Source organism: Notechis scutatus, chromosome 6, assembly GCF_049901735.1.
Source record: "Notechis scutatus isolate UNSWTSFEM ecotype Mainland chromosome 6, rNotScu1.2, whole genome shotgun sequence".
In the NCBI taxonomy this organism is placed as follows: domain Eukaryota; kingdom Metazoa; phylum Chordata; class Lepidosauria; order Squamata; family Elapidae; genus Notechis; species Notechis scutatus.
This window is the reverse complement of record NC_142014.1, coordinates 60,590,756-60,830,575: the sequence shown is the minus strand read 5'-3', so window position 1 is coordinate 60,830,575 and position 239,820 is coordinate 60,590,756. Positions and strand designations below refer to the sequence as shown.

General features: G+C 38.3%; 4 protein-coding genes across 7 annotated transcripts; 1 reads left to right on the top strand and 3 right to left on the bottom strand.

Moving 5' to 3' along the window:
* Positions 1-2,390: 2,390 nt before the first annotated feature.
* On the bottom strand, positions 2,391-34,405 carry SVOPL (SVOP like). The gene is made up of 15 exons (XM_026695045.2): positions 34,268-34,405; positions 32,067-32,158; positions 29,314-29,412; positions 28,111-28,182; positions 21,696-21,820; positions 20,853-20,916; positions 18,198-18,323; positions 13,823-13,951; positions 13,080-13,153; positions 11,323-11,528; positions 10,714-10,825; positions 7,485-7,566; positions 6,772-6,861; positions 5,356-5,469; positions 2,391-2,456 (listed from the first exon to the last, which is right to left on the bottom strand). Exons 1-15 carry the CDS (start codon positions 34,344-34,346, stop codon positions 2,445-2,447), a joined length of 1,476 nt encoding a protein of 491 aa, XP_026550830.2. The 5' UTR covers positions 34,347-34,405; the 3' UTR covers positions 2,391-2,444.
* Positions 34,406-43,194: 8,789 nt separating this feature from the next.
* ATP6V0A4 (ATPase H+ transporting V0 subunit a4) lies at positions 43,195-82,711 on the bottom strand. The gene is made up of 20 exons (XM_026693386.2): positions 82,595-82,711; positions 79,096-79,174; positions 77,361-77,455; positions 74,522-74,647; positions 73,032-73,126; positions 71,706-71,832; positions 71,321-71,403; positions 68,108-68,201; positions 66,874-67,086; positions 64,813-64,963; positions 61,485-61,624; positions 60,478-60,635; positions 59,410-59,503; positions 57,666-57,784; positions 56,244-56,460; positions 52,241-52,348; positions 49,357-49,488; positions 48,853-48,970; positions 43,939-44,110; positions 43,195-43,418 (listed from the first exon to the last, which is right to left on the bottom strand). The coding sequence occupies exons 1-20, from the start codon at positions 82,709-82,711 to the stop codon at positions 43,328-43,330; spliced, it is 2,529 nt and encodes an 842-aa protein (XP_026549171.1). The 3' UTR covers positions 43,195-43,327.
* An 11,322-nt stretch (positions 82,712-94,033) lies between these two features.
* Positions 94,034-98,996, top strand: TMEM213 (transmembrane protein 213). Its single transcript, XM_026692987.2, has 3 exons — positions 94,034-94,155; positions 97,426-97,461; positions 97,998-98,996. The coding sequence occupies exons 1-3, from the start codon at positions 94,083-94,085 to the stop codon at positions 98,156-98,158; spliced, it is 270 nt and encodes an 89-aa protein (XP_026548772.1). The 5' UTR covers positions 94,034-94,082; the 3' UTR covers positions 98,159-98,996.
* Positions 98,997-101,034: 2,038 nt separating this feature from the next.
* KIAA1549 (KIAA1549 ortholog) lies at positions 101,035-231,835 on the bottom strand. 4 transcript variants are annotated; one of them, XM_087968484.1, is made up of 21 exons: positions 230,606-231,835; positions 165,757-168,399; positions 162,922-163,010; positions 157,406-157,583; positions 156,359-156,489; positions 156,003-156,186; positions 152,285-152,344; positions 142,130-142,275; positions 141,001-141,178; positions 137,785-137,966; positions 128,245-128,447; positions 124,753-124,877; positions 123,666-123,680; positions 119,940-120,145; positions 117,956-118,179; positions 116,657-116,801; positions 112,316-112,609; positions 111,436-111,488; positions 110,403-110,548; positions 108,004-108,158; positions 101,035-104,287 (listed from the first exon to the last, which is right to left on the bottom strand). In XM_087968484.1, exons 1-21 carry the CDS (start codon positions 230,766-230,768, stop codon positions 104,033-104,035), a joined length of 5,775 nt encoding a protein of 1,924 aa, XP_087824610.1. In that variant the 5' UTR covers positions 230,769-231,835; the 3' UTR covers positions 101,035-104,032. The 4 variants fall into 4 exon arrangements, with proteins under 4 accessions (XP_087824610.1, XP_026548762.2, XP_087824611.1 ...); XM_026692977.2 differs by having other exon boundaries at positions 110,403-110,551; positions 230,606-231,834; XM_087968485.1 differs by lacking the exon at positions 108,004-108,158 and having other exon boundaries at positions 110,403-110,551.
* Positions 231,836-239,820: the final 7,985 nt, after the last annotated feature.

The window sequence follows — 239,820 nt, the reverse complement described above, 5'->3', positions numbered from 1 at the left end:
CAGGGCAATGGCAAAGTGATCCGAAGTTGTGCAATAGTAATGGATCACGCCTTGGCCCTAGAGTTCTCTGTAACTGCTTCCCAATTCAGAAAGGTTGGTCCTGCTTGCATGGCCTGTCCAAAACAATTGATGGAGTGATTGAATCGTGCCTTTGTGGACTCCCTCTGGTTATGGCTACCCGATTTACAAAGGAATTTTAGGAGATAAACAAAAGAAGAGATACATAACACATCATTAAAGATAAATGACAAAGATGACCAAGTAAAGTGAAGAGCAAAGAAGCATGCTTACTTTTCCACTCTTACTGTATCTGAAGATGCTGTTTTGGGTAACAGGTCCCTTCTGAATAAGAGACCAAAGGTGAGCCCTTTCAGGGCCCCTGGGAGGACAAAGTCTGTCAACCCTGGCAGGATGAAGTAGTTTTGATTTTTTTGGCCCCTTGAAGTGGGGTGAGTTGTCATTGTTGATAAGGGAATACTTTCTCAGAATTGAAATATTATCAAGGAGTGCTCCTGGACTCACAGTTGCTGCTGAAGGAATAGGTGGTAGCCATGACTAGGAGGCCTTTGCACAAATTCATTTTGTGTGTCAATTGCACCCATTTCTGGACCAGGAAGCCTTGCTCATGGTCATTCATGTCTTAGACACTTACCTGTTGTATTAAAGTCTATATATAGAGCATCAACCCAAAATTTTGCCTATTCCTAAACTGATACAGAAAGCAATTTATCCATCTCAGGCCTTAGGATAATTATAATCTAGGAAGGGAAATGAAGCATTATCCTCCCATCTTAACCATTTTTCTCATTTGAATTTCTTTCTTTTCCTCTTGGAACTCAAATCTCATTCTTCACATTCTTCTTATTTTCACTTCAGATAATGGCAAGAATATATTTAAGCTTCTCTATGTTACTTGTTTAAATTAATTTTAGATTATCATTTCTCTGAAAGAACATCATCCTGAGTATCGAAACCACTGGCAGAGATCCATCAGAAGGTTTCAGTATATATAGCTTAATAGATTATCCTGAGGTTCTTATTTCTGCTATTTTCTAAAATTGTATAGAAAGAATTAAGAAAATACAAAAGAAACAACAAAGAAGCCATTGCACAGCTAACTCAAATACTGAAATATAGAGATCTTAAGCAGTTAGTAATCTGAAGATAAAAACTATGAGATTTAAACATGTTCCAAATTTTATACACACTAATTCAACAGACAGCTCTGATGTACAAACAAAATTTATTGAAAATGTGTTTGCAAAGGCAGGCCTTCACATTTCTTCCCAAGTAGATTGAGATCATGAAGCGCAAAATCCAATACTCAATCAAAACATTTTATACCCTCTACACAATGCACATCATGCCTAAGAAGCCCTCCCCATTCCCTTCATTATCTCAGTCATACTATAAGCTAAGTGATCGACTTGACAATTTCTTCAAGACAACAGATATCTTGTTTACTTGTAGCTTCACCTTGGACCGATGTTCCTATCTTATTTACTTGTGGCCTTGCCTTGGGGGGATGTTCCTGTTTTCCAAGAAGATTGTAGCAAGTCATCACATACTATTTAACTGAATATACTCTGGGGTTAATATACAACAAGAAGAGCATCATAGTTTAATAATACGCTAGATACTTTTATAAAAGAGTAACTTATTTCCTTCAAAACCATTAATTAGCTACAGCTCAAGGAATGAAATTTTTATTTGTCTTATCAGTGGAATTGAATAGCTTTTCAGCTTCATGTAGTGGACTAAAGAAAGATGCAATATTTGACAGCAAATATGACTTTATGCTAGGCATATTTATAAAAATCTATGTAAGATTCACTTTATTTAGCTGATCAATACAGAAATTTGTTTCAGACAATGGAAACAAAGTTAATAAAACTATAAACATTCAGATAATTTTTATAACAAATTGAGAAAAGTGTGATCATTGCAAAAAAGAAACTGTTGTAAGCAAAAACTGATCCAAGAGACTGAAGAAATATTTCAGTAGTGGGTTATTTAATACAATGCAAGTTTCTGTTCTATCCGCTCAATATGCACAAAATTCCAGAGGTGGAAAGATTTGAAGCAGTAATTGTTATATATACCCTGGGAAGGGGAAGGAAAGGAAAAAGGAAAGGAATTGTCACAGGTATGCAGATTAATATAGAAAACTCCCATTTCATGCAGATGTGAACAAAACATGCACATGCTAGCTCAAGCTGACATTGTGGTTTTCCTGTTTCTGTTATTTGGACCTGACTATGTGATGCACTTGAAAGTCTGGTGATAACTTTTAAACTTTGCTTTAAACATAGAGATATTTTAATTATATTGATTATATATAGGAAGTAACTCAGTTTAACCTTGAAAACACATTTTCAGAATTGTTAATTGGCCACACAAGATTCAAGCAACCAATGTCTTCTTCCTCTTCCAAGAATTAGTGTTCACTTTCTTTGCTGAAAAGGTTTTAAAAAGAACAGATTTTAATTATTTTTTATAAGTCATTTGTTGCAATGAAACTTTACAATGTTAACTAATATTTTAATCTTAAATTTAAAAAGGTGATACTTTTAAATTACTCTGATGGCTAACTGTTCGGAAGCAATAATTCATGAAGGCTTGCATCAGAATATTCCCTTTCATTTTTTTTAACTGCAGTGCTATAAAAACGTATTTTTCGGAGTATAAGACACACTTTTTCAACCCCCAAAAGTGGATGGAAATGTCTCTGCGTTTTAAGCAGCGAATGCTGCCGAAGGCCCTTCCCCCTGCAAGCCCCCACCCTTTCATCTCTGCTTCCCAGCAATTTGCCTCCTTGCAGCAAACAGCCTGTTTCAGTTTCAGCAGTCTGATTAGCATAAGCAACTGATTGTTGGTTGGATCGGCCTCCAATGTTCAGCTGTTTTAGGCTGCAGGGATTGCCATTGCCTATTGCCGCCTCCATGCGCCCCATTTTTGGCCTCTGCACACCCCATTTTTGGCCTCCGTGTGTCCCATTTTCTGCCCATTTCAATCCCCACCGCCGAGAACGGGCGGAAAATGGGGTGTGCAGAGGCTGAAAAGGGGATGCAGAGGCCAAAAATGGGGCGTGCGGAGGAGGCAATAGCAATCCCTGCAGCCTGAAACAGCTGGTCATTGGGAGGCCAATCCAACCGACAATCAGCTGCTTATTCCAATCAGACTCTGCTGAAACTGAAACTTGCTGTTTGCTGCAAGGAGGCAAATTGCTGGGAGGCAGAGACAGAGGCAGATTTTTTTTTCTTGTTTTCCTCCCCAAAAGCTAGGTGTGTCTTATACTTCCGAGCGTCTTATACTCCAAAAAATACAGTATATCTCATTCTTCATAAGCTACTTTACATCATGATACCTTCTTGTGGTAATATCTGTAGCATTCCTCACAAGATAGCTTGATTATGATAGCAATAGCACTTAGATTTATATACTGCTCCATGGTGTCCCCAGACATTTGGGGTTCTCATTTTACCGACCTTGGAAGGATAGAAGGTGATTTGAACTTGAGCCAGTCAGGATTGAACTGGCTGTGAGCAGAGTTAGCCTGCAATACTGCATCCTAATCCCTGTGCCACCATGTCTCCTTGGTGTATGATTAGTGTACCTCAGTTGCTAGTCCTCTGATGAATCAGATTTAAGACTTTGTAGTGTGTGACTTAACTGAATAGAAATTAAATTTAGATGTCACCATCTCAAAATGTTACAAACATCTATCTCCATTGATGTGCCATATTGGCCCAATCAGATGAATTAGAGCTTCATGAAACAATTTAACCTCCAATTAGAAACCTCGCTTATGTTTTTCCATTAGAACCTGTTACAGAATAGTAGAGATGGGGCCATCAGTGTATTTTTTTTTTCTGTGCTGAAATTCTCTTACTCGGTTAGAGTTTATATGCATTATTAGGGTCCATAGATGGCAATGCAACTCTTTATTGTAGTCATCCGCTTAATTTAAAAAGAATATTTCCAGTAACTTATATAATGTACTATTTTATTAATACAGGTCCCATTCTCCACACGTCTGAGTTACAACAGTCACAGAGTCTGCCCATCACTATCAACAGTTGAGATAAACATTAAATGAACCACATCATTAATCACCCCCCCCAAACATCCCTATTCTCCTCATTGCATTTGTTAAATGAATGTGTGGGTCGTTAAGTAGAGCATTCAGTGACTCAGGTGGAAAAGACTGAGGCACCTAGTACAGGCACAGGCTACCTTCATTGAGCCTCCCAAGGCTTCTCACCTTCTGAGATATCCCAGCTTTGCTTCCTGACCCTTGGGCATTCCTACCCCACTATGTCATAATTGCACACTTATCTTTTGAAAATACTCACAGCTCAGGAAGTTCAATAGTAGAGAAGGCCGCTTCATTGCTGGGCCATGTGGCACAACTAATAAGAAATCCTGTCCATTTTGTTTTCCTGCTATGCTCTGCTTTTCCAGCTTTATGCCAGCATTAGTAACCCCATAGAAGGTGAGAAAGCAAAACTGCCAGTATTTTTTCTTGATTGTGCCACGTGGACCAGCAATGGACTGGCTTTCCCAGTCTGACTTCCTGAGCTCTGGATATCTGATATGATGCTAGTCATTAAATGCCCTATCATACCTTGAGAACTGCCTATAAGTCTCTACTAGTACTGACCTTGGTGCTTAAAAATATGCCTTTCTATGAATATACAAGGAGATCCAAACTAGCTATGTGAGATCCAAATAAGCACCTGGATTTGCCTAGTAGTTACATACAGATAGTCCCCAAATCACAACTATTCGTTTAACACTGTTTGAAGTTATAACAGTGATGAAAAAAAGTGACATGACCGGTCCCCCCATTTATAATTTTTGCAGTAACCTTACAGTCATTTGGTCAAAATTTAGGCACTTGTCAACCTGTATGGTGGTTGCAGTGTCCCGGGTTCATGTGATTGCCATTTGCGACCTTCCCTGCCAGCCTCCGGCAAGCAAAGAATGGGGAAACCGTAATTCATTTAACAATCGGGAAACAACTGTGGCAAAAAAAAAGTTATAAAATTGCATATGATTCAATAACTGCATCACTTATTTCAATTATACCAATTGTGATTCTAAGTTGAGAACTGCCTATATCTGCATTTGCTTTTGAATCTTCAGTATCAAGTTGTTAGCCATTTGTTTTTAGGGTTCATGCCTTAGTTCATTTCAGATACAAAAGTTGAAGTTCTTTGTAAGGGTCTTTTTTAAAAAGTACGTTCACTTCCTAAAATAAATCTGACATGGGCTTTATATTTGGTAATGGAATTGAATTGGGAGGAAGTTTTTTGGGGAACCTTCTATTCAGAAGCAAGACGAATTACCCACCTGAAGTGATCTCCCTTTGGTCTCTATTGGTAGAGTGAACGCAGAGATAGCACACACAAGGCAAACCAAGGCAAAAAGGCACAGTGCCCCCATGAAAGAAGCATTCATAAGTACCTACAATTAAATAATGTATTAGTGCCATGCTGTCATGCAATTCTGACAATTCATCTGTAAATCCTTTGGCCTATTTATTTTATGGATTGAACTGTCTTTCAATAGAATTATATTTCCATGAACTGAACATATATGGAGGAAGCTAGCATGGAATTGCAATGCCAAACTTTTCTTATAGACAAAACAGAGGTGGAGAGTGCATACAATTAATGAAAGTTTATTCATGGGGGATTGTGGAGAGAAGGAAACTTGCTATCATAATGTTGCAGATATACGTAGGAATAAATTATAGCTTTAAAAAATTCATTCAGGAAAATACAAGGCAATTGCTTTAATTTAAGTAAAATATTACATGATTCATTTCCTCCACACAAAGCATTATGGGATTTACAAAGTCTCTAGCTAAAGAAAGGAAAAGTTTCAACATCTTTTTTCATTTCTTTTAAATGATATTGTACCTGGCTTTTAATTATGTTATAAGCTGCTTTAAGCATTGTGCTAGAGTAGAAAAGGAGATTATACATTTTCAGAAAGTAATATTAAATTTATAATGGCCCTTTCATTTGTCACGGCACAAGCTTTTGTGAACTATATCATACTGCATCAGTTGAAATTTTTAGAGTAGTTCACTGTCTTATGAATTCATTTATTTCTCTTATTAATTCAACAACCTATAGAAATTCATCACTTTTAGTTCTGTTGATTTCATTGGAAGAGTTCAAGGATTTCATTTTTCTCCACTAAAATAAAGATGAGCTAGAATCACTTTTCTATTAGTGAGTTAATATCAAGTTCTTTATTAAGAAAGTATACTTTATAATAAAATATATAATGGTTTTTTAAAATCAGCAAATGTAATTAATCTTTTTCCCTAACTTCTTGCAACATAATTACTGAAGTCTCTTATTCTGTTGCATTCTGAATTATTGCTACATTTATTCATATTGTGCCTTCTAAGCTTCAGTAAATGAATTGCTGCTGTTTTAAGTTTTTCTTGTAATTAAGATTTTTAAACAAACTTGTCCTTTCATTTTTAAATGTTTATCATCTTTTTCCTTTATTGTACCATAGCTAAAACAGGATTCTGCATTTTGAATATATTAGTATCAATTTAGCTTGCCTGATGTCCCTTTCCTTCAAACATTCTGAAAAGAAATAATAAACTTATTAAAAACACCCAAAATCTTACAGATCTGAATCTTTAAACATCAGTCAATCTATATAGTCTACTAAAAATACCTGCCTGGAATCTGTTCCTACTGCTATATATGCAGTGAAATTCTTAAACAAAAGATGTCTTACTTGTGCTATAAAAGGTGCTACCATAGCACCTATACGGCATAGGGAGCCACTGGTCCCTAATCCCATGGCTCTCATGGTGGTAGGATAAACCTATAAGACAGTAGTGAAAATATGTGAGAATAATCTGACAGAAAAAGTATTGGATGAAGCAGAGGGCAGTATCTTAAAAAATAATACTGATGATTCCAAATATGAGGCCCAGAGAGAGGGAAAATACCTAAACCTTTTACAGAATTTAGGTTATTTTATGCCTAGAGATAATCCCATAGTTTTGTTGAAATTTAGTTTCCTGGGACCAAAATATTTTATTACCAATCCTCTAAATTCGATTCCAATGCAGTACTTGAGTACAAAACATAAGCCTTCATTTTTAAGAACAAATGAATGAAATTACTAAAGTTTAGAGAGAGACTGAATTTTTAAAAAAACTTTTTTTAAAAATCCAATACAGTAAAATGTTAAAAAGTCATGTTTGAAAACAAGCATAAAACTCCTACTAAGTTATAGGTGTTAACATATGGTTCCTGTCTATTCTGGCTTAGGTTGAAATGCCATATTATTTTATGTGGAATTAAATAATAAACTTGGTCAGATTTCTGAGTAAGCTGGCCAAAGAGTACCTGTTGAGTAGAAAAGTTTAAAAAAGAGCTTGTTCAGAAACATAATTTAGGTAGTTTTTCACTTTGCAATTCAAGAAATCAGAAGGACCTTACCTCTGCTGTGTAAATATAGATAGTATTGAAATTTGCAGCCACAAAAGCACGCAGCATAAAGAGGAAACCAATAAGACCAGTACTAGATAGAAAAATAAAGAGAAAAGTTATGAAGAAAATAATATAACAAAGCCCAATAGTTTACTGGTGTGTTCCACTGATGTAACCTTGAATGTTTGAATGGTTACTGAAGGAAAAAGATTATATGTAATGCAAGGGGAACATGTTCCTATAAAAAATTAGTTCTGTAATATAAACTATTAATAGTATATATAATATAAATATAAATAAAATAACAAATAATAAAATATAAACAGAAAATTGCAGGTGGCCACTTAACATCGTTTACAGGTAAGTAACCAGTTCTTAACTATTCTGAATTTCTGTCATTTAGCTTTGTTGTTGATCCCAAAATGTCTTATCCATGAGATAATGCTATATATTCTGTTTTTTCTCCGGTCATAGGATTGGGATCATGTAGGAAGCACCTGTCAACTCATAAAATGACAGTACCATGAAAAGTCTCCATGTATTTTTTTGAGCAAGAAATTTTCTTTTGTAGACTCAATTAATTTGACTTTTACAATGCTTCTCCACTAATATACCTGAAAAACAAGTTTTTTTTTAAAAAAGGTCCTGACATCCTTTCTAAAAATTGTTCCCTGTTCAATTTTAATTTCCTATCAGCCAAATTCTAATCAAATAGAATTATATGGGAGAAGATTTTTTTCAACAGAAAATACTCTAATGCATCTGAATTATTTATACACCAATGTATCATTTCTATTCAATAATCCATTGTCTAAATACTGTTACTTGACAATAAATCCCTGACCTTTCTCTTTGGAAGTAATAGTTGTTGTCATATATAGTGACACTATGATTACATATGCCCAGCATGCTTAACTTGATTGGTGATTGATTAGTATATTTAACCATATCCTAAAAACATAAGAGGATATTCTTTTTCACCTTATGAAGAAGATGGAAAATTGTAAGACTTCTTTAATAAATTTTATTTGCCTTTGAGATCTTAAATATCAAGCTTCAAAGTCTTATAATGATCTTGGTTTTACTCAAAAACAGATTCTAATGAATTAATTGGAAGACTCCAACCAGTATAACATTAATAAAGGTTTTAAAAAATCTCACACTGTACAAATCCAGCCCTAAAACTTTGGCCTGCCTAAGTGTGTTGTATGATCACCATGTTTTCATGTGAAGGCCAACATAATTGAAGGGGAAAAGAAAAAATGATTCGGTATTATTGTGTGCTCAGTCAAGTTTTTCTTGGGGTTCTTGATCAAGTAGATTTGCTGGTAAGTTTAATATGATGCAAATCCCTCAGATTTATTTTTAGAATATGTTGGGAAATAATTTTAAAAAGCATATATTAGTGCAAAAGTAGCCACCTGAACAAAATTCATGCATTCCACACCAGGTTTACCATTAGAATTAGTAACAGACAGCCTTTGAAATAATAACTATCTATCTAAAGTGTCAGAAGGATAGCCACATGCATAATGGAAGATCTTTCAAGAACAGAGCAGATACGAACACCTAAAACAAGGCATAGCCTAAATGCATTGCTATATTTTTAGAGCAGAGTAAGTGTAAAGACAAACTACTGGGCATTTGGTGCAAATCTGGGACATTTAACAAAATGGGATGAATAGCTAAAATATCAGTGAGAAATTGTAAATATTTGGTAAAGTTAATATTTAATAGGTTATGACCTTGCTCAACTTGTATCAGCAAGAAGTGTGAAACACTTGGGGAAGATGGGTGGTCTAGAAACATGAATTATAAATAAATAACTAAATAAATTATGATCAACTAGTAAATTATCAGTAAAGTTATGCAGTCCCACACATCTGGAGAGCACTAGGCTGGGATATGCTGAGGGGAGCCTCATCTACAAGTGCAGGAAGGGTAAGTCATATTCTGTAACTTGCTGAGAAGATATTAGATAAGATGGGCATTTTACGGCCCACAGGCCACATTCAAGATTGTAGCTGTCTCTGGCTGGCTGGCTGGGGTTGGGGTGGCAGAGTGGCCATCCACAATGGTTCCAGTTTTTCATGTGGCCCCTTGGGAAAATTAATTATTTACCCAATCTGCATTATAATAAATAGAAGCCACATATTGACTGAGGACTGAACTTTAGCAGCTACCAATTTTGCCTTGGCAAAATTATAGTTTTACACATGCACATGTGTATTTAAACACATGTCCAAGCCATTAGGTTCATTGAAATATATTATTTGACTTCTTACAACATCAGCACATACATTGATGATTTCTATCAGATGCAAAGATTGGCTGACCATCATATATGTTAACACATAAAACCTATGAAAAATCAATACATTTCAGGCAGGAAATCTGTCGATTCCTTTTTTTCTTTTGTTCATGGAGAGGGTCATTGTAAATTTATACAGTAGGGTAGGCATAAAATATGATAAAACCTTGGCAATTAATTACTCTGTCCAGACTGGCATTCAAAAACATTCTCTGTTGGCACCAACTCCCTTTATTGCTACAGGCTAATGTGAAGATCAACATAATTATCCATTTACATCATGTCTGTTGTTTGGGGAAAACCCTCAGTTTATACTAAATCAAACATCTGCTTCTGTCAGTTGCTCTAACTGTTATGGATTGACAATCCAGATAGGAAAGAGGGAAACTTTACCAATGTTGGTGTAATCAACTAGAACTTTCCAGCAAATTTGCATCAGAGAGAAACAGACTAGTCCTTATTTATTTTAGAGATATAAAATTATGGTCACTACATTTACCCTACTACCATGTTCCTTTTCTTCTGCATCAAACAGTTAATCATAGGGCATCTGAGTAGGGACCTTGTATTTTGGATTTTGTCTTGGAGTTCCTGGGAAACTCACAAAAGATAGTCCTCTTTCCCTGGTGTTCTCTAGTATGTTTCCTCTGAACTTTGGGAATATCATAACTCATTATGTTCATGTAGTAGCAATTTATTCCAAAAACTGAATACAGTTCTGCCTTCATCTTTTGAATATTCCCAAATGCATAATTCCTGCCTGTAATAAATGTTCTATTAAGCCAAACTATTTTAATTTTTAAGCACTCGATGAATCATCATGTCCATTTCCTGAAATATGGTTAACCATGCCAGATGCTAGAAGCTGTGGCAAACATTGGAATCCAAGCCATTTAATCATAATATGCTCCCACCCAAGCTACTTACATTGTGGTGCATATATTGAGGAGAAGAAAGAAAACAGCAGTGCATCCCATTGTTATTGTCAAGCTCACTCGTCTTCCCAGGAAATTGATGCCAAGAATATTTAAGGGATTTACTATTTTTAAAAAAGGAAAAGAAGGAGAAAAAGATGTCACATTGTAAACTTAAATTAACTGAATCATTACTGCATAATTATCACACATGCATACATACACATACACCCCTACTACCTTAGGGAAGTCTCTTGACAACTATTTTCTTCATTGCTTCCTTACGATTACTTGAAAACTATAAATGGGGACTTTGTAACAGAACTTCCCATCAGCATCTTGTTTGTTTCTCAACCTTGGTAACCTAAAAATGTATGAACTTCAAGAGCTGAAATTAGTGAAATTAAGGGCTGTTCTTACATTCCTAAATTAATTAATACATTAATGAAAGCAGCTGACAACAGCAAGTGAACTGTTTTTCATACAGAATTCCTAAATTTTCATTTGTGTATGTCTGTACCTGTCTGAAACTCTGTGTGTATCTTGTTGTGAGAGGTAACTTTGGAGTCTCCTGTTCATGCTTACTTTAAATAAAGGCAGAAGGGGGGTGGGTTGGAATTACATGCAATTTCTCCTACTGTGCTGATGAACATGATCTGGTAATCAGATGGTGCAAAGGTATGGCAGAGACAAGGGCTCTGAAACTCCTCCTGAGTATGGCCTAGCTCTGCCTCTACAGCTGATCCTCCTCTTGAACAAACTAGATCCTTCTCCAGTAATTCTGCACTGGCCAGGATGACACCATAATAAGCAAAAGAAATTCCAAGCCTGTCATAGAAAACAAAAGGGGTTAGCAATGGGGTGGAAATCATTCTTTAGAATATTCTCTAAAAATAATAAGGTACATCTACAGGGTACATTTGATAGTCCCAAATAGAACAAGAAAGGGCTTCATGGCAGCATTCAAATTAATTAACAGCACACCAAACTGTTAAGGGATTGGTAAATACTATTAATTACCCATACAACTTCCAGTATGCAAGGATGAAGAAAATGTTTGCTACTGAATTAAGCAATTCAAATAATCCTTTTTGTACACTTGGACTAAATAGTTCAACTTCTCATAATTCAAATTGATTCAAAATTTTGCACTGATCCAAATTCCAGGGTAGAAGAGCAATGCAATAATTGTAAATGTGTTACCTCTTCTTGTTTTTTGCCCACTTTAAGGTGTCAAGTGAATTAGGTACAGATCAAATTTTAACTGGCTAGAAGATCCAAATTACATATCTGCCTATGTTACTTAGTGACCTATCTGTGTATTTCTGCTTATAAGCCTACATTTTCAGATTCAGAAGAAAACATCACAGCTAATGCTTGTATATTTTCTACCACTGGGTTTCAATTTTATTGCACAATCTGGAATATATGTTTCTATTGTCAAGAGTATATTGGCATATGAATGTGACACTGCATATACTGAGTTTTATTCATTGATACTTTTCTAATTCCCTCAATTGCTTAAACAATTAAAAAACTCAATGCATGACACTAACTTCAAGAACATTAAGAGATTTCATATAAATAATGCAGGGCAGAGATCAAGCGAATATGTGCATTCATCCATATGTTTAAACAGTTCCGTACATTGTGTCAGGTAAATTAAGGTGGATTGACTAATATCTTAGTTATAACATAAGACTATAGTCACATAATTTTCTTGCCTATTTTGCTTTTGTTTTATTTTCAGATTTTTTTTTCATTCCATTCAATCATGTACAATTATCAGACACTGCCTAAACAAGTCCCTGCAGGTTTTTTTTGGCAAGGTTTTTCAGAAGTGGTTTGTCATTGCCTCCTTCCTAGGGTTCAAAGAAAAGACTAGTCTGATGCCTTTAACCACTACACAAAACTATTTCTTTTATTCAGATATTCATTTCCAAATTGGAAGAAAGAATAAAACAAAATATATTAACTGCATCTAAGAATGCATGTGGAAGCTTTGTGATCTGGTGCTATTCCAATGTGCTGGGAGCAATAATTCCCAAAACTCCTGGTCAGCATACCATGAGTGTAAACAACAGCTATTACCAAATTTTGTTCATTAGAGTTTACATTTCAATATGTCAAATGAAGAATGCCTGGCTGGAGAAGGCCAATGCAGAACATCCTACACAGAATCGAATGAATGTAAGCTAAATTACTATAATATTTGCTTGGTATTCTGATTAGCTTCTGAATAGTAATTTTTATACTTAAGATAATCAGAGTTGGAAGCTATAATAAATTTAAAGACAAACAAAAACTACATTTTCTCTAACATTTATTAATTTTATTTTGTTCACTGTAGTTTGAAAGAAGAAAGTCATATGAATTTACCATATAATCCATATTTGCAAAGATGTCCGTAAGTATTTGGGATCAAATAGGTCTTTGAATCTACCTCGCTTTTCCTAGAAATATGTTAAAGGAACAGTCAGAAATACACTGAATATTTGTTGCTGAAATGCTGAAGAGACATCCCAAGCTTTGAAACCCTTTGTGAATTATAATCTAACTTTTCAACTCAGTAACTCCTGGTAGCCCCAGAAAACATAGGCAAGATAAAATTCAGAAACATCTGGAAGGCCACATATTGGACACCCGGGAGTTGACTACAATGTTCACTTTGTTTCACGACAGATTGCACAATACATACCACTATTGTATCATACATTGTCCAACAATGGACTATAAGAAAAGAAGAATTGGACCAATAGTGGCTTCTTGTCTTTTGTAATGTCTAGTAAGTTAAATTCCATTGATGTGAACAGATAGTTAAACATCGTTGTTGTACTTTATGGACTTTAACTACTTTATTTAAGGAGACTTTACCTTTTTAGGTGTTCAAGTCTGCCATCATAGTTTAACACAGTGTTTCTCACCTTGGCAGTTTGAAAATGTGTGGACTATGCTGGCTAGGGAATTCTGGGAGTTAAAGGCCACATGTCTTCAAACTGCCAAGATTGAGAAACGCTGATTTAATGGATGGATAGTCAGCCGATGGATAGTTTAATAATGGGAGTCAGTTCTGCACCTCATGGTTTCAGGAAGGAGGTTAACAAAAATAGTGAAAAACTTACTTCAACAGTTTCTACCAACTTTCCTTCGGGGATAACAGAATGGTTCATTTTAGCAATCCATTTGAGAGTAGCAAGGGCCGCTTTATCATTTCCAGAAGATACATTATATCGAGCAGACTCTGGGATAAACTGCAAAATACAAATGAGTTAGATAAACAAGCACCAACATTTCCAGTGTACCATCAATCTTATAGTCTTATTGTAATAAAGGCTGGATTCGATGCAGTATCTCTTTTAGTATTATAGCATTCAGATCAATATGATGAATCACTGCAGAGCAATTCATGCAGTGCTTTCTGTCCACCCAAGCCATTTTCAGAAAGTCTATCAGAAAGTAATAGAATGTGCTAATCCACAAATTACAATTATAACTGGAAACAATTCCAATAAACCCCAAAGATAAATGAATACTGGTGCTTATATATGCAATTACAAGTCTACACATTTATCTGAATAAAATGTGTGTCCAAACAGAATGGAAGCATAAATGTTTTGTATGACGTAGCCCAAAGAATAATGTAAAATAGACTGTTTCTTAGCCTGAAGTTTACTGCAACCAGCCAATGCGATACAATTGGGATTCTTGGCTTTGAAGCCTACATCTTGGTTCCTTGGTTCCCATCTAACTACACTGCTCAAAAAAATAAAGGGAACACTTAAACAACACAATATGACTCCAAGTCAATCACACTTCTGTGAAATCAAACTGTCCACTTAGGTAGCAACACTGATTGACAATCAATTTCACATGCTGTTGTGTAAATGGAATAGACAACAGGTGGAAAGCATAGGCAGGTAGCAAGACATCCCCAATAAAGAAGTGGTTCTGCAGGTGGTGACCACAGACCACTTCTCAGTTCCTATGCTTTCTGGCTGATGATTTGGTCACTTTTGAATGCTGGCGGTGCTTTCACTCTAGTGGTAGCATGAGATGGAGTCTACAACCCACACAAGTGGCTCAGGTAGTGTAGTTCATCCAGGATGGCACATCAATGCGAGCTGTGGCCAGAAGGTTTGCTGTGTCTGTCAGCGTAGTGTCCAGAGCATGGAGGCGCTACCAGGAGACTGGCCAATACATCAGGAAATGTGGAGGAGGCCGTAGGAGGGCAACAACCCAGCATCAGGACCTCTACCTCCGCCTTTGTGCAAGGAGGGACAGGAGGAGCACTGCCAGAGTCCTGCAAAATGACCTCCAGTGGGCCACAAATGTGCATGTGGCTACTCAAATGGTCAGAAACAGACTCCATGAGGTATGAGGGCCCGACGTCCACAGGTGGGGGTTGTGCTTACAGCCCAACACCGTGCAGGACGTTTGGCATTTGCCAGAGAACAAGATTGGCAAATTCGCCACTGGCTCCCTGTGCTCTTCACAGATGAAAGCAGGTTCACACTGAGCACATGTGACAGACGTGACAGGGTCTGGAGATGCCGTGGAGAACATTCTTCCGCCTGCAACATCCTCCAACATGACCGGCTTGGCAGTGGGTCAGTAATGGTGTGGGGTGGCATTTCTTTAGGAGGCCACATAGCCCTCCATGTGCTCGCCAGAGGTAGCCTGACTGCCATTAGGTACCAAGATTAGATCCTCAGAGCCCTTGTGAGACCATATGCTGGTGCAGTTGGCCCTGGGTTCCTCCTAATGCATGACAATGCTGGACCTCATGTGGCTGGAGTGTGTCAGCAGTTCCTGCAAGACGAAGGCATTGATGCTATGGACTGGCCCGCCCGTTCCTCAGGGAAACCTTAAACAACACAATGTAACTCCAAGTCAATCACACTTCTGTGAAATCAAACTGTCCACTTAGGTAGCAACACTGATTAACAATCAATTTCACATGCTGTTGTGCAAATGAAATAGACAACAGGTGGAAAGCATAGGCAGTTAACAAGACATCCCCAATAAAGGAGTGGTTCTGCAGGTGGTGACCACAGACCACTTCTCAGTTCCTATGCTTTCTGGCTGATGGTTTGGTCACTTTTGAATGCTGGCAGTGCTTTCACTCTAGTGGTAGCATGAGACGGAGTCTACAACCCACACAAGTGGCTCAGGTAGTGCAGCTCATCCAGGATGACACATCAATGCAAGCTGTGGCAAGAAGGTTTGCTGTGTCAGTGTCCAGAGCATGGAGGTGCTACCAAGAGACAGGCCAGTACGTCAGGAGACGTGGAGGAGGCCATAGGAGGGCAACAACCCAATATCAGGACCGCTACCTCCACCTTCAACTTTCTGCTGCCTGCAACATCCTCCAGCATGACCGATTTGGCAGTGGATAAGTAATGGTGTGGGGTAGCATTTTTTTAGGGGGCTGCACAGTCCTCCATGTGCTCGCCACAGGTAGCCTGACTGCCATTAGGTACCAAGATTAGATCCTCAGACCCCTTGTGGGACCATATGCTGGTGCGGTTGACCCTGGGTTCCTCCTAATGCAAGATAATGCTAGACCTCATGTGGCTGGAGTGTGTCAGCAGTTCCTGCAAGAAGTTCCTGCATTGATGCTATGGACTGGCCTGCCTGTTCCCCAGACCTGAATCCATTTGAGCACATCTTGGACATCATGTCTTGCTCCATCCACCAACGACAGACTGCACCACAGACTGTCCAGGAGTTGTGGGATGCTTTAGTCCAGGTGTGGGAGGAGATCCCTCAGGAGACCATCTGCATCAAGAGCATGCCCAGGCGTTGTAGGGAGGTCATACAGGTACGTGGAGGCCACACACACTACTGAGCCTCATCTTGACTTGTTTTAAGGACATTACATCAAAGTTGGATCAGCCTGTAGTGTTTTTTTCCACTTTAATTTTGAGTGTAACTTCAAATCCAGACCTCCATGGGTTGCTAAATTTGATTTCCATTGATAATTTTTGTGTGATTTTGTTGTCAGCACATTCAACTATATAATGAACAAAGTATTTAATAAGAATATTTCATTCATTCAGATCAAGGATGTCTTATTTTTGTGTTCCCTTTATTTTTTTGAGCAGTGTATAAGGGATCTTTCCCTCACTTGCAGGTTAAGTTGGTATCAGAGCAACCTTTGCAATACCTGTGAATTCCTGTATCACCCAATAATGGATTTAGCTTTTCTTAAACTCCCAATGTTAAAATTTTAGGCAAATTCTTCTAGTTGCAGAAAATAAATAATTTTCTTGCTTAAATCAAATCATCAGGGTACTGCCTCAGCAATGAAATGTCCTCTAACATGCAAACAAACAACCCCTTGAAGCTTTTATGGGAAAGGTGGATCAAGGGTGTGGTGGAATGTGGCCAGGAAAATGGGAATATGCGGTCTGCCTTTTCTCTTAAGACCCAATACAGCAGGATATATCAGTTATGAGATTGCCCGGACAGCAATTACTTGCCTCAGAATATTGGCCCTCAATCCATTAAGAGGCTATGTTTGATTTGCAGTATGCATATAGGATTGAGATTACAACTGATTTTTGAATCATCCAATTTACAACAGTTAATTTGATGTAGTGGTTAAGGCACCACGTTAGAAACTGGGAAATTGTAAGTCCTAGTCCTGTCTGAGGGACAAAGCCAGTTGGGTGATCTTGGGCCAGTCACTTTTTCTCATCCCTAGAAAGCAGCCAATGGAAAATCACTGCCAAGAAAACTGTAGAGACTGGTCCAGGCAACCACCAGGAGTCAAGACTTATTTGAGGTTAGAAACAATTTATGGCAACAATTTTTGTTATGACAGTTGTCTTCAAACTTGCAGGAGTTCCACACAAGACAGCTTGGGAAACTTGGGAGCCTTTCAAGGCTTTTGTTTACATAATTTATAATTTAGTCTTCTGTCACCTCACATCTTGTTCTAGAAACATCTTTGGATTTTGAGAAAGCCCAGATATGTTTACTGGAAAACAATGATTAGAAATAGCTCTAGATATTTTCTTTCCTTTTTTTTAGAATACATTTTTCTTTGTTTGTTATTTCTGACTGATTTCATTTCTAACTTTTTATTAGAAACAAGATATTCCTACATTACTTCATCAATTGATTGGAAAATTACTAAGAAAATTTCAATCAATCAATCAAAAACATGTCAAATGAAAGGATTGGGATATAAAATCTGCTTCTGTATCCAAATAAGTTTCAGATATGAAGTTACCTCTGGTCTCTGTTTTATGATAGGCCCATCCTCTTTAAGAGATTCAAGCTAAGCATGTACAACATTGCTCTCTGTATCACAAACTAAAGTCTATTGAATTTGACAGATGAGTATGGTTGAGCATTTTTGCATGGTATAAATTGATAAAAATGTTGATAATTAGCCAGCATCAATGAATTTCTTTACAAACACATACATACCCACACACCCCTCTACCTAACTCTCTATATATGCAAACCTAAGTTTTAAGTCTTTCAGACCTTAAATACAAGGAGAAGTAGAATGCCAGGAATAGAAGCAATTCGGATCAGCCACCGCCACCCAAGAGTTGAGTTAACAACTGATGCCAGTCCAATAATTAATAAGGAGCCTGACAACCAAAATACCTGTGAAATGAAAAAAACAAAGGATAGATTAGGAGACAATGAGGTTCTCTACATCTGTACATTCTTTCAACATCCACATTTTTCTTCACATTGCGTTGCTGCATAAAACATGATGAAAATATTGAGGTAAGCATTCCCACATTTGATTTTTGGGATACCAGTACAAATTTTGATAAAATAAGCAAAATGGTTATCAACTTGAATTTTGAAGCTTGAACATAAGCTGTCAATCTTTCTCAGAATGTAATGTATAAACATTTCAACAGAGAATAAACTTTTGCAGCTGCAGAAATAAGAACAGAATGCATATTTCACAGACTGAAGTATAAATTTATACAGAGTTAAAAACACATGGATTTTCCCAATTACATTTAACAAGTTTATTTAATGATAGTCCTAACTTCATTCCACTTGCTTGTGCTAGAATGAAATCAATAAATCAATTATTCATTGTAAGAAAAATTAATACTGAAAAAAGGAGTAAACATTTCCAATTCCTTTGATTGGGATAGAAAAAACTGTGTCAGGCATAATGGACTTTCAACAGAACCCTGAGCCGTATCAACAGCCACTTTGGAGAGTTCATGCTGTTCAAAAGTAGATGATCTAAGTCCCGTGACATATAGCAGGTGGAGATGTCTGAGAAAGTTCTGTATATCCCAGATTTTATTTATTTCAGACTGTGTATTCCATACAGGTAGTCTTCAGCTTCCAGCCACAATCGAACCCAAAATTTCTGATGCTAAGCAAGGCAGTTGTTAAGTCAGTTTTGCCTAATTTTAAGGCCTTTTTTGCCACAGTTGTTAAATGAATCACTGCATTGTTAAATGAATCATGAGATCACTGAGCAAACCTGGCTTCTTCCCACATTGACTTTTTGTCAAAAACTGACTGGGAAGGTCACAAATGGTGATCACATGACCCAGGTAGTGCAACTGTCATAAATACATGTCAGTTGCAAGCCCCCAAATTTTGATCATGTGACCATGGGGATGTTGCAGTGGTGGCAAGTATGGAAACCAATCACAAGTCACTTTTTTCAGTGCCATTACAACTTCAAACAGTCACTAAACAAATGATTGTAAGTTGAGGACTACTTTTACTTTTCTATCATGAAAAACTTCTAAGGCAGCTTAAGAAATCTGAAACCATTATAATTCAGTAGTGATATCTCCCACCAACCCTACTTTCTAAAAATAACAAGAGCCGAGGTGGCACAGTGCAGTACTGCAGGCTACTTCTGCTGCCTGCCAGCTGCCTGCAATTTGGCAGTTCGAATCTCAACAGGCTCAAAGTTAACTCAGCCTTCCATCCTTCTGAGGTGGGTAAAATGAGGAGCCAGATTGTTGGGGGAAATATGCCGACTCTATAAACCGCTTAGAGAGGGATATAAAGCACTGTGAAGTGGTACATAAATCTATGTGCTATTGCTATTTATTTTGAGTTGAGCTCTATCCCTCCAGCCCATGTTGATTTTCTTGGCACAAACTCTCTCTCTCATTCTCTCTTCCTCCTTAGGAACTTTTATTTCTTCTACTTTGCTTCACACAATACCATAGAGTAGAGCATCATGAGTATCAGATATGGATGGCTCTGTTTTTATTTGTCTTCAAGGAGCAGCTGGTTTACTCTTCATTCAGAAGGGATTATCTAGGGCAGGGATCTCCAAACTTGGCAACTTTAAAACTTGTGGACTTCAAGCATGGCTGGCTGGGGAATTCTGGGAGTTGAAGTCCACAAGTCTTAAAGTTGCCAAGTTTGAAGACCCCCGATCCAGGGGAAAAAACATGCTGCTTTTGGAAGTGTCATCACTTGAAGTTATCATCAGTTGAGGCCAGTTATACATTTCCCCCCTACAAATTCATCTTTCTTGGAAAACTGTTCAAGTTGTTAGCTATCCCTACAACATCTGGCCACAAATGCCATCACTGTAATTGTCCATTGGATGAAGGGGCACTTTATCTGTCCCGAATCTCTTATTATTCAGTTTCATTGGCTGACCATGACATCTTGGATATAAGAAAAATAAAAGAAAATTATCCACATATAATTGCACAGATCTTTGCTTCTTATTAAACTTTTTTCCTATTTAAAAACTCTAAATGTTTTAATCCTTCCTAATAAGATAATCATCCAGTCTTTTGAACAATATATTGCTCAAGAAGAATTAGTATCTGGGTGTCATGGTACAGAAAACCCTTTTCTGATGATTGCCAGCTATACCCTGACCCCCCAGCCATAGATGGGTACTACTCTGTAAAAATACAGTTCAAGGTGATTCTTCTTTTGATTCAATCAGAAAACCTTAGTACATAAATGGGATCTTTATTTAACATAATTGTCAAAATGTTAAACATGTTGATAGCTGGCCTCCACATGGCATCTCTGAGAGCAGCTGTGTCCACAAATTTCTCTGCAGTTATGTAGATATTGTATTCACACACTCAGAAGTATGGTTTGTTGGTATAAATAGTGATATATAGATATTGATACATGATACATTTCTTAGCAAATAGATTTCTGGTTTACCTGTGATAAAGGCAAAATATAACCACGGTATTTTGTGGGTAAAAATTCTGTTTTTATTATAAGCCTAAAAAAAAAAATAAGGTAAGAAAATTAAGGAAAGAGAAAGAAATGTATTAATTAGGTTCAAATACTTCCAGGTTGGTTTTACTGAGAGTTTGTTGAAGTAGCCATAATGGCTGGATTCACGCAAAGTACCCAATCAATCTAATTTCACCTTACCTTACCTCACCTCATCTCAACCAAACCAAACCAAACCAACCCTTCACTGTTTATTTTTAATTGCAACATTCATCAATTCTAACTAAATTGTTTTACTTTAGGCTTAAACTTAGAACTTGGTAGAGGAAGAGATATATCATAATTTGCCCTGGAAGATTATAGACGTTATATGTAATGTGCTGTTTGAACAAATCCCATAGTACTTCTGGACTTTTGATCCTATGGTAAAATATGCATTCATTAAAAACATCTGAATGTTCACAACATCACATGAGAATGCTGATGTTTGTCCTATTATTTTTTTCAGAGGTGGTATTCAGCAGGTTCTGACCAGTTCTGGAGAACCCATAGCAGAAATTTTGAGTAGTTCGGAGAACTGGCAAATACCACCTCTGACTGGCCCCACCCCCACTATTCTCTGCCTCCTGAATCCCAGCTGATCGGCTGGGTCTTCTTTTGTTGCCTTACAAAGGAGAACGGAGCTGGAAAGCAGGTTAGTGGGGTGGGGAGGGAATGGGAATTTTGCAGTATCCTTCCCCTGCCACGCCCACCAAGCCATGCCCACAGAACCAGTAGTAAAAATTTTTGAATCCCACCACTGTATTGTTTGCATTATGACGTTACCCTTGTGAATGACCTGCTACGCCACATCCTACGAGGGCTCGGAGAAAGACAAACCAGATGTACGAAGGAGCAAACGATGTCAGCAAAGAGAAATAGGCTCCCCATGCAAAAGAGATGCATAAAACCTGCGAGACAATTCATAGACAGGAAGACATTGACTTCAAAGCAACATTCAGCACTGTATGATATTTATCTCAAGTTTTCATTGTAGATGAGTTCTGAACATTCCAGCTAATAAAAAAAAAAAAACTTTAATTAACCTTGCAATGAAATACATTTTTCTTGAATGTGTGTCACTATATTGCATATAGCTTCCAGATAAAATGCATAAAATATGATGTTCACCTACTTTAGTAAACTTAAGTTTAATGAAAATTAAATTGATAATTTATTATTATTATTATCTTACCTTTATTATTTTTATAACTAACTCAAGATAATGAATATATCTGTGAGAGAGTGTAACTGGCCCAAAGTCACCCAGCCAACTTTCATATGGCAAAGAAATGCTATAAATCTAAAAGGTACAGTACTATCAACTTGGAGTTTGGAAAAAAATAGACATGGAAGAAAACAAAACAAGCAAAAGAAACAAGAATAAAAGCACAACTGCTGGAAGAGGGGTGGGAAGGAAATAAATAAATGTTCCTACAGAATGAATGAGGACGCAATGAAAAATAATATGGAAACTCTTAAGGGACAAAGTGAAAGGAATTAAGTTACAAAATGCCTCAGAAGTCTATGTAGTTTTGCTGACAGGAGGTATAAAAAAAGATATTTAGTGGAATGATGAGGTTGTAGATAAGAAAATATGCATATAAAAGAGTGTTTGCTCCAAAAAATAAGAGAAAAATGATGAATGATGTATTTATAAAGAAATATTTGTGAATATTTCAAAAGTAGTGAAAGAGAGCAAGAAGAAAGAGAGAGTGGGAGAGGGAGAGAGAGAGAATGCAGAAAGCTCCAAAGGAAAATAAATAGGTTTTAAGAGCTTTTCCTTGTGGATCATTGAAGCTTTTGTCCTTCACTTCAGTAAGTGAACCTTTAAAGCGAATGGTGGCACCATATTTACATTCAAAGTGTTTGCAGCACATCCACAGCTTCAGATGTTGATTTGTTGTATGTGTACAATATATGCACAAATAAATGTATGTGTATATAGATGAGTGTAGCAAAAAATGTATGCATTTGAGTATGGTGAGGGGAACTAAGGAGAAGCGAATGAATACTCCATTCAGCATAAAAGAACTTTGCTTCAGCATGTAAAAAAATATTCTTGCTTATGCTTTCTTCAGCACATAGGAAGCCATTGTAAGGGAAGGAACCCATCATATACAGTATGTATGCTTAAGGTTAAGAAAATAGAGAAGTGAAAAACTGTAAAATCGAGCAAAACAAGAACACTGCTAGAACATATACTTTTATATTATTGGCCTATGATAAAAATGACATTATATTTTGTAGCCAAAATTTGCAGCCAAATTTGAAAAACTTTATATTGACTTATTTTTTTTTTAAGCAAGTTTTATTAATTTCAAAAAACAAACAAATCATCATCAACCATTACATATTTGAACCTTTTTCCATTATAGATTTAACAAGTCAGATAAAACCTTATCTTATACAATACATTTCTATATTATTTCATCTATTTCTTTCTGACTTGATTATCGTCACTCTCTTTCTATGTTTCTACAAGGTTTCACCAATACTCTCAAAGACATAAACAGACACAAACATACATATAAAAAATCTTTTAGTAAAGTAACTTGGCCCCAGGTGCCTCTCTTTATATGGGCTTTAATTATATTCATGCTCATCTTACAGATCATTACTTATTTTATTTACCATTCTGTATCTTCTATATAAACTTCTCCACACATTTCACTCTTCATAATTCTATCTTATTCAATCCATCTTAATTTAAATCATTATATTTGTATCTTTTGCCCATCCTTTATTATCCCTCTATCTCATTCCTTATAATGAAAAAAAAAGGAATTTCTCCTGAAATCACTAATCAGAGTATGATGCCTTTCTATCCTCTCCCTAAATTAATTAGATTAACATTTAAAATAACACCTAATACCCAATTTGATTCTGCTTGGTACATTCTATCTACTAATTTTTACTTTTAGTAACAATAAAAACAGAGTAAGAAATCAAAAATGTTTAAATACATAATATCCTCCTAAATACGTAGTTAAATAATAAATCTAAATAATAAATCTTATAGCATTCTCATTGCCTTTCCCTTCAATATTTTATTACATTTTAAAAATCAATCATTATTAAACATTTCAACATTTTAATTTCTTATTAACTCTTAAGCCATTCTAATTTTCTATTTCTAATACAAATGTTACAATACCATCTTGTGTACCTTGCAGAATCTTTTTTTAAAAAAATTTATGCTTTACCCATTATCCCTAAAAAAGATTCCTTTTTTCCCATCTAATTTTAAAACTTTGTGGCTTTTCTCCGCCTTTCCCCTTTCTTTCTTCCCCCACCAAATCTTCCTACCCCCTTCTTCTAACCTCTGTCTTGCCGACATCCCTTCTCTGTTGTATTCCCTTTTTCTCTTGTTTGCTATCATTGTATTTATTTTGCATCATATTTTTCTCTTTCTTAAATGTTTTTTTAGATCTTAAATCCTTCATTTTCCTCGCTTTCTTCCTTCCTTCTTTCTTAGATGAATTTTGGGATTCATTGAAGATGGCGTCTTCATCTTCTTCTTGTTGTTCTTCAGCTTCCATCTGTATTGTCTGTTCATAGTTAACCAACGCCATTTCTAAAAAAAGAAAAGCTTTTTCCATACCATCTTTACAGGCTGCTTTTGTTTGCTCATATTCATCCCTCAATTCCTCAAAAGAAAAAGCCATTATAGATCTTTTCTTTTCTTTTTTCCCTCTTTCTTCTCACACCAACCAAAATATTCCAAAAGAAAAATAAGACAATCCCAAAGTCCACAATCCTCAATCAATCCAAGCCAAGCCAAAATTCCCCCTTTCTCTTCCAGGGGTAGTATCAGACAAAGGAAAAAAGAAAATTCAAATCTGTGTTTTGAAGCCTTATTAAGATTTTATTTCTATTTTCAAATCCTTAAGGCATCTCCTCCAACAAAATCCAACCAGATAAATATATTTTTTGTCCTCTCCCTTCCGACTTATCCCAAAAAGCTAGTTTTACCTGAAAAAAAAACAGGTTTCTCAATATCCATTTATTAATTCCGTCGGGGGGGAGAGTAAACTTTCCTTTCAGCACCTCAGAATTGCCGCTTATTTTCTCTTGTGGAAAGAATCATCCGAAAAGCCATCATTTTCAGGAATTAAATTAGATATATCTTAGAGTCCTGGGTCGACCAAGAAGACTTTCACTTTTAAAAACTTTCTCCTCTTCCTCCAGCGCATACTTGCCCAGCTGCCGGCTTCTTTGTGGCGGCCATTACGGACTGCCGCTGCACCGTCTTGGTAAAAGGAGGTTCTGCCAGCTAGGGAGGGGGTCTGCAGCACCCCCAAACCCTTTCCCGGATCCCCCTACCTTCAGCTGCCCCTGCAGGGCAGCCTTGCTCCGCACCCTTTTGGATCGGAGCCCCAAAAACGGCTAGCGCGGCAGGGATCGAGCAGCTTCGCGAATCCCTACCGCTCGCAAAGCCGACAAACCGGAAATTCCACAGCTTCAGATGTTGATTTGTTGTATGTGTACAATATATGCACAAATAAATGTATGTGTATATAGATGAGTGTAGCAAAAAATGTATGCATTTTAGTATGGTGAGGGGAACTAAGGAGAAGCGAATGAATACTCCATTCAGCATAAAAGAACTTTGCTTCAGCACATAAAAAAATATTCTTGCTTATGCTTTCTTCAGCACATAGGAAGCCATTGTAAGGGAAGGAACCCATACATATACAGTATGTATGCTTAAGGTTAAGAAAATAGAGAAGTGAAAAACTGTAAAATCGAGCAAAACAAGAACACTGCTAGAACATATACTTTTATATTATTGGCCTATGATAAAAATGACATTATATTTTGTAGCCAAAATTTGTAGCCAAATTTGAAAAACTTTATATTGACTTATTTGTTATATGAGAAAGTATAAAAAGTGAAATAATCTGAGTTCGGCATGCTTCTCTGTGGAATTCGTCCAACAGCTGTTGATTTTCTACATCAAGAAAAGATTTTCTATATCAAGAAACAATTTTCTATTTCAAGAAAAGAATCTTACAAGGTTAATGCTGATACCATATAAGTAGAGCAATATGAGAACTTCCAGTAAAAACATGATGAGTTGGACATCCTTGAAGGATGCGCTGTGACAGAGAACAGTGACCAGAAGTCAAGTTCTGGCCCATGAAATCTTTCTGGAGAAAGGAGAGATTGTGAGATTAACCACATGCACTCTGAACTCCTAAATAAATTGCAGAACTGAGGTTTGTGCCATTGGCTCATGAATGGAGAGGATGGAAGTCAAAGGATTCCATTTAAGTTCATAGTCATAATAAAGCCTATATGGACTAAAGGCTGAGCTAAAAATGATTTTTAATCATTTTAGAAATTGCATTTTAATTGTTTTCTTAACTGTTAAGAATCTTTGAATCAACAAGTTTTGTAACATTCATCAGGTGAATTGAGGTAGGGGGAATAAACAGCAAAAGCATGATTAGAATCTTGATTTTATAAAGTTATAGTTAAGAGTCCAGAGGTAATTACTATTTGCATCCAATCTTTATTCTTTTTTACAAATCAATCAAAGTGGCAAACATAACCAACACAGTCTCCTCAAATAATTTTAAAATTAATTACAAGAAACCTTCTCTTGCAAAAATACTGTTGTTTAGAAAGAAATTATAAGATAAAAATTGGACATTAGAGAGAAACAGAAAAAATTAAAGACTATAAGAAAAAAGAACAATTAATTTTGACTCACTAATACAGAATGGAGCAAAATATTTTAACTTTCGGAGAATATTTCTGAACAGCGGACTCAGAAGCTAATCTTAAAAGTATCTGACATCCTAAGTAAACTGGTTTTAAATGAGGATATAGAAGAGGAACAGCTTTTACTGGATAAGACTGAGACTAAACTGCCTGAAGTCTTAATTAAAAGGGAGACACAAATAAAAATCAATAAACTGGCTTGGATAATTTTCTTATTTTGTGTTTACAAAAGAGACTTGCTGAAATAAAAAAGGATTATTTGAAGAGAGACAAAGAAAAAATGAACAAAAATCAGGTTCCAGATATTTAAAACGATTAAAGAACAAGATTGTTAAAATCAAAGGGAATGTTTATTTGATCAAGTTTAAAATATATATGTTGTTGTTTCTGAAAGTCTTTAATAAACTTTTGTTGACCATGACCAAATGAAAAGGTTAAGAATTTGTTTGTAAGAGATGATAAGAGATGACTAGAATAGAATAGAATTCTTTATTGGCCAAGTGTGATTGGACACACAAGGAATTTGTCTTGGTGCAAATGCTCTCAGTATACATAAAAGAAAAGATACATTCGTTAAGAATCATAAGGTACAACACTTAATGATAGTCATAGGGTACAATAAACAATCAAATCATACTAGGAAACAGTCAATATAAATCGTACAAGCGACAAAGTTACAGTCATACAGTCACAAGTGGGAGGGGATGGGTGATAAGGAGTGATGGGAAGATTAATAGTAATAGTAGTGCAGACTTTGTAAATAGTTGAACAGTGTTGAGAGAATTATTTGTTTGGCAATTGTTTGTTTGATTTCGGGGGGAAACTGTTCTTGTGTCTAATTGTTCTGGTGTGCAGTGCTCTATAGCATATGTAGGAAGAAGATTTTCAGAGAAAGTACAAGTTACTGAAATTGTACTTGCTATGATGAAGGGGGAAGTGATTTTTTCATACAGGTATTGTAGTCCTCAACTTACGGCCACAATTGAGCCTCAAATCTTTTGCCAAGAAAGATAGTTAAGTGAGTATTTTACCATCTTTTTTGCCACAGTAATTAAGTTAGTAACACAATTGTCAAGTGAATCTGGTTTCCTTTTTGACTTTGCTTGTTCAAAGGTCGCAAAAACTGATCACATGACCCTGGGACAGCTGCAACTGTCAAAAATATGATCCAGTTGACAAGAGTCCAAATTTTGATCATGTGGCCATGGAGATGCTGTAATGGTGGGTGATAAGTGTGAAAAAATTCCTAAATCACTCTTCAGTGCCATTGTAACTTTGAAAAGTCACTAACTGAATGTTGTAAGTTGAGGACTAACCATATATTTTTTTACTATATCTTTTCCCTGTATTTGCTATCTTTTCATTCTTTTATACTTTTTCAGTTTGTATTAGTTTTTTAATGTGTGTAACTGAACATGATAATAAAATTAGTATAAAAATTTAAGCAGAACAGTAAAAGAAAAACACTTACCTTACAACGACCAAATTTATCTGCTAGCATTCCAAATGTTACACTAGCCATCATGTAGCCAAAAAATACCATCTGAAAAAAAGTCATCATGTACAGTTCCAAGCAAGATCAGACAGTGATTTGATACACAAATGAATGAGAAACTAACATTAAAGCACATTTAGCTCTGTCTTCCAACATCTGAATCTCTACCTGTATCACCCCAAATTTTTATTTGGCCAACTATTAATGCTCTTAAAATAATATGGAAAATCAGCATGGGAGTCACCAGATTTCTATTGTTGGTGTCACTAAGACAAAGGAAATGATAGCTTCCAAACAGACAAGAAGGAACCTGATATAGTGCAGGGTCTTCTTAAATGTCAAGAGCCCATCTTCAGACCCCCTTATCCAATTACTGATCCCTCAGTTCTCCACTGAGGTTGAAGTTTTCAGTTTCAGTAGCTGAAGGTCAGTTAAAGGCTATCTTTACAGTTCAGTAAATTCACTAATGAAAATTATTATAGCCATACAGTAATTTGAAAAGCAAGTCCAGGAATGGAAAGAATAATCACAAATATTCTTAGCTGAACAGATGAATATACATATATGACTATTTATTTGGGAGACCTGGTTTGGTTTGATTTTGGAGCCAAGGTTGACCCAAGACATTTATGCTAAGACATCCATGACTGGTCAAGGGATTTTTGGAATCTGAATAAGAAAATTATATAAGCACAGAAAAAAATGGAATAATGATGAAGCAACTAATGCTGATGTTTTAATGCAGGGGTGTCAAACTCAATTTCATTGAGGGCTGCATCAGGGTTGTGGTTGACCTTGGGGGGGCGAGGCGGGCATGGCTGACTGGATGGGTCTGACCAGCTTGCTCCCCAAACTGTTGGCATGTTTCCTTTTCATATTGGGTAGACCAGGCCAAAGCCACACTGGCCCGATATTTCCTCTTCACATTGGGCTGAAGTGACACGGGTAGACCAGGCCAAAGTGACCCTTACATTTTCCAGGACAGCTCAGCGAATTGGACCTGAGCACATCATGGGCCAGATCCAGCCCATGGGATCCAGCCTTGAGTTTGACACTTCTGTTTTAATGTGACCAGAATCATTTGACTGAGGAACATGATTTATCTTGTCTCATAATGGTCCCAATACCTTCTCCCCAATGTTAGTCCAATGATCATGTGATTGTAGAAATTCTACTCACTGTTGTCACTAAAGCCACTTGCCAATTTTTAAGCTGCCATTCACATCGGATGACAGGACCCACTACAGCAATCAGCATGATTTCCATAGCTTCTACCACCTTTGGGGATGAACATATGAAACAATATTTAAAATATATATCATTTTCAACATACCCAAGACACAAAGAGGGAATTTTCAATTCTCATTCTACTTCTCCAAGCCTGTATAGTACTATTATAAACTCTATGCTATGATAGACTCTCCCGAGGAGAAAAAGACTCTATTCTATGAAGATAAACTGGATGGAGTGACTTAAATATGGTTTAATTAATTAGGATGGATTTTTTTAAGAAAATAATATATGTATTGTTAGAAAGCTTTAAGTTAGTTTTGCATGTATAAAATGAGGATGTATGTATATGCAGTTTGCCGGGTTTTTATAAGTAATCCAGAACAATATTTTAAAGTTGGCAAAACATTATGGACTAGATTTGAAAATATGAGAATGAATAATATATTATTCCCCAGGGGAAGCTGAGATGGTTAAAATGTTTCTTTTATCTAAATAAGAAATTATATTAAATGTTGTCATTAGTTTGAAATTGCTTCTGGATTTTATGTTTGCAATGAGGGGGAAAAAATGAAACGTTGATTATATTTTTGTAAGTTAGACAGACTTATTGTTATAGAAATGGCTTGTACATACTGCTATGTAAAGGCAAAAAGTTATAGTTGTAATGTTGTTACCTTTGACTGTGCTAAAGAGAGTCTGAAGTTGATGCCTTTTTTTCTTTTTTTCTCCCATTTCCCTTCCTCTTTTCCTAATTTTCCATGTTTTTTTTTCTTTGTATTTTATACTTTGATAAACTAACAAAAAAGTTTTAATTGGGGAAAAAACCCTCTATGTTATTTCAATATTCTGAAATGATACTGTCTGCAACTCCTGGTTTTCCTACAGTTCCAAACTCAGAGAGTGCTAGTGACCATAGAGATTAAACCAGGGGTGGCCTTGAAAAATTTCAGCAACCGGTTCTTTGCTGAGTTGCTGGGTGGAAATGGCCATGGTGGGTGTAGCCTAGTCAGCCTAGTCACAACGGTGGGGGGAGGGGCATTTTCACCTTCCCCAGGCTCTGGAGGCTTTCCTCGAGCCTCTGGGATGGTGAAAACTGCCTCCCCTGGGCTCCGGAGGCCTTCCAGAGGCTGGAAACAGGCCTGTTTCTGGACTTCCGAGAGGCCCATTTCCCCCCCTCTCCGAGCCTCTGAATGGGCCCTGCACCTACCTCGCATCCAAAATGGGCCACGTGGAGATTCCTGAGAGGGGAGGGGAGGAGAGGGGTGGGCGGGGCCAGTCATGGATGGGATTTGGCGGTTTGCCGAACCAGTCATAACATTAGCAATGGATTCACCCAAACCCATAGCAGCCCACCCCTGGATTAAATATATTCAAAATAAATAGACACTCCAATCCTTGGCCATGTCTCTATCTTCAATCTCTGCCCTTCAACCTCCCTGTTACAGCTGCCTGATGGATCCCCATACTTCCTTGTTGGAAAAGTCAGAACCACATTGTTACACACTGCCTGAACATTAGCTAGCACTTAGCATAACTCGGAAGAAGCCTAGATTTTTAGAGGGCAGAGGAGATGTGAAAGGGTGAAAATTGAGAGCTTTTCTGCAAATAACTTTCTGACTCATACTCCAGAATGTCCCAGAATATCCCTAAAGGAAGTGTTAAGAAGACAGAGAAGAGCAGCCAATGTGCTTGGAAGTGTTAGCACAATAAATTTCATCAAAATATAGTATTATGCCGAAATGTTCTGCATCTTAAAATCATGTCTGTGGAAATTCTCGGTCATCCAGGACCAGGTCATAGCTGTCTCAAAGGTGCTTTATTTCTTCAAAAGGCAACTGGACTGTTTTTTTCCTTAAGGAAAAAGAAGAAAACATTTTGTTTTTCATCCAGGAAGCTTCATCAGTCCCCCACCATCAGAACCAGGGGTGATATTCAGCAGGTTCTGACCAGTTCTGGAGAACCTGTAGTGGAAATTTTGAGTAGTTCAGAGAACTGGTAAATGCCACCTCTGACTGGCCCCGCCCCCATCTATTCTCTGCCTCTGGAGTCCCAACTGATCGGCTGGGTCTTCTTTTGTTGCCCTACACAGGAGAACAGAGCTGGAAAGCAGGGAATGGGGATTTTGCAGTATCCTTCCCCTGCCACACTCACCAAGCCACGCCATGCCCACCAAGCCACTCCCATAGAACCGGTAGTAAAACAATTTGAATCCCACCACTGATCAGAACTGATGAAGCTTCTTGGATGAGAAGCAAAACATTTTCTACTTCTTTCTCAAGGAAACATCAGCCTTTTGAAGAAAAAAAGCAATCTTTTTTTCATCTTCACACCATGTGGTGCAAAAAGGATATTCCAAAGTGTGGAGGGCTGTATGAATGCCTGCACCTCCACCATGGAAATCTCTCCAGCCTGCTCATCCCCTCCAAGATTTCTAGGTCTCCATTAAATCTCAGAGACAATTCCTACATCACTTTTCCTAATCTAGAATTGTGGACAACAAATGATGCGGGGAAGACTATAATAAAAGAGCAACAAATTCTCTGGTATCATAGAACAATGGACCTTGCACAATACCATGGAATTTGAAAGAAATTCAAATGCTTCTCAGCAACCAATAAAACTGAGGCCACTCCTGCAAAGGGGAAAAGTTTTAGGAAATGATGATAAATTTCAGTGCAATATTAATAAAAATAACTTACACCAGTGCTACCCATGATCATAAAGAGTGCAATGTGGAATCTCCCAAAACCAATTGTTTCCACAGCTTCTTCTACTGTAAAGGTCTTTTGCTCTGTATTTAATAGAATGTTAATAGTTATAATACATAGAATAAATTAGCATTTATTCATTATTCTTAAACATAGAAAACATTACCAAAACACGGGAGGAGAAGAATACAGATTTCCCTGAAATATGCACTAATATGCACATATAAAAATAATTAATTTCACTGTTATCCACAAATCTAAAATTAGATGTCCTGTTTACCTTATCTCTTTCAGCACTCCAAAAGCTATCAATGGGCATTTGCAAGGCCTGTTGCCTTCCTTCTAAACTATTTATTTACTAAATTGGATTTATTGTGGACAAAAGAAGAATCTTATGTAAGGATGGTTGAAACAGAAGATGGTTTCAAATAGAGAATTATGAGAGGGACAAAAGACCATCAATAAGATGTGAAAAGTTTGGGTAAGTCACATTTTCTGCATAAGTGTCAGGAATACATTATATACACTACTCAAAAAAGTAAAGGGAACACAAAAATAAGACATCCTAGATCTGAATGAATGAAATATTCTTATTAAATACTTTGTTCATTACATAGTTGAATGTGCTGACAACAAAATCACACAAAAATTATCAATGGAAATCAAATTTAGCAACCCATGGAGGTCTGGATTTGGAGCTACACTCAAAATTAAAGTGGAAAAAAACTGATCCAACTCTGATGTAATGTCCTTAAAAACAAGTCAAAATGAGGCTCAGTAGTGTGTGTGTGGCCTCCACATGCCTGTATGACCTCCCTACAACGCCTGGGCATGCTCTTGATGCAGATGGTCTCCTGAGGGATCTCCTCCCACACCTGGACTAAAGCATCTCCCAACTCCTGGACAGTCTGTGGAGCAATGTGGCGTTGGTGAATGGAGTGAGACATGATGTCCCAGATGTGCTCAATTGGATTCAGGTCTGGGGAACGGGCGGGCCAGTCCATAGCATCAATGCCTTCGTCTTGCAGGAACTGCTGACACACTCCAGCCACATGAAGTCTAGCATTGTCTTGCATTAGAAGGAAACCAGGGCCAACTGCACCAGTATATGGTCTCACAAGGGGTCTGAGGATCTCATCTCAGTACCTAATGGCAGTCAGGCTACCTCTGGCGAGCACATGGAGGGCTGTGCGGCCCCCTAAAGAAATGCCACCCCACACCATTACTGACCCACTGCCAAACCGGTCATGCTGGAAGATGTTGCAGGAGGCAGAATGTTCTCCACGGTGTCTCCAGACCCTGTTACATCTGTCATATGTGCTCAATGTGAACCTGCTTTCATCTGTGAAGAGCACAGGGAGCCAGTGGCGAATTTGCCAATCTTGGTGTTCTCTGGCGAATGCCAAAGGTCCTGCACGGTGTTGGGCTGTAAGCACAACCCCCACCTGTGGACGTCGGCCCCTCATACCACCCTCATGGAGTCTGTTTCTGACCATTTGAGCAGCCACATGCACATTTGTGGCCCTCTGGAGGTCATTTTGCAGGACTATGGCAGTGCTCCTCCTGTCCCTCCTTTCACAAAGGCGGAGGTAGAGGTCCTGATGCTGGGTTGTTGCCCTCCTACGGCCTCTTCCACATCTCCTGATGTACTGGCCTGTCTCCTGGTAGCGCTTCCATGCTCTGGACACTACGCTGACAGACACAGCAAACCTTCTGGCCACAGCTCGCATTGATGTGCCATCCTGGATGAGCTTCACTACCTGAGCCACTTGTGTGGGTTGTAGACTCCTTCTCATGCTACCACTAGTGAAAGCACTGCCAGCATTCAAAAGTGACCAAATCATCAGCCAGAAAGCATAGGAACTGAGAAGTGGTCTGTGGTCACCACCTGCAGAACCACTCCTTTATTGGGGATGTCTTGCTACCTGCCTATGCTTTCCACCTGTTGTCTATTCCATTTGCACAACAGCATGTGAAATTGATTGTCAATCAGTGTTGCTACCTAAGTGGACAGTTTGATTTCACAGAAGTGCGATTGACTTGGAGTTACATTGTGTTGTTTAAGTGTTCCCTTTATTTTTTTGAGCAGTGTACTTACAACCCAAAACTGCTCCGTTTGCATAATATTAAAGTATGCCTACATTTTTGTTGGCAATTTCACAACTTTTCAGTTGAGGAGAGAGAGAATTTACCTTTCTTTGTCTCCTGTTCCTGAGTTCCCATTTCCTCAACAGTCACAGCATTTGTTCCTTGTTGCTGCTTGACTGACATCTTTCAATTTGCATTAATTTACTTGGAGGTTTTGTATGTAGAAACTCTTAATTCAGTTGAAAACTACATTGAAGATATAAAGGAATCTTCTTGAAGTTGTGGGCTTGGATAATGGTAAATTAAGAAAAAATACTACATATAGAATTTTGTTCCCTGAGATTATTTTGCACCTGAATTTCTCCTGGTCACTTATTTTTCATCTCCTACTGTTGGAAAAGAATTACTTAAAAAAAACGACCCTCAAAACCCAGATCCCAAATGTCCCCCCATCTCTGATATAAAAGACCATTTCTCTAACGGCTACCCCTTGGCTGAAGAACAGAATCAACTGATCAATACTAAGCTCTGTTTAAACTGTACACTGCTTTATAAATTATGCTTACTTCATTCAATCCAGTTTTAAATCTAAGCAAATACTCCCCTGGCTTTATACAAACCAAACTGTAAATTCTATAAAATGGCTAGTCCTAATTTCAGATGGCAATAGTTTGATAATGAATGCTAATAGCAAAATAATTAATTATTGAAGGGATGGATAATTACAACAGTATGAGAGAACACTGCAATACTTAGCAAATGTATGAATTCCTTAGTGGCCAGAATTACCATGCTGGGTAATCCTTTATCTTAATACAGAGGAACAGGGTTCGACAGGAATTATTCGCAGAAAAATGTGCATACATTTACAACTTTATTACATTTTTATTTATTACATCATCCCACTTGATCTCCACAGCTATCCTTGTAGGTAGATTAGATTAAGAGATGAAACCCCCAGTGTATTCAATAAGGTCTGTGGCTGATTTATATTTCCAGACCAATTCTTTTTCACAATCTGACATTACATCCCCTTCCCTAACCTCCTGCCCTTCAGGCCATAGTTGCAAGTGATGAGAGTTGTAACCAAACACAGTTGGAGAACATTGGGTTGCCACTGCACTAATACCATAAAAATCATTACTAAATGCAGTTAAGTAAATTAAGTTCTTATAATGAGGGGGGGAAATTAGAGAAGTAACTTGTTTCATTCCTCCACAGTGAATATTTTTCTTACCTTTTGTCAAACAATTAGTTAAGTCTTGCTCTCTCCTTGTCTTTTCAAATATGTAGCTCCCCTTTGCTTGCTATAATCACGCAATATACCTGGGCTTACCACTTTCCTTCATGGCTGAAGGTGTACAGTTCCCATTATAACATCTTTGCCTCTTCAGATTTCAGGTTTAAGACCTTCCTAGTAATTAATTCTCTCTGCTTAGAGAGCAGGTGGCCAAACCAGGAATTTCTTAACAAGTGTGTAATTGTATGCTCTTTTGCTGTTGGTTTACTTTTTTTTTTAAAGCAAGACACAGGATTTCTATGTCAATCTCATATATCACTGCTGCCCTTGCATTCTCACAAAAGATTGGCTCTGTTATTTCAGTGATTGATTAAAAGAAGCCAGAGATGGAAGCAGGGTCTAATTGCAATAATGCAAATCACACATATATCTTACACTGAGTGTATGTTACTAGTCTGAATTCAGCAAATCTTCTAAGAAGGGAACTGGTTGGAAAGTAACATGGATGAATCTGTCTATCAGTTTCTCTCCATTTCTTATTTTTGTGAAATCTTTCATGTATATTTATTTTGAGTTCCTCGGTTTTACTGATCTGTTAACCTTGTTGCTATGTTTACTTAAAGATGACCTAAAATTAAAATGCATTTGTGTGCTTATTTTCCAAAGCATGCATGCTTTTTCCGTCAGCCCTCCTGGGTAGATATAACAGAAAGCTGACTCTACAGGATGACTAGAAATATAGTCATCCTGTGGATAGGTTCCTGCATTTTGTTTACAATTTCCCAAGAACTGAGCTCAGTACATCCTTAGAAACTTGGCACTGCTGATTTAAAGGCTTCCTCAAATTTCTGCACATGCCCTGCATACAAAAAAAAATAAAAAATTCCAATGAGACCAGCCCTTGAAGCATAGCAGTTGTTGTCCAAGTACACATTAATAAAGATGTCCTAAGAAAGCCCTTGAAGCATTTGTGCAAGCCTTTCAGAGAGGATGTGTCTGCCACAGTTCTTCAGGAATATTAGTGTACAACATGCCTTTTCAGAGGCTTCATAAAGGTGTAGTAGGTATGCATTTGTAAAGGACATTGTCAAATTTGGAAAGCTGCAAAAACTGAAGGATAGATGTTAGGAGTCTATCAATGCAGAGCAGCAAATTTAAATACATAGCATAATTTTAATACATGTTCAACTCCATTGATAAGTTGGACAAACCTATACATTTAATTGAACAGGACAACAGTTCAGAATAGCAATTTGCTGTACAATATCACTTCTTCTTTTTGAGCATATAGGAAGACCAGAGGATGGAATGAGAGATTAAAATGAATAGGAAAAGTATTTTGGCTGCCAAGATCAGGAGCACATATTGAGAATAACAAGTTTAATGATACCGAGAAGAGTGAAAAAAAATCTGTCTGGCCCCTTCACAGGACATTTTATTTTATTTTACTAATTACCATCTTTATATGGTGGACCATCTCACAAAATATGACTCAGGGTAATGAACAATTGCATGAATTATAAAATGAAGTGGCCACCTTCAGAAGCAGATTTGGGCCTGTCAGTGGTTTCTCATTTTCCTCTTGAGTCTGTAGATGGTTTTTATTCCTTACAGAGACCAGGCTGTGGTGTGGGCTCAGAGCATCCTTAGTTAGCCTGCTGCCATCCAAATGTCCCATCATCCATACTGAAAGTCAGCTGATAAATTGGGATAAATCAGCTGGTTTCTGGTACCATCCTTTCTTTTCTATCAGGCCAGTTCTGGCTAGAGATTTAAATTTAGAACTAGAGATTTAGGAATATATTCTATTGATCAATGGGGTAAGAACTAAAATGGTTGGATCCTGCTTCCGGTATATATTTAACTCTACAGGGAAAAAAAAAACCTTGGCAACCCGAATATAACCCGTGGACTGTATTTGAAAGGATAAAAGAAATCCTTTCTTTTAGAAGTACACAAACATATTCAGTTTCAGATAATACCCTTTCCACTTAAATTCTGATCACTTGGAAATAAGCCATTGCAACAATATCCCACATTGCTGAGAAAATGGGGGTAGGGAGAAAATTTTCAGCAGCCACATCTGAAAATCTCTGAAAACAGTGAAATCACATACAAAACTAGAATTACATCAAGAATGCTTGTCTTTTGTTTCAAGCATGTTGTATTTGTCCTATAAAATTCAGAGTTGATTGAAACGGATGGAAATACTTCAATGGAGTGTAATGATTGGACGTGATGTTCTATTTGTTATAAGACTGTCATGTAAATGAGGGCTCTCACAATCAGTTTACAGATGGTCAATACATGGTTAGTGCAATTCCTTGTCCAGATCTAACATCAGGAGTATAATTCGTAAGATGCATACAGAGAGCACTGCCCTCACTCTGAGTGAAACCAATCGGGCATTGTCAAGGTGCTGCAAATACACGTTCATCTTTGTGCACCCTTTGCAGGCATTTTGCAGTATGTTTGTGTTGAGTTCATCCCTGGGCTATTTCAAGCATTGTCCTTCCAGTCTGATGGAAAAGAAAGTACTATTGCATACTTGCTTCCCACAAAAGAAATAAGCTGTAATGATATTGCTTGAGTGGAAAGTTGGATTTTGTAGTTATCTTAGGTACAAGGTGGCTAAAAGGTGGACTTAAGTGACCTGTCTTCCATTGAAGAACAACATTTTCCTGGCTTCTCAAATTTCCAATTACATTCTGCTGTGGATACTCTCTGTCCAATTAGTGATGGTTATTTGGTAATAACCTGATTATCGCCAGTGGAAATTGGCATAAATGGAAGTGAATTCCATGATAATAGCGCAGGAAAAAGCCTGCTTAAGATGATGTTAGATGGCTCTTGGTATATTTAGCAAGGCGAGCTCAGTGACTTATCCCATTTTAATGTGTGAAGGTGCTCTGAGAGGCATCCTGATCCAAAATTGCTTAGTTCTTTGTAAGGCATAAACCAAATTTGGAACTCAGCTTGGTATCCGAGTTGTAACTTTAAAAGAAAAAGAGATGTAACATGTGCATGACAAGGTGCCCTGCTCAGTAATTTGGCACCTACATTGTGCACAACAACAGCTTCTGGTCCTGGCTCAAAGAGGAACCCCACACAGAGCACATTGACTTAAATGTGAAGCTACTAGTGCATGAACAACTGCAGCTGTAATAACATCCAGGAAAGAATGCAGTTGTATACCAACCAAAGGTGGCAATTGACACGCATAACCCCTGGGAGCTACTGAGACTTCCAATGGCAAGTATTACTTTTAAAACTTCAAATTACTACTGTATATTACAAATATAGGCAACCCCTTTTAGGTTAGCCCTATAAGGTGGACCACACTAAGAAACCAATACCATATAGGTCTAAAACTATTTTTATGAGAACAGCTATAATAATAGGATTCTGCAAGTCAGAATGTTTCCCTCTTCCTTATATTTGTGTGCATTGAGGAGCCTATCTGAGACATTTTCTGAAGTTTGTTGGAATCAACTTAAGCCACATGGGAAGCCATTCCTACCAGGAACATTCCTACTTAAGCCATTCCTACCAGGAACATGCCCCTGGTAAAAGATCTCACTATCCTTCAAAACTGTTCTTCATGCCCTCTACAATTTAGAATAGCTAAATTTTCCTGTTTCTGAATTCTAAAAATAAGTTGTTCTCCATTGTGATAGGATTTGATCTCAGTTTATTGGCCTTCATCCATCCATTTATCACACTGTCCTGACACTAATTCATATTCATTCATTCATTCATTCATATTCATTCTCTCTCTCTCTCTCTCTCTCTCTCTCTCTCTCTCTCTCTCTCTCTCTCTCTCTCTCTCTCTCTCTCTCTCTCCTTTCCTAATTTAGATGTTAGGATGTTGAAGTTTTAGTTTATTTTCTAAAGCATCTGTAAAACAGACAAGGAATAATGGATGGAAACTGAAAAAGGAGAAATTTAACCTGGAAATAAGGAGAAATTTTCTGACAGTGAGAACAATCAACCAATGGAACTTGGCAACTAAGGCTTGGTCAACCATGGCTGATTGAGGAATTCTGGGAGTTGAAGTCCACAAGTCTTAAAGTTGCCAAGTTTGGAGATCTCTGGAGTACAGTGACTATGACTTATTTTGCCTCCAAACCAGGCTTGAATCTAGATTGAAAAAGGTTGAGATAGTTGATGGACCCCAATAATGTATGATGTTGCAGAGAAACCATCCTCTTAAGCACCTTGTCCCCAAAGGGAGTGTTTGTAAGTGGGCCCAGAGAAGATTTCTTCAGGATTGGTTGATTACTGGCTGCTTTAGGTCAGGAATACTCTGGCATATCCAAGTTCTGGTGAAAATTCATTTATCAGTTCTTGAGCCATCAGTCAATCCCCATTGGCAAATTCATATAATTCATTTTATTTTATTCATATAATAAAATAGGTGGAGGTCAATGGAGAAGGTGGCATGTATAGGAAATCCCCAGGCTTCATATTAAAAGTTACAGTGTGGTCTGCCTAGAGTAATCCTTTGTCTTGTTTCTTGGTAATTTACAACCCCAGTTGCTGTGGGAAGGTTCCAAGGAATGGGATGTTTAAAGCATCAGCATCTTTTTTTCACTTATTTATTGAATAGTACAGATTGTGTCACCCTAGAAAAATTGGGGAAGAAAACATTTGGCTTATTTTTAAACCATGTACATCCCTGGGCTGCAGGGATGTAAGGAATATGTGCAGAATATATAAGGAAGCATGCAGGTCCGTAAGGGCCTACCATCCCTGTCCTACTGTTCCCATTTATTCATACTCATTTATTATATATATACTTATACTTGTTTATACTGATAAGTTTTTAGGTTATGTTCATACTTATACTTGTTTTCTCATACATGCTTAACAAACTAAACTACTGTAAATAAAATGGTCTTAAGATGTAATGACTAACAATCTCAGCTTGTTTCTAATGGTCAGCTATTTGGAATAGACCAGAATAGGAAACTGGCTCCATGGAAAAACTAGGATTTTATTGACATAGGCTATGATAACAGATTCTTACAGGCATAATTGTGCTTAACTGTACTTCACCTCCCTTTTTTTATTCTCTAGTAACTCAGAGAGGAGCCTGCCAGAGATTCCTATGAATGCTATCTTGTTTCCCAGGACTTAAGACACATTTCAGACCTCTTTGCTTATCTAACAGTCCTTGTGATTAATGTTTAGCCAGTTCATGATAAATTACAGAGCAATTAAGATAATAAAGGATTCTAACAGCCAATCATGTTTATATATCAAATACTTGCCAGTCATTCCTTGTCTTGTTTGTATTCTTGGGGTGCCAATACAAAAAAACCCTTAAAAGATTAATTTTAAAGACTACTTTGTCATCCAACCATATCTTAAGTTAAATGAAACCTTTTCTCAAAATCTCTCCATGTGGTATGAGAGGTGTTTGTTTGTTTGTGTGTATGTATGTATGTATGTATGTGTTGTGGCTCTGGGCTTGGATTCAGCTCCTGTGGCTTATATGAGTTCAAGTGAGGAGGACATGGCAGAAAAATATGAGCCGGCAGGGCTCAGTGATGGGAATAGTAACCAGGATGAGGAGATGGACGTGACAAAGGAAGACAGACCTGGTGTATTAGAATTGTCAGGACCTTTGACCTCCTCTGGTTCCTTATCTGATCAACAGCCGAGAATGGCTGACAGAGAAGTTTTGAGAGAGTCTTCTAGTGGAGATGAGAACTTGGAAAACTTGTGGTTAAATGTAAGGAACAGAAGACGATTAAGGAGGCAAACCCAGTTAGAACGAAGGAGGAGGGTGAGTCAATAATTAAGGAAATTAGCACGTTGCCTCAATGAGTATAAAAGGACACAGCTGGGCTGGAAAAATTTGCCAGGAACAAAGTGACTTATTGCGTGAAGACGATACAGCAGAAGCTCTGAGGCTTGAGATTTTTTGCCAGGACTGGTTTGCCAAACAGAGCAAAGATTGTTACTGTGGATTGTAATTTATGACAGCCGTTATCTTGTGAGACTTCTTTCTGTTTGATTTAATTTTGAAACGGCTGCTTTCTGTTTTGCTCGCTTGAATTTTGAAGGGGAGTCATAACATGTATGTATGTATGTATGTATGTGAGAGAGAGACCAAGATGATTTTAACAATTCACTTTTGTTTTGTGACTAAATCCAAGAACAAGCAGTTGAGTGGAGCAAAGTGTTGTCAACTACACATTTTATCTTTTACACTAGGTTGTGAATTTAAGTTTTATATAATGGAGTATCAGAGACAGAGAAGCAAATAGGCAGTTTTTGTCCTTAGTTTTATATTCATTTCTGAGTCTCAGCATGCTGTTTGAATATGTGATAGTACTATCACAATTATGAGACAGTTTCAATCATTTTTCCCAACAAGTAAAATACAAATCAACAGCAGACTTAGCAATTCTTATAGTGGTAAATTAAAGTTGGAATAATTTTATTCCTATGATGATAATAAAATCCTGGTTCATGCCTTATTTACCATTCAGATTTCTTTGGACATACTGATAATTTCAGAGTCATGGTTTATTAAGTGAGGAAAGTCTGACAATTGTTATGTGAATCGAGATGTTTTGCTTTTTAATTTTCCTAGGTTTTTTTTTAAAAAAGGAAGAATACCTAATCATATGATGGTGTACACCAGCAGAGTCAAATGATATATTGCGCTCAGAAGTAATTTCAGTGAATTCATCAGCATCCAAAATATAAGAGTGAAAGAAAAGGTGTGGCTTACAAATTTGTTGTAAACCAAATCACTGGTTCTAAAGATCATCTCAAATGGGCAAGTGAAGAAATGAGTGTTGTGAGACCATGATGCAAGGCTTGCCCTTTAGTATTGTGACATGTCTCTGGAGATTCTCAGTCATCCAGGTCATGGTTGTCCCAAATGTGCTTTTTCAAGAGGCAAGTAGACTTTCTGGTTTTTCTTGAAGACGTTTCACTTCTCATCCAAGAAGCTTCTTCAACTCTGACTGGATGGTGGGGAATGGAAGGATTTATACTCCTTGCAGACAGCTGGTCATTTGCATTCTTTTAGCGGGTCATTAAGGTCACTTGGAGGTTTATCTGTGTCATCAGGGTCACCTGAGTGGTGCAGATGGAGATAGATGATGTCATATCCTTTCCCCTGTGTTAAGAGAAGGCTGTTTAAGTTTGACAAAGATGGCCTCTTTGACCCCTCTTTCAAACCAGCAGTCTTCTCTGTCCAAAATGTGGACTTTGTTGTCTTCCCAAAAAATGGCCTTTGTCTTGTAAATGCAGGTGGACTGCTGAATCTAATCTTGGTGTGTTTGTTCTCCTATGTTGTGCCATGCACTTATGAAATGGTTGCTTTGTTTCCCCAGTGTACAGAACTGCACATAGCTCACTGCATTGTAATATCAGACTCATGTAGGGGAGGGATGAGGTTTCAATAAACTTTCACAATTCTTACTTCATCATTTTGACAAAATGGTTGGATTTTACACATGCCTCTAAATCTGTGTTTCTCTGCCTTAGCAATTTTAAGAGATGTGAACTTCAACCCCCAGCTTCTGGTTGGGGAATTCAGAGAGTTGAAGTCCATACCTCTTAAAGTTGCTAAGGTTAAGAAAGACTGCTCCAATTGTTGATGGGGTTATTTTTTAAAATGGATTGCAAAGGGAAAACAGCCTTTTTCCAACCTAGTACACACCAGAAGTGCTAGAAGCACATTTTCCAGAATTCTTAAACAGTAGAAGACTCAGTCCCAACACATCTGGAGAATAGGCAGAGTTTTTTTATTATGTTTGTCTCTGACAACACATTTGGTATCTAAAGTCCTAGTGTGGAAGTTCTGTATTCTTCCCGGCTCTTAATTCTCAAGGAAATGCTCACCAAGAAAAAGAATAGCAGAAACCTCAGAAGTTTCAGATTTCAGCATCGTTAATAGGAATCATTCTTCCTTCCTTTCTATTATGGTCTTGAAGGAGAATGGTGCAAAAAAAGAGCCAGAACCAGAGTAGAATTTGTTCTGGAATTCCACCCTAATAGGAAAAAGATGAAATCATTTTTTTTAGTTTTATTGTTTTTATCCCATTTTTCTCTGAACAAAAAAAAGTGGTTTACCAAAAAATGGAGAAAGAGTACAATAAAAATAGATTAAGATATCCTTCAATGGAACAAACTTTGAAGTGCATAAGAAATTAAAAAGGCTACAGTTTCCAACTACTCCATTGCTATTGGGACCACTTAAGAAAAGCACCTTGAATGGCATTATTGTTGTGGGCTAGTTTTTTTCTCAACTTTGCACCTAGCAAATATGTTAAACTATAACTCCAATCATACTCACTCAACATGGTTCTGGTCTAGGGCCCTATCAATTTTCAAAAGAAATTACCCATAATATCATGCATATTTATATGCACATTTCAACTATTCTTTGGGCGGTACATTGCAAACATTACAGGAAATGTGCATACCTTCCTGTTACTGTGGTTTGGGGTTTTTTTGGCTGGCTGAGAAGGAAACAGCTGTGCCTTAAAGTTCTTATACAACCACACTTACCAGTGAAGCCTGAGTGCATGTAGAAAGGCAGAAAGACCTTCCATGATGAGTAGAATTGCTATTGTCAGAGCAGCAAAAATGGCAAAGAGGACAAAAATCCCAATGAGTCCTATCCAGCCAGTCATTTTAAAGCCTATTGAAAACAGCAAGTTCCAAAGAACCTCTGAGAGCTCTGAAGAACATAAGAGGGGAAAAAATGCAAGAGAGAAACACACTTAAATATGCCTTGCATCAGTGGTGGGATTCAAATTTTTTTACTACCAGTTCTGTGGGCATGGCTTAGTGGGTGTGGCTTGGTGGCATAGCAAGGGAAGGTTACTGCAAAATCTCCATTCCCTCCCCACCTCAGTAACCTGCTTTCCAGCTCCATTCTTCTGTGCAGGGCAACAAAAGAAGACCCAGCCTATCAGCTGGGACTTGGGAGGCAGAGTATAGATGGGGGCAGGGCCAGTCAGAGGTGGGATTTGCCGGTTCTCCGAACTACTCAAAATTTCTGCTACCAGTTCTCTAGAACTGGTCAGAACCTGCTGAATACCACCTCTGCCTTGCATCCCAGAAGAACTTAGTGCTAAGCTGAATTCCAAGAAGCTTCAAGGTCATACCTCCATAGTCATTGGGAACAGAGTTGGCTCATGGGAGATTTTTTTAAGTAGGTGCCAAGTCTTAGGTTTAAGGCATTCGTTTCAGATCATGAAACTCCCATCCTCCCCAAAAGAATTAGGCTGATTTGGGAGTGGATGCAAAGAGGGCCTTAATGTACTCATTTCAGTCTTAAATCTTCAATTCCTACAGAGAAGGGACTCAAAATTTAAGTTCTATGCACCCTAGTGCATCTTGGTCTTGTTCTGTCTGACTAAAGGTCAAATATGGCAAACATCTGGCAAACATTGACAGAAGTGATACTCCTACCTAATTGTCCACAATTATGAAGATAGCAATTATGAGGATAGCAATTTTGAAGATAGCAATTATGACCATGGGATCACAGGCTGAATGGCATGTTCACAGGGACCATTTTATGTTTTTGATTCCTCCTATAGATGTCTCTGCACCACCACCCTTCCCTATCCCAATAAAATATTACAATGCTCTGGAAGAGCTCTAGAAACAGAGATCCGAGCAGCTTTTAAATAATTATCAGCTAGGAATAATATGCAAGTAGCCTGGGTTCGAATCCCAGAAGGGTATGGCTAGCTGACGAGAGCTAAATAGCTTGAAATAGATCTATACTAGTCTCCCTTTATTTCTTTGTTGGTAAAATATAAACACATATAACATCAACACAAAAAGAGTTTGTCGCGAAAGCGACTGCCTGCAAAGGCTCCTGGATTGGAGCTAAAAGCTAAATACATTACTAACATGGGCTGCATCCTGCCCATACCCTTTTATCTTTCTTGGTGATTTCAATCTACCTCATATTGACTGGACCCTAAATGATTGTACAACTGAAATCATACACACAACCTTCTACAATGCTACTACAAATCTGGGACTGGAACAACTAGTAACCAACAACACTAGACTAAACAACTGCCTCGATCTCATCTTCTGCAATAGTTTGAATTTAATTTACGGAATACAAACTAAAGAACCCTTTTCCAGTAGCGACCACAATATGATTGACTTTTGTCTCAACATACGTCCACACAAAAATCACCACAATGATGTAATTCCCAATTGTAACTTCAAAAAAGGCAACTATGATCTTATACACAACGATCTCTCATCCCTTGATTGGCAATCTCTATTGACTGGATGCAATACTGTTGAAGACCATTACAACATATTTTTACTTGAAGTCAAAAGAGTCATCAAACTATATGTACCAACAACAACTCCCAAAACAAAACAAAAAGCAGATTACCCATATCAATAAGGAAACTTCAATCCAAAAAGAGATCACTCTGGCGGAAAAACAAATCTGGTCACGTTGCCAATTTCAAAAACCGATACAAAAATTTATGCCACCAGATAAAGACCGAATGCACCAATTATCACATTAAACAAGAGGAAAACCTTCTAAGCACCAATTCCACCCGTGCTTTTTACAATTTTGTAAACAACAAACTAAAAGACTCAAGGTCCATCCCTCCCTTGATAGGACCTGATGGTAAAGACTGCAACGACGACACCATTAAAGCCAACATCTTTAACACATTCTTCGGCTCAGTATTTGTAAACAGCAATCGATCATGTCCAGAATTTCCTAGCCGTACCACAGATAACAACAATGATCTAATACATATCGATTTCACAGAAGACAATGTTGAAAAAGCACTACGCAACCTAAAACCATCTCTATCTATTGGACCGGATGGAATATGTGCCTACTTCTTAAGAAAGCTATGCACTGCCATAGCCAAACCTCTAAGCATAATCTTTGAAAAATCTTTCAGAACCAGCTCCTTGCCTAACCTATGGTCACAAGCCACAGTCATCCCCATCTTCAAAAGGGGAGACCCAAGCCTAGTTGAAAATTACAGGCCAATCTCCTTATGCTGCGTCACCTGTAAAGTCATGGAATCAATTATTAACCAATCCATCATCCTTCACTTAGAGACAAATAACCTACTCTCCAATAAACAATTTGGTTTCAGAAAAAACTATCCTGTAATCTGCAACTCTTACACTGCAAAAACATATGGACGACACAACTCGACCAGGGCAAAGCAATAGACGCAATCTACATAGACTTCTGTAAAGCCTTTGATTCAGTGGTACACGACAAACTACTCCTAAAAATAAAATCCTATGGTATCTCTGGACAACTGAATAACTGGATAGAAGCATTCCTGTCAAACAGACAACAAATGGTCAAAATCGGGAGCGTACTATCAAATCCAGTACCTGTCAATAGTGGTGTTCCCCAAGGCAGTGTTCTAGGACCAACTCTCTTCATACTCTACATAAACGACCTCTGTGATCATATTAAGAGCAATTGCGTTCTCTTCGCTGATGATGTAAAGCTGTTCAATACCACAGACAATACTGCTACCCTACAAAAAGATCTTGACTATGTATCAGAGTGGTCAAACAAATGGCAACTTCAAATCTCAACAAATAAATGCTCTGTCTTACATATTGGCAAAAAAATCAGAAAATAAAATACAAGCTGAATAGTCAAGATCTTGTTGATGACTCAAGCTCTGTAAAGGACCTTGGAATACTCACCTCTAATGATCTAAGTGCTAGAGCCCACTGCAACTACATAGCCAAAAAGGCATTAAGAGTTGTTAACCTAATCCTACGTAGCTTTTTCTCTGGTAATATCACACTACTAACCAGAGCATACAAAACATTTGCTAGACCAATACTCGAATACAGTTCATCAGTCTGGAACCCACACTACGTATCTGATATTAGCACAATTGAGAAAGTCCAGAAATATTTCACAAGAAGAGTTCTCCACTCCTCTACTCGTTGTAGAATACCTTATGCCACCAGACTTGAAATTCTAGAACTTGAAAACCTTGAATTACGCCGTCTTCGGTCTGACTTAAGCATGGTATATAAAATCATACATTGCAATGTCCTACCTGTCAATGAATACTTCAGCTTCAACCATAACAACACAAGAGCACACAATAGATACAAACTCAAAGTAAACCGCACCAAACTTGATTGCAGGAAATACGACTTCAGCAATAGAGTGGTCAATGTCTGGAATACTCTACCCGACTCTGTAGTTTCTTCCCCAAACCCCAAAAACTTTAACCTTAGACTGTCTACTATTGACCTCACCCCTTTCTTAAGAGGTCTGTAGGGGGCGTGCATAAGCGCACCAACGTGCCTACCGTCCCTGTCCTATTGTTTCTCTTATTCTTTTATTTTTCTTATATGTACCCATTTCATGTATTCACAACTATGTATACATTTATACTTATTATCTTGTAAACAATTGGCAAATCAAATAAATAAATAAAAAATAAATAAATAAAAGATGAAATTGGAAGCAGTATACTCCATCCCATATTTGGGTAGACCAGGTTGTCCTGATAGACCGGTTTTCCCGGAAAAACACTTATCAGGAAGGACATAATTCCTACAACTAGGAACATGGAATAAAATTGCCAAGAACCAAAGTGCAGAAATATCTTTGGGGAAAAAATTGACAGAATCACAACAGAGCTCAAGGTAATCCAATTTGGTCCTAATCTGCAAACTTTAAGTGGACTCAACATTTTCCAGTTTTAATTTTACATTGCTTAGTGCTTTGCAGCTGCTCCCTCACTTCCCGGAACTGATGCAAGTTTTCTTTGTCATTGTGACTAAACTAGATGAAGTCTAGATCCCTGGACCAGTGCTTTCCTACAACTGCAACATCGAGGTACATTTCAAGGGCAATGTTACAACAAACCTCTCTACTTGTGACCTTAAAAGAAGGACCTAATTGGTATCTTGAAGGAATCAGCAAACTATAAAAACATAATTAAAATCTTTGGTTGAAAAGGTTACAACCCTGATGAAAAGAGATTATTCAGAATCTTCTCTAACCTGGTGCTATCCAACTTCCATCACGCCCATCTAGCATAATCAATGTCCATGATGCCTGGGGAACTACAACACAAACCATCAGTGGGCACAAGGTTGGTGAAGGCTGTTCTGAGTGGATACCAAATATGGCCCAACCAACTATTTCTCATAGCAATAGCACTTAGACTTATATACTGCTTCACAGTGCTTTACAGCCCTCTCTAAGCAACTTACAGAATTAGCATATTGCCCCCAACAATCTGGGTCCTCATTTTACCGACCTTGGAAGAATGGAAAGCTGATTCAATCTTGAGCAGGTGAGATTTGAACTGCCAAATTGCAGTCAGATGGCAGATAGCAGAAGTAGCCTGCAGTACTGCATTCTAACCACTGCACCAACATGGCTCTTATAGGCAAGAGGATCAGTAGCTGCAAACTCACGTGCATGAGCCAAGCTAAGTGCCCAAAGCCGGAGATAGGAAGCTGTATTGGAAATGCAACCCAAGCAATATTCAATGGTGTGGATTGCCTGGTGCACGCAGATGTCTCCAAAGTTGAACTGCAATAAAGTTTTTAGGGGGAAAAAAAAGAAAATAAGGTTAAATACTCCTATAGAGTTTTGCATTTCTATTGTACTGCAATTAAGTGGAACTTGATTTAGCTATTTTTCAATTTTATTATTATTTTTATTATATTTTCCTATTGATTTCAGTCAGTTTATTCTAAACACCACTAAATCTAGAAACAGTAGATGGATGCTAAACAGCACTACATCTAGAAACTTAAATGAGTTCTAAATAAATTGTAAATGAGTTCCATGGACCGCCAAAAAGTTTTAAGCATTTCCCCCTTTCTCTTCACATACACACTACCACCAAATTATACTACATTTGTTGAGCTATTGCACTGTCCCTTTCTTTAAATCTTCCAACTCCTACATCTTACTTCTTCATGGTCATGGCCTCCATGGCCTCCACCGCTATCAACTTCTTGGTTTGTTTTCTCAGAGTTGTTGGAGTCCATGATCTCTACTTCGATATCACCAGTAGGACTTTCTGACAGACTTGATGAAGCCAACTTAAGAGAAATCAACAGAGACTGATTATCAGCATTCAGTAATAATCCTTTGGGTTCCCAACATGCATGCCCTTCCTGGAATCATGGGAGAGCTTCTGCTAGCCAGTGAAGACAGATTTGGGATTATGTTCTGATTTGGTGTAAGATACCTCCCTATAATTCACACTACAAATACTATATGACCTATTGTATTCTAGCCAACTCTGATCACAACCTTCTGTACTCGTTTCTATGTACTGGGTCACATACAATGCAGAATATTTTGGCTTGCTCTGACTGGAATGTATGCAAGTCATAATTTATGTTCCAAACACACAAGCAAGCCATGGTTTCTGCAGTTCCCCTATCTTCTCTGCTCTTTTGTAGTAGCAGTTTTTTAAAAAATGGAATAAAATCATGTCACAGTTATTGGTTTAGATGTAACATTTTAAAAAGTTTCCCCAGTTCTTATTGTTTGCAAACTGGCAGACATCAGACATCCTGTTCATACATCAGATCCTGATTTGGCAGTTATTCACAATGGTATTTAATGGTATTTGTTCAGATACTTATGACCTTGACCCAATTATGATAGATTGAATACTATATTGTGACATTATGTCTGAGCCTGTACAAGTTTAACTCTTTCTATTGAAAAAAATCAGAAGTTTTCCTAAGAGGAAGAAAGATTCCAACTTGACAGGATAGAGTAGGTTCAGCAAAGGGTAAAAAGAAGAAATCTGAAGTATGAAAAAAATGATTTTTTAAAATCATTCTCAGGAATGTTCAGGAATAGAATAGAATAGAATAGCAGAGTTGGAAGGGACCTTGGAGGTCTTCTAGTCCAACCCCCTGCTTAGGCAGGAAACCCTACACCACTTCAGACAAATGGTTATCTAATGTCTTCTTAAAAACTTCCAGTGTTGGAGCATTTACAACTTCTGCAAGCAAGTTGTTCCACTGATTAATTGTTCTAACTGTCAGGAAATTTATCCTTAGTTCTAAGTTGCTTCTCTCCTTGATTAGTTTCCACCCATTGCTTCTTGTCCTGCCCTTTGGAGAATAGCTTGACTCCCTCTTCTTTGTGGCAGTGCCTGAGATATTGGAACACTGCTTTCAGGTCTCCCCTAGTCCTTCTTTTCATTAGACTAGACATACCCAGTTCCTGCAACCGTTCTTCACCATTCTTCATATGTTTTAGCCTCCAGTCCCCTATCATCTTTGTTGCTGTGGGGAAAAAAACAAGGCTCTACCTGCATTTAGGCAAGAATGCCTAAATGCACAGGTATAAAATAAGTGATACCTGGTCAACAGCAGTAATTGCAAGGGGGATCTAGTTGTTCTGGTGCACAGCCACTTACGTGTGAGCCAGCAGTGGCAAAAAAGCCAGTGCATCAGCAGAGCGATAGTATCACTTTATACTGCACTAGTAAGACCACATTTGGAATACTGTATCCAGTTCTGGTCACCACGATACAAAAAAGATTTTGAGGCTCTAGAAAGAGTACAGAGAAGAGCAACAAAGACGATGAGGTATGTGGAGGCTAACCCATACAACTAACACTTGTGGGAACTAAGTATGTCTATTTTAGAAAGAGAAGGACTAGAGTGGCATGATAGCTGTCTTCCAATACTTGAGGGCAGGGGTGGGGTTCAAATTTTTTAACAACTGGTTCTGTGGGCATGTCTTAGTTGGTGACATGGCTTGGTGGTCATGTGACTGGGTGGGCGTGGCTTGGTGGTCATGTTATTGTATGGGTGTGGCCAACTCAGCATCACTCACATCGAGGCACGCATCTCCTCGCCTGGCCTCTCATGACTGTGGGGATGCTGCAACAGTCGTAAATGTGAAAAACGGTCATAAGTCACTTTTTTCAGTGCCATTGTAACTTTGAATGGTCACTCCACACAAGCAAAGCACCAGCAAAGGAGGGAAAAAGAAAACTCCAGAGAAGTTCCTGAGACAGGAAGTCTAGTCCTGCCAAGAATGTAATAAGGGTTAATGGAGAGGCAGTTTCTGTAAGCAACACCAGAATGTTTCCTTCCTGCCTTCCTTACAGGATTAGGCCAGTAATTTCTTTTAACAACCGGTTCTCTGAACTAATTAGAATGTTAACAACTGGTTCTAGCGAATAGGTGCAAACTGGTAGAATCCCACCCCTGCTTGAGGGGCTTTTGCAGAGAAGAGAGGGTCAATCTATTCTCCAAAGCACCTGAGGGCAAGATAAGAAGTAATAAGTGGAAGTTCATTAAAGAGAATTCCAATCTAGAACTAAAGGGAAACTTCCTTACAGTGAGAATAATTAATCAGTAAAATGGCTTCCCTCCAGAAGTTGTGTGTGCTCCATCACTGGAGGTTTTCAAGAAAAAGAGATTAGAGAATCATTTGTCCAGAGGGTCTCCTGCTTGAGCAAGGTGTTGGACAAAACCCCCTTCCAACCCTGTTATTCTATGTTCTAATATAAGGAGTTACCTAGATTTCATTTAAATATAAAAGAAAAACTTCCCGAGGATAAGATTTGGACAACAGTGGAACAATTTTCTTACAGAAGCTGTGGGTTCCTCACCTCTGAAAGTTTTTAAGAACAGGATTGATTTTCACCTGTCATTGATTACTTAATCTGTTTTTCCCCGGACAGTGCAAAAGGTTGGCTTGCAAGGTTCTTGCGATGCTTTCCAACTGTACAATTCAATGTTTCTATGACATTTTTGCCCCCGTCTTCTGTCTTTATTTATTTGGCAATCCCTTGGCAGAAGAGACCTTTTTCCTTACCCTATTCTGAGCTTTCTGGTGCTTGGCTCGGATAATAAAAGGCTGAATCAGAAGCATCCAAGGTATGGCAATCAAGGCGAAAATGACCAGGAAAGTTTGAACTTCTTGCTAGGGGAAAAGAAAGAATTGATACTATCATACAACGCTCTAACCCAAATAAACCCAACTAATCAACAAACCACATCTAAAGAAATAATGGCTGGTGCAACATGTGAAATCTTTCCATATCAAAGATTTGCAGGCTCCAGCCTTCTTTTACACCTATTAATAATTACTTGAAAGACATTTCTGTTTCCCTAAAATCATATGATACTTCTATGAGAAAACCAGAATGATCTGGCTGCAGCTAATTGCATGAGTGTTTCTTACTGAAGTGTGATTTTATTTGCAGAAAAGTATCAGATGGGGAACCTTTACTCACAATGTGGCCGGAATATTTAAATGCCCAGCTGGGCCTTATGCCATATTTTCATACAAAAATAGCTTCTATATGGTATGAGAGTTGCGCTAAGCTATCATGGTTTGTTGAACAAGCAGACAAAAGATACCTTGCTACAACTGGGATGCAAAAATCAGAGTAGTCATTAGATGGCAGCAAAATACAATACAACAACAACAACAAAAACAACAATAATACAAAACACTAACTCTTTGCTGCCATCTAGTGGACGTCTGGATATACTAGATATACTATTTTAAATTATGACTTTTCCAATGAGGTTAACACCTAGATACTTGTGTGCAATAGCTGAGATCAAGAGATAGCTCAGAATGGTCAGAATGAGAAAGGTTTCTCAAGTCAGCCTCTTCCGGAAGGAATAAATTAATCATGTATAAGGAGTTACAATATACGTTTTAAATAGAAATTGGGCATGCGTGTTCACAGGGGGTAGGAAGGAGGTTCCACAACAATTAAGCAACTGGTTGTATGATCCTGCCTTTTTAATAATATGTTGTACAGTACGCATAAACAAGAGGCAGGGATTTCGTTCATGCAGTTGGGGAGGCCATTTTGATTTTTGAACCCTTCCCATGAATACCACTGAGACAAAGAAAATTATTTCCCTTCCAATTTGACATTCCCAGCTGCAAGTGAACAGAAATGATACTGAGTTTGCTTCAAGAGAATGCAAGATGGTTAGACAAAGATAGCAAACTGACTACAATTTTGCCCTTGAGTAAGTAAACAACCCAATTCGTCATCTGCGTTTAAAAATATGTGCTGTCTGACTTATTTTTCTCTCTCTCCCTCTTTCTCTCTATGCAATGCTAATTCTATATCCAGGCCTAAATTATTATCCTTCAGTTTCAGTGATGTCTTTGAGACAGGCTATTTGATAACCATGCTCTAAACAATCACTTTATAGCTTCTGTGTATTTAAAACCTATTAGATCTGAAATATCTATTTTTTTACAAACATAATTAATGGTCTAAACCATCCAGGCTGCAGGTAAGTGAAGGATTATATACCAGCTGCCCAGTCTTGTAGCCAGCTATTTAGCCAACCATTTTGCTACTGATTCCAAAGCCAGCTAAATAATCTGAGTTTTTATGATAAATAATGTTTCTTTGAGTCTGGCCTTCCATAAGACATAATGCTTTAAAATTATAAAGTATTTTGTTGGTTTTGATTTTGTGAATGCAGATTTTCTATTTATTTCTGCATTATATAAAGATTGCCAAATTTTGGTTAGTTTCACTGTAAGCCATTTGTTTGGATTTACATTTTATGTGAAAATCCAGATACTTGCTCGACTTAAGTCATTTAACAAATTTGTATAGATGCTCATCTTAACAAATAACTCGAAGCCGCTAACAATAAATATAGATTAAAAATAGATTATTGAAAACAACAGTGAAACTGCAGCAATTGAAAAATTGTTGAGTCACCTCACGGCAACTTGACAACACAAGACAAGCTATCCATGCTGGGTTTTACTATAAAATAAGCCAAGACCCAACCTGATATGTGGCCCCAGGGAATATATCTACGCACTTGAATTAGTATCTATTTTGCTATTACAATATGTCTGCATTATAATACTGAATGCTTATCTGCAGCACTGCCTATAACAAACTACCATAACACCAAAATAACAGCATGTGGACAATAGCATCATCACACAGATGCTGCCATTATGTGCTTGTGGCCAGACATGTAACGCAAAATGCACCCTAAGACATTTGTGTGATTTTTTTTTTTGCTTCTCTTCCTCTCCACTCATGCTGACATGAATAAAATCTGCTCTTTGTCTGAAGTTTCTAGTTTTCCTATGTCTAGTTTTCCTACGTGTTGCACAGAAGATCTATTATGATTTAAAGCAAACTTTAGACCAGAGATAATGCTTTTTTAAAAAAAACATATATTTCAGAAAGGTATTCTAAACAACAGAAAATTACCCTGGGAAATGACTGTGCCAGACAGTCATTTTTCAAAAAAGATTTCCCATTTTTTAAAAATTGTATTATATTTTCATTTAAGATTATTTGGCCAAGATGAAATATATTCCCAACTTCTGTCTCACATGTCTAAGCTAATGACCAAACAGATTGGCTAAACATTGCTAATAATTATTTAGGGTTTCATATGAACATTATTTTAGGACTCATTCAGAGAAGGAACTTTGGACTTTATTCAAGCACTGCTTCTCCCCATTTTTCATTAAAGTAGCTGCAATAAGTTGACTTCTTAAAGCAGCAACACCTTTTGCATGGAGCCTGAGAAAGGACATGGTCTTTTAATTAGAAGCAAAGAAATACTGTGCTTGCATTCACTTAAGTTCCTGAGAGCTGTTCCTAATTGTTTTTATAATGTGCACAGCCCTAATCTCTAATTTGATAAAGGGGAAAACAAGATTGCCTCACAAACAGGAGGAATGAATTCAAACATATAGAAGCTTAAAGACATATAGAAGCTAAACATATAGAACATATAGAAGCTAAACATTCATAAGCCTGAACATTTTCAAACTTCAAAATACAAGATGTATTTGTAATAATTCTAAAGTGAGATATTATATCATACGAACTACTATGTTAGGATTAACTTAACAGAAATATGATACAAAATATTGTTTAGAGACATCACCATGTGATAACCTGTCTCTGTAAAGAAAATGGACTGAATTTCTTTTTGAGTTTAAATCAGTTAACTTCAGTATTTGCTCCTAACACAATACAAGGTTGTATCTCAGGGAAAACATGGATTAACAGAAGCTACCATTTTAAAAATAAATATTTTCTCCTCCATATGTACAGGTAGTCCTCAACTTACAACAGTTCATTTAGTGACCATTCAAAGTTACAACAGCATTGAAAAAAGTGACTTATGACCATTTTTCACAGTTATAACCTTTTTAGTATCCCCATTCCCCATGGTCATGTAATCAAAATTCAGATGCTTAGCAATGACCATTGCTGTGTCCCAAGATCACAGTCAATGGGGAAGCCAGATTCACTTAACAACCAGATTACTAACTTATCAACTGCAATGATTCATGTAATAACTGTGTCAAGAAAAATTGTAAAATGGGGGCAAAACTCACTTAACAATAGAAATTTGGGGCTCAATTATGTTGAGGACTACCTGTATAATAAATTTGCTCTCTGATTGACTGAAATGCACTTCCTTGAAAACAACAAGAGATGATAATCCCAAATCCCTCCACCTTTAAATAGGTGTGCTGAAATGAGTAGGACTGAATCATAACTAACAGGTGCATCTAGTAAAGCCACTCTTAACTGTAATGACAGATTTCATTTGATACTCTTAGTTGAAGATGAAACATTTTGTCCTGAAGGTGTTTTTCTTTCAAGAGGCAACTGGACTTTCTGGTTTTTCTTTGAAGATGTTTTGCTTCTCATCCAAGCGCTAAAGAAGCTTCTTGGATGAGAAGCGAAATGTCTTCAAAGAAAAACCAGAAAGTCCAGTTGCCTCTTGAAAAAAACACCTTTGGGACAACCATGACCTGGATGATTGAGAAACTCCATAGACATTTATACCTGATGCTCGTATAAAGGAGGATTTGTTGCATCATCGTAGCTAAACATAAACATATTGATAAAGTGAATGAGGATGCTTGGAGCATCCTGGACATTATACACATTAAATCGGCACCACTTGAAAATAATCATGAAGACGAGGTAACCAAATAGGGAGATTATGAAGATCATCTCTGGAATGAACTGCAGGACAATGTTGGTAGTTTGCTTGAAGTAACTAGGCAAATAATGAAACAAGAGAAAGAAAATATTACTGGGGTGGATATAGATATCCATTGCATAGTGTTGGGGGGTGGGGGGAATTAGAGAAAAGTCATTACAGACAATCCATCAATGATGAGAAATTCTTTATGGGCTTTTTTTTAACATAAGAAAGAAAATGATTTTGTGGTTGTAGAATAGGGGATTGCAATGAAATCCTGGAGGGAAAAGTTGGATTAGGATTGTATGCATAATTGCCGAGATGAAGATTGGAAGCCACACACATATGTAATATTTTGTAGTCTTTCATTTTCTTTTCCTTTTTTTTCTATCTTCTTTTCTCTCTGCTTTTTCCTCTCCTTTTTCACTTTTTCTTCACTATATTTTTCTTTCTTTAAATGTATTTATTATCTATGGGAAAATTTCTTTTAAAAAAGTCCAACCACATAAATTATGGGATTGGTATTGTGACATTACAACACATGCTTTCATCCCTTGCTCACAGTCTCACAGGTGCCAATAACACTGTTCAGCAGGGGAAGGAATGAGATTATGGTGAACCAGTAGACATCTAGAAGTTCCATCTTCCAACATCCCTGGCAGTATTGCAGAAGTCAGAACTATTAGGAGTTGTAATCTTGCACTATCTGAATCACAAAGATTTCCTACTCTGGAAAAAGTTAGTACTCCTCGGAGGTTTTGAACTACAATGCCCACAAAACATTTACCATTGGCATCCAGCTAGAGTTATTATGAGCATGGAAATCAAATAAAGTCCATGCTGGATGGCATAAAAGAAATAATGCTCTCATCATAGCAACTGGGATCAGCACGGCTTTTGTTTGCTAAGGATTTGGGAGGCTTTATTTTCCATCCTTTGGTTGATATTGAAAAGTAAATTTGGTGAAAGAGAAGATCAATCAAAACAAAACAAACTTTTGTTCCTTAGACTACCATAAGAAGGGTGAGGCACAGTCAATTAAAAACCATACAATATGTATTTCAGGGTCTAAACAATGTGAAAACTTTGTGTATGCATGTGTGTGTATAAGAAGATATATAAAAAACAAGTCTAAAAGGAGGAGTAAGGAAACATAAAGATTAGTATGTGGAAGACCAAGGGAAGTCAACCACTCTGTTATCTAGATGGAGTGGATTTGGACAGCTACAGTAGAATATCATCCAAACACTTGCTGTGCCTGTAAAGTCACTAATACTTACATATGATTGAAGAGACTAAGTACGACCCCAAAAACCATGTGTGTGATTCCCATGATGATAGACATTTTCATTTTGTACGAGTTCAAGAAATTCAGCTTATTGACGGCAATATTCCAGATCTGAAAGAAAGAGATAAGGAAAGCAAAGAATAAAAGACAAGTGAAATCTTAAAGTAAAATACTTGCTTTCTTTTTACCACCGAGGAAAAACAGAGAGAAAGGTGATTGAAGATCACTCTGTTAGGGTGAAGAATTGGAACCTAATTAACCTGTATAGTTCAATTATTATAACTTTATTTAAAAAGAAAACATTAAATATTTGATTTTTGTATTATTATAACAATACAGATGCCTCTGCTTCTATTTGGACAAAAATCCATTTTTTTTTTCAAAATCAGTCACGCTTTTCCAGGAATTCTATACTATAGGCTACAAACATCAAACTCAGGGTTGGGATTCAACCAGTGTTACTACCAGTTTGGTGTAAGTGCGTTTTGCACGCACACACGCACTTCACATACCCGCACACCTGACGCGCGCTGCATGCACATGTACACCATTTGCAAAAAAACCATCTGCTCTGCCACCAGGACAGCTGACAAGTGCTGCGCACAGGTGCGCAGCATTTGAAAATCCTCTTCCTTCCTGCTTTTTCAACCTCAGCTGTGGCGCGCAAAGCAACTGAGGTTGAAAAAGCAGGAAATAAAGGACAGGTAAGAGCCCAGGTGGGCGGGTGGGCCAAACAGATGACCAAAAGGTTGTCACAGTGAACCGGTTCGATGTGAACTGCTCTTCAGAGCTACCGGTTTTATAGAAACCAAACTGAACTGGTAGCATCCCACCCCTGATGAAACTATGTATATTCTCCAAATTAGGAGTAAGTGCTTGAGAAATATCATTTTCAGGGGCTAAGGATCTTCCCATTTATGTCCTTAGCCAATCAACTCTACTTAAATAAAAATGCATCTCAACCAAAGTTCAGTAGGTCTTGTTGAGGATAATGAAGTGTGGGATAAAACTTTCAGCCTAACATAAGTTGCTATTCAAAGTTCCAAAAAAAATGTTAGATTTCTGGTTCTTCCAGAATGTATTCAAGACCTCACACATTCACAAAATATGGGATGGGAAGAGATTTGTGTATGATGTATTGCTGAAATATTTTTAAGTTACCAGTTGTATTTTATAAGTCTTCTTAAGAATGAACCAGCTGAAAGGCGACCTGTGTTGTAGTCAGGCCATTTCTGTAATAAGTGGAGACACAGCCAGGTCTACTCTATCATTCTATGATGGATACTGGAATAGTTTGGAAGATGAATAGCCATCAATGCTGCCATCTGCAGGCCATCTGCACTGATATCCTGTGACTGACTGACTGACTCTCTCTCTCTCTCTCTCTCTCTCCCTCCCTCCCTTCCTCCCTCCCTCCATGTCTCTCTCCCTTTCTCCCTCCGTCCCTCTCTCACTTTCTCCCTCCCACCCCCTCTCTCTTTCCCCCTCCCCACCAAGGGTCATTTTTTTAAAAAAATCAATACACAGAATTTTCCTACTTTTTCCGTAGCAATTTAATTGTTTACATATCTGTAGTATTAAAAAAAAAAGACAGTGAAGACAACCGTCTTGGCTCTTTGAAAACCTTTTGAGGTACCTTTGCCTTTGCTGACTTCTTCCTTCAAAATTGGAGTCCCAACCATTCACCCCAATCTCTCTCTCTTCCTATTAATTGACAAATAAGTATTTCTTATTACCGGATCAATTCCAAAAGGATAGGGGTTTCCGGAATATACACCTTTTGTTTTTGGATCTAACTGCAGAACACCACTCTCATGAACAATTTCGTCCCTGTGGATGAACAGAAAAATGTTAAATTATTAGGTTGTCACTGAGATGTGATAGCCTTTTCTCACAATAACTAATGTAAGAAAAAACAATATAAACACACTGAAGCCCAAAACATTGGCTGTGCAGTTTCTATGCGGACAGCTTGGGTTACAGGTGACTTTTTGTACTAAACAGCTTATATAATTTGTGTACATTCTTTCATTTCCTATGATGAAGCAGCTTGCTCTTTCATCAATGGGCCCAAAGTCACTCTTCACATCTTCAATATTATCTATTACCATATAAACTATCCTACTTTGCTCTATGTTGACCCTGTTCCCTAAGTGAGGTTGATGAAGTTTGGAGTATGATGACTTTAAGAACTCTTCTCTATAACTCATTACAAGAAAAGATATGGAATGTTTCTTGATGCAGTGCAGTGCAGAAGATACAACATGGCAGGCCTCAATTTATATGTTTCTGTCACTTTGTTGGTTAAAAGTGAATGTTCTAGAGATCCTGTAAAATAGTTCTCCATTGCATCTGAATATGGACACCAGATGTCCTGGAGATTATATTAAGCATGTCAGTAATTTTCAGATGCCTAAATATAAGCATGGTCAGATCTCTCGGGGACCTATAATTCCTACCACCGCATCCATAGAGAGATATTTGTGGGTTAGGGGTTATGAATAATTTGAGAAATCTATTTTGCTTTTATTATGAGCTTGATAGAATCAAAAGTTTAGAATTGGCTCAGAAAAAAATACAGTATTTTATAGCCATGTCTTTTCTGAATCAAACTAAGGGAAGTTTTTAGTAACTACTGTTTCCTGTTTGCTTTTAATCATAGTCAGCTGCTGATTAAAGACCTTTATGAAATATGAAATGTTGCACTAGAGATCATTAGGGATAAATTCAGAAAGAGGTTGTGAAACAAAAGAGCAAACTGAGCTGCTATGTTCTGCAATTATCAAGCATTGTTTACCACTTACGTCCATCCACCATTGTTATACATGGGTCGGACACGCCAGGAAGATCCAAATATGTTGAGCGATTTGGAGAAGCAATCGTTGTAAATAAAGCCAGTGTAAATGGAGAAGATACTCATGAGAAGGATCAAGTAGCGTCCACTGAAAAAGATGTCCCAGATCTGCACAGGAATATTATATATAATCAAGGGATGATTGAGAAACAAAGTTTACTGCAGCCTCATTTACAGAACCCTTCTCCATTTGGCGTCTTCTAGAAATGGGGGACATCAATTCCCCAAACTGATCCTGCTAGCTGGGAAGGCATCAGATTGAAGAGATCTGCGTAAACAGTTCTTCACCTATTGTTTACTGCAAGGGTCTTCAAACTTGGCAAGTTTAAGATTTGTGGACTTCAACTCTCAGAATTTCTGAGCTAACATGACTGGAGGAGGAATTCGGGGAGTTGAAGTCCACAAGTCTTAAAGCTGAGAAGTTTGAAGACCCCTGAGTTAGTGCTTTGGAAAGAAATGAGTCATCTTCGGAGACCCTTCTTCTCACCATGAGAAGTGAGAGGGGTGATGAAGAAGAAAGCCTGCTTAGATATGGGACTCTGATTATGAAGTGCCTCTCCAAGAAGTATGACTGGCCCTTTTACATCTTTTCAGTTCTGGATAAAGATATTTCTCGGCATTTCTAGAGGGTTGCTCTCGGTTTTATATTTTATATTTTAAGTCACTTTGGGTAGTGAGATGTGTGGCACATAAAGTTAATAAATAATATCTTTTCTTTGTTATCAGCTGGTTGTTAACAATTGATAACTGGTTGATTGGCTTCCTCTCATTGCTTGTTTTTTTCTGTAATATTTTAAAATACATCATTAGAAATTTTATGCTTTAAATAACTTTGTAATCTATCTCACAAATTTCAGAGATTGGGCAGAGTAGAATATACCGGTAATAAATAAATAAATAAAAACGCTTCGAGTGCTGCTTGCTGTAAGCATTGAGATACCATCCTAAGTCACCTACCTCACTGTCACTTTTCTGAGCTAAAAAGTACTTCTCATTGCTGATCATCCACAGTGCAAAGCCCAGCATGACTGTACCATGACCACAATCGCCAAACATCACCGCAAATAAAAAAGGGAAGGTAATGATAGTGAAGGGGGCTGTGGGAAGGAAAAAAAACACCTGTCACATCACTTGTTAAACATGTACACATTGCCAATGAATTGATGTTTCAATGAGAGGACATTTTTTTAAAAATGGATACCTTTAGTTTTTGTAATTGTTATCCTGCCTTTTTTTTTTTGTCATATACAACTCAAAGTGGATAATGTATCGATACTCCTTCCTCCTCTTATTTTCCCACAACAACAACCTCGTGAAGTGAGTTGGATTGAGAAAGAGTGACTGAGCCAAGGCCACTCATCAAGTTTTTCATGCCTAAGGTGGGACTAGAAGTCATGGCCTCCTGATTTCCAGGTTAATACCTTACCTAATGCACTAGTTTGATTTAATTTGAAAAATCATGGTTTCTGTGGTTGGAAATTAGGAGAACTGAAGTCCAGTATAGTTGGAGGCATTGACTGCTTAGTCTTGTTGTTAAGGATCACTCCAGAAGAGCCAGGAATACAATATCACATTTCTCTGCTCAACCCACCCCAAAAAGCAAGGGATTCTACATCAATTCACAAACATCTTTGTTTTTTTTATGTGATGAGGAATTTTTAGAGCCTCCCAATTCAATGTATGGATTGAAGAACCCTTTTGCCTGACACTGGACGTCTGTTTCCCAGCTTCTGAGAAGCAATAGAACCCTTCAACATTTTCCTTATCTATCGATGCAGAAAGTACACATTTGACTACAATTGGGAATCAGAGATAAACCTGCTAACTTAAGTAAGGACCAACCCATCTTTTAACCAAAACTTGAACAGAGACTAATGCTCTGAGTTTCAATGAAAATTTTAAAATGCTTTCTCAGTTGGAATCAACAGATGGCACTGTTACACAGTATATTATGCTAGTTTTCCATATATATGTATACACACACATATACACATATTGCATACATACATACATACACATACACATATACACATAAAATAATGAAATGCTGTTAATTTAAAACCATGTTTTCCTTTGGGTTGAAATGCCCCAAGCAGAGAATGAATTATAAGTGGCAATTAGGATTATCGTCTATAAAATAGAACATGGGCAATTGTACTGAATATCTGGAATTGAATGTTTTCAGATAAAACATATAATTTTAGGATCTGGACTTAATAGGTGTGGAGGTGTCTCTTTTTAGATCAAGGCTTCTCAATCTTTTTAAATTTTTAATCCTCAAAGTTTTCTAAACCCTGCCATCTTTGCCTCTGACAATTATAGAAGCAAAAAAAGACAAAAAGGTCCTTTATCTACTTCCAGGCAGTCTATTACTATATTGGTTATTTATAGTGACCTTTAAAAATATAACGTTTCAAGGGCTTATTCTGAATTTCATTTAGACTACCGTGTTTCTCCAACAATACGGCCTCCACCAATAGGAAGCCCCACCATGTTTTATTGGCATAAAATCAAATTAAGCCCCTCCCCCAAATTAAGCCCCATATTAAACATGTGAAATGGGGGGGAGCGGGGGCTTGTCGTTAGTACTTTTGTTGCATGCCCGGATATGGTGCTGCCTGCGTTGGTGGGGCACTTATCGGGAGACCTTCCACCGTTGCTTCTCCCTTCTCCTTGCTGCCCTTCTCCCTTGCTGCCACAGCGTTTGGTGCAGCCACGTGCGGCCAGTCAGGGCTCCTCCCTGCAACCGGAGCCCTGAGGAGACACTTAGCTTCAGGCGCTCCGTTCGGGCTACGGGTGGTGGCTGTTTCCGCTGCGAGCGGCCCAGACTCCGCTGCTACTGCTCCGCAGCCGCCCGCCTGGCCTTTCTTTGAGGTGGAAGAGCTCGCTGGGCTGAAGGGAGCGGCGCGTCAGAGGCGCGCAGTGTAGGGAGGTCAGGAGGAACGGAAGAGGCCCCGGGAAATTAGCCTCCCACGTGGGGTTGGGCTGCCCTCTCGGGCAGGGGAGGCTTTGTAAAATAATCCGCTTTACCTTCAAAGCAAAGGGAAGACGGGAGCGCTGAGCTGGGTGTCTCCTCAGGGCTCCGGTTGCAGGGAGGAGCCCTGACTGGCCGCACGTGGCTGCGCCAAACGCCGCGGCAGCAAGGGAGAAGGGAAAGCAACGGTGGCCCGAACCCGAAGGTCTCCCGAATATCCAAGCTGTCACCGCCCACCCACCCACCCGAGGATGCAAGGGGGGAGAACTAAGTCACCCCGAAAAGACGCCCTAGCCGTTTTTTGGGGGTCAAAAAAATAAGGCCTGGCCTTATTATGTGAGAAACACGGTAGCTCTGAGTTCTACCTGTGATATATATTGGATGTATATTGTAACAGAAGCAGTATTTTAGGTGGTAATATTTTGTTTGTTTATTGTTTATTTCCCACCTTTATTATTTTTACAAATAACTCAAGGCGGCAAACATATCCATCACACCTTCCTCCTATTTTCCCCACAACAACCCTGTGAGATGAGTTGGACCAGAGCTTTCCAAACTTGGCAGCTTTAAGACTTGGGGACTTCAATTCCCAGAATTCTTCAGCCAGCACAGCTGGCTGGAAAATTCTGGGAGTTGAAGTCCACAAGTCTTAGAGTTGCCAAGTTTGGGAGCTCTGGGTTGGACTAAGAGAGAACCACTGGCCCAAGATCACCCAGCTGGCTTTCCATGGCTAAGGCAGGACATGAACTCATGGCCTGGTGCCTTAACCATTAGGATAGAATAGAATCACAGAGTTGGAATAGACTTTGGAGGTTTTCTAGTCCAACCCACTGCTCAATCAGGAGGCCCTATACTCTTTCAGGCAAAGGGCTGGCCAGTCTCTTTTTAAAAACCTCCAGTAATAAGAACACCCACAACTTCTGAAGGCAAGCCATTCCACTGATTGATTGTCATAACTATCAGGAAATTTCTCCTTAGTTCTAGGTTAGTTCTGTCCTTGATTAGTTCCCATCCATTGCTTCTTGTCCTGCCTTCAGGTGCTTTGGAGAGTAGGTTGACCTTCTCTTCTAAGACCAAATATGTCAAAAATCTACCCCCAAAAGGTGCCAAATGATCATTAGCATGGGGATACATTTGGGCTAGAGAAATGTTGTCCATGGGGTCACGATGGGTTGGACACAACTTTGCAACTAACAACAACAACAACATTTGTCATAAAAGAAACAAACAGCATAAAGACCTTGGAATAAAGTTACTGAAAACCTGCTATCTTAAAAAAAAGGGATCAAAAATAAACCAGAGTCCATATACCTGGATTAATCTCCCTATAATTCCCAACACCATATGCATCTACAATGGCCTGGAATCCAGCAGTGAATTTATTGGTTCGGTTAAAGGTAGGAGGTTCCAGCTTGGTCTGTATAGCAGTCAGGATGGGGTTGATTGTAGAACCACTTCGTTCCTGAGATCAAGTCAACAATGATTAGAATTAGGCAGTGATTACATCCATGATTTCTTCCAACTCCATGTTTGTGTTAATTTATTGCAGTGTTCCTCAATTTTGGCATCTTTAAGCTGTGCGGACTTCAACTCCCAGAATTACTCAGCCAGCATGCTGGCTAGGGAATTCTGAATGTTGAAATCCACACCGCTTAAAGTTGCCAAGGTTGAAAAACACTGGTCTACTGCCTAGAATCTTAACAGGCTGGGTCTTAGGTTACCAAAACAGTTAAATGAATACATTTACAGTACAGTGTTAAAATTGGCTGTACATTACAACCACAGCTGTAGCCTTTACCAAAGAATAATGGGAACAAAAGTTTTTAGGGAGCTGTCAGTGAGAATTTGTGGAGTCTTTCCTCACCGTTGGAAAATGACTGCAGGCTATTTCTAGTTTAATTTGTGTCCAGCACACAATCTCAGAATCCCTGCATGTCTGTCCAAGCAAATACACAGGCCACTCACATGTTAAGCAATTTAGCTAGTTTGATGTTTAATAAACATTTGCAAATATCAAAAATTATCAGAATCTGAGAAAAGCAGGCTAAAAGAAAGACATATAACCAAAGACTAAAAAGAGCAGGGAACTAATAACAACAATCTACAGTATTTGTATATATACAAAAAGAGACTTTCGAGAGCTCCTGAAACCAATACCGTAGTAATTAGCACAGATAACCCCATTTATTTATTTATTTATTTATTTATTTATTTATTTATTTATTTATTTATTTATTTATTTATTCATTCATTCATTCATTCATTCATTCCAGATTTAGTTATCCCAGCTTTAACCCTTTTAAGTACATAGAAAAATGTATATATCAGTAGTGTTTCTACTTCCAACAGAGATAAGAAGTTGGATACCAGGAGATCTTCCCTTATTCTGTGTCATGAAAAAAATTATTTGGTGTACTGAGATAAATTATTTGTCTAAGCAGACCAGATCTGGAAAACAACTCCCCAAAAAGGTTAAAAGTATATTTGCTAAATTTGGTTGTAACAACAGAATCTCACAAGTCTGACTGTGCTATACCCTACTCCTTCTTATATAACTATGAAATAGAGTAGAGTAGAGTAGAGTAGCTAGAGTAGCGTAGAGTAGAGTAGAGTAGAGTAGAGTAGAGTAGAGTAGAATAGAATAGAATAGAATAGAATAGAATAGAATAGAATAGAATAGAATAGAATAGAATAGAATAGAATAGAATAGAATAGAATAGAATTCTGTATTGGCCAAATGTGATTGGACATACAAGGAATTTGTCTTTGGTGCTTAAGCTCTCATTGTACATAAAAGATATAAGTGATAAATCATGACCATAATTGTGAATTAGGAGGTATTTAGTGCTGTTCAAAATATTATCATCTGTCTGTTGTGGACTTAAGACATTTTTGTTGCTTTGCTTAACAGAGCTTACATATCTCCATTAAGCTCATTTTCCTTACTCTCTGCAGTATTCAACACCCACCAGTCCTTCTTCTAATAGTAGAGAATATATTATTTGTGGCTGAAGTGTGGATTCCTTGGTGCTCCCTGAGCTTGGTTGTTTGCTTTCTTTATCCAACAAGGGAAACATCTTCAGTGTTGAAGAGTATGGGGTTTGCTCCCTGTTTACATATAGGAGCTTGCCTTGCCAGCTTTGGCAAGATGTGGTTTTCTCCTTGACAGTTCCTTGTCAAGAGTATTGTTTTCTGCTTGATTGTTTTCCTAGTAATAATCCAGTATTTTTAATGTTCTTTAGTTGGGTAATGAAATGTCTGCAAAGTTTCACTCAGTCCTTTTTCCTGCAGGCAAAGTAAGTACTCTGCCACAGATTCAGGGCACTCAGTTGAGTTAATATCACTTGCTAAGAATGACAGAATTCTCCTTACCATTCCTTGATTTAGTGCTCTTTTTATCCTGGGGGTATCAACCATAGGGAACCAGATCTCTGCAATGACACACTGCTGAGTGACATCAATGTTGCAAGAATTCAGGATGTGATAGATGGCTTTCATTTTCTTCACTTTGATCCCCCAGGCCCACAGGTTTGCAGATGCTTCCTTCAATAGCCCCTGTCGATGGGACTCAGTTTGGGTGATCACCTGTAAGTAGGGGCAAAGGTTTAGATTAGTAACCCAACAAATTCTATTGTTCTATTGTACTTTACTAATTTATTTGATTATTTTTGTTAGTTTTTGTTTTTTTGTTTTTTTATTTTTGTTTTAAATATGGTTTTACATTGTGTAAGCCGCATCGAGTCGCCATGGGTGAACAGGCAGCAATATAAATTAAATAAATAAATAAATGTATGGGCTACAACTACTAAAATTCCTTAGCTAGCCTGTAGCATGCCCTTCCTGGTTGAAGAATTCTGGGAGTTACAGACCAACACATGTGTAGGATGAAAGAACTGACTTAGATTCGGGGGCAGGGAGATTCTACTGGTTTGGACTGGTTCAGGCGAACTGGTAGTTCCAGTGAGTATTTGGCCCCGCCCACCTGCCCCTGCTCTTTTCTGTGCTTTATTTCCTGTTTTTTTTAGCACAGCTGATTCACGCAGCAGAGTGGTTTGCTGTGCCTCAGCTGTTTAGATCACTGGAGCTGCAGAAGGTGAGTAATTCAGTTGAAAATTGACTTTTTAAACATAGACCATGTGCACATGCAAAGCGCGCACTCAACGAACCGGTTGTTACACCAGATGAATAGCACCACTGCTTAGACTCATAATTTATATTTGCTCTACCCCATTATTGGGACCATTTGACTCATTTTCCAGCCTCTTATATTTCACTCCCATCCCATATCAGCAGCTGCCCCACTATGCCCACCTAACTGCTATTAGTCCTGATGGCAACCACAGTAGTGTTTTATTTGTATTGGCAGCTGCCATTTAAATCTCCCATAATGCCCTAAGTGATGTGGCTCTGAAGCATTATAAGAAACACAGTGAGTGGTCTCTAGACCCAAGTGCTTGCTGACTGGCACCGTAGGAAGGAGGCTAGGACACACATCTGAACTACATACTGTCTACTTCGGCCAGGGCTCCAATCACTGCTAGGGTTTGGCACATGCTGACCTAAGGCATGCTCCATATTACTCCAAGCAAGGCTAAAAACTACCTACTGTGTTGAGATCTTCAATCCTCGTGTTCACGCCAGCAGCCATTTCTCGGCGTTCTGCAGCTGATTCAGGACAGGGATATACAGTAGCACGGAACCTAATGAAGAAACAATACCTGGTTCCAGCCATTGTGCCCACTGAAATGCACTTTACAACAAAGGTGTGGAAGTTGTCATTGTTAAAAAAAAAGGCAACAGCTCGATTGCTAACCAGTACAAGGACCCCATAGGCTTTCCCAATGACAGTTCTACACTGGTTTCCAACTGCTTAATGGACAATTTAGGATAAAATTGCTATTTAAAATAAGTCTTGAATGGCTTAAGACTTGACTAGCTAGATGACTTAAGGGCTATTAAGAGCTTATCAGGCCATTAAGTTCTTTAGGAGAAATGTTTTGGACTCATCTTTCTCAAAGACTCATCTACCTGACAAAGAAGGCTTTCTCTTAAGGGCTTAAGTTGCTCCCAGGCTATGAGGGATATTCTATTGGGAGTGTTATTAGAATCAATAAAATGCTCTTGCTTTTGCTAGACTTTTGATTGTTATTGATCCTGAAAGCTGTCCACCCTATTAGTCTCTCATCTGTAATGAACAAATATACTCATATTTCTATGGTATCAACTTTTGGAATGTACGTGTTCTGAGCGTATTTTACTCACAAGCAGGCAGGTGAAGCTACCCTTGCTTCCTTTTTGCTCTTGGTGAAGTCAAGTTCTGGGGTAAGGGGTAATATTTACGCTTTCAGTTCCATCTGCCTGTCAATCTTTTCCCATAGTATTATCAAAAGAGAAGGTCTGAATATTTTAATTGACATTATTATTTTTCAAGAACTGCAGGCCAGAGAGAGAGAGAGAGAGCAAGGCAGGAATGTCATAATGTCACCAGTGGCTGCACAGACCACTGGAATTTAAGATATCGTTTTACATAATTTCTAGAGTAGATTATTTTAATAGCCAAATTGATTTGTTCCAATGCTGTATGGAATGACTGGACTTTCCATTATTAGGAAAGCTGAAACTTTGGGGGAAAATGCTTCATTGCAAGAAGGAAGTGCTACTTTGTTTCCCCAAAAATAAGACCCTGTCTTGTATTTTTTTTTTTGCCACCAAAAAAAGGAACCAGGTCTTATTTTCAGGGGGTGATGTTGTCCACTTATGTGTGTCATCCCTGGCGTTCTTTTCATTGTCGGAGGACTTCAGGAACTTCTTCTGCAGCTGACAAGACTTTCCTGAAGGTCTCTGCAGCTGATAACAAAGCTCTTGATCAATCCAGAGTTCTGTTATCGGCTGCAGAGGCCTTCAGGAAAGCCTTGCCAGCTGCAGAAGAAATGGGCCGGCAAGGCAGGTGTCAGGGTGCGCGAGGTCTGGCTGCAACTGTCCAAAAGTAGTAGGGCAGCTCCACCCCATCATCCCCACCCTAGCTTAATTTCTACCCGTGCATCCTGGAGTGGGCAGGGTCTTAATTAGGGCTTATTTTTTGGGGTAGGGCTTATATTGGATACACATGTGAAAATCAAGCTAGGACTTACTTTTGAGGTAGGTCATATTTTCAGGGAAATATGGTACCCAGTGGCACCATCAGACTTACAGGATGGTAGGCAAATATTACAACAGCAATAGCACTTAGACTTATATACCACTCTTGGCAGCCAGCAGAATTAGCCTGCAATACTGCATTCTAACCACTGCGCCACCACGACTCATGCAAACGTTTCTCCTTTTGTACATCTGCATACAACAGTGGTGGAGTTACCATCCCACTATTTTGTCTTCCACCCTACCTTGATGCCGCTATCCATGCTTATATTCTTCTAGCTTCAAGCATGACATGGATTCACCAATAATCTAGTCAAACCAAAGCATCAGCTGAAGCATATTAATTAATTTTTCATTAGGAAAAGCTTTCTGATGCTCACCCCATATTTTAAACTGACCTTTTAAGTTCTCAAATTGTACTTGAAAAAAACATTCCTCTTTAAAAGAGCCCACACAAGCTACATTCCCTCCCTTCTCCCTGACACAGTCAAGGTTTCAGCCCGATAACTTTGATCTTTTCACAGTTCTTTTTGCATGCTGGTTTTGCCTGTCAGAATGTCACTTTCACTTTAATGACACCTTCATCTAGGAAAGCACATGAACCATTCACTGGAGGGTTTTGAAATTGATAAAATCTGCTGGAGAACTCCTATTAGTGTTCCAGCATCCTCAATTGAAAGAGAGAAGGCTTGGGGAAATGCTTATTTTTTGCTCTGCTCCCAATTTTAATAAATCTGGTAGGCAAAATTTAACACTAATTAATTTTTTTCTAGTGTTAAAATTAAGAGCAACATGCAGTAAAAACAAGAGACAGAAACATTAGCAGTAATCTCAAACCTTGAATTCCTATAGGACAAAGAATATTGAATAGCAGATGGGGTTTTCTTGTTCATGCTTTAACAGAATTTTTGCAATTTTTTCCCACCCCTTGCCAAAAAAGACATTTTTTAAAATATCCCACTAAGCCCATTAATAATTGGTTTGGGTTTAGAAATGTGATGCTTCAAGTTTTCTAAGCTACTGTAAATCTTGGAGGACCTCTATCTTTAATGTGGACATGGATGATATCATTTTGGCTCTTTAAGGAGCTGTCCTCACCCCCAAACATTTGTAATCAGTGGTGCATGTTCAATATTTTTATGGAGATTCTCAATCATCCAGGTCATGGCTGACCCAAATGTGCTTTTTCAAGAGGCAACTGGACTGTCTTTGTTTTTCCTTGAAGAAGTTTTGCTTCTCATCCAAGGAGCTTCTTCAGTTCTGACACTTCTTATCTAAATTCTCAGTCAGAACTGAGGAAGCTTCTTGGATGAGAAGTGAAACATCTTCAAAAAAAACCCAAAGAAAGTCCAGTTGCCTCTTGAAAAAGCACCTTTGGGATGACATGTTCAAAATCAATTTCAGCTAAAGAACCAGAAGCAATTGTGATAGTGATAATTTTCTATCGGATAGTTCTGAATAAAGGTTTAAAATTCACACCACCAACCTGGATTATATCAGCATGTTCCAACCCTGGACTTAATTACACTTTGAATTTTCCAGGATGGGTCTTGTCTAAGACAAGGCAAAACAGCGGGCATTAAAATCCTACGGAGATCAATCTGAAAGCCAACTCAGGTTTTTTTAATTGACTAACTCAAGAGTCATTAATTTCAGTTACAGTCAAAATGCTCTTTCTCACCCTTCACAAATCTTCTTGATTTTCTGTCTCAGCTGCTCCCCTTGATAGAAGATGATGAATACGTTCTTTTTCATCTCTTCTTTCTGGGAAAGGAAATATGATTTAAGGAGAAACAATTTCAAAAGAGTCACAGAGGCAACCAAATACAATCGTGCATAAGCGCACCAGTGGGCCTACCGTCCCTGTCCTATTGTTTCTTTTATTTTTCTTATATGTACCCATTTCATGTATTCATAACTATGTATATACTTATACCTATTATCTTGTAAGCGATTGACAAATCAAAATAAGTAAATAAATAAATAAATACAATCTTAGTAATTTCCTAGCTTTATATAGGTAAAAGATCAAAATTAAACAAAATTAAAAACCCATCGGTACCTACAGTGACAGGATCTTCCAAGGATGTATCCATTTCACTGAACTTCAGGTAGATGTTTCCCCTGCAGGCTCTCCACAGCAAACGTTCAAAAGTCACCAGCCTCTCTCTTTTAATCACACCAGCTATGAATCTATGAAATGCAAAACAAACGTAATACCCTGTATAATATGCTCTTCTAGAAGTAATTAATTTATTGAATTATACCAATTGGAATCCTACTATCAGTTCCTAGACTGGCCTGCTCCACCATAGCACCTTCTGAATGTGAAGGGATTATTTTATTTATATAAATAAAATGACTGACTGATAACTCCCAGCCTTCTTAGATAGCATGAAATATCCTAAAACAGAACGGGCAAATTTTGGGAGCAAAAGGATGGCATGCTCTGAGGAACTTTACAATTGAGCGATGTTCACATTAGTAGGACAGAGATGCAGTAGTACAGGGGTGTCAAACTCAAGTCCTGCGGCCCGGATGCGGCCCATGATGTGGTTGGATCTGGCATGCGGGGCTGTCCTGGACTACCCAATATGAAGATGAAAGATTGGGCCAGCATGGCTTCGGCCTGGTCTACCCAGTGCGAAGAGGAAACAAGCCAGCAGTTTGGGGAGTGGCGTCAAGCTGGCCACGCCCACCCAGTTGGTCACACCCACCCAGTCAGCCATGCCCCCAGCTCCTCCAGGTCAACCACAGCCTGCTACAGCCCTCAATGAAATTGAGGTTGACACCCCTGCAATAGTAGGACAGAGTTAGCTTTAGTGTCACCTGTGTAAGTGGGTCAGGTTTTAGATATTAATAAAGATTTTATGGGGAAGAGGTTGTGGTGTTCCCTCATAATTTTTAAAACTAAGCCTATGTAAGAGTAATTCTACATGCATTTCTCATTTTTTTGTCTCAAAATGGTAGCACCTTGGAATTTAGTGGCATGGTTCGAAAGGCTTGGGTACCATGCAGAGATTTCTATAGAGGGTTCAATAGGACTGAAGGCTTTCAGCAAAATAATGAAATCAGCAACATGACATAAGCTTTCATACATGTATGCAACACTGCAACAGACATGCCTAGGGGCTGGAGCTTATATTACAACGATATGATGCTCATTGCATCATTTGCTGCCTCACAGATGCCTCTGCAGCCCAGTTCTGGGAGAAAGGGAAAATATTAAGTTGACAAATAAAAAAATAAATTTGCTAAACCGAGAATTTTCTTCTCCATTAGCTACACCCAGCCAGGAGGACGTGTGTTCACTTCAGTGATATGTTTGAACTATGGGCTACGTCACTAAGACATAAACATGGTGGATACAACACAAGAGAAACAATACTCACCCCAGTTTTGCAGCAACTGCTGCAGGAGTGCTTCTTAGTTCCAATAGCCCTGAAGTATCTTCATTGAAGAAATCATCAGGCAAATTAGTCTCAGTCTGAAAGCAGGACAAAAGCTTAACTTAAAAGTCCCATTCCAAAACTCAGCCAGTCCAAGACCTCTTTATTACTTTTTGCGGCTTTAGGACAATTTTCTCTATCTTAGATGTTGTTATCCAGATACCACAGCAATATTAACCAGCGGATGAATAGAAGCTTACATCCAGAGCTTCTGAATGCCGCTGTATTGGGGAAGGAAGGACATATGGGGGCATAACCCAATGGGAGATAAAAACAAAATAGGCAAGAACAATTAAGAAGAACAAAGAAGATGGAAATATGCCTTATATTGTGGGAAGCAAGATAGTATTAGAAAGAGACTTGGGCAGGCTCAAGAAAAGGAGGTACAGCCTATTTTTACCAGGTTCTGGTACTATAGCCTATTTCCAAAAGTAAGCTCTAATATTCCTGAAGAATTGGTTTCCTAACTTGGCCTCCCAGGGAGGATTGGCACAGCAACACATAGCAATCCTTGGGTGGGAGATCAGTAAGAATTCCCAGAGTCATTGCTGGGGCTGATGTAATAGTATATGGGAATGACCTTGGGAGACAAGGGATGAATTGCTGTCAGGGCAACGGTCAAATAACGAAGCTTAGCCCATAGAAGGAACATAGAATGGCAAATGGTTCAGTAGGGACCCTTCCTACTTTATTTATTTATTTTATTTATTTATTTGATTTGCCAATTGTTTACAAGATAATAAGTATAAGTGTATACATAGTTGTGAATGCATGAAATGGGTACATATAAGAAAAATAAAAGAATAAGAGAAACAATAGGACAGGGACGGTAGGCACGTTGGTGCGCTTATGCACGCCCCCTTTCTTGGACTGCAAAGGTAAGAAGGGAGAGATGTACTTTCAGACTTGCAAAATTTTGTTAATTCTGTCAAGATTGAACTGCTGTGCTTCTTTCAAACTTAACACTTTTCAACTTGCCAGTGAACTAGCGGGAGGGAAAGTGGAAATAGAATGCTGAGAATGTGTGCGTCAACTGTGAAAGCCTGGCAGCCATCAAGGTCACCACTGCAGGTGCTTGAGAAAGAGATGGACTATTCCCATAACAAAAGGAGGTTTCATAACTGGAAAACTAGAGCTGGTTTTGTTTCTTCAATACCAAAATGGTGTATCTAATAAAGTTTTACTTTTGGGAATTCAAAGCTCCCAAGAGTGTTTTCTGATTCTGGATTCACTAGTTGGACAGTTGATAGTAACTTTACAATAAAGCGGAGCTAGTACTTCTGGTCTGGACTACCTCAAAGGGCTGAAATCAGAGAATTTGAATGACAGAAGGGACAACAGAGTCAAGATGTTCAAGATTGTATGTAAATATGGTATTGCCCACAGTTTGTCCCTCAGACAGTTGAGCTGAATGCATTGAAAAATTGTGTCACCTCGAAGAAGTCTTGGGTTTTCTTCAGGAGATGTTTGAGTTCAGTAAGTTCTAGAAAGTTCTGCCTCAATGCCTGCAAGTTCTGGTTGGCTTCTTCCAACTCACCTTCCAGTTTCTCCAAGACTGCCTGTTTATAGCCGGAGAGAAATAGAAGTACTGTATGTCCAATCATTCTGTCACACACTTCACTGCTGACAAAATAGATTACTCTAAAGATGGATTATTAGACAGCAAACATTTCGAAATGCATCTCAGCATGTTAGGCAATTTTGCAGTGAGTATGAACATCTCAGCCCTACTTCTCAGTATGAATGATTCACAAATGACATAAATTAAGTGCAGATAGAAAAATAACTAACGGAAAATACAGCAAATCTTCTTGTCTGTGTTAGGTAAAAGAATGAGGGATTATAACATGTTTTTACAGCTCTGCTGGTTAAGCACTAAGCTTCCAAGTCATTCTACTTTTTGTTCTTCATTCAGCTTTAACCATTAACCCTTCTGATCATAGTCTGTTTAGACTAACAGAAAAAAAAGAAAATATTCCTTTGAATCAACGATGATTTGTTGTTACTTCATTGACACTGGGTTTTTTTTTCAGAAGTAATATACCTTCTCTGGATGGCCTATAACCCTGGTATTCCTGAGGTCTCCTATCTAACACCAACGAAGTGCAACCCTGCTTAGCTTTTAAGTTAGCCAAGACTGAGAAAGTACTGGATTGCCTGTTGTGGCCCACCAGCTGCCAGCAGAGTTAGCTACAGACTCAGAAAATGAGGATGTTGGGGAAGAACTTCTGGAGCTTGGGGAAGGCTCTGATGGATGCTCAGTGTTGGAAACAGATATAGAGCCAGGACCGTCCAACATTTCCCAGCAAGAGAGGCAGCTGCCTTTGGAGTCAGAGATAAGTGAGGAGGAAGAACAGCTGGGGCCTGTTCCAGATGTGCATATGCAGATAGGAAGGGTGAACAACGGAGGAGAATGAGCTGGCTCGGGAAGCAAAACAAACATGGACGCTGAATGGCCCCTCCCTGGCTGGGGAATAAATAGGAGGAAAGTGGGTGGATTGGTTATCGCAGACAACCGTTCACATTTCTGGAAAGTTTGCTCCTTGTGTGTTTCGTGCGACAAAAACTGCCCTGCTAGAACTGAGGTTTGTCTATTTCTCTGTTTGAACTAACTTAATTTGCAGCCTCCCGGCTGGGAGCTCACAGCCTTGTGTTTATCACAACAAGCTGATAGGGATTATTGTTTCAGTTAACTTCTTACGGGACTTCATGCCTGGACCTTCTGTTGGTGAATGCAGTTAATTCCCAATGTGAGGGGTTTTTCTTTGCGGGGAATCTGTTTCTTGCTTCTGCAAGAACATTGCCCAATTCCTACCCTCCCAGGTTTAGGTATTAGTTAGAGCAATCCCCAATCTGTGCCTTCACAATCTATTAGATTGTTGGAATCATAATCTCCAGACAGCATGGCTATACTGGCTGGAGAAGATGAGAACCATAAGTAAATAACTTTATTTTTGTAACCATAGCATAGAGCAGGGGTGTCAAACTCAAATTCATTGAGGGCTGCATCAGGGCTGTGGTTGACCTTGGAGGGCCAGGTGGGTGTGGCTGACTGGGTGGCTGTGGCCAACTGGGTGGGCATGGCCAGCTTCATGCCACTCCCCAAACTGCTGGCATGTTTCCTCTTTGCATTGGGTACACTGGGCTGAAGCAATACCAGCCCGATCTTTCTGTCATGCCCCTGTCAGAGTCTGAATCTGAGGAGGAAGATGAACAGCTGACAGGGAATGGGAGTCTGGCCCCGTTGGCTGTGCAGGAGGTTGGGGAAGGGCAGTGTCTGGCTGGGCAGAGTAGGGAAGAGATAAAACAAGGGAGAGGGAGTTCAGAGGAAGACCCAGGCCAACCCCCTCTTTATCCTAGGGCATGCAGGGAGGAACATAGAAGAGAGCAATGTGGGTTGTGTGGCTTACGGGGAAGGAAAGGGACCTGATTCCCTTCATTAGCCACACCTGGGATGAAAATTTGTAAGAACTAAATGCTGACTGCGGCAGCTGTTGGGAGCAAATGTGACTTTATCCTGTGTTGTTGTTGCTTATCTATATTCCTGGCGTCTTCCCAACCATGTGAGTTTTGCTGTGCCTTCACATCTGGAATTCTTGTTCCTGCCTTGCCAAACTAATTACCTCAGTTTGGCTTGATTGGACTTAAAATTATAGTTTTTGTTGACCATGTTTTGGACTTGATTTTCTGCAGTTAAAGGCTGTTCCTGGGAGAGTTTTTCTCTAGCCAGAAGGTAACCTGGACACTGGGGGCAAAGTTGGAGCTATTTAAGGGACTCTTATTGATTATCTGATTATGTTGCCTTTGTGCCATGCCCCAGGTCATCACACCTTCCTCTTCGCATTGGGTAGATTGGGCCATAGCAATGCAGGACAGCCCCTTACATTTTCCAGGATGGCCTCGCGGGCTGGATATGACCACATCATGGACTGGATGAGGTCTGTGGGCCTTGAAGTTTGACACCCCTGACATACAGCATACCATTCAAATCATTTTACTTTTCTACTGTTATTTCACAGTAGAAAAGTAAAATGATTTTTTTAAAAAAAGAAAGAGTAGTAGACCCAAGAAGAATAAAACATGATAAAGTCAGAGCTACAATTAGGAACTACAAAATTGAACAAGCTGTTGCATTTATAAATTTTCTATATCAAACAAATTATTCTGAGTGTTGTAAAGATCTTGACTTAAAGTTATTTTGGATTGCCGTCTCCTGCTGAGTCAACACAACTGTCTATCATCCTTCTCTAACGAGAAACAGGCAAAGCCTACCTCTAAGTCAATCATTTCTCGTGGTGGTGGAGTATCTGGATATTTCCCATATATGACAGGCAGGATCTCCTCCCCCATCTCGCTTTCCAGAAAACCTGGGAGGAAAACAAATAGAAACACACTGGCTAAGTTTACAAAACATGCTCTGCTGTCTTTTCCTCACCATAAGAAACTTGGTTAGTTGTAAATTGGTGATTAAGGATTTTGTGCGAACATGGATACGGCCTAACTTTTCACCTCTTTAATAAATAGAATCACAAGCTGTGCCACATTAAGAGATATCTTGTGCATTAATCACTGAGGCAACCAGGCTTTGTGTAGTTAAGGGCAACACTTTTTTTTCCCTTTTGCCGCTAACAGTCCTTTATTAAAGGCTACACTTCCTGCAATGGTGGCTTATTCAAGGGGGGTTAAAACAGCATTTTTTAAAATCACATGCACCCACAACAGCTAAGCAGCATCTAGAAGCATTCTGAGAAAAACCAAGAAGCTGTACAATGTTAAGAGAAAAGGGGAAACTCTCTCCTCTTGCCCGTACCAGAGAAGGGCAGAGCTCGCACCAGGCAACACTTCCTTCTCGTGCCCCATGGCGACCAGGCCCAAGCAGCTCTCGGCAGAAAATGAGGGACCAATGGCTCACTGGGGATCCATCCACCAACCTCTTCAGGCAAGCGCCCTTCCCAGATCCCAAGACCCTCGTCACTGCCTGGTCAAGGCTCAGCTGGGCTCATGAGCCCCTTCCCTGCCTGCCTCCAGAATGTGGGCCCGGGTTTTCCTGCCTGCCTGAGATTCAGTTGCCTGTCCCTCCCCCTGATCTTTTCAAATCTCTGGTTTTCTTAATTGGCAATTGTATAATGGCATCACTGGAAGATACACAAGGAAATATTTTCAGCCCTGCGTTTCATTTTTACAAGGAAGAAGACATCACTAAAAAAAAACAAGTAGGTTAAACGTATGGAAAGTTGAACGTATTTGTTTTATTGCTTAGTTTGCCAAGGATCTACAGAAAATTACAAAACTTTTTCAAAAAGATCTGGAGAGAATGGTAGTGAATGGTTAACAAAGAGGGTTTCTAAGGAAGCTAGTCACATTTTAAAACTTTCCTCCTTACATATACGTAGATAATTGTCCCATGTGGATTATGTAATTATAGTACATCCTTGAATGAAAAAGCACCTTTGGGACACCCTTGAATGTTAACTCATAGGAGGCAAGTTAGACAACCTTTTCTAAGCAAAGCTTATTGCTTAATGCAACTAAGCCTTAGTGTTGGTACTGATTCCACAAGATCTCCAGCAAAAGGTTTTACTGCAATATATTTTTAGGAATTTGAAATCTGCCTTTGGGATTTTCAACTCACTTGGGCATGATGTACAGCTGCTGCCCTCAAACTTTTGGGGACCAGGGACCGGTTCTGTGGAGGATAGTTTTTCCATGGATCGGAGGGGTGGCATGGTTTTACTCATTGTATGGTTCCACTTACTTGCAGGGCCTGGATGGGGGGGGTTAGGGACCCCTGGTCTACAATGATCTGCAGCAACCAGTGTCCCCCTTCCAGTTAATACTGTATCTTATTTCCACTTTTTGCTCAATTTCTGGGGACACTGGTTCCCAGAATGCTAAATCAAAAAGTGCTAATAATTGCTGTTTTTGTGCACTAAAACATTCTAGAGATTGTTGGACTAAGAACAGCTCTCAATAAATGTAATTTTTCAATAAACTAAAAGCTACTTACGAAGGACCCTTTCTAAGGATTCACATCTTCTTACTTCATTCACAAATCTTCTTTGAAAGTTGTTCACATTTGTATTCAACTAAAGAAAATTCATATAAAAGCACAAGATTAGCCAAATTAGCCAAATTAATTATCTCTCTGTCTCTTTGTCTGTCTTGTCATCTATCATCTATCAATTATCCATCCATCCAGAGGTGGTATTCAGCAGGTTCTGACCAGTTCTGGAGAACCGGTAGTGGAAATTTTGAGGCAGCAAATACCACCTCTGACTGGCCCTGCCCTCATCTATTCTCTGCCTCCCGAGTCCCAGTTGATCAGCTGGCTCTTCTTTTGTTGCCCTGCACAGGAGAAAAGAGCTGGAAAGCAGGTTAGTGGGGTGGGGAGGGAATGGAGATTTTACAGTATCCTTCCCCTGCCACACCCACCAAGTCACACCCACCAAGCCATGCCACGCCTACCAAACTATGCCCACAGAATCGGTAGTAAAAAAATTTGAATCCCATCACTGCATCCATCATCTATCTATCTATCTATCTATCTATCTATCTATCTATCTATCTATCTATCTATCTATCTATCTATCCATCCATCCATCCATCTATCCATCCATCCACGTATACGTATACGTATACATATACGTACATATACATATACATCATCTATCCATCCGTTCATCCAACCTGATGGCTAAGAATTCTAGGATTTATGATTCTAACACATCAGATCATATGAAAGTAAATAAATATGAAGTCATGACGATTTAGTGGAAGTACATATCAAAGGATTCAACTCCTCATGCCCATTAGCAGATCAATTTAAAAGTATTTCTTCAAAGTAATGTATCACCATGGAGAATATGATAATTAAAATATTGTGCAACCAGAGAAAAAGCCTATGGAGCTAGTGAATAATAACTGATTACAGAAATACAGATAGTTTCACATTCATAATTTTGAGGGTCATTTATATCTTTTTCTCATGTAATATATTTGCCCAGATTGTAGACCCCAAAGGTTCCCTTAAATCCATTATTTATAAATAGAGTGAAAAATGTGATGTTTGGCTTTCTACATAGGTAATTCTTAGAATTTTATGAAAACAATTTAAATGATGGAACTTAACAGGCCTGTTGCTAAACAAAATATAATTTAGTAATGCTGAGTTTCCTAATTAAATGCTGTAAAGTGAATGGGTATGCAGAACATCTGATTCTTCCGAGAAATATTTACAATAAACAAGTTACTAAGAACTGGAGAAACAGAGTGATTCAGAAAAGAGTTGAGTTAAAAAAAGTATATGATCTTTAGTTCTTTTTAACAGATTAGCAAATGTACTTCAAGAATGGCAAGAATGAACTGGCTCCACTGGCAAAACTCAGTTTAAAAGGAGGAGGTGAAAAAATGATGTTATATTTAGAAGAAAAAGACATCAGCTAATATCCCTAATGAAAGCACAACTGAGAGCAAAGTAATTAAGATGATGAATAACTTTATTATTCTGGAATCAAGATTGATAAAGAAATAAAGAGATTTATCCCAGGGAGAAAGGTAATAACCATTTTAGAAAAGATAATGCAGAATAAGCATATTTCTCAGATAAATGGATCAGAATAATAAAAGGAATTGTTTTCCTGTGCTAAACTGTGAATATTGGCTATTGAGAAAGAATAAGAGAGAGAAGGAAATGGTTATTAAAAGTACCATGAACAGCAAGAAGAATGAATCAATTGGTCCTGGACAACTGGTCCCTTGAGGCAAAGATTGGTAAGCAGAAACTCACTTAGAGCAAACAATCAATTAGAAGAGACTATGCTTGGCAAGATTGAGAGAAGTAGAAAAATGGAGAGACAAAGAATAAAGCAGATAGTCGGAAGGTATCAGGGAAATATCCTTGCAAGATCCAGCCAGTGATTATCATTGGGCTCAGGCCAAGATGGTAGAGTCGCTGAAACTGGGCCTGACCTCATGGTATCTATTTAAATTACTATTTTACATTATTTTCCTTCTTTCAAGTGAGTCGTGCGGAAAACAAAGTTGACTGAGGCTAGAATAGTGATTATTCTGTATCCATTATGCTTGGCTATAAAGAAACACAACAGCACTAAGTGCAAACTTAATGAACAGTCCACAGAAAGCATCCTAAACCAGGGGTGTCAAACTCACGTCATCACAGTGGCATCACATGATGTATCAGGACTTTTTTCTCCCTTCACTAAATTGGCATGGGTGTGGCCAGCATGTGACGCATCCAGCACGGCTCACAGGTGGGGAGTTTGACAGCCCTGTCCTAAATCAATAACTTTCCATTATTCTAAACCACATATCATGTTCTATAACACAAACACTTTCTTCCTTATCCTTATTTTGCACTGGTTTGTTTATTGTTTGTGTAGTGCATTCATGCAGAAAAGAATTCTGAAAAACACATCTTTTTGTAATTTTTTAAAAATTTGGTTTTAAAGATTATACCATTCCAATTCTTCTTATTCTTAGTGACTTCAAAGTTGTATTTTAAGAAATGTTGTTTTTTCCTCCAAACGTTTGAAAATCACCCCCACTTTAAGAAAAATCAGCAATAAAGGAATTTCCCAGATCTTCAACTTGCTTGTCATTACTCATGTTTTGTCTCAGCATTCTGCTATGCATGGTTATAAAATATTCAAGATAATGCATTTTCATCTCCCAAGAGTAGAGCATATTATGCGAGCAAAGGTCACCATTTCATTTTATCAAGAACCACATTCCCTTACAAATAAATTGTTGGGTGTTTCATGCCAACAGTAGACCAAACAAGTAGACCTCAAAGTGGGTGAGGTTAATAATTCCCTCTGGAATATTCCTGTTTCTTTTCTAATGCTACTTTCTCTTCCTCTCTTTTTCCCTGTTGCAGTTCTTGTCATTCTTATGTATTAAATTTGTACCAAGCCCTTTTCTGTGCTCAAAGGCAATTTACCAGAGGGTCTCAACATATTTTGTGGAACCAAACTGCACTGAGAAACAATGACTAATTAAGGGCAGATTCAAAGGGGTCTATGACAATTTGCCACAGCCAACTCACCATGGTTAAGTCACTACAGCCACCTTGTCATAGCCAATGCATGCAGGACAACTTTCCATGGCCATCTTGCCACAGGACAACTCACTGCTGGTCAAGAGTTACACTAATACCAAAGAAATAGGGGAATAGAATCATTAAAGAAAAGATGCAAAAGGAGGGACAGAATGAAATGTGATTGGCAAAAATAAAAATATTTTTTATTTTTTTTAAATAATTAAATAGAATTGCTAAATTGTCACACAGCGAGTTGGACTGGCAAGTTGGCTGCAGCAAGTTGGCTGTGGCAAGCTGTCCCATTCCCGATTCAAAGGGATCTTCCTAGGGTCTAGTCTAGCATCTTTAAACTCTACAGTATCCTCGTTCTTTCTGCTGTAGACAACATTCCCCTCCTTTCTATGGCTCCTGAGAAGTACAGGCTGGGTTACGTTTGGTGTTTACTCACATCTCTGAACTGGACCAAACCCAGCTCTCCAAGTTCTGAAACACAGCAATAGGCAGACTCCACCTGAAGAAAAAGTTGCCTCAGACACATCTCTTCACTCCGAAACATGGATGCCATCTTTCATATTCTTTTGGGGTGAAGACATGGAGAAAGACAGAAGGTGATGGATGTAAGTAATGCTAAATAACACAAAGCATTGTCATGTCAAAAAGAGGTTACTTTTGATGTAGGGGAAAACTGCAGAAACCATGCAAGGTCAATTCTATTACTGGATAGTCATCTCAGGTCAAAGAACTATAGCAGCATTGAAGTACAATTCAGCTTCTAGTTCAGTCTGCTTCTCTGTATGGAATGGATAGAAAGAAACATCTGGCTCATTAGTCCACAAAGTAAATTGTTTTGAGCTCGCCTGGAAAGTATCAGTTCTGAACAATGGACAAGTCATCACTTTGGCTGAACTACCGTAAATAGCCTGGAAATGGCAGCACTGGATGGCCTGCTGCACTTTTCTAGGACGCTTCTTCAATGAAGGTCAGATGTGAAGGGGCCTGCAAATGCATTCCAATATCCCCTTCAATCTCCTCATGGAACTCTTCAGAATTTACTTTTATGTAGGCCCATACCATGATTGCATGAGAGCCAGTGTGGTATAGTAGTTAAGGCATTAGACTAGAACAGGGGTCTCCAAGCTTTGCTGGCTGAGGAATTCTGGGAGTTGAAGTCCACAGGTCTTAAAGTTGCCAAGGATGGAGACCCCTGGGCTAGAAGACAGGAGATCATGAGTTCTAGTCCTGCCTTAGGCCAGTCACTCTCTCTCAGCTCTAGGGAGGAGGCAAGGACAAACCACTTCCAAAAAGCCTTACCAAGAAAACTGCAGGGACTTATCGAGGCACTTGCCAGGAATCAACATAGACTCAAAAGAAAAAACAAACACATAATTAAAATAAGACAACTGTGGTGTAAACTTATGAGTTGCCTAAAATAGGGAACAAACAGATGAGCAGCTCATTCCATGATGCAGTCTGGTAGCAGTATCTCAAAACCCTGGCAAAGAAAAAACTACTTTCACATATTTACTTCAAATGATATAAAATATGCTCCCATGTATTCCTGTAGATATATAAACACACATACACATTCACATTCTCTCTCAGAACTTATATACACTGAGTTATTCAGTCTCAGTACATCCTAGCAAAATTGCAGGAGCAAAAGAAGGTAAATCTCAATGACCCCTGCAGGTTATGGATACCAAAGCAGCAGCTCTACAGGGTCAATTACCTACTATATTTTAAAATTTGGAGAGGAACATTTAATTTAATTTAACAGCATAATAAAAAAAAGCCTTCAAACATTTTTAGCCTTTAGCAACTTTAAGATAGGTGGACTTCAATTCCCATTCTTGGAGTAGAAGTCCATGTATTTTTTTTAATTGCCAGGTTAAGCAACAAGGCTTGGGGCATATTGTAGCTGAAACTCAGATCATATGTTGTAAGACAAGGGGAGGCGGAGCATGGGGGTGGAGTCAAGGGAGGAACCATTCCAGAATTGTTACATTCTCAGGAGCCAGCCCATCTTGAATTCCATTAACTCTTATCTAGTACCAATTTAGTGCTAACTGCTTATTTTATCAGATTTCTTGTGTATAGGCATAACATAAATCAGCTTAATTGGAACTTAACAGTGGTCCTGCTTTACAACATTAATTTCCCTATCTTTATGTGTTGTTTTAGGAGTAACCACAAACAATATTATATTAACACATGCCTGTACTTATCAGTGTATAATACTGTTTGTGTTTTACTCCTACAACAAGACATAAAAAATAGGAAAATTAAGGTAACAACAAATACCTCTCCCTTTTGTGAAGAATGGGATTGTACATATATAAAAATATATACACTGTGTGTGCATATATATACCATATATATATATATATATATATACACACACACACACACACACACACACACAAATTTCCAATTTTTTTATTCCATGCTACAGAGAAGCCACCTAGTACCTAGCTTCTTTGAGTCATTTGGCTTAAGCCTTGGCTTCTTTAAGTCACTAAATGCAACCCATTAATCAACAAAGGCTGTGATCCTATGGCCAAAGTCATATCCCATTGCTTTCAGTAGGGCATGTTTCCAAATATGTTTGCTGCCTAAAAACACTATGTTTCAAACATTTACAACCAATTTCACAATATCTAGGAAAAGGGGAAAGTTTTGTTTTCCTCTTGTCCACTTCCCTAACATTGTATTCATAACCAGGCATGGCTTTAGATTGGGATTGGAGAATATATTTGAAATGGCAGTGCTATTATGATTCACAATTAATATTTAATTTATATCCTGCCTTTTTTGTACAGGAGCATACGTAGTATCCCCTCTTCCTATTTTTCCTGCAAGAACAGCTCTTTGCAATGGGTTGGGTTGAGAAAGAATGGAATCCTTGCAGACCTGCTATCTCAATTATTCTTTACCACAAGTTTTGGGTAAGGAGTTCCAAGAAACCAACCAAAAGAAACTAACCAACCAACCTTGGAAGAAAACAGAAATGAGGAAGATTCTTGCTGCTTAGCTCTTTCTCAAACCTTTCCCAGAAAGCTTTCCTTTTGCTATTTATTGCCCTGTAAGCAAGAGAGTAAAGGAAGGAGGAAATGGATTATGGGTGAGCATAGCATCCCCTTCAGGGAGGGAGGGAAACTTGCAACAGGGAAGCTCCAAAACTTAGAAAAAACAACCAGGAAGAGCTACAAGCCATCAAAGGAGAACTTACCATGCATACAGTCTTGAGAGGCTTAATTCTTTTGAGTTGAATTTGTAAGCACAGGGACGTGATCACATAGTGATGCACTATATAAGATCTACTCATTTTGTTGGCTTTTCAGCACATACATTGCATTGTACTTGTATGAAGAGCAGGCATTTTAAAATATTTCAAGCACTACCTTCATGCTTTTGTGTTGCTATTCATTCATTGCTGCAGAAATTATTAAATTAACCAATGAAAGTTTAAGGTCTTGAGCAATATAAGGGGAGAGGAGAAGAAAATGTCAAGGATGTTCCTTGCTTTTAGACTATGAACTGAAGCTTTCTTGAGATATGATCTAAATTGCTTTAGGAGTATTGCCGATGTTAGCCTGTTACTTTGTTGATATATTGTTCTTCAGAATCAAGCACAATTCAGGCTTAATCTGTTTCTCAGTATTTGCTTTTTAAATTGATAACATGGCAGGTTTTTAATAGTATTCTACCATATGGAGTTCAAACATAGTAACAAGAAAAATTAATCTGTAGTGGAAACTATTGTCAAAGTTAGGAATCACAGTAATTAGAATGCAGTATTGCAGGTTAATTCTGCCCACTGCAAGGAATTCGATTCTGAGCAACTTAAGGTTGACTCAGCCGTTCATCCTTCTGAAGTGGGTAAAATGAGGTCCCAGATTGTTGGGGACAATATGCTGACATTTGTAAATCGCATAGAGAAGTCCGTAAAGCATTGTGAAGTGATATATAAGTTGAAGTGCTATTGCTATATGTGAATGCCAACACACATGCTTGAGAAATAGACCTGGGTTGCAGGAACCTATCATATACCACAGATGGAAAACCAGCTCTTGTTTTTGTCTACATTTCTGTGTTACCTAAACTTGAAATTTAATTTAATATACAAATATTGTATGCATAAAGCAAAGAAGGTGCTCAAACACTGAACCACTGCTATCCGCTCATGAAACCATTCTAAAGTAGAAAATATCTCAACTACCCTACTGCAAATACCCACAGATGCTTCCAGAACAAGTGAATTATGGTGAAGCTTAGAAATCCATATAATATAAATATGATCAGACTGATACACTTGTCAATCATTACTAATGGATCATCATGCTAATTAAAATCACGTCTATATCATTCATCAATTACTCCTAGGCACTTGTTGGCTTTTTTATTTTAAAGTTATAATTAGATCTGCACACTAGCAATTAGAGAGCCTAAACATCCAGCCCCATTAAGTGTTAATTGCTGGTTTTGAAATATATATTCAGCTATTTGATCAAAGCCTGTATTATTTAATGTTTGCAGAAGAGAGAGGGAGATCATATCTTGTTCATGGGAGAAAAATATCCATCATATTTTAAAGTAAATTTCTTTAGAAAAATGAAGTAGGCCCTAAAATGCAGAGAAATTACAGTTCACCCCAGGACTGTGATAATTATATCCACGCCAAGATCTCACCTCCTTTATCCAGTCTTTTTTTTCTTGTTTCTGGGTGTTGCAGAGAAGTCTGAAGCTGCTTCCAGCATAACAGAGCAGCAAATGAAATACTGGGGTGACATGGGTTTTCTAGACATGTGGCTTAAAACTGGACCAAACTGGACTAAAAAGAACACTTTGGCTCCTAGTCATAAATTGCAAAAAGAAAAAGAAAAAAGAAAACAAAAAAGTAAGACACCAAGTGCAAACTCTTTGTCTAAAAACCTTTCAACTTGAGACCTGTGTGATAAACACAAATAATATTATGTCAGCAGCAAGGTGTTGCTATAAACAACATAATAAAGTTTTGATAGAAATGGAGGCACCTCCCTGTTTCATTCTTCCTCTTTCATTCTTCCTTTTTTAATCTCAGATTATTTCCTTCTCTGTTAGCAGAGCTTTCAGAATTTTGCAAAGTTTGTATTAAATAGAACAAATTAAAATGTTACTGATTTGCGCTGGCAAATTCAATACTTAAAACTATTATCTTGCTGCTCTGTGGATGTCAAAGGCAAAGAATTGGGTGGCAAGACATGAATCCAGTCCATATATTTGTGTTCAATGTACGTTTCTTCCTACCCAATTTGAGGACTAAGTTTAATTTAGCTCTTCCATAGATTTTAAATGCAATGTTCCTAAATGCATGTTGATTTTTACGATATTGGTCAGCTTGATTTCAAGGGAGTGGAGATTTCAAGGGAGTGCTATCTCTTTGGGAGATAGCAGAACCTGCTATGCTGGATTACAATTATTTATATTCTAAATTGCAGCCATCCAATATTTTTATTTACCTTCACTCTAAAAATGAGCTGTCTGGAGTTTTTGTAAACCCTACACTTGGTTCACTGGTTAAGAGTTAGGGTTAACCCTCACCCCCCAAATTTTCTCTCTCACAGACACACATCCCTTGTTAAACGTTATTCTTAACATTTAAGCTATTCTTAAAAGGCTAAATATCCTTTCTGCTCATTTCTTGGTCTACCTAAAACATATAAAGAATGGTTGCTAGAACTGGGTATGTCTAGTTTGATGAAAAGAAGGACTAGGGGTGACATGATAGCAGTGTTCCAATATCTCAGGGGCTGCCACAAAGAAGAGGGAGTCAAGCTATTCTCCAAAGCACCTGAAGGCAGGACAAGAAGCAATGGGTAGAAACTAAGCAAGGAGACAAGCAACTTAGAACTAAGGAGAAATTTCTTGACAGTTAGAACAATTAATCTGTGGAATGACTTGCCTTCAGAAGTTGTGAGTGCTCCAACACTGGAAGTTTTTTAAAAGATGCTGGATAACCATTTGTCTGAAGTGGTGTAGGGTTTCCTGCCTAAGTAGGGGTTGGATTAGAAGACCTCCAAGGTCCCTTACAACTCTATTATTCTATTCTTACTGAAATGTGAAGTTAATTGAAGGCTGACTAAAAATTGATGTTTTTGTTCTGTAATACACCATTTTTTTTGCTGTAATTAAACTAGGACAAAGAATCAAAGCAACAGGTTAAGAAGCCTAACCAATGCAGATAGAAGTATCCAAGAATATATTGCTGCCTGTACTAAAATGTGATGCTAATGGTTGGATCAGAGAAGAAACCAAGACCATAATATGGCAATCAAATATCTTTCATTTTTGGCATCTCTAAGGAGCGAAGCCACAATTAGGAAGAAATCTAAAACTACAGGAAGTAAAACATACAGATCTAAAATGCATTCAGGAGATTTTTACAAAGTAATTTATATCAGGAGGAAATGGTCCCTAGGAGAAACATTAACCACTTCTCAGTTCTGAAGAAGTCAGAAGCTACCTATAGAAGCATATAATTTAGTCATTTAAAATCAGCAGATCCACTTCACACTTCTTCAGCGTAAGGTGCTAAATTAGATACACGAGAGAAAGAAATAAGTTCAATCTGTAGAAAACTAAAAGAAATGTCTCCCTCCCAATGTTCTTTGTTGTGCTCTTTCAAGCCATTTTTAAAAGAAACATCCCCTCCCTTCCAGGGTCAGATTAGAGGTTTCAGGGAAAGGTGTTTATCAGTTGTACAGCAAGACAGAAAAAGATGGGAGAGACAATGGGTTACAGAGGTTTCCTAATCTTGGGATGCTCATCTGTGACAAGATAACCAAGGGCTTACAACTGCAAGCAATTTCAGCATCACCCTATACGATAAGAGGCAGATCAATGGATGAGAAATCCTATTTCAGAGCAGTTATGTGCCAGGTCGGAAATGGCAATGTATCATTGCTTTGTGCTTGCAGAATCTGTCTGTGTGCTCAATTGGAGAGAACCATCAACCTTTTTGCCTCCCATGTCTGTTGGCATGTCTAATGAATGAGCCCAAGTGAAGAACTGCAGGGAAAAGTTTGTAGAGGCAGCAATAGCACTTATGCATCACTTTACAGTGCTTTACAGCCCTCTTTAAGTGGTTTACAGAGTCAGCATATTGCCCCCAACAATCTGGGTCCTCATTTTACCCACCTTGGAAGGATGGAAGGCTGAGTCAACCTGGAGCCTGGTGAGAGTTGAACTGCCAAATTGCAGTCAGCTGGCAGTCAGCAGAAGTAGCCTGCAGTACTGCACTTCACTGTGCCGCCATGGTTCAGTGATTCTCAGTCATCCAGGTCATGGTTATCCCAAAGGTGCTTTTTCAGAAGGCAACTGGACTTTCTTGTTTTTTTTCTTTGAAGATGTTACAGTTTGGGATGAACGGTATTTGAATGGTATAAGCGTAGGAATAGATTTCCAGAGAAAAAAATTGCAGACTATAGGAACCAGGAGCACGAATCAGCTGACCCTGAGGACACAGATAAACCTCCAAGTGCTTCAACGACTAAAAGGATGCAAATGACCAGCTGTCTGCAAGGAATATAAATCCTTCCATTCCCCACCATCCAGTCAGAGCTGAAGAAGCTTCTTGGATGAGAAGTGAAACGTCTTTAAAGAAAAAAAACCAAGAAACTCTTGTTGCCTCCTGAAAAACCACCTTTGGGACAACTGCAGGCCATAAAAAGGCCATAAAACAGAGCATGGTTCATCTGGCAAACTGTCTTGTTCAGCAATGGAAATGTTGGGCTCAATTGTGTTCATAAGTCAAGAACTCCCTGTGGGCTTTGATTGCATGACTGTAACCACCAACATGAGATTATGACTCTCCCTTTGGACATTTGTAGACAAGAATGTGCAAGGAGGACCCACCTTGGATGAAGGGGTGCAGCCAATAAATGCCGCACAGCTCCTATCCACTCCAGGTCATCTGACTAGTTCTTATCTAAAGGGTAACAATATGCAACTGATTTTACATACTGTGGCCACTAGTTTAGGTACAGCTAAAACAATATACAAGTAGTCCAGCAGTGGGATCCTACTGTTCCACTACTGATTCGGTGATCATGCGTGCATGCGTACGCACTTAACGCACGTCCACCTACCACGTGCATGCAGCTTTCCTCACATCAGCTGAGGCCTGCAGCGCCAATCATCTGAGATGATAAAGAAGAGAAAAGCACAGGGGCAGGAGGTAGGGCCGATCCTGCCCTTTTCTCTTCTCTCTCCTCTCAGCTGAGGATTTTTTTCCTCTTCTCAGCTGATCATGGGAGGCCTTTTTTTTTTTACTACCGCTTCGGGTGAACCAGTCTGAACCGGTAACATACCACCAGTGTTTTGTGTGTTTTCTCTTTACAATAAATGAACCCAAGAAACAAATTATATTGAGCTGTCTATATGAAATGTATAAAAATAACAAAGGTGTTAAATCCTCTTTTCTCCTACATTACTATTATTATCATTATATATTCATTATATCTTTCTATTTATTATCTAAAAACTATGAATGTGTTATTAATTAATAAATAGTTATAAACCAACGAGAAGATTAGTAGAGTATTGTGAGTTGTTTAGTGATTAAGATGCGATAGTAAATGGAAATGTCAGAAGTATCAGTAATGACTATTAGGATGTATCAAATTCGATATCAAATGTAAAGAGGAATGTGTTATGTATACACTATTGGTTTTGCATTTTTAAAATTTGTATGTTTTTAATTCTTGTAAATAAAGTTTATTAAAAATCTCCAAAAAAAACCAAAAAACCATACTGCCACTGAAGTAGTCCTCAACTTACAGCAGTTCATTTAGAGACCGTTCAAAGTTACAACGGCACTGAAAAAAGGGACTTATGACGGTTTTTCACAGTTACAACCTTTGCAGCACCTCCATGACATGTGATCCAAATTCAGATGCTTGCCAACTGCTTTATACTTAAGACCAGGGGCGGTATTCTACCGGTTTGGCCCAGCCGGTAGCAGCGATGAGCAGCGGAGACCAAACCAGTTCTCTTTGCCACTCTGCTGTTGGGCTCACCCACCCACCCAAGCTCCCATACTTACCTTTATCCGCTGAATTTAAAGCGCAGCTGCTTTGGCGGTACAGGAGAGTGCTGTGCGGCAGCTGCTGAAGCGACCGGGAGAGTGCAGGCTTGCAGGAGGTGAGTTAGAATGCCTCTGCACCTGCACAAATGCCTCTGCATGCAAAGTGTGTGCAGGTGTGCAAAACGCGCCCACCAAGCCATGCTCACCAAACTGGTGGTAAAAATATTTGAATCCCACCATCGCTTAAGACCATTGCTATGTCCCAAGGTCATGTGATTGCAATCTTCTGACCAGCAAAGCCAACGGGGAAGCCAGATTCACTTAACAACAAGGTTACTAACATATCAACTACAGCTATTCACTTAACAACTGTGGCGAGAAATGTCATAAAATGGGGCAAAACTCATTTAACAAATGTCTTACTTAGCAACAGAAATTTTGGGCTCAATTGTGGTTGAGGACTACCTGCTGTTTCACTCAAGAGTTGGAGAAAGAAATTAAGGCAATTTATTTTGCTTCCCATCCAATGTTCAAGTGGGTCCTAAGTGATGGTGGGAACTGAAGTTCAACAAATCAAGAGATAATCAGATTGGGGGGATATAGTTTTCTTAATCTTATTATTGCTTCTAATTTTTCATCTAAAATCAGGCAAACTGATACCACTCTTTAGTTCTTTAGAAGATGCTCTCCTCTTCTTCCTCCTTCTCCATTTTGGCAATGTGCAGAGTATATTACTATTCAGGTGCAAAATCTAGAGAAAAGTCAATATAATCAGAAGAAAAAATAGAAATATACATTGGAATCTGTATTTTGAATTTTGATGAAACCCAATGTTTCAAATATTTCTATTTCTTGCAAATAGAAATGTGCACATGTGTACATTAAAAACAGGAGGATATTTGGAAAACAAGTTCAAGAATCAAGGGATCATGGCTTGAAAGAAGAATGTTATTTTGTGGTGTTCAATGAGCTATTTGACTGCTGTGTAAATACGACGGCTGTGTCATGCATGGAAAAGGGAGAACAAACCATCCTCATCCAGCCATAATATCAACAAACAATAAGGCAGATCTAACAAGAATAGCCCACTGGAGTCAGGTGGAGGCTGTCATAAGCATTGTAAATTTTGAAACCTAAAGCAATCTTGATTAGGTAAAAAGCTAGATTTACATGTTCTTGTTCTTCTGCCTTGATTTACAGTTAAATATTTGCTCATGTAATGTAAGCAAATTGGATTCATACTTGGAAAAACAAAACATGACACAGAAGGTATGTGTGGTCCTCAACTTATGGCCACAACTGAGCCCAACAATTCTGTTGTTAAGTGAAACATTTGTTCAGTGAGTTTTGCCCCATTTTATGACTTTTCTGGCCACTGTTGTTAAGTGAATCACTGAAATTAAGTTAGTAACATGGTTGTTAAATGAATCTGGCTTCCCCATTGACTGCTCATCAGAAGGTCGCAAGAGGTGACCACGTGATCCCAGGACACTACACTGCAACCATCATAAATATGAACCAGTTGCCAAACATCTGAATTTTGATCATATTACTGTTGTAAGTTGAGGACTACCTATACTACTTGATTTATGACCATTCACTTAACGATGGTTCAAATTAATGATGGCTTCCAAAAAAAAAGTCAGTTGTGACCTAGATTTGAATTTACAACCGTTCCCCTTCCCACCCTGCTATTGCCATACTTCAGGTGTTTGACAATCAGTTTTCCTTTACAACTGGTGGCCGCATCCTATAATCATGTGGTTTCAATTTGTCTTTTTATTTTCCTAGCTTCTGGAAAAAAAAACACCATAAATTAAGCTGGATTCGCACCAGAGGTGGCATTCAGCAGGTTCTGACCAGTTCTGGAGAACTGGTAGCGGAAATTTTGAGTAGTTCGGAGAACCGGCAAATACTACCTCTGACTGGAGAGTTTACAGTATCCTTCCCCTGCCACAACCACAAGCCATGCCTACAGAACCGGTAGTAAAGAAATTTGAATCCCACCACTGATTCACACTTACAACCGCATAATTTGATTTGCAATATATCAAGCAAGCACAGTCATTGGTCAATTCAATGAAGGATGGTGTCTAAACGTAGCTAGTAGGTAATACCCCATCAGGATCTTTCTGAAATGCTAAACTGCCAGAGGCAAAAAGTTTATTTATTTATTTTATCTTCTTGCTGCCTCTTAGCTATGGCAATTTTTCTTGATTGAAGTTAGTGGTCCAATAATCAGGAATGTATGGAAAAATAGTTTGGGATAGCTTTAAAATTGACTAACATTGTTGTGGTAAATAAAAAATATAACCCATGTGATAATTTCATATGCTAAATTGGGGCCCTTTCCCTGTGTTAGGGAGGCCAAGATAATTGGCCTCCTCTTTTAAAAACATCCAAACCCAGTTCCTTCCTTCCTTCTTATATGCCAGGGGTCTTGTGGACACCCAGAATTCCTCTTCCAGTCATGTTAGCTCAGGAATTATGGGAGTTGAGGTCCACAAGTCTTAAACTTGTGAAGTTTGAAGACCCTTTTAATTTATACAACACGAATGCAACGTGTCCTTAAAAAACCAAATCAACCTGTGGAAATAGAACTGCTGCAAATGTGAATCTTCTGTTTGTTATTAACTTTCCTGCAAGACTTCCTTGTAAGTCTTGCCCAGCCTCAGAGGAGCTTTTGCTTGAATTAAACTGTTTGGCTACTGGTGAACTCAAGGTGTCCAAGCATAGCAGGAATTAACTCCACCCACAGATCTGGATTCAACACTTGACTTTGCATTGGATCCTTCCCTTTTATTGCTGGTTGATGTTGGTAGCTTTGAGACTCATTAGGACAACAGTTGCTGCTGGAATCCCAAATCCTGAGATGGAGGCATTGAACTGTATTGCCTTCTCTATTCTTTTGCTCTCTTCAGCTTGCCAGAACGCATTTTCAAAAGGTGACCAATTGTCTCATGATTTATCATAGTTAACACTGCGGTTAGGAGATTAGCATGAATATGGCACAATTAGAACATTTGGAAATAAGAGTTTGGGAGAGATGTTTACAAAATAACTGTGCTATGTTTAGAAATGTGCTGTTGGGTTTTTTTTTCCCCTTTCTCTTAGTGAATTTTGTCTTACAGTTATTTCTAGCTGTTCAGTGTTGCAAATATTAATTTGAAAAAACAGCTTCTAAGGGAGAAAAGTATTACATTTTCATTCTGAAGAAAATTCATATTGGGTCAGCTAAGGGAATCTACTCAGCAATGTTTTTTCTCTTGACTGTGAAGGGAAAATGTTGAGAGCAAAAGAGGCTATACTCTTGATTCGTATCATAAAATTGAGGATTGGCAGTAGACATGCAAGTAATGGAGAAAAAAGATTAATTCAGAGTAGTGTGTTGGATCACATTCCTGGGATAGGAAAAGCCAGGGAAGAAAGGAAAAGAAAGGTGTACTGGATAGCAAGTGATGATAGGGAGCTGCTACGAAAAATACATAGGTTATTTATTTCATTGATTTTTAAATAATCACAATTCTAAGGAAGGTAGATCTGATATACCTCCTAAGCAAATGAATGATTAAAATAGTAATTCAACAGCTGAAGATTCCCATGAATGCTGCCTTCATTTGCAGCCATACCTGAACAGAAAAAGAAGATGCAATACCGAGATCTCTTAAGTGAAAAAGACAACCTCCATTATTATGGAAATATGAAACCCAAAGACTTAAAAGAAGGAGAAGGAGAAGACTTAAAAGGAGGGGGGAGGAGGAGGAAGGGAAAGGGAAGAAGAAGTTGTTTTTGGACTAGGTCATTCTTTCTGATATTTTTAGTTCATAAAGAGCAAAATATATTTCAATTGGAACAGCGAGGTGCAAAAGTTTGATCTTAGATATAGTACTAAAAATACTGTTTACAGTTGGCTGCAAAAGAATTTAAGAACTTCATTCTGTGGGAGGCATTTGTTAATGAAAAGGAAGGAATGACATCAAAACTCTGTAAAATATAATGGAATTCTAGCTCAGTGGCAAGCTGTGTGCTTTGTCTGAAGAATGTTTTTGCTAGGTTTTGTTCAGATAGCAGGTTGAAGGAAAACGTAAAGAGAAAAATCTCAGCCAGCCAGCCAGTGCTGATGAAATTAGGTAAGGTAGAAGAAGGAAAAGTGTTTCACTAACCTAAAAGGCCATTAAAATGTACAATTTGCCATAAACACCCTTGTATTAGTGATATAGGATGACCTAGATTCAGAAAGAAAAGGTGATTTGGAGTCTGCTCTGTTGGCAACTCTTTTTAAACAAGCTACATCTTTTTCTGAGTTCACCATTCTATTTCAGTGTCAGGTCTGATTTTTCAAGTCCAATTTTGTTTAAGGAATTGTAGACTGGTGAAACATGCACATATACACAAATTCAAAAATTTGGGATTCAATTTTTTTTTACTACCGGTTCTGTGGGCGTGGCTTGTTGGGCATGGCAGGGGAAGGATACAGCAAAATCCCCATTCCCTCCCCACTCCTGGGGGGAAGGTTGTTACAAAATCCCATTCCCTCCCCACCCCACTAACCTGCTTTCCAGCTCTGTTCTCCTGTGCAGGGCAACAAAAGACGACCCAGCCAATCAGCTGGGACTTGGGAGGCAGAGAATAGATGGCGTAGGGTCAGTCAGAGGTGGTATTTGCTGGTTCTCCGAACTACTCAAAATTTCTGCTACTCTTCTCCAGAACTGGTCAGAACCTGCTGAATACCACATCTGCACAAATTTCCCCTCCCCTCTTGAATCTGGAGCACCATACAGCCCTGCATGGTATGATCCTATATCATTTAGCCTGAGGTGAACAATCTGGGCCCAAATATGTTGCTTTCTGATAGTCCTGAAGCCACTTTTAACCACCATTGCTAACAACTGGTGGGATGTCTCTTGCCATTTGGCAAAGGAAACAGACTTTTGTGTACTTAATACAACAGCAGTAACTATGGGAAGGATCCTGGAGTCTTAGCGGACAACCAGCTAAATACGAGCCAGCAGTGTGCAGCAGCAGCCAAAAAAGCTAATGCAATCCTAAGTTGTATTAACAGAGGGATACAATCAAGATCAAGTGAGGTACTAATAACACTCTATAAAGCCTTACTAAGACCACACCTAGACTATTGCATCTAGTTTTGTTCACTACATTATAAAAAAGGTGTTGAAACTCTAGAAAAAGTACAGAGAAGAGCAACCAGGATGATTAGGGGACTGGAGGCTAAAACATACAACAAACTGTTACAAGAACTGGGCATGGCTAGTCTAGTAAAGAGAAGGACCAGGGGAGACATGATAGTGGTCTTCCAATATTTGAGAGGCTGCCACAGAGAGGAAGGGGTCAATCTATTTTCTAAAGTGCCTTTAGGTCAGACAAGGAATAATGGATGGAAACTGAACAAGGAGAGATTTAACCCAGAAATAAGGACAAACTTTCTGACAGTGAGAACAATCAACCAATGGAACAGCTTGCCCTCGGAAGTTGTGGGAGCGCCATCACTTGAGACTTTCAAGAAGAGATTGGACTGCCATTTGTCAGAAATGGTGTAGGGTCTCCCGCTTGGACGGGGGAGGGGTTTGGACTAGATGACCTACAAGGTCCCTTCCAACTCTGATTATCTGTTATCTGTTACTTCCCAATGTAAAAATAACATGGTAAAAGAAAAAGGGAAACCCAAAAACTCCCAAGAAAATAAGAACTTAAAAATCGCAGCTCCACCTATTTTCATTCTTATCTTACCTAATGCAACCTTCAAAATCTCCCCAAATGATAAAGTTAGCTACAGCAATCAAAAGATTTTCTATGCCTAATGTATGGTCTTACATAAATGTTAGTGCTGGCTGGGAATTTAAGCCTATAATACCAACCTGTGGGACTCTTTCCTGCCTGCCTATCCCCATCCTCCACCCTCTCTCTTCTTTCTTCTCATCTTTAAACAGGCCAGGCAGCTGATGATTTCTCTTGCAGAATCATTTTAGGGATTAGAAAAGAAATATAATTTAAAGTGTTATATAAATAATATCAATGATCAGTGCAATATATTTTAACTGTCTGGTGGGGAACACCATGAAATTAGAAACAGTAATACCTTCTTAACAATAAATGTTCACTAAAGTGTTTCCAAAGTTGAGGATGTGGATTTACAAGTTGAGTTTCCTCTAGAAAGATACCTTCAAACTCAATTTTGTTCTTTCTTCTTCTTCTAGAGATGGAAGTAGGATCTACCAATTTTTCATGTTCTCGTAAGTATTCACAGTGATGCTGGAAGGAGGCATATTTTTGAAATGCAAGTTTCTAAGTCAGGAAAATTTGGGAAGAATTTTTGGTAATTCTTTTGGGAAGTTCTCCAACCTGTTTAATGTCATGCAGATAATGTTGGGGTAACCCACTGTCTCCTCATGGGTTGGAGACAAAGAGTTCTGGTCCCACCCTACTGGATGGCTCTAGTTTGGCTACATTCACATGGCATTTAATTAAAATTAACCAAATCAGAATTTGCTGCTCAAATCAGTTCTGTGGGTTTTGATAAATCACTGAACTAATTGCAGACAGAGCTTGTCAAAATGTCACAAAATCTTAGCTACTAAGACCCTGGTTTTCTAAGCGGAACCATTAAAAACGGATTTCAGTAATTTAAAGAAACTTTAAAAAATTAATTTGGAATTTTGCAAAGTCTCTGGGGTATTATTAGTGTGATGGTGATTGAAGGCATGTGCTTTGAACCTCTGATATACAATAATAAAGATAGAGAAAACACCTTTCTCTTTCTGTGCCTCAGATCCTGAATTCTGCTCTGAAGCAACCACCTGTTGCCAGAATGGTATGGATGGGTACGGTTGGATTGCTGCAGCGGTTGGCTGGAGTCTCTGGTTTCTCACCCTTATCATCTTCTGCATTGATAAAATGACCAAGCTCAGGCCTGACGAATCCAAATATTAGGCAGCACGATGTTAAATAAAACCAACCCACACTTCTGCTTCTTGATGCCTTTTGTGAGGCAGTTGGATGGAGAAAATAACCCAGACTATTCAACTGCTGAAGTGTAAAATAAGGACATTGGTGCTTTCTACCAAAATGACCTAAGTATGATGCCCACAAAGAAGATTATGGTTTTAATCCTGCTCTCGATTGGGCAACACTGGATAAGAGAACCACTGCTCTAGTTTACAGAAATATTTGCAGTCCTATGAAGCAAGAATGTGCACTTCCTTGGGATTCTTTTTTTCTGGTTGTGAATTGAACAGCTATCACTGAAAGGACCATTTATCCTCTTTCTTAAGTGGCTTAAGAGTCAGCTAGCTGACATTTCCTTCAGCTGACACAGATGGTGATAATTTGTCAGGGTCATGATTGGAATCAAAGCTTGTAGCTTTTCCGCTTTTATTTTCTTTTTCCCTTTCTGGATCTGAGCCAGGGATGATATAAACTAGTCAGAGCTTGCTGGGGAACCTAATGTTTTCAGTTCTGGGAAATATCAACACTGTAGTATAGTCAACACTGAAACAAGGTGCTTCCAAAACAACCAAATTGTGTTTCTGTTCTCTTCCACCTCATTTCTCAATGGCCCTACTGTGAATGCTGTTTAATAACCCTGTGTCTTTCCATTATGTTATGAAACCTGTGGCATGTGTAAAATAGTCCTAAAAAGCCAGGAAGGATGTTTAAGAGAGTTGTCATATGTAATAAAGAATGGTTATACTGTATATCTCTTCTTTTCTGTGACAGTGTGGTAGCTCATGGTTGTTTATCAATAAATGCACCAGCCTCTGCAGCCAGCCATGGGTAGCAGTCTTAAGTTTGTGTATCACCTCTAAAGCATCTTGAAAGTTGTTGCCACATTTTAATGTTTGTGTCTGCAGGAAGGATCAAAATGTTCAAGTTAATGGCTGTGCTTGTATGATCGGAAGTGTGTCCTTTTTCATGTTCTTCTTATTTATTTATAATCCACCTTTATTTTTATAACTAACTCAAGGCAGCAAATATACCTAATAGTCCTTCCTCCTATTTTACCCACAACTCCTATGTGGTGAGCTGGGCTGAGAGATAGTGATAGGTCCAAAATTATCCAGCCACTTTTCATATCTAAAACAACTCAGTCTCCCGGTTTCTCCCAGTCATGATGGCACACTAGTTAGAATTCAGTATTTTCACTAACTCTGTCAACTGCCAGCAGTTCGATTCTAACCAGCTGAAGGTTTATTCAGTCTTCCATCTTTCCAAGGTTGGTAAAATGAGGACACGAATTGAAGGGGGCAGTATGCTGACTCTGTAAACTGCTTAGAGAGGACTGTAAAGCACTACAAAGCGGTATATAAGTCTAAGTGCTATTGCTATTCTAACCTGGTGCCTTAACCACTGGGTCAAACTGGCTATTTGCACATGATTTGCCTTTCTCTACCTTCCCTTTTCCAGCTTGAGGGAGGAACAGAAAGAGTTAAGCAGTTCTATTTTATTCTTGTCTTCCTTTTCAAAAACCATCTAGTTGCCCTGAATTTTAAAATTGACAGTTTTCAAGGTAGTAAGTGAGAAATAGAAGAGAGAATTTGAGAAAGAAACACATGGATTACAATTTTTTTTAAGGCTTCTTCCAGGATGAACTTGGTAAACCCTTTTTGTTGAAATTAGGGAAACTATGATACTCCAGTAGGAAATCAGAAGTGTGATACTCACCTACCTCAGTAAATAACATTTTGCTCTAATGATGGATTTTTTTTTTGTTGAAACCTGATTTTTACATTTAGGTGTACCATTTCATATTGTTTTAAAAACATGATTAAAATCTTCAGTGTTTTTCTACACGGGGAATTTGCCCACACCCATAGCATGATGAGGCACTGTCAATAATCAAGGTAAGATAAGGTCTTCCTATGATGGACTGTGCAACTGGAGAAGGAGTGTGTATGTGTACAAGGAAGAATTTTGACAGTAGCACCATGACTTTCCAGAGAGGGGGCAGCACATTCCAAAGAAAAGTTGAAAACAAGGGACTGCATAGTCCCAAATTGGATGGGCAGTGGCAAAAAGTTTGAGGATAGCTATAATCCTAGAATTACCAGGCATATTAGGTTAGGAGTCCCAAAGATTCTTTTTCAAGAGGCACCTGGACTTTCTTGTTTTTCTTTGAAGATGTTTTACCAGAAAGTCCAGGTGCCTCTTGAAAAAGCACCTCTGGGACAACCATGAACTGGATGACCTGGATGACCATAGCCCAGGGGTGTTAAACTTGTGGTCTGTGGGCCGGATGTGTCACACACTGACCACACTCACTCCCAGTTTAGCAAAGGGGGGGGGGGGGAGTTGTGATACGTCACATGACGTGTCGGTGTGAGTTTGACACCCTTGCCATAGACAATTAGGTTAAAAGATTGTAGCTTTACTTTAACTAGAATCTGTCTATTAGGTATAAGCAAATAAAGAACAGAATTCAATTAGATCTCACCTTGTCATTTATCTTTGAGCTTAGGTCTGACATGGATCTCATCAGACTAAAGCTAGGGAGTCAGAAATGGCAATCATGTGGCAGTGGGATTTGCCTAGGTAGCAACTGGGACTTCCAAAATTATCACCCCATGTTGGCATGGTCATGTGACATTGCACTTTATGACTGCATTGCTTAGTGATGGAGACGTTGATCCCAATTTCTAACAATAACTGAGGAGTACCTATAATCCCATTGAGGTTTATGGGAAGGTGATCCTGACTAACTTAAATCCTGCTGGTAATAATGCTGATTTTACAGTGTTTGGAAAACATTCTTGAATGAGGGACAAACTGCATAACAGAAATGCAATTTCAAGGATCAGGTAGGCAAAATGTAACATCATAAAACCATTCATTAGTATCCACAAGAATGTAAATGCACTGATGTCACACCCCTGCTCAGACAATTCTTTATGCCACTGCTTTAGCTTTAATTTACTCTAAGAACAGAAGTAAAATACACTCCAACAAAGAAAATAATTTAGTTAGAACTTTCACTCATATTACGTGGGTTATAATTAAAGCAATGTCTATATGACAGTAAATTACATCTCACAACAAACAGTAAAATTAAAATCCTGTAAGAACTAGTGCCTGGATGGCCTGTACCACTGTATCAGTAGCAATACGTACAAATGCAGAGACTGCTTCTAATGATGAAACTAAGCTTTTGTTATTCTAAAATAGAATTTTGTCATTTTAATTTTGTAAGTTTCACTTCTGTTAAGATCTGAATGCAGTGTGTGGCATATGATGAACTACTGCTGGTGACACAATACCACTCAGGCTGGCTTTCTGTTCAGCCCATCTTAAACCATTAAGTCTCCTTAGGTTTTCCTTGTACAAAAAGCAGGTAGCATTTCTACATTTATGACCTTTGGCAAATGAACAAAAAGCTTAGCCATCCAAACTGTAGCCTCAATCTCAGATCCTAGAAGAACTTTTGCAAGTGATCTCAAGAGTACCTTCGTGCACTGAGGTTTTCCAGGGGTATACCTAGGGGTGCTGAAAATGTTATGCTTTTTAAAAATAAAATAAAAAAATTGCACAAATTCATAGGACCATATGTGCAGTACCAGGTGCCCTACAGGTAAACCGCAAGTGCCTTTTCAGCAGTTTTAGATTTGTTAGCATGCATTTTCTTTCTCAGCAAGAATGCCACTGCTTCTGTCTAAACAGGTACAGTACGCCCTAGGCATTCATTATAAAATTCAAGTGAGAATGCAACTGGAAAGTGAGTTTTATATTAACATCTGGTATCTAATTTGCTCACTATGACAAACCATTTTAAACTGCTATACCAGGGGTGTCAAACTCACGGCCCATGGGCCAGATCCATCCCACGGGGTGTTTAGATCTGGCCCACGAGGCTGCCCTGGAAACAGCAAAGGACCGGCCCGCGGTACCTCTGCCTGCAAAAACAGAGCTCAGGAGGCTGTAACAGCCTCCTGCAACCCTCTGCCTGAGCTCCATTTTCACTGGCAGAGAGTTACAGGAGGCGCTCACAACAGAGGTGGTATTCAGCAAGTTCTAATCAGTTCTGGAGAACCGGTAGCAGAAATGTTGAGTAGTTCAAAGAACTGGTGGTAACCTTCCCCCAGGAGTGGGAAGGGAATGGAGATTTTACAGTATCCTTCCCCTGCCACGCCTACCAAGCCATGCCCACAGAACTGGTAGCAAAGAATTTTGAATCCCACCACTGCGTTACAGCATCCTGAGCTCTGTTTTCACTGGCAGAGGTACCACAGGCATCAAGCCACCACAGGCATCTCCAACACGAGTGACATCAAGCTGTCCGTTCCCACCCTGGCTGTGCTCACCTGGCCTCCAAGGTCAAAGAAAACTCTGATGCGGCCCTCAATGAAATCGAGTTTGACACCCTTTGCTATATATACCCTTTTTGAAAGTGAATCATCTATTTAAGAAAACATCTTGGGATGTGCAGGTCTATACTGATCTATTTGCAATCATTTTTCAAGAAAAGGAAATCTACTTCGTGGGAAGTAAAATTGAGAAAACATTTCAGGAGAAAATGTTCAAATATTTTGATCCAGAAAAGAGCAGAACTCTTGGGCTTGGCTTACCTTTGCCCATAGAGTCTAGTGACCCTCTTTGAAATAACTACTTAGTCATACTAAGTGAGCCACGGTGGCGCAGTGGTTAGAGTGCAGTACTGCAGGCTACTTCTGCTGACTGCCGGCTGACTGCAATTTGGCAGTTCAAATCTTGATCATATATGATTACAACCTTTCAGATTAGAAGCATCCACTTCCAAAGGAAGGGAAAAGGAAAAAGAAAAAACTGGAGCCACCCACATGTCTGCTAAATATTATCCATGATAGATTTCCCGCATGGATTTTGGGAGCCCAAGGGAAAATAATTCATGTACAGTAATGCCATCATCATGCACATTTAATGTTCTCTGCGTCACTTGTGAAATGGCCCTGGATGTGTCTCTCCACTTATTGAGCCATCTGCTACTTGTCCATCAATAACCTATTCGTGCCAAGTACAGTTTCTAAAAAGAGGATTAAATGGTTTCCCCAGCCTGAATAAATGAGATTCGTTTGTGTTTCCTTCGTTTGTGTCTTCATGCTGTTTTTTTTTTTTAAAAAGGCCTTCATTTTACATTTGCAAACATCAGGATCAAGAGACACTTTGAAGCTTCAGCACCAGAAGAAAGACAAGAAAAGTTCAAAGATTGGCTCCATTTGGAAGCAATATTAAGCAATGATTATTCTCTTGGTTTAGCAAGTTTCCCCAAGTCCTTTCTTCAAGACGACTCACTATGGTCTAATTAAAGTAATTGTTTGCACAGGAACAATACCACTTGCATTGTATGTGAAAAGAAACATGTCAGAAGTATATATCCCCCCACCAACCCCACCAACAGCCAGAGATTTCCACTCAAGACCTACCACTAATCTGAGGTGCCTTTCTTCCCTTAATCAAGGGCTGGCATGTTCAAATGACTGTCATTTAGAGGATAGTACTGCCTTCTTTGCGGCATATGAATTTCCGGATCAGAATTATGAAAGAACACTCCTAGTCAAAGTACAATTATAATGCCAAAATGCTTAAAAGTAGAAAGTTTAAAAGATGGTTGTCTGTCAAACATTTGCTGAGTCTTCCCAACTTTATCATTCGCAGAAATCTCTCTTGCGCTACAGCTGCAGCTGCTGGCCGAAGAGTTCTTTTCTCTTGCTTCATAGATCCCTAGTATTGTACATGTTTACTCCTCTGACAGAAGAACAGCAGGCTCTTGCTGATTTTCCTGCAATTCAAGCTTCCACAGGAAGCAGATAATTGGCTAATTTGCAAGGACAGAACAAATCAGCTGTGGAAGTTTTGTACAATGGTCTGTTTCTGAGAGAGCCGGAGAAGCTCCTCTCGGATTGCTTTGATGAGGGAGGCAGACGAATGTCCTGTTTGGAGGTCCTCAGTGGAGCTGGTGTTGTAGCAAAGCCCTGGGCCCTGTTGGTTGCTGGCTGGCAGATGAACAGGTGGAGCTGAAGGCAGTCGAGCCGAATTCCGCGGCATCTGGAAAACTGGTGAGGAGCAATATTCGTGATGTCCAGGTGTATGTGTCTAGGGAAAGGCACAGAGCATTATTCCAGGTTCAGCTTAAAGACCAAAAGGTACAGGAGAAAAACAGAAAAAGATACAGGGACAGAGAAAGCAGAAAGTCTTCCTTTGATTTGAAATAAAAAAACGGTTTTTAGAGGAATATTTGGTCTTGCTGGCCTCTTTCTAGAATTCCTCAAATGTTAGAAGATGGTTGCCAAAAGGATAGCTCTATTGCCATGAAAACGATAACACATGGCATACAATTTTATGGGTTAGAATAAACTTCATGAAAGGAATAAAAGCTTACAGGTAATCCTCATTTAGTGATTGGCTCATTCAGTGACCATTTGCAGTTATGACAGTGGTGAAATAGTAACTTTGTGACCAATCCTTGTCTTTAAGATCTAATGAGGTCTGTAAACGGAAGGAAAACTGAAGTAAGTTTTATCATGATTTAATTTAGCATCTAATTCAGCTTAACAATGGAGTTGCTGATCCCAACTAAATGAGAACTACCTCTATTCTGAACTGACAGATACACTTATTTTACATACATGTAAAGCTCAACTGGAAATGTCACAGATAGTTTTTTTTTAAAGTCCAGTTTTCTGATTTTGTTGCTTTACATTTCTTCCTTTTATACTCATGTAAGTCTATACTGTACTCATCACATTAAGAAAAGAGTTCATGAATCTGACGAAATGGATTTTTTTAAAGTCCAGTTTTCTGATTTTGTTGCTTTACATTTCTTCCTTTTATACTCATGTAAGTTTATACTGTACTCATCACATTAAGAAAAGAGTTCATGAATCTGACGAAATGGATTTTAAGTCTGCAAAAGCTTATGCCACAATAGCTTAAAGACAATAGTCTTTAAGTGTCATAGTGCACACTGGCTTCAAAAGTTAATCACAGTGATGAAACAAGCACCACTTACTTTATTAGCCATCTAATTCATATTTTGTATTCATGTGCATTTATGATTAAAAGAAAATACATACTTATTCAAACTAAAGGTATTTCATAACCTTGTGGACTATAGCAACTGTGTTCAACCTGATGCCTTTTAGATGTATTAGGTTTTAATTCCCCTAGTCCTCAACTCATGGAAATTGATCTAACACAGGGTTATCAAACTCCCGGGCTGTCGGCCGGATGCGTCACGCGTTGGCCACGCCCACACCCGGTTTAGCAAAGGGGGAGAAATTCCTGATATGTCATGTGATGCCGCCGTGACGATGTAAGTTTGACACTCCTGATCTAATATATCAGGAGGACAATTGGTTAAGAAGCCTCTTCTATAGGCACATTACAGTTTTCAGAATCAGTACCAACGAAACAATGCTGCATGTACTTTCAAAAAGGAGACTTACCCCCTTGGAATCTATAGATCCATTAAAATGGTGAGACTTGAGCTGAATAAGTAAAGAGGAAGGAAGGAAGGAAGGAAGGAAGGAAGGAAGGAAGGAAGGAAGGAAGGGCTTGCAAAGAAACACTGAGGCCACAATATTAACAATGGCAATGGCATGCAGAAGAGACAGACTTGGCTAAGTGCTGCGATAGAGGAAAACAAGCACCCAAGGGTTTACTCCAGTGGGAATCTGCAGGTGAGAGGGAGGAATTTAATTCTATCTTTCGGAGCACTGTATATATCAAGACTGGCCAGAGGCAGAAGCAGTGGCTGAAGCCAGGCAGTTCTTGATGCTTTAGTTGTCTACCATGTTGAGGGATAGAGCTACAGGGGCTATGTTAATTTTGTAATTTGCTTGGCCTCCCTTAGGTGAAACAGAAAGTGAAACCCCTCTCACCAATACTTAATAAAATGTAATAAAATTTAACAAACAATTAGGTCAGCTTCTGTGCATAGAAAGCAGGAAATAACTAACTTGTTCACTGACTTAGGTTGCCAAATATTTTGGCCCTGTTTCAGATCTGGCTCTTACGAGTATATTAGGGATAAAACTGAAAACACTACCTTACATTACTGAAAGAAAGAAGCTGCTGAGAGAACCACAGAAGAAAACGTAACTTGCCAGATTTAGAAAGGAAAGTAACAAGAGAAATGGATTTTGCTGATTAATCCAAAGATTCTGCACCAGCTAATTTCTTTCATTCTACACAAACTGATAGAATAACTGACTTGGACTCTCCCAGTACACTGTCAATGAACTAAGTTTTGGTCTGTCTATTATCTAAGATCTCTTATTTCTTCACTGTTTGTCAAGGCACAAGCCTCACCAACCTGGGCACCACTATTTGCCAATTAATTTGGAAGGTTTTTAGTTTAGCGTTATAGGGCGCCTAGAGCATGAGTTAAGGTGATGGGTCCAGAAAATTCAGTGCCCATTTCACCGGTCTTAATTGTAGTCAATTTTCTGCCCACTCAAACTATGTTAAACAAGGCTGTATGTTTTTGTATGTAGCAGGTCTTGCAAATCCCCTTCCTACCCCTTCTTTGTATGACAATATCATACAAGATTGCACTGGATCAGTTAAATTCATATTATATATGGTAATACAGAATTGGCTAGAAGTTTACTTCAAAGCAGCAAAAGTGGGAGTAACTATTGTTTCTTATATATGATTGTCAGCAATACTTAGAATTTAAACTCTTCCTTTTGAAAATAAGGCCTAGGTTTTGTATTTTTATTTGAGTCTTGCTATTTCTTTCGTAAACCAAACAGTAAAATTTTGACTCAGAGATTGAATGGAAGGTACAAAAATACCACTATTGCTGACAATAATATATTTCAGAATTACCTTACTTTAGTGAGGGAAGAATAGACAATAAGATGTATAAAATCACTAGCTTACTATGACAAATTCTGAAAAGAATTTATGGCACAGAGAAATAATCATTCTGCCTTTTATAAAGGACAGTGGTGTGACTGAAATTTCACTGCTCACAGAGTGTTTAACAATAATATTATCCCTGAGTCAAGTAACTTTTGACAGTCCTCCAAATATATATAAAACCTATTTGATTAGAGAAGACAGCAGCTAAACAGAAAGGAATACAAATACTAGCAACAATGCCTCCATCATAACACCTTTGATGTGTTTGGAAACTATCACCTGTGTCTTTGACACAGGAGACAGCAAGCATGTAAGGAACATGAATGAGAGATACCCCTACCCTATAGGGAGGGATAAAGAAGAACTCATGATAATTCAAACATGCATGTCAATGAGAAAGCCATGCTCTAAAATCAGGATTTTGCACCCATGGAATTAGCTTGCAAAAATAAAACATCAGAGAAGAACACAACCAGACATGGCTTATATTTTGTAATACTAAAAAACCTTTTCAGTCTCATCTGATGTCTTTCCAACGATAGAAAGTCACAATACTCTGTCACACCAACCAGGCGATTTTCATCTCTTTTTCAGATAGGTGTGAGGTTTGACAGAGCCAGTGGTTTCAGAAAGACGTGTTCAGACGAGCCATCTTCACTGAGAGCATAAGGAGAAATGGGGAACCTGAGGCTCCCTAGATGATGCAGTGTTGGCTGGTGCTAATTAGGACAAATAATAGGTTGCCTAACTTGGCATAAAGGACGGGAGCCAAGACCGAGTAAGAGAAGGACATAAAAAGCAGAGATTTAAGGGCTGAAATATGAAAAAGACAAAAGCAGCAGCTAAAAAAAAACAAAAAACAGAGAAGCAACTAAAAAAATTGAATTAAGGAAACACAAGACTGCTTCAGAAACTATTCAAACACGAAGCACAGTACTCACTGCTTCTCTCCTAGCAAATTCATCCTCTCCACGGTATGGGGGCCACCCTTGTTCCCCTGGCTGGCCATGCCCTGCTCTGCCTGAGGGGATCTCCATTGGTTGACCTCCGATCCTGCTAGCAATTCCCACCTGAGTGAGGTGCTGTATCTGAGAACCTTAAAAGCAAATATTGTTTTGTTTTCATCTTACCATGCAGCATCAGAAGAGTGAGGGGCAAACAATCAGAGAAACAGGGATTGTGGAAGTAAGACATAACCAAAGAAATGAGGCTCGGGGGGGTGGGATTATTCAATTAACTTTTTTGGAAAGATTGACAAATTAGAAGAAATAAATAAAAAAATTGCATGCAAATTTTTCAATGTGGTTCCCCCCGCCCCAAGTGGAGGGTATTTTCTGTGTGATATTTTTTTAAAGGATCATGCTGAAGGCAAACATGGTAGAGCAGAGAAGAGGGGAAGAGAAAGGGTCAGAAAGGCAACACTTCTGACCTATCAATATTTAATCATCATTTATGTGCAGTTTAGGAGAATTTACTTCAAAGTGCTGGAAATTTGCCTTCAATACAAGAAAATATTTGCTTAATTTAGGATACTCAGCTGCACGGTCAAAGCAGAATCCACTTTTTGGAAGAAGAGTTCATATCTATGTTCTTATGTGAATGGAAGATGGGGCTGAGATGAAATCAACCTTTACCCTTTAAACCCCACACAAATGAGGAAATGCCACTTAATGTTTCGAGCAGCAGTGTTACAGTTTTAAATCTCTGCAAGATCTCACTTTTAAAAACCACCCCAAAAGCTACACACACATACACACACACAAAATCCCCCATGGTAAAATGTTTGGCTTTACTTATTTTGAGGGAGCTCTGCGGGATGAACTTTGGTTGCCTGTATTGAAACTCTCTTAGCTGCTTCTACAGACTGTCTCCTGGAATAAGGAATACTGACCTGAATGAGGCTGAAGTCCTAAATTGTTTCTAACGCTAATTTTATACAAACGATACCCAGTGATATTGTTTAAGTTAATGCACAGACATTTTTTCCCTGTTTACCTTTTAAAACATACTCAGATCTTAACTTGGGATGATTTTGAACATTCTTTTGTTTATTCTAAATTGGTGTTTCTCAACCTTAGCAACTTTAACATATATGGACTTAGATTACAGGAATTCTCCAGCCAACATGCTCAGGTTGAGAAACACGACAAGTAGTCTTCAACTTATGACCACATTTGAGCCCAAAATTTATGTTGCTAAGTGAGACATTTTGCTAAATGAGTTTTGCCCCATTTTCTTGCCACAGTTGTTAAGGGAATGATTGCAGTTGTTAAGTTAGTAACACAGTTGCTAAGTGAATCTGGCTTCCCCTTTGACGTTGCTTGTCTGAAAGGGGATAGAGCAACCATCATAAATACGACCCAGTAGCCATGCATCCGAATGTTGATCACGTAACCATGGGAAGCTGATCATAAGTGTGAAAAATGTCATAAGTCAGTGATGTTGTATCTTTGGATGATCACTAAACAAATTGTTGTAAGTCAAAGACTACCTGTACTTTCAAAGGGAAAACAACAACAACCAAACAAGGGTTTACAGCCATGCACGCTGCTTTTCATAAATATGATGCCATACATATCATTGTTTTTATATGTGTGTATAAAATATGCCCTCGTCTGGAAAGGCAAATCTAACACTTTTCACTTGGTCTGGTTTCTGATAGATAAGAGAGATTAGAAATGGCAGTTGAAGTACTTAGTTCCTGAGGTAACCTTGTCATCTCCTCATGTAATAAATCAAAAACATGCTGGAAGGGTGCACAAGCTAATTCTATCTATGTGCACTTATAGGCATATTTCCTGGTGCTTCTGTGGGAAGGAAATATCATGGTTCTTACAAGGGAAGAACAAAATTGTCCCATACTCTTTGTCCCTACCCTCTCCAGCTAATGGTTGCATCTTTTACAGTTGTCTTCCTACTAAAAGGCCTCATGGGGGAATTTGGATGAAGGAAAATCTCTGATATTTGGAATTATGAACATTCTTGAATATTTTATTGCTTTCTCTTCATCATTATTATATGCAAACCAACTATAGATTTATACATACATTGGAACTGCACTACTGAGTTGGATTAACAAAAAGTAGATCCATCCCCCAAATATAGAAAGGTTTCACACAGAGGCTTAGAGGAATTGTTTTGCTGGGAGTGCAACATTTGTATAGTTTATCATCCAGATCCTTCCCAGTCCTGGCGCACAATTTATTGAGCTAAGATGAGAAGGGGACTAATCATGTCTCTCCTTTATAGTCTAGGTTTAGGGTCTAACTTAACCATCGAATTGTGAATATTTTGTAGCAGATAAGACTCTTTGTAATACGGATTTCTTAAAAATCATTACCTGCAGTGCTTCCAACTGGTCGTGGCCGTGCCACTGATGGCATTTCCTCTGGGTAGATGCCTCGAGTGGAATATTGGACATCTGATGGCTGCGAATCTGGGTGCATTAATTCAACAGGTGGAAGAAACCCAGATCCAAGGTTTTGCCTGCTAGTAGAAAAACAATGAAACACATTCCTTCATCCATCCATTCATTCACTCATAAATAAGTTTTTTGTACTACTTCAGTCTTACATAGAATGGAATAGAATAGAATTGAATAACGGAGTTGGAAGAGGCCTTGGAGGTCTTCTAGTCCAACCCCCTGCTTAGGCAGGAAACCCTGTAGCATTTATCCAATCTCTTCTTAAAAATTTCCAGTGTTGGAGCATTTACAACTTCTGGAGGCAAGTTTCTCCACTGATTAATTGCTCTAACTGTCAGGAAATTTCTCCTTAGTTCTAAGTTGCTTCTTTCTTTGATTAGTTTCCACCAATTGCTTCTTGTCCTGCCCTCAGGTGCTTTAGAATAGAATTTTTTATTGGCCAAGTGTGATTGGACACACAAAGAATAGAGAATAGCTTGACTCCCTCTTCTTTGTGGCAGCCCCTGAGATATTGGAACACTGCTATCATGTCACCCCCAGTCCTTTTTTCATCAAACTAGACATACCCAGTTCCTGCAATCGTTCTTCATATATTTTAGCCTCCAGTCCCTAATCATCTTTGTTGCTCTATAAAAAGCATTATAAAGTGGTATTAACACTTCATGTGTTGTACTTACTCTAAGTAGTTATCTATCCATGCATTTACAAGATGCATTTGTGTACATATGTCTCAGTTCTCTAGATGTCATCATTGGAAAGATAAGGAAATGCATCAAAAGACATGTTAACTAGATGCTAGCGGAATGAGAAAGGACCAAATTATGTAAGTGGAGTTCTCTGGCTTGTTCCTTCTACCAAGCTTGAAATTTGGTTCAAAATAAGGAAGAGGTATTCTTAGAAAAAGAAATAATTCTTCTGTAAATACACCAATCAAATAACTAGCAAATACCTCTGCAGTAGGCCTGGAGCTGAGGGTGGAGTCATCCCAAAATCCATGTATCTCTGAAAAAAGACCATATGTCAGGGAAAAAAAACCATAACTATATCTTCTAAAATAATCAGGGTATTGTAAAATAGAACTCAAAAGGGAAAATTAAGAGAATAAAATATTTCCAAATATTGAACACTTTAAGAAAACTTCTATCAAATCAAAAAATTGGGCAGCATGTTATAGAAGCAAATCAAGGATCCTATTACAGCAAAGGTGGGGAAATATAGTCCCTTTAAGACGTGTGGACTTTAACTCCCATAATTCCATGCTGGCTCAGGAATTCTGGAAGTTGAAGTCTACAAATTGTAAAGGGGCCATAGTTCCTCACCCTGTACGACAGAAAAGTTAGTGATATTCAAAAAATGGCAATCTTAGCAAAAGAAAAGATAACACTGTTATATAAATAAAATACAAGAAAACAATAATGGGTTAAAATAAAATAAAATAAAAGATTTTAATAAGCGTATTTTCAAAAAATTAAATACTAACAACTAAAAAGCATAAATGCAGATGCCCTTGAATTCAATTTCTGACGTCCACGAGGACCTAATCATTCAATTTTCTGTTAATAGTAAATAAGTAATGTTGCATTTTTTTAACTGTCTAGTCTAACTTATAGCCTGGCAATTTCCTAGATGTCTTCTATCCAATTACTAATGAGACCTAATTTTATTTAACTTCCGAGCTCTGACACAATTGGACAGATGCCGAGAAGCAGAAAATGTAGGATACCTTTAAGAAGAAGAAGAAGAAGAAGGAAAAAAAATTCTTGAGGACAGAAGGAACTATTCTTTCTCACAAGGAAGCTCTTGAGATGAGCATCAATGAGACTACTAACTGTGTGAGCCTGGCTGTAGGGTGACCCCCACTGACTGCTCGGGGTATCCCTTGGAGCCCGGACAGGAGTGCTCGTTGACTGTCCTCCTGACCCTCCAGGATGGGTGATGGATGCTTGGGTACTAGGAGCCACCAGGGCAAAGGCATCATCCAGGAGAGAATGCATTGTTTGCCGGGCCTCTTCAATCGATGGCTGAGGAGGGACATATTGGAGAGCATGGGAAGGAAGGCCTGAGTATTTTCCCAATTCAGTTGAAGAAGGTGTCTGGGGATCTGCAGGAAGGTCAGGATCAGACTGGAAAAAAAAAAGATGGGGAAACAAGAACACACACATTATCTAAATATTATCTGGGTGTGATATTATTTGTCATAACAACATCTATGTATTACATTGGACAAACTTTATTGTGCATATTCTGAGTATCATTAACAGTATCTCCTTCTCCAAAGATGAGAGCTGATGACAGTGTACCCAAGATATCAATTGAAGATTGTATGTTTGCCATAATCTTTACCTCAACTACTTGCTGGTAATATTTTTAAATTTTGCACATTACAGAAAATAATATTAATAAGATTTGCAGATAACTGAATACCACATAGTATGCATGAATACCGCATAGTGTGAAAACCAAAGTAAGAATAAGTGTTTTTTTCCCCCCGGTGAGACTGATCTATCAGGGCAACCTTGTCTACCCAAATATGGGACGGAGCATACTACATCTGCTTTCGCCTTTCAGCCCCAATCTAGGATCCTTCGCAGGCAGTCACTTTCACAACAACCTTTTTGTTGTGTTGAATTGATTTCTTTGTCGGTAAATATAAATTCAACCCAAAGTAAGAATACTTCTAGTATATACAGGTTGAAGCTTTCTTCGCTGAGCAACGAGCCAACCATTTCTCCTAATCTTCCCATGCAGTTTATGGAGAAATAATGATGATATAGCAGTCCTGGGCTGAAAATTTATATGTCCAGAACTGTTTTAGGATTGTGTACTTTTTAAATATGGGAGGAAGGTGAAGGAAGACTACAGCAAAGCATTTTAAAAAGTTCCTTGTGACATTCTGATTAGTAAGCTCATTGGATATGGGCTGAATAACACGAGAAGGAAGTAGATACAGAAATGGTTTGAAAATCTTATTCAAGGAACACTCAGCTATGATTCCTTACCAAAGTAAAGGGAAGTACCCAGTGAGGTGATACATTGGTAGTCATTTTTAGTAACAGTTCGAATAACAAGGAAGAAAGAACAGTTATCAAATTTGCAGATCATTCAAAAATACCCTCGGAGCTAGGCTGCCCTGCAGGGGCAGCTGAAGGTAGGGGATCCGGAGAGGGGTTTGGGGGTGTTGCAGACCCCCTCCCGGCCGGCAGAACCCCCTTTTCCCAAGACGGTGCAGCGGCGGTCCGTAATGGCCGCCACAAAGAAGCTGGCAGCCGGGTAAGAATGCGCAGGAGGAAGTGGAGAAAGTTTTTCAAAGGAGAAAGTTTTTCTTGGTTCCTAGGACTCTAAGACATATTTAACAAAATTCCTGAAAAGTATGATTTTCTGAATGATACCTTCTAGAAGAGGAAAAAAGCGGCAGTTTGGTGGTGCTGAAAGGAAAGCTTACCCTCTTTTCCTCTGGAATAAATAAGTGGATATTAAGAAACCTATTTCTTTTAGGTGAAAACTGGCTTTAAGCGATGAGTGGGAAGAGAGAGGACTAAAAAATATATATTTGTATGCTAAGACTTTGTTGGAGGAGATGCCTTAAGGATTTGAAGACTAAAATATATTGCAATAAGATTTTAAGAAACAGATTTGGACTTTCTTTTTCTTTGATTGATACTACCCCAGGAGGAGAAAGTGAGAACTCTGCCTTGGTTTGGACTGATTGATAACTTTGGGACTGTTTTATTTTTCTTTGGAATATTCTGGTTGTTGTAAGAAGAAAGAAGGGGAAAAGAAAAGATTTATAATGGCTCTTTCTATTGAGGAACTGAGAAAAGATTATGAACAAGCAAAAAAAAATGGTAAAGCTGGTTTGAAAGAAGCCTTCCTTTTTTTTAGAAATGGCGCTTATTAACTATCAACAAACATTACAACAGATGAAGACAGCAGAAGAAGAAGGAGAGGAAGCCATTTTTAATAAATTTCAGAACTCGACCAAGAAAGAAGGAAGAGTGAAAGGAAGAGAAATAAAGGACTTAAGATTTAAAAAACACTTAAGAAAGGGAAAAATAAGGTGCAAAATCAATATAATGATAGTAAACAAAAGGAAAAGGAACACGACAGAGAAGGGAAGCCAGTAAGGCAGAGGCTAGAAGAAGGGGGGTTAGAAAGGTTTGTTGGGAGAAGAAAGAAAGGGAAAAGGTGGAGAAAAGCTACAAAGTTTTGAAATTAAATGGGAAAAAAGGAATCTTTTTAGGGATAAAGGATAAAGTATAATTTCTTCAAAAAGATTTTGCAAGGTACATAAGATGACATTGTAGTATTGTATTAGAAATAGAAAACTTAAATGGTTTAAGAGTTGATAAGAGATTAAAATGTTGAAATGTTTAATAATGATTGGTTTTAAAATTTAATAATATGAGGGAGGTTTAGAATATTGAGTTTTAATTAAAGAGTTTAATAAGATTATGGTATTGATGTTATTATAAAATTTCTATTATAGTATTTGTTTTTAATATTTAGATTTATTGTTTAACTATGTATTTAATTACTCTGGATGTACCATTTAGATAGAATGTACCAAGCAAAATCGGATTGGGTATTGGCCGTTATTTTAAAGGTTAATTTGATTAATTTAGGGGGAGATAGAAAGGCATCATACTCTGATTAGTGATTTCAGGAGAAACTTCTTTTTTTTATAAAGAACGAGACAAAGGGACAATAAAGAATGGACAAAAGATACAAATATAATGACTCAAATTAAGATGATTAATTAAGATAGAATTAAGAAGAGTGAAATATGTGGAGAAGTTAATATAGAAGGCTTAGAATGGTAAATAAAATAAGTAATGATATGTAAGATGAGCATGAATATAATTGAAGTCCATGAAGAGAGAGATACCTGGGTCCAAGTTACTTTCCAAAAAGATTTTTTTTTATGTTTTATGTGTTGTGTGTATATGTTTTTTTTTTTGGGGGGGGGAGAATTAATAAAACCTTGCAGAAATATAGAATGAGAATAATGGTAACTAAGTCAGAAAGAAATAGATGAAATAATAATAATGAAATTGAATAAGAGTAAAGAGAAGTAAAGAGAAATTGGACAAGAGGTTTTTGTATGTTTATATGGAAATGGTTTAAAACAGAATTATAGTTTATCTGACTTGTTAAATTTATAATGGAAAAAGGTTTAAACATGTAATGGATAATGATGATTTGTGTGTTTTGAAAATTAATAAAACTTGTTTTAAATAAAAAATACCCTAATACCCAAGTTTACTCAATTCAAAGCAATCTTGATAGATTAGAGAAATCGCTAAGAATTATGGAACAAATACAAAGTTATATGCTAAGGAATCAGAATAAAAATAAATTCTGAGTGCAGTATATCTGATCTAGAAACTGTACTTGTGAAAAAGAACATTTAAGAAGTTAGTTGTAAACCGAGTATGAATCAGTGGAGTAGCAAATATCTTTTTTTTAGGTTGAATCAAAGCAGAATTCAAAAATTTAGGCTATATTTGTTCACTTCGTTCTGCAATGATTGCACCTCACTTTGAATGCTGTAGGAGGAAAGAAGTGTTGATCAGTGGTAGCTAAAAATGGGAAGGGTTAAAAAAAACCTGGACTAGTTAGGAGAAGGACAAGTAAGATTAGGGACTGGTAAATTCTACTAAGGGAGATTAACGGCACTGGAACTCAGCCTTGTGAATGGGGGAAATATGACAGCACTTTTCAAATAGTTTGTCACTCAGAAGGCAGCTCAGATTTTGCCACACGAGAGAATGAGACAGGTCAGGAATAACCAATTTAAGCTACAGATTCTAAAACAAAGAATTGAAAGCTGTTACCAAGGACTTCTCCTTCACTGAAAATAGCAGGTAAGCCAATGTTTTAATTAGAATTCTTGCACTGACCAAAGGGGTTGGACATTGTGGATTACATAGGCTTCCAAGTCTAAGTGGTACCCCAGTGCATGAAACTCCTTTTCTTGAGTCTAGTTATGCCTTCCCTTCTAAGACAGGAAATAGATTTGAGAACACGTCTATAAATCGAGGCTCTTCAAATAACTGTGAAAAAACCAGTTTACATTAACAATCGTCACCATACAGTCATGCAACATTTACATGCAAGTTGGATGTTATGATACATTATCACATATAGCCTTCCTAAAAATCTAAACGTACAATGTAGGCTGAGTTGTTGACACCCGGAGGCCTTTTATACGTGCCATCACTGTCCGTTGTGATTAGCCTGTCCTTGTCTGCATCCATTGGGCTTCCATTCATCTGATGCCTCCGACGCTGCTTTGGGGATCGTTTTGCCCGGGAACTAAAGAACAAATAGTTTCTTTAAATGCCTTAAGATTTGCCAGCATTGCCTAAATTGTGTTCTTAATACCATGAAACATTACCTCAAAGAGTTTGTAGCATGTGAAACATCTTTTATCTAAGCCTCTTCAAATTTTAAGGCAATCTATCTAAGAATGGCTTGGCTTAGAGTTTTTATTCCTACTGCTACTTCCCATTTTATAGGCTATTTTTATTGCTTTTGTTTTTGCAACTGCAGCAAAAGTTTTGGCAGATGAGTGGACATGAATAATATAATGGAATAAACATAAAATAAATAACAAGCTTAATTGTGATATGCTCTCACTTATCCAAATTGTCCAGGGAATCATCATCATCTGAAATTTGAATAAATAAACCAGAACACTCATTTAGTTTTCCATTTGATGGGCCTAGTTTAGATATTATTGTAAAATGAACCAAGTTTTTAAAGACTGGAATGAAGGCAAAAATGATGGTGGTATCTTGGCAGGTGTTTACATGTTCTTTACTTATTTTATATGGGCCACTGATTTGAGAAAACATTAATAGATTATTCATTTTAATCAGTTTATCCTGCCTCCTCTCCAAACTAAGTATAGAATACGAATAAATAAAGAGCAAGCATATTTAAGATATGATGTACATTTTCAAAACTAACTTATTAAAATGCAGAAACAGAAAACAAAGCCAGGGAAATAAATTACAATAGATGGCCCTATCAAACAGAATAGCATTCATCTGTTTCCAAAAACCAAGAAGGTTCGTTACACCTTTAAAAGGGCCTTGTTGATAATAAATGCCAGCTTTTTTTTCACCAGAAAGAAAGGCACCTGAAATAGATCTCCCATTTGTACATCTTAATATTAACCAGGGAGAAGCCATGATAAAGAAAACTGAAGACCCTGGCAGATTTGGGAGGCAAATTTCAAGAAAAGGAACACACAGCCTTTATTGTCCAGTATATTCTGTTAATTTCTTTTCTCCTTGTACCTTCCCAAGTGAGAAATTTATAGATGAAACATGACACAAAATATTTTAACATTCTTAATATTTTAGGAATCTGACATAAAATAGTTTAACATACTTTCTTAATATTTTCAGGAATATCCACATTTTCTAAATTGATGGGAATGAATTTCACTCTCTCCAACTTACCTCTTCCTGGGTTCTATGAAAACAGTTGGCATGTTGCCACTCGGGTCCAAGATTTTATCTATCTGCATCTGTGCCTTGCGGTACATCTGCTGCTGTTCTTTGGTATCGATGATAACCACGTCATCCACAATTGGGAATTCATAATGTCCTTTACGCTTGGCACGTAGCCGGATCTTGTTACGGTGATGCTCAATCTCAGATTTATGCCTCAGAGCTGTTTGTATCTTTCAAGAAAATAAAAATAGGGAGATGCATTAAACCTCTTTTGGAACATGGTGCTTTTCCTCTGACATGATCAAAATGGATTAGACAGGAGAAGGAAAAGATGAAAAGAAAATATTGAATGCTTGCCAGAATATAACTTCAGGTAGGGGGGAAAAATCGTGCCCTGTATGATTCATTCAGCAAGGACAATCAGAAGAAGAGAGAGCACAGCATATTAATACAAGAGCATGACAAACAGCATGCAAATTGCATCTCCTGAAACCTGTCGTAAAGGCATAGGAGCAGAGAGAATCCAGGCTATGGAAAAAGCTTCTGTAAAAAAGACTGCTTGTATAAAGCTAAGAATTATCAGTCTGATAAGAACGATGCCTGTGTTTATGTGGGAGAATCTCTGTTTTGGACATCTCTTCTGATTACAGGTAATTTTCCTGCATTGCTGCCTGAAGAGCAACTACAGCAAAACCTCATTGAGACAAGACAAAAGCGAAGTAGTTAATCGTATAGAGAAACAACATTTATTTTTGTTGTTTCTTACTTTCATCTGCATTACTAAAATATTGATCTTGTTTCACAGAATCTGCTATTACAGGAATTGAAATCAACTTTCTCTCCCTCATTTAACAATTGTCTAATGCATTTGAATTAGGGGGCCATTTGAAGAAGACATAATGGATACCGTCAAATATCTAAGTATAATCACTCAGTGAGAGAGTAGATTGTAGATTTAACAAGTAAGTATGACTATGTGATTTTTTTTTTTTCAGTGTAGCAAAAACATATAGATTTGGGAACTCGGACGTATGTAAAAGATCCCCAGAGCACAATATCCTAGAAAAATGAAGGCAATCTTATACAAGAAACTACAGCAACAAACTTTCTGCACATGGGAAATCTAAAAAGAAAAATACCCTAGTTTTCAGCTTCATTCACAAGGCTAGGATTCATGCTTGATTATCCTTTCACAGAAGCTACTGATGTTGAGAACAGGAGACATTGTCCAAGTTATTTTTACATGTCTATGGAAATTCTCAGTCATCCAGGTCATGGTTTTTCCAAAAAATTTTTTAAAAAAAAAAATGATTTTTTTTTTTTTTCCTTAAAAATTTTTAATTTTTTTCAAAAAAAATTTTTCACTTAAATAAAAAAAAAAAAAAAAAAAAAATTAATTTTTTTTTTTTTTTTTTAAATTAATAAAAAAAAAAAAATAAATAAAAAAAAATAAAAAAAATTAAAAAAAAAAAAAAAAAAATAAAAATAAAAAAATAAAAAAAAAAAAAAAAATAAAAAATTTTTTTTTTTTTTTTTTAATCTTGAAGAAGCCACAGTCACACCTGGCACAGTGCATCAAGGTGAGGCTAACTTTACTTTATGGAGCAAAATTTTAAAAAGCCACAGGAGACCCCGAAATAGCTAGGCTTGACACAGAGTTGCCTAGGAGCACAGTCCTAAATATATATAATGACCTTCCCCCAAAGAATCCTGAGACTTATAGTTTGGAAAAAGTGGCAGAGGACTCACTGAAGGTCACTCTCTTCCTGCCAAGGGATGCAAGGCAGAGTAGATAGAAGAACAGATCCCTCTCAGTTAGGGCTCTCATTTATGAAATGCATTTCTGATGCCTATCTAATTTTTTGTTAGTTCTAAACAAAATATCTCCTTCTTCCAGGTATTTCTATAATTTTGTGTTGGCTTCATTTTAAACAGACTCTTCTCGTCAGATGAATGCTATGAAAGGAGAGGCTATGAAAGTGGAGAGTACCTCCTTATTAATTTTGTTGGTTTCAGCAACTCGGTCAGAAAGGGGTTGGTTTTGTGCTGCAGGCATGGCGATAGGCTGCATAGCAATCAGTTGGATCTTGCTAGGGACTCTTCTACTGATTTCAGAGGATCGTGACATTCGGTCCACATGCTCAAAGATAGAGGCGGAAGATGGCTGCTCCGTTCCATTAGTGATCTGCGGAGGGCCTGGGTTACAAATAAAAATATAAAAAGAGAAAAATGTATTGGTTTAATAAACATAGTCAAATCCCAGGGCACGTGACAATTACAAAACGCTCTGGACCAAAAAGCAAATCATGATTTGAATAGTATCACTGAAATTAGAAAAAAATAATAATGTAATACTAGACAACCTATGCCACGTTAGGTCATTGTTTCGTAGTTTCCTTACCCAAACAGAAAAACAGAATGGTCATGTTTGACCAAAAAAGCAGTGATTTCTGACCTCCTGCCAGCTTCCCCATTGACTTTTCTTGGTAGGGAGCATCAGAAATCTTCCTTCCTTCTTTCCTTCCTTCCTGCCTCCCTCCCTTCCATTCCAGCTGGCTTCCCTGTTTACTTTACTTGTGGGAAGTTTGCAGGGAGAAAGCAGGAAGTTTTAAATCCAAGGCTAGCAAGCAGGTAAGTGTCTGCTGCTGGGTAAGGGGCTATGTGGGGGTGTGGGTCATAGTCAGGGGCTATGTGAGGGTGTGGGTCATGAACAGAATGTGAGGGAACATGAGAGAGTGTGGGAGGCAGAGGCGGTATTCAGCAGGTTCTGACCAGTTCTGGAGAACCAGTAGCAGAAATTTTGAGTAGTTCGGAATGCCACCTCTGACTGGTCCCATCCCCATCTATTCTCTGCCTCCTGAGTCCCAGCTGATCGGCTGGGTCTTCTTTTGTTGCCCTGCACAGGAGAATGGAGCTGGAAAGCAGGTTAGTGGGGTGGGGAGAGAATGGGGATTTTGGTGTATCCTTTCCCTGGAGTGGGTGAGAATGGAGATTTTACAGTCCTTCTCGTCATGCCCACCAAGCCATGCCCACCAAGCCACGCCCACAGAACCGGTAGTAAAAAAATTTGAATCCCACCACTGGTGGGAGGCTGCCCAAGTAGGCAGTGAAGGGTTAGGGAAGGGTTCCCAGAGATGCTATACCACTGAGGTGCAGGGATGCCAGAAGGACCAGTTTTAAGCACCAATTGTTCAGCATTGTTGTTGTAACTTGAAACAATCACTGTCTGAATGGCTGTAAGTCAAGGACTATCTGTATGTCCCAGCCTACATGCTACAATTAAGGTGATGGAATTTGTAACCCACAATCAGTGGTGGTATTCAAATATTATTACTACCAGTTCTGTGGGTGTGGCTTGGTGGGCATGGCTTGGTGGGCATGGCAGGGGAAGGATACTATAAAATCCCCATTTCCACCCCACTCCAGGGGAAGCGTACTGTAAAATCCCTATTCATCCCCACCCCACTAACCTGCTTTCCAACTCCATTCTCCTGTGCAGGGCAACAAAAGAAGACCCAGCCAATCAGCTGGGACTCGGGAGGTAGAGAATAGATGGGGCGGGGCCAACCAGAGGTGGTATTTACCAGTTCTCTGAACTACTCAAAATTTCCGCTATTGGTTCTCCAGAACCTGTCAGAACTGGCTAAAAAAAACTTTTTTAAAAAAAAAAAAAAAACAACACAATCCCTTTTTTTTAAAAAAAAAAAAAATGAAAAAACCAAAACCCCTGGGGCAGGGGGAAGCGGGGGGGGAAACAGGTTATTACTTACAATAAAAGAAACTACTCACAAATATCTGTCAGTTTGCTGAGATTAGTGGGAAATAAAAATAAAATTACTTCTACCCTAATAACCATGGTACTATTTATTTTTTGAGGGGTTCTTTATGCTCTCTGAGCTTGCTTGTTTTCTTGCAGACGTTTCATTACCATAAATAGGTAATGTCGTCAGTGCTAGTAAAGAGTGCTGTTTGCTGTCAGTTTATATATTATTGTAAATGAGATGTGCAATTACTATTCATCTCTCTCTCTCTCTCTCTCTCTCCCTCCCTCCCTCCCTCTGTCTGCAATGTTCTCTTATATTATGTAACAGAACAACTGCCAGAGGTAGTAGCTAATTTACAACATAAATATCAAGTTCATGTATCTGTACAAGTTTGATTAACTGTATTCAAAATGCCTCCCCAAGCCAACATTTTATTGCTTTCCTAGAATTATAAGATTTTGCCAGTAAAAGACACGTGACTTTTCTAGTAATGCTTGGCCATGCTGAGAAGATGTCAAAAGAAGATTAAAAAGTATAAAAGAGCAAGCCGACTATCTCAGCAAAATGTGACACCATGCTTTACTATGGAAAGGAACATTCTATACATGGCCTCTAACTTTCACTTTTTGAAATGGTCACAAAGCCAGAAACGTAACTTTTGCTTTTAACAAACCGCAGAAGCATGACATCTTAGGTTACATTTGATTAAAATAAACCTACTTGTTATTACTTTATGAAGCTGAATTATTTAAAAAAAAAACACAGAATTTAAACTAGTCGCAGTTTAGGATTCAATGAATATAGAACCAAGTGTTTCCAATTTTCACTTTGCAGTTAAATCACCAAGGGGAGGGGAAAAAAAACCTTTAAGTTATGGTTTAGCTTTATATCTGAAAGAACATTTTATATAGAAGTCTTAAATGACTGGCTGAAATGAAGCAATAAAGATTATCGTCAAGAGATGAATACGATTTTAACAGTAACAAGAACATCTGGTAATGTCCAGAGGCTTAGGATTAAGGTTTTGTTTTCCATGATAATGGAAAGCTAGATCCTCTACAAACCTCTCCTTTACATATAAAAACCTCTATTCAGACAACTATTATTCATAAATCTGTAGCCTCACAGAAATCAGCTGAAGCTCTTCTAAGAATCTTTTAAAGTTCACTTTAGATAAAATGCAGGGGGAGAAAACTTATGCACAGCTGCCTGTTCGAGGTCAAACCACATGAGTGCACATATAAAACCACAGCAAATACTTTTCTCTAGGAATATATTTTAAAATGTCCAGGGCACATTTTAATTTTTTGGAAGGGGTTTAAGCAAACAGAACTGGATCAGAGCCTAAAGTCCAGATCTTTCATATGCCTAGCTACTTAACTCAGGTGGGGCCTTGGTTAAGTGGGGCCACCTGTTCCCACTTTCTGACATTCCCCTTATCTTCTTTCAGGCATGTTTTCTTTGATAATCTCTTTTTCTCACTCTCTTCCCCTTTTGGGAAGCTGCCTCGGTTGTTGGTCTCAGGCCTACAGATAGCTTAATCCTGCTAAATTGTGCAAGAGTAGCAATCTGAATGGCGGAGACACAGCACACAAGAAATGCCCTCTCCAGCTACCTTGCCTTTCTAAATTCGTCCATTAGCAAAGCATCATGCAATAATATGCTGGAAAGAGAAGTATATGGGTCAAGCATAGGTGTTACATGCACAATATCTGAAATTCAACTTCAGTTAAGTAGCTAAACATATGAAAGATCTGAACATAATCACGGAAGATTGCTAAGGATAGACAATTTGCTGATGAGCCAATAGACATATTTATTTAGAGTAAAGTTGTTTCATGTCTTTACACAGTAAAGACATCTAAATGAAAATTATTACATTTACTTCTATAAAGATCTCATTCTATGTTTTAATTAGCTAGGTCCAGTTTCATATTCTTTTTGAAACTTACCCACTTTGTTTAATCCTGATAGCATCCGGAGAAAATAAAACAAAGGATATCATTATAATTCACCAAATCATGATAGGAAAGTCATATGTTACTGAGAAGGATTCTAAGACAGCAGCTAACACAAAGAAATTATTTGTACAGTTTGGCCAAGGATATACCATAACCCTTCTGAAATAATTTGGATGTAGAGGCAGTCTTCAACTTACATCCACAATTGGGATCAGAATTTCCATTATTAAATAAGCTAGTTTTTAAGTGAGTTATGCTCAGTTTTATGACCTTTTTGCCAGGGCTCATTGAATTACTGTAGTTGTTAAGTTAATCATGTGGCCATCAAGCAAATTCAGCTTCCTGTACCAACTTGCTTGTTGAAAGCCAGCTGGGAAAGTTGCAAATGGTAATCATATGACACTGCAGTCATAGTAAGTACATGCTGATTGTCAAATTTGATCATGCAACCATAGGGATGCTGAAAAAGTTGTAACTGCAAATCCTACTTCTAAGTCATTTTTTTCAGTGCTGTAATTTCGAATGGTTGTTCAATGAATGGTTGTAAATTAATAGTTTAACATTTTTTGTAAGTTAATGACTACCTAAATGCCTTATGTTCTAATGCGGTTTTGAAGATCTACTCCATAAAGTTCTGGACAGAATATTATACCCTTGTACAGTTACCATTACAATATTCTCATTTATTTGCATAAATAAATACAGGATTTCTTAGTAGTCATTCATTAACAAAATTAGCCAAGAAATTAAAAGGATTCAAATTTACCAGAAAACTAGTATCCTTGGTCTATTTGCTCAAGTGGAATTATGGTTAAAATGAACTCGCATAGCATAGCCAGAACAGAATTTTTTTTGGACAAAGTCAAATATATAAGCATCCATTGAAGACTTTGAGCATTTAAAATTAATGCAAAAAAACAAAACAAAAACCCACCACCACCACCCAAGGACCTATCTATGTATTTTGCAAATGATGGTCAGGAGAAATATCAATCTGTTTCAGTATTTGTAGCACATATTTATGATTTATGAAGAGGTATTTATATAAATTATTGTTACATAAAAGCATGTAACTTACCAGTCTTGCTAACTCTATGAGATTTCACGTCATTAGCAGCTGTTTGAGGTCTTGCATTCTCATCTCCTGTATCTCGGCCACTCGAGTGCTCACTCACTGTGGAATCAGCATCAGAAGGGGAAACTCTGTATATACCAAATTATTATTATTATTATTATTATTATTATTATTATTATTATTATTATTATTATTATTAATGTTGTTGGTGTTGTTGTTGATGATGATGATGTTGTTGTTAAATGGTATATTTCATGGTTATACTGTCTTTCTTTTTTTATGTGTGTATGTTCCAGCATAACTCTGGAACGCCTTGAGCAATTTCAACCAAACTTGGTACACAGATGACTTACTCTCTGGAAACAAATACTGTGGGGGTTACCTCAGGGTGTGTGCATGCCTTAAAATGGCTTCTACTGTACAGCACAATGGACTTGCCATGGTAACAGCTTCACAGTACTCCACAAGGGGGCTCCCTCTCAGCCCTCCAAGGAAACATCAGGCAATTGGCCAAGTGCAATCAAACTCTACAAAAATGAAACACCAGCATATACAAGAAACTCTCGAGGAGAGGAATAGAAGACTTGCAACGCTGCACAAGAGACAGTACAACAGTGTGAGTCCTGACTACAGGATTTTCCTGTCTAATACAAGTTTGGGATAAATAAATCCCCAGGCAAAGCCAGGTTATCAGCTAGTATAATAAACAATAGAGTATCATATATAACAGGGGTCCCCAACCGCCGGTCCGCGGACCGGTACCGAACCAGCGGAACAAGCCTTACCGGGCCGCTGGTTGCTGGGCGCCGCCATCTTTTTGTAAAAAAGCAATTTTTCGTCAAAAAGATGGCGGCGCCAGCGCTGGTGAGCTTTCCGGGTAGAAAGCCATTTCTACCGAAAAAGCTCACCGAGCATAAGCGCCGCTCATTTTTGCGAAAAATCGCTCGGTGACGTCACCGGAAGTGATTTTCGTCAAAAAAGATGGCGGCGCCCAGCTGCGCCGGAACCGGGCCAGCGCGCCAGCTGACGCTGGAACCGGGCAGCGGCGTCGAAAAGGTTGGGGATCCCTGATATATAAGGTTACTAAAGAGTGTGAATTTTAATCAATGCTTCATTTCACCCACAGTAATGCATTATTATATGCTTTCAAATAAAGTCCATGAAAGAGAGGGAGAGGGAGAGATTTGGGCCTTTGAATCCCTCCTGTAGGTTTTCTGGACAAATCTCTGCAGTATTGTTGGAGAATTTGGGGAATAGATTGTTATTGGTTTTCCAAGGGCTGAGACAATGACTGGCCCAAGATTATCCTGTTGATGTCATGCTTAAAACAGGGTTAGAATTCCAGGTCTCCCAGTTTCTAGTCTTATCCATGACACTAAACTACCTCTCTCTGAGTTAATTAAAGAGATATGTAGAACTAACATATTTCTTTCTCCTTTAAATAAATTTTCTTCTACCTTCCACTGCATCCATTAACATGTATGATTCACAGACCAGGGGTGTCAAATTTCATTGAGGGCCGCATCAGGTTGTGTTTGATCTAAGGGGTGGGCAGGGTGGGCATGGCCAGCTTGACATCACTTGTGTCGGGGGCGCCATTGGTGGCCCGGGCGCTCTGCCAGTGAAAACGGGCTCCCGAGCTCTGTTTCCGGCTGCAACGATCTCCTGCAACCCTCTGCCAGGGAAAACGGAGCTCGGAAGGGCTGCTGGCAAAGGAATCCCGGGCCGGTCCTGCACTGTTTCCAGTGCAGGCCAGATCTAAGCACCCTGCGGGTCTTGAGTTTGACACCCGTTCCAGTTAAACCAAGTATTGCACAAATCAGTTGAAAGGGAGATTTTGCAAAGCACAATGGTATGAATGAAGCAGTCCTCTTTAAAGAATTAAAGTACCTGTATCCTTTACAAGTCTTGACACAGCTGCTTTGGAAGCTTCCTTGGCCATGTTCACACATGCATGGACATGTGCTTTACTGGGCCTCCCAAAGAACAAGTTTTAATGCTTTTTACAAAACCATTAAGGGCTTTGTCAATATACTTTCAAATGCCCCTTTCAAATCCTCTGAATAGCTTTGAAAAAAGTATTGCTCCATGTATGAGGATGAGAGAGATTCATGGCATACATAGCTAATTATCAATTACAGATGTAACAAGTAGAATATATCCATTCAAATGATATCTTCAGAAACCCAGACATGCCCCATCCAGCAAGGGCTTTGATTTTTGACAAACATTTTAATGCAGGTTGTAATATAATATGACTTTCGCTGTTTGAATTTACTGTACATTTCTGTTCTTACCTTTTTAAAATGGATGTAATATTTGTTCTACCCCCCCCCCCCCCCCCCCCCCCCCCCCCCCCCCCCCCCCCCCCCCCCCCCCCCCCCCCCCCCCCCCCCCCCCCCCCCCCCCCCCCCCCCCCCCCCCCCCCCCCCCCCTTCCCCCCCTCCCCCCTCCCCCCCCCCGTTCCCCCCCCCTCCTTCTCCTCTTTCTTCTCCCCCCTTCTTTCCCCCCCCCCCCCCCCTCTCCTCTCCTCCCTCCCTCCCCCCCCCTTTCTCCTTTCCCCTTCTTTTTTTTTTTTTTTCTTTCTTCTTTTCTTTTTCTTCTTCTCTTTTCCTTTTTTTTTTCCTCCTTCCCCCCCCTCCTTCCTTCTCTCCTCCCCCTCCCCCCCCACCCCCCCCCCCCCCCCCCCCCCCCCCCCCCCCCCCCCCCCCCCCCCCCCCCCCCCCCCCCCCCCCCCCTCTTCCCCCACAAAAAAAAAAAAAACAACCCCCCCCCCCCCCCCCCCCCCCCCCCCCCAAAAAACCCAAAAACCCCCTAGAGCCCCCCCCCCCCCAAGATTTTTTAAACTAGTGATAATCTTAATAACTAGCATTTTGGGGTAAAGATTGCTTTCAAGGTTCTTATTTTCATTTTTTAAGCTTCCATTTGGGGATATGTGTATAAAACAATTTACATAATGGATCCTCCAATTTCAGTGAAGTTCAAACACCAAATGCAAGGTAGCGTGCTTTCAAACTCAAAGAACCAAATACTAAAAGGATCTCCATATACAACGCAGAGAAGTCAGGAGAACTAGTCATTAAGTAGTGGAATGAAGAGTGTATACTTCCCTTTAATTACATAAGAAGGTCTGTAGTGACTATTTTGGATAATTATGAAATCTTTCTACATATTAGGAGAGAATCACATCAGAGAAGGCTGTTGAACCACCTGGAAACTTCAGAAAGTTTACATACATTATTATATCACATCAGAACTTGATGCCACAATGTCACGACGTTGGTGCACTCAACACGTGTAGCCTGAAAAAAAATCCACAAAATTTGGAACCCAGCAGATGAGCCTAGTAAACAAATCCTTGTGGGCTTATATATAAGAAAACATTCCTGAGCAAAAACTATTCAAACTGAGAAAAAGCTTCAAAGAATAAAACAAATCCTTCACAGTTAATTAACTTTGACATGTGCTGAGCAATTTCTCATCCTCTGAACTGACCTCCCTCTATGTCGAACATTCTTGGAAGGCTTTGAAGATAACTTGGTCTTGGGGCTTGGCAGGTCACCATTTTCAGAAGGTGTGGCATCTTTAATTGGTCCTGGCAGAGGAGTTGGTTCATGTATGATCAGGATGTCATCTTTGTTATGCTGGCCTAAATGCTGCTTTGCAAAATCAAAGCCTTTGACGCTAGGAGCTTGTAGCTAAAGAAGAAAGAAAGAAAGAAAGAAAGAAAGAAAGAAAGAAAGAAAGAAAGAAAGAAAGAAAGAAAGAAAGAAAGAAAGAAAGAAAGAAAGAAAGAAAGAAAGAAAGAAAGAAAGAAAGAAAGAAAGAAAGAAAAGGAAGGAAGATTATTAAAAAAAAATGAGCACTCCTGAGCTTGCACTGTAAGTATGTAAGTTAAAATTTGGCCAATGAATTGAAAGGCCTGCAGAGTAATAGAACAATAAGTAAAATAAATAGAAATGTGTGCACTCCTGGGAAAGCGAGCAAATGATCCTACAAAGGAGAGTCTGAGGCAGCTCAGTGATATGCTCAGTTTGAATTTAGGTCACAGAAAATTAAAAGTTCACTATGACTGCTGCTCAATCGACAGCTTTTTGAGGATATATAATTGTCCAGGAATATCCCTGGAAGCAAAATCATTATAAAATCATTATAAAACTAGAGCTATCCACCTGGTATGATCAAAGCTTTCCCCAGCTTGAGGCTTCCAGAGTTATATCCTGGAAACTGTAGTTTAGAGCTTCTGGAGAGCATCAATTTTAGGAAAGGTACATCCAAAGACATCTCATTGGGGGGGGGGGAGGCTGAAATGGATGATCTTTACAGGTCAAATTGTACTGAAAAATGAAACAGACTCAGTTTTAGTGAGATTCCCACTAAATGTGAATATTGTGCTCTTGAATGTAGATCCTCTTATAGGAAACGACCAGGCTGAGCCCAAGGGAGGGATCTAGCTCATCATCAGTCTTGAGTCCCTTTGCACCCACAAGAGGTCTAACTCTAACCTACCTTGAATTCCTCTGACTCTCATCTACCGCTAATTTGCTTTGACCGTTAATAGATCAGATTCTTGTAGAGAATGTTAGCATGCAATATGGAGTCATTTGAACTTCATTGTTTCCTGATGTATTGTGCCTAACACCTCTGCTTTGGTTATTTCTTGCCTCTGTAGCCCTTCAATTGTTCATACCATTTTTCCTATACTAACAAAATCCACTTTTGTTCTAAGAGGAGTTTCCCAAAGGTTTCCCAAAATATAGTAATGTAAATAAACACATAGAATGCTCAGTTTAAATGTTCTATTCATTATTATTTTTTTAAAAAAAAGAAACACAAAATGGCTCTTATTGAGTAAAGTATACTACCATCCTCATGTTGTCACATAATATCTCCCAACTTGACATTGCAATTTCCAGAATGCTTTTTGTGCGTACTAGGTAAGTTACAACATATCTGGAAGGTGTCACCTTGAAGCAGGTTATTAAAACTGGTCAAGTTGCAGAGAATTCTACTGACAAGTTTAAACCAGCAGATGGAGATAAAAAGCTTTGAAGGGAAAGGTATTTTCAACTTACAGGTATATTACAAAACATTATGTTTTTAGGATAATAGCATAGGCAATAATACAATCCTTGAAATATCTACATCTCTTGACAGTGGTGGTGTTTCTGACTTTCCAATTAGGCAGCCTACTATATTTGAAAGTCTATAAAAAGTCTATAAAAATAGCTAGTGTGCTATAGTTAAAATGCTGAACTTGAACCAGGGGGTCCCAGTTAAGCAATCCCTTTAGCAATAGCACATATATACCACTTCACAGTGCTTCACAGCCCTCTCTAACCAGTTTACAGAGTCAGCATTTTGCCCCCAACCATCTGGGTCCTCAATTTAACCTCAGAAGGATGGAAGGCTGAGTCAACCTTGAGCCTGGTGAGATTTGAACTGCCAAATTGCAGGCAGCCGGCAGGCAGCAGAAATAGCCTGCAGTACTGCGCCACCCCAGCTTTACAACAAGCCACCGGGTGACTATGCACATTTGCCCCCACCCCCACATTATTCTCTCTGATAGGGGTTGTTGTAGGGAGACCCCATGTATATTTCTTGAGTTCTCAGAGAATAGACAGGATGTAAATGCAATACTAGAAAATGCATGCATGTTCTTTTATTACTATTAATAATAAACAATGAACACATAGTATGTTAAACTCTCCCATCCAAATGCTATCCAATCCGGGGACTTCGGCACTTGCCATGAGTGACTAAAAAGTTTGAGGTTGATGGGAGTTGTAATCCAAAATATCTACATGGCAGTAAGTCAGAGAAGGCCATTGTAAAGCAAAACAATTCACTTATCTCCCTTGTTTTCCTTTTTCCTTTTTGATTCATATTGTGCATGATATTGGCTAGGAAGAAGGGATATCTCCCCCTGCTCATTTTTACTGGCTGCACTCAAAGGAAGATAGACAGTTGATTCCTCAAAATGTAACAATCAGTGGCCCTTCAAGCTTAGCCAAAATCAGTCATCTCAATCCATAAACACTTTGACCTTACTATATATAATAAAGAATCCTTTTGTATACAGTCAGAGGAGTCCAGAGCAGCTGTTCATGGATATATTTCTAAAACAGAGGACATGATCCCCCAAACAGCATTACTAAGATCTACAGGTAGACTTAGACATATGACAGATACATTTAGATAGGTTAAGGAAGTATTATGTATAAATATCCCAGCCCCAAGCCATTAAGAGCTTTGTAAATTAAATTGTAACTCAAAGTGCTGAAATGGCTCAAACAGAAACTGCAATTCAATGAGATTACGGTACTGTATCTCACTGACTGAAGATTACTGAATGCCTTTTGTAGCAGCCTTCAGCAATAACATATCTTTCTTTTCCTAATCCTGTATCTGAGGCCACAGAATTTGGAATCATCATGTCTGACGAAAGAAATGCATGCACCTGTAAGTAATATAATACATGCAAAGAAATGGATCTTCTGAAAGAGATGTGATAAAGGACATGAGAGTCAAGATTGGACATTGAATTAGATTTGCAGGTGTGCGGAAGGCAGAGAGGTGAGAGCCAATCATTAGCACATAAGAAGCCTCTTAACAGCTCCAAATAAATGCATAAATATACTTTCAGGTATTTATGGTTTCACAATTTTTATTGTATACTTTCTCTTGAGTCACTTTGAATGATTCTTTCTTAAATCTTTGCACAATCTTGCTCAGGCTGACAGCCATAATTGAACTCGGAGCAGCAAAAATTGGCAGAGCCAGAACCAAAATGATAGCGAAGCAACTTTTAATGAAGTACTAGTATTATGATTTTAAAAAAAGGGCTTCCAATCCCTCCAGGAGGCAGTGCTCATTTCCTTTTTTTTAGCTGTGGGAGCCAGTGTTGTTCAAAGACACTTCCATATGGTCAGCATGGCCATACACCAAGACACATGGAAAAGTGTTACCTTCCCACTGATGTGCTATCTATTTTTCTACTCACATATGCATGCTTTTGAACTGCTAGGTTTGCAGGAGCTCAGGAAAGCAATGGGAGGTCACCATGCTCAGGCCTCAAACCTTGGCTGTCAGCTTTCCAGCTGATAATTCAGCATCTTTTAACCACTGAGCCATCACATCCCTTTTACTATTATGATTTTTTCCCCACTTATTTACTAATATTACTCTTCTCTCACAATAGGAAGTATAATTCACAGGCAATGTTTGGAACGGGGTCTGAAGGTAGCCATGTTGATGCTTTCCTACTTTACATTAATCAACCCAGCCTCTGCTTAGTTTTCAGAAATTTGTTATCCCCAAAGGAATTTAGAATAACAATTCAGATGGCTATCAAAAGCCTTCAAAAACATTTGACTACCTCCATTTAAAATTAAATACGGAAGCTGGGCTAGGATGTAATTTTGCTTTTAGATAATCCTTGTCACTCATGATCATAGAACCCCCAAGGAAGTTTCAGTTTACTTTATTGATTACCACTTGGGTCATATCAAAATGCAGAGTTCCAGACACAAATTATTGCTACAAATAATAAAAACAATTTAAAACAAATTGATAAAAACAATTTAAAATGGAATTGGGGTAAAATACAAGTTAAAATGAAATTGGAATAAAATACAATAATTTAATATATAGATAAATAAAATATGATGAAATTATATTTCGGTGTCACCCCTACAATCTACCACAATCAGTTTCACATATGCCGAACTCAACCGAACCATTTTGCTTAAGTACCATACTGTGTTAAATGTTATTTTCAGATTCTGGCCACACATAAGGTAAGTTGTTTTGATATGGGGAACCCCCCCCACCAAGGGAAAAGTAGCTTCATAATTTATTGACAATACATAGTAATTTGGCATGGATTATACATATAATTATTATATAGACAATTACCTATAAAGGAGTACCTTGTTGTTTGTGTGTATATAAATGTGTATGTTTTATCTACACACACTATATACACAGATCCATATAGAAAATGCCACTTTATTCTATTTTGATACCTACACTGGTAAGAACACTGCCAGAACAGATTGCTTAATGAGAGAGCCTTTGTATGTTTGATCACAGGAATAGTAATATTTCAGATCTGGCAGCTAATCTCTGAGCAGCTCTAGAGACCGAGTAAAATTGTCTTAGTGAATTATGACCTGGCAAAAATGCCAGTATACAGAGTTGGAGAAGACAGGTGTGCATGTTTGTGGGTGACAGAGAGATGTCAGGCAGGAATATTAAAAAAAAAAAAAAAAAGAGGAGGAGGGCTTTTAAGATGGAGGGGATATGCTTCAACTCTTGATGTCCCTTAATCACATCTGTAGAAAATTAAAGCTTCCAAAGCAAAGTATTGGTACTGAAATGATCAGTGAAGAATCACTAAATGATTCTATATCCTAGTTTGAATATTTAACTGTATAATAATTGTGTTTACACAGGAAGTATAGTCAATATTGATCTAGCTCCCCCCCAAAAGTTGACATTCAGTACCCTTATTCCTTAGTCAACCCACCCAGTCAGAACATCTTGCTTATGGGAGTCCTATACAAATTGTGACTTGGAACATAGCTGGCTAGAAAGAAGTGGTTGACAGTGGACTAGTGAGTTTATTATCTTATCTAAATTTGATGTAATAGTCATCCAGGTAACCTGGCTAAGTGAAGAGGACAAATTAGTACAACTCCTGGGTTTTCAGGAACGGGCTTCCCCCACCTGAAATACAAAGAATAAGGGACAACCCTCTGGTGGATTATGAATCTATATTAAGCAAGAATTCCAAGGGCAGTGGGAGAAACTATATAATGAAGAGAAGTTCTCATACTTTCTAGTTGTGAAATTTAGATATGAGGAGTTTGAATTAATATCGGTTAATGTATACATTCCTCCAAACACATCCCTGTATTATAACTCTGACTATTGGACATGTTTAGAAGTAATACTAGATGATATATCCATACCGTATCCTCAAGCCATAATTGCTTGGATATTTTAATGCTAAACTAGGTCTATCTTTGCATGAGTTTGCTCAAAAGAAAGGATTCCCAAAGGAATTTCTTGATAATCATTCTCAGTGGCTTTCTAGAGACAACAAAAGTAATATGCTGGTCTGCTCCTAGTCTCTTTAATTTTCAAAGATAATCTTCAAATCTTGGGAGGTAAGGAAAATAACTATATATACCCTTACACATACCACTCTGCCCACTCAAGTAGCTTCTCTTCTGTGTATCAAGAGATAAAGTTGACCTCTTTTCAGAGGTTACCGTACATTTAGGTGACACCTGCTGTTATTCTTCAAGGAAACAAAGAAAGAATGAAAAAACAAGATAATTACATGCATTCCTTAGTGACCCGAAAGGGTATCTTTGCTAGGAAATACAATGAGAATATTTGAGCCAGATTCAGAAATCCTATGTAAGTTTAGTCAGAAGAAAACACAGTGATTTCCCTTCTTCTCCTTTTGTTCCAGAAAAGAATGAAGCTTTGGTTTATGTGATGTGTATACAACTTAAAACCTGAGATCATACTCACAAATCAATGATTATTTTATATAAAAGTAATAGTTACCAGTTCCAGGATTTCTCTAGATATGTATTTATTTTCACTTTGTTAATATTGTTAACAGTTAAACGAGTAGTTGACATTGTTACCATTAAATGACAATTTAAAAATCTTTTTCATATTATTTAATTTATTGCCCCAGTTATGAGACCATTCAATTGATAAAAAAGAAAACTGTTAGAGGAAGATCACAGTCCTAACCATCAACTCGAAGGTGGGACCTGGGGGTATAGATAGGTTAGCCTTGGCATGTCTGACAACTGATTTCTAATGAAAGCTCATGAATTAAAAAAAGAACCTTTGAAGTTAGGATTTTACATAAGCATGGATGTGTACATGCACAACCAGACTTTAACAGTCAATTATATTGACCCCTTTAATTTAATAAATTCAATTTACAAGCTAAACATGGAGAAAATAAAACTGTGATTATTTACAGATGTTGCCGCTGAATTGTTCTCATTTTCCAAGGAAACAAAATGCTTATTCAGTATGATGATGGGGATCACATCCAGTCAAAGCTCAGTGGGGGGGAAAACAAGATGACTCACAGCAGAGTGGATTATTAACATTTTATGTGCCTTTTATGCAACTATTCAACTAAAAAGGCTCAGAGACATTGGTCTGTAATGAAATCACTGAAGCAATAAGAACTATTGCATTATTACCATCTCAGAAACTCAGTCCCATGTTTTATGTTGCTGCCTTTCCTCCTTCCAAATAGATTCCAAATAATTCTGACTCATTTTCCCCACCTTGAACTATTTTTAACTTGTTCCTTCCAACTGTGTCCTGAAAGCAATTCAAGACTGTTTCTACTTCTTTTTGCAAAGCAGCGTTTAACAACATGTAGGCACAGAGTATGTAGTATACCCCCTTAAACACACATACCCCCGTTGTTTTAACATAGTAAGAATAAAACATAAATGTGGTATCTTCTGAGATAACTGACTTTCAAGATTTGAGATTTCTTTTTTGACTGATGGTCTCAAAAAATCTTGGAAGGTTTTTGGAGGAGAATATTCTTCAACCCAGAAGACTGTGCCCACTGCCAAATCCTGCAGTGATGTCTTTTTCATTTCAACATAACTTGAGCTAAATCTAGAATATATTCCAGATTGAGTGTCGATGTCACCTGTGAGATTTCCAAATTTATCCAAACAATTGAAAAGGATAAATCACTGGGGAGAGCTGATTCTGCCTAACTACTAAAGGCACATTCAGACTGGTTAATACCAGTATTGACTAGTATTTATTTATAGACATAGATTGTTCTCTTCCACTTCCCTAGGATTGAATTCTATCAATCACTGTGCCCTTATATATATATATATAAAAGAAAGTCAAATGTATCTAGCCAATTATCATTCAAGCAGATGATTTCAAGAATAATTAACAAATTGTATGCCAGGCATCTCTTTTAAAAATTAGGCAACTGGCTAGTAAAGGACAATGGCCTGCCCAAAGAGCATTTCAATTTTGGGAAGCCTCTAAAAGGTATAAATAACCAAAATATCATGTGTAAAGTTCTTTAAAATTCCACTTCTGTCTATAATAGGAACCACTTTATCTGAATGTCTTACTTCAGGGGTTTTAATCTTCAACCCCCACAAGATTCAGTTTAAAGTCCCTATATCAATTTTGTCATGCTTCAGCTAAATACATTTTTCCAACCTTAATCTGCCTGCCATTGATTTATGCTATATTGATGGGTACCATAAGTGGAATGACTTTTCATAAGCTCATGAAATACAATTAAATGCATAATGTATTCAAAGTATTCTAGAGCCGTGGTGGCGCAATGGTTAGAATTTCAGTACTGCAGACTAACTCACTGCTTACTCCAGGAGTTCTGAGGTTGACTCAGCCTTCCATCCTTACGAGATCAGTAAAATGAGGGCCCAGATATGCTGACAATTTAAACTGCTTACAGAAGGCTGTAAAGCACTGTGAAGCACTATCGCGATTGCTTTCAGAGAACTTAATGTATGTTACCAATGGCTTATGGGCACTTCTCAAAGCAAAGTTTGGATAATATTTAATTTTAATAAACATGAAATAGCTACTTTTAGGTAAAGTAAATATAGTATTTAAACCTTATTCTTAGACTGATTTCTATTTTAGCACAACCATCATAAAGCAGAGACAACACAAGTCAATGGTGTAAACATCACCGAAGGTGAAAGCTATTGCTGATTTTCCTTCTTCTCTTCTGTTACAATAATGAAAAGAAAAGCTACCCAGCGTTCCAACAAAATCACAATCACTTTCAACCTCACTCATTTTTCCCATGATTAATGAAACGTAGTGAAAATATGAAATATGAAATGGAGTGAAACAATTCTACAATAAACCAATTCCTGTAAACAGGAGGGCAGTTATATTCCCAGACCTATCAAATTGTGCAAAATGGAACAGCTCTCAGCTCTACCTTCCTCATAATATGTATAAAAAGAAGGCAATTCTGAAAGGCTGCAGAGTCATATTACTAGAAGTAATAATAATGTTCTTATGATGCAGGTGAAGGTTGGCTGAAATTATGAACTAGATTTGCATTTGGCAACCTTTGCTTCCATATTTAACCTTTTGGGGAAGATGGGGGAGAACAGGGAGCAAGGCCTTACACCAAGTGGGTGAGGCCATGTCATTTATGAGTGAGACCAAGATCATCCATGTTCTGGAGAAAAAAAATTGCCTTTGCTTTACCTATATTGTACCTATTTTAGGATTTATAATACAGTGATTTACCATCTTAATTTTGTGACTCTAGATCAGAGGTCCCCAAACTTGGCAACTTTAAGACTTCAACTCTCATAATTCTCCAGCCACCATAGCTGGGAGTTGAAGTCCACAAGTCTTAAAGTTGCCAAGTTTGGGGACCCCTGCTCTAGGTAGTTCACAATACAAAACATAACAGAAATAACATTGCATAATCATGGGGATATTTGGAGGGTAATTTCCATCTCAAAATAGACTCAATCATTAAAAAGGCAGAAGTTGGTTCTATTGTTTTTCAGCATTTGCCAAAATTTTGTTACAAATAAGAATTAGGTGTTCTCTCTCTTTTAATTTGTTACAAATATGAATATTAAACTTATACTGTTAAATAATACACAGGCCATGCAAAAAGTATGAACACTGTATATATCAAATGTTAATCAATAACAACTATTTTTTTAAGATGCAACAGGTTTCCTTATTCATAAAGAATTTCCTTGATACCATATCCTGAGGTAATTTTTAGAAGATATTATCTATTACATAACAGCCTTGCAAACTCTAGACCTGGGATCACAAATGTTTAGCTTCACTAGCTTGCATTCTGCAAAATAAGCATTTTATGTCCTTCCATTTATGAACAGGTAATGGCAGCCATATTATAAGAGTACTCTTAATAGTTGTTAGCAAGTCACAAAACACCTACGCATTTTAGAACATTCCCACTTCTCCAATTCTTACCTTCTGACGCTGCTGTATGTTGCTCATGGTATCTGGCTGAAACTCAAGTTTATCTGTGCGGCAAAGCTTCCAGTATAAAATTATGATTATCAATAGCACCACAGCTACAGGGACTACAACCCCAACAATAATCCATAGATTATTCTGTGATTCTGGAGGAGGTTCTTTGACTTGATCTACAGCTATCAAGGGGATTGGGAAAAAGTTAGAATTTATGTACCAAATTCTAGCAGTATTTAAACATAGTGTGAAAGCATTAACATCTAAAATATATTTATCAGACATGAACATTTAGTACTTTAGTCTCATGTAGTCACTCTACCAACTTTTTCCAACTGATGTTCTCCTGATGTATGAGAGAATTGCCAGTGAGATAAATATCCTGAGGTCAAAAGCAAGGTCAGAAGCTATCCAGAGTTTGTGGCTATCTATGCAATCTCACTTCATCTATTCTCACATTCAGTACATTGGTAACAATTATATAAGAAGCTAAATATCTATGGAGATTCTCAGTCATCCAGGTCATGGTTGTTCCAAAGGTGCTTTTTCAAGAGGCAACTGGCCTTTCTGTTTTTTCTTTGAAGAAGTTTCGTTTCTCATCCAAGAAGCTGAAGAAGAAAAACCCAAAAGGCCACTTTCTCAGTCAACCATGACCTGGATGACTGAGAATCTCCATAGACATTGGGACTTAAAGTTCACAGACATCTGGAAGATTGTACCAAAATGTATGATCAACTAAGATATAATCAATTGGATAAAAAGAATTGGAGGAAGGAATTTCTATCTGAAATTTTTATAATTATTGGCAGCCTCTACAACAGGATTTAAATTTGACCATCAGTCTGTATCTCACTGTATCTCAGAAACCATCTTAATGGTTTAATTTCTCATCTTATTAAATAATTTATTCAAAGTGAAGTTCATAAATATTGAATAATCAAATTACATGAATTTGTTTTAAAACCATTATATAAATATTAATGCATTGTAAGACAGACAGCAACCTGTAGAATTCTGAACAAGATAAACATTGCAATTTCTTAATTTTAAAAATTGCAGATATTTTCTATTTTTCTTAACTGCTCATACAAATAGAGGATTTATAAAAGCTATATACCATACCAACTTCAACAGTTTATATAAGAACATATGCTGATAAATTGTAATCTTGCAGAAAATCTATTACTGTTCCTAAAGAAAAAAATAAGCTATCTATAAATATTTCATATTCATATAATATGTGCTGATATAATAAATGCTGACATTTAGTGCCAAAAGCATAACACTCCTTCTCCCCTTCCATATCTGGAAAAGTTGAAGTGCTACAGTGCTTTTGTAAAAATCTACATATAAGCCACAGAACAGAATTATGGGAAAATTAGTTCCATCATGCTAATAACAGAAATATTCTGTGTCTAGGGATCAATCAAAGTAACTACAATGGCTTCAGGCCGTAAACAGTCTTGAGGATCTTTGTAAAGTCTAAGCAATCTGAACTGGATTTCCCCATATATATTTTTTGATCCATTAAGAACAATTATGGATTTCCCCATATATATATATTTTGATCCATTAAGAACAAAAAAGGCATATATTAGAGAAAGTACTTGCTCAGTATGTATTTTTTTGTGAGAAGATATGTACAAACATTTTTATGAGTTTTCATGCAGACTTACTGGGAAAGATGGAATAAATCTATGCATAAAAATGTGAGGCACACCATCGAGTTAGCCATATTTATTGGAATCCCAATGTAAACAATACCCATCAGCCAAACTAGACAAGTTACTAAAGGGCCTACAGTCAGATTTCCTTTACATGCTGTTCTTGTTGTATGGCATGGTGCTTATAGTTTCTGAAAGGCATCATTTAGGGAAAGCTGGTTTAGGGAGTTTAGATCAATTTCTGCTGGGAAGGTAGTCATGACTATGGAGGAGTTACTGTCAATCAATCTGACAATCATTACAGGGTTGCTGTAGCATTCAAATTACAGGGAAGGAGAAACCATACCTCCTACTATGTGCTTCTCAAAGAAAGGATGGTATCCACCTACAATAGTCAAAGAAAAGTAAATCTTCCCCTAAAGCAGGCATGGGACCTAGATTCAGTTCAGGAGCAAGTCCAAGCCAACTACCCAGCTGATGGAGTGATATTAGGAAATGCTGCTTAATGAAGTAACAGCTCCAATAATGTTCTTCCCCGACTCCCACTCTTGGCATTATTAGTTTTTCCTTGCTGGAAGAGTAGCAGACAGAGAGAACAGCTTGTTTGGCACATGCCTTTCTTCCAGTGAGGAAGAGCCTTGCTGGAGAAGCCAGCAGAAGCAATCTTCCTAGATCAGAAGAGATTGCAGGGGAGTTTCTTAAAATCCTATTGGTTTTGTCCATGCCTTCCCTTTCTCCCCCAAGACCACAGGAAAACATGCCACTATTTTCCCAAAGGAAGCTTCTTGATGAAAAGAAAACAGGTCCTGAACTAATAAGCAAGGAGTGTTTCCCTTAAGGAGTTATCTAACCAAATACTGCAAGTCAGTGTTTCTCAACCAGAATGCTAGCTGTGGAATGTTGGGAGTTGATGGCCACATATCTTAAAATTGTCAAGTTGAAAAACACTGATTTCAATGACATTAAACACTTCTAAGTTTGGAAATCTGGTTCAGTCTACACATCCCTAATGTTTAAAGTCATTTTTAATTTGAACATAGCTCAGTTTCACAGTGTTGCATAATGCTCCCTCTCTTATTTGTACTACTATAGTCACATCTTCAGAGTGAAATCAGATAATAATTTAATACAGAGAAAAAAGCACCGTAAAGCCTTAAAAACCAACAATCTACTATGGCAAAATATAGTTCGCGGTGACATAATACTTAATGACGTTATCCTCGACCTGCTATAAATCAACTGAAGATGATGTGCATGTGTGTTGCTGCAAGAAATTTAGGTTGCTATGTCTCCAGAAAGCATTGACTAAACAGTTACCATAGTGAGCAATTAACCACGTAGGGAACTGTTATGTAACAGTGCTTTGCGTTGTGAGGAGAATATTACACTTCCACAGAGTCTAAGGAAACAGAGGTGTTAAAATTCTCCACATCATAGAAGTTGAAACATTGGCACACACAAAAGCAATTTCCCACAAAACTGTATGCATGTAGACTGTTTTCTTGAACATACTGCAAGGATTATTTATTATTGTATTTGTTTGGAGACTCACGCTGAGCCACTGGACCCTGAATGCGATAACCCAGGATGATGGCAGCCTTCTGGATATCCACCCTATTAATCAAATCTGATGCCTTCACAGCACTGAGCCTTTCCCCATCTCGATCTTCCACAAAATAGACCAGCATAATTGGGCTGTCGGCTTCCTCTAAGCGTGACAAATTCACCATCTGAAAAGGCACAAGAATTTCAATTAAAAGTCATGCTAGAAACGTGAAGGACTCCATTTTCATTATTTTTCACCATCTCATACTTTGGGGCGACTTGGGTCATGGATCACTGACACCCCATTCTTTGGGGTGGGATAGGCCATTGTCACATACTTTAGCAAAAAGATCCACACACACAAAGAAACAACACTTTTGGAGTGGTAGGATTTTGGAATATATCATGAATGCTGTAAAAAAAGAAGAATTTGAAGGAGGGGTTTATCCATTCATAAAATCACAGGGAATACTGGTTGTCTTTGACTTATAACAGTTCTTTTAGTGACTGGTGGAAGATACAACAGCACTGAAAAAAGTGACTGGTGGAAGATACAACAGCACTGAAAAAAGTGACTTATGACTGTTTTCCCACCCTTATGACTGCTGCCATATCCCCATGGTTACATGGCTAAGGGAGAAAATAAGAAACACTACATTTTTCTACAGTATCTTGCTAACGGTTGTAGTTTTTCTGATTATTGACTTCCCGTTCATTGAAACATTCACATTATTCTATTTTCTATAGTAACTGTAGGTGACAATGTGCTAAGGAGAAAAATAATCCTGACATCATCTTACTATCTTTGGAGAATGAGAGGAGCTGAGAATAACAGCACAGAAAGCCAAAGAATAACAAGCAAAAAATTTCATTTACTGAACACTAACAAAAGAACAATATGAAACAAACCCCTACTCAGCCTAAATTAATTCAAATTAAAATTCTGCTTACGCATGTCACAGTGTAAGCCCCAGCAAATGAAAAAGCAGCATCAATAAAATGAAATTCAAAGCATTTGGGGCATGAGAAAGATTTAAAAAAGAGCTGATGGTGATGGTGATGATGATTTACTACAAAAATTACTATTATTGATGTCTTTCCCAACTTAAGCTTCACTCCCATTTTCTTTGAAATACCTGCACAATGTTCTTCCCAGCAAAAGTTGCTCTTCTCCATCTTCGCCCTCGGCCCGTAGCCTCATTCAACAAGTGGGCTAGCTTTCGTTCCATCTCAGCCTGAAAAACTTCTTCTTCAACTTTCTGATTGACAACTCCCAGAACAACTAAGTTGAAATAAGCATTGAAATAGAAAAAAAATGTATGCTTTTAAAGGATGCTTGAAATGTTCACCTTGACATCATAGGTAAACTGCACATTTCTTGTCATTAGAGTAATATTCAAAATGGTAAACAGAAGATTTATTATTTGGGAAACGGCAACTATATCTTTGCTAATTGTTACACCTGGAAGTGCTTCATGAAGAATCTGAGTTCTACAAAAGTTTCGTGCATAGATTTTAATGCAGTATAATAATTTAAAGGATAGGAAATAGTGCCACCAAGTGCTTATGCCTACACCATCTTCAGAAGACCCTTGAGATCCTCATACTAAATAATTTTTAACACAGCTGAAATTTTATAAGACTTTCATAAGAGATAAGGGTAATCACCTGAAGTCTCATGAAATTTCAGATTTTATAGTGAATGCATGGGAATAACTGAAATGATTCTGGTCATTTTAAAAGTATTTATATTTTCTGGCACTTATGTCTCTTTTTACAGTAGTCACTAGATAATGGCTAGTACCTGAAAGGTTTGACAATTTCCATTACCGTATAGAACTTTGACCTGAATAAAGGGTATAAACAATTAGGAATTTGTATGTGTGTGTGTGTGTGTGTGTGTGTGTGTGTGTTCACGCCTTCAAGTCAGCCTTCACTACTAGCAACTCTGGACTAATCCTTGCAGTTTACTTGGCAGGGATTTGGGAAGTGTTGGCTATTGCTTACTTCATAGGACTCAGAGTGACTGACTCAAGGAGATCCAACTACTGTACCAAACTGACTCTCATACAAACCACTAGAGCAAGGGTGTCAAACTGGCGGCTTGCGGGCCGGTTACCTCCCGCGTAGGCCACACCCACCTGGGCTCCACAAAGGCAAAAAATGTCATGATACGTCACATGATATCACATGATGTGATCAAATTTGACACCCATGACTAGGAGATAATAAATTGTACTTTTACTTCTCACATCTTTTTCCTGAAATTCACTCTGCATACCTATTAGTTTTTTTCTCTATTGATCCTTATTAATCCTTAAGATTAAGAATTACATCATGTAATTAACCTCTGCAATAGATGGTTTTCTATTGGGCATGTGAATGTTTAAATTTACCTGTCTCTCCATTTTTGTGATAGTGCATTTTTCTCTGTTTCTCTTTATGCAAACTAGTAGGGACATTTGCAATGTCTGCCTTCCAAGTTATTGTTTCAAACCACAAACTGTTAAAATCATCAAACTGTTTAGTGCAAACTGGGCCATTAAAGAGTAAACACAAATATTGCTGTCAAATGTAGTTCAACCCCACTAATACTTCCTTCAATATTTGTTCGTATCAGAAATTCTCCCAGTAAATGAATGATTAATTATTCAGAACTTATGTATTTACTGCTGAATATAATATTGAAAGAAAAATTTAAAATTGAATCTGTGTGTAGTGAAAACTCCAGACTGAGTAGAAAATCTAGACTGCCCAAGAATCTATGGATGTGAGCAAGAAATAGTAGCATAAAAGGAGGATTAAGATAGACATGTAGGCAAAAATTAGTCAGGAGGGAAATGGAAGAATACAAGCTGTAAAAACAGCTGAAAGAGGAAATGGCTAACCAGGGAAAATTAACTGAATGGGATAACAGGAAAGCTAACTGAATTGGAAAACAGGAAAGGCAAAACTAAAACTAAAAAACAGGAAAAATCTATTATTTTAGGAATCCATAGAAAAACTCAGAACTTAAAACAGGTAACTGAGCATACATAATGAACTGGTTAATATTATTTGACACACCTTGCATATATTAGCTGCTAATTTTAATGTACATGCAATGTATGGTTCAGTATTTTTAAGGAAAGTAGCAGGAAATATGTAGGAGGAAGAGTGTAACCTCATAATACCTCAGCCAATGGGGAATGAAGAGGGATGTGGCAGTCGGGACAGGGTTGTATAAAGAAGGGAATATTTTGGGTTGGAACTTTGGAGAACCACGCTTTGAAAAGTTTTTCTCCTGTTTGTTGCAATAATCAAAACAAAAGACCTTCACTGAGTCTTGACTAGTCGTTGATCAGGCGAGTTTGCCTCTGGTCATAAAGGAAAGTAGCCAGGAGCACATGACACTGCTAAAACTCTCATTGTGTTTATCTCTTTGTCTCTTTGTACCCTCGGGTTAACCCAAACTATGTATTATACATACATAAAGTTTTTGAATCAAGGTACCTAAAATCCACTAACTTAAAAAAAATAGAAAAATTCTGGGAGCCACTACTACTGTGGAATTGAGACTAGCACAATACCACTGAGAAAGAAAAACAAGAAATCCAAGAAGAAACCAGCATGGCTGCACAAAGATCTCTCTGGCAAATTGAAAGAAAAAAAGGACAAGTACAAAAAGTGGAAAGAAGGACATACAACTAAGGCAGAATATCAGCAGATAGCCAGAATCTGCAAAGACGAAGTCAGGATAGCAAAGGCTCAGAACGAACGAAGACTTGCAACAAAAGTCAATAAAAAAAAGTTTCTTCCAACATATAAATAACAAGAAAAAAATCAAGGAAACAGTCAGCCCACTAAAGAGAGAAGATGGCAAGGAAGTAACATGCAACAGAGAGAAAGCAGAACTGCTTAACTCATTCTTTGCATCCATCTTCACGCAAAGAGAAACTATAGCTCAACCCACCAAAAATATAGCTGTAAAAGACAGACCAGAAATAAAAGTTAAAATAAGCAAACAAATAGTAAGAGAACACCTGTCTGATCTTGATGAAAAAAAATCACTGGGGCCTGATGGATTACATCCCAGAGTTTTAAAGAAGCTGGAAGAGGTCATCTCAGAACCACTGCACCATATCTTTCAAAAATCCTGAAGCACCGGGGAACTACCAGAGGACTGGAAAAGAGCTGATGTGGTTCCCATCTTCAAAAAAGGGGAAAAAACAGACCCAGGAAACTATAGACCAATCAGCCTAACATCAATACCGGGGAAGATACTGGAAAAGATAATAAAAAACCAGATCTGCCAACATCTAGAAACAAGTAAAGTAATAGCTAGCAGTCAGCACGGGTTTGTTAAGAACAGACCATGCCAAACCAATCTTATTTCATTCCTCAACAAAGTGACTAAATTAGTAGACCAACAAAATACTGTGGACATAATATATTTAGATTTCAGCAAGGCATTCAACAAAGCAGACCACAACCTACTTCTTAGTAACCTAGAAAAAAGTGGAATAGATAGCACCACCACTAAGTGGACTCGCAACTGGCTGGCAAACTGTACTCAATGAGTAGTCCTTAATGGGTCTAAGTCTACATGGAGGGAAGTAAGCAGTGGGGTGACACAAGGTTCCTTCTTAGGCCCAGTACTCTTCAATATCTTCATTAACGACTTAGATGAGGGAACAGAAGGGGAACTTACCAAATTTGCAGATGATATTAAGCTGGCAGGAATAGCTAACACCCAAGAAGATAGGCTCAAGATCCAGATGGATCTTGACAAACTAGAACACTGGGCCATATCTAACAAAATGAAATTCAATGTAGAGAAAAGTAAAGTCCTACACTTAGGCAAGAAAAACCAAAAGTACACATATAGACTGGGTGAAACCAGGCTCAATAGCAGTAACTGTGAGAGGGAACTTGGAGTCTTAGTGGACAACCAGCTAAATATGAGCCAGCAGTATGCAGCAGCAGCCAAAAAAAGCTAATGCAATCCTAAATTATATTAACAGAGAGATACAATCAAGATCAAGGGAAGTACTAATACCACTCTATAAAGCCTTAGTAAGACCACACCTAGAGTACTGCATCCAGTTTTGTTCACTACATTATAAAAAAGGTGTTGAGACTCTAGAAAAAGTACAGAAAAGAGCAACCAGGATGATTAGGGGACTGGAGGCTAAAACATACAACGAACGGTTACAGGAACTGGGCATGGCTAGTCTAGTAAAGAGAATGACCAGGGGAGACATGATAGTGGTCTTCCAATATTTGAGGGGCTGCCACAGGGAGGAAGGGGTCAAGCTATTTTCTAAAATGACTGTAGGCCAGACAAGGAATAATGGATGGAAACTGAACAAGGAGAGATTTAACCTGGAAATAAGGAGAAACTTTCTGACAGTGAGAACCAATGGAACAGCTTGCCCTCAGAAGTTGTGGGAGCGCCATCACTTGAGATTTTTAAGAAGAGATTGGACTGCCATTTGTCAGAAATGGTGTAGGGTCTCCCGCTTGGGCGGGGGGTTGGACTAGATGACCTACAAGGTCCCTTCCAATTCTGATTATTTGTTAAATCTGTTAATCTGTTAACAGTGTTATTTGCAAAGTTGTGGCAATTGCAGTATCCCCGTGGTCATGCAATCATGATTTCTGATAAACGTCAATGGGGAAGCCAGCAGGAAGCCAGAAGTCACTCCTGCACCTGCTGCTTTTTTGACTGCCCGTGGTCATTCTATTTATCTGCTTAGGTAAATAAATATTGACTTATTATTGAATTTACCATTTGCCATTATAAATATTTTTTTAAATTTATGGTTTTTTAAAATTTATTTACTCTTCTTAAGTGATCACAGGGCTGTCCAGGATTTGAGTAAAAATACATTGTCAGCCTAAAATGGAATGTTCATTCTAATCATATCACACTGCACTGCCTTTCTCTCAAAGCATGTCACAGGGTTACCTATTATAATTCAAACTTACACAAATATAGATCTGCTATGCACTGAAAAATAATATCTTTATACCCACATATTTCACTAGACATTTTTTTACATGCGAAGATCTGTTCTTAACCAAAAAAGGAAGCAAAAATGATTCGTGTTATTCTGAATATGGAATTAGGCATTTTAAAGAATAAGGAGCAGCTTCCTGTATTCAGTTTCTTCCTCTGTCATGATGTGGCAGTACTCATCCTGCATCTTGACATTATGATGATCGATCTCATCAACCCCTCACTGTGGCAGGCTGTCAAAGCTTCATTCACATACAGAAAGAAATGTCTGTCCTAGAAAATTTATCTTCTCAAAATTCAGGAGTTTGGAGTAGAACAGTGAAGAACAGAGGTCCGAAAAAAATAAGCTGCTTTTATAACAAATACCAAAGAAGCTCTAGTAACGAAGATCACCAACTGCAGAATCTGGAATCAAGTCATATTTATATCCAAACCAGAGTTTAATTGTTATGTCTCTTCCTCCCACTCCTATGTTATTATGGATTTCTTCCATTCACTTTTTGACCTAAGATGTGGAAGGCAACTGCACAATATTTTGATTAGAGGCCTTCTTGCCTCCAGCGTTGGCATCTTCTGCTCTCTTGTCCGTATGGAGTAACGTGCAGACATATACGCTGTATACACTGTGACTTCACATGATTACACATTACAGAGACAAATGAGTACCTGTAACTAAACTAAAATATCTGGCAGTGGCCCTACAGCAAGTACTATGCTTCACAGTCAGTTATATCTTCCATTTCTGGATGTTTAATCATTATCAGGACTGAAAAAAGTAGAAATTATAATAATCTGTTGTGGTAATATATTTTATTAATCATTTTATCATTTTCTGTAAGGCCTTTGTATAACTAGCAGTAAGTCTAGGAAGATGTGGGCATTCTTGGTGGGGGTAGGAGTATCTTTGCTCAGAGTGCCTCATTCTGTTTTGATTCTGCCAGTTTAGAAGGAATAGGAAAATGGGTGAAAGTTCAAGGTACAAGATACACAGTTGTGCTTTCTCATGGGACTTTCCAAACTTTCCCATGAGACTTTCCGTGGCTGAATGATCTCACCCTAGCAAGGTAACATCTGGGACTTTCCAAGATTGTGTGTTCTCATGCTGGTGAAGTAATCTCCTGTTGAGGTCATTGTTTTCTGAATATGCATACTGTATATTTTGCTTGTGTTTTTTCTCAATAAATACTGCTACCTGAGTTCTCTCAGGGTTGGCATTTTTCACAGAGACAGTTCCCTGTGTCTCATTTCAATGTCAAACCACCATAAATGGTGACCCCGACGTGATAGCTTGGAAGGCTATACGTTTCCCGCATCCTATACTCATCGTCGCGGACGTCGATTGGGCCCTCATCTTCTTCGCTGGACGAAGATAGATTCTTTTCGTGAGTATGGGGGAGATCTCTCGAAGGCTCAGAAAGAGCACATCAGGGAATTGAGAGGGATCATTGGGAATAGTTTTGGGTTTGGAATTGGCAGTAGGGGTTGTGCTGTAGGAAAGAAAGAAATTGAGGACTTACTACAGTATGTTTGGAAAAATATTAAGTCATATCCGGAGGGAGGTAGTATTAAAGTAGAGTCCTGGAAAAAGATAGGAAATTTTTGCACGAGGAGCCTCGTGCCCCTTCTTCAATTTTGTTAACCTGGAGGGTGATAATGGATGCATTAGCTACTTATGAACAACCGCTCCTATCACCCCCGAAGAAGGTTTGCCGCTTTACCATGCGGTACGTTTGTTGCCGCCGACGGCACCTCCAGATAAATCTGGGGGACTGTCTAGCGCTAGAAATACTTTGTCAGAGGATAAGAGTTTACCTTTAAGGGTTCAGGTGGATGCTGTTACTGCAGCTATTCAAGAAGCAAAGAATAGAGGGAATTATCAGGAGATGATTTGGTGGAGTTTGGAGTAGAAGTTCAACTTAATCCAGTGGAAATTGTCATGGATGCTGCATTAAATCCAGCGGGAGTGGAAGCCTTTACAGCTCAGAATTTTGAGGGAAGTTAAGCAAGCAGCAAAAGAATATGGTGTTAGAACGCCATATACTCAGGCATTGTTAGAAGCAGTTGGTTATGGAAATAAAATGATTCCGGCTGACTGGAAAGCTCTGTTGAATATGATTTTAACTCCAGCTCAATATTTGGTGTTAGATCAGAAATGGAGACAGCTGGCAGTCCAGAGGGGAACAGCAAATGTTACCCCAGATCAGCTTTACGGAGCTGGTAATTTTACAACAGTGGAACAACAGAGAGATGGTATGCCTGAGGAAGGGTTCATTCTTCTCCCACAAATAATTTTTCAAGCCATAGGGTCTCTCCTGACGGCGAAGGTGGTGAGAAGACCTTTACTAACATCAAACAAGGGAACAATGAACCCTATGAAAATTTCATTAGCAGATTGAAATTGGCTATTGAAAGACAAATTGATAATCAATTCGCCCAGAAAGAGTTGCTTTTAAGTTAGCAGTAGAACAAGCTAACACAGATTGCAAAAAGATTTTAAATCCACTGGTAGCAAGTGGGGAGCGAGAAATCGCAGATTTGATTAATGCATGTAGGAAGGTTGGGAGTCAGTCTTTTAACATGGAAACTTTGGCTCTGGCTTTACAAACAGGACATGCTCAAAAGGGGAATTGTTTCAATTGTGGGAAGCCTGGACATTTTAAAGCGCAATGTCGGGCTCCTGGAGGAGGTCAAAGTCAGCAGAATAAGAGATCAATGGGACAGGGTGTTCGTCCTAAATCAGTGTGCCCGAAATGTAAGAAAGGATACCATTGGGCATATCAGATGCTCCTACAATTTTTACTGATGGAGGGAAAGTTTTGGTGCTTGTGTTTGGAAAGATAAATCTGAATTTGGCATACAAAAGTGACATCAGAGCAGAAGTCTGCCCAGCAGGCAGAACTTGCTGCTGTAGTTTTGGCTTTTCAAAATTTTCACAATCAGGATTTTAATTTAATAGTGGATTCATTGTATGTGTATAATTTGTTACCCTTTGTAGCAGGTTCTTATTTGTCTCCTGGAATATCACCTGCTATTTTAAGATTGCTTTTGCTGTTACAAGGATGTTTGGAGCAGCGTGTGAATGTGTGTTTTGTTGCTCAAATGCCACGCTCAAGACCATGTTGACTAAATTAAATAAAAAAGGAGGGAAGCTCCTGGGGCTTCCGCGATTTGGGGCTTCCGCGATTCAAGATCAATTAAATCTAGCTTTGTATACTTTAAATTTTTTAAATTTGTCTGGTAACCCCCTGCGGCGCGCCAGCAGGCATTTTTCTTCTCCTTCTACAGATGCAGTGAGACCTCGGGTGTTGGTGCGGTTCCTTCCGGATCCGGCATGGGTCCCTGCTGAGCTGATAACGTGGGGACGTGGTTATGCAGCAGTTGAACATCTTGGTCAAATTCGTTGGGTTCCTGGTCGGTGCGTTCGACCTGATCATTCGCAGGCACCTGTGAAGGAAGTTTCGGAGGAGCAGGATGGCGCATCTGTGGTTCCTGATCCTGCTGATTCTGCCTAATCTGTCCTGGGCTGCTCGGGTGCGGAGAGAGCAGCGACAGCATGTTCAGCGTGCCGGAGATTTGGGCGATGATTTGTGGACAGATAATAATTACATTAAAGATTTGCGCTCAACTGCCAAAAAACTTGAACATCACCAATTGTTGGTTGTGTATGCACCTTCCTGGGAGAGTGGGAGAAGGACTAACATTGCATGGAGTGCCTTTTGAGGAAAAAGCAACCTGGAGAAAACAGTTGTCTTGTACTACAACAGAGCAATTCCAGATCCTAACCATGGGAGGTAATCTATGGACACAAATTTCTCGAGGTCTTATCCCGCCTTTGGGAATTGCTATGAACTATAGGGATATTCATATTTTAAATAATTTTACTGTTGCTATGTTTAATGATACTATAAAGAATATTAAGATGATTAATGTAGAAATGTCTGAAATTCGTACAGTTACTTTGCAAAATCGATATGCTTTAGATATTATGTTAGCTGCTCAAGGAGGAGTTTGTGCTTTAATTCATTCACATTGTTGTGTTTTTATACATAATTATGAGCCAAACATTACAAAGACTGTTCAGGACATGGAAGATCGTATTGCTCAGCATCAATCTGGAGCCGATGGGTTTAATGCATCATTCTGGGACAGTTTGTGGTCCTGGCTTCCTGATGGATCATGGTTTCGCTCCTTATTGCAAGGGGTTGTTATTATTATTGCTATATGTATCTTATTATGTTGTTTTATTCAATGTATTCCTAATCTATTACAAATGTGTACCTCAGTCTTCCGGCGTGTGGGATCAGGTCATGAGGGAACTGTGTACTATGCCACTAAAACACCCCTATCTTTGAATAAATAAAAAAGGAGGGAATGTGGTAATATATTTTATTAATCATTTTATCATTTTCTCTGTAAGGCCTTTGTATAACTAGCAGTAAGTCTAGGAAGATGTGGGCATTCTTGGTGGGGGTAGGAGTATCTTTGCTCAGAGTGCCTCATTCTGTTTTGATTCTGCCAGTTTAGAAGGAATAGGAAAATGGGTGAAAGTTCAAGGTACAAGATACACAGTTGTGCTTTCTCATGGGACTTTCCAAACTTTCCCATGAGACTTTCCGTGGCTGAATGATCTCACCCTAGCAAGGTAACATCTGGGACTTTCCAAGATTGTGTGTTCTCATGCTGGTGAAGTAATCTCCTGTTGAGGTCATTGTTTTCTGAATATGCATACTGTATATTTTGCTTGTGTTTTTTCTCAATAAATACTGCTACCTGAGTTCTCTCAGGGTTGGCATTTTTCACAGAGACAGTTCCCTGTGTCTCATTTCAATGTCAAACCACCATAATCTGTACTGAGAAATAATTCAATTGAGAAGGTTGAGGATAAATTTTCTCTTCTAGGGAATTAAAGCACACTTCTTGTGCCATAACTTTTGAGCATTTATTCTCTCTGTCACTTTGTTCTATGAAAGGGGTTTCATAATTAGACAATCATTGGATCAGACTCAGAAAGTATCACAGGCTAAAAGGCAATCAATAAAACAGCCATTGTGCCCTTCCTCCAACTGGCTAACATTATTTCTTTGGCCAATGGTCAGTAAAAGAGGAAGAATGGAGACCATTAGTGAAATCTTAGTTGATCACCTTTGCATTAACTTCAAGGAAATCAACTGAGACTTTGGCCATTGCTATTCATATCTGCATTTTAAAAATACAAGGAAATATTAATGATATATTCTCTATTACTCTGATAATATCATGTGGAGAGATTATTCAGTTATATGATACATACCTGTTCTTACCCAGGAAGATTTCATCAAGTGTGAAGTATTCAGTTGGGGGTAATAAACAGCTGGAAATTTAAAGAAAAATGAGAGAAGGGGAAAAGAAATACATATAAAAACAAGAACCAGAGAGACAACAAACCAGTATGAAGAGAGCATTTTATAATTCATAGTAAAACAGTGAAATAACTTGGCCACGGTCCTAGGGAAAAATCAATTGACCAAGATAATAATTACCACCAGTTTTATGTTCTGACCATTAAACTAAATTAATTTAAATCCCACAGAGCTATTATATGCTTTCATATTAGGCAATACCAGAGAGGGGAAGAAATTGTACTGTATAAAATTAACAAGTTGCACATAATAGCTAGGCTTCCTGTCTAGACAAACACAGTGACTGCCTCAACATATTATTTTCCGGAATCTGGTACGTGTACAGTGGCATTAAACATTAATAGCATCTGATTCAATGTGTAAAATTCTATGATGAAATAATGTATTCTTTAATCCCTTTTTCTGATCTAAAATTAATCTTACTACTTTATTTTTTTTCCTCCCAAATGGAATAAAAAAATTGGCAATGTGATAAATGTGAGTAAAGATACTGCTGGGGCTGAAGGCTAAAATGAAAGATTAATGCTCTGTACATCACAGTTCCTAAGCAGAGCTGTGCATCCAGCTGTCTGTCCTTATTAGGATGAAGACTCCACTTAGGTTTAGAGGGCATGCTGGGAATTGAGGCCAAGAATTAGACAGGCCCAGGACATAAACTAAATTTAATTTAATTTATATGCAATTAAAAGTAATTAAATACAGTTTGGTGATGTTTTTTCAAGGCTAACAACCAGTTTACAACTAAAATAAAACAGAAGACCAATAAACTCTAGACAGATCATCTCACAGGTATATTGTACATAAAGTGGTACAAAATTGGCACTCTAAAGGTGGTATAAAAATATAGATTAGCTTAAAGTAGATAATGTGGTTAAGGCTTCCATCTTGGAATTCTCTGAAGAACAGCATGAATCAGCTACACTCAGGGGTGGGATCCCACAGGGTTAACTACCAGTTTGGTGATTTACGAGGTTCGGTGATTTATGATGTGCTTCCTGTAAATCGTCATCAGCATGCTGCGTGCAGAGAAGCAGCCTTTCAAAAAGCCTTTTTTTCCTGCTTTTTTAACTGTAGCTGTGCTTTGCACAGCAGCTGAAGTTGAAATAATCAGGGAATAAAGGTCAGGTAAGAGGCCGGGCAGGTGGGTGGGCAAAAACATCAGCAGACATAGAAACGGTTCTATGTCTGCTGCTCTTCAGAGCTACCGGTTCTACATAGGTGGACAGAACTGGTAGAAACCCACCCCTGGCTACACTCCCTAAGTCCCTATAAAATGAGCAAGTGACACAACTCAAAGTGTCCTTACTTAGCACTCTTACTACAAGGCAAGGAGGTGCAAACTAGGCCTTTTGTGGACTCTCCCAAACAGAACTGGAGAGGGAAGAACACTAACCTTTGCCAAAGGCAAAATGTGGCAATTTTAAAATTATGACATTAGCAAGATAGCTAAGATAGGGCTTGTAGAAACCTAATTTTAGAACTTCACGATTTAAGATGCCAGGAGTAAAAAGTGTTCAATGTAGCAAATAATATCCCTGATATGTTTATTTGTTCAATTTATTTCATTTAGACAATATCCTCGGTGCCAGAATTGAGTCACACTTGCCAGTGCACAATCTAGGTGTCCTACTAAACTCACAACTCTTGGTTGTGGATCAGGTGGCACTTGTGGCTAGAAGGGCCTTTTCACAGCTTTGAGATATGCCCCAGTTGTGTCTGTCCTGGATCAAGAGGCTCTGCTCTCATATGCTCATCATCTACAGACTGAACCATTGTAATGCATTCTACATGAGCTATCTTTGAAGAGCCAGTTTGGTCTGTAGTTAAGGCGCCAGGTTAGAAATCGGGAGATTGTGAGTTCTAGTTCCATCATAGCCATGAAAGCCAGTTGGATGACCTTGGGCCAGTTACTTTCTCTCAACCCAACATACCGTAATTTACAAAATTGTTGTTGTGGGGGAAACAGGAGGAAGAAGGAGTATAAGATATATTTGTCACCTTGAGTTGTTTATATGTATATATAAAACTAGGGCAGGATATTAAATAAAATAAGTAAGTAAGTGAGTAAATAACTCAGAAGTTTCAGCTGATGCCGTATTCAGCAGTAGGGGCAGTTATGTGTGCTACTAGAATGACACATACAGGTAGTCCTTGAGATATGACTGGCCATTTAATGACCATTCAAAGTTACAATACCCCCCACAAAAATGTTACATACATATCCATTTCCAAGTAACGCCTGCAGTGCCCCATGGTTATTCACCCTTATGACTGACCACAGAGATTCTGTGGCATGCCTACCCATCTATTTCCCCCTCATCCTGCCCTGTTGGATTCCCATAGGTATTGGGTCTGCTTTACCATCTTACTGGTGAAGCAGCTGTCAGCTCTGAGATTGAGCTGCCAAGATTGTTATAAGGAATGCAAAAGAGGGTGGAGGAGTTGGAAAGTTCAAGGTTATTTCCTATGTCGCATTAAAAAATTCCAGCAGCAGTTAATTGGTTCTCGTGATTAATGAAGAGGAGGAGAGAAGGTGGATTTGGTGAAACACGCTGAAAATAACTTTCAGTTTGGAAATTGAATAGAAGTGCCAGAGCTGTTCCTAATAAATCAGTTGGAGATTATACTTGTCTCGGAGTGATTGATTACCATGGACAATTCTGGATGCCTAACAGCAGCCTCCTCCCCACCCAACCCGGTCACTTGCCTTTTGAAGATATCCAGAGCTCAAGGAATTGGAGCTCTGAATAGCTTTGAAAGGTAAGTGTGTGATTGTGGCAGAGTGAAGTACAGAGGAGGCCTATAGGGCTTGGGGAACCCAAGGGGCAGGAAGCAGATCACGGGTTATCTCAGAGGCCTTGTGGGGAGCTAATGCAGGTGGGCTGTGCCTGCACTAGGCCTCCCATGGTCTCCCCTACCCCTGAGTAACCCCATGGGGGTTAATGAATGCACTGGGGAGCATAGGCAGGGGGAAGTCATTAATGACACGGATCATTTAATGTAGATTAGAACTTCCAACAGTAATGGACAGACTCTATTAGTGTCATAAGTCAAGGACTATCAGTATCATACCTCTCAGTGGGGCTGGTTGCCAGACTGCTTCTTGGTCCAATTCAAGCTGCTGGTTTTAACTTTTAAAGCCCTTTATGGCATGTGAATGGGCTCTCCCCAGTTATATTAGCCTGGGCCATTAGATCTGGCAGAGAGCATACTATGGATACCATCTGTCAGGAAGCTATATTTAGTAGGTTCCAGGTTGTGGGCATTCTCTGCCACGGAGCCAGCCTTATGGAACATTCCACACACAAATTTGGTCATCCCTTTTGACGTTCTGGAAGTTTCTCAAGATCTGGTTATACTACCAGACCAGAAGGAACTGAAGATTTGTTAGTTGACTCATTTACTGAGGTGGATATACTCACTCTCTCTGTGCTTGGGGATTTTAATATAGTTTAGTTTGAATTAATCCCCATTTTAATGCTGATTTTTATAACTTTTATAGGATTGTTTTTTAATTGATTATTGTATGCTGCCCAGAGCACTTCTTGTGAGATGACATAAATTTGATTAACAGATAAAATAAATAAAAATAATTTCAAGTTTACTCACGTTCTGCAATGTGCTGCACTGGGAAGCCCAGGTAAAAACTGAACTCTACCACAGATAGGTTTCTTAGCAGTTCACTAACTTCAGACCCATTCAGGAATCCACGCTTCTCTCGAACGGCAAATATAATTTGCACAGGGCCTTGCCGAAACACTGCTTTAGGCTGACCCAGAGTTATATTTAGTATCTGAAAAGACCATGTTAGAAAGAACTTTTGAAAACATTTCAACATGTAGCTAGCATAATCATGATTTATGTCTCTATGGTTAGTATCCCCATAAAATTCAGCATTGGGGAAAGCAGAGGGGAGAGCAGACAAGAGAAGATGTAGTTTCCATTTCAGGAGATGCTTGTCTTACCTGCACAGTGAAGTTGGAAATATCCTGATGATGCTTTCTCACCTCCTCAAAGGCAAACCTCAGTCCTTTTTCAATGCGCTGGCTGAAGTTACAGAACCCAATGTCAATACTTCGAGGTACAAACTGAAGGACTAGAAGTAGAAAATTAAATTTGTGTTACTAGATTTAAGTTTAGTACTTCTGGCTAGAGATGACAAGGCTTGAACGGGAAATCTATTCTAAGGTTGGAAGGTAGGAGCAGTCTTTAGCCCCAATGACCTGTTTCATACATCATGGTTACATCATGATTTAATGGGGAAAAACCCCCACAAATGGTTGGGTTTGCATAACATTCTAAATAATACACCATGATTTATAATCTTCAGTGGCTGAGTTCATATGCTAGTCAAAATCAAACAGACCACATTGTGGTTTAGTATATTATGGAGATCCAAGCAATATCAATACTTTATTTGGTATTCCAATTATATAATTCACCCCTCAAGTAAAATCTAGCAACACAGTTTTATTTATCTAATTTATGTCACCTAGTCATGTACATAAGATAATGAATACTTACAACCAATCTAATGCAAGTGATTGTAGACTCATCCTTATTTCTCTCTAGCATCTTGCTATATCTATACTAAATTAATGCATGAATGCTTATACTTCTGTACCTCCCTTCTACTGATTCTTTCAGTCATGCTTTATTATCCATTAGGGACAATAGAAAGAATGCCCTGGGCTAATGAAAACTTTGGGACCTCCTAATGTTCTTTGTTTAAAAGATCAACACCAGGTGAATGAAAATTGCATGAACTCAATTAATATATAGGAGCTCGCCTTGGAGAAAATAACTTCTGTTCTCCATTTTTCATTTATACACTGATTTTTCTACCAATAGCAAGAAATCTAAATAATATTATTTTTGAACAGATGCACACATCTTGGATTTGGAGTGTATTAATCCTAAATTGCGCTTCAAGTGTCTTCCCTTCAACAAATCTTGGATCATCAAAAGTCCATGATTCTTTCTCAGCACAGAAACAATACAAAGAGGCTTACCAGTTTGCACTCGGAACTGGACAGCAGGAGCAGGAAGAGATGGTTGCACTGATGAAATGAGAGGTGTTTCACCATATAGAAGGCTGCTATTCACCAATACATTGATGACAGCAATTGCCGTGTAGACAAAAGGCCCCGAGGTCACCAGAAAAGAGAATTTGGGAGAAAGTGTGTACACCTGTATTAAAAATAAGAGAGTTTTAAATCCCTAAAAGTAGCACTATTTTCTGCACCGCATCATCTTTTTATAGAAAGATTTGTGTGCACTAGTTGTGGTAATGAATGTCTTCAGCCACTATTAGCATATGATGAGAACATGACAAAAGAGAAGTAAACACACAATCTGCATAATTTTATACAAAACTTCTATAGGGGTATGGCAGTGGCCTCATAACTGGATGTCCAATTCAGCTATCCAGGTGATCGCCTCTGGCATTGCTTTGTGCAGATCTTCTGGAGAACCAGAGAAGGCATGTCATGGGCAATCTTGCACAATACGTTTAATAGTTTGCATATAAGCACCACAATCACAACAAGGGGAATCTTTCCATCCCCACTGATACAGAGCAGAGGCACTTCTTCCAGTATCAAACCTAATTCTGTTCAATATCAACCAGACAGAGAGAGACAGGTTAAAACCAGGTGGTTTGATAGAGGGATTATCAATGGTCAAGCCACAAAAAGGTGCCTTGGACCATTCCTCTCTCCAGACATTCTCGGGATTAAACTGGATAGATGGCTAAGCAAATAGTGGCCTACAAGATTTCAACCATTTGATGGGCTGTGCATTGTCCTGGTGAATAAGGTGGGCTTTGTTGTTCAGCATCTTTGAACATATCGGGATGAGAGCTTGTTGACTTCTAATATGGGGCAGTATGATATTGCTAAGTATTGGTAACCAATGCACAGGAGTGGGATGCAATGTACTAGAAATAATATGCATTGTCTGGTGGAGTTGGACATCAACCATTTGGGTGTGGGCACTGTTAAAGTAACATGCTGGCATAATATTTGGCTGTGGAATAAACCAATGCCAAGGCTGTTGTTTGTAGGATGTTAGCATCAGCACCCCAAAACATTCCAGCCAGTCTGTTCAGTAAATTGCTGTGGCTTTTCAATTTTCAACATGTTTTTTTCCAGATGTTGTCAGAAGGTTAGTGATCTCCTGCATTTAAACATAAAGGGATGGTTCAGCTACATTAATCACCCTTGGTTCATAAATCATAGTAAACCTTACTATATAGCAATTCAGGTTCAAAGGGGAAAAATAATTTTAGAATACAGAGGAATGCTCATGTCAAAGATGGATAGCAACTACTTAATGAAGTGCTTTTTTTCCTGGACTCATATGGCTCCAGGAAATAATGCTTGATTTAAAGTTGATACTCCCATGCACACTTCATACATGTTTTCAGTAATGCCTAAATGCAGCTTTTGTAGACTCTTGTGTTTTGACACTGTGGCACACTTTTCTCATAATCATGACTTCCCATTAAGCCAGGTGATTGAACTCTGGTAACAGCTACAATAAATGTTTTAAAAGAAGGATCATGCCTTAACTGTTTAGTATGTAAACAGTTTTGGCTTAATTTACCAACTTTTAATTTACCAATTTTTGTTGCATAATTTCTTTCTTTGAAATGAAACTTAGAATGCCCAACCTCTTCTAAACTTACATAAATAAGTCCTGTATCTGTAAATTAATTATTTTACAACAGGGTCATAGATTTATATGGCCATTATGATTCCATAATTATTCATCTTAAATTACTCCACCTCCCCATTCCTTTTGCAAATCTCTGTCATATCCCTATAGTAGAAACAATAATAAAATAATATTTCTATAAATTATCAATTGAACACTAATATAGGTATTCCTAAATAATGCAATAGGAATGCACTTCAAAACTATAGAGCGACTGATGACTTGTTTTTTTTTCATGTAACCTCACATTTTCTTAATCAGAGTGAAAACTTGCTGAGTCTAAGAGATTTTCATTTTTTTTTCTCTGCCAGGCACTGTTGTAATAAAAGGTTACAACTTTACATATTTTATGCTTCTTATGTTAAGGCTGAATCATTAATGTTAAATTGGAGCCACACATGTTTGTGTCTTCTAAAGCATGACTTGGTGTTGCATTAAAAAATGATTCTCTTGCCCAATCGCAAATAAAAGAAAACATCTTGCAAGCCATAACACAAAATGTGAAGGACCATGGAAAAGCAAAACCATGGAATCCACGTAAACGTTTACCATTGAACTGTACTTTACATAAAGCAATTCATCTAGAAAATTTAACAGCAAGCCAACTTTGTTTGCAAGAGTTTCACACTAGGGAATGCATTTCCAAGCCATCTGACAACAAGTCATTAGTGGAGGTTATTAAGCTGCACAGCAGTTAATTTCAAAACATAGCTATCTTGGCAAAATTCCATTGCAAGACATAAATCTCTTTCTTAAGGGAGGTGAGAGCAGTTGAGATGTACCTTGTTGTAATTAGGAATGGAAACTATTCTCTGCCCAAGAGAGAAAGCAGGCAATGATACCACTCAATCATAATGCAAACATGAGTTAAGTGCAGAAATATGACTTCTTGCTTTAAGATAAATGATTTCTGGAGGACAGATCAAGCATGGAAGGTTATATGCATTATTGGTTTAAAAAATGCAGCAGACCTGTAAATTGATTGGAGCTCAAATGTTATTCATCAGAGGCTTGAAGTGTAAATCAAGGGGAAACTGGATATACAGGTATGCATAAGGAACAATAACACAAGGATTTCAAAAATATTTGTTCAATTCTGTTTACAAATTTGAGTGATGGAATGTGATCAAGGGAACTCAAGGGGAGATAATCTTATAAGACTGGTAGGACATACATCAAATGTTTTCAGAAAATAAGTGCTATGGGGCCCACAATACCTATTATTGCTGCAGCTTACATTAATTTATGTATCTTTTTTATATCATACATAAATGTTAGATACATGTCTATTTATAATTGGGCAGTGCAAGATTCCTGAATTTGATTTGATTCTTGAAGAAAAAAAGGATAGGATTGCTTTAAAGAGTTGGAATTCCAGGAATATCATCAATAATAATGAGTATCCATAAAGGCAGATAAATAGGAACACAAATGACCCTCAACCAAACTATAATACCAATTCCCAGATTTCATTAAAGGAAAAAGGCAAATTTTAACTCTCCCTTAGAGACAGTGACTTGCAGACAGCTTATATAATGGAACATGAATTTTCAAATACCCTACAACCAGCAGTTTGAATTTTGCTCAGATACAGAATGATGTAAATTATTAATTTTTCTTTCTTATAACTAATCTCAGTTTAACATTTAGATCATAGAAGTTTGTGGCAGAGGAAGTTTCCAAAAAACTTTTTCAAAGAGAGTGTTTGTTAGGCTAGAACTTGGTCATCTTGACACATTATTTAAGAAATGTGTGCATCTAATGAACTAACCTTAGCTGTGCAAACACACTTCTAAACATTTCTGAAAGCTGGAACTTCAGTCAAGATTATATCCAGGAGTTTAAGAAATTCCACCCAACATAATTTAAATTTCTATTTTCTAGTAAGCTTCTCGGGTGATCAGAAACATCTAAATTAAGCTTCATTTGCTTTATTCTGGTCCTAGCCATTACATATATCAGTAACCTGCGCTCCGTGAAACAGCCCCCCCCGGAGACGGCGCCCCCGCCAGGCCTTTTAGGCATCTGCACTGAGCTTACGTTCTTTCCCCCCCCCTCCCCCCCCCCCCCGGCCGCTCGCCCCCCCCCCCCCCGGACCCCCCTCCCGCAAGCACCCCTGCGAGGCCCGCCTCCTGCGCGGGGGGCCCCCGCGGCGGCACGGCGCCCCCCCCCCCGCCCCCCAACCCAGGCCTGGGCGGCCCGGCCCCCTCCCCCTACCCCCCCCTTTTTTTTTGGGTTGGGACCCCCCCCCCCCCCCCCCCCACGAGCGCCCCCTCGGAGGGGAGGAGGGGGTTTGAATCACAAATGAAAAAATGTTGGGTGGAATCCAGACTTACCCATTATGATACAAAAGGGGGAAAATATATCCATATTCAATACCTCTACTGAGAATAGCTTTTGTACAGATGTATTTTTAATCTATTGGGAATAAGATTGTTAATACAGCTAAGAACTGGTGATCAGATTTCAATATATGTATATTTTAATTGCCAGGTATCTCAGAATTCTTTGTTGTTTTCAACCAGAGTATTTTTTAATACTTTCAAATACCTCTCATCTATTTTATTTTTCTCTTATGAAGAGAGCACTGATGCAACAAAGAGTACATTCTTAAGATTGTTCTCTGTTTTCCTGTTTTTTCTCTCTTTTTAATATCAGATGACAAATGGCCTTTATGAAGCATCTTTTGTTCCTGCATCAGTACTCTCTAATCCCTGTGGTTTTCTACTATTCTTCATTACCATGAGACTTAACTCTAAGCAACAAAACACACAACAGTGAATGTGCTACATCAGAAATCATTTTTTTTCAGCTACCAAGATATATCTGTCTGTCTGTCTGTGTGCCTTTGAGTCACATAGACTCTGGCAACTGCCTAGATAGGTCCCTGCAGTTTTCTTGGCAAGATTTCAGAAGTGGTTTGCCATTGCCTACTTCCTAGGATTGAAAGAAACTGAACGGCCTAAAGCAGGGGTGTCAAACTCGCAGCCTGTGGGCTGGATGCGTCACGTGCTGGCCCCGCCCCCACCCAGTTTAGCAAAGGGGGAAAAATCCTGATACATCACCTGACAATGCAGTGACGATGCAGTGACGACATGAGACACCCCTGGCCTAAAGTCACCCAATTAGCTTCATGCCTAAGGAAGGGCTAGAATTCATGGACTCCCAGTTTGTAGCCTGGTACCTTAACCTCTACACAAAACTGGATCAACCATTTTTTCAGACACCAAGATTTGCAGGAGGTATAACAAATGACACAATGGTATAATCAAAGCAGGCAAAGCCAAAGTATTTCAGTTCATTAGAGGAAGGGGTACTTTGGAAGGCAGCTAATCAATTATTTTAGGGGGGAAGACAGGAAAATCATATAACTGAAAATGGATGTTTTTGCCCCTAAATTTCAGCAGTACAATCTGAGGCTATTATGAAAGGAGTTGTGTGATGTCCGTGGTCTATGGGTTGCAACTATATATTTCTGAAAATTATAATCACATCCCAATTTTGACTGCTACCCTGGGAGGGAAATCAGCAGTTGTTTGTTTTGCAAAGTAGAACTGAACTAATTTTATCTATTATTCTAATAATATTCACAGAAGCAGATTCAAGAGCTTACTCTGAGGCTTCCTGGATCAGCAAAGAATAGAACACCCCCCACCATATTATGTGATACCATGTGAAGATGCACACACTTCGGATTCGGTTGTCAGTTATCAGTTAATATTCAAGCTACTACCACCTTCATCAGTTATTTCTATGTAAATGTCTCTAACTCATATAACGATCTTCACAGAGCAAACGCTCTATCACTTACCTCTAGTTCTACCGTTCTCCTAAATTCATTTTTCAGGATTTCTTTGATGGATTCACTGATATTTTGTACTACAGATTTCCGTGCTAGTACTGAAAAGATGAATCAATAAATAAGTATTAGAAATATTAGATACTACCAGAAGTATATATAGATTTAGATGCAACAATTCAGATAGCGGGATAACTAGAGAACTGGGAGGAATTAATTTTCTTTATAAAAATAACAATAGCATTGCTATTAAGAAATGCAAGCCCTAGAGCAGGTGTGTCAAACTCAATTTCATGGAGGGCCGCATCAGGGTTGTGTTTGACCTCGGGGGACCGGGGTGAGCATGGCCAAGGTAGGCATGGCCAGTTCAACATCACTTGTATCGGGGACACCTGTGGTAGCCAAGTGCTAAGGCAGGACTTCCCTCAGACCCTCCCTCACTCTCATTATAATCTCCTTCCTTCCTTCCTTCCTTCCTTCCTTCCTTCCTTCCTTCCTTCCTTTTCTTTATTTTTCCTTCCCTCTTCATTCTTCTTTCTCCTTCTTTCTCTTATTTTTCCTTCCTTGCTCTCTTCCTATCTTTTCTTCTTTTCTTTGTCTTTTCTCTTTCCCTTTCTCTTTTCCTGTCCCTTCTTGAATGCTCAAATGCAAAAGGGAAACATGTCTCCTTTTGTTTTGTTTTTAGTTTGTTCTGCTAGCCCTCTGCCAGGGAAAACAGAGCTCGGGGGGCATGCACAGCCTCCCGAGCTCCGTTTACGTTGGCAGAGGGCTGCAGGAGTCCATCGTGGCTGAAAATGGAGCTCCATTTTCTCTCTGGCAGAGGCACCACCTCTGCTGTTTCCAGGGTGGTTCACACCCCTGCCCTAGAGTTATTTCTCATTCTAGAGTCAGAAACCAAGCAGAGATATATAATCACAAAGTGCCAGTCATAACCATCCAAAAAGACTCATATCTGAGACAGAACAAAGACCAATTTCTTAAGTTCTATTGCTGCTGCTACTACTGACTACATCATTCACTTCTACCATGCATTCCCTCCTATTCATTGCTTCTTCTCTGATTGGAATGGGACAACTCACCCTGGCTGGCTCACCACAGCCGACTTGCTGCAGGACAACTTATCATGGGACAATTCAATGCAGGATAACTCAAGAGAGGGACAGGTGAATTGCAGCAGGCCTTGTCTTGCTTAGGCTTGAACCTTGAACCTAAAGCAAGACAAGGCCCACTGCAATTCACTTGCTCCTCTCTTGAATTATACTGTGTTTAACTGTCTCACAGTGACTTGTCCTATGGTGGGTTGGCTGTGGCAAGTTGGCCTTGGTGAGTCAGCCAGGGTGAGACAACTGGGGCAAATTGACCAGGGTGAGTCAGCCAAGGCTAATTGTCCTAGACCCATGATGGTGAACCTATGGCACGCATGCCAGAGGTGGCACTCAGAGGCGTCTCTCTGGGCACGTGAGCTGTTGCCTCAACTCAGCTCCGTCACGGAGGCAGAATGCATGCGCAGGGCACTCGTGCATGTTGCATTTTGGGGATATGTGCGTACTTGGGACACTTGGTGCCAAAAAGATTAGCCACCACTGTCCTAGACCCACCCTCCCTGTAGATGTATTCTAAGGAAGCACTACCTACAGAAAATTTGTTCAGAAAGCCACATAACTTAGTGTTAAAAAATTGCTGCTGAAATGAAAAATTGGGAAAGCAATTAGCTGCTAAACAATGATTTCCCTGTTTCTGACATATTCTGAACTTAGAATTGGTCTTCCCCACCCAGCACTGAATTTCAAACATATATTTAAACATGCAAACTTTGGCTGACTCCTCAACACTCAAACAAACAAATAGGGCTAGAGAATATTCCTATAGCATCCAGTTAAACAAAACTGGAAATTTACCTTACTTCTATGAAGCATTTCATAATGTATCCTAATAGCTAAGCCTGTCCCTTTTTTGACTGAATTCTACACACTTTCAACACTTTTAAATGAGACAAAAGATAATAATATGCATTTCAGCAACCGTATTAATTTGGAATCATCACATTGTATTGGAACCGCAGTGTCTAAAAGGTTAGCATAGAGTTCTGGAAATTGCAATTAGCAATAGCAATAGCACTTAGACTTATATACTGCTTTATAGTGCTTTACAGCCCTCTCTAAGTGGTTTACAGAGTCAGCATATTGCCCCCAACAATTTGGGTCCATATTTTACCCACCTCAGAAGGATACAAGGCTGAGTCAATCTTGAGTCTGGTGAGATTTGAACTGCCAAATTGTAGGTAGCTGGCAGTCAGCAGAAGTAGCCTGCAGTACTGTACTCTAACCACTGCACCACTGTGGCTCAGTTCCAACATGCCAGAGGATGGCAGCTTAGGGAAGGTTGACTTTTTGAAAATTAAATGGAAGGAAGTTTAGCATTTGGACATGAATCAAACTGGAACTGAATCATCTAAACTGGAACTAGTTTGAAGTGGATAGAAGGTTACATAACCCCAGAACAAGTTTGTTTCATCCAGATCTCCAAATCTGGGACACCTCAAGTCACTTTCCATGTACTCCCAGAAATTGATGAAGCGGTTTAGGAATGGGCTGGTCCAAAAGAGGTTTAGCATAGTCTCAATGAATATTCTATTCCCGAATCAATCTCTATTACGTACAGCATTTTAAATAATAGAAATACTAGAATAGATTATATGAAAAAACAATATTACAGCAGCAAAGTTAGGGCATTGTTCAAGAGATTTGCAGTCCTATCACATCAGTTCATTTTTCTCTATTACAATACCATAGAAGTGTGGTATAAATATATATTTAATGAGAAATGTAAGTAAGAAAAAAATCTTACCAGTTGTTACCAGGTATTTATCAGGGACTGTAATGTCGCAAACATAAGGCTGTTTAGTCATGGTAGTTGGAATGGTTGCCACTGTAACCTGTGTAGGGGTCCAGATAGAGGTTGAAGAGGATATAGAAGAACTTGACGTACTGCTGGTAACTGAAGAAAGTCCTATTTTGCTACTGGAAGTGGTGGTAGTAAAAGCTGTCATACTAATATGCTCAGTCATGCTAGTTTTTGTTAGAACATCAGATTCAACTGCAGTATTCACAAATGAAGATGTCTCTACAACCACTGGTCCAGTAGGTGAAATTACACTGCTGTTCATATCTGCTGACAACGGTGTATAAGGAGTGGTTTTAAAAAAATCTGTGGTAGAAGGTACCTCAGTGAAGGAAGAAAATGGACTGAAATTAGCAGTAGCACCACTATCTTCAACGATAGCTGTAGTTAACAAAAAAGGTGAAAAAGTTAAGACAGGGGTTGACTGCAGTGATGTGAACCACAAGCTCACATGTGTATTATCCCCATAGATGTTGCTGGTGAAAACAGGCTGTGAAGCTGACACAGGTAGCTGCTGTGTTAACATGGTATCAATAGTGAAATAAGACTCAAAGTGAGAGGTAGCTTCTGTGAAAGCTGAGGTAAAATAAAATTCAGATTCTACCATCAAGATTGATGTTGGTTCTTGTAAGATGGAGTTCATATAGAAATGTGATGATGGCATCACTGCAGAACTGTGCATAACTGGAAAAGAAGATGAGCTTAAATTAAAAAATGAACTTTGCCATGAAGAGACTAGAGAAGTCTCCATACTTGTGATGTCAATAGCTGGTTGCTCAACTGAACTCCAACCAGATGAATTGTCAAAAAACACAGATGATGGAAGGAGTGTGGGCAAAATATGAGGTAAAGGCGTTGATAAATCACTTGGCATTGCTAGAAAAGATGTGTCCATAGCAGATGATAAATGGGACAGATCAGTTGGTTCAGAGGAAAAGGGTCTGAATGAAAGGCTGGGTACAATGTCTGATCTACTGATAGCTGAGTCTTCTGTGGCAAAATACTCTAGTGCAGTGCTAAATAAATGTGTGATTTCTGACGGCATAAATTCAGATGTTTCCAGCAAAATTGAATTTTCCATTGTCATGGAAGACATACTCATATTCTCCGTGAAGACAGATTCTGGAGAAATCATAGCCACTTTAGAAAATGATTTTTCCATAATGCCTGTACTAGATTCCACTGTAACTAATTCGGACACAGAATAGGAGAAATTAACTAGGCTGTTTTCCAATGATATAATTTCAGAAGACTGGCTATAGAAATGGGATGGGGAAATGGATGTAAATATACTTTTAAGGCTAATTTCCATAGAATTTGACTCAGAGAGTTCAGTAAATCTTGAAGAAAGTGAAACAACAGGTCTTGATGGAAAACTAGTATCAAAGATTTCAGGAGGGGGTTCAGGCATGTCATAGAAGTCACTCATTTCTGATGTAAGTGATGCAATGCTCTTTACATCAGAGACCACGAATGAGAGTGTCTCACCATACTCGCCTGAACCCACCTCGTTTTCCGTGAGTCGCATTGAAAAAAATGATTCTGGAGAAACTGAGATTAAGTCACAGTACAAACATGATGTATATGGTTCAGTGAAAGGCACTGGACTTTTGGAATCACTGAGTTTGTTTTCTGAGTAGCTGGGAAAAATTGATGCAGAATTTCTGGAGAATTTCTGGGACAGTTCGTGTGTAAAAAACATCTCATTAAAAGGAGTACTGAAAGCAGGTGCCTCTGTGTAGGAAATGGTATGAGGATAAACAAAAGGAAAATGGGTTGAAAACATAGTTGCTAATGAAGTAGGAATGCTTAGGACAGATGAATATTTTGGACCCAGTGTTCCAGTTAAACTGCTATTGATACTATAGTGAGCTTCTGGATATGTGTAAGTTCTTTGTGTATTGTGATATGTAGGCAACTGTTCTACAGTAGTATCAAAAAGCAAAGAAGTTGAAGAGAAAAGATAAGATGGCAAACTCTCCCCTTCTTTTCCAATACTTGCATCTGCCATTTCTAATGCAACAGAATGTAAGTCAGTCTGAGGCATGAGCAAGTCTCTGTATGGAGTTAGATTAATATTCATCCCATCAAAAGACTTCAAGTGCGGGAGAGATATATGGGGGACAGAGGCAGCCCTTTGCAGTGTTGTCTGCAATGTTCCCACATAATCAAGTGGCAAAGAGGAGACAGCTAGTGAAGGTGCTAATAATAAAGTCTGTAATGTTTCTTTAGTTGGCTTTACTGGATAGGAACCCAAATGATCGTCTTCTACAAAAGATTTCAGTGAAGGAGTCTGTTGTGCATTTGAAATTGAACTAATAAAACTATCGTCGCTTAAGATGGCTTCATTGCTTGTTACTGAAAAATCCAGTGCTGGTCCATTTTGTTGAACTGAGGCTCTGCTCCCCCGTTCTTGGTCCAATGAGGTCATTTCAAAAGGAGTGGTTATTGGTGATGATAACTCAGGAAACTCTGTATTTGTCCTGGAATCTCTTGTGCTTTCAGTTAAGGCTGTGTGTGTCTTGTTAACCACAATGCTTTGACTCAGCAAAAGAGAAGAAAAGTTCTGCTGCTCCAAATATATGTCATCTAAAAAGAAAACAAAGAAAACAAAAATGTGAATAATTAGGTTAAATAAACTTGATATTGTCACTCTATGGTGTCAAAATTCTACAGTGATTCACTAATCCAAGAGCTGTTAGGTTGTCTATGTAGAAATTATACATATATGCAATAATCCTCAAAATATGCTGCTTCCAAGGCTATCATGTTCATGAAATCTTTTTGCCAAAGATTAAGGGAGCTCTTGAATCTTCAGAGTCCCATATGATGTATTACACTGAAAGGCCCACAGCCAATTGACAATTATCAGCTCTTCTTATCAGCATTGCTCTCATAAGTTGAAGATGTAATTATAAAATATGAGCTTTACTACTTTAGGAAGTATGCTTATACTCCATTCCACATATTTCTCCTCAGTTTCTGCTTTTCCAAGGAAAAAATTATTCTTAAAAAAGGGAGAGGATACCAGAAGATGAAAGCCTAATCAACACACTGCTTCTATCTGAATTTTGCAAGTACATTTAAATATGTTTTTATAACCTACATAATACTATTAAACTATTTTAGGAAAAATTCCAAACTCATAAATGACATAGTCTCATTTGTGTAGTCTACATTCAACACATTATTTTTTCTTTCTACCTTCAAGTTATTTATTGCCATTAATGAGTGAAGAAAATGTCAAAATGCAGATATCCCAAATGCTGTGGGCTTTCCTCCTTCAGCTAGTGATATTTCAGGACTAGATATATGGCACTTTGTATAAAGTAGTTCCAGATCCTTGGAAACAGAAAAATTGGAGGACTATTAGTCATTTTCTGCTTGTCTGATAATTTCCAATTGGGTCTTTCTCTAAACCTACTTAGTTTGGCTAAGGACTGAAACTAACAACTCAGCTGGTCAACTTTATCTTGTATGGTGGAATTAGTCTTTCTTTCCCCCCACCCCCCATTATTTTTTCTCTCACTACACACACTGACAGGAGGATAACAAGACAATAATTCCTCCCTGAAAAGCAGTTCTACTAGTATTGATTTTTGTCCTGGGGGAAAAAAAGACTAAGTGGAAGAGTTGGATTTGTTCAAAGACAACATTTCACTTGGAGTGAAGAAAAAGCCTGACAAATCAGAAATGCATTGGATTCCTCAGCAAATAAATTTATATGGAAAAGTTTCCCTAGGAAACTTTTGGTCCTTAAGAAACAAATGTTTGTTTCTTAAGGACAAAATCAGAATGGGAAAACAATAATATATATGTTAACTTACACTGAACCTCTCTTCAGTTAAGACCTCTGTTGGGAATGAAAAGAACATATTGTCGTGTCCATGAGAAGAGTTAAATATTAGGTCCATTCAGTTATTAAAAATTCAGAAATTGTTCGTTTTATATTTAAAATAATTAGGATGGAAAAACAGTATTCATTTCCTAAGGCAAATTATTTGTTAAAATTTTGTTCTATTTTTCACACAGGAGTTCAAGGTGGCATCCATTGCATTGCATTGCCTTTGCCTACTTTTTCCCCACAACAAACCTGTGAAGTATGTTGAGCTGAGAGAGCATTCCTAATATAAAATCATATACAAAACTTCTGTGGCTAAAGGTAATTAGGATCTGGGTCTCTCATGTGCCAGTCTAACACCATAGCCACTTATGATGGAGCTGTGGTGGCGCAGTGGTTAGAATGCAGTACTGCAGGCTACTTCTGCTGACTGCCAGCTGCCAGAAGTTTGGCAGTTCAATTCTCACCAGCTCAAAGTTGACTCAGCCTTCCATTCTTCTCACGTCAGTAAAATGAGGACTCAGATTGTTGGGAACAATATGTTGACTCTATAAATGTTTTAGAGAGGGATGTAAAGCACTGTGAAGCAGTATATAAGTCTAAGTGCTATTGCTATGATATAGCAATGACCTTGGGAGACAGGAGGAAGACTCACAGATTTACAATAAAAATAGTGCTGATATTTCTAGCAATGCTTCTTGTCTGGACAACCTCAAAGAGCTAACACCACTATAACACACTGGCTCTTTATGATAGGTTTTCACCTCTTTGCCTAAAATCCCACATTGGACATAAAAAGATTTGGATTTTCAGTAAATATAGACTATTTCTAGGGTCTGGAATGGCAAAACACAAAAGAAAACTATGAGTTATGTGAACAGAATGTTACAGGCTAATAAATAAAAGAGAATGTCTCCTACAAATTCAGTTCAGTTTCTAGTGACTGCATGGAACACTTCCACATTCTCTTTTGGGAAATAACATAGAATTGGATTGCTGCTTCTTCTTCTCAACTTTGCAAACTACCTATAGTTTGAAATTACAGAACAGTTAAGTAAAGTAGTGGAATGGTGTAACATAGCAGACTTGGAAATACAGTCTTATTTTATGCTAATAGTTATTCCACTCTGCAGGTGCTCCTGGCTCAACACAGAGATTTTTGTAAGAATATTGCTACCATCTACACTGCCACATTCATGAGTTTCAGCAGATCCTGTTCATGCATTTTTAAAATTAATACACAAAATGCTCAGAAACCTAAATAGACATGAAGCTAGATTATAACTATACAGATGTACAATGTAACACAGACTCTTGAGGAGGAATATTAGAGATACATTTCAGAACAGTGCACATGCAATTGATTAACTTCTGTTTTCCCCTATTTTTAGCACTTTCTTATAGCAAATTATCCCAAACATTTTAATTCACACCAATTATATGTAATGCATGTACCTTTTTTTGCCATCTTTACCAATTTTTGCACCAAAATGCTCATTAAACAAGAAAAGAAGGGGTGTTGGTACTTACCTGATACGCCCGTTCTCAGTGAGCTGCTCCGAGCATCCAGAGAGTGGGAGCTGCTTAGTCTCTGCTCGGATAGGCTGGGCTTAATTGTTAGAACGCTCTTACTCCTCCCTGACTCCTCCCAAGCATCCCCCAGGCGAAGATGAGGTGATGCAACCCCCGGCCTCTTCTTTGTTATGTTTGTTTGTTTGTTTTACGAATTTCCAGATTTCGTTGGCCGGAACAGGATCCCACCAGACGGATATTGTGTGGGGCTGGATGCTCGTCGCAGCTCACTGAGAACCGGCGTATCAGGTAAGTACCAACACCCCTTCTCCATTGAACTGCTCCGAGCATCCAGAGAGTGGGACATACCAAAGCTTGGCTTGTCCTATGGGAGGGTCTCTGTCTGGGTTGGAGCCCCCCCACTGTCTGAGTGGACCCGTTGTAACACCCTCCTAAAGGAGGCCTCAGCAGAAGTAAATACATCAATTTTGTAATGCTGAATGAAAGGTGATGGAGAGAGCCATGTTGCCGCTCTACATATTTCTGCTATAGGAGCTTGTGTGGCCCAGGCCGCTGAAGTTACCACACTCCTTCTTGAATGCACCATGATGCCCCTAGGCACGGGTAATGATTGAATCTCGTACACCTTGGCTATCGTGGCTTTCAGCCACCTGCCTATAGTTGAAGGTGAGACCTTATGCCCCTGAATGGTTGGCTGAAAAGATACGAAAAGGGCTTCAGTCTTCCTGAAAGGAGGCGTTCGATGTAAGTACGTACGGAGAGCTCTGCAGACATCAAGTTGGTGCCACTGATGCTCTAGGCCCTGAGAAGGCCTGGGGCAAAAATTTGGGAGCACAAGTTCTTGTGCCCTGGGGAAGGCAGAATTGACTTTTGATAATGTGGGGTCTGGTCAAAGAACCACTCTGTCAGTATGGAATATACAAAGGTCCTTTCGGGCCGATAGAGCCGCTATTTCCAAGATACGTCATGCTGATGTTATAGCTACGAGGAAAACTACCTTGTATGTGAGAAAATGGAGACTAGTAGTTTTCAGTGGTTCAAATGGACCCTTCGTGAGTGCTGTAAGTACCTTGTTAAGGTCCCTGTGAGTACCTTGTTAAGGTAACGATGTACCACTGGTGGAGATAAATTTGTGGCACCCCGAAGAAAACTCTTTATCTGTGGGTGGTAGGAGATGAATGTTAGACCTTCCCAGGTCACCACCGAGGCAATAGCCACCACCTTAAAGTGTTTGGAGAGAGACCCCTGTCAAGACCATCTTGAAGAAACTCCAAAACTTGTGCCACTGACAGTAAAAATGGCTCCACCTTGGATTTGGAGCACCATTTATAAAAGATAGTCCATGTGGCATTATATATACAGCTCGTAGAAGGGCGCCGAGCTGCTTGAATGGTGTTGATCACCCTGGTCAAGAGATTCTTCTTTCTTACATGTCTCCGCTCAACCTCCAAATGGCTAGGTGTAGCCATTGAGGGTCCAGGTGTTGAATCAGTCCCTGGGTGAGCAGAATTTTGTGCGATGGAATTTTCCATGGTTCTTCTGTGGACAGACCCCTGAGATCTGCGAACCACAGCCTCCTGGGCCAGTATGGTGCCACCAAGATCAGTTCCGCTTTCTCGTCCAGCAGCTTTTGGATTACTTTGGGTATCAGCGGGAGAGAGGGGAAGGCATAGAGGAGTCCCTGGGGCCACTGGCAACGGAGGGTGTTGATGTTCTCCGCCCCCTGGGATGGGTATCTCGAAATGAATCTCAGGAGCTGTGTGTTCAGGGGAGAAGCGAACAGATCTATAACTGGCAGACCGAATCTCTGAACCGCCTCCTGAACTAGATCTGAGTGCAGGCGCCACTCCGACTGGTTGACTGTGGCCCTGCTCAGCCAGTCTGCCTGTAAGCCCGGAAATATGCTCCGCTGTGATGGAGCTCAAGTTCCTTTCTGCCCAAAGGCACAGTCTCCCTGCTTCCCACATGAGTTGTTTTGAGTGGGTACCCCCGTGTTGGTTTATATGTGCTTTTGTTGTGACGTTGTCTGTTAGTGTGAGGATGTTTCTCATTCGAATATGAGGAAGGAAACTGCGAAGGGCCAGATGGACTGCCCTGAGCTCCAACCAATTTATGCTGTTTGGTTGGTCTGCTGCTGACCAATGTCCTTGAGCCGAGAGGGACTGGAAATGTGCTCCCCATCCAAACAGGCTGGCATCTGTAGTGATGGCGAGTCTGTGGGGGTCTTTCAGTGGACAACCCATGTTGATGGTCGGAACAGTCCACCAGTGCAGAGAGAGCAGGATTTTGTTGGAACAAATACTCGGGTCTTGGAGTTGCTTCGTCCCGATCTTTGGTAAGGAAGCAAGTACCATTGGAGCGATCTAGCATGGAACCGGGCCCAAGGGATAATAGAAATACAAATCATTTTCCCCAGTAATTTGGAAAATCAGCTAGATTTAAACCCCATTTGAGGGTTCTGATAGTCTGAGCTAAGTTCTTGATGCTCTCCTGCCTCTCAGTAGATAGAAACACTCTTCCCTTAACTGTGTCTATTACTGAACCCAGGTGACGTAAACAAGTCGAGGGGACTCTTTGCCTAATTAATGGAAAAAACATGTTGTTGAAGGGTTTGCAATGTGATTTGAGTATCCAATTCTGCCTGCCTGGATGAGGAAGATAAAATTAAAATGTCATCCAGGTAGCACTGCAGTCTTACGGGTGTGCCCTAAGATGGGCGGCCAGAGCTGCCAAGACCTTGGGGCAGATGACAACCCAAAGGGCAGGGTGACATATTCAAAGTGTTGGTTGTTATAACAAAATCTGAGAAATTTGCTGTGGGAAGGTCTAATTGGTATGTGTAAATAGGCCTCTGTTAAGTCAAAGGAAGTTAAAAAGTTGCCTTTTCTTATGCTAAGCAGAATGGATTGCAACATACTCATTTTAAATTTACGATAAATGAGGGAACAGTTGAGTCATTTTAAATCTAAAATTGCCCTCTATCCCCCTAAACTCTTAGGGACTACAAAGAGTAGTGAGTAGAACCCTTGCCCTTGCTGATCCCGGGCTACTGGCTGGATAGCCCTGATTTCCAGTAAGTGACTGATCGCTGTCTCCATCAGATTCCTTTTAACAGGGTTCTTGGAGAAAGGGCATGTCATAAAAACATTCAGAGGTGAGGAGTGGAATTCTAGAGCCAGGCCAAATCTAATGGTGTCTCGAACCCAGGAATCCAAAGTAGAAGTATCCCAACGGTCTGCAAAGAGCCTTAATTGACCTCCAATGGGGGCATAATCTCTGGATCTATTTTGGATATTGGAAACCTCTGTTTCCTGCCACCCTAAATGGTCTTTTTCCCTGTCCCCCCTCCCCTACGATTTCTGTCCGAAAAGTCCGCTCTATCAGAGTGCTGGCTGCTCCTAAATCCCGATACTCTCTGAAATCTAGGAGAGAAATGTCCCTGATAGGGACAAAAGGAACCTCTCTGAAAGGGCTGATAATTTATGTTGTCTGAGCGACGAAAAGGGGAGGGGAGAATCTTCTTTTTACTTCTGATCTCAATCAGAAGCGGATCCAGAGCAGTGCCAAACAATTTGTCCCCCGAAATTGGGGAAGAGGCAAGTTTCCATTTATGTTTGGTATCGGCTTACCAATGCTTGAGCCATAGCAATTGGCGAGCTGTGACCTGTGACGCCATGGCTCGAGCTGAGAATTTAACTGCATGAAATGTAGCGTCTGCTGAAAACTCTGCAGCCGCAATCAGTTTAGCGATGTCTTGATGTGCCCTGATGTTATAATTTGGTATAGAGTCCCTCAGATGACAGAGCCATCTGAGGGAAGATCTAGTAAAAAAGGATGCACCTGTTCCCTCCCTTATGGCCCACGCATCAGACTGATGGGCCTTTTGGAGAGCTATCTCCGCTTTCTTCTCGTCTGGTTTAAGGGCCTCCTCCGCTTCGGTGGGAATCACAGAGGAGAATGCTAATTCCACCACTGGTTCATCTACCTTAGGAGTATTGAGGGAATTTGAAAAATCTGAAGCCAAATTGAAAAACTTTTTGTCAAAACTAGTGGGGGATGGAAGCCCATTGTTTCTGGACCAGATCTGAAAACATTTGTGGAACTGGGATAACATCGTTAATGGGTTGTGAGAAAATCAAATCATCTGATTCCTCTTGGGAGTCTGGTTGTTGGATGGAGGAAGATTTTTCAAGGCGAGCTGTGTTTTTGGCCTTAAAAAGGAGCAATTTGAAAAGTTGGGGATGGAACAACCCCGTAAAAGTAGGTTGGTCAGGCTTGATGCCTTCATCATCTGACATTCCTCTTTCCAGGGGGTCTGCCTCCAATAGGACCTCACTATCGTGTACTGAAACAGCTTCTGCTTGCTCCATTAGGTCCTCTTGTTCCTCCTCTTCCTGTAAATTGTGTGAAGGCATGTGGGAAATCATAGAAAACTCCCCTTGTGGAGGTACCTGAGGGTAATGCAGATCAGTTCTGCATGGAGATCTTGCAGACTGTGAGTCACATTCCGACGCTGGAATCTGTCTGTCCATCATGGTTTGTTGTACCCCCACTACGATTCCTCTGCGGATCGCTAACTCCATCCATGCCTTCATTGTTTCTGGAACCTTGTCTGGAAGGAACTCCTCCTGGCATAAGCTGGTGGCCATTGGTGTGAAGGTTGCCTCAGGGGCTCGTCTTGAAACCTGTAAACCTGATGTTATGGTGCCAGGTTGTCTGATGAACACTATACAGAAGCCTAATGATGGCAGATGAGATTCTGCCAAAACGTTGCTACAACTTTAAAAGCACAACTATAATGACGTGGGAAAATAACTGAACAAAGCTGAATACCATATATATACATACACACACGCACACACGCACACACGCACACACGCACACACGCACACACACACACACACACACACACACACACACACACACATATATATATATATATATATATATATATATATATATATATATATATATATATATATATATCTTTGGTTATTCGGGTTTTCTCCCGCGTAAGATTGGAAGTATCTAAGGCAACGTTTGATGAAGTCTCATTCATCATCTTCAGGCTTCTGTCTTCAGCTCTGTGCTTCTCAGAGTGATGTGAGCTTGCAGCTGCTTCTTCCTTTTAACTGCTAGTGGGGTGTGACTTGATTGGTTGGGGGCTTGGCTGTGTTCTGATTGGGTGGGGTGTGTTCTCATTGGTTGGGGTTTGGCTGTGTTCTGATTGGTTGGGGGTTGGCCATGTTCTGATTGGCTGGAGGTGTGTTCTGTTCAGGTGGGGGCTTGGTTGTGCTCAGGTTGGTCTTAGTTACTGGGGATTTGAGCTGGTGAGCTGTGATCTTGCTGTTTGGCTTGAGTTTGTGGTCGTGCTGCATCTTCATGGTGGGGGTCAGTTCGCTTCATGTATGGCTCAGGGGGTTGAAGTGGGTAGTGATGCAGCTGCAGTGCGGCTTCTGGTCTGTGGTCGTGTCTCATCTTCTGTGTGGGTGTGAGTCTGCTTTTTACGTGGAAGTGTGGTGGTGGCATCTTGTGTGGCCCTCGTGGGTGTGGGTCTGGTGTCATTCATCATATTAGGTACTCGTCTGTTCATGAGGGCGGGTTTCCAAATGGCTGGTAAGCGGGAGGTGTCATCTCTTTTATTCATGCTGTGTGGGCGTTTTTCTATCTCTATGGCTTCTCTGATTATTCTGTTGTTGAAGTGTTCGGTTTTGGCGATAGTTCTGGTATTTTTAAAGTCAATCTCATGTCCTGTGGCTTTGAGGTGTTGGACCAGGGAAGATGTCGGTTCTTCTTTTTGATCGAGTTCTTATGTTCTTCAACGCGTGCACTTATTCTCCTGTTAGTTTGTCCAATGTATGTGGTGGGGCAGGCGGTGCAAGGGATTTCGTATACTCCTTGGTTTTCTAACTCGATTTTGTCTTTAGGGTTTCTTAGGATGGTGGATATTTTTCTGTTTGTGCAGAATGCTGTTTTAATGTTGTGTTTTTGGAGGATCTTGCTGATTTTGTCTGTAGTGCCTTTTATATATGGGAGGAGGGCTTTGCCGTTCTCTTGTTCTCTGTCTTGGATTTTGGTTGGGGTTTCTTTTTGGATTAGGTGGGTAATCTTCTTTCTTTGGAATCCATTGGCTGTTAGTACGTTGGTGAGAGTGTTTAGTTCGGTTTTTAGGTGTTGTTCATCAGCTAAGCATTTTGTTCTGGAGATGAGTGTCTCAGCTACGGAATTGATCTGTGCTGGGTGGTGGTGTGAGAGTGTATGTAGATAGCGGTTTGTATGTGTTTTCTTCTGGTAGATGGTGTGTCCTAGGGAGCCATTGGGTTTTTGTATACCAAGACATCTAGGAAGGGAAGTTGATTGTTAGCTTCTGTTTCCATGGTGAATTGTATTTTTGGGGTGTAGGCTGTTGAGGTGTGTGAGGAAGTTGTTCAGTTTTTCTTTCCGTGTGGCCAGATTATGAAGGTGTCATCTACGTATCTGAGCCAGAGTTTGGGTTTGTGATCATATTTTTCTAGAGCTTGTGTTTCAAAGTGTTCCATGTAGAGGTTTGCGATGACAGGTGAGAGGGGTGATCCCATGGGTGCTCCTTCTATTTGTTTGTATTTTTGTCCGTTGTAGGTGAAGTATGTATTGGATAGACAGTGGTTGGTCAGATCTGGGATGTGCTGAGGGGGTTGTATTTGTTTTGGATGGCTGTCAAGGCTTCTTTTATTGGCACTTGGGTGAAGAGGGATATGACATCGAAGCTCACTAGTAGGTCGCTGGGTTGTAAGTTTTGTTTCTTTATGATCTCGATGAACTGGAATGAGTTTCTTACATGTGAGTTGATGGATTCTGCATAGGGCTGTAGTTGTTTGGCGAGAAATTTGGCTAGGTTTTGTAGAGGTGAGCCTATGGAGCTGACTATTGGTCTAAGTGGAGTTCCTTCTTTGTGTATCTTGGGGAGACCATAAAGCTTGGGCATCTGGATGATTTCTCTCTGGGTATGATTCTTTGCTGGATTTCTTCACTGATGGGGGAGCCTTTTATTTTGGATCTGGTGGTTTTTTCTAGGTAGGTGGTGGGGTCTGTCTTTAGGGGTTTGTATGTGGGGTCTAGGAGTAGGTTGGTTAACTTGGTTTGGTAGTCAGATGTGTTCATAACCACTGTCGCGTTGCCCTTGTCTGCTGGTAGGATTATTATGCTGGTGTCTTCTTTCAGGTTACGTGAGTGCAGTTTGTTCTTCTTTGGATAAGTTGCTTTTGGGTGGTTTGCTAGTGCAGAGGATGTTGGTGAATCAGACTCGAAATCACCAACATCCGAACGTTTGAAATGCAATGGCAAGGGGAGTAGCTTTTGGCACCGAGGATCGTTTGTGTGAAGGAAGGGAAATCACGTCCTTTGAAGAAGTGCGATGCTGAAATGTAATGGTAGGGTTCAAAGCCTCAGCCCTTATGGATGTGATGCGGGTGTGATGCAGGCATGATGTGGGTGCGATGTGGGTGGAACACCGATGGCAATCCACGATCGTTCCGAATGCTTCCTATCTCTAATTGCAGTCGGATCTTGCCACTGAGAGCAATTTAGGGATTCTAGGAAAACGGAGTTTTTGAAAACTATCCAAACCTCAAAGTTGTTCCTGCTCCGGCCAAGGAAAGCTGCCTATCGAACCAAAGGCTGAGCTAAAACTGGGGGATGCTAGGGAGGAGTCAGGGAGGAGTAAGAGCATCCTAACAATTAAGCCCAGCCTATCCGAGCAGAGACTAAGCACCTCCGACTCTCTGGATGCTCGGAGCAGCTCAATGGAGAATCTGTGATTTCTAAAAATCAACAATTGGTACACAGAGGCCAGTTAAATCTGGATCATGAATGTAGTATTTATTTATTATTTATTAAACAAAATGATATGTGGACACCCAACTCAAGCATAGGTGACTTTTGGTAGCTTACAACAGTAAAATTCACAGCATTAAAAAAAAAACCCATAAACCATAAAATTTTCACCCCACCCCATGATAGCATAACAGATTTAACTTCCATGATGGACCCAACAGGAACTGGATCTTCTTGTCTTCTCTTATTTTTAGTCAACCCTTGAGCTACTTTCAATCTTGTTTAATAATATGCTCAAAACTATAAAAGGAAACGCAACACTATTTTTCATATTATTTTATAGAAAAGAAAATTGCCAGAGAATAGCACAAGCTTCTCAACCAGCCTGAACCTGCCATAATACATTAAAGCGAGCTTGATCACAGCTGTCAGCATTTTCCACTTGAAACAAGATAACCTACACCGATCTTGTGTTTCAATACTTTGGACTAGTTGCATCCTTTGAATAAACAGCTTAAACTTCTAGTTCATAATAAGAGCTTATTATGTACACATTCTAAGAATAAACTAGATTTCAAAAACAAGTATTTCTCTTTGTTTTAAAGAATAATGAGCCCAAAGGTAATAGGATTTGTATTTATTTTAATGTGACAAATGAGGAAAAAAATCCTCATTTTTTTGTATATTTGCTTGCCGGGTTCAACAATAATTCATTATTTTTCCCATGGATATGTATTTCTGTTTACAACAGTAGAAACTATAAAATGGCTGCTTGCTGATCATAGATTAAAATTTGCCCTAATTGAATGTGCGTTTGTGGGGGGAAAGGAAACAATAGGGAACATAGTCAGGAATAGATTAGTCCACCTGAATTTTGTGCAAAGAATGAGTTTGTGCAAACTGGACCTTGGATAAAACATGCCTTTAAAAAGCTGCTCTCTGTTCAATACAGTCTTATTATAACAGATGGCTAGTAGGCATGCGAAATATAATAGCCTCTTATTTCACCCAGTGATGAGAACAGGAACAGGCAAGGTATCATGTGAACTTTTTTGACTATGTCTACTGTTTGATGCTTTTATAGCCGGTCCCTTTTACTGGTTCCAGCCTGTCCTTTATCCTGCATTCCTTGTATCATCTCCAATATGACCTTGGGTTTAGGATTTCCAGCAGCACCACTTCAATTATTTACCTGACATGTAATAGATCTTTTGTTATACTGGAAAGGTATTCTTCATCAACAAATACAGAGACATGACTTCCTACACTTTGAAGGAACTATGTTTATTCACATCTTGTTCCTATCAAAAGCTAACCTAATTCATGTACCTGAATCATAGAATATGTAGCATTCTTGGATGAACAGGTTCAATTTCAAAAGGACAGCAGTCATCTTAACAGTTGAGACTATATTGATTACTCTGAATGTTTTATTTCAACAAGCAGCAGCCCGCTAGGCTACCAAGCAAGTTCTTTCCCTCATCTGCTGCTTGATCATTCTAATACAAAGATTTACCAAGTATGTCTTCAAAGTCACAAATGAGACCTTGAGAACAATCCTGAGTCCCCTCTGAAAGTATTCACCAAATTATAATCTTTAATGAGATAGAAGTTCATTATTAAATACATAGGGAATGACATTAACTAGAATTAACTAGAAACTTAGAATTAAACTTATTAATTCTAGAATTAACTAGAATGAAATAAACTACTAATGTTTAAGGTAAATAAAATAGTAATATAAGTAGTTTAAGGTTAATAAAATTTAATTTTCATCCTGGCTATGACCATTTCTTTATTGAAGAATGACAGCTATCTTTGGAGGCTGATTCCTAGTGAGTAGCCCTCAGCCAAGAAAAACTGGAGATGCCAAAGACTAAGTTGGAGATTCTCCCCTTGATCCCAAAATTAAGCTATGATTTTTAAGCTCACTGCTGGCATAAAATCGCTAGATGTCTTCACAAATCAAATCATTTTAGACTTGATATCCTCTTGCATTACAGGTCAAGAGCTTGGAAGTAGAATGAGGCTTCTTGACAAATGGGAAAACATACAATCCATACATTTTGTAGAATTTTATTGTTATAAATAGGGAAGTAACATTTTTCAGGATTTGCAGCTAATTTTCAGGATTTTCAACCAACACAACATACATACACACTTCAGCATTTTCAGCCAATACAACATGCATGCACACTTCAAAGCCAAGAAAACACTAAGGCAAAAGATTGTCCAACCCAAAGATAAAATATCCAGACACAAACTGAGCAACATGGTATATGAAGTACAATGCAATGAGCCAAGTGCAGATCTGAACATTCATAAACTCATGGCACAACTCAGGAGAACAAACCCAGCAGGATTAGATTCATCAGTCCTTCTGCATTTAAAAGACAAAGGCCACTCCTTTGGAGACAGCAAAGTTCACATTTTGGACAGAGAGGACCACTGGTTTGAAAGAGGGGTCAAAGAGGCCATCTTTGTCAAAATTGAACGGTGCTCTCTCAACAAAGGTGGGCAGATACAACATCATCTATCGCCAGTCTACAACATAGTCTTTTCAACAGTTCCAAGAAGGCTCCACACCAATTTGCACTACTCACATGACCCTGATGACACAGATAAACCTCCAGGTGGCTGGCCTTAATGACTCACTAAAAGAATGCAAATGACCAGCTGTCTGCAAGGAGTATAAATCCTTCCATCTCCCAAGATCCAGTCAGGGCTGAAGAAGCTTCTTGGATGAGAAGAGAAACGTCTTCAAAGAAAAACCAGAAAGTCCAGTTGCAATGAAAGGAGAAATGTGAATGAAGACTTGACCGTTTCATAACACTCCCATGACAGCAATCACTCAGAATTTTTGTTTCAAATAGCCACAAGAAGTATCCATTGTACTTCTGATTCCACTTTAAATGCAGCTGAGATTGTTCTGACCTTTTTTTTTTTTTTGGGGGGGCTTTACCTATCTTAACTGTTCCTGTATGTCCAATAATCAATTAAAATGAAGTGATGATTCTATTTCACCTTCTCTTCAGTAGTGCACCAACTGGCTACAAAATGTTGGGTTACTACTGGATTTTTGCTTCATTTTGCTTTTTTTTCCTTCAAAATTTGCCTTTAAACTATTGCCTTATGGATGGGTTGAATACTAGCATTGTTTATTTTTCCTCTTTTGTGTGAAGAGGGTGAAGAGGAGCTCCTGTTGCTTCAGAAATGTCTCTTTCTCTTCCCCTGCTCACAAGGCAACTCTTAATGGTTTGTTTATGGTGTCTATCTGCAGGCATTGCTTAGAATATATTTATCTTTTCTTTCATTCAAGTCACCACAGAGGAATATGCAACAATATCACAATACTGGGAAAACCACTCATTGCAAAATTGCAAGCGTGTTCTCTTTTCATCATCACAGTTGGCTTTGAAAAGTAACCCTCTATAAAAACTGCTTACATTTAGGGGTGGTTTTTTTTGCAAACACTCTCACCGAACCGGTTGTAATGCCAGTTGAATCCCACCCCTGGGAGGGGGGAGGGCAGGGCTGATATGACTTGTGTTGCTTCCTGACCTGCATATTGTAGGAGACCTACTAAATCAGGGGTCCCCAACCTGTGGGCTACAGCCCATTATCGGGCCATGGCCTATTTGCAACTGGGCCATGTGAATGGTATGCTGGCATGCATGAATGCAAGTAGCCCCACTTGAATGAGCGGCAGGCACTGGTGCTCAAAGTCCCCCGCACTTGAGCAGCACCGCAAAGGCTTCTTTCTTGTGTGAGTGGAGCTGTGTGTGTGTGCTGGCCCACTGCTCATGCGGGTCAGTTTCCCTCTCTCCCCCCAGCTGGGCTGCTAAGCTACCTGCTCCCAGTGCTCCAAAACCGGACTGGGGAGAACAGAGGCTACGTGGGATGAGTGCACCCTGCTCAGCTTCATTGACTCACCGAAGCTGCCTGCGCAGGACACCCCATCTGATTTTGGAGTGCCGGGCAGCCTCGGTGAGTCTGAAGGAGCACGAGACCGTGCCCCCAAAGGCTTCTCTTCTCTGTACCAAAAGCTTTTGCAAATGGCCGAAAGCCTTCAGGGAAGCAATCTCACAATGCTTTAGGGCAGGGGTCTCCAACCTTAGGAACTTTAAGACTTGTGGACTTCAACTCTCAGAATTCCTCAGCCAGCAAATCTGGCTGAAGAATTCTGGGAGTTGAAGTCCACAAGTCTTAAAGTTGCCAAGGATGGAGAGCCCTGCTTTAGGGCCTTCTGTTCCTTTGAAGGAGCTGAGCCTGTGCCCCAAAGTCTTCTCTTCTCTTGCATGAGTGAAACTGTTTTTGTGTGTGTGTCACACATGCTCGCACAGCCTGGTTCCTCCCTCCCCCTCCAGACAGGCCGCCAAGCCACAAAGGTTGGGAACCACTGTACTAAATAACCTAGTGGCCAGCTGCAGAGAGAGAGCAGTGATAATCCCTATGTCAGCGTTCCAAAGAAATGCCCCAATTTCATTCAGCACTCCAAGACAAAGTCCATCCAAGTAAGAAGACTTAAAGAAGTCATGTTGGCACATCTGAGAAAACCCGAATCTGAAACTTCCAGGTTTTTCCTTCCCCGAGTGAAAAACAAAGATCCATCCCCTGCACCCATCAGTCCATCACATGGCCCAACTAAGTCATTCTATCTGAAGCCAAACCTTCGTCCACTCCCATCCAGGTGCAGGATGACATGTCCTTGACTTTTGAGAAGAATGTTGTTGAGTCTAATCTATTACTCACTAAGAATTCCCCCCTCCCAAATTCCCAGGCACTAACCGTGGCAGCCTCAAAGCTTCTAAAAAATATATATGGCTAATACAAATATGGCTTCCATAGCTGACACCCTATTTTTTTCCTGCATTCCAAGGCTTGCAATGGTAAAGATGATCACATGGTCAGTTCTGAAACGATCTGAGTGACTGGAGAATAGACTCAGTTATGTGTAAGTCCATTCCCTCCATATTACAGAAGAGGCAATCTTAACTTCTAATCTTAAAAGCAAGAAGGATGCCTAGCAAAATCCTCACTGATGTGAAATATTCAAAAAGGAGCTTTGGCAGCTCAGCTCTTTTTTAAACACTGTAGTAGACGGTTTAGCCATGCTTCAAAGTAAAGCACTCCAGTGTGCTGGCTTAAACTACTTATAAGACATTAAACATTTGGAAATATTTTTGTATAATATAATCTTTAATAAAACTATTGGAAAGACATTTGGAAATGCTTATCTTTTTAATATTAGTGCTTCACTTTTGTGCTATATGATTCTCCCATGGTGGTCTGATAAACACCTCTATTTTTAAAAAAGATGATTAATGGTAGAATGGCAGGTAATTTGGCAATCCTACTACAATATATCTCAGTCTATTAATTTTAGAGTTTACACACTTTCAAGTCACGTAGCTACAGCTCATGAATGTTCTGTACTAAAAGGTTTTTATCCACATACAAATATAATCTTAGAAATGGTGTTCATCCATTAATTGACAAAATAAGATTGGTGTTGGTAGAGAAAGAAGATCTGGTAGAATTACTTAAGGTTTCTGATCAGGTTATGCAGTCTATTTTTATTACAAGTCTAACTGCTGGTACTGTAAAGCAAAGCAAAATTCAGTAAGAGGATAAAGAAGAAAAGAATGCAAATCATTCTGCCCACTTTAAAAATCCCTCTTTATACATTAGAGAAAATGTTATGCAATAAACCATATATGTATATATGGGCACCCCTCTACTGCTCCACTGCCAACCTTGGCACATGTAGAGATGCCTTATGGATTGGATTGGAAAGAAATCCACTCAAATACAAAAAGTAACTAGATTGATCTGTCAAGAGTGAACCAAAAGGCGAGTCACATAGATTGATCTGTCAAGAGTGAACCAAAAGGTGAGTCACCTAGCAAGATCACTAGAAAGGAAGAAGCCAATGTTCAAAATCAACGTGCAATCAGAAGTTCTACAGAAGATCACAAACATCTTTTTTTTTTTTTAAAGAAGAGTTTGGAACCATCTTTCACACTGTTCTAAAAGATTCAACAGAGAACCAGGGATGATGAGTGAGGTCAATAGTAGCCATTGGAGGGTGAATGAGTCATATATAAAAATCACAGGCTCTCAGTTTAATTCCTAAAAGAACTGACCCAATTTAAGATTCTTTAGGTGAATCACAACACAGATCATCCAGCTAACATTCCTGGATATCTTAATGCACCTCTGGGATGGAGATGCTGCTGTAATAACCGACTTGTGTGCCTTTGCAGTTATTTCAAATCACTTCCATTTAAACTATGGGAACAGTAAAGAAAGGAAAAACAGCAATAGTAATAGCACTTAGACTTACATACCGCTTCACAGTGTTTTACAGGCCTCTATAAGCGGTTCAGCATATTGCTCCCAAGAATCTGGGTCCTCATTTTACCAATCTCGGAAGGATGGAAGGCTGAGTCAACCTTGAGCCAGTGAGGATTGAACTCCAGACTATGGGCAGAGTTAGTCTACAATGCTGCATTCTAACCACTGCACCACCATGGCTCACATGTTGCGATGGGTGGCTACAAAAATCAAATAAATAAATATACAGTTGCCAAACATGACTTCATTCACATGAACTACACTGGTCTCAAGAAAGCTCTTGAAACTTTGGTCACTAGTCTTACAAAAGATCCAACAGCAAACACTAAAGAGAGACTCTATTTACTGATAGGAACAATCAGAGAATTTATTCCTGACAAAGATTTGCCCTTCCTTTCCAGTCACATTGTAAAGAGTTTTTGATTTCATAAATCTCACAAATTACAGGTAGTCCTCGACTTAACAGCAGTTTGCTCAGTGACCATTCGAAGTTATGACACTGAAAAAAGGACTTATGACCATTTTTCACACTTATGACCGCTGCAGCATTCCCAATGGTCATGTGATCAAAATTCAGGAGAACCCTTTCGTGACCTTCTGATGAACAAAGTCAGTGGGGAAGCCAGATTCAACTTAACAATTGCAGGGATTCACTGTGTCAATGAAGGTTATAAAATGGAGCCAAATTTACTCAACAAATGTCTCACCTAACAACAGAAATATTGGGTTCAATTGTGGTTATAAGTGCAAGACTACCTATACTGCTTTGTTTCTCTGGATTTAAACAGCTATTTTCTTTAGGTTGTTTGCTTTTAATTGATTACAAAAGTGTATTTTAAAGTAGCTCTATGCAGAAAACACCTGGATTTTTTTCTCCTATCAGTTCTCAACCAACATGATGAAAGGGAATTTGCTTTAAAAATTATTTCGAAGCAGAAGAGAATTTCTGAGAATTTCTCATTTTTTTCAATATGGTGACCAAGGAACATCAGAATGTTAACTTTTGTCATAGAACAGAAATTTTGTTTTTTAAAAAAATACAGAAACTCAAAACTGATCATTTGATGTGCTGGAATAAATGTAATTTTTGCATATATTCTACTAACCTGAAACATTTCCTCTTCCAATTCTTTGTGTCCTAATTTTATTATAGGCAGTGTCCTAAGCTTGTGATGAGAACTTCCTTTATCTGACTAATGAAATGATAGGCAAATGTTCTCCCCAACTTTAGCTATTTCTTAGCAACATTATTTCAAAATGCCAATCCATTTTTTAAAACTCAATAACATTGTCTATTATAATTTGTCTATTATAATTTGCACCAATATATAATAAAGATGTTTTATACAGTGGTGGGGAAAAACATTGTAAATGAAATGTAAATTCTACTGCTACAAGAAAGTTTGAATTCGTTTAGCAACTATAAAGAAATTTTCAAGGCAATTACAAAAAACTTATATGACAGTTTGAAAATATTTTGGCAGCAATTTTCACTTGAGCTTCTGCCTGAAAAGTTATTGTAAAGCATAAAAAGATTCCTAAATTAAAGGGAAAAAAATCAAAGGAGTCAAGACACAGTGAGGTGAACTATAGTTGAGAAACCTTTAGGAAAAAATAACCCTGTTAAAACATCAAAGGTGTTACAAAGGTTCACTTAAAAAGTAAAGATACCCTCTATCTGAGCTTAACTCGTTATTTTGGAAACATTGTGGAAGTTCTTTGTCTTCTTCCAGGAGAGAGAGAGAGAGATGGTGCTTTTGGCCAGAAACGTCGCCAAGATACTCTTAATCTTACACGGGAAAAGACCCGAACACACCTAGACCTACATACCTGTACCTGTGAAAATCTACGAATATATATATAAATTGTGTCAATTTTGAATTTACTTAAAATGAATTAAGTGTATTCTTTTTTTTAATTCTCTTTTTATAGCATCTAAGCAAATGTGGAATTATTACAGATTTTTTTTAACTTGTGAAATGTTTCCTTTAACAAATAAAATTCCCATCTGCTGTTTAATATATTAATATCCCAATGCCTTGTGTGGTATATTGAAATGCAAGTTAGTTTAGCTATCTCCTATGATTGTCCTCTTCTTTATGAATGTGATTATATGCAAAGTTGAGCAAAAATGGTGGAATTTTATATAGAGTCTTCAGCATATGTGGATCAAGTTTAATAAGAGCTACTGTAGGTAACCTGGTAAGAGAAGATAAAGGGAGATATGAACTGATTGCTGATTGACTGCCAAGCAAATATATATTTTTTCCAGAAGATAGAAATAAACCTGGTGGGGAGAAAATTTCAAGGAAACAGATTTTGGCTAAATGTCATGAGATATATCAACAATAAATACTTTTGGCAAATTGGAAGATGCTGGACTTAAAAAAAAAAAAAAAGCAGATGGAGTCAGCAATGCTTGAATCGTATCTTCCAGATGTCAGATTAAGCAGGAATTGATCGACATGACCTCAATATTTCTTTCCAATACTTTTTTGCTCTACTGACAATTAATTATATAAGGTCTGTGGAGATTCTCAGTCATCCAGGTCATGGTTGTCCCAGAGGTGCTTTTTCTTTTTTCTTTTTTTTTTTGGAAAAATACTTTATTAGTTTTACCTCTAAAAGAACAACACAACTACAAATTATGTACAACAAAAAGAAAATAGGCCTTGGCATAGACCAAGAGGGAGAGAGAGGAAAGCCTAAGAGAGGGGAAAGGGAAGAGTAAGGGAGGGGAAGAATAGAGTAGGGAAAAGCACCAGAGGTGCTTTTTCAAGAGGCCACTGGACTTTCTGTTTTTTCTTTGAAGACATTTCGCTTCTCATCTTCACAGAAAAAAACAGAAAACATCTTCACAGAAAAAAATAGAAAGTCCAGTGGCCACTTGAAAAAGTACCTTTGGGCTAAGGTATTTGTGTTTCTATTTTCTGTGAACCCAAGTCATACAAATGTTTGGTTTGGTTCATAGCCGATGTTAATTGGCAGGCAACACAACGGCTCTTTAAGTATGAGCCTAGTCTATGGAACTATACAAAAACGATAACATGTTGTTTACAAGTCATTTAAGCCATTTGTTGGTGATAAAAGAAAACAAAAGAAAGGAAAAATAAAGAGGATGCAAAGGAGGAATATAGGTAGTGCTTGACTTATGACAACAGTGGAGGCCAGAATTTCAGTCCTAAGTTGTTGTAGTAATAAGTCAAGGCAACATGCAACTGGTCTTGATTTTCATTTTACAATGGTTGTAAAGCAAGTCACTATGACTATTAAGCCAATGGTGTTAAGGTCAACAGTTGTAAAATAAGTGATCATTAAAAAAATTCCGCATACCCAATGGCCATTTTATTCCAGAAACTCAAAAAACACTGGAAACCAGCAAAAAAAGTCACAAACTGTAGTCAGTTTTATTAGTTTTAAAAGTGAAGTGGTTGCCAAATGCTCGAAATGCAATCATGTGACTGGGGGGGCAGTCATTACTTCAAGGATGGGTTGTAAGTACAGGTAGTCCTCTACTTACAACAGTTTGTTTAGTGACCACTTGAAGTTACAATGGCACTGGAAAAAGCAACTTATGACTCTTTTTCACACTTATGACTGCTGCAGCATTCCCATTGTCACATGATCAAAATTTGAGCACTTGGCAACAGGCGTCTATTCTCTTTTTGCAACTTTTGATAAGCAAAATCAATAGGGAAGCCTGATTCATCAAACAACTGTGTTCCTAACTTAACAACTGCAGTGATTTACTTAACAACTGTGGCAAGGAAAGCCATAAAATAGGGCAAAATTCACTTAACAAATGCCTCGCTTAACAACTACAATTTTGAGCTCAATTGTGGTTGTTGAGGATTACTTGTAGCTTTTTTGAAGTCCACTGTAACTTCGAATAGTTATTAAGCAATAGGTTATCAGTTGAGAACTACGTGTAAACTTAATGTTCACTTCGGCATTGACAAACATCAAATACTTGACTTGTCTAAACTCTCCATGCTATCATATAATTTTACTGGCATTAAAGAATTTATTTATTTTAAAAATCATCTCTTTATAGAGGCAACCAGATATTGTTTGCACAGATATCAGAAGTAAAAAATACACCAATCTCCTTTACACAAAATATATAATGATACTGACCCAATGGCTATTTCAATTAAAAAATGTTGCTTCTGAACAACCACATTCTTCCATCCTGCCCAATCCCACTGAAAACTTATGGATAAGAATATTTTTAGGTGATGGATCCTTGACTGAAATAAAGTCTATTTCCTTGACTGAAATAAAGTCAAATAACCACTTGCAAAACAAGTAGCAGGGTGAATTATCCCTGCTTTGCAGTAAGACACAGCTTCTCCCTTTTATGTAAAAAGTGAATGAGGAAAAGAAATAAACGAACAAAACATTTCCATCCTAACTGGAACATTTGAAAATAGAGAGCTCAATATTTTTGTTGTTACTTTAATTGCCTTATAAATGAATCTTACTAATCAGAACTCTTGGGAATTGTCTACTTGCTCTTAGGGATTATCTACTTTTAACTGAAGCTGCTATTAGAGGCCTAACTAACATACCTGTTCAGTTCACTAGTATCTTTCCCAATTTATTCATAATTTACATAATTTAAGACTCAGATGGCATAACAATTATGGTCATTAAAATTTAGCTATACTGTCATGTGAACTTTTCAAAATTTGCAGTTTTGCCATTCAGTCAGATTTGTAAGTAGATTTGATGAAAATATAATTACAATGTAAAGATAATATATGATATAGGGATCCCTGAAAAGAGCATCTGCCATTTAATTCCACAGGTATGCATTTTGGCTGGCCTGAGTAACATTTTCAATTAACCACCTAATGTTTTACCTAACATTCTTGAGTTTATAAGGACATGCTTTATTTAGAGAAAAAGAGGATCACAGGTACATCAAGTGATATTTTTGGAGAACATGGCATGCACGCCATCAAACTTGCCTGCTAAGTTGCTATTTTTCCTTTTTGACCGTGACCATCAGCTGTTCTGCTGTGCTGGGAGATTTAGATTAGCTAGAAAGCAGGAAATCGTTGTATTTCTTGCTTTCTAGATAATCTAAAAGCAGAGCTGAACTTCCTTAGGACTGAAGCTTCTATTTTTCAGTGCAGACTCAGGTAGCAGATTGCAGAAAGATAGATCTCTAAGTGAATCTGTGATTCTGTGAGCAACTCAATCTGCCTGCCTGCTTTGCCTGATTTTGGGTAAAAGTTGTTCTTTTTTAATAAAAAATGAAATATTTACATGAATATTTACAATATTTACATAAAAGCCATGCCCAGCCAGTCACGTGACCACCAAGCCACACCTAGTCAGCAGCCTATGCCCACCCAGTCACATGACCACCAAGCCACACCCACAAATTAGCCCACACCCACAGAACTGGTTGTTAAGAAATTTGAATCCCACCCCTGGCTCATAGATCAATAAATCAAAATGTTATTAGTAGAAATTTCCAAAATGTTTCAAGTTTGAAATAGATTGTTGTTCAAGAGTTATTCCAAGCTCCAAACAGTTCTGTGGCAAATGATTGTATAAGAGTTCAAATCAGGGCTATTTCATCTTTGGAGCATTTTGTACTAGATTTCCATTAAGGGGTCCTTGGTGCTCTCTGAGTTTGCTTGTTTTCTTGCAGATGTTTCATTACCCTAACTAGGTAACATCATTAGTGATAGATTTCCATTAAAATTGGAACAATTGTTTCCTGAAACATTTTGAACATCACTAGTTATTAGTACTATATATGTATAAAATATTCCCTAAGCAGAACTAATGTAGGATTTTCTATAGATTTTGGTTCACAAAGAATGCATAGCCTGCTCACAGAAGGTCAGAAGACATCATCTGTATAAAATGACAGTGCCTGATTGCTGAATAATGTGTGTTGTTCAAATGCATATATTACTCATTCTTTCCGTTTTGCTGCCAATTCACTTCTAAGCCTATTGCAAATGTTTGCTCATGACTTTAAAAAGTGCTAAATGACATAAAACCCAATTATTTGCTGGAACATCTCAATTGCTATGCACCCATAGTTAAAAAAAAATAGAGATGTAACACATGTAATGCCAACAGCAGGCCCCCAAGATCGGTCATTCTTGATGGGTTTTTTTGTAATCCAGACATTTGTTCAACATCACCTATGTTGCAATTGTTGAGAACCTAGTCCCATCGCTTTCTATTGTAAAATCATTTTTGTATCATTTCAGTTTTGTAAATTGCTTTATTCTTCTTGTTGTTTTTATACCAATACATATATCATTTCTGGCCCTCCCTGGAATTCTCTGAATTATCACAGAGGCAAACTTCTTTGACAAAGTTCTTTAAGGAAAGATAGGTTTTTAAAAAATCCTTTGGACTTCCTTTTATTCTGTAAACAATTCCCTCATCGGCAGCCCTTCCTAAATATGCTTATCCTCTACCTAGTAATATCAAAGACATTAAGGACATTTTAATAACTTGATTTTCTAATATACCCTGTAGATTTAGAGATTATCACAAAGGGGTGATGACATCATATAGGAACAATCCCTATTTGTCATATATGGTAATCATTCTTTTATTTTTATCCTAGAAGGTTGCCATCAGCAACAGAAGAAAAAAATTATGATTTCTTAATGTTTCCAAGAAAAGATCTCTGGTGGAAGGCAGATTCTTTTTAAACAAAATCAACTCTTAAATAGATCTACAATCTATATACCATAATATCATCATCATCATATAATAATTTATTGTTATTGTCATAAAATTAGGAACGAATTATGTATTAGAATGTTCCGTCTTTTGGAAAATGCAAATTATATGGCTGAAGAAGAGGATAAAAGACCCAACCCAAACATTCTACAGCAGGTAACATGAATTTTATATATATTTAAAAAAATAGATTACAATAGGTTTTATTTCCCATCTTTAAATCATCTTTGGAGCAAGTCCTGGTTGTGGTTCTGACTCTTCAAAGACCATTGACAATATCACTCTCACTTGGAGCAAGACGTCACTTTCTAGCAAATGAAGAAGACAGAGGAAAAACTCATTACCCTTTTCTCTTCCCACTCAAGTAATTCCATGATTCCAAAATAATACTTCATCATTAGAAAAGTCTGTATAGTGAAAGCTTTACAGATGGTTCATTTTACAGCTATATTCATCACAAAAACAGCCTCCACAGCCTGGTTCGCAGCATGCTCCATTACACACAGATACTCAACAGATTTCAGCTTGCAAAACTTGTAGTCATAACAATTAAGGTTAAAGGAAAGAATAGTTTTCCATAGTAGCTATTTTCTTCTTTAAAATAATATAGTCAGGAAATATATATATATTTATTCAACATGTTATATACAATATACCATGTATATGTATATTATGTGTGTTTAAAAAAAAAATCTAGAAATACTAGACCTCCATTCCTTAGCCACTCACCCTCCAGTTATTCAATGTATCAAGAAATCACCAGATTGGGGCAAACTGTGTTAAAACAATTCAACTAAAGTCAGTTCAACTACAGAGCGAAAATGAAACCATCCTTCTATGAAAGCACTTCTAACATTGTTTCATTGTTTCCTTTTCTTTTTTGTGGCTTAAAGCAACTGGTAGGTTTGTTGATTATACGCTACAATGATCCTAGGCAGTTGGTTGTTTCCAAAATGTTTTTGATGTAATGTTACTCTTTTCAGAATTTGTTTTTGGCTGTACTGTAGTAATCTGAGTAGTCCCTTTTTTTGATAAAGTTGTGTAAGTATCCATTTTGTTGGACAATGTTGTATAGGTAGTCTGTTTCTTTTTCTTTTTTGGTGTCCTGTTTTGCTTCAGTGCATTTGTACTTGTCTGAATAATGTTCTTACACAGCTCCTCTTGTGAGAGGTTGGGTTGTTACTTTGGCAATGGAATACTTGGTTAGTAGCATAAAGTACAAGGTACAAAGCACTAAGTACACAGTAGCACTAAGCCACTTTGCAAGGATTTTTTTTTTAAAGAAGACTGTTCAGAGCAGTTTCTTTAAATCTTCAGAATCAGTTTATTCCACTAAAGAATTACATTAATAGCAACAAAAGAAAAACAGACCTTGTAGAGTAAGATTAACATACACTTGACCAATCTGGGTACAAGGACTACTCTTCCCTGTGAACTGAAGAAAGTATTATTTTTTTAAATATTTCACTGAAATTTACTTCTGTCTGTCAATATTATTTAACTCGTGAAGTTGGATTGAATACTCTCTTTGAAAAATACATAGCTGAAAAATAGAAAATCAAGCATATAATAGAATTAATCACAGCATTCTCAGAAACTGTGATGGTTAAAGTAAATGTACATTATAATATTTCTTTTAAAGCCAAGATTTAGTGCGGTCTTTCCTAACCTGGTACTTTCAGATATATTCTATTAAAACTCCTATCATCCCAACCATAATCAGCATGGATGGTTAAGGAAAGAGAATCAAGAACATGCAAACTTAATGAATGCCACCATTTCTTCCAAATGCTAATTATTTTTTTGTGTATTGGACTGTAATCCCTAGAACTCCTAGAAAATAATTTCATCAAGAAATAGAACAATGCTGGTATGGAGAAAATGCCTATAGCTACCATGATAAAACCTGTTGGTACAGATCAAACTGTAATGAAGAAGGTATATCTGTGTTGTTTCTAAAAAAAAGTGGACAAGAGTAGAAAGTGGGTGCCATTTTCCCTGGTATCTAAGTAAATAAAAATATCAGGATGTCAGAAAAATAAGTCTTGACACATTATTTAAATTTCAATCATACAATAAAAATGCACATCTGTTTTGTTTCTGAAAGAAAGTGAAAAGTGGATGCCATTTTCCTTGGTATCTAAGTAAATAAAAATGTCAAGATGTAAAAAAAAAATACTGTAGGTTTTCACATATTATTTAAACTACAATCATAAAAAGTATAAAGATAAAAAAGGAAAGTAGAAGATAAATGATTAGTAATAAGATATAATTAAAAATGTTCTGGAAAAAAATCACTTCTAGTAAATGCATTCTCCTCTTCCCTTCTCTTTTTTTCCAATTGCTAATGACTATCCAACATAGGTACTATAAACATTGGAGGTTATTGGTAGTACTTATATAAATAATTTCATCTATTGTTTTTGATTGGCTTCTTAACTTTCTTTCAAAATTTGCCTTATTATACAGTGTGTTGGTACTGTATATAAGACAGCCATTCTTGCTCAAATGTAGTTAGACTTTTATTATCAACTAGCTTGATACCTGTGCTTTGCTACAAAAATATGTGATTGGGTTTAGTTTTTTGGACGGGAAATAAAGCGCGGGTGGGGGGGGGAATTCTGCCTCTGCCTACCAGCATCCATTGGTATTCATCTGGTAGCATCCTGACAGTGTGTGAGAGAGTTTAGGGCTGTTTGGAAACTGAAAGAGTATTTGCTGTGTGAGCAAGAAGGAGAGAGCAAGGAGCCTGGGCCTGGCTTAGCTCAACTGTTCTGTACTAAAGCTGGTTGCTGCTGTGAAACTCAAACTGATACTCCTCTCCTCTGCTTGTGTTTTGCATTTGGAAAAGATTTCTTTTCAGGTGGGGAGGGGGAATAGAACTCCTTAGCATCAGAGTGTGTTAATAATAAAATACAAAATACTAATGCTCTGATGGTCATTTCGAAAAATCCTTTCTTAGTGAGCACCAAGAAGCCAAGAGGAACATAAGTACCAAATTTCAAGTTTGTAGGCTTTATGGTTCTAGAGATTTTATGATGATGTGTGAGTGGTATTTTGCTTTTATATATATAGATATACATATTATCAGATTTGCCTTATAATATTTCTCTTCAAATTCTTTTTTCCCTGTGCTTCTTTATGCCATAAATACCTAAGAAGTGTATTGGCTAAGCCAGAGACAAGTATTTGCTATAAGCTATTCTCTGCTCATTCTTCTCCTTGCCCTAGAGAGCCTCCCCTGCTCTACCAATGTCAGATATTTATCCAACAATAAGGAAAATATTTTCTCCTCAGTAACAGCATCCATGTTATTATGACCTTCCCAGTTGCTAGATTTGATTTCTTCATTTCCAGCATTTAATTACAGCATTAGCTTAAACAAGCATTCATTGTTCAATAAGAAAATGCTAGCATTTAAAAATGTAAATCTGATACTTGGATCATTACTGCTTCTATTATTGGAGTTTTATTAATGAATTTCATTTTGATAAACTGTTTTAATCTAGGTTTATGTGGAAAAAAACAGGGAATCATCATCATCTTCATAACCAGAAAAGTGAATAAGGTTATGCTGTTGAGAAGGATGTACCTTGCAATTATCTGCACATTTGACCTCTATGTTATAGTTCAGCCAGCATCAAGAGGATAACAATAAAATTCACCTCTTCTGTCATACATAATAACTATTATTGTTTTGCAGTTATTGATTATAACTATTTTGTGGTTTTTTGTGCCTTTGAGTAAATGTTGATTCCTGGAGACTGTCTGGACAAATTCCTTAAATTTGCTTGACAAGACTTCATTAGTTGTTTGCCATTGCCTCTGTCCTAGGGCTGAAGGAGTGTGACTGGCTCAAGATCTGCTTTGTGCCTAAAATGTCAGAATTGGACCAGTTTTCAGCATGTTTAAAAAACTGCATATGTAATGGTTAAAGCAGCCTCTAATTTAATATAAGCTCTACTGATTCCTACAAAATTGAAACACAGCACAAATAAAGCAATTTCTTTATATTCAGAGTGCAAGCTTGGAATTGCATAAGCTTTCATAAAATACAAACTGCTACTACAATAATAATGGATAATTTACTAATGCTAACTTACATATTTTAGTGTATACTTACAGAAAGTATTATTAAAATATTCTGAAGTATTTTTTAATATTAATAATATTAATATTCTTCAGTTGCACAGAAAGGGGGAATTGCATGTGTCTGATGGTACCTTTAGGCTGGTTCAGTGGGTCTGCTTCTAATTTTATTTTATACAATGGCAGACATTGGAAAATAAACCCTCTTGACGTAATATCCTTATCTGCAGTTCCACTCCAGGGTGAATGTTTCTTCCAAATAATTGTGTTTTTAAGACTCTTACAGTTGTATATTAGAGCATGGTGGGGATTATATTTTAAAAGACACTGAAAGACTTCGGAAGCTTTGAATGAAAACTCACCCACTCTCACATGGCTCTTGATTTGAAAAAAGATATACAAGTAGGAATATAAAATAATTTGCAACAGTCTGGTGAGTTTGTAATCATTAATATACTGTCTCCATTAAACACATTTGTTATGTATGTTGTTCTCTTTTATTATTTTATGCCCAATTTGTACAATTAAATATTTTTAGAAACAAACTGAACAAAATAATAAGAGGAGGCACAAGTGAATAAATTAAGAAAAGCAAGCCCACTAAACTACTGATTGTCTGGGCCAATTCAACTCTCTACCTAGCCTCTCCTTTTGTCTCTCACATGAAAATAGTTATGCAGCTCTTTTAGCCACTTGTTAACAATATAGTGAGTTAGAAGCTGCCCTTTTAATTTCTCACAATGCCCTTGGCAGGCCATTAATCCAAGGTATTGCAAAAAAAAAAAAAAAAAAGACCATTGTGCAGCTGACAATACATTTACATTGTAACCTGGGAAGAAAAATAATTTCAATCAAATTATTTATAATATAATCCTTTACAGGTGAACCAAAAAGAACATCACTCAAAGATAATGCAGAAAACTTTTTAAAAAAATATAGTTTATTAATTTTTACAATTAAAACCAACCAACAATACACACACAAATAAGCAAAAGAAGGGAAAGGAAAGGAAAGAGGAGAAGGGGAAAAGGAAAGAATTTGAGAAAAGAAAGAAAAAGGAAAAAGAAAAAAAGAAAAAAAGAGGTTACAAGGTTAAAAGCATTCTTATTTTTACAGTTTGCAAGGTCTTCTTTTTTTTTCATAACCTTAATTTATGTCATGTACCTACACCTGTTCTTTACTTATATCGCTACCTCATTATTATAGGTTGATACTTTTCTCTTATGCCTTATGATACGTAATTTATCTTTGGTCAATCCAATTATACCAACAATTCCAGCTATCATAATATAGTGAAGTGTCTTTGTTTTTTAGCGCCAAAGTCAATTTATCCATTTCTGCACATTTTGAGATTTTTTCAATAATCATTTCTTCTGATGGAATTTGATGTTGTTTCCAGTGTTGAGCGAAGGCTAATCTGGCCACTGTTAAAATGTGTATTGTTATATATTTAGCTTTTTTGGAAATTTGCTTATCAAAAATCCCTAAGAGGAAGGACTCTGGTTTGTATTGGATCTGCTCTTTTGTAATTTCTTCCAACCAAGTTTTGATTTTCTTCCAGTACTTTTGGGTTTCTGCACAAGACCACCACATATGGATAATGCAGAAAACTTAAAAGGCAGGTTTTAAAATTTGAATAGAGTCTATACATGTTAAATAAACTTTGGAAAACAGTGATCTACAAATTTAGTAATAAGTAATTGTTATTCATAAGAAACAAATATTAACCAATTATGTAGGATGTTTTATTTTGGGCATTTTATTAAAACAAAGATTGTGCCCATTTTCAAAATCTTATTGTTAAATTTTATATTTTAATCTTCCCTAAATGTGCCCACTAAACAAGTCCAATCCATGTGGAGTAAGGTTGGAGAAAACTGGTTTTTAATTATAGAATACTGTAGGGTTGTTGTTTTTTTAATAGTCCAACAAGCCTTGTCTATCCTGCTGATTAAAAAACCCAATAAATTAAATTTATTGCAGCTGTCAATTACTGGGATGTAAGGATTTAGCACTTTCCAATTTATGCACTTTAGTTGCATAAATTAGTCATTACTAGTCATCATTTTCAATACTACTTATGTACTTTTCCATGATATGAATCCATACTACTGAATGGTCAACTAATGTTTCATATTACTGTTTAGTACTGTATGAAAATTACTCCGCTTGACTTAAAAATTATAACATATGTACAATTGAACAGGTGGCTTGGAGTTTTAGTGGTTTTGTGGATAAGTGTAACAGCTTTTGTACAATGGCTTTGTTTCGCTTCACAACTGCATTGTTTAATGACAGAAATTATGGTCCCAATTACTGTAGTAACCTGAGAACTATAGGCCTTTCTCTTTCCTCCTGTTTGAACACACTCCAGGAACTGTGGAAATACTTATTTTCTTCACTGATATTTTAAGTTGTCTTCCTTGAGAGATTCTGTTTAGAGAGAGTTATGCACTTTACTATTTTAGGATTTTTTTAAATATTGATATTTCTTTAAGGCAGACGTTAAGAATCCAAACTTGCAAAAACTGGACTTTCCAAAGAGCTGAAAATACTTTCTTCAGCTCACAGGGAAGAGTAGTCCTTGTACCCAGATTGGTCAAGAGTATGTTAATCTTACTCTACAAGGTCTGTTTTTCTTTTGTTGCTATTAATGTAATTCTTTACCGGAATAAACTGATTCTGAAGATTTAAAGAAACTGCTCTGAACACAATGCTTGCTTTAGTCTTCTTAAACAAAATCCTTGCAAAGTGGCTTAGTGCTACTGTGTACTTAGTGCTTTGTACCTTGTACTTTATGCTACTAACCAAGTATTCCATTGCCAAAGTAACAACCCAACCTCCCTCAAGAGTAGCTGTGTAAGAACATTATTCAGACAAGTACAAATGCACTGAAGCAAACCAGGACACCAAAAAAGAAAAAGAAACAGACTACCTATACAACATTGTCCAACAAAATGGATACTTACACAACTTTATCAAAAAAAGGGACTACTCAGATGACTATAGTACAGCCAAAAACAAATTCTGAAAAGAGTAACATTACATCAAAAACATTTTGGAAACAACCAACTGCCCAGGATCATTGTAGCATATAATCAACAAACCTACCAGTTGCTTTAAGCCACAAAAAAGAAAAGGAAACAATGAAACAATGTTAAAAGTGCTTTCATAGAAGGATGGTTTCATTTTCTCTCTGTAGTTGATTGACTTTAGCTGAATTGTTTTAACACAGTTTGTCCCAATCTGGTGATTTCTTGATACATTGAATAACTGTTAGGTCAGAAGGATTTTTTTACTATCAGTTCTGAAAGCAGATGTATAGTGCATATGAAAGGTGTATCTTTACATTCTACTAATTTAAAAACTTCACTTAGTAATTGTATCCATGCAACTACTTATACCATTAGAGTGACACTTCCTTAAACCAAATTTGGGACATGGCATCTGTAAATAATACCCAAGCTGTAGACCAGGAATTAAAAATATAATTCCCCAGGATAGTACTGCATCTCATTTATGACAGTTTCCAGTATCCAATAATGGAAAATTTATTCAGAATAGAGTTACACATTTTAATGCAGAATACAATTATTTCCTGGCAGAAAACTCAGTAGATCAAAGTCCCCTATGAGGCATAAACAATACACATATTCATTTGAAGACAAAATAAATGCCTGCAAAATTGATTTAAGATCAAATTGAAAGCCAAAGAGAATTTAGCACAACTCAATGAATGGTCTTTTCATTCAAGATCAAGCAGAGCAGCTGGCATTACCTGTAATTATTCTTTGCTCATAGATAATACCTACCAGGATGCCCTGGAAGACTAGAGGTATTGTCTTTCTTTAACCCCACTTGGTGGCATTCCTTCCCTGATATACAGAGCAGGTTTGTGTTACTCATCCATCTATCGACTATCTCAGAGAACATGGCTGAAGCATTTCAAAAACTGAAGTTACAGTTGTTTAAGGATGGGATCAGATGCAAGACCAGCTCAAGGTTGACTCAGCCTTCCATCCTTCTGAGGTCGGAGATATGAGGGCCCAGATTGTTGGGGGCAATATGCTGACTCTGTAAACCTCTTAGAGCGGGCTGTAAAGCACTGTGGAGCAGTATATAAGTCTACTTTCTATTGATATTCAGACAATCCAGTTGGTAAAAAAAAAATTTCTCCTGAATAAGGCACTACATAGTTCTTTATATTAGTTAAGTTCACTAGACTGGTGTCAGGAATATTTTCAAAACATCATGAATGACAAACTGAAAGACAAGAATTATTCTTCCTCTGTACAGATACTGATATAGGTAATCCTCAACATACAACAGTTCTCTTAGTGACTATTCAGTTACAATGGCACTGAATGGTGTAACGTTGGTGAGTTATGACCATTTTTCACACTTATGGCCTTTGAAGCAGCATTCCCATGGTCACAATTTACATTCAGATGCTTGACAACTGACTCACATTTATGAGTGTCCCAGGGTCATGTGATCAACTTTTGTGACCTTCTGATAAGCAAAGTTAATGGGGAGCAAGATTCACTTCACAACCATGTTACTAATTTAACAACTGCAGTGATTCACTTAACAAATATGGAAAGAAAAGTTGTAAAATGGGACAAAACTCACTTAACAAATGAGCAACATACATTTTGGGCTCAATTGTGGTGGTAACTTAAGGACTACCTGTAGTGGAATCTGTGGTAAAGGCATGAAACCCACATGCCAAATTTCCCCACCAGCTCTGCAGATAGCTACAACTAAGCCAGCATCAAATGTAAGGTATGCAAGTGGAGGGTACAGCCAGACACCTATGAAGTCCATTAAACTGGGAAAGGCAGTCATAAAATGTGCTAAAATAGGATCTAAAGAAACCGTCTTTCAAAATAATAAAGGTATAATAAAAATTTGAAAAGCTGCCAAGTTAGACACTGAGACAGCAGAAGGAAGGAAAGAAGAAAACAGAACCCTCAAATAAACTCAGTTTGATCCATCCTAATAAGACAAGCCAAAGTCCCATGAATGCAACTAGTTTACACAAATGAATTCTGCATACAGGAAATTGCAGGATGCACATCAGTGTCAATGTAGGAATTAATAGTGCCTGTAACATAAAATCACCTGGTCAGGGATACTATTACTGAGGACAGATAAAAATGAAGTATGAAGTAACTCAGAAGAATTCAGTATGATGTCTGTAATTCAGAGAACTATTTACTCAATTTATGCAGTTATTAGTTAAAATGAGTTTGAGATGATGTGAATATTAATGTAACATGATGTCATTAAACAAGCCACTTAATATTCTCCATGCTGTCCCAAATCAATTGCTTAGCTACAAATATAACCAATGGGGATAAATTCTTAAGGTGTTATATCTCAGATATAGCAGCAGAAAATAATATTGTTCTAAATTTATAATCAACAATTGTAGAACAAGATCATTTCCATGATTTTCTTATAAAATAACAAATAAAAATGATATTAAAGTCTTTCTTTTTTAAATGACATTAAAAGATAAGAAGTCATATTATAATAAATCCATAAGAACAACTCATAAAATTCTCAAAGTTAACCACAAAAATACAACATGGATTGTGATGATCATTGAAATAATGTAGATTACCTCTGAATGATAATTATTTAAAAATGATTTCTTTTTCCATTGGCAAATCACCAAAGATATGAGGATAAAATCCATTTAGCACTATCCAATATTTATCACACAGAAGCATTGTACCATACAATTCCAGGCCCATACACTTGTTGCTTCAGCTTTACCCACCTGAGGCCCTTCGTGTATTAGCAGTGATCGGAAAAAAAATGCTATTATGGGTTGTTAAGCAAATTATGGTTAAATTAAGCTGTGGCTTAAAGTAGTGTATGAATTCCGATTTCTCTGAAAAGTCTCTGCTGGAAATACTTCATCTTAAATGCAAAGATCTAAGAGCTATAATTAATAGTATTTAGTATTAATAGAGGGTTAAAGTTACAATTCAAGAATTCAGGTGGCTCAACTCTTTCTTTTCTCTACTGCTTTTTCGGAGGAGAGTTTTGGCTTCTTTTATGAAGGCAAGGCAATTTGCCTCTGCTCACTGTTTGGATAGCTGCTATTCCTTTATCAGTTGGAACATAGGAGAACAAGATTACACAGTTGGCTGACTTACTTGCAAAGGATTCTTGGATCATTGCTCTGGGTTCTCCTCATCCTGACTAAATCAAGCTGGGTCATTTTTATTCACATCTCTGCAGCTGCACCACAGGAATCTATTAAAACTATCTTTGTAGAAGGACCATAGTGAGAATAAAACTCAAAGGTAAAGTTGATCTTCCCAGACACGTTCATATACTTTTCTCAGCAAACAAATATCTTTTGCCTTCTTTGTCTTTTTTACTTTCCAATCGGTTTCTGGTGGTATCTTGGGAATCTCCCGACAAGTCTTCCATTGAAGAATTAATGACTTTTTCAATAACATCCAATAACACCATGTTAACAAACCATTGTCTTGCTTACAAATCATCTCAGAAAAATGAACTGGGGATGTCTGACTTATGTAAGACCAGACATGATCTAACTCAGGGTGTCCAACCTTGGCAACTTTAAGACTTGTGGACTTCAACTCCCAGAATTCCTCAGCCAGCTTTTGCTGGCTGAGGAATTCTGGGAGTTGAAGTCCACAAGTCTTAAAGTTGCCAAGGTTGGACACCCCTGATCTAACTGTAGGCTTATCTTATTCCATAGGACAAAAGGTTCTTCACTGAACATTTCCGAGGACCATGTCTTTATCATGTTGTCTCTATCTCACCCACAGCCTACTGCTGAGATCACCTAAAGTTATACCAGTTGGGAAATGATTTCCTTCATCTCACCCCCCAAAAAAACTTTCCCATGCAGACAATTTCAATTACAAAAAGAAACTAGACGGTAGGCAAAAAAGAATTGAGCAATTGTTGGAGAAATGAATTTGTTTTGGTCAGCATTTTGATTCTGACTTCTAGAGAGACCAGACATCCCACTTGTGCAATTTATTTGTTCAGGGCAAGGAATTAAAGAGGAGATACCAATGTTATAGAACATATTCTTATGGTAAACTAATCACAAAACCCTATAAAGATATTCTTTAAAAAGTGTTAATAAACTAAACAAGTCCCCAGAAGATATAACTTGTTGGCAAATGGCTGAAGTGAGAGGAATAGAAGAAAATCCAAAGAGCAGATTAAAAGAGCTGTCAATATTCAGGAAATTCATATAATTTCAATGTCAGAAGCTATTTTCTTTATGGGTGTATAGAAACTAACTTCAGTTTTATGGTGACTGCATGAGGAGTCATTGCAAAGCATTTTTTTCCATGTGTCTATGTCCCCTTCCTTGAAGGCTTTCTTGAACCATTTATGGAATAGAATTGATTGTCAGCTATACCGCTTATCGCTGTTCCTTGCCTGCTTTCCCTTCTTCCTCCCGCAGCCTTGAATGGGTGAGGGAGGTGCTTCTTTGAAGCAGTGTGAAAAAAAACCTTTCTCAACGTCTCTAAATGCTTCAGCCAAGCTACTGGACACAATATTCCTGGGGATTACTCTGGCAGTATTTTACTCCCAATTTGACAATTTTATATCACAGAAGAAACCAAAAAAAATTGTCCGTTCCTTTCTGGTGAGAAAAACACATGATTTAGCTTCTTGGCAAAGAGTTGAGAAACTCCTTTGTCTAACATTGTTAGATTACCTTGAGATATTATTATTGCTATAATGAGAAATAGAGAGCATTGGTTTAACACAGAGGTGTCCAACCTTGGCAACTTTAAGACTTGTGGACTTCAATTCCCAGCTTTGCTGGCTGAGGAATTCTGGGAGTTGAAGTCCACAAGTCTTAAAGTTGCCAAGGTTGGACACCCCTGGTTTAACGTGACCCAATGAGCCATTTTTGTTTCTCCTGACAAATATTAATTCCTTGCAACAGGCAACATATAACTATCTTTCTAACATGGCTTTCTTTTCATCAGTTTTTATTGGAATGTTACACTGATAGCTTCTTTGATAGTTAACTTTAACTGCTTTGATATATTTAACTTATTTGATATATCATAATATTTAAAATTAAATACAGGTTTCTCTCAGTTTCATACCAAATTGTTTAATTATATTTATTTCCCTCTTCCAAAACAATTCCTTATTTCTATCAAAATTACTTTGCATTTTCTCTCCCACTTTCATTCCTAACTGTTCTATAGTCCTTCTGTTTACATTCTTTGCAACTATCTTTTTCTTGGGACACATATTATACATAACTTTATATATTTTTTCAGTGCTACTCTATAATTCTTTTTACTTTATTCCAAGCAGCTCTAAAATTTTAAATATCATAATTGATGTCTATTTAATTGCCATCTGTATGTACAGTATGAATGATTACAGTTATTTTAATAAATACAGTATGTTCAGTCATGTATTTTGAAATAAACAGATAAGCAGATATTCACCAATTTTTATTCTTGTTATTTATTTGGAATCTCCAAAAAGACCCAATCACTTTTTCCTGTACTTATCTCATCTCTATAGATTTATTCATGCCATTTAGCAGAATATTCCCCCTGCCTAGATTTCATTTAGAATGCTCCACATGGCAATTATGCTATCTCTTCCGGGAGACATAATCCAATGCATTTAGAATTTCCCAGGCTGAATAATCCTCGATTATGCTGACAGTTCGAAGGCTTTCTCTCTCAAAAACTCGAGTTGTTTTTTTAAATACAACCTACCAACCCAAACAAAACTTCAAATAAAATTGCAGCAGTAAAATCAAATATTATACTCAAATTCAGAAGAGGACCAAAAATGCTAGCAAAGATTTCATGTTGTCATCAGACTCTGAATGTGAAATTGTTCCAGAAGATCCTGTGGAATATCGGTCCCAGGACATTCAAGGACAAAAATCACCTGAGCAGCTGAAATAGATGCAACAACTGTCAGATGAGGATAATATCCAACCCCTGCACCCAATGAACAGAGAAAAACAGAGCAGAGACTTCTATGAGGCTCCTTGCCAAGCAAGGGAATAAATCTTTTGATTAGAAACAGCTGTCTGCAGACTGATTTAAGAGGCAGCCTTATTCACTTGTTGGAAGCAACAGTTTCATCTAAGGGTCTTGTATGATGATTCTGCTCATGAAATTTTGATATCTGAACTAGTCTGGCTTGGATCTTGGAACTCTGGACAGAATTTGGATTATTATTCTTTGTGCTCCTGTTTAAAAAAAAATATTTCAAGCAAGCTTATGTCAGAGACCACCAGCAATAGTTCCACAACTGGAAGACATGAAGAACCAGGTTGGGAACAAATCCTTCTAGAGAAAACTATGTGATTGCTGAGAGTCAACATAATATTGATGACACATAACCAATCAATTATCATATTCAGTATTAAAAACATTATTTTCCCAAATTCTCAGTGAAGGAAGAAATAGAAGCAAACTATATATTTAGGCAAATTCTAAATAGCTGCTTCTTTCCACATAAACAGTGTAACTTACTCTGGAACAGTCTCCTGACCACAGTGGAAGGCACAAGGTGAAAACAATGCACGGTTATTTTTAATACATAATTTGAGGGCAAAATAATACATCAAAGCCCACTTTATGAAACAAATGTTAGTTCCGTGGTATAAACATCTGGTGAATTATGCCAGAAAAATAGTTTAAATGGGAACCTATATTTAGATGAAATAGAAAGTCTGAAAAAGGCCCCAGAACAGAAATACTTTCAGTAAAGTCATAATTTTATTTCATTTATATAACAAGTTAATTATGAACATTAGCAAGTGTGTGTAAATGAGCCTGAATGAATTATTTTGTAAAGATTTATACTGTAACAAATTAAAATTACAAAATAATTAAGAACAAATGAGTAAGAAAAAACACTAAATAAAATTACAACTATAAGGGTTAAGATGTTGAATTAGGACTAGAAGCTTATCTCTAGTTATGGAAAGTCACTGAGTGAACTTTTGTCAGACTTATCAGCCTAACATACTTCACTGTGATGATATTCTGGAAATAAAATGAAGGGTAAGCTGCCTTGAACTCTTGAAGGAAAGGTATAATATAAACCAAGCAAATAGTGATAACAGTAATGGCTTCAAAATATAATTGTTTTAGAGGTGATTGGATTGTTTTATTAACATTTCAAAGGACTGTAGAAAGGGTTACATGTGATTCTTGACTTATGATTATTGGTTCAGCAACCATTAAAAAGTACAATGGTGCTGAACAAAGGGACTCATCTATACCCATGGTTACATCAACAAAATTTTGGTGCTTGATATTCCACCCATCAACTGCAGGGATATTGCAGCTGTCTCACTTGCTCTCTTCCTCCCCTCCCCCTCCCGCACTCTTGGCCCTCCCCCCTTATCACATCTTGCTTTCAAGCACTGGGGAAATCAGGACATTCAGGCAGTTCAAATGACTATAAAGATTTATTGCAAGTTTAAGCTTTCTACAAGAATCTGAGCTCTTAACAGTCAAAACAAATTGGCAGTAGATAAGAATCAAAGGAATTCAAGGTGGGGTGACCTAGATCCCTTGTGGGTGCACAGGGACTTATGGCTGATGACATGTTTGACCCCGCCCTTGGGTTCAGCCTGGTCATCTCCTACACTTGTTTCACTTACTTTTTCTGAAGTTTGCCTTTCCCAAGGTGAACCAGCAGACTATCCCAGAGGCAACCTACACAGAGGCTGATTCATGCCATTTTGGAGTAGCTGCAATTATCATGATTTGAGAATTTTGGCCGCTGTCAAAATGGTGCCCTCTTCCAGCATGGCACAAGGTCTCTGTATAGGAAAGTGGCATGGTGGATTGGTTGTTTTTCAGTCCAAGAGTATGGGTACCAGCAAAGTGGGAAGCTTTATAAGGATGCCTGAAAGGGGGGGAAATCCAGGAGGACCATATGTGAGTTGGAATGCCCCCCACCCCCTGAAGTACACATACAACTGCAGAGGGAAGAGAAGAAATTGTGGCCATTTAATGAGGTGATCATGTGGGTGCCTTGCTTATTGATTGCCATGACTTATGATCATAATTCATACTCATCAATTCAAGAATCTACTTTTCTTTTAAATTCTCTATTTAAAATAATGAACAAACAATAGGAACACACCAGATAAGTAAATATACAATCTATCCTAAAATACCTAGATTTCAATTTGTTATTTTATTTAAAAATATATTTCTTTTAAAAAATGCAATGTGCATGTTGATTTCTGGCAGCTTGAACCAGAGGTAAATGCCTATGAACACAAAATGAAAAATAAATAATAAAATGATTTAATATATTTCAATTCTATTTTTTATCTTATGGTTCAAACCAAAGAGCAACTAGAAGCATTTTGATACTGCAGGATTAAACAGGAAGAACTCTTTAGAATAATTCACTCTTTTATGAACTAACAAAGAATGCCTTGGTAGAATCACTAGTCAAAAATGTTCAGTGGTGAAACTCAGATTATCTCATCATGGAAACAAATGTTGTCTTAATGAGCAATAACCATATACACAACAGAAGTTACCAAATTGTAATGCTTGCTTTGCAATTGTATAGTCCAAAGGTTGTAGCTCATACACTTTGTATTGGATTCCATTTTCATTTTTTTTTCTATCTCGACTTAGACAAATGATTCCTATCTCAATGGAGCACTACTGCCAATCAGTGCAGGCAACAAAGAGACAGAAAAAATTATAAGGCAACTTCATTGGTTTACAATTGGCTGTAAGATGCCCTATTCTGATATCGATATCAAAACAACAACAACAACAACAACCCATAATCAAAGTGGCAGTAATGGCACTCAGGGAAAAGCAGGTGATTGGCAGTGGGCGGGACAATCACAGGGACTGGGGGGGGGCTGGCAATCCTCCTGGAAACCCTTGCAGCTGCTTCTGCCCTGATCCAACGGTGCCTGGGGAGGACCAAGGGCTGGGAGTGGATGGCCAGGGGATCATTGGCAGGTGGAGAATTATCAAAGGAGGGGCAGTGGAGGAGGAAAGGCAGCTGTGAAATGGCTGAGGCAGACGGCTGGGATTGAAGAGGGCATGACCAATGGTTGGTGCCTAAACATCCCATTCCAAGGAGGGAAGGGAACCACAGACTGAAAAACTGCAACCCTGTTCCCTATTGTGCCATATCTCCAAGGACCTTCTCTAGGGAGGATGAAGGTTTATCTACTGACTGTTGCCCTCACCAGCCAGCTCTATCTCTCCAGCAGCCATCCAAGTTGTTCCCTCATCTTTCTCTCCAAAGCCATTGCTGTTAAGAGATTTCAAATTTCAATCTTGCTTTCAAAATGGCCTATAATTGCTCATCTATTGGGCCTAGTAGTCAATTGGGAACAGGGGTCACAGGGAGTAGGAAAGAGGACAAGGTTATACCCCTCCCATTTTCCCCTGTACTATGCAACCTAAGGGTTTCAGCAAAGTGTAGTTTGAAGACATTTATTTATATTTCCACCTTTATTATTTTTGCAAATAATTCAAGATGACGAACATATCAAACACACCTTCCTCCTCCTATTTTCCTGACAATAACAACCCTGGAAGATAAGTTGGGTTGAGAAAGAGTGACTGCCCCAAGGTCACACAGCTGGTTTTCATGGCTAAGATGGGACTTAAACTCAGAGTCTCCTGCTTTCTAACCTGGTGTCTTAATCAATAGACCAAAGTGATTCTCATGGAAAAAAAACTATCCTGTAATCTGCAACTCTTACACTGCAAAAACATATGGACTACACAACTCGATCAGGGCAAAACAATAGACGCAATCTACATAGACTTTTGTAAAGCCTTTGATTCAGTGGTACACGACAAACTACTCCTAAAACTAAAATCTTATGGTATCTCTGGACAACTGCATAACTGGATAGAAGCATACCTGTCAAACAGACAACAAATGGTTAAAATTGGGATTGTCCTATCAAAATCTGTACCTGTCAATAGTGGTGTCCCTCAAGGCAGTGTTCTAGGACCAACTCTCTTCATACTCTACATAAATGACCTCTGTGTTCTCTTCGCTGCTGATGTAAAGCTGTTCAATACCACAGACAATACTGGTACCCTTCAAAAAGACCTTGACTATGTATCAGAATGGTCAAACAAATGGCAACTTCAAATCTCAACAAATAAATGCTCTGTCTTACATATTGGCAAAAAAAATCAGAAAATATAATACAAGCTTAATAGTCAAGACCTTGTTGACGATCTCATCTCTAATGAGATGAATACTCAAAAGATGAATACTCATCTCTAATGATCTAAGTGCTAGAGCCCACTGTAACTACATAGCCAAAAAGGCATTAAGAGTTGTTAATCTAATCCTACATAGCTTTTTCTCTGGTAATATCACACTACTAACTAGAGCATACAAAACATTTGCTAGAACAATACTCAAATACAGCTCATCAATCTGGAACCCACATTACATATCTGATATTAGCACAGTTGAGAAAATCCAGAAATATTTCACAAGAAGAGTTCTCCACTCCTCTACTCATTGTAAAATACCTTATGCCACCAGACTTGAAATTCTAGACCTAGAAAACCTTGAATTACACCGTCTTCAGTTTGATCTAAGTATGATATATAAAATCATACATTGCAATGTCCTACCTGTCAATGAATACTTCAGCTTCAACCATAACAACACAAGAGCACACAATAGATACAAACTCAAGGTTAACTGCACCAAACTTGATTGCAGGAAATACGACTTCAGCAACAGAGTGGTCAATGTCTGGAATACTCTACCTGACTCTGTGGTTTCTTCCCCAAACCCCAAAAACTTTAACCTTAGACTGTCTACTATTGACCTCACCCCTTTCCTAAGAGGTCTGTAGGGGGCATGCATAGGCGCACCAATGTGCCTACCGTCCCTGTCCTATTGTTTCTTTTATTTTTCTTATATGTACCCATTTCATGTATTCATAACTATGTATATTCTTATACCTATTATCTTGTAAGCGATTGACAAATCAAAATAAATAAATAAAAATAAATGGTGGCACATTCTCAAATTTCTTTCCCACAAGAATCAAGGGTCCTTGCATTCTGTAAATAAGTCCACTTGAATTAATTTGATTCAATAATTGTTGCCATACATTTTCCAGTTTACCCAACTGAAGGTTAGAAGCAAATAAATACAAGAACTTTAGTAATACATTGATTGTGTTTCCCAGGCAGCTGGCCACAGGTCTGGAGCAAACAATCATTTGTGGATAAGTAACTTCCCAGCGCTGCTGCTGAAGTTACCCTACAAAAGACACAAGTAGGTAGGCTGCTGAAAGTATCATGCAAGCTAATTGTATTTTGCCATTAAAAATTATTCTAAAAATTTTTGTTCAAACCAAGTAAACAAAAACAAAATCCAACCACGTTATATGGAAGTTAAATTGAAAAGGTGCAAAAATATATTAGTTGGAGAATTCAGTTGAGTCATTTCAATATTCATTTTAAAGAGAAGGAGAAGACATCTTCAAAGCAGGAATATAGTTTTTGTGCACAATTTAAAGTATAATGATAATGATCTATAAACTCCTATCTAGTTAACATTGGGTTGAGCCTTGAACCACCTTGCCAGAACTGAATTTACCATTCCAGTGAAGACATCTCAGAAAGATATAGAAAGTTACACTTTTCTATAAGACACTGTGTCACTAGAAATTATACAAGATAGCTAATGATACACAATTCTCTCCATCATTTGCTAGGTTATTAAGGTAATTCCTTAGAAAAGTTAAAGAACCTTACCTATCACGTATTCTGTTTCTCTATCCCTATCTCCTTAGTAATATTAATCTGAATAAAGATAAATATACCCATATTTTTATATGAGGAGGGAAAGCACTTATAAACTGAAAATATATGTTTTAGATATTTCAGGAATGGCAGTATCTGATTGATCTAATCTTAGCTCAGAAGTCAAAAAGGCTACCAAAAGATACTATGGGGTATGTATGCATTTAAAGACTTTTTATGACATATTTATAAACACAGGGAAAAGAGAAAACAAGCAAAAACAGAGAGAAAGAGATTAAAGCAGATGCCAAGGGACCTCTGTTGATATGAAGAGTTCCAATAAGAAACCAGACTATAGCTACTAAAAAAAATGAATGCATAAATAATGAATAAATAAAACCCCAGGGAAATTATAACTTGAGGGTGTGCAAAACTGCAATTCTCAGCATGAAACAAACAAAATACCGTTTTTTGTTTCAATTCCAAAACTGAACTTGGCTGCTTTGAGGGATATTTTTTGAATTGGGTTGACCATTGCATTAAGCATAGAACAACTTTGAAATGTGTGGACTTCAACTTCCAGAATGTTTAGCAATGACCATACTGGGTGTTGAAGTCCACAGATCACAGAAGTTGCCCAGATTGGGAAACAATGAACTAAAATCAAAGGTTTCTTAGACTTCAAAATCTTCCAGCAGATGTTTTGCAGTGTTCTAAATATGAAATAGAGTTTACAACAGCACCCCCAGTTACTCTGGCCACTAGGAGGCACCGCATGACCAGTTTCTTATTGGAACTCTTCAGATGTGAGTAACACATTAAGCTCTCAGAGAACTTAACGAATGGCAGACCGACAGGACTTTCATTAGACTCTTAAGCACAACATATATATGAACTGAAAACCAATATAGCTCTATTCATCATGATGAAATTATTTATTCATCCGTTCATTTCATTTTTATCCCACCAGTTTATATGAGATACAAACATTAAATCCTCCATAGTATAAGTCTTAGAATACAGGAAACAATTTAAAATATAGTAATTCAAGATGAAAAATCAGTAAGCAACAAAGTAAAAATAAAAATAAAAGATGGGTAAAACTGTCTAGCTAGTTAGAATTCTCTTGGAAATTATTCAATTTTTAATTTTCCCTGAATGTCATCAAGGACCAGTCAGTCTGATCTTTATTTATTTTTTAAATAAATCATTTATAAAAACAGCAACATTTTACTCTTTAGCAGGGTTACTGATCATATAACATGATGGTTCCGTCAGTCTCCAACAGCAGCAGTGAAAAATGTGTCTTTCCTCATAAAACCTCCATAAAATCAAAAGCCATCTGCTCAAATTTCATTTCACATAAAAGGAAACTGACTCAATTCTTTTAAAGTATTACCACAAAACAGGATTTTTAAATATATATAAATAATTTACTCCTATGCTTAACATTAAAAACAATATTTAATCTTATTTAGAAGTAACACCAAGTCAAACCCAAATTGATTTTTTAACATGCAAATCCAGTTTCTCAAGAAACTATTTTTAAAATGAGCAGGAAGTAAGATTTGAACATTTAAAATTCTGCCTTTGTTTTCCCAGCTAGTTAATTAAGCACTAAAGTCTCCCTTCTGATTATTGTATGGATCAATGTTGATCTCTTTTAGCAATAACTTTGAACTCTTCAAAGATAATCTTCCAATAATCCTTTTCAGCTCATCCATCACTTTTATCACTTGTTTTCCCTTTCCTTTCTCATTTCCCTTTTCATTTCCCTGTCTACTTCCAGGCACATTTTTTCTAGTCCCTCACCCACTCTAATCACATGAGAAAAGTGCTATTCTTGAATCTAAACTCATAGTAAGAGAGCTACTTCTGTATTGCAGAAAAAGCCCTTCTAACCATATCAATAGAAACTTCCTTAAGACTTTTCATACTGAAGAATACAGTATTTTGAAAAGATTATTATCCAACACATCAACCCCCTCCCTTAGTGATATTCAGCTCTGTGGGAGGACCTTCAGACAAATTCATTTAAAGTGATGATCTAAAAATTTTCTTTTATTTCTGGTAATCTTTAATGGAGTTTGGTTGATCAAGTCTGAACAGATGGAGGCACTAAGGATTTGTTTATAGATTAGAGATGGGATGTTGGAAGAAGAGACACTTGTATTTTAAGAGGTGATAAGTTACTAAAATTCTGAACGCTTGTGATGAAGGGAGAAACCATTTTTATGTTTCTTTTCTTTACTGTGTTCTTAATTTGTTGTTTTTTTCCTATTTTTCTTCTCTTTTCTCTTTTCTATGCTTTTTAAAAATTTTTTTTACTTCAGAACAGTTTTTATCTTTTAATCTGTAATTCTTAATAAAACTATTGTAAAAATAGATTAATAGTCTAAAGAACCTCTGAATGAATTCAGCTAGAAATGTTTGGAAATCTCTTTCAGATCAAATATTTGGATACTGGGATTGTAAAGGTGACCTGTAGCCAGCAGTGACTGTTGCGATAGAAACTCTGGTCCTTAGACATGGGTGTATGATACTGCAACACAAATGTGAAGGGACTGATACTACATCGTATCATCATGATACACCTTCCATAATTTTGCCATCATTGGAATGGATATCTATGCTTGTAGCCCAGGTTCATATTTGACAATGCTTCTGTTAAACAGTTGCCCCATTATTAGATAAGTTTTTATGATGATATCGTCCATGTTCATCTATGCCTAACCAACACTGATGACAATCAATGCAATTTTTTTTTTCATAATAGTATCTGAACACCAAATTATAATCAGTATCTGAACACCAAATTATAATCAGTATTAACTTGATTTCTTCAGTGACTTGAAAGAACTGGTCACAGTTTAAAATGATTTCCTCACCTGGTGCCCCTGCGTATCCTTCTGCTTTTAGAGGTTAGGGTTGTATCAAAATAATCTTCATTTAATATTTTGGTGAATGGAAAGAGACAAGCCTGTGCTATTTTAAAAAGAAGAGAAACATACATATACCCGTGGAGTTATCACAGACAGAAAGTTTACTTTGTAAAATTAATTACTATGTAATATGAAGGAAAATTAAGAAAAGAATAGACACATACAAGGAAGTCTATTGAAATAATGTAGCTTAATTCTTTTGGGCTCCATTGTTGTCATAGGTGAGGACTATCTCTAATCACATTAATTTAATTAATATAATTACTAGCCCTTAATCTAGCCCTTTCTGTTATAATAAACCTTTCTATTAATATCTGGGAATCTCTTAAGTCCTAAAACTGAGGATTGAGCATTTTTACTTTGCTTCTCCTGGATTTCTAATATTCACTTTCTACACTTGGGAAGACCCTTTATCTGAAAGGCAATTTTAAAATGTGTTGAACAAGTATTACAACAACAACATTTAATCCATATGGTATAGATCCAAATGCAACACTGACATATTGTTAAGTATCTAATTCAGTATATAAAGCAAAGATGAATTACAGCCATCCAGTAAACTAACAAAACCCAGAGGGAAGGGACCCACAGTTTTATATACCCTGAGTTCAGACAGAATTTCCCTACTTTAATCAATTATGTCAAATTATTTTTGCTGAGAAATACTCTCTATCTAATAATTTCCTGAAGCTGACAATCAGCTTTGGGGTTAAAAATTCTTCCTTTGTCACTGATTTTTTTGCTTTATTTTTGATATTAAGCCAAACTTCTCACTTAAATCCATACTAGGTTGTGAAGTTTTTGGATCAAAAAGTTACCTTTGAACAATATGCCGGCAGTCACTCTCTCAAAAAAAGGCAAAAACAGAACAGCAACAAAAAAAAAATAGAATGGGATAAAGAGGAAGAAAAAGAGCCAACCTCCCTCATTATGTGCAAGGATCAGCTCAAGATTATCATCATTCCAAAGCCTTATATTCAATATAGAGTATATTAATTTTATAAAGAACATGATGAAGACTGATAATTGTGATGGGCTGCAGGAGCTCCCCAAGGATTAGAACAAGAATTCTCAGCCTAGCAATGCTTAAATATTGAAGCAAAAACTCATAGCCAGTTAATTCTGGGAGTCAATTGTCTTACAGAAAAAAGAGCTAGATATTCTGTGCCACAAGACTCAAATATTCTGGATTTCCTGGAAAACAGAAGGCATATGGAAGATGCTGCATGTTTGCACATGGGGGGAGGGTGGTGGCTCACAGAAAACTACTGGAATCATCTACATTATCTAAGTGGGGTTGACATGCTAGATCAAATTAGGAAGAATTGGGTCTACTCTTTTTATTCATTCTTTAGCACAATATTTAGGTCTCTTTCAAATCGCAGAAGGATCATGTGGTGGTTCAGTGATTAAGACACTGGGCTTTCCAGCCAACAAGATGTGAGTTCCATGTGACGGGATGAGCTCCCGTCCTTGCTCCAGCTCCTGCTAAACCTAGCATGCAAATGTGAGTAGATAAACAGGTACCACTTTGGTAGGAAGGTAACAGCGCTCTATGACATCATGCTTGCCACATGACCACGGAAATGTCTTTGAACAGTGCTGGCTCAATGGCCTTGAAATGGAGATGAGCACCAATAGTCAGCAAGGAGTAGTGGAATAAAAATCAGCAGGGACTCCTTTACCTTTTACCAAACATCCCTGAGACTCAGGCCTTAGTAAAAAGGAGTTTCCAAACCTAACTGCCAGATACATTTTTCAGGTTTCCTTTGGAAGGAAAGGCAATGTTGGCCTGCATGGGCCAGAAAGAGAAGAATCCCTCTTTTCTTCTGGTTTCTCCCGCTCAATCCCTTTTATTTTCCCAAACACTACTCAAGCCTATACTGGGAGGATAACTCTGAGTACTAAACAACTGGTTACAATTATAGAAAAGTGGCCAAATCCACAAGAATACACAAAGTAGGGGGATAGAAAAGTAGTTGCTCTTTGCTTTTGCCATCCATGCAAATGTGTCATTCATCTGGATCTATGCTTAGATGCAAATAGTATCAGCAGCAAAGTGTTTGTACCATCTCTCCTTTTTGTTCTACTGCAAGGCATATTTATCATTTTAAGGGAAGGGTGTGTTGTTACAGCCTGCCCCCTCCCTCTGAAAGTTTACTAAATAATCGATGGCGTCTTTTGTTCTCAGAACATGCCAGAACTTTGGAGTAAGTTCTTATTTGCAATATTTTGATTGCAATAATTCCAAGGCAGCAAGGAATGAGAAGAATTATTCGGAAGAGTGAGCGAAGATACAGGCAGCCCACGGTGAAACATAAGGGCGCCAAACATAATTTCCTATAAAGTGCTGATACTTCTTAATGCTGTCACTGTAACTTTGAAGATTTAATTTGACAGTAAGGAAAATATTAACCAGACTAGATCCACGTAATAAAAATTCCACCCATGTCTAATGGAAAAAAAGTGCTCACCTCAGCGAAAAAAAAAAAAAACAACCCTGCTAAATATAGTGAATCAAAGCTAACCAACTCATTTAGCTGAAGATCAACAAAAGCCACAGGGAATCCATGACGCCAGTTAATTTTGATGGCCATAATTCCCTTGTAATTGGTTGCCAAAGTAATGAATGGGAATTTTCTTTAATACGATAAATGATCGCCTGGGGTTTTTTATTTGGATGGTTAAAAATATAACATATAACTTAAACTTCACTAAGTAATCCATAGAGAGTGTTGGGATTATTTTCACCATCAAGAAAAAATAGGATGGCAAAATAGATGGCTTTGAATTAATTCAGCCTGAACCGAGAAGAATTTTCTAGTTATTTTTGTTTCAAGACCAGCATTTATTTACTTATTTGTTTATTTGAAAGCCAGTGTCAGCCATCCAATATTTTTTTTAATCCAATAATTTATTTAGCACATATTTAAAGGATTTGGGGAGGATAGAAAGTGTTTGCAATTCTGTATTGAGAAATGAACGATGAAATTAAACCATGAGCTTGGGAATAAACAAAAAAGGTATAAATTCTATAATAAACAATAGATGCTCCATAGTAATTCAAATTCAGTTCAGAATTTGAAGCTGGTTTCAACTGCAGTTCAGTTTGACAAACATGATAACAACTTTCTCATTTCAGGTACCAATTGCTGGAATACTCAGAATATTCAGAAAACATTAGGCACAGATGTATTGAGAGTATGTATTTAGGTAATAGTGCCAGAAGTAAATTCTTTGCTTACCAATGGTAATGGGGACAGGAATTTCCATTGCTGATCATTACAGGTCATTAAGCAAGAACCTCGTTTGACCATGCCTTTTAGCTTCCTCCCAGTTTTCCCATTGACTTTGCTTGTGAGAAGCTGGCAAAATAGATTGCAAATAGCAATCATGTGACCATTGGATGCTGTCAGAGTTGGAAATGTGAACTGTATGCCACACACCTGGATTGCAATCACTTGACTGTGGGAATGCTACAACAACTGGAACTTCAAGACTGGTCATAAGTCCCCCTTGTTCAGCAGCATTGTAGGTTTGAACAGTCGCTGAACAGGTGATCATTAACTAAGGACCACCTGTAACGAACACTGGCAGTTTAATAATCTTGCCACCTCTTGAGTTTTGGAAATTAATATTCAGATACTATATTTACAATGAATTATGCAAAGCAGTACAAAAAATGATTATCTGTTGTGAAGAGCTTGCATATATTGGATTGGAGGAAGGCTGCACTACAATATATTTAGGGAATTTGCTCTGTTTATTTCATGTCAAACAAACACCTGCAATCAGGCAAGGTCGGAAGTAAAGAGTGGCCCATTACAGCAACACTATAGAGATATCAAAAGGTCCTCTTGCCTCAAGGGGAGAAGCTCGTGCACAGATGATAAAAGACTTTACTAAGGGATGTTTCCTTGAAACACTGCTTGTAAGACTTCTAATTCCAGGATCAGGTGGCCCGAAGCCTGACAAATAGTCAAGAAATCCCAATTATTCATCCTGCAATTATCATCAGCACATATTTAAATCTGGAGATTAAATATGTGCTCACCCAAGCAATGTAAGCTCTGTTAAAGTAAATGGGGATTCCTTCTCTGTTGACTTTTTACATATGTGTAACACACATCACATTTTTAATAACTGAACAGCATTTGATGGTCTACAATTTGATGAGTGTGACATTAATTGCCTGCAATAATTAACACTATGAAAGCCTCAAACTCCACATACTACTGAAGCCTAGATCATTTCAGTGTGTTTATATACTTCTGATTACTTTGTTCTGTACCAGACACAAAAATTGTGTCATCAGTAACAACTATATTTGGAAAATAGCTCAGAGCAAGAAACTGTCATCTACCAATAAAAAACTTCCAGCCTACAAAGTTACGTAAGATTCTCATGGAAGTGAACATCAAGATGAGATGACATGTTGTTCAGATAAATTAGACTATCCTCTAGTGAAAAACAATTTCCTTTGTCAGTCCTAGCCTTTTCAAATTAGCAGGCGTTGTTGAAATGAAAAAGGCAAGGTAGACCTGAATTATTTTGGCTAGGTTATAAATTTCTATTTATAGGGGATCAGTAGTATAATGTGGTAGAGCATCTTGGTTCTCAAGGCAATCAGTTGTACAGTAGGATTGGAAAATACATGACCCCTGAGGTGTGAGATCACATTACAGAGGTGTTTTTTTTGTAACCAATCACAATTGGAAGTGCTGGAAATTCTGAGTTAGTAGCATCCAACAAGCTGCAAATTCCAAACCCCTCAGCACAGATATATTAGCAAGTAATATAGTCTTAGCTAGGTGACTTTGGGCCAATCAGTCTTTCAGCCCAACCCACCTCACAGGGCTAGCAATAGAAATAGCAATAATACTTAGACTTATGTACCTCTCCATAGCGTTTTACAGCAGAAGTCCCCAGCTTCCAGTCTACGCTTCCAGAACTGGTCCATGGAAGTGGTGGGCATATTTGTGAAAGCTGTGTGCATGTGAATGCCAAACTATCTCCTCTCCCCACCACCACTGCTGGTTCACCAGTCCAGAAAGGTTGGGGAATGCTGTTTTACAGCAGTGATCCCCAACCTTTCTTACGTCCATGACCGGTACCGGCATCAGCTGGGCGCCGCCATCTTTTTGATGAAAAGTGCTTCCGGTGACCTCACCGGAAGCAGGTTTTCATCAAAAAATAAGGCGGCATCCGCTTCAGTGAGCTTTTCCAGGTAGAAATGGCTTTCTGCCGGAAAAGCTCACCGGAGCGCTAGCGCCGCCATCTTTTTGATGAAAACCTGCTTCCGATGAGCTTTCTACCGGAAAAGCTCACGGCGCTGGCGCCGCCATCTTTTTTATGAAAGCGTGCTTCCGGTGAGCTTTCTGCCGGAAAAGCTCACCGGAAGCACTTTTTCATCAAAAAAGATGGCGGCGCCAGCAAGCCAGCGGCCCGGTAGGACTTGTTCCGCGGACCGGTACCGGTCCACGGACCGGTGGTTGGGGACCCCTGTTTTACAGCACTCTCTGAACAGTTTACAGGGTCAGCATGTTGCCCCCAATAATCTGGACCAACTGCGGAAGGAAGGAAGGCTGAGTCAACCTTGAGCCCATCAGGATCAAATTCCAGATTGTAGGCTGGAGGATAAGAAGGATAAGAGAGAAATATGAGCACATCATATTGTTTTGCATGGCCAAATTGATTGTGTTTCTCAATACTTCCAAAGAGAATCAAAGTTTTATCATATTTTTTTTTTTCATACTGTTATATGCTCCTATAGCAGAAATTATTCTCTACCTCCAACACCAAGTTAGGATCAGGAATGCTTACTAGTAAATATAATGTTTATGACTTCTGTAGAACTCAAAACTTTGCCCTCTTTTGTGCCACTTGTTGTTCTTAATTGATTACCCAAAAATTGCTTTGGGTTTTTTTTTTCATGGTAACATGGCTATGATTTCTTTTTTGATGCAAAAGGCAGTTTCTCCTTCATTTCTAAAAAAAAATTGAATATAAATTTCATAGAATTTTTTAAAAATGCAAATTTTGATTTTATTGAACAAGGAAAAAGATCAAACTTTCAAAATATGCCAAAGTATCAGTATCACAACCTTATCTGACATAAAAAATTTAATAATTCACTACAAAACACAAATGAAAAGCTAGACTTTCAAAATAAAGTCTTTCCACCATTGTAATTTATATGAACAGAATCTTGAATTTGGACAGATGCTGAACTCTAGAATATGGTTTATATTGTGTGTAATTCAATCCTTTCCCATGGCCCACTGCAGCCCCTAAATTAAGAAAAAAATCTCATACCAGGATACACTATATACAAAGTGCAACAAATAAAGATGGCCATCCTGACAGCTGAGAAGTTCCGTGCACATATGATACCAGAACCTTGCTACATACCGTTTATTTTAGACACAGTCCACTGTAATAGAAGACTTAAGAAATCTTTGATGGATAGTTTGCTTTTACTCAAAACACTTCACAGCTGGCCTCAACTCTCTAAAAAACTCATCTGCTCCAAGACAAAAAGCATTCTCTGCATAGTCAGGCTATGCCTGCGAATGATGTCCTCAAATTTAGAAAAGCCCATGATTTTGGAAAACTACTTTTGGCCATCCTAGGTTGGGATAAAAAATGGTTAGGACACCACAAAATTCCACATATTTGTAAATTTCTATAGAACTTAAATTACAGGACTCACAATGCAATCCTTACTTAGAAAGGAGATCAGAGATGTTTCATGAAAGCCAGAATAGCAATTAAAAAGTTCAGCTTGGACAGCTGAGACCCAGGTTCAATTCCCTGCCTGACCACAAAGCTGACTGGGCAACTTAAGAGCTGGGCATTTGTTTTTGACACTGTCCACTTCAAAGATCTTTTCTCTGTGGAGAAAACTAAAAGAGACCTCTTTGTATAGTGCCTGGAACTCCCAGAAGAAAGGGAGAGACATATGTGGAATAGATACCTTAATTAATAAATAATAGGATTGAGTATCCTGGTGTTTTGGTAGAAGGATATTCTCAAAAAATAATAGGTACAATGAATACTTGGCATATTCAACCTGTTCTGACCTAGACTTTCCAAGATCATAAAGGAGACTCCTTGTCCCGATAAAAACTCCTTTTATTTAGGTTAAAGGGAACTCCTCTCCAGCAAAGTCCTGGCAAACAGTCTTTCACGAGATTTCACAACTACAGACCTTTATCAGGCTTGGAGAATTGCCAGGCCGATATCTTCCAAAGACCACAGTGTAGCAGCAATTACTTGGCAAGAAGTCAGGAACAGATCTTCCCCTAATGAATTGAACTAATTGTCTCCTGCAAATACCACTCCCCTTTTGCTCCTCTTTATTCCCTATGGGAGGGACCATTCACCATCCATCTGTGCCTTTACTCCCAAGTCAACTCTTGTTCCTTAACTGTTCCCTTCTCCTCCCAATCATTCGGGCAGGGAAGATATGTGGCAGACATCGTCAGTTAAAGAATTTCAGCTGCTGGGGTCTTAGGAAGAGAGCCTTTTCTGCCACTGTCCCTGCATTGTGAAACATCTTGACCTCAGACATAAGGAAATTCCCCAATCTTTTGGCCTTCTGCAAAGGGTCAAAACTTGGCTGCGTAGCCTTGTATGGGGGACACAGGGACGCACACAACCATGGGGCTGGCTGGCCCCATGAGAACCCCACCACACCTGTGTTAATAAATGTTAATCCCCCAGCTTGGAATTCTTCATCTTTTGAATTTTTTATAATTTTATTTTATATTTTTTTAATCTTAAATTATTCTGATTTCAATGTTTAATTTTATTGATTAAACTCTCCAGCATCCAGAGCTCCCCTCCAAGGGAGATGAGTGGTTGAAAAGTATGAAATATAAATAAATAAATTCTAGATAGAGGACAAGAAAGTCCATAAAATTATCCCAATAATAAAATATCAACAAAAATAATAGTAACAAAACTGGTTCTACCAAAGCATATGTTCCGTTATTTACAAGTTCTTAAAGAAGGAAATATATGCACAGGAAGTCCTAAAATTCAAGCTTGTGTTTCTAGATTTGATTTTAAGTGGTATGAAATCACTGGCAAATGAGTTCACATTAGGACTCTGCAGGGCTTAATATCTTCTAGATTGATAGTAAAAAGGGGTTTTCAGTCATGCATGGACACATTCTGCTATACCTCAACACCTTTTTTGAGATTAAAGCAACTGCAACTTTTCCTAGGTCACATAGAGTTGCATCTGTCTTCAAAACAGGAACCCTATATATTTTATTTCATATCTCAAAAGAAAAAAGACATGATTGTAGCACACGCCATAGATATATCAGCCAATTATCTTACCCATGAGGTTTCAAATATATGGCAACTGTTCCTTAGTCTTATGTTATTCCTGCTACCTCTCTTGCCAAGCTCACATTTTTGGCACATTTAATATGTAAAATCCCTTATAGTGGATATCTTTCATTCAGAAAAATAGACCTCTCCATGTCAAGAGGAGTCAGCCATGATCAAGGAAAAATACATTTGAATGTGTGCATGTTTCAAACAAAAAAGTGAGGTCTAATCACATGCTTTAGAGTCCAATGTGCAGCAAGTTATTCTTTCACTGTCAAAATGGACACCGAAATAAATTAACCATTTGTTATACTGAAATCAAATTCTTCCAGCAAGAGTCTAATTTTCGGTGCAGAAAACCATGCCAGTCACTGTGATCTATACAAATGTAAATCTATCTTTGACAACCTAACTTTATCGTCACTATGCAAATAAGGCAGAAACAAAAGAATGCCATGTGTTCAAGAGACAGATTTGATGGCAGTGGTCCCTTTGTCACAGAAAGAGGGATTTTAACTACTTTGGTACTATCAAATCCCAAACAAGATGGTCATCCGTGAACTGAAAGCCCAGCCTAAAATATAAACTTCCCAGGAGCACCTTTATTAGTCTACAGCCAACTGTCAATGATAAATCTTGTTTTGTAGTCTCCCACAGGGATGCTTTGTGTGTGCATGGCTGTCAAGAAAAGAATTGTGGGTGTTCCCTTTTTGACTCTAAGACAGTGACTGAAAAGAAGAAGGAAAGGATATCTGCTTTTGTTTATTATTCTTTTGTCTCCCTTTGCAAATCAAAGTGATCCTTAAATGGAATGTTTTGTTAAGATCAGCAAGTCGAAGGATGCTGACACCACGTTCTTCAGAACACTCAAAGGGATGGATCACACTTTTAAGGATACACTACTTTAAACTTCTGTGATTTTGCTGTTGCATCTAATGCCAAGCAAGGTCCAGCCTACAGCTCAGCTCCATGCTGTGTTAATGAACTTCTCCGTAGGAAATTCTCCAGAAAAATCAATTGCTCTAATGTAACAGGGTTACACTCTGCAAAGAGTGAAGAATACCTTACTGCACTCTTTCAAGTTCTTCATGTAAATACATTCACCACTGTCCTCATTTTCCTTCCATTTGAATGGGATATAAAGGTCAGTTTCATAAAGCAAAACTGGTTATTTGTATTCACAAAGGATGTCTACATGTGAAAAATTCAGTGACAAAAATACTCTTGAAGAAGGGGTAAATGAAAAAAAACCCATAGCTAGATATATACTGCAATCTAGAACTGTGGACATCCAGATTTGAGACTCCCTTCAGCTACAGAGCTCTTTGGGACACTTTGAACCCATCACTGGTTTGGTTTACAATTTTGCTGAGCCACCAATTCATTTTTACAGGTTGCGCATGGATGCAAGGATGGTGGTTTCTAAATTACAGTTTATGCATAGTAAAAGATGTAAAGATAATCAGCTGTGATTTGGTAAACAACCAAGGTTAACAAAATGATAGCTTAGCACAATGTATAAAACCTATCACTATCTATATATAGAAGTATATTGAGCTCCTGGAAGAAAGATGGAATATAAATGAAGCCAAGAGATCAGTAGTCAGCTATGAGATTGTTGGGCTTTAGAAATCATACACAGAAGAAGAACAAAAATATAAGAGTTTATAAAACAGGTTGTTGTTTTTTAAATGGTATGCTTGCTAGCTCAGGTAAACAGATTAGTAGCAGTGCGTCACGAGAACACAGTGAATACTTAATCATTAATTGGCAATATTATTGCATTTTATATCACTTGGGGTATTTTAGACATCTGAAGGACCAAACTAAGTTAGCCATCTTAAGCAATTTACACCTTAATTGTATGGGGTGATGTGTTATAGCAGCAAAACTGCTGTAACAGTTCAAAACTGAGAGCTATATTGTGTTGCTCATTATAAATAAGAGGATAAAACTATCTTTGAAACAATAGATAACTCAATATCCCAAAATATAGCTTTATTATAGCACAATATATGCTTAATTGGAATTAAGGTCCATTGTGTAGTACTTTTGAGGGCTTTTTAAAATGGGAATGATATAGAAATGTTTATATTTACTTCATTAAATGAGTCTTACTTTTCAGAACCAAATGTAGCATCTCTTAATTTCCTATCAATCCATCACTAGATTTTAACAGAAAAATTTAGCCACTAGGTTTTAGAACAAACTTTGCAACCATTTTTTATAATGTAATTCCCCAAAATTATTGTTATTTGGTTTAACTACAGTATATAAGTAGGCAACCTATTGTACTGAATGTATAAATCCTACTTAAAATCATTCATTCATTCATTCATTCCAATTACTGAACAGCCCAGTAACTGCATAAAACCATTGAAGTGAAGTTTATAAATCAAATACATACAGTATATACATGCATATATACTGTACATAGATACATACATTTCTATAGTATAAAATTTTACTCAGACAGCTGTGAGAAAATATTTCACATGGCCTAGAGATTAGAGTTCTTACAATATCTCTATAAAATGAATATGAAAGTCACCTTGAATAGATATGTGCCCAAAACTACAGGGGCACAGACATTCCGGAAGTGGATTCACTATATATCTTTCATCAAGAATGGCCAAAGGAAAGTATTATAGCAAGTCAAAGGGATCCTCCTAGCTACATGGCAAGGATCATGGAGATTAGGGATCCCATTTAAATCAGTTTAGTACTCCATAGTCATTGTTCACCATTTAGAAAGTTACTTGGCTTGCTTATAGTGGAGAGAAGTGAGGAGACAGCTAGAGTAATGCTCATTTCTGTGATAATGATCATTTTTCTGCAAAATGAAATCCATCCCCCAGTGCCAAAGAAGTCAGCCATATTGGGGGTGGGGGGGAGATAATATTAGGCAAAAATGAAATAAAATTTTTGGCCTCCACATTCATCATACCTGTCTCCAAATGCAGACTACAACTAGAGACTTCAAATGTGGATGTAAAGAATTTAGATGGATAAGTACCAAAGGAGTAAATTTAGAAAGATGACTCGATTGAACCTACAGAGATGTATAGTCCAGGAGAGTCAAACTCAAGGCCCTCGGGCCAGATGCGGCCCACGGGGTGCTTAGATCTGGCCCATGGGGCCACCCTGGAAACAACAAAGGACTGGCCTGTGGTGCCTCTGCCAGCAAAAACAGAGCTGGGGAGGGCCACGAGCTCTCGAGCTCCATTTTAATTGGCAGAGCACTCAGGCCACCACAGGTGCCCCCAACACAAGTGACATCGAACTGGCATGCCCACCCTGGCCATACCCACCCAGCCCCCCCCCCAGGTCAAGCATAACCTGATGCAGCCCTCACTGAAATCGAGTTTGACACTCCTGTGCTAGAGGATCAACTTATTATGGTCCAAGCAAAAGGCTGGCTTTAATTAGCCTTCCAGACTTCAGAGTAGGATTGTATTAGGGGATTTCATTACCTCAAAACTTTATTGTTGTCAGATTTTCCCTTCTCTTAATTATGGTTCATCATAATTTGTTTTACTGTCTAGTAAAAGTTTTCAAACTAAGTTCATGGATTTTTTTTTTATCAAGGACCAGATTGAATGTTTAAAAACCATGGATAAAAATTAATAACAAGCATTAGAGGTTTATTTAAGAACCCTTTAAATTAATCTAGTTTAAAATAATTCCTTGTAGTCATATAAATAAATAGTAACTCCTACACATGTAATTTTTTAAAAACTGCATGTATAACTAATAAAAGCATTGGTTTGGTTCACATATAAATAGTAAGTAAATAATAATAAAAGTAAATAATAAAAGTAAATAATAAAATAAATAAATAGATAAATAGAATGTTATCGTTCAAAGTCTTGGGGTAATTCTTAAAACACCCATATTCTCTGTTTCATTACTTTCTTGGATCAAACCACTGCTTCCTATTATTATTATTATTATTATTATTATTATTATTATTATTATTATTATTATTATACTAATTCTCTCTTTCATGAAAGCTCAGGGTAGTTTACAAAAGAGCAATAAAACAGTCCTAAATAACACCATTGTAGTAAAACCAACAATGCTTAAAAATAAATTACAAAATTAAAATTCATTTATTTTTTTAAAAAATCAGAAAAACCAAATTACAGGCAATTTTTTAAAAGCTGTTTGGTCCTGAAGTAATTATTCTCCTACAAAACCCTGGTGGAAGAAAAACTCTGTATTTCCAGTTCAAATGTGAATAGAAAAATATGGCTTTATTAAAAAGTAAAAGGACTGGTAGTGCAATATGGACATATTTTAATGTTCAAAGCATATAACCAACCACATACTTATTCAAAATTATATTATTATACAAACAACAAACATAGGGACCCAGAGCAGGGAAATTTACTGTCAACGTCAGGGGAGGCATGCTGTTACGTTCAATTAATTACATGCCAACCTTTGCTTTAGAAATGTCTTAACTTCTAATTAGTTAGTTTTCGAATAAATGATCTTGCTAGTCTAAAAAGAGGCAAAGAATCTGCTCTTCTAAGCAAACAATTCCACCATGAAAGATACATATGGGTTTGCTTCAACAGATTTTGTACCAAATACATTGTAATATGTGTACAAGTAGTCCTTAACTTACCCTTACAATCAGGATCAGAATTACCTTGTTAAGCAAGGTGGTTGTTAAGTGAGTCGGGCCTGATTTTGTGATCTTTTTTGTCATGGTTGTTAAGCGAATCACTGCAGTTAAACGAATCGAAGTCAATCCAGCTTCACTCACTGACTTCGTGGCCAGTTGATGGTTGCCAAGTGCCTGAATTGTGATAATAGTATTGTGGGGATGCTGCAAGGGACTTAAGTGTGAGGACTGCTTGTAAGTCATTTTTTTCAGTGCCACTGTAACTGTGGATAGTCACTAAATGAATGGTTAGAATATGTACCAGTTAAAAAATACAAATATTAATGATATACAATGGTCCTGCAGCATAGGATATTTACTATATAACATTGTTCCTTTATCTAGTTACTTCACAGTGGTTTTAATCTTTAAGTGAAGTGGGATTGTAAGTTGGTTACAGTCAATTATCTATTGGACTGGCATGTAAGTGGAAGGAAGGAAGGAAGGGAGGAAGGAAGGAAGGGAGGGAGGGAGGGAGGGAGGGAGGAAATATTGCTATCACCATTATAATTATTACAATATCAATTTGTTTTGAAAAACTTGAAGGATTGATATGATATCCGATCTAACCTCTAAGCTACTACTTTTGCTAAATAGATTAAAATAGAAGATAACTCTACGCTTAGTGCAAATTAGATAGCAGAATAAATATCTTGTTTTAAAACTGACAATACGCTTATACAATGGAACAATTCATGCAGAATACTCTGAACAATATGCAAAAGAAATATATGATTATAATACTATAACAAAAACACAGAACATAAAAGCTTTTTTAAAAGTAATATTAATAACAACAACACTGTCATAACTCAACAAGTACCATGTTTATAATTACAAAGCCAAGAGAAAAAAATCCACCTGCATAAATTAAAAAAAATCTATTTGCTGAAAAAAGTAAAACTGTGAAGTCTGGAAAAAAATTATCAGTAGGATAGTTCAAACAGTAGATAAGGCTTTTCAGTCAATTTAAAAATAAGTTTTTGAAAACTATTTCTCTGGGCAAATCAAGTGATTTTTCAAAATCAGGTTATTCAAATTCTCCTAAACAGAATCACATTTCCAGTAGTAGATGACTATAAAGATATCAATGCCTCCTTAATGGAAAAGAGATTCAGATCTGCTTAGAAAAGGAGGCAGAGTGTATTTGAGAATGGGTGTCAAATTCCCAGAGTGCATCCAGGTACCTTTTCCACAAATCACCTGTTCAACTTCCACTGCAGCTCCACCTGTCTTGACTGCAGACAGGAAAATGTGTAACAACATAGAAGACAGTTTACTTCGGAGAAGGAAAAAATGTCAGTGCAGAACAGTTAATCTTGACATAACGAGGAGAAAGAAAAGAACTAGGATAAATGTGCTGGTAAAATTTAATCATTCTTGCTGAACTTATCTAGTAGATCTTGGTAAAGCCTGCACCGGTTGAATAATGACTGCAAGACCTGAAGCATAGTAAAACCTGAATAAAGTAAATTGCCTTGCAGACCTGAAGAATGCCAGCCATTTGTTTTGCAAGAGATCTTAGAAGTCTTGTCAGTTTGTCAAACAGTAGGATATATAAGTCAGTCTTCTCCACATGGTATCTTTCAGATAAGGTAGAACTGCAGATTCCAAATTTTAGTCAGCTTGTTCAGCCTCAATATATCATTTCCAAGGGATGATAGTATATACAAATTATAAAAGTGCATAATAATTAAGACAAGGCGCTTTTTAAAAGATGTCCATACTCTCCAAACTGCAGAATCTCTTGACACATCTTTCACTCAGTATATTCTATTCAGCTAGAAATGGGGTAGCGAGAATAGCTCTGAATCTAACCTAGAAATGTACAAAAGTCCACAAGGATCAATCCTTGTTTATGCAACACATTACGTCAAGAAGTTTACTTTGGCTTAACATGTTGAGCGAACCAAATTATTGTGATCTATATCATGCTATATGTTATGTCTAATTGCATTAACTACAGCAGTTAACAATGGTTATTCAATCAATTATATCAATTTCATATCTAAACCATAGCTCAACACATGTTGATCCCTTGATCTCTTTCCCAACCTGAATCCTTCCCTAGGAATCCAAATCACAATCCACACTGCTGTTACATCTTTTTTTAAAAAATCCACCTCAATTTCCAGAGTAAGAAATTTGCCCTTTCTCAAAGCTCCAACTTGATTTTTTCAATCCTGAAGGTACTATAAATCTTGAGAATCCAACTCTGATTTCCCCAGCTCTCTTCCAATGTTGCTTCTTAGTATTTGGAACATAATGACAAAATGTTACATTCTGTGATTAAGCATAACATTCAAACAAGACATCAACTGTAACTGAGAAGGCTTAGGTATTGTGATAATTCAATTTTTAATAAAAGGCTGATAGGTGTTTTCTGCCATTTGCTGAAAAGAACATTCCAAGTGGAGAATCAGGATGGGAATTCCAAATTGTAGCTAGGTGAGTTCTAGAGAAAGCCAACATCTTACCAACATCACTTTTATCAGTACTGGTATGCCAATAAGAACTGTTTCAACTGGCAAGCAAATGTACCTGCAAGTAATTGAACTTTTAGATGAATCAGACTTCCCCATCTTAGTACCCTCTCTTAGTACCCTCCAGGTGGGCTGAACTTCAGTTCACATGGACGTTTGTAATAAGGTTTTCCTGTGGTATTTTCTTTTTATGAGACAGGCAGGCAGGCAATCAAGGAGGGAAAAGGGAAGAAATCGTTTTAGAAATGGAAATTATTTAGATAATGTGTTTGTCACCTTTATGGTTTATTTAATTTATTTAGACCACTTATATAATTCAATTACCCAGCTGGATTTCAAAGTTTACTATAAGTAGAAAGCAAAATAAAATAGACTTGCAGTTTAATGCTAGCAAACTAGGATGAGTGTTGCAAAACCAGATCCATTTGAACACACAAATGTGAACAAGGTTTAACCGTACAGTTATATGTTGCTCTCATTTCCAGCCCTTGTGATTCTACAATGAGCTGCAAATAAATGCACCCAGAATATAGAAACCAATACTAAGACCTTTCCAAACACCTAAGCACTTATTTTGAAAAATGTTTCACCGTTCCCCAAAACAACGCAAATTCCAAATACATTGTTAACGTACGTATATTAATTGTTAGGGGCATATCCATTTTCCAAACGCAATTGAATTACAAGCAGCAAGCCACTCCTTATTCATTCCAACAGACAGGGCCTCCTACCCTTTTCACACAGAGAAGGATGGAGGGTTATTTACTTCACCAGCAAATAAAAGAATATAGTGCCTTTGTAAAAACAATTTTAGGAAGAAAGTAATTCTCAGATTTAATCATACAAGCCCAGCAAAAGGCAAACAGATTTCCTTTCCATGATACATTAAAGAGAGAGAGAGAGAGAGAGGCATAAGCCTAATTGTTCTACATCCTCACAGTGCACATCCCTATAGTATTCCAGAAACACTTTCATTTGGTGGATAAACCATTATTTATAACTGTCCTGCAAATGAAGGCAGGATGAGAAAGAAAGGAATGATTCTATAAAAGCCTTTGGCTACAACATCTGCTGGGAAGATAAAACATCAGGACTTTTTCCCAAGACATTAAAAAGGAACCTTAATTGCAGGCTCAACAAAAGAAGCTGGAAAGAGACACTGAAGCCAGGAAGCTGAAACCTGGGACCTGGAGGACAAACCATTTCTGTCCCCTTACCTGCTATTGGGGAAGTCAGAGTTGCGGGCACCGACAGTAAGATGGGCAGCAATACCGGGAACCCTGTCCAAAGCACCAGGTGTCGGGCAGTGCACCAAGGTGGACCTGGGCGATAGAGGAGCAGCGTGACCAAGGCAAACATGAAGCATCTCAACCCATCCATGGCAAAGCATCAAGTCATCATCTCAGCCACCTCCGGCATCCCTCAGACGAAATCGCTGAGTGGGCTGTCCACTTTCTCCTCTGAGCATCCAACACCAGTGGTCAGGCAATCAGTCATGGAAGGCATGGGGAGGTGGGGGGGGGGTGTTCCCCACATCTACCCCTGTTTCCTTGGCTGTCAAATTGCAGGAGAAAGCGGGCAAATGTGGAAAAGCCCACAAGTGACCCAAGGGAGAAGGGGGGGATCTCTTGTGGGGAGCAGGCAGGTTCAAGCGAACAAGTGAAGAGAAAACCTGCACTATGGAAAAGAAGATGGGGGTGGGGAGGTGGGGGAAGGAGGGAGGCGATAAAGTGAAAGGAGCTTCTCCTACGTTGAAAGGGTGGGGTGTAGATTCGTGTATCCCGTTCCGAGGAGCTGTTGGGAGGAAGGAACCGGCGCGAAAAGGATGGATGGAACCAGACCGCTCGCAAGATGTGGAGAAGGCAGAGCGGGCAGACAGAAAGGAACCGGAGGGATTCAGGCTTGGACGGCGGGGGAAAGGGGGGGGGTTGGAGAAGAGAGAAAGGGAACCCCCGCACTGGGATAGGGAAGGGAGTTGCAACCCAAAGCCAGAAGAAGCGGCGCGGCGGAAGGCAAGCAGCGGCCCAGGGCGCGGGAGGCGAGGCCCCTTCCTCGGTTACAGCCGGGGGACTGCAAATGCCAGGAGAAGAGCGGGAAAAGCGGGAGAGGCAAAGGCCGGAGAAAAGTCAGCTGGCGGATCTATTCCGGCCGTCCAGGCTTCTTGCTTTTCCAGAGTCCAGGAAGAGGAAAGAGAGAGAGAGAGAGAGAGAAGAAAAGGGACCGGCTGCTCGCGGTTCCTTCTTGGCCTTTCCCGACTCTTCACGTGGGATGGAGCGGCAGCGGCGCTCCTGCAGCTAACGGGAAGCCTCCCTCATTTTGTCTTCTCTGCGCCCTCCTTCTCTTCCAAAGAGCCCACCCTCCAGCTTCCCAGTGACGCTCCTTCGGCGGCGGCGAGGAGGAGGAGGAGGAGAAGGGAGGGGAGGCGGAGGAGAAAGCGGAGACAAAGAGGGCGGGAGCCGGGAGCGGAGGCGTGTGGGCGGGGGGGGAGAAGAGACAAGGCGAGGCGTGGAAAGCACCTGCGCGCGCGCTGGTGGCTGGATGGGCGCGCGCGAGAGAGAGAGCGCCACTCCCGCGCGTGGCGGGGAGTTGAGGGTGCCGAGGGGCAGACCGGGCAGCGGCGAAGAAAGCCGGGAGGGAGGAAGCGGGCGCGGGCGCGGGCGCGCCTGACGCACAAACTCCTCGGCTGGGCAGCCCACGGCGAGCGCGCGCTGGGGCGGAGCGCGGGGGCAGTGTTTCATTAACAAAACGAACCAAAAAAAAGAGAGAGAAAGAGAGAGAGAGGAAAGCAATGAGTGGGTGGGTGGGAAGCCCGGGAGGGGAGGCGAGATCGCGGTGGCGTCACAAAGGCCGAACTTCGCCTCTCCTCCCTGCTCCTCGCTTTTTCCTCTTCCCGTTGCAGTTCCGTCCACTAAGCCGGACGGCGAAAAGGGAAAGCGGGTTTTAGCGGCCAGAAGCCGGGCAGGCCCTCCGCGAGGGGGAGTAAAGGAGCGCCTGCGTGGGAGGCGGTTCAACAGAAGGCGAAGGACGCCTGCCCGCCAGTTGAAGTTGGTTGCGGTGGGGGAGGCTTCACTTTTTTTTTTTTTAATGAGACCCCCATCTTCGCTTTTCTGCGCCCTCGACTTGCAAAGGAACAAAAGACGGAGCGCACGCAGCCTCCTGGGCCGGCAGCTGGGGACAGATGGTAGCACCCGCACGGACATCTTTAAGTGCTTCCTCGCTTAATGCCCATGGAGATTCTGTCATCCAGGTCGGAGTAGTCCCAAAAGTGGATTTTCGAAAGGCAACTGGACTTTCTTTGTTTTTTCCTTGAAGAAGTTTCGCTTCTCATCCAAGAAGCTTCTTCAGTCCTGAAGTTTCTTGGATGAAGAACTGAAGAAGCTTCTGGGATGAGAAACAAAATGTCTTCAAGGAAAAAACAAAGAAAATCCAGTTGCCTGTTGTTGAAAAAGCACCTTTGGGACCTCGCTTGCTTAATGTTTTGAAAAAATCCCAATGTGCCTTAGACTTAGAATAACTTTACTGTCACTTTGAATGTACACTAATCAGCATACATTAAAATGAAATTTCATTGCATGCAGCTCTCAAAGGGTCTCCACCTCCAATTACACTACACAGACATGAATGAATGAATGAATAAACAAACAAACAAACAAACAAACAAACAAAAATACAAAATTGTGCATATACCCACATATATGACACAGAGAAACAACACAGCCTAGTTTGGATATAGACATATACATGGTGATAAAAACCAATCTTGCAAGTTTACCAGACAGACTGCATAGGGAACAAAGCTGTTATAGAATCTGGTAGTCCTACTTGGAAACCTCCTTCCAGAGGGGAGTAACAGAAACAGACCATGAAGTGGGTGTGGAGTCTCTAACAATGCTTTGAGCTCTAAGCATGTCTGGCATGAGAATGTAAGAACATGTCATAAGAACACCTTTTGGTACTGCAGGCATGTAAAAGTTGTTAATTTAACAACCATCTATTCCCAGCTGGACCCTTGAATAAATTGTAATATGTTTTAAAAGTGATGTTCCCAGCCCACACAGAAAACAACTTGTTGGCAGGATTAACACAGCAAGCTAGAGACAACAGTTGGGTGAGTTGCTGGCTTACACTGCAATATTTAATAGAATATTAAATAGAATATATTTACTTTTACACTTGGTGTTTAACCCAGTCTTTTGTAATCATGAGGAAATCATGAGATACCCAACAACATGGTAAACCCTGGCTGGAGAGAATTTGCAATTGAACAATCCTTGGGTCTGTTCTTCCAATAATCTTCAACATCCGACGCCAATGCTGCCTAATTTGGAGTTGGTCAGATCCAGGTCACCAATCAGATTAAGCTATAATATAAGAATCAGAGGTGGTATTCAGCAGGTTCTGACCAGTTCTGGAGAAACGGTAGTGGAAATTTTGACTGGCCCCGCCCCCATCTATTCTCTGCCTCCCGAGTCCCAGCTGATCGCCTGGGTCTTCTTTTGTTGCCCTGCACAGGAGAATGGAGCTGGAAAGCAGGTTAGTGGGGCGGGGAGGGAATGAGGTTTTTGCAGTAATCTTCCCCCAGGAGTGGGGAGGGAATGGAGATTTTACAATATCCTCCTGCCATGTCCACCAAGCCACGCCCACCAAGCCACACCCACAGAACCAGTAGCAAAATTTTTGAATCCCACCACTGATAAGAATGCTATGTTAGCTTAACAATTGTCACAAAAATATGGTAAAATCGGGTCAGTCACATGAGTGCCTCAACGTATGACTGTCATGGCATAGGATGGACGTTTACCTGCACTGGTATATTAATACTGAATTTCTTGGGAGAAAATTGATCAACATTCGTAAAGGAATCTACCCAGATAGCTGTTTTAAAAATACCTCATGTGCTCTAGCTATTTTCAGAATATGATATTTACTTCTCTATTTTTATACTTCTTAAATCTAGCCAGTATTTTTTTTTTTTTTGCAGTTTTCTTTTCTGCATTGTTAGTCTGTATTTCATTTCCCATTTCACTCAGTTCATTTGTCCACAGAGTTATGCCTTGGATATTTTATGCACTATAGCCCTTTCTGTATTTTTTGTGGTTCTGATATATAAGATATGAAAGTATATAAGATACTTTCAATAAAATATGTGGACTTCTCATGTTGATTTTTTTTTCCAGTAAGTAATTTAGATTAAAGAAAAATATCTACTTCAGAAATGTTCTACTATTTGATGTCCACCATTTGCGTTACAATAATCAAAGGCAGCAATTTGAGAGCCACCACAGGTGGTAACATTTAGAAAGCTTTGACTGATCTTAAAAATGCTAAGGAGTGTCAAATCTGCCTAATAACTAGGATGGGAAACCATTCAGAAAATTCTGAGTGGTGGACTAGTGTGGACATCCTGGAAAAAAAAAGTGGTAAACAACTTCCTTATCTCAAGCAACAATATGAATTTGGTTGTGTAGTCATCAGGAGTCAAACTCAACCTGGGGATCTTTGCCTTGTAGCTTGAGTGGCATAGATAATGGTTATTGTCTAGCCTTCTTTTTCCCCTCCCTCTATGATTATGATAAGGCTACAAAGAGGAGTAGGCACCAGTGGGCATATTTACAATCACAAACATGGTGTGAGATATCCTTAATAAGCACTATTTTTTTAAAAAAATATCTCAGAAGATTTGTCTAGCCATTAAAACAACAATGCATTGAGGGCACTTGGATTCCCATGAATTAAGTCATATCACCTCGTGGCATACAGGAAATGTGCCTTTCCTGTTGTAAGACCTTCCTTTTGCAATAGCATCCCCCCACCTAGAGATACAAATATCTTTCATCCTGATGAAGTTCAGGAAGGTATTCTTTCAGGCAAGTTGACCCAAGACTTGTTCAAATTAAACAAACACAAACTGTGTATAAAAGCAAACCTTTCTTAATGCGGTGCTGGGAATTCTTTGCACTCCCAGCCAAGAGTCATTTAAACCTAATTGTCCGAGATAAAAGCAAGCCCTTTCAAGGTTGTAAAAGACTGGCAAGAACAGAAGTCTAATTACTGATAAATATCCACCGACAGAAGTTTCAAAAACAAACCGGAGTTAGCAGGGCTTCAACGAAGACTCAGAGAACTTCTTTGCTTCCTGCAAAGAACACATCCCTGAGGGCTGGTTTTTATCCCTTATGGGAGGGGCCATCACCTTCCAGCCTTATTCCCGAGTCGCCCTTGCTGCTTCAGCTGCTCTCTCCTTTGAGCAGCCATGCGCACATGCTCACTGGGCACATGCTCCCCGGGGTCTCCTGCTTCACTGCTGCCAGACTCCAAAAGCTCCAAAGGCAGCACCCCACTCTCAGATAGTCCTGGCCCCATCCCTGCATCAGATGCAGGCCCCTCGTCCAAGTCCTTGCGAGACTCCCTGACTGGTTCCCTTTCGTCCTCGTTGTCAGAGACCTCTGCCATCTGCACCTGCTGCCGGTGAATCACAACAAGGGGAGAATTACTGTTGAATGAGTTTTTGCTTATATATTTATCTAAGTCACTTATTTTTCTCTCTCTCTTTTCAGTACTGTTTCCCCTCCCAAACCAGATCAATGGATCACTGAACACATCAAACCAGAGTTCTCACCAAGCTCAAATTATCCTACTTTGGACATATCATGTGAAGATCTAGAGAAGGTTCTAAGGCTTAGAAAGATGAAAGAAAAGAGATGAACCAGCAGCAAGGTGGATGGATTCAGTTACAGTAGCGATGGATACACTGTTGTGAAAACCTGAAATAACAGGTTAGGATAGATCATTGTGGAGAATATTGATTTATGTGGTTGCTAGGAGCTGTAATGATTCAATGGCACGCAATCAATCAATCACCCTTTTTAAACTGTAAGCTACCCAAAGTCGTCAGGAGTTGGGCAGCCTCCAAAACTGCAAAATAAATAAATGAGTTTAAATGTCAGCTGAAGCATGAAGGAAAATAGCCAAGCTTTTGCAAAAGTACATCTTCCATCACACAACTATAGAATTCTCTATCTAACAGTAGGAATTTTGTTTAGGGGGCAAAGTGACAGGGTAGAATGTGCTTATAATCTGCTACAATATGCCTGTCTGTTTTTCTTTCATATGTGCTTTGTAACTAAATTGACAGGAACACAATACAGCAATGTCAAGAATGTAATGGATATTTTTGGCAGTGCCTCTTTTTCACAAATTTGTCAGGAAAAGAAATTTGTACTTTAAAATAGCACCCTGGGAAGCTGCTTTAAACAAAATCAGACAAAGTGGTCCATTGGTCTTATTCAGGTTGATGGGCAACAGTTCTCAAGAGCCTGCTATGGATTTACCAGATCCTACTCAAGAAAGTCAAATAAAGGTAGGTACATTAAGCTCCAGCTTAGTCAAGGAATCAGGACCCTGGACAGAGTACCAGAAGAAGACTGGTTGTAGAATTTCCTTTATGGATGGAAAGCTGTTGCTTCAGTAAAATGCATAACTTTTCACAACCTTTTCAAAACTAGCCAGGAGCTAGTGGTGCCATTTCAAGAAGATGAAAAAGAAGAAGAGAATTGAAATAGATTTTTATTTAGTTAACATATTGTATACCAACAACAAAGTTCTTTGGCAATTTACAATATGTGGAAGAATGTAAAGGGTGACATTTTCCTTTCTTTTGCATTAGGGACCAATTTTTATACCTTTGGTTGGCGTGAACTGAAACTTAATGTCAAATTATTTGGAGTAGTAAAACCAAAATCAATCGGAAAGAACTCCAAGAGGATTTCTCAGAATTAGTAATATGGATAACAATTCTAGAAAGCAGCTAGGAAAAGGGCAACATTTATTTTAGAATTTATTAGAGAAGAGATTGAAAATAGAACTTACCCATGTAACAAGATACCTTTTATCCAAATATGAGTATATGGGTTGCCATAGATGCATTATGGAATTTGTTACCATAAAATGTTCTGATGGCCACAAATATGGATAGCTTTACAGGTGGATTTGACACATTTGGATCTACCAAGAATGTGACTTATAAACAGAAGCTACAAAGTACTTCCAGAATTGGAAGAAATTTTTTTCTGAATACCTTTTGCTGTGAAAAAACTATGGGAGAAATTATACACTTTCCTGCCTCTGGACCTTTATGAAAATAATTGGACTTTTCTCTGGTAGGGAAGAATTACTATATCAGTTTTCCTTTATCCTTTAGACTACTCCCCAGCACAAATAATTCAGTGTAGCTTTATAATAAAGGAATGTTATCAATTGTATGATGGCATAAGCTTTTGTAGATTAGAGGCTACTTCATAATATGTAAGCTTCTTCTCTACAAAAACTTCTGCCATTAGAAATCTGTTCATCTTTGAAGTGCTGCAAGTAGCCTTTGTCAAACTGTCCCAGCTGCTCATTGGAAACTGCCTCTTTCTTGGATGTATTATTTATTTCAGAACCCCCAATTATCAGGATGCAAACACTTCTCATCTCTGGTCTTGCCTGGTTTCATGAGTAACTAGCAGCAAAAATATTCTGAACTAAGATGGAGAGTTTGAAGTTTACTCAATTTCCCTTTCAGATGTTGCATAGCTGCTATAAAATATAAACAGAAATTTGAACATCGAAGATTTACTTACTCCAGTTTTGTATACTGCTTGTAGAGAATGATACAAACTCCTCTTTGGCGATATATAGAAGTACAATCCTCTTGTTTTACTCTATGCTATTACAAAAATCTGCAATTAATCAGATTTAGCTTGTGCTAATTTCTGCAGCTTTGTTTGTCCCTTCAAACAATTCAAAAGCTTATGGTCAGATATTTTTCTGTTTATATCAAGTTCTTTAGGAATAGATTTGATTGGTACAGGTGGTCTTTGACGTACAACCACAATTGAGCCCAGAATAGTGGTTGTAAGACATTACAGTTGTTAAGCAAGGTGCTCATGTCACTGCCTTACTCAGTTACTGCAATCTGAGCTCTCCCCATCAATAAGTGACTGCGTGGGGGAGGCCCTAGGGGACCCAACACCTACTGGCATGTGGAAATCTGCTGTGGGCTAGAAGATGTTGGCTCTCTAGGCCCATTGGCACATAAACGATCTCCTGGCACACCACACTTACCTCACTCTATCCTCTATGTGAACCCCATTCTCACAATGGTTAAGATTAGGGAAGGAATCTTCCAAACTATCATGGCATTCACTAGCATCTTCTCTGAAATTCACCTCTTTTGCTTATATCCTTCTTTCCGAGGAGAAAAACCTCCAAGGTTTTTAATTGGAGGTTTTAAGATAAGATAAGATAAGATAAGATAAGATAAGATAAGATAAGATAAGATAAGATAAGATAAGATAAGATAAGATAAGATAACTTTATTGTCATTTATTTTACTGTGAGCACATCAGTCCACATTAAAAATAAAATTCTGTTGCCTGCTCTCAAGAGAAAGTATATAATTACTCAAACACATACATAACACATTATACATACATACATACATACATACATACATACATACATACATACACACACACACACACACACACCACTGACCATTTTGAATATATAGTGGAAAGAAGAAATTTGAGAGTTCATAAGGTTGATGCTATATGGAACAAAACTGTGACTGAACCTAGATGTTCTGCTTTGGATACCACAAAGCCTCCTCCCTGAAGGTAAAGAAAAGGTTTTAAGAAGAGATTAGGCAACCATTGAAATGGTGTACAGTTTCCTGCTTGAGCAGAGAATAGAACCATTCTAACTCTTGTTATTCTATTATTCTGTTACATAAAATGCTAAAGGCTGTGAGCTAACAAAGCTGGAGGGACAGAAAAGAAAAGATTGCAAATGGTGATCACATGACTGCAGGGCACTTAGCAACTGGCCATAAATGCAAACAGGTTGCCAAGCACTCGAAATGTGATCATGTGAACGGGGGATCATGCAACAAGGATTACCGTTGCTAAGGGAATTATATTTGATTCCATCCCAAAGCAAATTGCATTAATCCAAATTCATTTTGTTATATTTAATAACAGTATAGCTGGGGTGGCTATGCTTGTACTGAAAGAAAGCATCCTAAATTATTGGAGCAAGCTTGGGTTGCAATACTGCAACCACCCGTGGAAAAATACTTTCTGATTCTGGCCTAGGGAGGGACAGACAAGATTCAGAAAGGATAAGGAAAAGATGTTATGGGACTGTAAAGATATGTTCGCCATATAACCAGTTTTAATTGCTAACCACTACTGACAATGGTGGTTGGTGAAAATGATGGAACCTCTGAAAATGGCTAAATTAACATCTTTGATGACAATAAAAAAAAAAACCAATAGCTACATATAAGGCTGATTAGAAGTCCCCTGTAGATTTTTTGTATAAAATGGGAAAAAATGATTTGTGGTTTTGATGATTAGAAGTAGAATAATAGAAAAGAGTGAGCATATTT

Excerpts from the sequence above, each read along its gene's own strand:
- KIAA1549 (XM_026692977.2), bottom strand. The coding sequence starts at position 230,768 with ATGGATGGGTTGAGATGCTTCATGTTTGCCTTGGTCACGCTGCTCCTC. Across the intron at positions 168,400-230,605 it reads TCTGACTTCCCCAATAGCAG|ATGACATATATTTGGAGCAG; the intron begins GTAAGGGGACAG and ends TTTTCTTTTTAG. Across the intron at positions 108,159-110,402 it reads ACCAGTTGGAAGCACTGCAG|GTTCTCAGATACAGCACCTC; the intron begins GTAATGATTTTT and ends TTTGCTTTTAAG.
- TMEM213 (XM_026692987.2), top strand. The coding sequence starts at position 94,083 with ATGGAGGCATTGAACTGTATTGCCTTCTCTATTCTTTTGCTCTCTTCA. Across the intron at positions 94,156-97,425 it reads CCAGAACGCATTTTCAAAAG|AGATGGAAGTAGGATCTACC; the intron begins GTGACCAATTGT and ends TTCTTCTTCTAG. Across the intron at positions 97,462-97,997 it reads TACCAATTTTTCATGTTCTC|ATCCTGAATTCTGCTCTGAA; the intron begins GTAAGTATTCAC and ends TCTGTGCCTCAG.
- SVOPL (XM_026695045.2), bottom strand. The coding sequence starts at position 34,346 with ATGTCAGTCAAGCAGCAACAAGGAACAAATGCTGTGACTGTTGAGGAA. Across the intron at positions 20,917-21,695 it reads GTAGCAGGTCATTCACAAGG|GCTTATAATAAAAACAGAAT; the intron begins GTAACGTCATAA and ends TTTTTTTTTTAG. Across the intron at positions 11,529-13,079 it reads TTGCAAATATGGATTATATG|GCTTGGAATTTCTTTTGCTT; the intron begins GTAAATTCATAT and ends TTTCTATGACAG.
- ATP6V0A4 (XM_026693386.2), bottom strand. The coding sequence starts at position 82,711 with ATGGCATCCATGTTTCGGAGTGAAGAGATGTGTCTGAGGCAACTTTTT. Across the intron at positions 67,087-68,107 it reads GGATTGAAGATCTCAACACA|GTGATCACCCAAACTGAGTC; the intron begins GTAGGTAGTTTT and ends CCCTACTTACAG. Across the intron at positions 44,111-48,852 it reads ACTTAGCTTGGCTCATGCAC|AGCTCTCAGAGGTTCTTTGG; the intron begins GTGAGTTTGCAG and ends TATGTTCTTCAG.